The sequence below is a fragment of the Vulpes lagopus genome, chromosome 1 (assembly GCF_018345385.1).
Source record: "Vulpes lagopus strain Blue_001 chromosome 1, ASM1834538v1, whole genome shotgun sequence".
NCBI lineage: Eukaryota > Metazoa > Chordata > Mammalia > Carnivora > Canidae > Vulpes > Vulpes lagopus.
Window position 1 is genome coordinate 79,281,932 of NC_054824.1, and position 208,534 is coordinate 79,490,465.

Here is a 208,534-nt window from a genome sequence, read left to right on the forward strand (position 1 = left end):
CAAGGCCTGAGGGGTGTGGGAGGTAGGTTTGGGAAAGAGAGGGCTCATACTTTTTTGGACTGGGACTGAAAATTGTCTAGAGCAATTTACAAATCCAGGAGTCACACAAATCCCTCAGGGTCACAAACACTCAAATACATAGAATGTTCCCAGGAGCACAGTCTCTGGAGGGGGTCGGGGGTTTCTTCACATTAGATCTTGCTCCTGCTGCTGCGCTGAGATCCCACTGTAGAAGGTCTAAAGGCCCCTGAACATACTGTACCACCTGCCTTTGGCCATGTACTGGCTCAATTTGCTTCCTACATTCTTGAAGAGAAGAGGCCACAGGAAAAACATTTAACGTACAGTGGCCCAATTAGGGAACCAGAGGCCACACTCGGGGGAAGAAGGGGAAGTTGGGAGAAGGGACTGGGTTGACCTCCAATCAGTTTCAGGACAAGAATGTTCCTCTGGGAGGAAGGAAGGTGGAGGACATCAGTAGCTCTAACGAAGAGAACCCTTCACACAGAGCAGGACAGGAGATATACTTAAGAGGAATAATACTGACTTCCAAGGTCAGTGATGAGAACGGGAGCTTCCTCAGGAACGGAAATGATGTTTAATACACCTTTTTAATTCTTTTCTTGAGGAAAAAGATGGTGGCTAGGAGAGAGAGCACAATGAACAATCCCTAATCGGGGAGAGGTGTATAAAATAGCTGGCTATTTACACTGACCAGGGTAGAGGTGATCTTCCAACTTAATGTTGTTGCTTGGTTGGTTCCTGAAGGCAGGTGTGTCTTCTTCCTGGGTTTTACTCTTCCCTGTGGGATCCTGCCAAGAAAGGACAGATTGGATTATATCCTAGTTGGCCTGGTGCAAAGAGAGCCAGAATCTTTGACCCTGGGAGGGCTGACTCAGTGAGGGGCTGCTAAGCCGCACTTCCCGCAGGATGGAAACTAAGAAAAAGAAATGTATCAACAGGTGGTGGAGGGAGCCTAACTGCAGGTGGTGGGAGCAGGATTTGTTCTTATCACTTTATATTTCTCTAACTTTTCTGTAATAAGCATCTATGACTTTCATATTTGCGGAAAATTAAGTCTCTTTCTCTAGTTTATACTGCACATCTTTAGTTTCTAGAAATCCTGAGCAGACCTTATGTGCAAACTTCATATTGGTGTGTTTTCGGGGGGGGGGGGGGGGGGGGGGGGAGTTTTCCAGGCATGTATGAGGGAATGGAAATATAGCATAAGACGTATACCCCGGAAAGTTGTATCCCAGTAATTCTACAAAGAGGGGGAGGCGTTTGCTAGAGGTAAGACTCCCCAAGAACTTCTGGGGAAAGAAATGGTTTGGCAAGAGGCGGGAGGGGTGCGGCCTGCGACGGGCTTCCAGGGAGGCGAGGGCCCGGCAGGCGGCAGACGGGGAGGCGGCAGGTGGGCCAGGTGGGCCAGGTGGGCCAGGTGGGCCAGGTGGGCCAGGTGGGCGGCCCCGGGCCTCGGTGGGGGCGGGGCGGGGCGGGGAGGCGGGGCCGCGGGAAGCGCGGGGTGGGGCTGAGCCGGGCGCACCTGCTGGCCCGCGGCGCACCTGCCCCCGCCCTGCGCGGCTTCCCCGGGACGTGGTGCGTCCGGGGGCTGCAGCGCTGGAGCGAGCCCCGGGCCCGGAGCCGACCGGCCGGGAGCCGCAGGCATGGGCCCGGAGCTACCTGCACCTTGGCTGCTGCTCGTCGCCGGGCTCCCAGCAGGTGAGCCTGGGGACGGCGCGTCTCAGCCTGGGCCCAGGGGCACGGACGCCGCGGTCGGCCCGGACCTGCAAGGCCGCAGACCGGCCGCCGAGGCCTGGGCCGCGCGCCCCGGGCGCTCTTGGCACAGCCGGGGGCGGCGGGGGACCGGGGGGGGGGGGGGCTCGAGCTGCTGCCCGCGGGAACCTGTTGTTCTCCTCTCCCGTCTGCCCGGGCCCTTCGGACAGCAGGTGCAGCAGGTGCAGCAGGTGCAGCGAGGGCAGGAACTCGAGCCTCGGGGCTCCCCCCACCCCCCGCCGTCTTGAGGCGCTTCTCGGTCTCCGACACTGACCGGCTGCAGGTGGAGGCACTACCTGGCCTCCCAGTTACCTGGCTCTTGCATCGGAGGCTTGTTTTTAGGTTTTAAATACGGTGCCAGCAACGCGTTTGTTGGCTCCTGGGAGGTTATGACGCGTCCTGGGCACAACGGCCTGTGCAGAATGATTCCGCACCTGGTTTCCAGGACCAAACCGTGTAGCTCTTTGCTCGTCCTGTTCGGTGTCGCTCTTCGCCTTGCTTTGTATCCGCTCACGCCCCCGACTTTATCCCTCGCTCGGTTATCCCCTACCAGGTGCCCGGCCACCCACCTGCGCCTCCCTTCTCTTAGCCTTCCCACCTGCCTACGTTGGAAAACATGGTTTTTGTGTCTCATTGTATCTCTTGGAAATATGATGGGCATGTGCATCTGCATGAGTAAAATCGGGAAAAGGATAGCTGAGTGACTGAATTTGCAGGACTGGCAGCCCTTTTCCATTAGGATGTAGGTGTGACCTTGCCAACAGGACAGGTATGAGCTCCCCTGGAAGTTCCGCCCTGTTTTATTTCATTTTACCATTCCCCATCCCTTCTCTTGGGAGTAACTGCCCTCTGATCTCTAAGTTGTTAGTGGGAAGTCTGCTCAGTTGGCTGACAAAGCAACGTGAGTCTTGTATTTTTTCTGAGGGAAAAGATGTAATAGGAAGATATGGGTGGAATTTCATTTTTACCAGCTTGATAGGACATGAAAATCACTCAGACGTAACTAAATCTCATTCTGACAAAGATGCTACAAGAGCTTAAGCTTAACGCTGAGAATAAAAAGGAGGGAGAATTGCAAAAGGGTGAGAAAACTGGAAAATCGTATTCCTAAGGTCCTCTGGCTCGCACCATTTCTGCGGGATACGTGTCCTGTCGGTTGTCTGGAGCTGACAAGGGTAGATGGTGGACACGTGGCACATAAGGAAATGGACTAAAGCTCATCTAAATTGAAGTGCCCGAAATTTCACCAGAGCAGTTACCAGCTTAGGCGGTAACAGCAAAATCAGAAAAATCCCAGCTTCTCCGAGTCTTCTCTCCTTTACCTTATGTGTTTAGCTCAAATTCCACAGTAGCTAGCGCTTGCTGGAGCTACTGGAGCTGCCTTTTCAAGAAAATAGAGGTCTATAACCACTTCCGCCCCTTAGCACCGCATCCCCAGATTAGGACTTTGTAGCCAGCAGTCATCCAGGTCAATAGACTAAGAATAGAAGCCTTACAAACAAAAATCTTATGAGAGTATAAAGGCCAATACTTAAATCATCAGCATAGTGTTTTCAAGGCTTTTCAATTTGTATGATGAATATTGTACACTCAACATTTTTTCCAAATACAGTGATGATGACCAAAGGGTATATTCTTATAGTAAGCAGATTGCTAAATGAACAAGGGGCTTTGGAAAGTGGAGTCACAACTGTTCAGGAACCAGCCATGCAGTGTTAGTACCAGAATGCTGAAGCGGTAAAATGATACAGGCTGGCGTGTTTCCTGGCCTTCTCTAACTGGAAACCTACCCGCATGACCCATTTTAGAACCAGAGAATGCTGAATTCAAGAAAAGTGCAAAGTGAACATCTAGTCTCACTTTTATTACATAGGTGTGAAATTGAGATTTCAACTGTTCAGACTCCCAATGCTTTGAGAGGAAGTAATTATTTTAGATATTTTCCCCAGAATATGTATAGGGAACATTTAAAAAAAAACTGCATTCAGCTATTGAATGTGCATCTGGGCTTTGCGTCCACATTTGTGTGACTTTGGTCAAGTTACAGAACTGCTGAAAGCCTGCAGGAAATAGGAATAATTAAAGTACATATCTCAGAAGGTTTTTGTGAGGATTAAGTGAAATGAAGATTTCAAGGCACTTAAGATAGTGGCTGAAACAAACTGAAGGCTTAATGAATGGTAGCCGTGGTGACAATGGTAGTCATGATTTAGACTCAAGTAGGAATTTTTTAGAGCTGACTTTCAAGAAACAAATTTCCCCTCCTCCTTCCCCTAGGAAACTGCAATTAATAGTCAGATGGACTATCAGGTTGGAATTCTGAGCCTGCCTCTTACTGTGACTTTGGAGGAATTACTTCAGTTTTCTTCATCTAGGAGACAGGTGAAAAATTCCTGATGAGCCCTTCCCACCCTCCCACTCCCAGAAGGCCAGCTCATATTGGGTGGGTTAAGATTAAGCACTGTGTCTACAAAATGGTCATCACTCAGGAAATATTGGGTTCCTCCTACTGCCCCCACCTCTTTATTTTTAGACCAAACTTCTTAAAATTCTCTAAGGCTAAGCTGAAACTCAAGTTGCTTCTCTCACTTCCAGTATCTACCAAAGCAGCGTTTCTCAAACTTTTTTTTTACAGCTTTTGCAAAGGAATACAGTTTATGTTGTGATGTGTACACGTATAAAAGATTTATAAGACAGAAACAAAAATACACACAGACACACACAACGCCATTACTATGTCAGATAAAAGAATAACAAATTGACATCGTATATTATTTTGATAACATTTAAATTAGTAGAAAATACTCTCCAAATTAATATTAAATAGAAAAATCCCGTGAGTTGATTTTCTCAAGATCTGCTGCAAATTGCATTATGAACTCTGGAAAACCCTAGAGTATGTTCAGTTCATTACCCTGTTCTCTTCTGTTCTAAAAAAGAGCTAATCCAAGCTTCTGGTTCACATCCAAGTTCCTGCAGTTGTAAAGTGTGGGCCATTAGTGAAATTCCTTCAGATTTGGGTACTGGCTAGCTAGTCAGTGTAGCCTGAGGCCCCGATGAAGCCTCTCAGGGCAGGGCGTCCTGGAAAGTTACCACAATCCCTGTGCTCTGAGCTGTGGGGAGATCAGTTGTCAGAGTTTTTGTTTCCTTGTTTATGTACTTCTTCAAAGTTAAAAAAGAAATTTTTAGCACACAAGTGATACGTGCTCCTTAAAACAAAACATTAAGATAATCTAAAGTAAGTACCTGGGGATCCCTGGGTGGCGCAGTGGTTTGGCGCCTGCCTTTGGCCCAGGGCGCGATCCTGGAGACCCGGGATCGAATCCCACATCAGGCTCCCAGTGCATGGAGCCTGCTTCTCCCTCTACCTATGTCTCTGCCTCTCACTCTTTCTCTCTCTGTGACTATCATAAATAAATTTAAAAAAAAAATTTAAAAAAAAAAAAATAAAGTAAGTACCTGCATGCAGCCATTTGCATTATTGGTTAATAGTTCTGATTACCACCATCCAGCCTTAAAATTTTTTCCCTGGAATGAAATTTTAGTTTTCTACCCACATTCTAAAAGGATGCATCTCATCTGGACGTCTGTGAATTTTTTTAAGATTATAGACTGGTATTAACTTACAGATTCACACAGCTGGCAGCTTGCATTATCATTCTTTGGGAAATCAGCCAGCTGATTCCTAAGGAGCATGGTTCTTAGAGAGCATATAGACCAGTAATTTTCGCTCGGTGGTGGGGGTAAAGGGTGGGATCACATTGAAGACTGAATGCATCTCGATCCCTAATGTGGATAGGAAAGTGGAGCTTCTCGGGCTAGAGGGGGACAGATGGGAGCTGCCCACTTGGCTCTTTCTTTACTTCCTTGGGGCCCATGAAGTAGCTCCCCAGGATCCCAGGGCTCCGCTGAACTCAAGTAGAAATCACTTCCAATTACTGTCTGTCTTCCCCTCTGGATCAGTTTTGCAGATAAGGAAATGTGCGTCCAGGAAAGTCACAAGCAGGGGATCCCTGGGTGGCTTGGCGGTTTAGCGCCCGCCTTCGGCCCAGGGTGTGATCCTGGAGACCCGGGATCGAGTCCCACGTCGGGCTCCTGCATGGAGCCTGCTTCTCCCTCTGCCTCTCTCTCTCTCTCTCTCATGAATAAATAAAAAATATTTTTAAAAAAGTCACAAGCCTCAGGTTGACACAGTGGAGCTAGTTTGAGAGCTGAGATCAGAACCCAGGCATCCTTGCTTTTGGTCCATTGCTCTTTGCCCTGTTTCATACCACGGAACAAGTTTGTTTTGTCTCATTGAATCCTGGTATGCCGAAATAGATATAGAGTGCCTCCTGGATGTCTAACTAAATGCTGTTTATTAAACATCTTGCCCCAACAACAATGGAATAAGGTGCTGGGTGATGACTGCACTGTCTGCCTGGGTTTCTTTCAGCCCAGTGCTATATTACATCATCACGTCCTTGGGGAAGAAATAAAATGGTGTGTTTTAAGAATTGAGAAGACTGGGCAGCCCCAGTGGCGCAGCGGTTTAGCGCCGCATGCAGCCCGGGGTGTGATCCTGGAGACCCACGTCGGGCTCCCTGCATGGAGCCTGCTTCTCCCTCTGCCTGTGCCTCTCTCTCTCTCTCTCTCTCTCTCTCTCTCTCTCTCTCTGTGTGTGTGTGTGTGTGTGTGTGTGTGTGTGTCTATGAATAAATAAATAAATAAAATCTTAAAAGAAAAGAATTGAGAAGACTGAGATCATGTGTCATCTTTATTTCTCTATTTTTCAATTGGTAATTCTTAGGCTGAGATGGGTCAGAGGAAAGCAGTTTTGATACTTTCTTCATTTCCCAAACCCTGTTAATGACCAAGTTCTGTTTCTTTCTTTTATTTTTTTAATATTTTATTTATTTACTTATAAGAGACACACAGAGAAAGAGAGAGAGAGAGAGAGGCAGAGGCACAGGCAGAGGGAGAAGCAGGCTCCATGCAGGGAGCCCGACACGGAACTCAATTCCGGGTCTCCAGGATCACACCCTGGACTGGAGGCGGCGCTAAACCGCTGAGCCACCTGGGCTGCCCCCAAGTTTTGTTTCTTAATCCCAGGATCTGCCCCTTCTTTTCTATTCCAGACGATAAATCTCACACTAGCCTATTTTAACCATCTTAACCATCTGCTTGCCTCGAGGCCTGCTATCTCTCTGTCTCATTCCAACCAGTCTCTACCCAGATGATTGGTTAACCTACTTGGGTTCATCCTTCTCACTTTCACTTTAATCCTCCAAGAACTTGTACTAGTTTTCTGTAGCTTATAAGAGTGAGTTAAAGCTCTTTGTTTGGATTTCAAGGCTCACTAATTCTGGCCTCACTACTTTGGGTAGCCTTCTCCCCAGTTATATGGGCGTGCTCTCGTACTCCTGTGTGTGTGTGTGTGTGTGTGTGTGTGTGTCTGGCCATCCTACAAATGGTTAACTATTTATTTTCTGTATTTTTAAAGCACTTAAAATTTGTTCCAAACAGTTTAGCCTGTCTTGTATGAATTCATCTGTTCTTTTAGTCAGCAAATGTTTAACGCATACTATGTATGTACAAGGCATGCTGGCAAACACTAGCTGTGTGGCCTTAAACCAGTTAACTTAATGTCCCTGAGGATTTTTCTCATCTGTAAAATTGAGATAAAAGATTGCATGAGATACTATATAATAAAGCACCCAATGCCATGGCTGACAACACAGCAAGTGCTCAGTATATATCATTTTCTTTCCCAGGGTAATCACATGCTTAGCACCACCCGGAGCCTCCCACTGTTGAGTAGCATGCATCAGACCTTTGTTAAACATGTAATACATAGACACAATTCCTCCTCCGCCCAGCCCACTTCTCTTTCTCCTAATTCTCTTGATCCCTAATTTCTTGTTCACACTCATGGTCACTCCCTCTTCCCCTTGATTTCTCTCATATTTGAACTGTTATCTAAGGAAATGTAACAAGTACTGATGGCAAATATGCTTGGGGAGATAGCTTGCTCAGACATAAACTCTGATAGGATTAAACCTGTGTACTTTTTGTTAACCTGCTTCCTGGAGCATAGGTGCCTGGGTACTTGAAAAACACTCAGGAATTGAGCTGTTCTAACAGGAGTTCACACTAGCCACTGCCCCTTTCCTGGAAAGACCATGCTCCCCCCATGCCTGCCACTCTGCTCCAGGCAGGGCCCTTCATGTGTAAAGAAGGGGAAGTGCTGTTCAGTCCCCTGAAAACAGTTCTTTGTTAAAAAAAAAAAGTTTTATACTTATATCCCTCCGTTGTATGGATAAAATATTCCAGAAACTGTAAAACATCTTGCCCGACCTGATATTACACAGGAAAGACAGAATGAATAAAGAAATATAAGATATGCGTATGTTTGGAACACATAGCATTTAATAGTAAAGATAATCTTTGGTAGTTTTCATTTGACTTTACTCTAGGATGCAGTCCCCACTCTGCACAGCAGCAGTATCTTGGGAACTACTTCATGGTAGGACACAGAGATTCCCTTTCCCTTTCCCTTCTTCCCATGAGCTCCCCTATCTCCTCTGAAATTATCTTTATACTCTTAAACGATAGGTTTCCCTCCCTCTTTCAGAGGAGACCAACTGAATGGGTTTGCCAGGGGACAAAGCAACTCAACTTTAAAGGCTTTTAATGCCACTTTACATGTGTATCATTTTAATTCTTTCAAAATGCTTTTACATGTTCTCAATTGACTTAAATCTTGAAGGCAGTCAAGATTAGAAGTGCAAATGATACAAATAATAGCTAATGTTTATTCTGTGGCTATTATGTCCCAGACTCTTTGCTAAATCCTGAACATTTATTATCTCATTTAATCCCCACTACAACACTATCAGGAAAGTTTTTGTTTGTTTGTTTTTAAGATTTTTTAATTTATTTTTCTCTTTCTCCTCCTGATTGATTTTAAAATTCAAGTTAGTTAACATTTGCTGTATTATTAGTTTCAGGGGTAAAATTTAGTGACTCATCAGTTGCATATAACACCCAGTGCTCATTACATCAAGTACCCTCCTTAATGCCCATCACTCAGTTACCCCTTCCCCTCGCCCCACTCCCCTCCAGCAACCCTCAGCTTGTTTCCTAAAGTAAGAATCTTTATGGTTTGCCCCCCTTTCTACTTTCATCTTATATTTCCTTCCCCTATGTTCAATCTGTTTGTTTCTTAAATTCCACAGATGAGTGAAACCATGGTATCTATCTCTCTGACTTATTTCGCTTAGCATAATAACCTGTAGTTCTATCCACATCATTGCAAATGGCAAGATCTCATTCATTTTGATGGCTGAGTAATACTCCATTGTATATACATATATACCCCACATCTTCTTTATCCATTCATCTGTCAATGACAGACAGACATCTAGATTCTTACCATATTTTGGCTATTGAGGGCATTGCTGCTACAAACATTGAAAGATTTATTTATTTGAGAAAGAGAGAGGGAAAGAGCACACGTGTGTGTGTGAGTGGGAGGAGGGGCAGAGGGCGAGGGAGACAAGCAGCCAGGCAGGAAGCCTGATGCAGGGCTGGATCCCAGGACCCTGAGATCATGACCTGAGTTAAAATCGTGAGTCAGATTAACTGACTCAGCCCCCCAGGCGCCCCTATCAGGGAACTATTATTATCATTCTGGTTTTGCATATAAAGAGGCAATTGTAGTTTGGAAATAACTTGTCAGTTCTTTTAACTGATGGGGAAGGAGAAACAGAATCTGAATTTAGGAAGTTGATCTCCAGAATTAAAGTTTTGAAAAGATAATGATAGAGATATTTAGGAAATCAGATAGAAGGTAACTGAGAGGAAGGAGATGCCACAGGATGAAGGAAATTTAAGAATAGAAAGGGGCTCCTGGGTGGCTCAGCCGGTTAAGTGTCTGACTCTTGATTTCAGGTCAGGTCATGATGTCAGGGTTGTGACACGGAGCCCTGTATCGGGCTCCACACTGGACATACAGGCTGTTTAAGATCCTCTCTCTCCCTCTGCCCCTCCTCCCACCTCAAAACAGAATAGAAAAAATATATATATAGGAATTTGAAAACATTTTAAAAAACACAGATCCAAAAAGGACATCTACTTTTTTGAATCTGTTCCTCTTTTCAGCTCAGATTCTGCTATTCTTAGTCTCTTCTTGAAAACTGTACCTTCCTAGTAGTACGCATGCCCAATGCCGTTAGTTTTTACTGAGAAGTCCAAGGCTAAAGGACAGGAAAGATGGGAGGTTTTTGCCTTTGAGATGGGCTGTCCTCCTCCCAGTTTGGAAAACCGTCCTGCTTTTTGAGTCTAGCACCAAACTTCCACTTTGAAAGGCAAGGCTGCCTGCTTGGGAGAGATCACGTTTGGGTGCCAGCAAAGCCAAATCCTGAAGCTGAGAGGGCCTGGCTTATTATAGTCTCTGAACCTTTGCCCATGCGTATGAGTAGGACTGTTCCCACCCCCGGGGGTTTTGTGAGGATTAGAGACAATGTGTGTACATCACCTGGCACAGTAGATGCCGAGACCCAGAGCAACAGCTGAGCAAAAGGGAGAAAGCTTTGCTGGTTGCTCAGTACCTTTTGTCCTGGGTCCTGGAGAAGACTCTTCTCAGTCTTCTTGGGGAGGGCAAGGGGTGAAGGTCTGAGAGCTGAGCGAGATGCCATGGAACTAGCAGACCCCTGGAGAAGGTGTGAGTAAGCTCAGTATGGTCAAAATCATGGGAACCCGACATATTTCAAGCCTTGAAATTCACAGAAGGGGTGAAATCAAAGAGAGGATGAAAGAATAGTCCCTGGCAGCAAAGCCAGTGCTGACGTCAGTAAAGGTGAGTCCTGCCACTTCAGGTGTGTATTGGCCATAATAAAGGCATTCATGGAAGGGGAGCTGAGTGAGGATTTAATGATGAAGGTGATCACCCTTGGCTCCGTTGTCCTCCCTCAGTGTCAGGTTCAGCAATCTTTCAAGCTGCCGCAGAGCAACTTCTAGCTCCAGGCAAATTCCTTTCTCTGACTCCCAGCAAACTTGCCCTCCCTCCAAATGTTCCACCTCTATGCAAATAGTGTCAACTCGAGCCCTTTGAATAAGTTGCTATTTACGTCAAATTATCATTCAGCAAAATAAAGAACATGTAGGTTATTAATCACAGGATCAGAGTGACTGCTGCCAATTATAGCCTGGCTCTACACTCCGATTATTTGCAGGCTCACGAGTACCAAACATTTTCCCTTATTAAAAGAATAACCAGGTTGAGGTGCCTGGGTGGCTCAGTCGGTTGAGGGTCTGCCTTCAGCTCAGGGTCAGGATCCAGGAGTTGTGGGGTTGAGCCCCGCATTGGGCTCCTCATTCAGCGGGGAGTCTGCTTCTCCCTCTGCCTCTCCCAGCTCTCATGTTCATTCGTTCTCTCTCTCTCTCAAATCAATCAATCAATCAATCAATCAGTCTTTAAAAAAAAAGAGAAAGAGAATAACTGGATAGAGTGGAAAGAGCCCTGCTCGGGGATAGAATCTTGACTCTGACCTCCTTAGAAAATGAATGACCACAGACAAGCCTCTCGTCTTTTCCAGTCTCAGATCTGTGGTGTGCAAAATGGCACTGTTTGTCCTATTTAGTGTGTAAAAGAAAGTATTTGAAAGTACTGTGAGAACATAGGATTTTGTTTAGACCATAAATTGTTTTTATCTCTATTCTAATCCATAGATTTCCTGAGCAAAATAAGCTAGTGGCGACAGTGCCATCCTAATCATTGTCAAAAGCTTACCTGTAGTGACTTCTCTTCAGTTAAAACAGTGTTCAGTGAAAGCTCCAAGGTCTATTTCAGGTCAGTTCTGGAAAAAATCAAAGGGGGTGGTGAGAGTGGAGGAGCAAAAATGATAAAGCAGACTACAGAAGAATCCATGTTGGGTTTGAGAATGCTTGTCGCCGGCTCTTCCATTCTGATTGGCCTTATTCCAGGAATCTTATAGCTGGTAGAGACAACAGCTATTTCCCCTCCCAAACTATTCAAAGCTCATTTTCAAAATGATGATCTTTATAGCTGGATGAGGAAGTCATCAGTCTTTCTAAAAAAAAAACAAAAAAAACAAAACAAAAAAACCACTTTGCCCTATTATTCTACAGAAAAGTCTTCAGTGATTACCCATTAACCAGAAGTAGATGCTTCAGTGAGATTTATAGACTCCACCCAGTCTCCCCACCTCCAGTTACTACCACCAGCCCCGCCTTATTTATCCTTCTGTTTCCCATAAAGCCAGGAATTGGTTCCTTCTGAGTTCCCCAAGCCCCTTCCTGATAAGGACCTCTGCTCTCCTTTTTGTCTGTCTCAAAACTATGAGTTTCTCTGCCTTCGCCCTATTTTTTCATATGTAATCTTAATCCCACCTGAGTTTTAGGGTCCAGCTTATAGTTCTTTCTCCCCCACCCCTAAGTCTCCCCCGCATTTCTGCAGACCGTCTCTCCAGCAGATCTGTCACAGGCACATCATTATTTCAGCCCAGCCCTGGAGACGGTTTGGGTCATTTCTGGGGGCAAGGTCCTATCCTGAGCAGCACTCTGTCTTTCTCGGAGGAATGTGAGGAAAGTAGGTGCATGTGCCCATCATAGGCCACAGTTTACTATCATACCTCTGTGTCCAGAGGTGAGGCAGGATCCAGAATCATGTGGCTGTAGCCCTCAAGCCAGGCCCACCCAGCTGCTTTGTAAAGGGTGAGGGTGGGTGCTAAATTTTTGTGTTTGTGGGAGTAACTCGGTCAAAATGAGGCTATTCCACCTGAGAACTCCCTTGGAGAGAACCCCACCTCAAACCCCTTTCTTTTTGGTCTTCATAATAAAGGAAAAGAGGGAAATAGACTCAGACTTAGACGCTGACACAGCAGCATATGTGCCAGGCATCATGCCAACTGCCACAAGTGAATTATCTCATTGCATGCTTTCAAAGATCTGATGAGGTTAGTACTGTTTCAATCCCCAGTCATAGCTGGGAAAAAATAAACTCAGAGTAAGTAACTTGTACGAAGTCCAAATAAATAGTGAAGTTTTTTTTTGAACCCAGTTGTATCTGAGACCAAAGCCTGTTTGTTTTGTTTTGTTTTTAATTTAGTCTACACCAGTGGTTCTCAAAGCATGGTACCCAGATCAGTGGGATCAAACTGCAAACTTGTTAGAAATGTGAGTCTTGGGGCCCCACCCAAGTCCTAGTGAATCAGAAACGTATACTGAAAGTGATCTGGGCCGTTACAAGTCCTCCTGGTGGTACATGTTCGAGTTTGAGCCACTATTTTTCTGTACCATGAGAAGATCCCCTATAACTTAGCCTAGAGACCATATTGGCACAGGAACATTCTAAGATGTTGGTTATGTGTGGACCTCTGACCATGCCAAAGTCCCACCTGACTTTGTGCCACCTGGATCCTCTTCAAGGCAGACCCGCAGCTATGTGTTTGTAGCTTTGGAGGCTGAGGGAGAGGGAGTTGTAAAAAAGAGAAAAGAAAAATTCTCAATTTCTCCAAGTCTTTCTTAATAAAATTTGTCACCATCTGATCATTTTTATTTATTTTATGCTTATGTTGGCCACCTGTACTGACAGTTTCTACTGTTAATGTATTCTTGGTCACTCATTCAATTATTTACTCAACAAACATGCGTTGGGTGCCAAGGAGGTGACAGGTACGGTGTGAGGTTGTGCTGTAACAGGGAGTCAGAGACAGATGGAGTCAGCCTTCTCAGAGCCTGCAGTTAACTGGCCATCACTGAGGCATGTGAAAAGTGCTGCCTGGGGAGGAAGAGGTACTTTGAGAAATTACAGGAGGCCCCTCTCCCAGATTTGCAGTCAAGGAAGGCTTCTGGAGGAGGTGAGGGTACAGCTGAAGCACCAAGACATACCTATAGTAACTAACCTGGAGAAGGGAATGGAGTGGTGGCTGGTGCTCTGGGAGAGTGCTCCAGGAGAGTGCTCCAGCCAAGAGGTCCACACGTGGGAAGACCTGGAGAAGATGGTGATCCTGGCATGGGAAGGAAGGGAGTAAGTTCAGGGTGGCTGACACCCTGAGTGTGAGGTGGGGGCCATGAAGGGACATGAGGCAGCAGAGCAAGGCTGAAGGCAGACCTGTTGAACTTCCTTGGGGAAGTGGGGAAATATTTGAAGGAGAAAGTGACATAAAAAATATACGTGTGTATTGACAAGCTCACTCTAGTTCATGTATGGCTTCTTCATTTCTGTCGGATGTGTTAATGCTGCCAGGGGATCATGAGATCCTGGCAAGTCATCCTTGCTCTGTCTCTGCCCCGTCTCCCCCAGTCGGCCTGCCAGCTCCCCACACAGCCCCGGCAGTGTGCTGGCTTATTTGCATTGCTTTTATTACCCCCTGAACAGAAGTAGGTCACTTCCCAGAGACCTTGGCCTTCATCATTGCCTCTTGCTCTCGGCTGCAGGGTGCCTGTCCTTGCTGGTGACAGTCCAGCACACGGAGCGCTACGTCACCCTGTTTGCCTCCATCGTCCTCAAATGTGACTACACCACCTCTGCCCAGCTCCAGGATGTCGTGGTGACCTGGCGCTTCAAGTCCTTCTGCAAGGACCCCATCTTTGACTACTACTCCGCCTGTGAGTGCCCTCCCGCTTCTGCCCACGTCCCTCTGTGAAGCCTTGGGGCACAGGAATTATTGGGGATCACACATCTTTAGGAGGGGGAGCCACAAAGATCACTTAATGCAGTCCTCTCATCTTCTAGATAAACAGCCCATGCAGGCGAAGTAACTTATTTAAAGTCACATAGTATTTTAAAATTAGTGCCCTGGGGATCCCTGGGTGGCTCAGGGGTTTAGTGCCTGCCTTTGGCCCAGGGCTGATCCTGGGGTCCTGGGATCGAGTCCCGCGTCGGGCTCCCTGCATGGAGCCTGCTTCTCCCCCTGCCTGTGTCTCTGCTTCTGTGTGTGTGTGTGTGTGTCTTTCATGAATAAATAAATAAAATATCAAAAAAAATTGTGCCCTGCCTTGTTCTAAAACGAATTGGGCAGCTCAGGCATTAAGTTTCTCCAAAGCACAGGGCAGGTCCTGCCTCCCGGTGCGTTCCTGGCTGCAGGGCCACACACTGAGGTGAGGGTGCAGGCTGCTTCCCTTCCCCTCACCACCTCAGAATGTGGACAAGAAGCCTCCGACAGCCCCTGGGACCCGAGGAATGACCATTTGTCACCTCCCACCCACTGCCACCCTCCCTTTGATGGCCACACTCCCTTCCTAGCAGCTGACAGAATCACAGTGAGAGCTCGCTTGGCCCAGGGAACATGTTCTCAGTGCAGCACAACCTCCCCTACCCAGGCTCAGGCCTGGCCCTCAGGCCCTACATCTCAGTCAGTTCTCCTCCCTTGAACCAAAGCTCTTTCTAGCTGTCAACCTCTGCTTCTCTCAAGGAACAAAGGAACCCGGATCCTCACTGTCAGCCCTGACAGTTAACCTTGTAGAAATTTTGAGAGTATGAGTAGACTCCATCTGCGCAGGAAGAAACTGAGCTTCCTGACATGAGGAAAAAGGGGGGAGCTTTACCTACTTTAGCCCTGACTGATGTCTTACAGTATGAACCCTGATACCTAAATGTCCGAGTCACCCACAGAACCTGGTGTTGTCCCCAAAAGACACATCTCTGAATCAAGGCATGATTTCCAGGAGGTTACTCTTCAGATAAAGTGGGAAGAAAGGAGAGACCAGGGTAGTGGGCATTTGCCACCCGCAAATGTAAGGGCAGGTGGGTGAACCCCATGGGAGCAGAACCTGGAGTCACCAAAAATGGGGCATGGGTAATCGGAGACAGGAGTATGCAGCCAGGATTTGGACATGAGGGCCTTTTAGAGGGGTCTGGATCTTGGGGCTCAAAGGTTTGTTAGAAATGCAGACTGTCAGATTCTCACTCCAGACCCCCAGAATCAGAATCTTCATGTTTAGCAAGATTCCCAGTAGACACATGAGCCCAGGAAAAAATGAGAAGCTTCACTGCTCCAGGGAACAGCAAAGGGCGCCCTTCTTCGTGGGGATTCCCCGTTGCTGTGTGACTTGGCTGTGTCCTTTCCCCGCAGCATACCAGGCAGCCTTATCCCTGGGCCAGGACCCATCCAATGACTGCAACGACAGCCAGCGGGAGGTTCGCATCGTGGCTCAGAGGCGGGGGCAGAATGAGCCTGTGCTGGGGGTGGATTACCGGCAGCGCAAGATCACCATCCAGAACCGTGAGTGCAGAGAAGGCGGCAGGGGACCGGGGGTGGCAAGAGGTACAGACACTGGGCTTGGTGGCCTGAGTCATTGTGGGGATTTCCCTTTTTTTTTTTTTAATTTGTTTGTTTGAGGAAAGTGCCAGATACATAGATTGCTGTACCACTGTCTGAAGTCACTCCCCTGGAAGTTTGTCTCAGGATGAGAAGAGGTCCTGCAGCTTTGGCTAAAGGTCTGGGAGTGGTTGGTTTCTTTTGCTTTTTCCTGGCTAAAGTGCGGCTCAGGCTTGTTTGCTCCCTGCCATAAATTGCTCTCAGGGCCCCTGAGTTTCCCTCCTGTTGTACATGTCGAAGGGGCTTCCAAGTAAATGGCCCCCTTGGGATCATCATCACCCTTTGGTAGAGGAAAGAGCATTAGGGTTAGAATCAAAGACTTCCGGCTGCTAGCTCATGGACCAGCAGCAGACGCTTTCTCTGGCCTCTGTTACCTCATCTGAAAGATGGGCATAAGGCCTCTGTCTCTGTACACTGAAGTAAATATCAAACGTGATCTCTAGGAGGTACGTGTAAAGCATATTTATTCTTTGTGCCTGGTACAGGGACTGGTGGTTAGAGCTCCCAGGCTGCAGTCACTCTTGGGTGTGGGTCCTCGTTCTGCACTAATAGGGTATATGAACTTGGGCAAGTCCCTTCAATTTTTTTTTAGCCTCAATTTCTACAAAGTGGGACTTGCCGTAGTACTACCCATCTCCTGGAGGGTTGTCAGGATCAAGTGAGATGATATGCATAAAGCACCTAGCAAATATTAAGTGTGCAGTGAACTTTAGTCATCACTAAGCGTGCTTTCCGGTGGATGGGCTAGCGCCCCATGTTCCTATCTCATCATCCAGGATTGCTCTGATAAGTTATTGGCGCAGAATTCAGAGCCTGTTTCAGTGAGCTTCACGTGTAGTGTTAAATAAATATTAACTGGCTAAAAGGATGAAAAGAGGGGCGAATACACTAAGCAGGCCGGCCATCAGGGTACCTGCAGCAATAATGTGAGGAGATCAGTGGATACTCTATGACCGACTAAAGGTAGATCATTTATAGGGAGCCAATTTAACGTTTGCTTCCAAATTTGTATATAATACCTTGGCTGTAATATTTAAGTCTGACTCTTTTACATGTGATCTCTGATTTCCCCAAGCCAGCCCTTAATCTCTGGGCCTTGGGGAACATCTGTCCTTTTCTGGTCTCTAGGTACATTCTCAAAGATTCAGGGTGGTTTTGTTTTTCCCAGAGTCTGCCAATTAAAGCCTTTTTAATTGGCAAGTCTCCTTTACAGTTTTTGAAGAATGAAAGTCCCCACAGGTGACAATCCCCACTTTTCTTTTTTTTTTTAATTTTGAGCAATACTATCCACTGTCTCTACTCCCAGTCACCTTTGGATCAAACTCTGCTTCTCCCTTATTCCCATGGGAAAGCAGTATTTTCCCCTTGTGTTTTATTTTTACCCCCATGCTTGTCATGACTCCCTGGAGCCCTTGTTTTCTGACACTTCTCTGCCTGTGTTTGCATCATTTGAGATGACCATGTCAGGTCAGTTCTTGGATCATTTAAAATATTAACATGTCTGAATGTCCTCATTGCTGTGACATCCCTAAAACAATCTTTATGTCTAATAAAAATTGAGGCATATTTTTAATGCACGTTAACACTGAGGGAGAATTTCCTCCAAAGTGCTTTTACCATTTTTCCAAGTCTGGGTTAAGCTTGTTTCTGGGAAAGGTAGTGTGTTTGGAAAATCATGGGTAGGAAAAAATCGTAGAGATTGACGTAGAAAGAGAAGGAAACAGAAGTTGAAATTAGCTCCAGTCATGCATGACCGTGCATTTTTGTTTCATTTCCTCAATAAATATTTTTTGACAAACAGATAATGAAGAATTATATGTAGGACTGCCAACTAAGCAAGAGCAAGTCTGTAATGCTAAGGTTTTGGTTTTTTGTGTGTGTTTTTTTGTTTTTTAAAGAATTTGATGATGTCCCCTGGCACTTACTGTGGCTATAATAGCAGGGATGTGGAGGTGCCCTGATGCCTCTGACTGAAGCCCTTTTAGGACAGAGATGGATCTTGTGCCTCTGCAGATCTTCCTCAGTGTTGGACCCACACGAGGTCTTCAGTGAAGATTTGTTGCATTTACTAAACCTGAACATACCATTTATCTATCTTAATGAGGTAGCACAGTGCTTGGTGCTCATGAAAAACTGAAATTCCTTTCTTGAACATTGAGTAACATTTATCCTTGAAACATTGGCATTTCATCCCTGCTTATTCAACTTCATCTCATAACTTGTCTCTTCAAGGGCCAGAGGGATCCATTCACAGCTGGTGAGGGATCCAGGCTGTGGGGTTTTTGACCCACTTTGGAAAGTACATTAGAACTTAGCAGTTAAGAGCACCAGCGTTGCAGTGGAGAACCATGGATTTGAATCTACATCTGCTCTGCATTATTTCTCTGTTCTTAGGCCAGTTTCTTAGCCTCTTGGAGTCTTGGTTTCCTCATCTGAAATGCAACTAATAAACATACTTACCGTATCAAGATGGTATTGAGTTTGATTGTGAGGAAGCAAAAGCCCAAAATATTAGTGACTTAACAATGAAGACATTTATTTCTTCTCATGTATGAATTTGGAGGTAGATAATCCAAAACTAGTGCGCGGGCTCTGTTCCATTAAGTCCTCGGGGACAGGCCCAAGCTCCAGCTCACCAAGAAAGTCTTTTCCTTCTTCATGGTTGAAAACGGCAGCCACCACATTTGCTTTCCAGATAACAGAGTAAAAGGAGAGATGAAGAAGAAAAGGACCAAGATGTTCCCAAATTGTTGTAGGAAAGTTCCTGGGAGCCATCGTGTATCGCTTCTGCTTGCATCCTGTCCACCAGAACGGAGTTGCACATCCATGTCCACGGTTCAAAGAGGATAGGAAATAGTGACTTTATTCTGCATGGCCACATACATGAGCAAAAAATTCTATGACTGTGAGAGAAAGGGAGAAGAGACCCTGGGAGGCAACATAATGTGTACCTCACCTACTTAGAAAGCTGTGGTGGGAATTAAATGAGGTGATATCTAAAATCCTTTCAAGGTACATGGGAGGGCTCAATGAATGGTCAGTTCTACCATCATTATACTGTTCAGAGAAAGAGAAGAGTCTCAAAAAAAAGGAATTGAGGCCTTCCTCTGAACCACGAGGGGCCCTCTTAGGATGTGGAAGGACAATGCTGGGTCTTTAAGCCATAGAACCCAGGGCCCCCTCCTTTAATCTTCGGCACTTTCTCCCTCCCTTCCTGCAGGAGCAGATCTGGTGATTAATGAAGTGATGTGGTGGGACCATGGAGTGTATTATTGCACCATTGAGGCTCCAGGGGACACATCAGGAGACCCAGATAAGGAGGTGAAGCTTATTGTCCTGCGTAAGTGCTGCTGGAGCTTTTTATTAGCCACCCCATCACTGTGACATTTTTATATACGGAAAAAAACAGAAGCAAGTAAGCCCAGGTTATCATTGTATCGCCAACGTCTGAAGATCCCTTCCCAAAACTAAACTTTTTTCCCCCAGTATATTAATTGAACTTAATTTATAGGTCAAGAGCTATGTTTATTAGGCCTCTAGAATGTGAGACGTGGAAGCATTCACCTGCATATTTAGTTAGCCTGCTCTTGGCATCTCCCCTGCAGACTGGCTGACAGTGATCTTCATCATTCTGGGGGCCCTCCTCCTGCTTCTGCTGATTGGAGTGTGCTGGTGCCAGTGCTGTCCTCAGTATTGCTGCTGCTACATCCGCTGCCCCTGCTGTCCTGCCCGCTGCTGCTGCCCCGAGGAAGGTAAGAGGGGACAGATGAGCAGTGCGACTCGGTGCTGCTGGAGACTGCTGTCCCAAATAGATCAACTTCACATACCAGGTCAAAACCTTAGGTCCTTCCAGCTTTCTCCTCCATGCCCTTCTCCCATCACAGGCTCAGAGGTCTTTGACCTCAGCCCAGAATATGATGTTCCAGGAAGTTGTAGGCCCAAGGGGGAAGATTTCTGCCCATCTACATCATAGCCTGCCTAAGGCCGCCTTCCAATAGTTCTGCCTACTGCTGGCATTTCCTCAGTGGCTCTGATATGCCTGTGCTTCAGTATTTGCTCCTAGCGCTCACCTTGCTTGGACATGGAGTGGCTAGAGTGAGTGGTTTAAACGTAGCAGTGAGAGAGGTCACCCCTTAGAGGTGACTTGAAAAGAACAGATAGAGGAGAAAGGTGTTAAAGCAGCGGTTCTTAAACTTACGAATTACCTATAGTTTGTTAAAAGTTAGCTGCTGGCTCCACCTCCAGAGTTTCTGATTCAATTGGTTTGGGCAGGCCTGAGGATTTGTATTCCAGAAAAGTTTTCAAGTGATGTGATGCTGATGATCTGTGGGTCTCACTTTGAGAACCTCTTTTTAGATGAAGGAAAGAGGTTTAGATGAAGGAGAGAGAGCGAGCAGAAGATCTTGCTCTTTTTTTTTTTTAAGATTTTATTTATTTATTCATGAACGATACAGGGGGAGAGAGAGGGGCAAAGACACAGACAGAGAGAGAGGCAGGCTCCATGCAGGGAGCCCGATGTGGGACTCGATCCCAGGACTCCAGGACTATGCCCTGGGCTGAAGGCAGGTGCTAAGCCGCTGAGCCATCCCGGGATCCCCAAGATCTTGCTCTTAATGTAATCTTTCTTTTGACTAAAATTTGACCTTTTAAAACAGAATTATGACATGCTCTAAAAAATTTGGCTGTGGAATGCTAAACTTTTTTGTAGAAAATTATTCTATAAAAATCCTTTTCTTTATTTCTTTTTTTTTTTAAGATTTTATTTATTAGAGAGAGAGTGAGAGAATGAACAGCAGGGAGGAGAGAGGGAGAAGCAGGCTCCCCACCGGGCAGGGAGCCTGACATGGGGCTCCACGTCAGGACCCTGGGATCATGGCCTGGACTGAAGGCAGACGCTTAATGGACTGAGCCACCCAGGTGCCTAAAAATCTTTTCTTAATAAGTAGATGGTGTGGGACCAACTGCTTTAAATGGAAGGAGTTTCATATTCCTAAAATAATATTTTTCCCCCAGTGATATACATGAAGTATTACATTGTAGAAAGTTTGAGAAATTCAGAAAAATATAAAGACTAATCTGAGCATTCAGAGATAAACACTCTTTAGCAGTTTGGTCCATTTGAATAGAAATTTTTTAAAAGGGAAGAGAAGGGATTGCCTTATAAGATAGAAACAAAACTTAATCTACAATGTCAAGAAGGTCAATGGCCTGTGTCTGGTTTCAGGCCTGTATTCTGGGGTTGTTGTTTTACAGGAAAAGAGAACTAACTTTTATTGGATGTCTGCTATGCATAGGCCCTTTGCATGGATTTCCCTGTATGAATCCTCACAACCCTAGAAGGCTGTTTCATCACTACTTAACAGATGAGGGGACTACTAAAGGTCAGAGAAGTCACACAGCTAGTAAGTAGCAGTGGCAGTATGGTGTTGAATCTGTTTTCATCTGACTTATGAGTGCCTGAATTTCACTTGGTAGAGGCTACTACAAACTGTGTGTAGATCACAGCAGGCTTGGCAGAGATACCAAGGACCTCCTTAAAGAGAAGAAAAATAGGGCAGCCCTGGTGGCTCAGCGGTGTAGCGCCACCTTCACCCCAGGGCCTGATCCTGGAGACCTGGGATCAAGTCCCGCGACGGACTCCCTGCATGGAGCCTGCTTCTCCCTCTGCCTATGTCTCTGCCTCTCTCTGTCTCTCATGAATAAATAAATAAAATCTTTAAAAAAAAAAAAAAAGAGAGAGAGAGAGAGGAAAAATAGCAGAAAACTGGATATTGGGCTGTGGGACTCATCACCTTTCAAGAGCCTCTGGGAGAGAGGCCATGGAGGAGTCACTATCCCTGGAGTAGTAATATGCAGAAAGAGATGAGAAAATCACTCCCAAGGTCAGTGGAGCACTAAAAACAAGCAGGACTGAGGACAAAGCCAACACAAATGATGAATGTGTCCACTGTTTCAGTATGCTGCTAAACAGGTTCTGAGGGAGAGTGGTTTCTCCTGAGTGTTAGAGTTCCTTTAGAAGAACGAGTAATATAAAGAAATGCAGGCTACAAGTAAACATCTCTGGACTTGAGTGAATGAGGTCACTTTCAGAGTGAATCACTACGGCAGACTGTCCTGAGAATTTTGATGACAGGAGGAGATTGCATGGAGGGAGCAGAAGTTGTTACGGAGAGCTCCTGGATGAGGAAATGGGTGTGCGTGACTGTTGGTTAGAATAGGATAACCCCAAGCATATTTGTAGGCAAAGAACCAAAGCCAGTAGGAAATGAGTAAAGCAAAGCCTTATGAAGTGGCATGAACACTAAGCAGGTAGAACAGGTGGGAGGGACATCAGGTGTACTGACTACCTTTAGAAAGGAAAGGTGCCCTGCCCTGACCTCTGGAGAGAGAGAGAGGAAGTCATTAAAACGTGGGGGATGGTCAAAGTATAAGAGAGGAAGCTGAGGGATCTCATACCCTCATGTCTTGATTTCAGCAAATCAAAATTCTAGAGCAGAAGGGAGCTGAAGAATGACATCCAGGGCTTCTTGGCCTTCTCTGACCACAGCCCACCTCACTAACTTGGTCCCACTTTCCAATGAGTTAATAGGGGACCAGTGAGGAGAAAAAGGAGCATGACACCAACTTTTAGCAAGCCTTGATAATTCACTTCATCCTGGTAAATGACCCACAGTAGAACATAAAGATGAAAGTTATTGAAACTGAACCCTAGATTGGTTACTGGCCATCCTCCTACAGAACCTCTAGGTACACCCTGTGGTGGACTACAGGCCACACTGGGAATCTCTGACCTATGCCACCTGCCTCCCCAATCCCCTCACAGCTGAGGGAAGTAAGGCCTCAAGAGGCTTTAGCACAATCGCATGCAGCCTGTTAGTGGCAGATCCTGGACTAGACGCAGGCCCCTCCATTCCATGCCCAGGGCTGGTTCCTTTTCCTTGACTAAGATGATGTCATCAGCTGAGAGTTCATGGGGAGAGGAAGACCTGAGAAGCGGGGAATGTTTAAACTGCTCTAGAGGAGGGAAGTGGGCTCAGTAGATCAGTCAAGGGAAGCTATGTGTGTGCTGAGTGAGGCTGGTTGCCTGGTGTACAGTCAGCTCTGACAGCATGGGGCCAGAAGCTAAAGCTGCAATGGTTAAGAGTTCAAGTGTGTGGGATTCTAAGAAGCTCCTAAGGATGTCGCTGAAATGACTAGCCAGACAAGTTAGAGGGGACTGGTAGTATGAGAAAAAGTGAAAGGACTGTGTAACCATGGGTCAACCAAAAAAGGATAAAGAATGAGTTCTCTAAAAAAAAAAAAAAAAAAAAAAAAAGAATGAGTTCTCTAAAAGTAGAAAGAGGCTGGTAAGGCATAGGAAGCAGTTACAGGCAAATGCAGTTGGAAAGTTTTGGGCACCACAGATGATGCTGGCTGCAGGGAAGGAGAGGTGAGGGTCTCCGGAGGAGGGGGAAGTGCTGCGCCATTTCTGTCACGAAAGAGACATCTTAAGGAATATGCCCTGGGTTTTCCTCAGAAATGAAGATGAATATGCCTTTGGTGGTTTGGTCTCCAAATGTGTACTTTTGTTTCCTTTGGGATCTAAGGCAAAGAAGTGACTTATTATAAGAATTTATTATGACAGTGAGAGCCACTGTCTCTTGATGGTCCTCTATGAGGCATTTCGTGTGTATTGCTTCATTTAACCTCACCGACTTAATGCAATAGGTATTACCTTAGCTCACAGAGAGGAGCCTGGGGCCAGAGACTCTGGAAATCCACTCAAAGTCACACAGCTGGTACAGGCTGGGATTCAAGCTGAAGTCCATCTGACCCGCAGAGGTCGTATTCAGGGAGACTTGACCCTGAGGACCATAGTTCCCAAAAGGTTGTTGAGAATTCTCAATAGTTAACTCCAGTGTTAAGGAGCTTGTTAAAAACACGACTTTGGCTTGCTTTGCAGTAGACTGAAGGAGAGTTTCTGGGCGTGGAATCCAGGAATCTGTATTTTTAACTATAGCTCCTTAATGTGATCGAGGCAGACTTGACTCCACTGAGATTCAGAGATAACGTACTAGGAGTCTTTTGAGGCTTAGCTACTTGCTCCATGTCGCTCATTTTATTGCCTGTCTGATTCCCCACTAGGTGAACAGCAGAAAACCATGACATCCCCATGGGACAAGAGGGCCAGGGAGAAGCTCAGAGGCTATGTTTTCCACTCCCATCTCAGCAGTTCCATTACATCAGGGAAAGGCGGGGCCCTGGGGAAAAGGGTGTGGCAGCTAAAAAGAGAGCAGGTGGGTTAATCTCTGGAGTATGGAAAATTTGACAAGAAAGCTCATGGAGAATGTAGAAGGGTCTCCAGGGAGTTGTGTGTGCTGAGGGTCCCATTAGTTAAAAAAAGTCATTTGGAGAACAAGGAGTAAGCCCAACTTTCCCTTCATCTACCATGGAATTGGGGGGAGTAGGAGGAGGAAGTGGCCAGGATTCAGTTAGAGGGGTGAGGGGTAAGTAGGGTTGTTCCCAGTGGAGTCAGACGTCCCCGGCCTCAGAGGCAGAGACTAGTCTGGAGTGGGCTTTGTTTTTTGTTTTTTTTTGTTTTTTTTTTTAAGATTTTTATTTATTCATTAGAGATGCACACACACACACAGAGAGAGAGAGGCACAGACTCAGGCAGAGGGAGAAGCAGGCTCCATGCAGGGAGCCCGATGCGGGACTCGATCCCGGGTCCCCAGGATCACGCCCTGGGCTGAAGGCGACACTAAACCGCTGAGCCACCGGGGCTGCCCTGGAGTGGGCTTTGAAGTGTGGGGCTGAGTCAGAGAGAAATAAAGCAAGGAGGTACCACTATGGAAGGTGTTTTTTGTTTTGATTTTTTGTTTGTTTGTTTTATTTTGTTTGCTTCATCAAAAAAATGAAGGGGAGTCCGGGGACTCAGTGATTTGGCAGAAAGAGCACAGGTGTGGGCTTCAGAGAGGCACGTCTGTCCATCACCAGCTATGGGACCTGGAACTGGGACGTCAGCCTCTCCGCACCCAGCTTCTTCAATGAACTCCCACATGAGAAGATTGCCCCAGGAGTAGTCAGCTTATGTAAAGTGACTGGCACATGCATATTAAGCAGGGCATCGTGTGTGCTGATGGTGGCACCCGGAGGGAGCTGGGGGAGGCATCGTTAGCAAGAGGGAGAGGAAGGGGCCTCTGCAGAGGCTCTGGAGTGCTGTCCGGTGGCCGGAGGGTGGGGCAGCTGGGTGAGCTGCTCTAAGCTTGCATCTGATTTCCTCCAGGCTCACCTGTGATACGCAGTCAGGGCTGGAGCTCCGGACGTTTCTGAGGCTCAGCAGCAACCACTGCTTACTGTGCTGAACGTCTGTTGCACACGGGAGCCCCTGGGTCCAGATGGCCCCCAGCTGTTGGCCTCAGCAAACCCCCGGGCCTTCGCAGCAGGGTTCGGGACGCCTGTCCTTCTGCCCTTACTGTGCCAGGAGGAAGCCCGAGGCAGAGCCCCGCTGCTTGAGAGGTGGCCGTGGGGTGGCTGCGGGGTGGCCGCGGGGCTTGAGGAACCCAGGAGGAGGTGAAAGGGCCAAGCTGGGGGCCCGAGGCAGGCACTTCCTGCGCTGAAACACATACGTGCATCTCCTACATGCATGGATAGACAGAGGCCTTGGGAGACAGTTACCCCAAAATAGAAATTCATGAACAAAACCAACTAAATGCTTTTGTTTTTAGTTTGCACTCACAGGGGCGGAGGGGAGGGCCGGGGAGGGGAGGGTATCGTGTGCTTTAGACTAGCGGCTGTGCCTGGGGTACTGGAGTAACGTGTCTCTGGGCTCCTTGTACTGCTTTTTTATATGATTTTCTTTGCCCTGAAAGGAAATGGCATCTCCTTTCTCCCTTCCCTGCCTTCAGTGCACGCCTTAGAGATTCCCCCTACTTAGGGAAAATCCCAACACTTCCTGAGATAAGGAGATTAGAAAAGATTCACTGGGAGCCACTTCACCTTTTTTTCTTTTTTTTTTTTTAAGATTTTATTTATTTATTCATGGGAGACACACAGAGAGAGAGGCAGAGACCCAGGTAGAGGGAGAAGCAGGCTCCACGCAGGGAGCCTGACGTGGGACTTGATCCCGGGTCTCCAGGATCAGGCCCTGGGCCGAAAAGTGGCGCTAAACTGCTGAGCCACCCGGGCTGCCCCTCTACTTCACCTTTTTGCATCTCTTGCCTCCCTCCCATGAGTTTCTCCCTCCCAGGGCTGCTGTACTACCTAGACCATTTGTCAGTCTGCTTTCCTTTACCAGTTGACCTCAGCATCTACTTTCTTTTGCTTTTTTTTTTTTTCCTTTTTCCCCTGTGAGCAGGAAGCCCTGAGCTTACCTGGCAGCCCCTGACCCACAGCCCCCTGGGAGTCATTTGTGTCTGCATCTTCTACGTTTGGCCTGTGGCTAAAGGCCTTGTTGGCCTGGGACCCGAGATTCCGTGCCCGCCAGTCTCCATGTATCCACCTACAACTTAGGGGAACCCAGGAAAGGCAGCATGATGTGATGTTTTCAAGACTGGGAAGTCGGGTGGTATACTCTCCTGGGGCACCTTCCCAGCTCCTTGCCAGATGGCCGATTGGCTACTACTCCCTTAACTCTTACTCCTACGTGAGATAGATTAGAAACTGGCCTCTTAGCAAGGCCGCTGGGGAGAGAGAAGCGAAGTGGGAGGTGCAGGGCTCGTCCTGGCTGAGGGTCTGCATTTCTCCTTTTTCCCTGCAGCCCTGGCCCGTCACCACTACATGAAGCAGGCTCAGGCCCTAGGCCCTCAGATGATGGAAAAACCTCTATACTGGGGGGCGGACAGGAGCTCCCAGGTTTCATCTTATCCAATGAACCCGCTGCTGCAGCGAGGTAAACCTTGCCAGAGATTTGGGGCGGAAGAGGGCAGAGGGCAGGGGTAGGCGCATGGGCTACCTCGGGGCCTTCTTGACCAATACAGTGGCAATCTGTGACTGAGGATGGGGACGGGATAGATGCAAGCAGAGTAGTGTGGCATTTTTGGTGCCCTGGTTCTGAGGAGCATGGGGACGGGATAGATGCAAGCAGAGTAGTGTGGCATTTTGGTGCCCTGGTTCTGAGGAGTATGTTTTGGGGCCAGCAGTTCTGCATGTTCTTATCCTTGTTTCTATTTAGATTTGTCCCTGCGATCCAGCCTCCCACAGATGCCAATGACCCAGACCGCCGCTCACCCTCCGGTCACCAATGGTGTCTTAGAGTATTTGGAGAAAGAGCTGCGGAACCTCAACCCAGCGCAGCCTCTGCCCCCTGACCTCAAAGCCATTTCTGGCCAAGCCTGCAGCATGCTGTCCTCCCTGGGCTCCGAGGTCGTGGAGCGCAGAATCATCCACCTGCCCCCCCTGATTAGAGACCTGCCACCGTCCCGGAGGACCAGCAACTCCTCCCGCCAGCAGTGGCCCGCCCCCGGCGCCCCTGGACCCTGGGGTCTGAGCTCCGATGTCCACCGCGAGCTCCAGGGCCGGGAGCCCAGGCGGCTTCGGAGGGGAAGGCACCCCTGCTCCAGGCCGCACGGGTCACACGCGCCCTGGTCGGACAGGGACAGCCTGGGCGACGGCCCCTCGTCCTGGGAGGCCCTGGGCCTTGGCCTCCGGGGGGATGCCCAGCGGCCCCGGAGGCGCAGGCACCGCAGCTACTCCCCCCCCTCGCCTTCGGGCCTCAGTTCCTGGAGCTCGGAGGAGGAGGGGGAGGAGGGGGACAGGCGGCCCAGGGGCCCGGGGACCCCCCACAGCGCACAGGCCACCACCTGGGCCACCTGGGCCGAGGAGAAGCCGCCCAGCTACCGCTCCCTGGATGTCCTGCCGGGCAGGAAGGGCAGGAGAGGAGGGAGCGTGGAGAGGCGCTCGGTGAGCCTGGGGCAGCCTGCGGGGGGCAGGGAGCTGCCCCGGGTCACCCCCCACCCCCGCCCTGGGGGCCCCTCCTCCTCGAGCCTGCCTTCTGGGCTTGGGGAGGCTGCCTGGGGAGCTAGGAGGGGCCCAGGGGCTGCGGGAGGCCGCGGAGGGCTCAGTGCTTGAGGCTTGAAACAGCCCTCGTCCTGCTCAAAGGAGCCCTCCGCACACGCACACAGTCTCGTGAGGCAGGGTTCCCCCACTTCACAGAGGAAGAAACGAGGCTCAGAATAATGCAGCATCTGTGAGTAGTGGAGCTAAGACTCAAAACGCAGGCTTTGTGGCTAAGGCTTTACTTCCTGTCATAGCTGCCTGACTTTACTTAGCAGCCCCATTTCCATACCCCAAAGTAGAACATGCAGCCTGACAGAGGATGTTTGTGCTGCTCCTCGGGCCTACAGGTCAGTGTGCGAGGCTTTGTCTTCGAGGATGAGGTCCTATGAGACCCCCTGGAAAGAATCCTTAAACTGATTTAAACACACACACACACACACATACACATACACACACACACACACACACACCACAGAGCAACCAAACAGCCAAACATCTCATATCTCATATATGGGTCAAAACTTTAGGGTTCTGAAGCAGGTAAGGCTCCAATGGGTGCCAGTCATAGCTTTGTCATAGCTTTGTGCCTTAAAGAGGCACAAAGAGGGATCATAGGCCTTTTAGGCTTTAATTTTTTTTTTTTAAGATGTGACTTTAAAAACCATTCTATAATTGCTACACCCAAATGATGGTATTCCCTCAGTATCACTTTGCAAAGTGATGCTGCCGTTGCTCAAAAATATTCATGAACTGCCTTCAGAGCCAACGTAAATGAAAATCTGTTTCTCTATTTGACCAAAACCCTTTTCTGTTTTGCTTCTGTTGACATAAAGGGATATGTAGGAGGCTCTGAGGGAAGTTCCCAGAGTAGAGGATGTTACAGGAAGAATTTTAGTGTCTCATACATTTTCAAGGATACACCTCTCATTTGGAAATTCAAGTTCCGTGATTTGTCTAAAAACCAATCACATGCATGGAGTGTGCACCTTGTGGGAGTTATAGTACTAGTCTTTCTAGAAAAGAGTCTTGGTGAGACAGTAATTCATGAGGAAGGTAGCAAAGGCCTGCAGGCAGCTCTAAAATAATGGCAATTATATGATAGTCTCACAGATGTCCCAGGAGAGAGGCAAAGACCAGTAACAATGAAACTTAGTCGCATCCTTACTAAGTGGTACCTAGCTATGGACATTTATGCCATATCCCATTTAACCCTTAGAACACCCAGTGAGGTTTGTACTGTTATCTTCAGTTTACAGTAGATGCAACTCTTTCTTCCATGTTACCAGTGGGAAAATTTCCTCCTGAAAGAAAACTCGGAACCAGTTAAAGCCTGGACAACTGCTGCTATTTTGGTCATATAGTGACTAAACTGTCTCTTATCTTCATTTTAACAGAAAAAAAAATGTAATTTGAAAGGCAGTTTTTGGCCTGAAATCCACACCCTGTTTTCTTTGAAGTTTTTCTTCATTTTCTTCTATTTGTTATGTGGTTTCTTATAAGTGAGAGAGGGGTAAAAGGAGCACCAGTTATGTTCCATGCACTGGGGTAAGCCTTTTCCAAACCTTATTTCATTTCATCTTTGCAACAACATGTGAGGCTGAGTGAGATGGGTATCATGCCCTAAGTCACAGGGCCAATAGGCAGTGAAGCCAGAATTTGAGCATAGATAGGTCTCTGAGTCTCAAGCCTTACCCTTTCAGTACCCTTCATGCTGCCTCACTTGAAAGAAACAAGAATCGTTTGGGGCAGTGACGTTTTCCTTCTATATTTCTTCCTGGTAACTTTATCTCTTCCTCATTTTCTGAAAGCATCACAGGCTCCTTTATGGTCAAGATGTACACAAGCAAACCAAATTTTCTATTGTAAAGTTGCTCATGAGATACAAAGATTTCACTTAAGATCTTTTGAAAGCCTTCATTGTTTTGAATTTCTCTGAGCTTATCTCCTAAAGAGTTATCACTTTATCACATTCAACTGTCTACTCATATTCTGAGTGACTACAGCCCGGGCCCTAGCTGGCTTAAGAAGATTGGTTGGTTGGAAGGGCAGAGTGTTTTGTTTATAGTTTGAATTTTGAATGCCTTCATTGAAGCAAAAGTCTCCAGGGCCAAAGTCTCGCTCACTCTTTGCTGCTTTCTCCAGTAGGGCTGGGCTGGATGCTTCCCACACACTTTCCGAACCTCTGAAGTCTTCAGAGCTTGCAGCTAACTTCAGAACTTTTAATACAATCAGGCCACTAGATGGCAATCTTTGATTATGTATAACCAAGTTCCTGTTTGCTCCTGGAGCTAATACATGTATCGCTATTTTCTTCAATCAAGCTTTCAGCAGTTATAGCTTTATCATAATTTTTTTTTACAAAATACTTATTTAAAATACTTCATTAAATACTCAGAGCAGTATGCATTAATCAAAAAATCTTTTGGCTAACATGGAACCTTCTCTCTGAAGAATAATGTTTAACAAGTAGATACCAAGGAACAAGGGTAATGTAATGTTACCTATATTACCAATATAGGTAAGAACTATTCTGAGACAATGAGAGTTATGTTGAGGAATCTCCCATCTGACTACAGAATCAGGATTCCAGGAGCTCTGACCGTAGGCCTGGGTATTTTTTCATTCTATCAAAGGCTACAACCTCAGCAATACAAGAAACTGTAATGTCAAGTTTTAAACTCCTGTGGTTTCAGACTGTGCTGCTCCTGTGTTCCTGGCCTCCTTCAGATTATCTTTCTTTCCAGTCCTGCCCTATGAGAAAGGGCTTCCCAAGGCATTTCTGTTTTTTTGTGAACTTGGTCTATATACACCTGTTCTAATACAAGAGAAAACTACTGCATTCCTTCCTCTCCAAGTTAAACTCAGACTTTATGTAGAGAACCCAAGTTTTTTTTTTTTCATTTTTCTTGATTTGATTTAATAAAAATGTTTCTATTTTTCTATTTTGATTATTCTATTATTCTATTTTGATACAATGCCTATTCCTTGATCATGTCTAGGTTTTTCCTCAGCAGGCCCTCTCCAAGTTCCCTTTTTGCCCTTTCATTGCTTTCATTTGATCAGAGAACATTCATCCCATAGCATTTTGATTAGAAGCCATGCCCCCTAAAACTCACTTTCCTGATAAAACAGAAACACTTTTGTATATGTACCTACATTCATGTTACTATTTTTAGTAACATGAATGTAGGTACATAGATGATGCATTTTGAACAGTATGTTTTGGGACATATATCTTATTTTGCCATTTCAAATAGGATAAAAAGTCACATTCATGGACTGCAGTTATAGATATTCAAAACTTATGTAGAAATGATCCTCCAAAATACATAGAGAAAATATGAGAAATGTAGACATAGTCCTTGTCCCGATATAACAAGTTGAAAAAGCTAAAAGATCAGGTGGATTAAATTCTGAAGAAGAGCCACTGAGTTTGGCCAGGAAGAGATAAATAATGATCTTTGAAAAATAACTTGAGAAAAATATTAAGGTATGAAGCTCAACTTTTAGAAAAGGGCTGAGAAGGAATGGTTCAGGAGACTATGAATAGGGAAAGAGGACCTAGGCTATGTCTTCATTAACAAATGGTAGAGAGATGAGCTGATGAATGGACAGGGTACTTTTTTTTAGTGTGAAGGAAGTTTGGAGGTGTTAAATCAGCAGGAGGCAAAGTGAATGAGACTGTAAGAAACTCAAAAATTAAAGATGTTTGAGGGAGGCTCCAGGAAGGTGTGAAAGAACAGAAAACCTAAGCCTCAGGAAGAGACTGGCTTCATGAGAAATTAAGTATTTTTTTAGATTCAGTTATGCTGTCCCAGCGTCTACCACTCACCTAGGATTTGCACCAGAATCAACTGTACTTTGTATATTGTATGCATGGACAGTAGATCCCAGCTGACTGGATTCTCTTGTGTTCTATTCCCCAGGAAAGAGACAGCTCCCATAGTGGAAGGAGTGTGGTCATTTAGTCACCGGGCACAACACTACTTTGGCTACTTCTCAGCTCCCGCATATCATCAGCATCACCTAGATTTCCAGCTGACTTGGGAGGGACACTGCAACTTCTTATTGAACAGCTTTGGCTTAGATTCAGAGAACAAAATAGAAGAATATTAAAAAACAAGAGTTTGAGGAATGAATGACTATAGTGTTAGCCTTGGTTCACACTCTGCACATTTAGGGTATCTGACTTCTAATGGACCCTAAATGGCATGTGATCCCTCAGGAACTCAGTAGCCCAAGTCTTCAACTAGGTTACACAGGTCAACCATGTCCATTTTCAAAGTGAGAACTCAGGAATCTTTAAGGAGAAACCAAACATGTTTCAGGTGCCCAAAATTTATTGGATACTCCATGGAAACTTCCATGGGAACTTGTCTCTATCTCTATAGCATACCTCCATGTTAGGAGTACACCTTGCTGCATTCATGCCCAGTTCTGAGTGCTCCCAGAGGATCAAGTCAGAGATGGCATAGGAAATACTCCAGCAATGTGCTCCCTCATGGGTTATTTATGCAAGTGTAGAAAATCACTAAGAAGCACTTTTGCGCCAAACTTATCCCTATCCTTTGTTTTCTTCTTGCTTTTTTTTTTTTTTTTGGCCTACATCTAACTTATATATTCATATATATTATGTATCCATTCAAATAATTTTAAATGCTTCTTGGGAACAATTCAGTATATAAATAAATTAGAAAGAAAATGTACTGGCCTAAGGGTTCTGCCCCAAATAAAAATTTACTTTGGTGCACTTGACTGAACTGAGTTTTCTTTCCTACTAAAGCTCAGAGAAGAGGCAGGCCAACTTGGATAGTTTGGAGTCACTTTTCTCCTGGCACTACTCAGCCTTGCAGAGTTGAGATTTCCCAAGCAGAAGCATCCAGATAGGTTTTGCCACTCAGAGAGCCCTGGGAGGAGAGCGCTATGCCCTCTCTATAGTGAGCTTTACCACTGCCTCCCATTTCCCCCAGCCCCTTTGGCGGTTTCATGAAAACATTTGTGCTTGATGTAGAGATGCTCTTTGAGCAGATTGGAAGGAGATGGTCTAAAAGGAGAGGGGCATATGTGTATTCCTCAACAGTATCTTTATGTATATGGCCTTAAGCTCAGTGTAGATCCTGTTGTGTTAACACATTTTCCCCCCTGGCCTCATTAATTACATCTGGAGAAAATAAGTTAAATGCCTGCCTTGGGCAAAGGTTCCATTTGGATTTTTGATGTTTATAATGTAAATGGGTGTAAAATAGCAAAACAGAAACAAAAATAAAAATTTTAACAGATAAAGAAGACATAAAATTCAGTAGGTGATGGTTTTCTGATCTGGACAAGATGGCATAGACATTTCCTTACTCCTTCCCACTAAACATAACTTTATAAACCCTGGAAATGCCACAAGAAATAGGCCAAGGAGAACTCTAAAGGATGCTAAGAAGAAGGCAAGGTGGTTTGGGAACCCAGGGCCTGAGGAATAACACAGAATCAGGGTATCTTGAACCCCCCAACCAAAAAAAGCAAGCCACCCAGAGCTGGCATTTTCCAACTTCCCACCTAGCTGTAGAAAGTAATAGCTCATTCTTCCCCCTGGATTTAGCGGGAGTTCCTCTGGCAACCTCGGCAATGGGAATGGACTAGGAGCCCTACCAAAAATAAGTGATCAGGGGAAGTATGCTTCTTCCCAGCTGGGCCGGAGACTCTTCCATAGAGAGAGACTGGTGAGTAGGAAGAACCAGTAAGAGAGACTCAGGTAAAGCAGACTACCCAGCTGAGAAAGCCTCTTTGTTCTCAAGGGACAAACTCTCCTCCCCTGGCCAGAGGTAGTAGGGCTGACTATGGAACCAGGAAAAAGACCTGTCACAGCTAGCAGCCTGTGCCTGGAAGCCACTTTGTCTCCATGAAACTGAGACTCTCTCCTCCCTGGCCCAGATTAACTGGGGTAGCAGAGGAACACTAAAAGAAGGCTTTCTACATACCCCTCCCTCACCAAGAGATATCTGGCAACCCAGCCAGAGGAAGTTTCTTCCATCCTGTTAGGTAGCACCAACAGAGACCAGAGTGGGCCCCAGTAGCACCAAATACACCAAGTAGACCAACATAACATCACAAAGATTCTGAAAATTAAACTGCCATTGGGATCATGGCCTGCAAACAGAGGCTAAAACTTGTATGTTAAACCTAATAGGGTAACTTACCTATAAAATAAAATATTAAAATATGACCTAAAGTATCCTAACATAATAGACAAAATGACCAGGATACAAACCAAGACCCAAGAAAATCACAACTTGAATGGAAAAAAAAATCACCTGATGCCAACCTGATATGAATCAGATGGTGGAATTATGTGATAAGAATTTGAAGTCAGGGACACCTGGGTGGCTCGGCGGTTGAGCATCTGCTTCAGCTCAGAGCTTGATCCCCCACTCCTGGGATCCAGTCCCGCATCAGGCTCCCCATGAGGAGCCTGCTTCTCCCTCTGCCTCTGTCTCTGCATCTCTCTCTTTCTGTCTCTCATGAATAAATAAAATCCTTAAAAAAAGAAAAAAGATTTTGAAGGCAAACATTATACAGATACTACAACAATCAATTATAAATTCTCTTAAAAATAGAAAAATCTCAAAAAAGTTATGCATAAAAGAAAAGGAAATTATAAAACTGAAAGATACAACAAATTAAACTCGATGATGGAGGTCAGATTCAGTGAATATGAGGACAGAACAATTTCAACAGACAGAATTCACTCAAATAGAAAATAAACTGGAAAAAATGAACAGTGTCTCAGGGACCTGTGAAACTATGACAAAATGTCTAATAGTCATATCATTGGAGTCCCAGAAAAGTAGAAGAGAAAAGTGGGGATGAATGGGTATTTGAAGAAATAATGGCTGGGAACTGCCCATATTTGATGAAAGACACCAGCCTAGAGGTTGAATGAACCTAGGAGCTGAATAAACCCAAACAGGATAAACCTAAAGGATCCATGCCAAGATACATCATAATTAAACTTTTAAAAGAGGACAAAAACTCCCGAAAGCAGCCAGAGAGAAGACATTCTCTGTAGGGAAACACCAATTTAAGTAGATTTCTTATGTAAAACCATGAAGAAGGAAATGGCAAAATATTTTTTAAGTGCTGGAAAAAAAGAACTGTTAACCATAAGTCTTTATCTAGAAAAACTATTTTTCAGAAATGTAGGGAAAATAAGGACATTCATAGGTGAGCAAAAGCTAAGATTCTGTTACTAGCAGACCTATCCTGAAAAGACTGGAAATTCTTCAAAAAGAAAGGAAATGATAAAAGAAGGAAACTTACAGCATCAGGAATCAAGAAGAAACAATAGAAAGGACAGAAATATGGGTCCATACAATAGACAGTTCTTTTCCTTATGAGTTTTATAAATCATATTTGATGATTAAAACAAAAATTATAATACTAATACTTAAAACAATGATATTTAAAGGTGGGAAAAGTAAAAGGACCCAAATGGAAGTGAAGTTTCTGTATTTCATTTGAAGTGGTTAAATGTGGATACCAGTACACAGTTATAAGTAGCACCCAGAGAAACTACTACGAAGATTATACAGAGAAACAAACTTAAAAGTGTTATAAATAAATCAAGATGGAATCCTAAAACATGTTCAAGTAACTTACAAAAAGGCAAGAAAGAGGAAAGGAGCAACAAAAAGCAGAGGAAACAAATAAATAATAAAATAGCATGCTAAAGTGGTAACATATCAATAGTGAGCGTAAATGTAAACGGTCTAGGTCATTTGGATGGCCAAATGTAAGAAGATAGATTTAGATCTTTCACACATATGCAAATAATTAATTCCAAGTGGATACTAGGTCTAATGTAAGAGTTAAAACTGTAAAACATTTAGAGAAAAAGATAGAAGAAAACCTTTGTGTCCTTGGATTAGGTAAAGAGTTTTTAGATATGACACCAATAGCACAATCCTTAAAAGAAAAAAATATAAATTGAACTTCATTAAAATTTAAAACTTTTGTACTTTAAAAAACACCATTAAGGATTTCTATAAAGAAATCTTACAACTCAGTAAGACACAACAGAATTTTTTAAAATAGACAAGATTTGAATAGAGATTTCACAAAGGAAAACATAAAGATGGCTAGTGAGCACATGAAAAGATGTTCTATATCCTATTACTATCATTAGGAAAACACAAATTAAAATCACAATGAGACACCACTTCATACCCACTAGAATGATGATAATAAACGAGACAGACAATAATAAGTGGTAGCGTAGATGTAGAGAAATGGAAATCTTCATAGTTGTTGAAGAAATGTGAAATGATGCGGCTGCTTTGAAAGCCTTTGGTAATTAAAAAATGTATATTACACATAAATTACCATACAACCCAGAAATTTCACTCCCTGGTATTACCCAAGAGAATTATCTACATAAAAACTTATATATGGGGGCAGCCCGGGTGGCTCAGAGGTTTAGGGCCGCCTTCAGCCTAGGGCGTGATCCCAGAGACCCGAGATCGAGTCCCCCATCAGGCTCCCTGCATGGAGCCTGCTTCTCCCTCTGCCTGTGCCTCTGCCTCTGTCTCTCTCTCTCTAATGAATAAATAAATAAACAAATCTTAAGAAAACTTATATATGAATGTTCATATAAGCTTTATTTATAACTAAAAAAAGTAGAAAAAAAATTTCCATTAACTGGTGAACAGATGAAAAAAATGTGGTATAGCCATACAGTGGAATTCTATTCAGTAATAAAGAAAAACAAATTACTGATACTATACTGCGACATGGATGAACTTAAACATTATGCTAAGTGAAAGAAGCCAGATCCAAAAGACCACAGATCCTATGATTCCATTCATATTAGATGTCCAAAAAAGGCAAATCTGTAGAGACAGCACGTAAGTTAGTGGTTGCCTAGGACTGGGGTTGGAACAGGAATTGACTGCAAGTGAACAAGAGGTTTCTTTTTGGAATGATGGAAATGTAAAACTGGATTATGAAGATGGTTGCACAACTTTATAAACTTACTAAAAATCATGAAACTGTATGCTTATAATGGGTGGATTCTGATATGTACCACACCTTAATAAAAATCTTGAGTAGGTCAAACATCATTCCAAAATGTGTTCTCCAATATATAATGAGTGTTAGAAATCCTTTTAAAATGTGTTCATATAGAATGCTAGTTTTAATTTTTAAAAATATTCTCTAACAGCGAAAGGGAAATTGAAGCAAAACTGAAGAACTGTTAAACTTCAAATATTTCACTTTGCAGAGATTTTATATTTGAAAAGAATCCTCCTGGATTATGAAAAAAGACAAAAGAAAATGTTGAGCAGTTGGGAGTCATTGTGCTTTAAAACCCCAGGTTTCAAAAGCCCTGCCAGATTATGAAAAAAGACAAAGGAAAATGTTGGTAGTTGGAGTCATTGTGCTTGAAAGGCCAGGTTTCAAATGCCAGCCACTCTCACATTTCCTGTAATCTCTGCTCACCTCTTGGTTTAGTTTTGTTGTCAAAGTAAACAAAATTCCCAGGTATATTTATTTTTTAAAACTTGAAAAAGAGGTAATTTTTTTCCAGGTTATTTTTCAACTTCTACAAAAAAGGATACAAAGAATTCTGACAGGATTCTTAAAAATTAAAAACTGTTCTGGTCTCATAATTCTGTGGAGTAAAATGCTGTGCTTTTGAGGAAGTAATTTCGCAGAGGACAGAGTTCATTTTAAGTTCAGCTACATCAAGATATGAATTAGCCAGGTTTTTGGACTTCTTTACACTATCTCAAACATATTTCATGATTCTTAACAAAGATTTACATTTCAGATGAGTCATTAGCCAGTTTGACAGCACACAAGTCTTAATTTCTTTACCTTAAATAGCAGGAAAATATGACAGAGAAATTATAGGTAAAATAGAGCATAGTTGAGTTTTGTATTACTGGAGACCTCTGAACCTGAATTAGTACATATAATTTCTCTTAGATACTCAGGTCATAAACATACTGTGCCTTCTAGAGCCTATTATCAGAAAAAAAAAAAGTAATTTACAACATACCATCTGAATTTAAAGAGTATTTTTAAAATCTATTAATTTTGTTCAGTTTCCTTTTAAGTTAAAGTTGAAGCCCTTCTTAAAGGGAGCTTCAAGGGGCTCCTGGGTGGCTCAATCAATTAAGTATCTGCCTTCAGGTCAGGTCAAGATCCCAGCATCCTGGAACCAAGCCCTGCATCCAGCTCCCTGCTGAGCAAAGAGCCTGCTTCTCCTACTCCCTCCTCCGCCCTTGCTCCCGCCCCATCTCTCACCTGCTTCTCCTCTCTCTCTCTCTAATAAATAAAATCTTTAAAAAAAAAAAGGAACCTCAAATTTACATATTTTGTTTCTTATAGATGAGATATATTAGTTTACATAGATATATATTTTATGATAACACTTATTTTACCATCATAATTCTCATAATTAGTATTGGTTTCATATTTAATGCAACTTCTCCATTCCCAAGTTATTTTTATTTATCTTTTCTTATCAGGACTTCATCATTGCATAGCTTTTGCAAGAGGCTCTCATAAAGGCAATTTTACTTGAGGTTGTTCATGTTTATGAAAGCTGTCAGTGCCGCTACAATTTCAACTACGACTTGATATAATTTTTTCTTTAGAATATTGTAGCAGTTGCCCCATTATCTTTTGATATTGAATTTTGAGGACAGTCTGTGGGGATATTTTTTCTCTTCTCTCTAAATCAATGGGTCTTAAAATATGGTCCTGGATCAACAGCATCAACATCACATGGGAATTTGTTAAAATGCAAATTATCAGATCCCATCTAATGGCTACTGAGCTAGGAACTTTGTGTAGTACTTTGTGTGTAGAAATGTTTTAACAAACCGTCCAGATGTTTCTCATGCATACTAATGTTTGAGAACTGACTAAATATTTACTTTTTTTTTTTGCCTGAATACTTGAAGATATCTTACCTTGAAATTCAATGTCCTAATCTAGGATATTTTATAATTGAGAGCTCTCTGTCAAAATTTCCTGAATTCCTTTCAGTGTGCACTCTGGCTGGTCAAGGATGCAAAGCAAACAAATTAATCACTTGGTTGCTATGACTAAATGACTACACATCTCAGGATAGTTTTAGTTTATGCATATTGTTCCAGTGTATTTATTATTAGTGCCTCCTTTCATTTTCAAGACTGTCCTAGTTTGGATGATAGATTATATGGTCACCCTATTTATGACCAGTGAGCCCAGTGCTTTGCAAAATATCTCTGATCAAGATGTGGTATGGATCCTATGCTCTGAGAGGAGATTCAGCATAGAGGTCCACAGGGTTTGGGGGAAAAATCATGCCTGCTTTGAAAAGTAATTATCCTCATTTTGAGAGATAGCTCTTGGCTTACAATTGGGCTGTGGTAGAGACTGAACACTCATTTGACTATGGAACACCAGTTGCCCCACATAAATTGAGTGTTTTATCTACTGAGCCATGGAATCAGCTATGTCCAGCAATACTCCTTTGTCATGTGGTATATTTGGGACTGGGCTTGAGTAACTGTACACTGGATGAGCAGGTGGCTCTTAATCCTGCCTGGTGTTCCTATGCTCATTGCACTGCCACCCTGCTCTCATTCTTTGTTTAAGCCACATGCAGTGTTCTCTGTGGCCAGTTGACTGAAAAGGAAAAAATCTGAGCCTTTTTTGTAGATGGTTTTGCATGACAGTTGGTGATGCCTTCTGCAATGCAGCAGCCCCACCAAATTTATGGCCCTGCAGTAAAAGGAAAGGGGGAATTCCATCCAGTGGGCAGAATCCTAAACATGACATCTCATTGCCCATTTTGCCTAAAGGAAAGCTGGCCTAAAGAGCAGCTGTATAGTAATATGTGGATAGAAGCTAATAATTTGGCAGGACCGTCAGGGACATGAAAGGAATGATAGGAAAAAAATTTTTTTAAGATTTTATTTATTTATTCATATACACACACAGAGAGAGAGAGAGAGAGAGAGAGAGAGAGAGAGGCAGAGACACAGGGAGAGGGGGAAGCAGGCTCCATGCAGGGAGCCCTGATGTGGGACTTGATCCCGGGTCTCCAGGATCACACCCCAGGCTGCAGGCAGCACCAAACCGCTGCGCCACCAGGGCTGCCCAGAATGATAGGAAAATTGATAGCAAGTTGGTCTGGAGAAAAAGGTTATGTGAAGGGATCTTTCAGAATGAACTCAGAGTATTAGAATGTTTGTGTCCTGTGTAAATGCTCACCAAAGGGCCTTTACTCCATAGTTTGCTTTACTATGCAAACATGATGAACTTCCTATTTCAGCACGAGGGACCCTATAATCAGTTATTTAATTCCAAATATTCCTGTGAGTCAAACCATTATGATTGTCCTACCAGCATTTCTGTCTACTAAAATAATCCCAAGCTATCTCTGATAATTTGGTACTACTTACTAGTCTCTGCCACTCTGAGATACCATATTCCTTATTGAAATCATAGAACCCATTTCAATATCAGTATTTGCCACCTTTGTATCTGACCTACAGAAGAGAGCCAATATGGTGCTTTTCAAATATGTTGGTACTACTTTCATTAATGCATTTCTCAATATTATTGCAACAGGTCTGTCCTCAGGGCTGGGATGGCTGGGTAGGTAATACATGACAGATCCACTCTAACATTCTTATCTCTCTAAATCTTTTTTTTTTCTTTTAAAGATTCATTCAGTTACCTCAGAGAAAGAGAAAGAGAAAGAGAGAGAGAGCGTGTGAGAGAGAGAGAGCTTGGGGAAGGGCAGATGAAGAGGGAGAGAATCTCTAGCAGATCCCCCCACTGAGCAGGGAGCCTGATAAAGAGCTTGATCCCATAACCCTGAGACCACAACCTGAGCTGAAACCAAGAGTGAGATGCCCAGCTGACTGAGTTACCCAGGCACCCCACTCTCTAAATCTTTTTATTCCTTCCTCTACAGAGGATTTCTGGCATCTCAATCCATCATAAGCCAGAAGTGAATCAAATTTTCAGTCTACCAACAACAAAAAGAGAAAATAGAACTCTGTGAACTGTGTGTGATAGCACATTGAATCCAGAATCTCTGGTAAGTGCATCTGTATAATAATTTCAGTCTAACTGAAATTTATTTTCCTCCACCTCTGATGTAGTATCCTCATAATTCAGTTCCATGTATATTCCCCCAGGTTTTTGGTAATAAATATTAGTGCAATTTCGTAACTTTTTTTTTTGCCATGCAGGACTCTTGATTTAACTTGGTAATTCCCTAGGCTTTTTTTTTTTTTTTAATATATATCTGGTATGGGGTGGAGAAGCCTGTAGCTGAAACTACCAACAGGAGCACCCAAAAACTGTACTCCATAAAGGCTGTCCTCTGTAGCCAAAGAACTGGAAAAAGAGCAACATAGCAGAACATGAAACATTTGACAATACCCACCTGACTCTAGCCAAACACCAATGGAAAAACTGTCTCCTCCACTACAGTGTCTGTGGAACTGAGCAGGAAGTTCAACTTTCATTCCTCAACCAATTACAACTTGAATGAAAAAAGACAACTAGCAGATGCCAGCGGAATGACTCAGGAATTATCTGAAAAGGACTGTAAAGCAATCATAAGAATGTGTCAACTAGCAATTACACTCTTGAAACAAATGGGAAAAAAAAAACACCTAGAAAGTCTCAGCAAAGAAATAAAGCTATGAAAAAAGAAACAAAGAGAAATAGTGAAATTGACAATTATAATAAATGAAATAAAACTCCCTGGATGTGCTCAATAGATTATACATGACTGAGGAAAGAAGATTAATGAAGGAATAGATTAATAGAAGCTATCCAATCGGAATAACAACAAATGAACCAGGCATCGGGGCCTGTGGCATAATAACAAAATATGTAACATTTATGACATCAGAGTCCCAGAAACACAAGAGAGAGAGACTGGAAAAAATATTCAAAGGCTGTAAAATTTCCAAATTTGGTGAAAGAAATAAGCCAAAGTAAAAAAATATATATATATATAGCAGTTGAGGGGGAGAAAATACTCCCTTCAATTCTTAATTGATTTGGTGCTGACTTTTTAACAGAATAATGGAAACCAGAATATGAAATATGAAAGAAAATAACCACTAATCTAGAAATGTGAACCCTCAAAACACACACATAGCAAAAATATTCTTCAAAAATAGAGAATTTTTTCAAACTAGCAAAAACTGAGAATATATTAGCAGAAGAGTTACACTAAAGAACAACTAAAGATAATTCTTCAGGAAGAAGGGAAATAATCCTAGATAAAAACACAGAAATGCAGGAAGGAATGTAAAGAGAAAGAATGAATATGTGAATAAATGTAAATTAAATATACAAAACAATAATATTGTCTTGTGGAATCCAACATATGTGTAGAACTAAAATGTATAAAAACAACACAAAAGGCAGAAGAGAGTAAATGAAATTAAAGTGCTTTAAAATACAAGAATTGCCATGGTAGTGGTACATTAATCATGTATATTTTCTTAAAGTAGCCCAGGGTATATATAATAATCACTAGATTAAAAAAAATAAAAGAATGTATAACCAGTGAAAGCTAATAGTGGGGAAAATGGAACAAAAATATTTGATTAATTTTTTAAAAAGCAGAAAGGGAAAGCAAAAAAGATATAGCACAGGCTAGTTGAACAGAAAAATACAAAAAAAAACAGGAAAAAAGATGGTAGATAAAACTTAAATATACCAATAATTGTATTAAATATAAATAGACTAAAAATTCCAACTGAAAGACTTACACTGGATTTCTTTTTTAAACATATAGTGCCTGTAAGGGACATATCTTGAGGATAAAACCAAAGAAAGATGGAAAATAAAAGGGTGGAAAAAATTATCCCATGCAAGTATTAACTAGAAGAAAACAGAGCTAGCTAGCTATATTAATATTCAGTACAGTACATTTTAAGGCAATAAGCTTTAGAAGAAATAAAGAAGAACATGAGGACAGCCCAGGTGGCTCAGCGGTTTAGTGCCGTCTTCAGCCCAGGGTGTGATCCTGGAGACCCGGGATCGAGTCCCACATCGAGCTCCCTGCATGGGGCCAGCTTCTCCATCTGCCTGTCTCTGCCTCTCTCTCTCTCTCTGTCTCTCATGAATAAATAAATAAAATCTTAAAAAAAAAAAAACAGCATACCTGTGCTAAAAGACAGAAAATGATGAGAATGTCTGCCACCAAGTAACAAATAGACCACTACTGAGCCTAAGAGGTTACAATAATCATGTGTACCTCAGTGATATATCAGAGAAGGCTTCATAAAAGTAGTATGGGATTTTAAAGAACACATATGGTGAAAATGGAGAGGTACAGAATAGAGGCAAAACAAAAGGTTGCAGCTCAAATTGTAATTAGAAAGAAGTTAATGAAGTTAAAAAGCATTACTATCCTAAATACATAAATTAGAAAATGAAGAGAGAATGAGAATAGACAATCTAACTCTTCATCTCAAGAAATTAGAAAGGGAAAAGCAAAATTAAACCTAAAGAAAGTAAAAGTAAGGGCATTAGAAAAAAAGATTTAATGTTTGGAAAACTTAACATGGTAAATATGCCAACTCTCCCCCAAACTGATCTATACCTTCAATAAAAGATCCCAGTGGATCTTTGTAGGGGGTGGGAGTAGGCAACTTGGTAAGGGCCAGGGGCAGGGAGGAGCCCAGATAGGTATAATAGAAGTAGACAAATCAACAATCATAGCAGGAAGCCAGCTGCTATTATAATAAACTCTATAACAAGGGCCAGGTCAGATGGCCTTGTTGAGGAATTAGAAGTTTATCTTTAGAGTAAGACCAATGAAGTGGTTTTTTTGTTTGTTTGTTTTTTCATTTTTCTTTAATTTTTTTTTATGTGTCTCTAAATATATGTTTTTTTTTTCAAGTTTTTATTTAATTTCCAATTAACATACAGTATAAATTTAGTTTCTGGTGTAGAATTTAGTGATTCAACACTTATGTATAACACCTGGTGCCCATCCCTCCTTAATACCCATCACCTATTTAACCCATCTCCCTAGTGACCTCCCCTCCAGTAACCATCAGTTTGTTCCTTACATTTAAGAGTCTTTCTTGGTTTTTCTCTTTTTTTCCTCTGTTTTGGTTTATTTCTTAAACTCCACAGACAAGTGAAATCATATGGTATTTGTCTTTTTCTAACTGATTTATTTTGCTCAGTGTTATACTCTCTAGCTCTATCCACGTCATTGCACATGGCAACATTTCATTCTTTTGATGGCTGAGTAATATTCCATTAGTATATATACAATCTTCTTTAGCCCTTCAACAGTCAATGAATGTTTGGGCTCTTTGCATACTTTGGCTATGGTTGATAATATCACTATAAATATTGGGGGGCACGTATCCCTTTGATACAAAGGACAAAAACACAGTGTTTTTGTGTCCTTTGGGTAAATATCTAGTAATGCAATTACTGCCTGTGCTCTTTTCTAGGATTACGTTCAGGTCTTTATTTCATTTTGAGTTTATTTTTGTGTATAGTGTAAGAAAGTGGTCTAGTTTCATTCTTTTGCATGTTGCTGTCCAGTTTTCCCAATACCATTTGTTGAGAAGACTTTTTCCCACTGGATTTTCTTTCCTGCTTTGTTGAAAACAAGTTGACCATATAATTACTATTTCTGGATTTTCTATTCTTGATCCTATGCATCTATTTTTGTGTCAGTACCATACTGTTTTGATTACTACAGCTTTGTAGTATAATTGGAAATCCAGACTCACTCCTCTTGATCTCTAATATTGGCAAATCCTGGGACTACTCCTTGAGCTCTTCCCCTGTATACATACATTTATTTTCCTGGGATATCTCATGCCTTTAAATCCCATTTATATATAGATAACTCTCAAGTTCATATTTCCAGCTCAAGCCTCTTTTTTTTAAAGATTTTATTTATTTATGAGAAACACAGAGACAGAGGGGCAGAGACATAGGCAGAGAGAGAAGCAGCCTCCATGCAGGGAGCCCAATGTGGAACTCGATCCCAGGACTCCAGGATCATGCCCTGGGCCAAAGGCAGATGCTTAACCGCTGAGCCATCCAGGCATCCCACCAGCTCCAGCCTCTTAACTAAACTTCAGACTCGTGAAACTGCCAGTTTAACATCTCCAATTGGATACCAAATTGGCATCTGAAGTTCAACATACACAAAACAAAATTCTTAGTTACTTTATGTCCCACACCTACTGTTAACCCTAGTTTTCCTACTCCTCCAAAATTGCACCATCATTCATCCTCATTACCCAAGACCCTAAAGCTAAGAGTCACATTGGCTTTTTTCTTTCAAACCACAGATGTAAACCATACTCAAATCATGTCAGTCCTTCCTAATGCTAAGTTCCAAGTTAAACCATTTCTTCCTACCTCCGCTGCTACCACTTTGTCCAAGTAGCAATTGTTTGTTTTTGTTTTTGTTTTTGTTTTTTGCCTAGACTATTACAAAAGTCTTCTACTTGGAATCCCTTTTCCATTCCTTCCTGCCTCAGACAATTTTCTCAGCTGCCAGAGTTACCCTAAATAAAGGATCAGATTATGTTGTTACCATGTTCTAAACCTCCAGTGATTTCAGATCACACTTAGAATAACCAGAAAATGTCTTACCATGGTCTCAAGGCCCACATCATCTGGTTCCTAGCTTCCATTGACTGCGTCCTTTACCTCTTTACACCTTATTGCAGCCCTATAATACTGTCCTTGTTCTTCCTCAATATACCATAACTTCCTCAAGGCCTCTGTACTCCCTAGGATCTTGACAATCAGTGAAGTGATGTAACCTCCCACACAGGTATAGTAAAATTATTCATTTTTGTTTTTCTAATACCTAATTTAGTGAATGGCACATAGTGGAACCCAAAGATGTATTTGGATAAGCAAATAGCTTTCTTAAGAAACTAGAAATTTTAGCCAACCATCTGGTTGGAATATAAGTCTATATTATGATATAGTTGCCAAAAAACATTTGATGTTATCTAAGGCTGTATTTACAGAATTATATTGTTTAAAGAGAGGCAAGTCTTAGTTCTTCTAGTCAGACCACATCTGGAAGTATATTTGACTCTAGATCTCACGTATTAAGAGGGATTCTGAGCCACTGCTACATTTTTTAAATTGTTTATTTCATTTCAATTTAGCTTTTTTTAAAGATTTTATTTATTTATTTATTCATGAGAGACACACACACACACAGAGAGAGAGAGAGAGAGAGAGAGAGAGAGAGAGAGAGAGGCAGACACACAGGCAGAGGGAGAAGCAGGCTCCATGCAGGGAGCCTGATGTGGGACTTGATCCCGGGTCTCCAGGATTACATCCTGGGCTGAAGGTGGCACTAAACCACTGAGCCACCAGGGCTGTCCCTCAATTCAACTTAGTTAACATAATATATTGTATTATTAGTTTCAGGGCTAGAATTTAGTGGTTGCATATAATACCCTGTGTTCATTACAAATACCCCCTTAATACCCATCACCCAATTCTTCCCACTTCTCCTCCAGCAACCCTCTGTTTGTTTCCTAGAATTAAGAGTCTCTAATGACTTGCCTCCCTCTCTATTTTCATCTTATTTTATTTTTCCTTCCTTTCCCCTACGTTCATCTGTTTTGTTTTTTAAATTCTACATATGAGTGAAATCATGGTTTGTCTTTCTCTGACTTATTTTGCTTAGCATAATACCCTCTAGCATAATACCCTCTAGTTCCATCCATGTCATTGCAAATGTTAAGATTTCATTCTTTTGAATGGCTGAATAATATTCCACTGTACGTATATACCACACCATCTTTATCTATTCATCTGTCAATGGACATCTGGGCTCTTTCCATATTTTGGTTACTGTGGATGTTGCTGCTATAAACATTGGGGTGCATGTGCCCCTTCAAATCATTGTTTGTATCCTTTGGATAAATACCTAGTAGTGCAATTGCTGGGTCCTAGGAAAACTTTTTGGAGAGCCTTCATACTGTTTTCCAGAGTGGTTGATATATTTTTCAGAAGAGGTAAAACAGAGTATTAAAAGGGCTCAACTGAGCCCTGTGTAGGTCCATTAAAGAAACTTCATGACTGAGGAGACATAAAAGGTCTCACCAAATAGCAAAAAGTCTGCCACATGAGAGGGGATTATGCTTATTCTTGTTAGCTATAAAGGAAAGGATCAATGGTAGGAGGTTTCAGAGAGGAAGGTTTTAGTTCAGCATAGGGAAGACTTGCTTACCCCAGTTTTTCCCATTTTAGGCTAAACAAGGTGTTCTGTATCTTTACTGCAGGATTTCTCAGAATCTTTACTGTGGAAGAGGATATAATATGCCTCATTCCCAAAACTTATTTGTGCATAGAAACTTTTATTCACAGAACACTGTTAACTTCTCTTGAAATAATACCTCATAGAACAGATGGAGTTAAGGCTGCTCAAAAATAAATAGAATATCTTCTGAAGAAGTAGGGTCAAGTTCACAGCAAGATATCTGGGAAAAGTGAATGGTGTTGCTGTCACTTTGGTATTTCTGAAACCATAGCCATTAAAACTTAAGTATATAACACTTAGGAAACTGAAGCAACTTCTCTTGTTTGTTCATTTACTATGTGAGACTCAATACAGTTCTAGGTGAGATAATAGGGAAAAGCCAAAGGAAATGAAACTCTACGGTATAGTCGTTCTGAATTTTTTTTCCCTAGAAATACACAGTAGTATAATGACATCTCCAAGTCTGTCCACTGGTTCATTCACTGCATGCAAGGTAATGTTTTTCACCTTTTTCATTAACACAAAAACAAAAACAAAAAAATACCTCATGTTCTACTACTCTTGTCCTCCCCTATGATTTTGCTGGGATCTTTATTTGGGACCAAGCCTCTCCACCACGCATAACCATTTATAAGCTTAAACCTAGAATGTTATAACCTTTTTTTAGTAAACAAGGAATTCTCAGTCCTAAATGAAGAAATGGCATTTAAAAATGACACGACTGATGAATGGATAAAGAAGATGTGGTATATGTATATATTTAATGGAATATCTTTTTAAAATAGTTTATTTATTCATGAGAGACACACAGAGAGAGAGGCAGAGACACAGGCAGAGGGAGAAGCAGGCCCCATGCAGGAAGCCTGACGTGGGACTCGATCCCAGGTCCCCAGGATCACACCCTGCACTGAAGGCAGCACTATACTACTGAGCCACCCAGGCTGCCCTATAGTATTGAATATTATTCAGCCATAAAAAAAGAACTAAATATTGCCATTTGAAACAGCATGAATGGAGCTAGAATGTGTTATGGTAAATGAAATAAATCTTTAAGAAAAAGACAAATACCATAGGATTTCACTCATGTGGAATTTAAGAAATAAAACAAATGAACATGATGGGCGGGGTGGGGGAAGAGAGGCAATCCAAGAAGCATACAATTAACTATAAAGAACAAACTGATGGTTACCAGAGGAAAGGTGGGCAGGAGGATGGGTTAAATAGGTGATGGGGATTAAGGAGTCCACTTGTTGTGATGAGCACTGGGTATTGTATGTAAGTGATGAATCACTAAATTTCTATACTGGAAACTAGTATTATACTGTATATAAACTAATTGGAAGTAAAATAAAAACTTGGAAAAAGAAATTACAGTTATGGTAAGAGTAAAATAGGAAAAATTTATCAAGGCAGACCCACTACTTTGAGTCTGACGAGCGTAATAATAAAAAAAGGAAATTGGATTCATAAAAATATTGTTGTTATTAAATATCAGTTACAATAAGTAAGAAATGATGTCATAATTAGAAAAAGCTAGCCCAACAACATTGAAAAGGCATGGTTGGTAAATTATAATTAGTGTCCATACAACTGTCCACAGGAAGGCATAATCCAGCTGAAACATTGTAGTCCCTAAGAATAATGTGCACTAAAGAAGACTCAACAGGATTTCTCCAACTTATACCTGTTTTTGTTTTCCAGAACCATGCATACTACATTTAATTTGGTTCCCAAAGATCTATCAGTGTGAAGAAAGGGGTGTTTGCATTAGTAGATAAAATACTGTAATTATCTGAAAGATTTATTTCTTCTGTGTATTAATAAAATGTCATTGGTTTTCTACCATCAGTACTGAAAAAATTTCTATGGTTTTATGAAATGTATATAGCTGACAGGCCAGGCTCTGAACCAGATCACGCCATACATACCAATTCTTGAGGTCCTAGTGAATAATACAAATATGTTATTTATGAAGAAACCATTTCTGTTATTCTGCAATTTTTCCCCTAAACCCCTCAAAAAGTGAACTCATTAGTTCTAAATGGCAAGTAAAGGGATTCCCACATAACTTTGCATAACCCCAGAGACTAATTTCAATTTTACTTTTTGTGTATTTAATGGCCATTTAGAGATGCTAGGCCTGCTTCAGCAATACTACACAACATTTACAGAGTTTAGTAATTGTTGGGAAGACATAGAGTCTCAAGGGACTTGCTTATTAATGTACTGGAATATCCAGGCCTAGAACTGCCTCTATCATGAGAGAAAAGTGGGGCAGATCGGCTCAGATATGATGCTACTTCTCTTCCCTAACCAAGTAGGAGAAAAAAATGCCTTAGGATGGGTGATGACCAAGACCAAAGCCAGGAACTGGGGTTTTGGAAGAGTCCAGGGAGCTATTATAGCTTTGTCTTCTTGGTCTCCAGGTTGATTATATTCCCTTGGATGTGGGGAATCTGCTTATCTGCTGGCTCCTGTAAATCCTCCGGCTGTATAGGAACATAGTAGTAGCCCATGATGGAGAAGACCAGGCAGACGACCAGCAGGAGACAGGAGAACAAAATGAATTCAGCCCACTGCAGGAAGAAATAAATATAAGAGAAGAATATGAAGAAATCTGAAACTAAATGGATCTTCATAGGATGAGAACTAGGGAGTAGACTGACCCAGGGTCGCCAATGTAGGCAAAGGTTTGTTAAAAGAAGAATGATTTGACTGGCCTCCTCTCATATGGGCCTATGGTGGTCATTATTGTCACTCTTATATATCTATTATCCTGGCAAAGTCTATATTTATCTAACTCATCTCACACCACAGCACTGAGTGGGGAATGTGGGGTGCAAAGAGATGGGGGGAAGATGGAGGAAAGGAAATTGGAGGGGAAATCTTAGGTAGACGCAAACTTCTGATTCCATCAGATCCATACCTGTACCAGGCCACTGAACTGTGCCACAACAAGCACGATAATATTCCCAACTGCAACTGTCAACAACCAGGCTGCCTGTAGTACAGATTTCATGCTAGAGGGAGCCTAAAGAGGACATAGGTTTGTGAGTAAACAAACTCCCTAACACTATAACCCATGCATCTATCCAGAAAACTTCTCCTACAAAAGTTTCCAAATTTGAACTCCCCCCACCCCTAACTTTAGCTATCATGTTGATTCAAGGGGCGATAATAATATTAACAGCAATAATAAGGTGGACCTCTTAATTGAATATTTTAATTCATTATGTAATCTTCATTATACCCTAAGAGATAAAGTGCATCAGTATTCTTACTTTACACATGAAGAAAAATAGCATTGGAGAGATAATTAACTTGCTCAAGTTTACACAGTAAGTTGTACCATCAAAATTTGAACATGGGCAGTTTAACTCCACAGTCCTTATTCTTAAAGCAACCCTTTCCTAGGTTCCAAACAGCATCAGCTACTATGCTGTACTGCCATGATCCTGGGATTCAAGATGACTCTTGGTTCAGGGTCATATACAAGGAATCCAAGGCCAAGAAATATAGAGGTCTTGGCCAGGATCACATATCTATTTAAGCCTTGCTAGGCTTAAAACTCATCTCTCTCTGAGAAATATATTCACATACACTTTTCACTTGCAAAAACCTACCTGGGAATAAGAAAACTCAAGTCCTGTGACAGAGAACATGACCTCCCCAGCTGTAACCAGGGCATATTGTGGTAGCTGCCATGCAATGGACAGTTTGTTGGATGGAATGTCTTCCATCTTCCAAGCCTGAGGATCCTGGTTGGTACTCTTAGTCAGGAAAAGAAGAAGGGCTTATTAATAGTCTCAAGTAAATATTTCTGACCTACAGCATTCTATGATCTTATACCCATGCTCTCTTTGTATTTGCATCCTTCAAGAGATTGAGAAAATTCTATACAATTTCAGTTTTTGAAATTCCTTTTGGTAAAACTTGCACTCACCAACTGGCTTCAGTCAATCAGATACCATTATTGACACAGTTCTTAAATGGCAGACCAGAATATTTTGATACTGTAGTTGGGATTTCCACCTTTTGATCCATAGGTATTTTGAACCTGGCCAACATTTTAAATCTAAAATGGCAACTGAATTACATAAACATAATGAATTTTCAGGAAGCACATTCTTGAGAAAAGTTTAATTCCTTGCTTAATTTTCAATGTAAAGTACAATTTAACTATTTTTAACATTTTCTATTAAAATTTTTATTTTACTAAAATTACTTTTATCAAAATGAATTATTTTCTTGGTAAACTTTACATAAAGAATTTTTTAATAATAAATTTATTTTTTATTGGTGTTCAATTTGCCAACATACAGAATAACACCCAGTGCTCATCCTGTCAAGTGCCCCCCTCAGTGCCCGTCACCCATTCACCCCCACCCCCCTGCCCTCCTCCCCTTCCACCACCCCTAGTTTGTTTCCCAGAGTTAGGAGTCTTTATGTTCTGTCTCCCTTTCTGATATTTCCTACCCATTTCTTCTCCTTTCCCTTCTATTCCCTTTCACTATTATTTATATTCCCCAAATGAATGAGAACATACAATATTTGTCCTTCTCCGATTGACTCATTTCACTCAGCATAATACCCTCCATTCCATCCACGTTGAAGCAAATGGTGGGTATTTGTCATTTCTAATGGCTGAGTAATATTCCATTGTATACATAAACCACATCTTCTTTATCCATTCATCTTTCAATGGACACCGAGGCTCCTTCCACAGTTTGGCTATTGTGGACATTGCTGCTAGAAACATTGGGGTGCAGGTGTCCCGGCGTTTCATTGCATCTGTGTCTTTGGGGTAAATCCCCAACAGTGCAATTGCTGGGTCGTAGGGCAGGTCTATTTTTAACTCTTTGAGGAACCTCCACACAGTTTTCCAGAGTGGCTGCACCAGTTCACATTCCCACCAACAGTGCAGGAGGGTTCCCTTTTCTCCGCATCCTCTCCAACATTTGTGGTTTCCTGCCTTGTTAATTTTCCCCATTCTCACTGGGGTGAGGTGGGATCTCATTGTGGTTTTGATTTGTATTTCCCTGATGGCAAGTGATGCAGAGCATTTTCTCATGTGCGTGTTGGCCATGTCCATGTCTTCCTCTGTGAGATTTCTGTTCATGTCTTTTGCCCATTTCATGATTGGATTGTTTGTTTCTTTGGTGTGGAGTTTAATAAGTTCTTTATAGATTTTGGAAACTAGCCCTTTATCTGATACGTCATTTGCAAATATCTTCTCCCATTCTGTAGGTTGTCTTTTAGTTTTGTTGACTGTATCCTTTGCTGTGCAAAAGCTTCTTATCTTGATGAAGTCCCAATAGTTCATTTTTGCTTTTGTTTCTTTTGCCTTCATGGATGTATCTTGCAAGAAGTTACTGTGGCCGAGTTCAAAAAGGGTGTTGCCTGTGTTCTCCTCTAGGATTTTGATGGAATCTTGTCTCACATTTAGATCTTTCATCCAGTTTGAGTTTATCTTTGTGTATGGTGAAAGAGAGTGGTCTAGTTTCATTCTTCTGCATGTGGATGTCCAATTTTCCCAGCACCATTTATTGAAGAGACTGTCTTTCTTCCAGTGGATAGTCTTTCCTCCTTTATTGAATATTAGTTGACCATAAAGTTCAGGGTCCACTTCTGGGTTCTCTATTCTGTTCCATTGATCTATGTGTCTGTTTTTGTGCCAGTACCACATTGTCTTGATGATCACAGCTTTGTAGTACAACCTGAAATCTGGCATTGTGATGCCCCCAGCTATGGTTTTCTTTTTTAAAATTCCCCTGGCTATTCGGGGTCTTTTCTGATTCCACACAAATCTTAAAATAGTTTGTTCTAACTCTCTGAAGAAAGTCCATGGTATTTTTTTTTTTAATTTTTTTTTATTTTTTTTTTAAGTCCATGGTATTTTTGATAGGGATTGCATTAAACGTGTAAATTGCCCTGGGTAACATTGACATTTTCACAATATTAATTCTTCCAATCCATGAGCATGGAATATTTTTCCATCTCTTTGTGTCTTCCTCAATTTCTTTAAGAAGTGTTCTATAGTTTTTAGGGTAGAGATCCTTTACCTCTTTCGTTAGGTTTATTCCTAGGTATCTTATGCTTTTGGGTGCAATTATAAATGGGATTGACTCCTTAATTTCTCTTTCTTCAGTCTCATTGTTAGTGTATAGAAATGCCACTGACTTCTGGGCATTGATTTTGTATCCTGCCACACTGCTGAATTGCTGTGTGAGTTCTAGCAATCTTGGGGTGGAGGCTTTTGGGTTTTCTATGTAGAGTATCATGTCATCGGCGAAGAGGGAGAATTTGACTTCTTCTTTGCCAATTTGAATGCCTTTAATGTCTTTTTGTTGTCTGATTGCTGAGGCTAGGACTTCCAGTACTATGTTGAATAGCAGTGGTGAGAGTGGACATCCCTGTCTTGTTCCTGATCTTAGGGGAAAGGCTCCCAGTGCTTACCCATTGAGAATGATATTTGCTATGGGCTTTTCGTAGATGGCTTTTAAGATGTTGAGGAATGTTACATCCCTACTTTCTGAAGAGTTTTGATCAGGAATGGATGCTGTATTTTGTCAAATGCTTTCTCTGCATCTAATGAGAGGATCATATGGATCTTGGTTTTTCTTTTGCTATATGATGAATCACATTGATTGTTTTACGAGTGTTGAACCTGCCTTGTGTCCAGGGAATAAATCCTACTTGGTCATGGTGAATAATTTTCTTAATGTACTATTGGATCCTATTGGCTAGTATCTTGTTGAGAATTTTTGCATCCATGTTCATCAGGGTACATTAAAGATTTTGTTGATCAGTTTTGAAAAATCCATATCAAATACTGCCTGCTATTTTTAATTCTATTTACTGGCCATTATTTTTGAACTCAAATCTTACACATTAAAATGATGTCAAAAAGAGACAATTTTTTCTGTAGAATTTTAGTCAAAAGAATTTTTTCAGGATCAATTTTTTTTTTGTTACTAATGTTACCAAATATACATGATTCTAAAACCTTTATTGCTTTTTCTAGAAGTACTTTTGCTATGCAAGTTTTTAGCTATAGTTGGCTTTATTTTATATAGGCTATGTCTACTAACATTTGTTATAAATAGGATAAAAATTCTAAAATTACATATATTTATTGGAATGAAACTATTATTAGGTAGTAGGTGTAATATCTAAAATATAATGTAATTAAAATGGTAGTTAAAGCATCAAGATCAGAAGTCCTTGAAATCAAAACTCTTTGATATCCAAATGTTCTTGATCCTCTGAGTCAAAGGGACATTGCGTTCAAAATAGGAAGGTAAATTTTGCTTCAGATGATATTGTGAATAATACACAGGTGTATGTTTGCATTTTCTTAGGCTAAGGGGAGACCATGACTTGAACTTCTAAATCAAGGTCAAATACTCAAATGCTCACAGGCAGATAATTAGGTAAATGAAGCAGGCTGAATGGGAATGATGGGGGCTGTGGTAAAGTGGATAGCACAGGCCCCATCTAAAGTGAAAAGCCACTACAGCACCAGTCAATTGACATGGTAATATCTGTTATTAAATCTTCTGATTTTGTTTTTAAAAAATGTTAAGAATTCAGCTTCTTATAAATAAAAATTAAAAAAAAAAGAATTCAGCTTCTTAGGTGATATCTCCTGAATTTTAAGTATTGTCAAATAATGGTGATTATTATTACTTTTTTCAGTAGTGTCCAGGCCAAACAAAACAGGACTATGGAAAACACTAAATGCTTATTAGATACTGGCATTCAGAAACAATATATAGGACTTCTATCTGGAGTAGCTTACAAAAGACAGAACAAATGAAAAGTGGAAAAAAAACAGGAATACAAGTATTATGGGTTGAATTGCGTCCCCTTAAGATTCACATGTTGAAGTCCTCTTAGTTCTAACTGAGAATGTGACCTTATTTGGATATAGGGTTGTTGCAGATATAATTAGTCATGTTAAATTGGGGGCATTTGGGTGGGCCCTGATCCAATATAATTGGTATCTTGGTAAAAAAGCAGCAAATTGGACACAGCAAGCATACAAGAAGAATTCCATATAAAGATGAAGGCGAGACTATGGTGATTCTTCTATACATTAAGGAATACCAAATGTTGCCAAAAAGCCACTAGAAGCTAGGGAAAAAGCATGGAAAAGATTCTTCTTCACAGCTAGGGGAAAAGCGTGGAAAAGATTCTTCATAACCCTCAGAAGGAATCAGCCCTACCAACACCTTTGTCTTAGACTTCTTGCTTTCATGACTGTGAAACAATAAACTTCTATTTTTAAGCCACCCCATCTGTGGCACCTTGTTATAGCAGCACTGGAAAACTACTACTGGATTGTTTCATCATCTGAACATTAATTAAGGTAATATACCATATCAATAGAATAAAGGACAAAAACCACATAATTATCTCAATAGACATACATAGAAAAAGCATTTAACAAAACTCAGCCCCTTTTCATGGTAAAAAACAAACAAACAAAAACCTCAACAAACTAGAAATAGAAGGGAACTTAGCCTACTAAATTATGTCTATGGGCATTAAGCAGGGGGCGTGATGTAACAAGCACTGGGTGTTATATGCAATTGATAAATAACTGAACTCTACATTGGAAACTAATGATATATTATGTTAATTAATTGAATTTAAATAAAATAAGATAAAAATAAATGATATCTATGAAAACCCCCAAACTAACATACCTAATGATAAAGGCTGCATGTAAGAAATAGTGAAAGGGACCATAAGGGAAAGGGGGAAACTGAGTGGCAAAAAATTAAAGAGGAAGATAAATCATGAGAGGCTCCTAACTCTGGGAAACAAACAAAGGGTTGCAGAATGGGAAGTGGGGTGTGGGGGGGAATAGGGTAACCGGGTGACAGGCATTAAGGAGAGTACATGATGACATGAGCACTGGGTGTTATACCATACATTGGCAAATTGAATTTAAATAAAATTTAAAAAAAGAAAAGGAAGAAGTAAAGCTATCTCTATACAGATGATATGGTCTTGTATACAGAAAGTCCCAAGGGGTCCACTAAAAAAACTATAAAACTAATACAAACTAAAAAAACAATAAATGAATTCAGTAAGTTTGCAAGATATAAGATCAACATACAAAAGCAATTGTTTCTCTATATACTTGCAATGAATAATCCAAAAATGAAATTAGACAAATGATTCCATTAACCATAGCATCATGAGGCACTTAGGTGGCTCATTTGGTTAAGTGTCCCACTCTCATTTTGGCTCAAGTCATGATCTCAGGGTTGTGAGATTCAGCCCCATGTCAGGCTCTGCACTGGACTGGGTGTGGAGCCTGTTTGAGATTCTCCCTCTTTCTCCCTCTGCCCCTCCCCACTCCTCTCTGTCTAAAACAAAAACAACAAAAAACCCCAATAGCATCATAAAGAATAAAATGCTTATGAATAAATTTTAACAAAGTAAATGTAAAATCTATACTCTAAAAACTACAAACATTATTGAAAAAAATTAAGTCTTAAAGAAGATCTAAATAAATGGGAAGAAATCTCATATTCACTGATCAGAAGACTTAATATTGTTAGGATAGCAATATTCATCAAAATCACCTACATATCTAATGCAATCTCTATCAAAATCCCAGCTGGTTTCTGCTTCTAAGCTGACTCAAAAATGGAAATATATGGGGCCCATAGTAGCCAAACCAATCTTGAAAATGAAGAATAAAGTCGAAGGTCCTATATTTCCTGATTTTGAAATTTTCTACAAAGAAACAACAATTAAGACAGTATGGTAGTAGCACAAGAACAGACATATAGATCAATGAAATAGAATAGAGTCTAGAAATAAGCCCTCACATTTATGGTCAACTGATTTTTGACAAGAGCACCAAGGCCATTTAATGGGAGAAAAACGGTCTTTTCAACAAAATGTGCTAGGATAACTGAATATTCACATACAAAAGAAAAAAGTTAACTCCCTAATTCATACCATATGCAAAAATTAACTCAAAATGAATTAAAGACCTAAAAATAGGTGCTAAAACTATAAAGATCTTAGAAGAAAACATAGGTATAAATCCTCGTGACTTTGGATTAGGCAACATTTTCTTAGATATGACATCAAAAGCACAAGCACCAAAGAAAAATAAACTGAATATCATAAAAATTAAAAATGTTTGTGCTTCAATGGACACCATCAAGAAAGTTAAAAAAAATAACCTACTGAATAGGAAAATATTTTTAAATCATATCTAAAAAATACAAAGAATTCTTATAACTCAATAATAAAGAATCCAAAACATGCTACATGTATACAGTAGAATATTATTTGGTAGTGCCAAGAAACAGAATATTTTTTGGTAGTACCAATATCAGTAGAAGCACTGATACATGCTACAATATGAATGAACCTTGAAAATATACCAAATGAAAGTATCCAGACACAAAAGGCCACATATTATATCATTCTATATTTCTATTTTATGCCTACTGCCAATGTTATATATTTTAATGTCCCTTCTAGAGACCTTAGTAGGCTTTCTAAAGTCATGATAGAACTTATCACTTTACACTAGAAATAAGTATGTGATTATAGGATAAATTCGGATGCAGATATAGATACATAGATATAAATATAGTTATATGGAAGGAGAGAGCAGGGGTGGCCATGAGCTACTTACATTAATAATAACAAACAGATATGCTGCACCAGACTCTAGTAGACCCATATTCAGTGAAAAGTCCTTATCTTCTGCTCTACAATGTACCACAGGGTATCTGGAACAGGACAATTTTAGTTAGAATAAACACCACAACCTAGAAAAACACTCCCATCTCCAGGGGGAAAGCTGATCTCATCTTTCTACTCAGGGTGAGTCAAGCAGCAAAACCAACATTTCTCTTTAAAGAGAAGTCTCTAGGAGTGAATTATTTTTATGCCAGGTTTTTCTGCCACTGATCTGAGTTCTTCATTACCTATTAGTATTTTTTTACACTTTAAATCTAAATAAAATAGGCACAAATCATCGTCTTTTGTGGATTTCAGGCCCTAAGTTTTCTTATTTAACTCATAAAAATTTTTCTCCTCCAAGTCTTATGAATTAGTAGAACAGTACAAAACAGTGAACCTGAGTATACTCAAAATTAGCTGAGATATACCTAATCCCCCTATCTATATGGAGAGAAAACATTTAAGAACAATTGTTGATAAAAATAAAATCTCCACCAGAGTAATGCTCTTACTCTCCACTTTGTACAGTTGTGTACGCAGACACACCATAGTCTTCACCAACACTGAGGGAGACATCTGTACCCAGGGAGATGTTGATCTCCTTATGTAAAGTATTAACAAACCTAAGGGTAGAGACATTATTACATATCAGACAAACCCTCACAAACAGGAACACCTATTTACCCCTAAATCCCCAGTAACTAGAATGGTTTTGGGCACGTAAAATGTATATGATATATATTGTTAAGTGGATGAATAAATGAATTTAAATGTAAGAAATAATCAGTAGTCTTAGTTATCCTTCACTTTATCTTTCCCGAGGTATTAGTTTTCCATCTGCCACACCCTCGCATCATCTCTAGCTAGGATGGACATTATCATGATCACCCATGGCTGGCAGTCTGTTTCCTCACTAATCCGGCTTAGGTGCATCCAATTTCTTTCCCTCTTATAATGGTGGGATTCATCAATGGAGACTCCACTAAGAAAAATAATTATGTATACAAATAAATAATATATACCAATATTTACCTAAAAATGATACTGTATCCTCTTATAAATGAAGTCTGATTTGACTTATATAAAACTTAGACTCCCAGTCCTCAGTAGGCTGAGTTATCATTTTGGAATCTGCAGACAATCCTGGACTCTTCTAGAATGATCTTTTTAGTCACCTGGACCTGTTTCCCTAAACTGTTTCCTCAGTATGGGTTTGAGTATTTTGATAGCTTTTGTACTAATCTCTCTTAAGATAAGAAGGGCAGTTTCCTCTAGAACCCCTAATGTTGATTCCTGAACTTTAGATAATCCTGCACTGATCTAGAAATTTCCTTTTATGCTTTCTGGAGGTTCCAATGGTTCCCATGGCTCTCCAACCCAGGGAAGTCCTATCCTCACTATTGCCTTACTTATTTTGAACTGTATACTTTTTCTAAAGCATATCCAAAAACAAATTATGATTGTTCTACCCTTCAGCAAAGTTCAGACATCTCATTAGAAGTTCTCCTCCAAAGTGCTAATCTCAACAGCAACCATGTGATCTTGGTGACCATAGGCATGTGTATCTATTTCATGCTAGGTTTCCTGCTACAGAGAACAAGTGACCTCTTGGGTGCTCCATCTCCATAACTTTCCTTGGCCATCTGACATGACTTTCAGCCTTATCTGGATTCGAAATCAAGTCTTTTGACTCCAAAGGTGTACCTTTACAACACCATGGTGCCTCTACAGGTTTATAATAAAACTATACTTTAAAAATACTGTAACAATAAGAGATATTCAACTAGCAACCATGAAGGGAGGATTATTTGGTCACTTCTAAATTTTTCTCTGGTGATCACAGAGAGGAAAGTACTCAATTATTTTCCTGAGAGAAAAATAAGGGGATAAAATTCAACAGAAAGGGATGTATGCATCAGAGCACAGAGGGCATATACGGATACAGGGTCATCTTTTTAATACCATATGGGAAAGCAAGCCTATCTGCCTCTCATTGTTCAGGAATATGCTTCTGACACCAATGCCCTTGATATTTAGGAGACAGAATCCCTGTACAAGACAAGTAGAATATAAAGCTGCTTTATCTGAAGCCCCACAGATCAGAAGAGACTAGTATTCAAAACAGAGTGGCCTTGGGTCTCCTTGACAACCAAACCTTACGGCTGTCATCCCACTGGTTGTTTTGTTTTCTTCATCCTTCACCTATAATGGAGGAAAGTAAAAATCAGTTACAGCTGATGACAAGGAACTTATAATCAGAAAATCTAATCATCAAGCATATCTTTGGTAAGGTATTGATGAGCTGATCAAAATATTCTCAGATAACAATTTGGAACCTAAGCTACTCTTTAACTTACCATCATGCTATAAATGTTTTTTCCATCTTCTCGAATGATCAGACTGTACCAGTTCTTCTCCTCCACAGAATGCTTAGTATAGACAGACATATTGTGATATTTTAGGTAGAAGTGGAAATCCTGGCTTCTTGTCTTTAGGTGGAGCTGGGCATAGTGTGGCATCTTCTGTAGAATGAAGAAATTGTCACATTCACTTTCTACCCTGTCACTATCTCATAGAATCCCAGGATGGGTAAGCTAACCAGATACTTTCAACTTTACCCTTTAACCTACTAATTCTATTTTTAGGAATATGTCATATGAGAGTAATCAGAGGCATGCATAAGGATTTATGAGTAAGGATGTTCATTATAGGATTACGCATATTAATAATAGAAACTTAAATACCTATAAGGAAATACTTCAATAAACCATGATATATCCATAAAATGGAATATCATTTATCCATTAAATCATGTTCTCAAATTATCTAATGTCTTATGCATAAGAAATATACTTATGACTCTATTAATGTTAAGAAAGAAATCAAAGTTCAACATAGCATGTAGAGTGTGACTGCTTTTTAGAAATTATTCATGTATACAAAAGTGCTAATTGATCATCTCTGGATGATGGAATTTTAAGTGGTTTTTATGTCTTTCTATATAGTCTCCAATTTTCAACAATAGATATATATTATTTTTATCATTAAAAAATAATATTTTAAAGTAAATATTTCAGGGGCGACTGGGTGGCACCTTCAGCTAAACATCTGACTCTTGGTTTTAGCTCAGGTTGTGAGATCGAGCCCCATTTCAGGGTCTGTACCTGGCAAGGAGTCTATATGAGATTCTCTCTCCCTCTCCCTCTGCCCCTCCCACTCATACACACTCTCTCTCTCTAAAATAAATAAATAAATAAATAAATAAATAAATAAATCTTTTAAAAATATAAATAAATAAATCTTTAAAAAATATAAATATTTCAGAATATGTATAGTAATCTGAAAATATGCAAGCCAAATCTTTTCAGAGCATGTGATATTAGGAGGCAGTTTGAAATAACAATACAAATTAAAACCTGAGACCTTACAATGTCCCTGACACTATGCTAAACTCTTTACATATAATAGTTATCCTTCCAACAGCTCATGGCATAAAAATTATTGCCATTTTACAGAGGCTGAAACTGAGGTTTAGAGATAAAATAAAATTTGTTCAGAGTCTTATAGCTAGGGAATGGTGGAACCAGGAATTGGACTGGAGACTGACCGTTTGACAAGGGTATACTTTTAACCACTATATTATGCTGTCATCTTGTTGCATAATCTGAATGTGTTTCTAATTTATTCAAGTTCATATCTCACCTGAAAGGATCTGATGGACTCTTCCAACAGAATATTGTTTTCATCTCCCAGTACTGTCAACTTTACTTCCTCATCTGCCAGATTCAAGGCTTGCAGGAAAATTTCTTTGGGACCAGGCTGCGGTGGCGTCATTTTCTTAGGATAGAGATGATGGCAGAATTACCAACAACTTGTCCCATACAATGAGAATATATATCTCAGTCCTATCTCTGACAGTCTAGTCCATCTGGTCAGGAGGACATAGTTTTCTCTCTCTGAAGGGCATTTGGCTTAGAAAACTCTGAAGGCAGTTTGGAGGGGGAAACACCAGCTCAGTGCAGCAAGCACGGATACTACATGACAAACTCCATGATTTTCGACTCAGTTGTGACCTCATACATCATTCCCCAATAATGGCAACTTGATCTACCAAATATTCAAAAACCTGTCTTCCCAAAGAGATGATAGCTTGGATTAGTGTTTGGGAATTCCTTGACAATATACTCTGAATCATTCAGGTGGGAGGTGGGCCTCATTTTACATTGCTGTTCAATCCCTTATCTACTTATTTACCACAGATAGTTATGACGCAACCTCTTCAAAAGAGGTACTGTTCTAGGTCCCAGGCAATCAAGATTGAACGAGTCAGAAGAGAGAACACAAGATATGGTCTTGCCCTCATGGAGCTTAAGATTTATTGAACTCACATTAATTTTTATCTCTACAGCCGCTGCAACTGCAAATGCCAGGCTTGCTAGGATCATACCAACAGCCATTTTCCTAAGCGATCTACAGAGGAAAGGGAGAGACAATTATGTCTAAACTTTAGACTCTAAAGGATAAAATCAAAACCCTCTAAGCCTACCATTAAAGACCTTTCCTGAGTTGGTCCTAGCTACTTTTCAAAGTATTTCCTAGAACTTCCTTTCATATTTCCTTTCTTCTTCTACTCATCAGGCTGAACATTTTCCTACCTCAACTTTTGTTTATGATGGTCTTTCTTTCCATTATGTCATCATACCAGAAAATAATAGTAATTCACCAGACTTTTTGGACACTTTACCATATGCCAGGTACTATACATTAGTTATTACCCCATTTTCTTCTCCTTCATAAGTCTTTCTTGACTCTGGCAGCAGGAAAGACTTTCTTCTTTCTTTATAATTCCCTAACATTTTAATTCCCTTCTTACTGCACTTGATATATTTCACATTGTGTAATAATTATCCTTGCATGTGTTCTATTTCCTTTACTAAACAGTGAACTCCTTCATGGCAATATTTGTGCTGTTGTATTTGCATGGCGTTGGTGCTAATCTCAGTAGTATCTGCTCAACTAATGAGTAAATGACAAAAGGTCATTTGAATATGCTAATATGGTCATAAAAATTGCTATTAAGTCAAGAATTAGAGGAGGCTTGAAACCCTCCTCTGTCAAGTTTTCAAAGCATAACATTTCTTTTTTTTTTTTTTTTTTAAGGTTTTACATTCTGGTTAGTTAAGATAATTTAATGTTAGTTTCAGGTGTACAATATAGTGATTCAACAGTTCCATACAACACCCAGTGCTTCTATTTAGAATGGGAGAAAAGCAGTAGAGACAACTCTATTTTCACTCTTACCAGGTATTTGCTTTGTTTTACATGGACAATAAAAGATTTAAGGGGATTAGTTGTCATCAAAGGCTTTAGACTTCTTTGAAGAAGCAACATTTCATGAACAAAGCAGCAAGTGGATTTAGGAGCCTATTCTCACATACTTTTGACTTTCCATGAAGCTTAGATTTACCCCTTCAGCATCACACAGTTAAATCTGTAGTAATGGCTTGGACTCTCCATAATGAGAATTAGTTACATTCAATTCCCATTCTCTAGTACCAATAAGCATTTAATTAACTTGGATACATTGAAGCAGAAACATGAGAAGGCAAAACAAATCAACAAAGTAGAAAAGTACTGACATTGAATCTTATCAAGCTGAGCAAATATTAAGTCAATCTGAGCCACAAAAGCATAGTGAGCACTTACGAGAAGCTAATTCCACATTTGGAAACCAGACGATAAATGACAAGGTCAAACAATGGGATGAAGATAAGAACCAGAAGAGGATTTAGTACCTGTAATACCACGGTAAAAAGGATTAGTTATAAGTGTTTTTCTATCTTGAGTGTAAGCATGTGCTCTCATTTGCTTATGTACACTCTCTCTAACATTTCAAACATACTTTCATCATACTAAGTACAGAATGATTCCACATCTCTCAGTCCCTTTACACCCAGGACTCTAATTTCCCCTGCATAGTACCTCAGCCTCTAAATATCCTACAGAACTGGGGCGCCTGGGTGGCTCGGTGGTTGAGCGTGTCTGCCTTTGGCTCAGGTCATGATCCCTGGGTCCTGGGATCAAATCTCACAACAAGCTCCTCATAGGGAGTCTACTTCTCCCTCTGTCTAAGTCTCTGCCTCTCTTTCCTGTCTCTCATGAATAAATTCAATCAATCAATCAATCAATATCCCACAGAACCAATTTCATTCTCAATTGTTTTTTCTGGCAATCAGTTAGTAGTACATCCCTCCTACTTTCACTTCTCTTGTTCCCCAGCCCAAGGGAAAACGTCATGGAGAAAAGGAGAGAAGGAAGAATTGGTGATTAAACAAGAGTTAAAAAAAGAACTGGCAGTCACCAATAAACCGAGATTCTGACTTCATTACTCATACAACAAAGCTTTACACTTTGTTAGACAATATTTCCAAGATCCTACCTTAACATGGAAAAAAAATCCAATGCTTATACTTTTCCTGTAAGCTCAAAAGTCACTCTCCTTGGAGTTGGGCAGGAGCTGCTTACTTAAAAGAGGATGTGAAAGAGAAGTGTGGGGCTGAAGGAGAATATCTTCATCCCTGTCCTTAACCCTTCTCAACATACAAGGAAACAAACACCCAATTATGGTTGGTAATCCTAATACTTCAGATAGACGTATAGATGAGGAAAGCCATATATCCCCATGAGTATGGAGAAATCTCCTACCTGCATCTGGTCCGGCTGGAGCACAAAAAAGCCCTGAAACATTATAATGAATTACAATTATATGGTGGCTAAAGACAAGTAAAGCTTAGATCAAAAATACTGCTAGTTACCTGCGATGAGTGTGGAGCCTGCTTGAGTTTCTCTCTGTCCTTCTCCCTCTGCCCCTTCCCATCATTTGTGCTATCTCTGTCTTAAAAAAAATTGCTCTTTGGCAGTTGAGACAGAAAAGATAAAATCTACCAGGTCTTTGGTTCAGGGCCACATTGTGCTTTTAAGGGTATTTGGGGAAACAGACTGGGAATGGCTTCAGGCTCTATTTGCTAAAGGCAGGGAGGCCTAAGAGAGAATACTCTTTTTCTTGAGAGAGAATAGAGTCAGTGTGTTTTGTCACTGCAGTTGTAGGTGGTAATGTGTGATACCAGAAATGGTTAAGATGAAAACTTCCACCAATACATCGTGTTTCCAAAGTTGTTCTCCGGGGGTCAACAAGAGAACAACCATAGTAAATTCTGGACAACAAGAGAAAGGGAAAAAGTAAACTTGTATTTGGCAGACTCCAAATAGACTGGTTGATAAAATAATGGCATCATTCTACCCTGCCTTCTTCGCAACTAAGATGGTAGAAAAACAATATAATAATCTAAACAGTACAATTGAAAGCAGAGATGAAACTCGGAATTTGCCAAAGAATGGAGATTAGAAAAACAGAAAATACTGTTTACAACTTTCCCATTCCTTATCCATGTACAAAATACTGCCCTTCCAGGTCCTCTACATGATCCCTGCCTGAAAATGGGGCTAAATGTGTAGTAGATCCAAAATCAAGCCTGTGCCTGCTGTGCCCCAGGAAGGCTTGGATGAGAGCAAACATCTCTATGCCAAGCCTGTATCACTTCATTTACTATCTTCTCAGTACTTCCTTGTATACATTTAAACCTTTCCATCCTTATAGTCCTGGTTTCTCAAGATAAGATTCTATTTTTTATTTCTAGAGTAGCTTTTTAAATTTTGCCTACTCAGTACCTTGATGTTAAAGGCACCTTTCTTCTGATCTTAAGTCAGTTTTCAGGCAAAAACACAAAGAAATAATTTTTCCTTTAAAAAAAGGAAATTTATTTATTATGAAGAAATAATAAATTTCTCTAGGAAATCTTTTCTCACCAAATTCCCATTCATCCTGGTGGCTTGCAACGTCCATCGTGAGCCCTAGAGCAGACAAATGTTATTATTAGAAATCTTTTTCCTGTGAGGGAAAAAGGGCTGAAAGAAGGGGTAGTTTTCAAAAGAACTACTTTTACCTGCTGATCCAGAAGAGCCCAGAACATAGGCAATGGGATATAAAGGAATAGTACCCTGGTCAGTGCCTTCACATCCATAATGAGCTGCTTCTGCAAAAAAGAAGGAACAGGCTAAATTGCTAGACTTGGTTTTCTTGCTAAGAGTAGAAATGTGCTAGAACAGTAAGAGAAGAGATCAAATGAAGCAAAAGGGAATCAGTTTGGACTTAGGAAAATCTCCATGGAACCATAAGATATCTCTGCAGTTCCAACTTACAGGGTATTTCTCAGCTGCCCAGTCCAGCCAGTGTTGTCGCTTTGGAATATCCCCAGAGCGGTTGTTGAAACGGTTGGAAATAGCAAACTATGGTAGAGAGAGGAGAGACAAATGAAACCACCCCTGCCTTTTCCAATTCATTATCCCTTCCCTCAGACACACATACTTTAAGTAACTTACTCCAACTCTTTGATTTCATCAGACGTTGAATTTCAGAATATTTCAGATATAATTTTATCTATTCTTATGTCCTTTTGGCAACATATATAACACATACACATTAATAGAAGGCATTTGCCAATTTAAAAAAAACGGTTACATTATTATTATTATTTACTTAATGGCTGAGTAGAGGCACAGAGGAAGATGGATTAATCTCAGTTTGGCAAAAGGTACAGAGGTAGAACAGAGGTCTTTGGGAAAAATGAATACCTATTTTTGAAGGCCTTTATGCTCAGCATAGCATCTCTTTCCCATTGATTGAAAAAGGCAGGTAAACAATTTAGACTTACCCAGATACATTTGACAACTTGAGTCACTATGTTTCCTTCAGGAGGTGGTTTTCTGTATATTTTGCTTCCCATTGTAAACACAACTGCAGTTGATACACAAAAAAGGTTCTTAGCTTCTCGTTTAACATATTCGGTATGTCAGTGCTAAGTAAAGGCTGCCAAAGTGTAGGAGTGGCCGGCAAATCTTTTCATGGGAGGGGACTGATTAAATTTCCTGACTTTGGAATTACACAAATTATGGAAGCCAAGAGAAGAATAAAATGGTCAGTTCTTTTTTTAAAAAAGATTTATTTATTCATGAGAGACACACCGAGAGAGAGAGGCAGAGACACAAGCAGAGGGAGAAGCAGGCTTCATGCAGGGAGCCCAACGTGGGACTCGATCCTGGGTCTCCAGGATCACGCCCTGAGCTGAAGGCAGACACTCAACTGCTGAGCCACCCAGGCGTCCCTAAAATGGTCAGTTCTTTTTTTTTTTTTTTTTTTTTAAGATTTTATTTATTTATTCATGAGAGACACAGAGAGAAAGAGAGGCAAAGACACAGGCAGAGGGAGAAGCAGGCTCCTCGTGGGGAGCCCGATGCGGGACTCGATCCCAGGTCCCCAGGGTCATGCCCTGGGCTGAGGGTGGCGCTAAACCGCTGAGCCACCTGGGCTGCCCTAAAATGGTCACTTCTTAAGGGAAGTAATCTGTTGAGATTTTGTTGTATCACAGAAATAGAAATCATCTCTGAAATCTGTCTTCTCTAACTCTACATCTGATATTTTATCAACTTTTCATTGAGATTCTTTCATCAATTCCTGTCTGCTCTTCCTTTGCATGACTACTGCCACAACTCTTGTGTAGGACCTCACAACCTCTGCCCTGGATTATTAAAATGGCTAGGGCAGCCTGGGTGGCTCAGCGGTTTAGCACCGCCTTCAGCCCAGGATGTGATCCTGGAGACCCAGGATCGAGTCCCACACGGGGCCCCCTGCATGGAGCCTGCTTCTCCCTCTGCCTGTGTCTCTGCCTTTCTCTCTCTCTCTCATGAATAAATAAATAAAACCTTTAAAAGAAAAATGGCTACGGACTAGTTTCTCAGTCCCTGGTTTCTTCCTTCTCTTATCTGATGCCAAATTAAATCCTTCTTTCCAGGACCTACCTAAAAAGCCCAAACTCCTGGCATGAAAGCCCTTCCCAACTTCATTATTATCCTGATGGTTATTATTATCACTAACCATCTTTAAAGTTTATTATTATATGTAAAATGTTAAGCATTTTACATACATTAACTGATTTAACCTGAAAAAAGAAATATGTACTACTCTCTCCATTGTACTGAAGAAATTGAAGATAAAAGAAATTAGGTAATTTGTACAAATTACATAGCAAGAAAATGCCAGAAATTGCATTTTTGACCTGAGGCCTGCCTGACTCAAAAATTTATGCTCTTAATCACCATAAAGCGCTTTTTTGCAACGGGTTTGCTGCCAGAACACAGGTGTCGTGAAAACCACCACTAAACCTAAACCAAAATGGGAAAGGAGAAGACTCACATCAACATCGTCGTCATTGGACACGTAGATTCGGGCAAGTCTACCACTACTGGCCATCTGATCTACAAATGTGGTGGGATCGACAAAAGAACTATCGAGAAATTTGAGAAGGAGGCTGCTGAGATGGGAAAAGGCTCCTTCAAGTATGCCTGGGTCTTGGATAAACTGAAAGCTGAACGTGAACGTGGTATCACCATTGATATCTCCCTGTGGAAATTCGAGACCAGCAAGTATTATGTGACCATCATTGATGCCCCAGAACACAGAGACTTTATCAAAAACATGATTACAGGCACATCTCAGGCTGACTGTGCTGTCCTGATTGTTGCTGCTGGTGTTGGTGAATTTGAAGCAGGTATCTCCAAGAATGGGCAGACCCGTGAGCATGCCCTTCTGGCTTACACACTGGGTGTAAAACAACTAATTGTTGGTGTTAACAAAATGGATTCCACTGAACCACTGTACAGCCAGAAGAGATACGAGGAAATCGTTAAGGAAGTCAGCACCTACATTAAGAAAATTGGCTACAACCCCGACACAGTAGCATTTGTGCCAATTTCTGGTTGGAATGGTGACAACATGCTGGAGCCAAGTGCTAACATGCCTTCGTTCAAGGGATGGAAAGTCACCCGTAAAGATGGGAATGCCAGCGTAACCACACTGCTTGAAGCCCTGGATTGCATTCTGCCACCAACTCGTCCAACTGATAAGCCCTTGCGTCTGCCTCTCCAAGACGTCTACAAAATTGGTGGTATTGGTACTGTCCCAGTGGGTCGAGTGGAGACTGGTGTTCTTAAGCCTGGTATGGTGGTCACCTTTGCTCCAGTCAATGTTACAACTGAAGTAAAGTCTGTTGAAATGCACCATGAAGCTTTGAGTGAGGCTCTTCCTGGGGACAATGTGGGCTTCAATGTCAAGAACGTATCTGTCAAAGATGTTCGTTGTGGCAACGTGGCTGGTGACAGCAAAAATGACCCACCAATGGAAGCAGCTGGCTTCACAGCTCAGGTGATTATCCTGAACCATCCAGGCTGAATCAGTGCTGGATATGCACCTGTGCTGGATTGTCACACAGCTCACATTGCTTGCAAGTTTGCTGAGCTGAAGGAAAAGATAGATCATCGTTCTGGAAAGAAGCTGGAAGATGGTCCCAAGTTCTTGAAATCTGGGGATGCTGCCATTGTTGATATGGTTCCTGGCAAACCTATGTGTGTTGAGAGCTTCTCTGACTATCCTCCTCTGGGTCGTTTTGCTGTTCGTGACATGAGACAGACGGTTGCTGTGGGTGTCATCAAAGCAGTGGACAAGAAGGCAGCTGGAGCTGGCAAAGTCACCAAGTCTGCCCAGAAAGCTCAGAAGGCTAAATGAATATTATCCCCAATACCTGCCACCCCAGTCTTAATCAGTGGTGGAAGAACCGTCTCAGAACTGTTTGTGTCAATTGGCCATTTAAGTTTAATAGTAAAAGACTGGTTAATGATAACAATGCATCGTAAAACCTTCAGAAGGAAAGGAGAATGTTTTGTGGACCATTTTTTTTTTTTGTGCGTGTGTGGCAGTTTTAAGTTATTAGTTTTTAAAATCAGTACTTTTTAATGGAAACAACTTGACCAAAAATCTGTCACAGAATTTTGAGACCCATTAAAACAAAAGTTTAATGAGAAAAAAAAATCACTAAAGCATCTCATCCACTCATTCTTGCACTATACACTGTGCTAGGCACTCCTGGTACTAAAGATAAAAAAGATATGGCCTCTGTAGAGCTCACCTCAATCTACGATTTCCCACATTATGCTTCATTATTTTCTCTTAAGTACTCTACATTCTAACCACTATTCATCATTCCTACAAAAAAATTCTCTTCCGTACTATTGTACTTGAGCTTATTCTCTTTTCCTTACCCCATGTTCTTTTTTTTTTCTTAAGACTGTATTTATTTATTCATGAGAGACATAGAGAGAGAGGCAGAGACATAGGCAGAGGGAGAAGCAGGCTCCTTGCAGGGAGGCAGATGCTCAACTGCTGAGCCACCCAGGCATCCCTACCCCATATTCTTTAACCACATCTCCACAGATAATTATAAGCTAATTTTATTTTCTCATTTTTCTTTCTTTTTTCCAAATGACCAGAAATTAGACGATATTATTTTTATAATTATTAAATAGTAAATATATTTTTTCAAGTTTATTAACTAAAATCAGCAGGAAGACTCTATCTTGGTACCATCCCAGATGTACTTTCCTCCTTAATAGATTTCTCAACTCCAGCAACATGTCCCTCTAGTAGATCTTCTACCAAGATGTCTTTGTCAGTGACCAGTAGCACTTTCCAGTATCTTTATGCACCAGAATGCCTGAATCCCCTTACTTTTCCTTACTTTAACTTTCTAAATTCTCTATTCCTCTCATATTCACTTGACCACTTTTTTTTTTAAATCATTCTCTCGGTTTCTCCAAAGCTTCTTCAAATATTACCCTTTATCTACCACAGCCTTCTTATTGCTGACAGAAAAAAAAAGTGGTTAAAAGAAAGGATGCTAATCCTGGGAGACAAGTGGTCAGATAAAGAGGTATCTAGACAAGAGGAAGATTCTGGAGGGGAAAAAAGATTGCTCCTGAAACTAAGAATGATCCTAAAAAGAGGCTAAAAATTTCAATAGTGTAGGGGACAGTGGGGTAACAAAAGGAAGGCCAGGTGATAAACTGGATAAGACCACATTTGAACATCAAGGCCACTTAACTAAAGAAGAGTAGGAACTTTAAGTTTCTCTTCTAGTTCTTCCTTGCTGTAGAGGATATTGCCTCATTGCTTCCCACTTCACAAAGAAAACAGAAGCCATCAAATGGAAATTATCTTAACTTCCTGCCACCGAACCTATTAATTCCTGTATCCCCACACCTATCCTCTCCTCCCTCCAGTTAGTTGAAGGTGATGTTCTGATGTTCCTCATCATTACAAAGGTAATCCTGCCCTGTGTGCTTTCGTACTAATTATATTATCTTTTCCTTACATCTTTAATGTCTTTATCTACTAGAGTCTCCCTAATAATAATCAAGCATGCCTGACATCCTCTCTTGACTCCATGTCACATTCAGTTATATATACTATTTTCCCTTTCTCACCTCTTATTCACTTCCCACTCTAAACAGTTTTGGATCTTCACCAATCTACCATAACTGACGTTCAACAATACCTTCTTGTTGCTCTATTCAATGGGCATTTTTCTCTCTGATCTCACTTGCCCATTCAGTAACATTTGTTACTCTGAACAATTCCCTTAAAACTGCTACCACTTTGGCCACTCCTTCTTAGTTTCGTTTGTTGGCTTTTCCTCTTTGCCTATCTTTCTTTTTTTTAAAGTAGTCTCCATGCCCCGTGTGGAGCCCAATTTGGGGCTTGAACTCACAACCCTGAGATCAAGAGCTGGATGTTTAACTGACTCAGCCACCTAGGTGCCCTACTCTTTACCTATCTTTTAATGCTGGTATTCCTCAGAGTTCTATCCTAGCCCTCTTTTTACTTTAATCTTATTATCTTTTAGTTATTTTATCTATTTTTTTTCTTTTGTACATTTTTATTGGAGTTCGATTTGCCAACATATAGTATTATACCCAGTGCTCATCTCGTCAAGTGCCCCCCACTCAGTGCCCATCACCCTTTCATCTATTTTCATGGCTTAATTGCTATCCATACACTAATAGCTCTAGATCTTTACCTGTAGTCCAAATATTTCTTCTGAGCTCTAAAACTGTATTTCCAGATAACTGATAACTCCAATTAGATGTTTCAAGGACATCTAATACGTAACATGTCCAAAACTAAATTCATTAGTATGATGATCCCACTACCACCTAGTTGTTTAAGTCAGAAACCTATATTCAATGTTGACTTATTTTCTCCATCACTTTATCCAATCATATCAAGTTTTGTCAATTCTACCAGGGCTGATACTAGTCTGAGCTGAGTGAATCACTTACCCTGAGCACAAAATCTTAAAGAATGCCAAAAATTCAGTAATCAAGATAAATAATATCCTTGCCTCACCTTTAACCAATTCTTTTTCCACATTACAGTCAGGGACTATGATCTAACAATCACTTCTTTATTCAGAATCCTTGTGTAGCTTCCTACTATTCTCAAGATAAAGTTCTAATTCCTTAATGATTTAAAAGGCTCTTCATTATCTTCATTTCTGTTAAGTTTTTCCTTTTTATCTTTTTCATTTATACCTGGGGCAGTCTGAATTCCTTTAAGGCCTTCAGATATGTCACAATTATGTCTCACCTCCTTGTCCTACAGATATCCTGACTTCTTTGATTAATTGCTGCTAATCCTAACCTTAGATACCATTTCTTTAGGCAAACTTTTTCTGATCTTTTTTTTTTAAAGATTTTGTTTATTTATTCATAGAGACACAGAGAGAGAGAGAGAGAAAGAGAGAGAGAGAGAGGCAGAGACACAGGCAGAGGGAAAAGCAGACTCCATGCAGGGAGCCTGATGTGGGACTCAATGCTGGGTCTCCAGGATCACACCCCAGGCTGCAGGCGGCGCTAAACCGCTGCACCACCAGGGCTGCCCCTGATCTTCATTCAGAGATTTAGTCAGACATCCCTTCCATGTGATCCCATAGCTTTCTCTATACTTCCTCAGTTGTGACTTTGACTATATTGTAAATTTCTACTATGTCTGTCTCCTTTTTACCTGCTGAACTATGTTAGTTTTTTCAAAGCATAAGCTCTGTGGCTCTCTTCACCAGTATGACTCCAATAGATAGCAAAGGATCTGACACATAAAAGTTCATTAAATAAGTGTGTGTTGAATCAGTGAATGAAAAAATAAATTAAATTATAATGAAAGGCCAGAGAATTGAGTTATTTATTGGTACCCAGGAAACTGAACTGCTGAGTACGGACAGCAAACAGTACTTATTTAACATTTCATAATTTATAAAACATTTCACTTTATTCTTTTGATCTTCATAATTACTCCAATATGTTAATATTACTATTATGCCATGATCCAGAGGAGACATAGCACTAATAAGTGGAAAACCTGGACAATATTTGGGAAAATGTTTGGCTTTAACAGAAGAAGGAAGCAAGGAATGTATTATCACAGCTCTCCTGGAATAACACATAAACTAACTTGAAATTGGAATTAGAATCTGACTATTACTATTAACCACCCCCTGGTAGAAAATAATCAGGACTGAACATTGAGTTTCTGCATTCTTTCTTCCTCTATTGAGCTCTTTATGTGCTTGGACTGGATATCTTCAGGGGTGGGGGGTGTATCACTCAAAGGTTCAGAGTGAGAACAGGTTTCCAGGTCAATGATTAGGAACAATCACGTCCAAGATTCCCTTTAGACTGTGTAAACTAAGAAACTCTTCCATTACTGAGTTGTCAGTGGTAAAGAGAATGCACTTGATCTAAGCTGCACCAGTTTCCACCTACTTATCCAATCCACTTTATTCTCTTTGATCAAGAGAAAACTCCTTGCCAGGAGAGCAGAAACAGCTAAACCTAGAAGCTACTTTAGAAGAATTTAAAATGCCTTTTAATTACCAGATAAATAAGCTAGTTTGAGAGAAAGGATTCATTACCTTCCTTGCTTCCTTACATATAGTAGTGTAGAGCAGTGGATCTAAGCCTTGAATACACATTAAAATCATCTAGATATTTAAAAAATTATAGATACCTAGTCCCCAATGTGCAGAGATACTGACTTAACTGCTCCCATATGGGGGACAGAGATCAGTCTTTTTAAAAACATCTCCAGGAAATTCCTAGTTATATAACCTTGGGTATCTTTTTCTTTTCTCTTTTCTTTTTTTTTCCATCCCTTCCCTTCCTTTTTCTTTTCTTTTCTCTTCTCTTCCCCTTCCTTCCTTCCTTCCTTCTTTCCTTCCTTCCTTCCTTCCTTGCTTCCTTCCTTCCTTTTCTTTCCTTTATTCCCCACTTCCTAAAGTTTCTGACTTCATTCAGTTAATTTATCTCCAATATCTAGAGAAAGTTCCTACAATAATATTTACCTAATAGGTGTGAGGATTGAATAAAATGGTTTGTGTAAAGTGCTTACATGGTATTTCTGATGTAGCAGGCATCAGTGGTTATTGATTTTCCCTGTCCCAGTGCACTTACCAAGAGCTATCACCATAAGTAATCCTGGAACGCCAAAAGCCAATGCATAGCAGTCTTCCCCAAAACACTGCACATCTCCTAAAAAACAAAACAAAACAAAACAAAACAAACAAAAAATTACTCTGAATCTTGAGTCTTTGATTTTCTATTCTACAAGCTCAGGTTTGTGAGGTCGTAGGCAGAGCCATCCTCTTTCTTCTCATCTCCTAATCCATAATCCTTCTTTTGAGCCAGACAAATCAAGATTAAAAAAAAAATTCCCGGGGATCCCTGGGTGGCTCAGCGGTTTAGTGCCTGCCTTTGGCCCAGGGCGTGATCCTAGAGTCCTGGGATCGAGTTCTGCATCGGGTTCCCGGCATGGAGCCTGCTTCTCCCTCCTACTGTGTCTCTGCCTCTCTATGTCTATCATAAATAAATAAATAAATCCTTTTAAAAAAATCTCCTCAGATTTTTAAGCCCTTGTAAAAGGAGAAGATAGACATCAGGAAGCCCTGAAAAGATTTTTGACTGGCTAGAGGAAAACCTTATACAAGGTCCCTCAGAAAAGATCCTAACCTCTCAGCATGGGTGTGATAAATGTAGAAATCAAGCTCCCTGCATTGATGGAGAGGTAGAAGACTGAGAAGTATCTAGTCCGTTCCTCTGCCTGAAAAAAAACAGGACAAATCATCAGCGCAATGTGTCTTCTAGCTTCATATCCACCCCATATTCAGACTAAGCTGGAGGTACATACACAGAAACAGATTCAGATATTGTCTCCATGATATCTGAAAATCATATTTGATATTTTAACACATAACTCAAACATTTACTCATCTTTCAAACCCCCATACCAGCATTTTAACACTCAATACCCCTCCTAGGCAAAAATGATCGTCCTATACACTAAGCCACTTGTGTCTTATACATGTCTATTCTAATATTGATTCTTTGCATTAAATGTCTGTTTCCTTCAGTAGGCTGAGAGTTCCTTTAAAGCAGAAATCATATCTTACTCATTTCTGTAATCCCTACTACCTAGCATAGCACCTGACATATATTACAGACTCAACATATTTTTAGATTGAATTAGTTAAGTGAATGATTAACGGAGTTAAGTAATAGATGTGGAATGTGTGGTAGGAATTGCACTAGAACACAGGACAGTGGATTAAGTTGTTGATTAAGCAAGGTAGTTCCCCTAGAGCTTATGGGAAGTCTGCCAGAGAATATGAAAGGAAATCTGTGGGCTTAGAAATGGTTAGTGGAAACTTGGAGGTGGATTTGTCTTATTACTGAATTGCCTTTGTGCAGCAGTTACCAAATGAAGCAACTTTAAAATAAAGTTGCTGATGCTTTATTCATTATGCCTCATTCTGGCACCACCGGGCTTTTCCTGACACAATAGCATAATCTGTCCTTCCCTAATGTAGTATTCATAGTGTGTTTGCTTCCTCTTCTGGTCCCCTTTTAAACCTATTCCACTCACCTATTTGTACAGTTCATTGTGCATAGAATCCCAAAGGCTGCCAAAGGTCGGTATTTCTCCAGTCAGCAAGCAATTATGATCTATGATACCCCGGACAGATAAATAATATAAAATAATAGCTCAAATGGTCTGAAGGGTAGGAGAAACACAAGAAGCAGGACACAGAGAAAGAACAGAGAGAGAAAAACCAGAAACATGAGACATAGCTATAGATGAGGGAATAATACATGAAGACAGGCAAAAAAGAAACTGAGGGCTAAGAGAGGAAGCCAGAAATGTTGCCTATTTAAGAATAGACTATTTGCCTTGCTTACTTCCGACAGCTTCCTCATTTGGGCCCATTTTTAGCTTATTCATATTGGTCCCCCCACCCACCCAACTAATAGTGGAAAATATTTAGGAAAGAGGGAATGATCATCCAGACAAGTTCATCTATAAAATCTCATTCTGTTTTATTCTGAATGATCATTTTCCCTTTTCACGGCATCTCAGCCAGAGATGCTTACGTGATCCTATCTACACTGCTCATCACCCCCATTCCCGAAGCGCCTACTAAGTTTCTTTTAAAATACCTGAAGTGAGAGTAAACTCACTACTCTAAACTCTATTTGAAATTTTCTTTCCATTGAGGAAAACACTTCTTATAGCTTTCATCCACTAGTTCTGGTTTAATTACTGACATCCTTCCAATATCTATAGATAGCTATAATATTTTCTTTAATTCTTATCTTATCCAGGCTGAATTCCTAATTCCTTCAACCTTTCTTCATAAGATGTGTTTCAGTCCATTCAGCACCCTGGTCACTTTCCTTTGAACACGTTCCAATGTTTCTCTCTATTAATGACCAGTACCCACCACTGAACAGAACTCCTGACCTGTGACTTACTTTAATCTTGGCAAATAGCTACCTGCCAGGTACATCTTTAATGCCTGCTCTACATTCTTGAAATCACAGAAATAACAGGATTCTTACATGTTTTTCTTCAAACTGGTCTCCACCAAAAGCTGCCACGCAGGGCTTGATACCTCCTGTTCCCAAAGCTATTAGACTCAGGCCAACCAATGATAGGACTCTGAAATGGAGAGGCAAGGATACTAACCATATTGATACTAAACACAACTGCAGAAATTGAATATAGAGATAAAAGAGAAAAAAAGTTATAAAGGGCAAAGACCCCCTTCACATTTCTTCACATTTCTGTGGGCACTTTCCATCTGCCTACACTCCTCAGAGAGACCCAGGGACACTTAGAATCTTTATGATCCTTGAGCCTTTGCTAGAAAGTATGCATTGCATAGGAAGGTTTTGTCCCTGGATAGTTCCATTTATCCTTTAGGTGCAATAGGCAGAGGCAGATACTGAAGGAACTTCAAACTTAATTCACTGGTTCTCATTCTCAACTTAATTTAAGGGATACACCAATAGAAGGATCTTATAAACACCTATCCCACATACCCTTACTAACCACAAAATTCATTATAATTAATAGAAGAATTGTTACTAACTTTTGATGGAACACAGAGAAGGAGGCATCTAATATTTATTAAAATTTAAAAATCTGAACTCATTGGATAAATACATATATAGCCACATTATAAACATGAATACCTATGATCTACTTCTTGAACAACTGTAATCCTATCTACTTACTGAATCAACTGACTATCAGAATGTATCAAATGCCTCTGGCTCAATAAACATCAATAGCTTAAGTAAAAAGGGACAGAGCAACTGGAATATATGGAACTACACATAGATGGAAATAATCTAAGCTTTGAATAGGACTTCTATGATGTATTAAAATAAATATTATGCACATTTTTTAATCCTAGTGTACAGATGTGTGGGTAGGTAAATAGGTGAGGAAATATGGGGGATATGATTCTAATAATTGTCTTTAAGCATATGATTTTTTATGAAAAGGATACTAGCTAGGCATTCTACAAGTCTCCAAATGTTTAATAAAAACAAATGAGGACAGATAAAGTAGGAAAGAGTCCAACTTGTCATAAAGTACTTTTTTTTTCTAACCACTTTGGTAAAACAATAGGTTGGAAAATAAAGGGACATCTCTGGTAAGAAAACAGAAAATCACCTGTAATGAATGTGTGAGACATTTATCTGTCTAATAGAACTGTGGTTCAGTTTATTCCATGATTTTACTCACGTGTGTACCGTTTGTCCACCTATTATTGGTAAGGCACCCAAGGACTTGACCACATGGCCAAGCACATACACCAAGGAGAGGTAGATGATTGTCCTGTTGAGAGAGTTAAATCAGTCAGTCTATAAACAGTTAAGAAACGGGCAAAAGACATGAGAAGACACTTTTCCAAAGGAGACATCCAGACACATGAAAAGATGCTCAACATCATTCATCATCAGGGAAATACAAATTGAAACCACAATGAGATACCAACTCACACCTGTCAGAATAACTAAAATTAACAACACAAGAAACAACAGTTATTGGCAAGGATGCAGAGAAAGGAGAACCCTCTAACACTGTTGGTGGGAATGCAAACTGGTGCATCCACTCTAAAAAACAGTATGGAGGTCCCTCAACAAGTTCAAAATAGAACTACCCTATGGTCCAGCAATTTCACTATGAGGTATTTACACAAAGGATACAAAATACAGATTTGAAGGGGTACATGCACCTTGATGTTTATAGCAGCAGTATCAACAATAGCCAAATTATGGAGAAAGCCCAAATGTCCATCAAATGATGAATGGATAAAGAAGATGTGGTGTGTACATACAATGGAATATTACTCAGCCACCAAAAAGAATGAGATCTTGCCATTTGCAATGGGTTGGATAGAGCTAGAGTATATTATGCTAAGTGAAATAAGTCAGTCAGAAAAAGACAAATACCCTATTTCACTGATGTGTAGAATTTAAGAAACAAAACAGATGAACATATGGGAAAGGGGCGGGGAACAAACTGTAGGAGACTCAATGATAGAGAACAAACTGAGGGTTGATGGAGGGATGTGGGTGGGGGATGAGCTAGATGGGTGATAGATATTAAAGAGGGCACTGTGATAAGCACTGGGTGTGGTATGTAAGTGATGAATCACTGAATTCTATTTCTGAAGCCAATATATTTTTTTAAAGATTTATTTATTTATTTATTTATTTATTTATTTATGATAGGCAGAGAGAGAGAGAGAGAGAGAGAGAGAGAGAGAGGCAGAAACACAGGAGGAGGGAGAAGCAGGCTCCATGCCGGGAGCCCAACGTGGGACTCAATCCTGGGACTCCAGGATCGCGCCCTGGGTCAAAGGCAGGCGCTAAACCCTGAGCCACCCAGGGATCCCCGGAAACCAATATTGTACCGTATGTTAACTAACAAAAATTTAAATAAAAACTAAAAAAAAAACATTTGAGAGACTTGAGTAATAGACTCAGAATTCATACTGTTCTCAATGCCAGGATAAATGGAGTAGGAGGAGGAAGGGGTGGAAGAGGAAAGAACTGCCTGGAAATGTACATAGAAATAGTGGGATCCCTGGGTGGCGCAGCGGTTTGGCGCCTGCCTTTGGCCCAGGGCGCGATCCTGGAGACCCAGGATCGAATCCCACGTCAGGCTCCCGGTGCATGGAGCCTGCTTCTCCCTCTGCCTGTGTCTCTGCCTCTCTCTCTCTCTCTCTGTGTGACTATCATAAATAAATAAAAATTAAAAAAAAAATAGTAATGGTCAATGAAGTAAATAGACCAGAAAAAGAGAGAGCAACTCTTTACCCTGTAGTGTTAGAGGTAATGGGCATTCCCGTCAAGCTCCTTTTTTGTATTTGACCTGTCCCTCACTTACCCCCACACATACACGGTATCCACAGGATGGATTTGCAGCCAATGATTTTTTTTTTTTAAACTAGGAGAACTAGGACAACAAGATACTTTGACCTGAGGTGTTTTTAATCAAAGAATGTCTTTGACTCTAGGAACCAATAGAGGTCGAGTAAAACCTCCAGATAAACAGGAAAAAGGGATGCCTAACACAAAGAACTTTCCCTAAGCCCAACCACTGGGATATATAGAAAGATAAAGGGCTCTCAGGTTTAGCCTGGTCACTTGAACACTTGGGTTAATTGTAATCCCCACCACAGTTACCTCATGTTCAAGTTCCCAAAGGTAAAAAAGGAGTCAGAGACTATGAATAGACTGCCCAGAGATAACTAAGCAGGAACTTCTTGCTGTATTATTTGTCCAAGAAATATGAATGGCAAATAGGAAGTAGAACAGTGAGGAATTCCAGGAAGAACATATATAGAGATTTACACATTGAAATATGCCATACTACCACATATACAATATATTCCTTATGTGCATTACTACATCAGCATTCTCTTTATATATACGTAGAATATGTAGTATAAGTAGTAGTACTAGAAGGAACTTTGGAAATTATATGGTTTACATCTGTGATTTTAAAGTGTTATATGCTGGAATATAAAGAATGAAATGAAAGTATAAGAGAGAGGCTGGAGATGCCAACAGTCTCAAGTTGTGGCTTTCTTGTTCTAAATGCCTAATCTCTCTAGGTTGGCTCTCCAGGGAAGGGACTTTAGGGGGTTTATAATGGCAAGTAGGCTATCAGAGGTTGGGTGACTAATCTAAGGCATTAATTGATTAAGGCAATTAACATCAGAGGGAGGGGGCAGGCTTTCCCAAAAGGCCTTGTAGCATCTTCTAGAGAAAAGTTTTCTTTGTTGGAACAAAAAGAATAAGTAGAATGGGAATAAAAAGGATTGAGGGGCACCTGGGTGGCTCAGTGGTTGAGCATCTACTTTTGACTCAGGGCATGATCCTGGGGTCCTGGGATTGAGTCCTGCATAGGGCTCCCTGCAGGGAGTCTGATTCTCCTTCTGCCTGTCTCTGCCTCTCTCTGTGTGTCTCTCATGAATAAATAAATAAATAATCTTAAAAAAGAGAGAGAGAGAGATTGAGAAAAGGCCAGCTATCATGAACCCAAACACGATGATTTCTGGTAGATCATCAGAGAGAAAAAAACAAGAGTGTGAGTTAGAGTAGTAGAGTTTAAGCAAACTTTTAGGTGAAAAGCTCAGGGAATTAGTCTAAGATACGAAGAATGTAAGAGAGGAAGCTAATGGCAGGAAACTTTAACAGAAAGAGAAAGAAGTCAAGATAGTTGGGACATTCTGCATTTGAAAGGAGGTCATTGAAATGCTAAGCATAGGAAATAGAACCCTTCTGGATAGACTTGACCAATCTTCCAACTGCAAATGAGGAATGTGAAATCCAGAAAGGACATTCCTAAAGTGACATTCTTGGGGTGCCTGGGTGGCCAGGTTGGTTGAGCATTTGACTCTTGATTTCAGCTCAGGTTGTGATCTTGGACATGTGGAATGGAGACCTGTGCCATGTCAGAGCTGAATGTTGAGCATGCTTGGAGTTTCCCCTCTCTCCTCCCTCTGCCCCTCCCTGCTCATGTGCTTTCTCTCTGGCTCTCTCTCTCTCTCTCTCAAAAAGAAAAAAATAAGTAAAGTGATGTTCTAATTAATTAGTATTAGGGTTAGGTCTAGAGCTTCTACTGTTTAACTTATAGCCTAGTGTTCCTTTAGTTTTATTGTAGACAGGTTAATGTGACAAAGGAAAGTCAAGAGGAGGAAGTTTTAAGTTTTATTTCACCACCAAAGCCATGGTTAATTAGAGCTTAGGAACTGAGAAGGAGTATGTGAAATGATGGCAGAGAAAGAGACCTAGCATGAAAAGGGTCAGCTCTGATGAGACAAAAAAAAAAGAGGAGATGGAAAGCACATGCTCTAGACCTACTCAGAGAAAGAAAAGAGAGTTGTAGAGATGACATCCAAAAGCATATTTGGCAATAAACACATTTAAGAGAACGATTGTAAGCATGAATCCATAGGCATGGGCTACAGGGTATAAAAACCACACTAGAGATTATTACTAAAAACATCTGGCTCTTTTTAAAAGCAACTTGACATAAAAAATAGTATTCTAGCATGCAGTTAAGCCTCTCAGTATGCTTCAATTTTGAGGAAAGTCTTTTTAAAAATGAATGAAAGTACTATGTCATGTATGAGAGTCTTTTATTCTATAAAATTTATTTATTGAATAAAGACCATGGCTTACACTTTTTATTCTTCATATAGTGCCAATCTCCTATCTGGATGGACTTGGTCATCCTATAATAGCAAACATATATCTTAGACACCTTCCGTGCTCGCTTCGGCAGCGCATATACTAAAATTGGAATGATACAGAGGTCAGCATGGCCCCTGAGCAAGGATGACACGCAAATCCTAGACACCTTCCCACCATCCTTCTCTCAAGTCAAGAAACTGTGTCTACTATTGTGGTATGGTTGTAGCTATATATTAATTAAATGCTGATTAAACACTTTAGAACAATGAATATATATATATAGCCCAAGCAAGATATAAACCAAGGTTTACTAAAGAGGATTCCTTGGAACACTAGGTCCACAAAATATTCTGAAAAACTATTCCATGGTCAATAATTATAGGAATCACTACATACCATAACCTTCTCTTACAGATCGTACCATGTTTATTAGCATGTTAAAGGCTATTTAAGAAGTCATGCAGTAAAGAAATCTTTTTAACTTTATGCAGCCCAGTATTTTCAAAACTTACTTGACCATGAGAGCTTTTTTTTTTTTTTTTTTTAATTTTCTTATTTATTTATGATAGTCACAGAGAGAGAGAGAGAGGCAGAGACACAGGCGGAGGGAGAAGCAGGCTCCATGCACCGGGAGCCTGATGTGGGATTCGATCCCGGGTCTCCAGGATCGCGCCCTGGGCCAAAGGCAGGCGCCAAACCGCTGCGCCACCCAGGGATCCCGACCATGAGAGCTTTATCTTCCTATGTTACACTCACTGTATCCTATCAACCAATTTCAACAAAATGCACTTTGAGAAATACTAATTAAAACAAATCCATAGATGACAAGACTATAGGAAATAATTTGGTGATGGACAGCCAAGATCCATCTTTAGCCTATGAGGATAATACTATGGGAGACAACTAAAACATTATCCCATAAATGTCTCTTGGTGCTATTTTGAGAGACTTAAAAGATATGGAACTGAATAGACCATCAGCCTAACTCATGAAAATATTTATTATATTCTTAAGAAGGAAACCACAGAAAGAGGCTAGAGATAAGAAACAGTAAAACAGCTGAGAAGAGGAACTCGTAAGAATATACTAAAGGATGACTTAATCCGGAGAAGAGATGGAGAGCATTTAAAATAACTAACTAAAAAAAACTAAAAAAAAAAAAAAAAAAAAAAAAAATAAAATAAAATAAAATAAAATAACTAACTACATTGAGGTCTCTAAAATTATAAATTTCAAAAAAAATAAAATAAAATAAAAAATAAAATAAAATTATAAATTTCCCGGTGGGTAAGAAATTTATCATCCCTGAGATCAAAACAAGAATTGATCTTAAACTACAGAATGGAAGATTAAAATCAGATTTAGGAAAAATAAAAATAAAAACAATTCCTGACTGGAAAGGGTGTAAAAAATTGGAAAAACTGATAATGAAGTGAAATAGTCTTTCTGTGTTGTTAGTCTTAGAGAGATGCTTATTTGTCATAGCTGATGCAAGTATCTTCTTGTTTGGAAGCAAGAGGTTAGAAGTGGCAAAATCTCTGTACAATGCATCTGCCATGTGCCCACCCATCTTCCTTACTTGAATTTTCCCAGCCATGAGTCAGCAATGGCTGCTCCCAGGATGGGAGTGAAATAACAGAGGCTGCTGAAGGCATGGTATATAGATGTGGAGGTATCTTCGCTCCAGTGCAGGAAATACAGGAAATACAGGGTCAGCACAGCTGAGGTGGAATAGGGAAAACAAAAAAAAGATAGATGCATTAAAGTGATTTATGCAGAAGTGCATTTCATCTCTTGTCTTTGAAGGTGATCTCGAGCTTCAACAGTCATATTAGTGAAGTGACCGAGGGGTGACTGCCAGGCAGTAGCAGCAGGCCCATGGGAACTATCAGAGAGAGAATGGGGCTATGCTTCCTGCACAAATGGAATCCTTCTCCCTTCAGTTCATATACAAACATAGCAGCATTTAAGCCAATCACAAAGATCATATGGTGCTTCCAATGTCCCTACCTTCTCTCTCCCAACAATGATATAGTTCATAGACTTGAGAAATAAATGCGAAAATGGAAGTTTTCACATTTTTATTATTACAGACTGTGTTCTGGTTTCTGTTAGGTCTGTCTGTTTTTTGGGTTGTATGAGTTATTAGGTGAAATCCCATGAGGTATTTATTGGCAGTGCTGGCCAAAGGAAAAGACCAATTTGAATGAAGGCGAGAAGGGTGGATAAGGGAAATAAGTGCATAAAGAAGTCGACATTCTTTGGGATGTGGATGAGGATGAGTGGAGTAAAGGAAGACCTTGAAAATTACCTTTCATGCCATAATAGGAAAAGCGCTCACAGAATTCATTTACCACAATGAAGGCAATGCTCAGTGGATAGTTGGAGCCACAGATTTTCTATGAAACAAAAAGACAATGGTTCAAGCATGAGCTTTCCTACCCCCTTTTTAGATTGCTTTCCTACTCCCTTTTTGTTTAGATTGCTCTAAACAGAAAATTTTATTTATTTTAAATCACCATGATAGGTAATGTGAAGCAATGGCTCCGACTCCTCATGAAACAGCTATCAGCACACTGAAAGTGCTTGCGTTGCTGACTTAGGAGTGATAGAAGCTATTCTGAATATTCCTTTGCTCTTCATTCATTTGATATGGAAGTGCTCAGACATTTCCTTGATCCTAGACACCAGGACCTGCTCATCTTCCTACAACTACTAATTGAAAAGCCTGGGGCTCTGGGCAGGATAATGAAAAATCTTACTTATTTCTAAAAAAAGAACAAAGAATTAGCCTATGGAGCACTTGCTGTCCAAGCAGTTATATTTACAGGTCAATAACCTCCTTAGTTCTACTGTTCTGAACTAACCTCTCTTGTCCCCACCTGCCCTATTCATCATGCTGAGAGGAATCCTGGCAATATGATAAGCTTCCCATTCAGAGCCTACTAAGAGCCAGCCTCAGAACCCAATTAGATTCCTAAAAGTAAGCTGATTGATCATCTTAAACTTGGGCAGAGAGTTCTTAAATCATGTAACAAATGTCCACTCTTCCTCTGAAAGACATTCTGTAACATTTTCTTTTTAATCCTATTGGACATTAAAAGGACTATGCTATAGCATGTACCATATCAGTCAGTGTATAATGAATGTTATGCTTATTTCAGATCCCTACCTAAGATAGCTATCTGAGGTGGGGATGGAGATATCTGTACTTGGGACAGTCAAATCTCATCATGAAATGTATATTGCCTCTTATTTCATAAGAAATATATGCATCTTTGTAAGCAGACTTAAATTGTTTAGGACCAGAAGATATATAATTAACTAAATAAATAATAAAGTAATAAATTATTTTCATTTTTTACCTTATGGATAGATATGAAGAATCCTCCTAAATATTAATACATGTTAATATATTAACTTATTTGAAAGACACAATAAACTGGCTTCTCACCTTCCCAGATCACAGTTTGAGAATTATATAACCTGGAGTTTAATTAACACACTTTACTACTGGCAACGTCTGTATTAACATACTGACGCTGGCCATGCCACTAAACCTGTCTTTATGTTCAATTCTGTTATTCCAAAGAAATGAGAATTCTACCACCACTTTGCCCATAGTAAGAACTCAGCAAATATTGACTATTATTGCTATATCCTCTCCACTTACAGGATTTTGATACAAAGATTAATGACATCGTGAATTTGGAAGTGTTTAACAACTATATAATACTAACATTACTATTCTTTGTTTCTCTGTCCTGTCCTCCACTATAAACTGGCACACATCATAACAGAAATTGGATGTATTCTAAAACTTTGGTATCCAGCATAAGATTCTGAATACAGGGGGAACTAAGGGCTGAGTTTTTATATTGGTGAAGAAAGAACAATCACACACAGTTCTCCAGGCAAGAATGCTTGCCAAGTTTCCCTGGATATTCAAATTGCTTCTTTTTTTTCACCCCAGAGAAACTCAGAATATACAATGAGATACAGCAAAGTCCTGGATCCCAACTGAAGAATTCCTAACTACTCTTCCTGCTGCTTCTCCTAAGTAAAGGAAACTTCCATTTAGATTTGGTTTTCAGGTTAATTCTAACTTCAAGTGAGAATAGTTTTTGATACCCTAATACAGCTCAGCCTGACGCTCCAGAGGCCAAGAAGTAGAACCAAAAGAACAATTCTGTTCCTGTCAGAAGCAGAACTGAATCTGGGTACTCACCGGAGGTGGCGTCTTTGGAAGGCTGAGGGGTCGGGATGGTACCTCTTCAGTGGAGACAGGTGAAAAAAGAGTTTCCTTGGATTCATTTTTCTGGAAAGGATTCATAGCTGGCTCCTTACTCTTGCTCTCCTCAAGCATTTGGCTTTGGTAGGCAGTTGGGACAGCTGCCAGCCTACTGTAAAACCGGACACTGGGAGTGGACTAGGTTTAACCCTATGCGTGTCAGCTTTCAGTAACTGCCTGGCCCAAAGCAAAGCACAAAGCTATAGGGAAAGAAAGGGCTGGGTCTCCAAGACTAGTTCAAAATAATGATTAAGTAAAAGGTCAAGCATGAGGAAGTAAGAATAACATATCACAAGATGGGGCAAGATAGTGCTAGGGAATTGCAAGAGTGCAAAACAGCTAAGAATGCCTCAAGTATATATTTAAAAACCAATTTCAGAAAAAAAAAACCTGATTTCAGGGTCACAGTAGCTGCCATTTATTAGACATCTATTCTAGCCAACAATAATATATCTATCATCTCTACCTGTCTCTAATTCTTAGCACAATTCCCACTTTATAGGAACTAATCTCCCAAGAGTTTGAGTAATTTGTCCAAAGACATGAGGCAGGTCTGGAATTTTAACTGTCATGAGAGATGGGAGATTTGTGTCAGTAATGCCTGTGGTCATTATTCAGGAGTGGAGGGTATGGAAATAGAAATGTAGGAATATAGGGGAATTGAAATGCATTGAGAAGGGAAAGTCATCACAAAATTGAATTTGCAAAGAGAGAAAGGATACTGATTTTGGTTTTCAACATAATGAAGTTCAACTAGAAATATCCTATAAAAAGTTAAAGAGATGGAGCTAAAGAAAATGAGAGAAAAGTTATGGTGATGTATGTTTGCGAATCATTCTTCTTTACTAAATTCATTCCTTGTGTTTTCATCACTTCAAGACGAATTCATTAATAAATAAAATTCAATTTGAGCAAAAATTATGAAACAGATACTTTCCTTTAAAAAATATTAAATTATATTAATTTATTTAGAGAGCATGCATGCATACAAGTTGGGGGAAGGGGTAGAGGGAGAGAGAATCTCAAGCAGACTCTGTGCTGAGCACAGAACCCTATGCAGGGCTTGATCCCATGACCCTAAGTTCATGACACTAACTGACTAAGCCACTCAGGTACCCCATGAACTAGTTACTTTCCAGGTATTATTGCAAACATGATTTTCCTTAATACTTAGTAGATAGAATCCCAAATGACTCCAGAATAGAATATTTAGCCCTTATCAGAGGAAGAACAAGAACAGGTATGATGATGATAGATGCATTTTATGCAGTCAGTGGAGTAAAAGAAGAACAAAAGAGTATGATGCCCCTCCAGTTGTTAGTGAAAAGAAAAAGAATCACCAGAGAGCTATAAGAAAAATGAGGGCTAAATCAACAAGGAGATCAGAAAACTAGAGAATTATTTTATTTGAGAATATGAGAGAGAACCTATAACTCTATGCTTTGCAAGATTCTTATATTATCTATTTGAGTAATTTGTTGATGAACAAGCCCAGAGCAAACGCTACCTCAGACTTTGACCATATCTTTTCACTCATCACTCCTCTCCCCCACCAACCTTTAACCAAAGAAGAGTCCAGCTTCATTTCTGACTGTGGCATTAATGATTAAGCTTTCAAAAAAAGTTATTCCTTCAAAAAAGCATTACTCCTTCTGACCTAGTTTAGTTATAACTTTGAATAAAAAACAAATAAATAGTCATAATTTACTAGTCAAGTTAACCTGAAATGCCTTGAAGATCTAATTGTATCAATGGCTCCCTCTGCTCTGGCCTTTTACCTCTAGAATAGCAATTGACCTGGCAGAGAACCTATAGATACAATGCACCTACAGATACAATGCACCAACTCATTTGTGCTCAAAAGTACCCCAAATACCAAACTTTAGAGTACTGGTTCTCTGATATTCGTTTTTTAGATGAAGCTCTACTTTTGATTATGGTAATATAATACAAGCAATCACAGAATCAAATAATATCAGAGATGGAAAGTTAATTTTGTCCTATGTAAACTAAAGTTCCCTTATGGTGAGAGTGATGTAGGGTAATCCATTCACATATATATTTATTTCTTCATATATATATATATATTCCAGAATAATTCATACACATATATATGTATGTATGCATATGTATGTGCACATACATGTATACACCTACACAGACTTGCAGGCCTTTTTCTTGAAAATTCTTATTCAATAGATTTAAGTAGGGATCCAAGAATCTCTGTTTTTTTAAGAAGCACCTCTGTTGATTCTTATGACAGGAATTTAGAGAACACTGGTTTGAAATCCCTCTCCTAGTCTAGCTTACAGAGTATTAGAGGAGAGCTCAGAGGGACAGAGCAAGTACTAGAACTCTAGCCACCTGTGGCCTATTCTATAGCCCTTTCTATCATAAATCATGGTGTCTCTTACACCCTATCATTTTTGCTCAGTTGAAACCAGACAGAAGAATAAAAAGGAAGAAATCAAAGAGAAAAGCAAGTCCTAGATAGAAATGAGCATAAACTCTTCAGAGACAAAAGAGGTAATAAAAGTGGAAGAATGTAAAATATCAGTGATAAGAGTAAAAAAATACTATGGCCTTGGTGGTTATGTTAGTAGAGTGATTATCTTCTACTCATATTCAGAAAGGAGACTGAAGCTCTAAAATGATAGACACTAATATAGTCAAAGAGAAATAAATCAAAAGAGAACATGTTTAACAAGGTATATGAATATAGAATCAGCACACAAAGGGCACCTGGGTGGCTTAGTTGGTTAAATGTCTTCCTTCGGCTCAGGTCAAGATCCCAGCATCCTGGGATCAAGCCTCGGGTCAGGCTCCCTACTCAGTGAGGAGTCTACTTCTCCCTCTCCCTCAGCCCCTCCACTTACTTATACTCTCTCTCTCAAAAAAAAAAAAAAAGTTAAAAAGAATCAGCACACAAAAATAAATTATACTTAAATATCAGCAAAAACAAATAGAAAAGGGAATTTTAAAAGTGATACCAGCTATAATTGTTATAAAAATACCTAGAAATAAATCTAATAAAAGATGTCTAAGACCTCAATGTTAAGGTTAAACACTATGATATATTATTGAAAGAAATTGAAAAAAATCTAAATAAATAGACATTGCATGCTCATGGGTTAGAAATTTCAGATTATAAAGATGACAATATTCTAAATCAACCTGTTGTTTCATTACAATATCTCAATAGATTTTGTGATTGTAGAAAATGACAAGTTGATTTTTAAAATTCATATGGAGATGCAAAACGCCAAGAATAGCAGGATGCCCAGGTGGCTCAGTGGTTGAGCCTCTGCCTTTGGCTCAGGGCATGATCCTGGGGTCCTGGATCAAGTCCTACATTGGGCTCCCTGCATGGAGTCTGTTTCTCCCTCTGCCTATGTATCTGCCTCTCTCTGTGTCTCTTCTGAATAAATAGACAAAATCTTTAAAAACAAAACAAAAAAAATAAAAAGCCAAGAATAGCAAAGGCAATCTTGAAGAATAATAGTGGAGGACTTGCACTACCCAATATAAAACCTATTATAAAACTTGTAATTAGAGTTGAATCAACACAATATGGCAACAAATGGAACAAAACAGAGCACCTGCCGAGACATCATTAATGACAAAGTTGACAATGCAGTGCAGCGGGGGAAATGATGGCATTTTCAATAAACACCACATCTGGATATCCATATGGGAAAAAAATTAATTTTAACCCTTATGTTAAGTATCTTACAACTCTTATGTTACATATCTTACACCATACATAAAAAACAATTCTGTATAGTTTAAGGATCTGTTTTTTTTTTTTTTTTAAATAAAGCTTTTAGAGGAAAACATCTTTATGTTCTCCGTGGAGTATGCCAAGATTTCTCAAATAAGACATAAAATATGGTTACTATAAAAGAAAACCAATTGATATTTTGGACAGTATTAAAATTAAGAACTTCCATTCACCAAAATATATGTTAAGAGTGAAAAGACAAATTACAGAGTGGGAGAAAATATTCATATTATAAACATCTGTCAAAGGGTTTGTGGCCAGACAAATAATTTCAAAATATCAGTAACAAAAAGATGCATTTCCAGGTTGTTGAGAGTTTCCTGTTATAAATAATATAGCCCTAATAATTTTTATATAAGTCAAATATATTAGAAGGATAAATATCTAGAATTGAGATTGCCAAGACAAAAGCATATGTTTTTAGAATTTTTAGAACTGCCTTTACATTTCCTTTGTTCATTTTTTTCCTTTGTTCATTTTCGTAGTCAGTTGTTTCTCCCCTTCTTGTAAGTTTATAAAATCTGTATTATTGATATTAATGCTGTTATTGCGCTGCAAATATTTTTTTCAATGACCTTGTATTTGGACTTTTAAAATTAAATATAACTTAAAATGCACAAATCTTAAGTGTAAAACTCCATTTTATTACTTGTGCAATTCACACAACCATCACCCAGATAAGATAAAATATATGTAATATATTTCTAGCACCTCAGTGCTGAAATCCTTCAGAGAATAATACTTACTGCTTCCCTTTGTCTCCCAAACTGTATCCGTCAAGATATTCAGTTTTCTGACTTCTATCACCATAGATTTGTTTTGTTATGAATTTAAAATAAATGGAATAATATTGTTCGTATTCTTTGTGTTTGGTTTTTTTGCTCAACACTACGTCTGTGAGATTCACCTATTTTGTTGTCTGTAACAAGACTTTTTTTCCCCCCTGTTGTTCAGTAGAATTCACTATGTAAATATGCCACAATTTATTTCCCCATTCTTTTGTTGATGGACATTTGAGTTGTTTCCAGTTTCAGGGTTGTTTATTGTCAGCTGGGTTTAAGCTAAGAACTATTTCCAGGAATCATCTTCTCTGGATGGGTGTAGGCTAGAAAAACTTGAGTGAGATTTAGAAGTGGAAGTGAAGCAATACATATTACTGGAGTAGTCAAAGACCAAATATCTTGAACCACTAAGGCTTTGTCCTTTGTTGATGAATCCGTGTGTGTAGAGGAGAGAGCTCAAAGGTTAGGTTGTTAAAATCTGTCTTCCCAGATTTTACTTTTTGTCAGGCCCTTTTTCAGTGCCCTGTGCACAAGCACTTAGCTCCAGGGTTAGTTAGGAGTGTATGAACAGCTTGGGGAATCTCTGGTTCCTGCTGTGTATTTGTCTAGCCTCAGCTCAATTGTCATTTCCCCAACAAGGATTGCAACCTCAGGCTACTAGGGCTAAGTTCTTGGCTCTTCCCTACTGGTCAGCATCTGAGAGATCATTTCCATGTAAAATGTTGTAGGGCATTTTAGGCATGGCATCCTACTCCTACAAATTGAGTGAGTCTTCTTCATGAAGGCAGAGTAGGAAAACTATCAACCTTTTTAGGATACATTTTTATGATATTTTTCCTATTCTTGAGTTCTTAATCTTGACTCATCTCAATAAATTGGAAAGTACTAAAGAAATTATTATAGGAATGATACGTGAATTATAGAATTCCTGAATTCTGACATGTCTAAGAATGTCTTATCAAACTACAGATGACATTTAATGTATACACTATAGGTCACACTTATATCCTTGTACAGATGCAGCTTTCCTAACTTTAGTGCTTTTGTAGTGTTACGGAATGGTTCAATCCCATTGGTTTTTGTTCCTTTGTAGCAACTTACTTTTCCTACTTGTAAATATATATCATCATCATTTTCAGCAAACCATTCGTAACAGGTAAAGTAAAATGATATACACTTATATTCATTCTTAATCAGTATAGAGAATGATACTCTAAGTATTCAGACTTTTAAGAGTATGTTTCATTTATGGGGGAAATGATGAGGAAAAGGATGATCTGTTTTGACTGTAAGAGGTATAGTTTAAGAACATAATGTTATGTAGCTGGCATTATCAGCTCAGACCACCATGTACTCTTTTCTGGTACAGTAATCACTACTCAAAGAAATTTTAGCAGAACGACTTTTAGTAAAAACCATTATAATTTGTATTACTATGTTAAAATGACAAGCATGTTTTACTAGCTACTATAAATATTTGTTTGAGCTTGTTTTAGTTAAGTAATGAATGACATAGCTGCGGTTCTCAGATAAGTATTGACGAACAAAATAGATATAAAAATGAAGATAACAAATAGATTAGTTAGCTGAAAGTAGGCCAAAGAAAGGGAAGGAGAAAGAGAGAAGAAAGTAAGAGAGATTAAAACTAAAACTTTAGGGATTAAAAAAAATTCCAAACTATATAAATTCCTATGGTAAAAGGCAATTATGACAACATTTTTTATTCAACTCCACTGCCATAACTTGGAAGAAGCCAAAATTCTTTCAGTTGTTTAGAGAATAAGTAAACTTCGGTACATCCAGACACTATAGTGTTTTTCAGTGCTAAAAAGGAATGAGCTACGAAGTCATGAAAAAGACATGGAAAAAACTGAAGTACAAATTTAAGTGAAAGAAGCCAGTCTGAAAAAGCAGCGTACTGTATGATTCTAATAATATGACGTGCTGGAAAAGACAAAACTAGGGAGACAGTGAAAGATCAGTGGCTACCAGCAGTTGGGGGTGGGGGGAAGAGGAAGAGCACAGGATTTTTAGGACAGTGAAACTATTCTGTTTGATGCTACAATGATGGATACGTATAACTGCACATTCGTCAAAACCCACAGAATGTACAATACAAAGAGTGGACTCTAATGCAAATATGGACTGTAGGTGATGGCGTGTCAATGTTAAGATTCATCAGTTGTAAAAATGTATCACTTTGCTGCAGGATGTTTATAGTGGGGCAGTCTGTGTATAGAAGGGAACAGGGAATATGTGAGAATTCTCTGTAGTTTCTGCTCAATTTTGCCATGAACCTAAAACTGCTCTAAAAAGTGAAGTTTTATTAAAAAAAGAAAAGAAACTTAAAAAAGAAAAAAAGAAGAAAAAGAACTTGCTGCTGATCAGTGGCTCTCAACTATAATCTAATATTAATATTTATCATTTTCCCCAAATTCAAAAATACTGTAGATGTAAATACTAATTATTTATCTACTTAACACTTAACTGCTTATGTTTTCTCAAAAGCAAAATTTTAAAATGACAAAAGATAAGAGATACAAAAACAGTTTTTTCATTAAAAAAATTATGTAGGGCAGCCCGGGTGGCTGAGCAGTTTAACACCACCCAGTGTGTGATCCTGGAGACCCAGAATCGAGTCCCATGTCAGGCTCCCTGCATGGAGGCCTGCTTCTCCCTCTGCCAGTGTCTCTGCCTCTCTCTCTGTGTCTGTCATGAAGAAATAAAATCTTAGAAAATAATAAAACAATTATGTAGCTTTACTTTTACCTTAACTTATAGCTTAATTTTGTCAAGAATTAAAGTATTCTTAACCAAAATTTAAGGACTATCAGATATAAAAGGCTCAGAGATTTAAGTAAAACCATGGACATTTATTATAAATCAATTATTTTGACATTTCACAATCGGAAAGCAGTAGTGTGGTAAAACAGTGTGAACTTGAACGCTTTAGAACACCTGATCTGACACTTGTTAGCAATATGTGGGCAAGTTACCTAACCTCTGTTTTCTCATCTGTAAAACCTAATAAATGGAAAGCACATGAAAATGCTACACTTAAAAAAGGTCAAAAATATAATATCAACTGAAAATTCTGAATCACATTTAACTTCTTTTATCATCAAAAGTTAAGATACATTTTCTTCAGTCTTAGGAATCTCTAGTCTTAATATAAAGTAAATTATCACATCTTACAAATTTTATATTTATAGCTGGATGTTTCTTCAATCATCACTGTCACTTCCTGATTCACTCAGCTGCAAATCATTTCCTAAAATAAAAAAATAGTAGAACTGTAGCAATTATTTAATATTTTCATACTTACCATACTTATTTTTGGATAACATAAATATCATGCAAAATATAATACCAACAGTGATTCCATTTGAACCAGCATTTTGTAATGACAAAATAATTAGATTGCTTGTCCTATAATTTAGTCACATCATTAATAATTCCAAAAATTAATACTGCTCATAAAAACATACATCATCAATCTTCAGCATAGTTTTAGTATCATCTGGCAACTATGTCAGTCTTTTTTCATACACCAACACCACCTTTCTTTGTTACTCCTACTGATTAAATTATATCAGGTGATGAGTAAAATGTGGTTTAGAAGATCAGCCTAAATCATTTTGAAGAATTAAAAAAAAAAAAAACCTACTTAAAACTAATTCATACTTAAAATTCAGTCAAAATATTAAATAATATATGTTAAGAGTAACTCATCATTGTTCTTTTTGTAATTCATTGATGTGCTTACAGAAATGGAACTTACATTCCAGTGGAGGGAGATCAATAGTAAATAAATAAATATATAATATGATGCCAAACAGGGATAAATACTATGAAAAAATGAAGATGGGTATGGGAAGAGTGATGAGAGGTGCTATTCTAGATAGGATAGTTGGGAAGGCTTCCTTGAAGGATGACATTTGAACAGAGATCCAAATGTAGAAAGTTATGAAAATGTGGATGGAAGGCAGGTACTGTCCAGGCTCAGGGAACAGCAAATACAAATGCCCCAAGGCAGAAGCATGCTTGTTGTGTTCTCTGATTGTAGGAAGGCCTGAGGCTTGAGTGGAATGAATGAGGAAGAGATGATAAGAAATGAGGTCAGAAAGATATCCAGAAGACCATGATTTCTAGGTTATCATAAAAACTTTGGATTTTGTTTGAAATGTAATGGGAATTCATCAGAAAATTTTAAGCAAGCAACTGACTTGAAATGTTTTACAGTGAATAAACTATAATATACTATACAGTGAATATACTATATGTACTTGCTTAAGCAAGCAACTGATTTGAAATGTTTTACAGTGAATATATATATATACACACTCTGATATACTATAATTGTATTCCAGCTTCTCACATAAGAAATAATACTGGCTTTACCTCAGGTGGCTTGGAGAGGTAGTGCTAAGCAGTTGGGATTATAATATAATGATAGAACTTCCAGGATTATCAAAAGTACTGAATTTAGGGCATGAGAGAAAGAAAAGTGAAGAAAGACCCCCAGCATTTCTGATCTAAATAACTGGATGGTGGTATCATTTACTGATATAAGAAATACCAGTGGAACAAGATTGTGTGAGAAAAATCACAAGTTCAATTTTCAGCATGACACATTTGAGAGACACAGTAAATATTCAAGTAAATATATTATAGGCAATTGTATATATAAGTCTGGAGCTCAAAGTAGAGGTTACTCCTAGAAATAAAGATTTGGGAGTCACCAACTGCAGGGGTTTATTTGAAGATATGGGATTGGATAATATCATTTGAATAGTAAATTAGAATGGTTAAAAACATTCTTGTATTTTTGAACTACTCCAATCAACAAAAAGTGGCATAATTTGAAGCTAATTCCCAATTTAAGAGGAGTAGTTTCTGGCCATAAATAAGTTGTTGTAAGAGAGCTCAGGCCACTGGATGAACTCCAGAACTTTACATTATTTGATAAAGAAATCTGCTAAAGCTTCTTTTGTGTATCTGGTTCCCATGACCATTTTATACTTTTCAAGGATTAAGTTTCTATTTATTGCACAACTGTTCAATGCCATAAGAATGTTCAACTTGGTATGATACCCATAATCTGAGTGTCTTAGGTCAAACCCGAATGTCCTAAGTTCCACTTTTGTTAACAGACTTCATGCTGTACAGGTTATATGCATGGTATTACCATGCTGTTGACATGTTTGGTTGATTTTTAATTTATCAGGTTAGCCTGTGACCATGACATGCTACTAAAGGAAACATTTCTAATCAAAATGGAATAAAGAGTTAACCCATAGCAAATGCACTCAGACTCTCAAGCCAAAGGTTCTCAGTGAGAAAAATAGTGTTCCCGCAGAGATGTTACAGAAATTTATGTGAAATGTTACTTGTCCAAATAATTTGCAGATTGCTAGTGGCAGTTAGTAGAAGGGGAATTTAGGAAAGGTAAATGTATTACAATGCAGGGACCAGTCTTGCATAATAAAGAACTCTACTATGTTCTGCAAAACTTTTCAAAGTCCAGTGGTATATTCATTTACTTAGAAGGCCTGTTTGTAAACTACTCTTTTGCATAGATTTAAAATTCACTGAAACTTACAAGGATGGAACTATCATGTAAACTGAAAGAAGACTTTATTTTCCCAGAACTTTACAAAGGTTTTCTTTATTTAATTGTTTTGGAAAACATATTAGTGATACTGATGCTTTTCTAATTCTTAATTCAACAAATTAAATAAAAAGAAAAATTGTTAATATTATGAGTGGTATGTTATCTTGCTTAATTCTAAATTGAGTCATTAAAGATTTCAAACTATACTACGAAGCTGTAGTAATCAAAACAGTATGGTAGTGGTTCAAAAATAGACATATATATCAATGGAATATAGTAGATGGCTCAGAAATAAACCGATGTTTATATAGTTAGTTGATTAATCTATGACAAAGGAGGTAAGAATGTATAATAAATGGTGCTGGGAAAATTGGACAAATATATGCAAAAGAATGAAACTGGACCACTGTCTAACATCATGCACAAAAATAAACTTAAGATGGATTAAGACCTAAATGTGAGGCCTAAAACCATACAAATTCTAGAAGAGAGCATAGAAGCAATTTCTTTGACATCAGTCATTGCAACATTTTTCTAGATATGTCTCTTAAGACAAGCAAAACAAAAGCAAAAATAAACTATTGGGACTACAACAAAATAAAAAGATTTTGCATGATGAAGGACACATCAACAAAACAAAAAGACAATCTACTGAATGGAGAAGATATTTGCAAATGGTATATTCAATAAGGGGTTAATATCTAAAATATATAAAGAATTTATATGACTTATTGCCAAAAACCAAACAATCAGATAAAAAAGTGGGCAGAGCCAGTAGAGGTAGGAGCCACTTACACCAAACCTTGCTTCCCTGTGCCTAGCAAGTGCATATGTACTGGAGGACTGATTATGAGCCAGTAGAGTAGGCCTCTCCCCCTGAAGACCAGCACAGCCAGCACCCCACATGCATCAAGTCTGCTGATTAGACAGTGCTTCAAAGCATCATCTTCAGTTCTGGTATTAATAGGACCAGGCTGTAGTTTTCCTCTTCTTTTTCTTTTCCCCTTTGGAATCAGGCTTATGGTTTTTTGTTAGTTTTATTTCATTTCTTTCCTCTCTCTCTCTCTCTCTCCCTCTCTTTTTTGGATCAGGTTTCTTTTTCACTTTTCTTGTTCTTCCCTCTCCTTTCTTTTCCTTTGGAATCAGGCTTATAGTTTCTTGGTTGTCTCTTTGGGGGTTTTTTGGTTCCTTTTCCTTTTCTTTGTTTTTGAATCAGGGATTCTTTTTAAGTTTTTTCTCTTTCTTTTTTTTTCCCCCAGGCTTATTTTAACAAACAAAGCACACCCAGTTAAAGCTCCAAACACTCCCCACTGCAAACAAGAAGGAACTCTGCAGAGGGCTGACCAGTGCGAAAGAGCAGCCAAAACACAACAGCAGAGAGCACATAGCATATACCAGAAACACTTCCTGAAGTACCAGGCCCTGGACAGTCTATGACTCCTTTTTAATACAGCATTACTCGCAGGTGCAGAAAACATAACAAACTTTTATAACATGCAAAAGACAGAAACTTAGCCAAAATGACAAGATGGAAGAATTCTCCCCAAAAGAAAGGTCAGGAAGGTATCACACACAGCCTGGGACTTGTTCAAGGCAGATTTAAGCAATGTATCTGAACAAGAATTTAAATCAAGAGTTATAAGATTACTAGCTGGACTTGAAAAATGCATAGAAGACACCAGAGAGACCCTGCTGCACAGATAAAAGGACCTAAGACAAATCAAGCTGAAATTAAAAATGTTATAACTGAGATACAAAACAGGCTATATGTAATTACAACAAGGATGGAAGAAACAGAGGAATGACTAGATGATATAAAAAATAAAACTAAGGAAAATAATGAAGCTGAAAAAGAAGAAGAAAATAAAACTATTAGATCATGAAGGTAGACTTAGGGAACTCAGCAATTCCATAAAGCCAAATAATATCTATATCATAGGAATCCCAGAAGAAGAGCAGGAAAAAAGGGCAAAAGGTTTATTTGAACAGATTATAGCTGAGAACTAATCTGAGGAAGGAAACAGGCATTTTGGTCCAAGAGACACAGAGAATTCCCTAAAAAAAAAACCAAAACAACAACAACAACAACAACAAAACCAAGTTAACACCACAACCTATCTAGTGAAACCTGTAAAATACAAAGATAAAAACATAATTCTGAAAGCACCTCAAGAAAGTCCTGGGATGCCTGGGTGGCTCAGTGGTTGAGCATCTGCCTTTGGCTCAGGGTGAGATCTTGGAATCCCAGGATTGAGTCCCGTGTTGGGCTCCTTGCATGGAGCCTGCTTCTCCTCCCTCTGCCTGTGTCTCTGCCTCTCTTTCTGTGTCGCTCATGAATAAATAAATAAAATCTTAAAAAAAGAGAGAGAGAAGTTCTTATCCTACAACGTATTTGAGACCTTATTCTTATACTTAAGAATGGTGGCAGACCTGTCCACAAAGACCAGGCAGGCCACAAAGGACAGGCCTGATATACTCAGTGTGCTAAATGGGACAAATATGCAGCTGAGAATACTTTATCTAGCAAGGCTGTCATTCAGAATAGAAGGAAAAATAAAGAGTTTCCAAGACAAGCAAAACTAAAGGAGTTTGTGAACACTAAACCAGCTCTGCAAGAAATATTAAAGGGGACCCTTGGAGCAGGAGAGACCAAGAGCAACAAAGACTAGAGAAGAACAGAAACAATTTACAGGAACAGTGACTTTACAGGTAATATAATGGCACTAAATTCATATCTTTCAATAATTACTCTGAATGTAAATGGACTAAATGCTCCAAACAAAAGACACAGGTTCAGGAGAATGGATTTAAAAAAAAAGACTCATTGATATATGCTGCTTACAAGAGCCTTGTTTTATACCTAAAGACACTTCCAGATTGAAACTAAGAGAATAGAAAACGATTTATCATGCTAATGGACATCAAAAGAAAGCTGGAGTAGCCATCTAGCCAACCTAGCCAAATTAGATTTTTTTTTTCCAAATTAGATTTTAAACCAAAGACTGTAGGTGAAGAAGGGCACTATATCATAATAAAAGGGTCTATCTAACAATTGTAAATATTTATGCCCCTAACTTAGGAGCAGCCAAAAATATAAACCAATTAATAATAAACTTAAAGAAACTCATTGATAATAATATAATAAAAGTAGGGAACTTTAAGATCCCACTCAAAGCAATGGACAGATAATATAAGTTGAAGATCAACAAGGAAACAAAGGCTTTTAATGACACAATGGACCAGATGGACTTAAAAAGATATATTTAGAGCATTTTATCCTAGAGCAGCAGAATACCCATTCTTTTTGAGTACATATGGAACTTTCTTCAGGATAGACCACATAGTGGGTCACAAATCAGGCCTCAACCAGCACCAAAAAGACTGGGATCATACCATTCATAGTTTCAGACCACAATGCTATGAATGCTATGAAACTTGAAGTCAACCACAAGAAAACATTTGGGAAGACCACAAATGGAGGTTAAGGAACATCCTAGAAGATAGAAGGAACATACCTCAACATCATAAATGCCATATATGAAAGACTCACACACAGCTAATGTCATGCTCTGTGGGCAGCCCGGGTGGCTCAGCAGTTTAGTGCTGCCTTCAGCCCAGGGTGTGATCCTGGAGACCCGAGATCGAGTCCCATGTCAGGCTCCCTGCATGGAGTCTTCTTCTTCTGCCTATGTCTCTGCCTCTCTCTCTCTCTCTCTCTCTCTCTCTCTCTGATGAATAAATAAATAAATAAAATCTTTAAAAAAAATAATATCATGCTTTATGAAGCAAAACAGCTTTCCCCCTAAGGTCCGGAACAAGATGGGAATCGCCACTCTCACCATTGTTGTTCAACACTGTCTTAGAAGTTCTAGCCTCAGCATTCAGAGAACAAAAAGAAATAAAAGGCATACAAACTGGCAAGGAAGAAGTCAAACTTTCACTCTTTGCATACAACATGATACTCTATGTAGAAAACCCAAAAGACCCCAACAAAAAACTGCTAGAACTGATATAGGAATTCAGCAAAGTTGCAGGATATAAAATCAACACATAGAAAGAAGTCTGTTGCATTTCTATACACCAATAATGAAGTAGCAGAAAGAGAAATCAAGGAATTGATCTCATTTACAATTGTACCCAAAACCATAAGATACCTAGGAATAAACCTAACCAAAAAGGTAAAAGATCTGTACTCTGAAAACTACAGAACACTTATGAAAGAAATTGAGGAAGACACAAAGGAATGGGAAAACATCCCACACTCATGGATTGGAAGAACAAATATTCTTAAAATGCCTATAGTTCCCAAAGGAATCTATACATTCAATGTAATACCTATCAAAATGACACCAGTATTTTTCACAGAGCTAGAACAAACAATTCTAAAATCTGTATGGAACCAGAAAAGACTCTGAATAGCCAAAGTAATGTTGAAAAAGAAGAGCTTGTTTCCCTCTCTTCTTTTATTGTTTTCTCCCTTTCCATATGTTTATCTGTTTTCTTTCTTAAATTCCACATAAGTGGTATCATATAACATTTCTTTTTTATTTTAAAGATTTTTATTTATTTATTTATTCATTTGAGACACAGAGAGGGAGAGACAGAGGCAGAGACACAGGCAGAGGGAGAAGCAGGCTCCATGCAAGAGCCTGATGTGGGACTCGATCCAGGGTCTCCAGGATCAGGCCCTGGGCTGAAGGTGGCGCTAAACCACTGAGCCATCTGGGCTGCCTGACATTTGTCTTTAAACAAGCCATAAGTGACTCTTAATGACAGAGAACAAATAGGGTTGATGGTGGGAGCTGGTGGGGATAGGCTAAATGGGTGGTGGGTATTAAAGAGGGCACTTGTGATGAGTACTGAGTGTTGCATGTGAGTGATGAATCACTTAATTCTATTCCTGAAACCAATATTTCACTACATGTTAACTGACAACATTTATTTATTTAATTTTTTAAAAAGATTTTTAAAAAACTCATTTGAGAGAGAGACACACAGAAAGAGCACAAGCAGGGGGAGAGGGAGAGGAAGAAGCAGACTCTCTGCTGAGCTGGGAGCCTAATGTGGGGCTCGATCCCAGGACTGGAGATTGTGACCTGAGCCAAAGGCAGAAACTTGACCACCTGAGTCACCCAGGTGCCCCCCAAAATTTTTAAATTAAAAAAAAGAAGAAGAAAAAGAAGAGCAAAGTGGGAGGCATCACAATTCTGGACTTCAAGCTCTATTACAAAGCTGTAATAATCAAGACAGCATGGTATTTCCACAAAAACAGACATACAGATCAATGGAACAGAGCAGAAAACACAGAAATGAACTCATGACTATATAGTCAACTAATCTTCAACAAAGCAGGAATGAATATCCAATGGAAAAAAGACTGTCTCTTCAAATGGTGCTGGGAAAATTGGACAGCCACATGCAGAAGAATGAAACTGGACCACTTTCTAACACCATACACAAAAATAGATTCTAAATGGATTAAAGACCTAAGTGTGAGACAGGAATCCATCAAAATCCTAGAGAAGAACACAGGCATCAATTTCTTTGATCAAAGCTGCAACAGCTTCTTATTAGACACATGTCCAGAGGTAAGGAAAACACAAGCAAAAATGAACTATTGGGACTTCATCAATAAAAAAAAAAAAAAAAGCTTTTACACAGCAAAGGAAATAATCAACAAAACTAAAAGCCTATGAAATGGGAAAAGATATTTGCAAATGACATATTCAATAAAGGGTTAGTATTCAAAATCTATAAATAACTTATAAAACTTAATACCCCCAAAATTTAAAAGTCCAGTTAAGAAATGGGCAGAAGGGGATCCCTGGATGGCTCAGTGGTTTAGCACCTGCCTTCGGCCCAGGGTGTGAACCTGGAGTCCCGGGATCGAGTGCCACATCAGGTTCCCTGCATTAAGCCTGTTTCTCCCTCTGCCTATGTCTCTGCCTCTCTCTCTCTCTCTCTCTGTGTCTCTCATGAATAAATAAATAAAATCTTAAAAAAAAAAAGAAATGGGCAGAAGACAGAATAGATACTTCTCTTAAGAAGACATAAAAATGACTAACAGACACATGAAAAAATGCTCAACATCATTCATCATCAGGGAAATACAAATCAAAACCACCTTACACCTGTTAGAATGGCTAAAATTTGCAACTCAGGAAACAGTAGATGTTGGCAAGGATGTGGAGAAAGGGGAACTGTCTTACAGTGTTGGTGGCAATGCAAACTGATGTAGCCACTCTGGAAAAACTATATGGTGGTTCCTCAAAAAGTTAAAATTAAAACTACCTACAACCCAGCAATTGCACTAAGGGTATTTATCCAAAGGATACAAAAATAGTTATTCAAAGAGGCACATGCACCCCAATTTTATAACAGAACTACATACAATAGCCAAAACATGGGAAGAGCCCAAATGCCTATCAACTGATGAGTGGATAAAGATGATGTGATATGTATATATATGTATATACATATACATATACATATATACACATACATACACACACATATATATATACACACACACATACATATAAAATTATATTTTAGTTATGAAAAGATCAATATGGCTGCAATGTACATAAAGGATCAAAAATGGGTTTGAGTAGGTAAGTAGTAAACCAGTTAGAAACCACTGCAGAGTTAAAAGCAAGAAATAACAGCAAGTTGAACTAAAGTGATAGTAGTGGAGATGCAGAGAAGTAGATGAATTTGAGAAATATTAAGGAGGTAAAATAAACAGAACTTGATGAAAGATTGACTACACTGTAAAAATGAAGATGAAATAAATCGTTGCATACCATTAGGCTTCTAGATTGCATAATTAGATGAATCCTACCTTTCTCTAAGAGGAAACAGTGAGCCAATGATTATAAGTTGGTTTTGGGCAAAGTGAACTTGGGATGCCTTTATTAAAAGATGGTGTTGGACCTACCTGTTTCCAGAGCTCAGAGGTCTGGGTTGGAGATGCAGATTTATAAGCTATCTATATGTAAGTATTAATTATAGCAGAAATATGGAGGAGGTTATCTAGGGAAATAATGTGGAGTAAAAAGAAAAAAAGATCTAGAATTAAGGCTTGATGAACTCCACCTCTAATGACTGAGTAGAATATTCTAAACTGCCAAAGGATAGAGAGAAAAGTATCTAGAGAGATAGGAGAAAAACCAGTAAGACATTATGTCACAGAGTCAAAAGAAAAGGAGTAATTCAACAAAAAGGTAATGATTAATCATAGTATCAAATGAATAAGAGTTTTTCTCTTTATCCAAATTTTAGATCATAATTGCTACGATGACACTGTGAGTTCTTACTTTTCTAATTACTCATGTTTTTATATACTTACTTAAAGTATTCATCAGAAGGCCACTGTGGTCATGAGATCTATTCTGGCTGTCATCCATATAAGGAATCCTACCCTGTGGCATGGCAGACATGGCAGGATGTCCCGAGACATAATTCCCTGGATCAGAAGGAGAGGATCTGCATTCCTCATCATCTGAGTCACTGGAACTATCCTCACTGCTTGAAGATGATGAACTTCTGGAATCCGATGAACTATCACAACTACTCATCTGGTCCATTAGGCTAGCTTCTGCCTTCAGTTCTGAAAATAAATCAGAAATTAACTGATAGGTTAAATAAAATCAAATATAAATAATAAATAAAATTGGAATGTGTTAGCTTCTAACTGTTGAGGAATGAATGAAATTAAACATACATTTAGAGCATTTAAATCATTTTATTTAAAGAGCTTCTTATGGGGCACCTGTGGGTGGCTCAGTCAGTTAAGCGTCTGCCTTTGGTCATGATCAGGTCATGATCCCAGGGGTCCTGGGGTTGAGCCCCACATGGGACTCCCTGCTCAGTGGGGAGCCTGCTTCTTCCTTTCTTTCTGCCCCTTCCCCTCTAACTTGTGTGTACCCACACTCTCTCTCTCTCAAATAAATAAATAAAATCTTTAAGAAAAAAAAGCTCCCCTACCATTAAAAGACATAGGCAATGCTTAAATCTAAATACTACATTTATTATATCATTATACTTAAATATTTATATATTTCAAATAAAATAAAGAATGTAAAAAATTGAAACTGTAAAAATTAAAATCTATTTAGGTAGAAACCATCCTCCAATTCCTTCCTCTTACTCTCCCAATTCATAAAAGGCAATGCAATATGTACAGATGAATTTCTTTTTTTTTTTTCCGGCTTTTTTGACCTGCAATTGACATAAGTATTTATATTTACAGTGTACCAACAGGCTCCTGGCCCCAGTATAAGTGGCTCAACCTGAGAATATACTTCCTCTTGAACCAAGAATCTGGACATTCAATGTGAGCAGTTGAGTGACCCTGGATGGAGAGAGGTCCCATCTCTGATTGAGCAGTTTAAGGTGGTCAGGCTGGACAATGGAGGCCTCACAGAAGTATGCTGCAAGCATAGCAGCTCTGCTCTCTGGGCCAACCCTTCCCTGACAGAGTTTAGCCTTTGCACCAAAGAGCGGGGTGATGCCTGTATGTACCTAGTGCTCCAGGGCCTGCAGAGCCTCACCTGCGAGATACAGAAGCTCAGTCTCCAGAACTGCTGTCTGATGAAGGCTGGCTGTGGGGCCCTGCCCTGTATGCTGCACTCAGTGCCCATCCTGCATGAACTGCATCTCAGCGAGTGACAATCTGCTGATAGATGCTGGCTTGTAGCTGTTCTGCAAAGATCTCCTGGACTCCTGCTGCTACTTCAGCTGGAGTACTGCAACCTGACAGCTGCCAGTTGTGAGCCCTTAGCTGTGGTGTTCAAAGGCCAAGCAGCATTCAAGGAACTCATACTGAACAACAGCGACATCTGCCAGGCTGGTGTCTGAGTGCTGTACCAGGGCCTGGCAGACTCTGCCTGCCAGTGGAGATGGTCAAGCTGGAGAACTGCTGCCTCACATGGGCCCACGGTAAGGACCTGTGTGGTATTGTGACCTCCAATGTTTCACTGCAGGTGCTGGGCCTGGGTGACAAGCTGTGCCCCAAACTGCTATACCCCAGCTCCTGACTCAGGAACCTGTGGTTCTAAGATGTAACATCACAGCTAGAAGTTGCAGAGACCTTTGCTGCATCCTTAGGGCCAAGGAGAGCCTGAAGAGTCGAACCTAGTGGGGCAATGTCCTGGGGGGGCGAGAGTGCCTGGCTGCCATGTGAGAGTCTTTGGGAGACTGGCTGCCAGCTGCAGTACCCATGGGTAAAGTCCTGCAGCTTATGGCCATCTGCTATCACCACTCTGGTACCATGTTGATCCAAAACAGGATCTCTTGAGCTGCAGATGAGCAACAACAAGCTGGGGGATTCTAGAGTCCAGGGACTCCGCCAAGGCCTGTGCTAGCCCGGCACCATACTGGGAGTGCCCTGGCTGGGGGAATGCGACATGACCAACAGTGGCCACAGCAGCCTGACCTTGCTCCTGCTGGCCAACCTCAGCCTATATAAGCAGGACTTCAGGCAACAACTACTGGAACCTATACGCCATCTACTGGATGAAGGAGACAGAGAATTGTGTGCCAAGCCTGAAGTTCATCTCAGGAGTAGCTCCCTGCCCCAGCTTCTGAAGCTCTCCTGACAGGACCTACTCCGCAGGTAACTGACTGCTCCTAGGGTTCTCACTCTGTGTGTCCTAGCTTTAACTGAACAGAAACACTCAGACCAACTAACTTCTGGGAGAAAATTTTAGACATTTTATAATTATTAAATATTTTTTTATTTTTCACAGGAAGAAACAAATCCAAAATGTACAACTTAATGCTCTGATATACATTGTGAAATGATTGCGATAATCATGTTTTTCTTTAGATTTTATTTATTTATTCATGAGAGACACAGAGAGAGGCAGAGATATAGGCAGAGGGACCAGCAGGCTCCACACAGGGAGCCCAGTGTGGGACTAGATCCCAGGACCCCAGGATCACACCCTAAGCCGAAGGCAGACACTCAACCAATGAGCCACCCAGGCGTCCCATGACAATCATGTTAATTAACATCATCTCATAGTTTCCATTTATGTATGTGTATGTGTATGTGTGTGTGTGTGATGGGAATATATAAGATCTGCTGTCTTAGCAAATTTAGACACCGTATTACTGGCACAAAAATAGACACATAGATCAATAGAACAGAATAGAAAACCCAGAAATGAACTCATAACGTCGACAAAGCATGAAATAGTATCCAGTGGGAAAAAAGACAGTCTTTACAACAGTGTTGGAAAAATTGGACAGCAACATGCAGAAAAATGAAACTGGACCATTTTCTTACACCATACACAAAAATGAATGTTAAGTAGATTAAAGACCTAAGCATGAGACATGAAACCGTTAAAATCTGAGAGGAGAACACAGGCAGTAACCTCTTTGACATTGGCCATAGCAACTTCTTACTAGATACGTCTCCTAAGGGAAGGGAAACAAAAGCAAAAATAAACTATTAGGACTTTGTCAAAATAAAAAGCTTCTGCACAGCAAAGGAAACAATAAAACTGAAAGGCAACCTGTGGAATCAGAGAAGATAGTTGCAAATAACATATCTGATAAAGGGTTAGTATCCAAAATATATAAAGAACTTATTAAACTCAACACCCCCAAAACAATAATCCAATTAAATATCAGGCAGAAGACATGAATAGACATTTTTCTAAAGAAGACATGCAGATGGCTAACAGACCCATGAAAAGATATTCAACATCATTCATCATCAGGGAAATACAAATCAAAACTACAGTGAGACCTCATACCTGTCAGAATGGCTAAAATTAACACCACAGGAAACAACAGTTATTGGTAAGGATGTGGAGAAAGGGGAACCCTTTACAGTGTTGGTGGGAATGCAAACTGGTGCAGCCACTCTGGAAAACAGTATGGAGGTTCCTCAAGAAGTTAAAAATAGAGCTACCCTAGATCCAGCAATTGCATTACTAGGTATTTACCCAAAGGATACAAAAATACTGATTTGAAGGGGCACATGCATCCCGATGTTTATAGCATTATCAGCAACAGCCAAATCATGGAATCAGCCCAAATGTCCATCAACCGATAAATGGATAAAGATGATACGGTGTGTGTGTGTGTGTATACAATTGGAGAACTACTCGCAAATTATGAAGGAAGAGTACAGAAGCAAATACACTGTGACCAGGTGACCAGAGTTCTACTCCTCCCACAACTGCTATACCACCAACATCCAACTTGAACCTAGAAAAAAATGGAGATTTAAGTTTCCTTACTTTCAAAGTGACTATATCTCCCTAGAAACACCTTCCTGCTGAGAAGTGAGCAGTAATTCAGAAGAACTTACTGTATCTTATTACATCTCCTCACTTCACTATTGAAGTGAGGACACTTTTGATGTCAAAAAGTGTCAAAGTTAGACCCATTGTTAATTAAAATGAAAAATTTCACCTGACATTTCTTAGTAATGTCTTACAATGGGTATTATACACACTTAGATTTTACCTCTTTCGATATCATCCATTGGAGATGCTGGGGACAGTTTGTCTTCAGATGGAGAATGTTTCACAAGATTCGGAGTCCTAGCTGAATTCCGCATTTGTTGCTGGTGTTGCTCTATGCGATACTGAATTTTACTACTTCCTTCAAATCTGCAATTAAGAATATAAAAGGTCAAAACAGGGGTGATTGAAATTTAACAACTGCAACTTACAAAGTTACTAAAATTGACCACTTGTTTCCCTAGAGATCCTTAAAATGAAATCCAAAAATTAAAACATTAATTTAGCTCATTATTTAACAAATATGTTTTTTTAAAAAAAGATTTTATTTATTTATTCATGAGAAACACAGAGAGGGGAGAGAGAGAGGCAGAGACACAAGCAGAGGGAAAAGCAGACTCCACACAGGGAGCCCAATGTGGGACTCGATCCCGGGTCTCCAGGATCACGTCCTGGGCTGAAGGTGGTGCTAAACTGCTGAGCCACCCGGGCTGCCCAACAAATATGTATTTAACAAATACTTATTGAATCCTATTATATACATGACATATACACAGATCCAATAAGGGATACAAATGTAACAAAAACAAAACTACTGCTCAAAACTGAAGAGATGAGACATACACAAATTAAATAAACTGAAATGATACATATGTATATAACAAATATAATTCCCTAAATTCTAAAATTATCATTTCTGTTAAAGTCAAATCACTTTCACATTTTTCTTTTTTTCTTAAAGATTTTATTTACTTATTTGAGAGACCGAGATAGCAAGAGAAAGCACAGTGATGAAGGGCAGGGGGAAAGGGAGAAGTAGGCTCCCCGCTGAGCAGGGAGCCCCGATATGGGCTCAATCCTGGGACCCCAGGATCATGACCTAAGTGGAAGGCAGATGCTTAACTGACTGAGCCACCCAGGCATTCATTTTCATTTTTCATTCCTAACTTTAAGACATGTTACTAAAGGAGATTCATATACTTTCTTTTGAATACTTTTAAGAGTATAAAATGTAGTTATGCTTGATTTCTGTCTCTTCCATTTCCAGTTACCAAATCCTGTCATTTTTACCTTCACATTGTTATTTTCATCCCTACTTTCAAAAATCATGGTTTATGCATTTTTCTGTTTCCCACATTGTTTCATTTTACTCAACTTGTTTGGTAGATTGTTTAAAATATATATATAAGTATGTCAATCTACTTTTCATGGGCACAGAAATCTCTGCTCTATTCAAAGAGGTCTTACTCACTGGCTTCAAATAAGTCAAATATATTCCTGCATTCAAACCTTGCCTACAACTTCATCTTCTCTGTGATATTTTCCAAACTTTCCTACTAATAGAAATTACTAGCACAGGGAGGGGATAATAAAAATAGAGCTTCCCAGGGTCCTTCTTTGATCTGAAGTTAGATCTGGGAACTCATTTTTAACAAGCACCCATGGTAATTCTTATCACCAAGTATATTTGGTGGAAAAAAAAACCCAAATCTTTTTTTTCTTTTTCTTTAAAGTTTTTATTTAAATTCTAGTTAGATGTACAGTGTAATACTAGTTTCCAAGTATATAATTTAGTGATTTATCACATACATACTACACCCAGTGCTCATTACAAGTGCTCTCCTAAATCCCCATCACCCATTTAACCCATCCCTCCCTCACCTCCCCCCATCAGTTTGTCCTCTATAGTTAAGAGTCTGAAACTTGGTTTTCTTCTCTCTTTTTCCCATGATTGTTTGTTTTGTTTCTTAAATTCCACATATGAGTGAAATCATATGTTATTTGTCTCTCTCTGACTTAATTCACTTAGCATAACACTCTCTAGCTTCATCCATGTTATTGCAAGTGGCAAGATTTCATTCTTTTTTATGGCTGGGTAATATTACATTATAGATATAGAGATAGATAGATAGATAGATAGATAGATAGATAGATAGATAGATCTTGACCACCATTGACCATTCATCAGCTCAGTGGGTTTTTGGGCTCTTTCCATATTTTGGCTATCTGTTGATAATGCTGCTATAAACATCAGAGTACATGTATCCCTTCGAATTCTTAACCTCAAGACATCAGTAAGACCTCCCTAAAACCTCCAATCAATGATACCTTTCCCCTTCCTTTAGGTTCTAGAACAACTTTTGTCTATGCCATTTTTATGGCTTTTAGTGTACTTCCTTTATATTACACGATAATGTACCACCTATCTGCAAATAAGAATTTTAGATGGATATATTCTTACTGACTTTTTAAATGGAATGATCTGTTAATCCAATTAAAATGCAGGGTTAGTATTTGTATTTGTATAGGAAACTTTCATTTTCCTAGTGCCTTACATATTCTAGGTGCTAAATAAATTTTCACTAATGAAGATGGAATGATTTTGGAGAGTTTTTAATGGCTCAGTTTAATTCTATGAAAGCATCTACAGTAGAATAAAAGGTATACCTGTACGTATAGAAAATATTCAGAAACAAAAAGGCTTTTATATATCATAGGAAGAGGTGGTAAAAGCTTTTGGCTAAGGGTCTCTACCAAATTTAAACTTGGAAAAAGATTTAAACATTTTTGTGCCACGCAGAAACAATCCTTATAAAATAATGTGACTTAGTCCAATAATTCTTTTCACTGACATTTCCTTTGCAATTTATATGTTGATAAAATAATTTAATTAATGACATACCTTGTTTTTTTTACAGTGATGTTGCTGCTGAGTTTTTCTAGCCGACATTCTCCAGTGTCATGGTTAATAATTAAAATGCATTCCTTTAAGTAAGGTTTCTTTGAACCCTTGAAAACAGTTACTGGTGGAGTTGACCCCTGTTTAAAAAGTTAATTATAATTACTTGAAATTTATCACATAAATTTAGTTGGGAGGGCCTTTGGGATCTTCTGTGTTTCTCAATTTATGTTATACCTCAAGTCACCTAACTACCTAAGTTTATTACTCTAACAACAAGGATTCATAGTAAAAAAGATAGAGATAAAGCAAGGCTGAGGTCTCAAATCTGCTATTTTTGAGGAAAGGGAAGAGGAAGCACTTGCCCTGAGTCATTAAAGATTTGTTACATTGGGCCTACAACAGGCAATTGGGATTCAATTTTAATGCAACCAATACATTTTATGGATAAGGGAACAAAAGCCCTGAATCATATTGCCTACCCACCCTCTTCTTCCTTCATAAGTTTTTAAAACCTGGTATTTTCTTAAAGTGGTGCTTCCCTATGCAGATCACCTGTTATATTAAACCCACTGATTAATTTTAGCATCATTAAAAGTGGGACAATCAGACATTATATGCTTCATGATGTGATATAAAAGCAGCATCACCTATCAAGTATTCTTGCCTAAGCACGTGCGCACACACACACACACACACACACACACAGAATCTAACTCTTATCAAGCCTTTAGAGATAACTATCCATTTATAGGAAATATAAGGAATAGAGGAGCGGATGAGTAAGATACCTCTGAATAATAATCCAAGGACTCAAATTACAGTTGATAAGAGATTTGTGCAACATTCCTTTTAAAGATATTTGTATTCCTACTTAGAATAGATCTTAAAAATATAATACTTATTGTACTTTGAGTTCCTGAAAAATAAAGGACTGGAACATAATTTCTTTTATTGCTCCTAGCACCTAAGGTACAAACCCTTCACAGATACTAAATGGATGCTGAATATGAACAGTATGAACATTTTGATCCTAAGTAACAAGTTAAATAACTGCCTTCTCTATAACTGCCTTCCACAACTTGTTCAAGTTTTTAAAAAGTAAAGTTATTTTCCTTATTAAATTGAGCACCATTTCTTTTTTAAACTTGAATTACTGCCCATTTCCTTATTCCACACTTCAAGAAAGGGGTATTAAAGTATTAAAGTGCCAGGAAACTCCTAAGCATATAAACTATCTTTGCCTCTAAACTATTTTGTGAGCAAATGAAATTTAAATCAGAGGCAGCCTGAAAGATAAGGACTTAGCCACTGTGAGAACTGGGGGAAGAGGGTTCTAGGGAAAGGGCATAGCAAGTGCAAAGGATTTGAGGCCAGAAAGATGAAGTGAGGGGCAAAGGGTGTGGGAGAGCTTGGGTGGATGGATGAGTGCTAGATCCTGAAGGGTCTTCCTGGCCATGGGGAGGGTTTGAGATTTTTTTGAGAGTCATGAGAAGCATTTGGAGGCCTCTAAGCTGAAGAATGACCATTCATTCATACATAGCATGGGAGAACACATGCAAGCAGGGGGTAGGGCAGAAGGAGAGGAAGAGAGTGAATCCTAAGCAGCCTTCATGCTTAGTGTGTAGGCTGGTGTGGGGCTGGATCTCAGGACCTTGAGATTGTGACCTGCGCTGAAATCAAGAGTCTGATGCTTAACCAACTGAGCCACCCAGGTGCACTTAGAATTACCTTTTAAAAAGACCACCTTGGGCAGCCCCAGTGGCTCAGTGGTTTAGCGCCACCTTTGGCCCGGGGCATGATCCTGGAGACCTGGGATCAAGTCCCACATCGGGCTCCCTGCATGGAGCCTGCTTCTCCCTCTGCCTCTCTTTCTGTGTCTCTCATGAGTAAGTAAATAAAGTCTTTTAAAATAAATAAATAAATAAATAAATAAATAAATAAATAAATATAAAAAGACCACCTTGTAAAAACATATGTGAACTTCTACAGAGTGCTAAACACTGTTCCAAGTATTTTGTGTGTATAATATTAAACTCATTCAACCCTCAAGAAAACCCAAACTACTGAATACTACCAATTATCTCTATATTTACTGCTATTACACAACTTCAGAACCCAGTCATCATCTCACCTAGGTTACTGTTAATCCTTCTCTCTACCCTCCTTCCAGTTTTGTCCCCCATTTGCTGACAGGAAAAAATCTGATCATGCCTGATTATGAATACCAGGAAAGGAAATTAACCAGTAATGGAAGGGAAAATTACAACCATACTCCCAAATAGGAGGGGGGAAAAAGAAGAGATACTTAATGAAACTAATAAAAACAAATGAGAGAAAAATTAAAATAACTAATAAAAATACTATAAGGTGATAGATATAAAAATCTAGTACATTAGCTTTTAACTAAATGGAGATAAAGTTAAGTTCTCCTAATAAAAACAGAAAGTGTTGAACTGGGTTTAAAAATAAAACAGAATAGGAGTACCTGGGTGGCTCAGTCAGTTCAGTGCCAGACTCTTGATTTTGTCTCAGGTCATGATCTCAGAGTCATGATCTCAGGGTTGTAAGACTGAGCCCCACATTAGGCCCTATGCTCAGTGCAGAGTCTGCTTGGGATTCTCTCTCTCCCTCTCCTTCTGCTCTTATCTCTGCTCGAGTGCTCTTTTTCTCTAAAAAATAAACTTAAAAAAGTGAAACAGAATATTCTCTTAACAAAAGATATACTGAAAACAAAATGTCAGCTAAATAAAAGAGACACGGAAATTCCATGAACATGCAAATCAAAAGAAAGCCAGGGTGGCAATATTAATATCAGACAAGAAAGTACTTAAGCTTAAAATCACAAGAACAGGATTAAAAGATATATACAATAAAAAGATACAATTCATTAAAAAATATAACTGTAATAGGATGTTAAAATAGAACCAGTCCTAAAATAGACTGAGGTCCGAGTGTGGTGGGCTATTCTCTCATTTGAGCTAAATACTCGGTGGATGGAACCAAACCAAGTTTATCTTGGGAGGGATGTTGCCCAACAGTTTGGTTTAGAGTAACATAGTAGTGCATCTGACATTCAGAACTTTCACAAGTCCAGCATTTGGGGTCATAAGCAATCATTAGAGATACATTTCCTACATAAAGGAAGTGCAGATGGAAGGAGTGGACTATTTCATTGAGGCTCACAAAAGTGTCCTCAAGATAGGATCAGCACTAAAGAATGCCAAACTTGTCAGCACCATTGGACAGCACCAATGACAAATCATAACAGTTAATTCAGTTTTTTCCCTTCAAAATTTAACATTTTGAAATTTTATAGTAGTCAACCATAGAAAATTGTTTTTTTTTTAAAAGATTTTATGTATTTATTCATGAGAGACACAGAGAGAGAGGCAGTGACATAGGCAGAGGGAGAAGCAGGCTTCTCGAGGGCAGCCCGATGTGGAACTCAATTCTGGGACTCCGGGACCATGCCCTGAGCCAAAGGCAGATGCTCAACCACTAAGACACCCAGGCGTCCCCATAGAGAATTATTTGTAAGGAAGAGAGATTTGTAAATGCCCAATATTAACCAGATTAGCAGCTTTCATTTTCATTAGTTTCTTCTACTTGATACTACCAAAGAAAATCTAGAGGAATGAAAATTAGAAAAATCTACCCTATGAAGGAACTGCCAGAAACTGATGGGACTCTTAAATGTATAGTATAATAAAAGTTCCACTTTATAGGATGACTTCTAGTTTCTAGCCATTTTTACTCAGATAATGAAAAGCAAGTTCATAAAGAAAACAGAGAATCTAAATGCTTTAAACTAACAATCATTACATTTCCACAAAATTAAGAACTCTGAAGAAATGTAAACCTCTTACTTGTTTAAAGAAGTTTTTTAACTATGGGAAGAAAATCCACAAAGTGTATATGAGAATGTAATTTCTATTCTTATTCATAATTGTTCTAGGACTGTATGGCCAGCAGGAAAAAAAAATATTGGCTTTCTACAGGTGGTAATTTTAACTATTTTCTTTCAACTATCTAAAAGAGTTATAGGATAAAGTTTAAATTCTTTTGCATTACAGATTAAGCCCTTTTTTATCTGATTCCTAAATACCTTTCCATCTCCCACTATGTCCCTAGTGGACTCCTTCTGGTCTAGCGACAGTGGTTTATATGTAGTTCTTCAAATGTAACAGACTCTTTTGTTGCCTTGTCTTAGCCCATGTCTTTTTCTTTTCTCTGCCTAAAATGTCTTCCCTCTTTCCTTTACCTAATTTCAACTCTTCTTCAAGACAGCATACCTTGGCATCTCTTCTTTTTCTGTTGACTGAGTTCTCTTCTGCATTTCCATAATATCCTGTGTATACCTCTGTGACAATCCTTACATTTCTCTATTTTCATCATTTATTTCCTGTCTTCCTCATTAAATGGTAATATTTTTCAGGACAATGACTATGTTTAGTCAATAACCACATAGCACAGGAGTTATCACACAGAAGGCATATGTATATATAGTCCATCTGTCTCTCTTTCTCATGCATATATATATACACACACAAATATTGAGACATATTCTTTTTGTATATTTCTGGTGGAATGGGGTGCAGGGGTATTACTTCTTCCCAAATTACTTTTTTTGCTGTTTCAGAAATTTACAATTTGAAGGCTTGAAAACTTCCTTCTAGAACTGTCATTCCCTAAAGAGGTATTTCTTTTTTTTAATAAAAAGATCTTATTTATTTATTAGAGAGAGAAAGAGAGCGAGAGCGCAAGCAGGTGGAGTGGCAGGCAGAGGGAGAGAGAAAAGCAGGCTCCCCACTGAGTGGAAAGCCCAGCATGGGGTTTGATCTCAGGACCCTGGGATCATAACCTGAGCTGAAGACAGATGCTTAAACAACTGAGCCACCCAGGCCCCACTCTAAAGAGATATTTCAATTGAGATCATAATCATATACAAGGTAGATGGTAACCCTTGCTTAAAGGATATATGCAAATAAGAAAGGTTAATTAATAAATGTAAGAATTCCCCCCTGCTTGTAATAGAAAAGCAGTGCAAGGAATGAGGTTGGAAGGATTGTAATTTAAGAAAAGAATATTCTACATGGGAAAGAAGAACCTAGCTAAAGTTTTTTTTGCAAACCAATCATCACTGATCAATAATCCTATGACTTGACACCAGGCTAGGGGTACCTGTTATCAACTGAGGGCTTTTCAATAACTTTTAGAAGTCAGAGGATGGCTTAAGTTTTTCTTTAAAGAGGATAATAAAGCAAAAAAGGCTTAGATTTATGGGAACTAAATTTCTTTTTTTTTTTTTAAAGGTTTTATTTATTTATTCATGAGAGAGAGAGAGAGAGAGAGAGAGGCAGAGACGCAGAGACACAGGCAAAGGGAGAAGCAGGTTCCATGCAGGGAGCCCGACATGGGACTCGATCCTGGGTCTCCAGGATCACGCCCTGGGCTGAAGATGGCACTAAACCGCTGAGCCACCCGGGCAGCCAGGGAACTAAATTTCTAAACTGTTTTAGAGATGCCAGTTTTTCCATTACAGAGTAATACAAAGGTTTATTCATCCATATGTCTTACACTGAACTGGTTTTTCATTTCCTTCAGTTTATAAGGGAGCAAATGTGAAGTCTCCACCACAAATTTAATTAACCTTAGGTAAACTTCCAGAGGCCATAAATGATACAGTCTGATATAATAGAGGGGTCTCAATAAAAGTGTTGACTGATAAAAATAAGAAAAGATAGAAGACTAGAGGATAGAGCATTTCCTTGCTCTACCTCTAATCACAACAAATCATCTCATAAATACATATAAGGGAATGCAGATGAACTGGCACAAAACCATTTCCTTTAAAAAATTAAACAAAAAAATCTCAGCCCAGTGCTTTCTCTATATGTTAAAATACAAAGTTACCATACCTGTGCTCTCTGAGAATAGATCAAGTCAGTGTAAAAGAAAAAAAAGAAACAAGTTGAATGCTAAGAAATATCTAACTCAAAGACTGAGAAAACTAAAGCAGCAAATAATTTGTCTATTTGTGTAAATAGTATTTGACAGTGTCCCTTGGAAACACTTGGAATTTTTTAAATAGACAAAACTTTGGTTAAAGCCTCCTGACCCAGCCTCTTTCTTTTCTAACCCATTCCCCAAACTATTGCTAAAATCACTCTAAAAGCACAAATCTAACCATGTTACTATTCTGCTTAAAAACCTCTAATGGTACTTTAATACCTATGGGATAAAGTCTAAATTCTCCATTAGAACATAAAATATTTTTCATAGTCTGATCCCAATCTACCTTTCCAGCCTCTAATATCAATTATTTTTCATAATTCTGTTATTTATTTACTACATTAATTCATTTATTCCACAAACTTCTTGTTCTTTCTCTTTTGTCTAGAAGCATTTACATACTGTTCCTTCTAACTGGAATAGTCTACTCCCTTTCTGCCTAATGAAATTCTACTTGTTCTTCAAGGCTTAGCTCAAATAGCATCTGCCTATTAAGCCTTTCAAGATTCCACCAGGCAGAGTATTTGATTCTACTTATGTGCTTGCAAAGAATTTTGCACATGCTCTAATGTATAGCATTAGACATTTGTGTGTCTTTCTGCTATACCAGATTGGGACTAGAAGGCCAGGGATATGCTATTATTCCCAGTTTAGAGTACAAAATCTGGCTCATAATAAGTAAATGTTTAGACCTCCAAGTTTGTTTAATTTTTAATTTTTTCCAAGTGTTTCAAATCATTTGAAATGATAGTTCTCGAAACTTATGAAATAGATCAAAGTATTTTTTAAAAGTATTTTCAGATTGTTTTACTAAAATAGCTTAAAATAAGGTGTTTTTGCTTTGGTGTATTTGTTAATTACTTTATCACTATACGAATTGTGCAATTATTTTCATTTAAATTTAGTAAAAATCCTGCGAAAGAATACTTTCAGTCTAAATATGTAGAAATACTCACTTCTATATTTGGCAGAGTTATTGTCACCTGTTCACCTTTGCCGACTTCAAGCTCTCCTTCACAGGAAGTATCAATAGAAGCAGGTTTGAAGTCATCTAAAAATAGAGACAGATACAGGTTTTTATAAAATGGAACAATACCTGGGTACCTGGATATCAAAAATATGAGCATGTTTCAGAATGATAAATCATTTTGCAACAGCCAGTACTTAAAATGGTTTAGAAGAGTCTTCATAATATAAATAAAATCCAATCCAGGTTATTTCTATATGTATAATTCTGGAAAAAAAAAAAGAAAAGAAAAACAGCTAAATTCTAAAACAGTATTCCTCAAACAATGCTCCTTCTGAATCCTGTTTAGGTCAAGATAGACTAGACTAAGATGTTCCACTGCTAAAAACTACATTGTGTCAGTGTTTCCACAATTTGCTAAAAACTGGTATAAGTAGAATGTTTTCAATTTTCAGTCTTTCTCTCATAATTTTTCTTAAACCGCCTTGGGGGCTACTATCACTTGCCTGCTGTCCTAGCAGAATACATAATTGATGAATACATGGCAAATACCTATTCATGGGAAAACTTAAGAAAAAGCAATCACTGAGTTTCACAGTTTGAATTTTTCACAAATATACCTTAAAGAATATGCAAATTTAACCAAATATGCAACTTCAGAAGAACTTAAGATAGATTTTCATTTTGAGTTAAATCATAGTTCAAACGATATTAAAATATATTACCCAGAAGGAATTTAGGGTGCTCAGATATCTCACATGCTGAACAAGTTTAAAAACCTCCAAGATAGGAAAGCCCCTTAAAAATAATTTACATCAATTTATTCGAATGACTAATAATTCTGATATAGAATTCCCTGGGTAATATATATATGTTTTTCTAGGCTAACTCTTTATTAAAATATAGCATACATTGGGATGCCGGGGTGGCTCAGTGGTTAAGCATCTGCCTTCGATGCAGGGTGTGATCCTGGAGTCCCGGGATCGAGTCCCACATTGGGGTCCCTGCATGGAGCCTGCTTCTCCCTCTGCCTATGTCTCTGCCTCTCCCTCTGTGTCTCTTGTGAATAAATAAATAACATCTTTAAAATATATATATAGCATACATTGCAAACTAGAACATGAATCAAGCTTAATGAATTTTCACAAAGTGACACATGTGATCAGCAGCTAGATCAAGAAATAGAACATTATTGGCCTCTGAAAGGCCTCTCCTAATTACCCCTACCTCATGAGACTGATCTTTATATTCACAGGGAAGCCCCAAAGACAAAATGTCTAAATCCAAAGCACTAAACATCTATTAGAATTTAGGGAACTATAATAGATAGATCCTGGGAAAGGAGAATCTTCCAGCACTCATGAAAGTGCTGTCAATAAACAAAAGCTGGCCCTGCTTCCCAGTGATAATTATAATGGCTAACATTTATGGAACACTTATTTCCTACCAGATGTCTTACTTAGCATTTCATATTTAATTTGTATAACAGCTCTATGAAAATAAATGAAATCCATTCTTAAATTCCTTAAGCACATATGGATATAAACAATTCACACTAAAAAAAAAAAAAAAAAAAAAAAAAAAGGGGATCCCTGGGTGGCGCAGCGGTTTAGCGCCTGCCTTTGGCCCAGGGCACGATCCTGGAGACCCGGGATCAAATCCCACGTCGGGCTCCCGGTGCATGGAGCCTGCTTCTCCCTCTGCCTGTGTCTCTGCCTCTCTCTCTCTCTCTCACTGTGTGCCTATCATAAAAAAAAAAAAAAAAAAAAAAAAAAAAAACAATTCACACTAAGTATTCTTTATAATATGATTTATTCTTCATGCTGCTTTAATTCAAAACTGAATGCATGCAATGTCTCTTAAAACCCTGATGCTTATTTCTAGATTTTAAGAAACATAAAAAAAAAACATAAGTGATACAAAAAATGTGAAAGAATTTGATTTACAGCATATCCCTAGGTAGTACCACTGAAGGTAAAGATTAGACTGAAAATAAATTGAGGAGTTTATTAGTGGCAGTAAGGTAATGAGAAAGATAAAAAATAATTAAGGTGTAAAGTTTCAGATGTTTGAAAGATGTTCTAGGGAATTAAGTGTTAATTAATATCATTTGATGAAGAGACAACACTATTGAAGAAAACAAATCAGAACTGAAATAAAGTATCTTGAGTATCACAGAAATAAGGAGAAAGTAGAAAGCAGAAGACAAAAATCCAAGAGAATAAACAAAGGTACAAAACAAAACAATGATCACAGCTATTACTTATATGCTAATTAATTTAAAATCTTTCCATATTATTTTTATCTCAAAGCCTCACAAAAATTCTGTAAAGTACTGATTATCCTTATCTTACAGATAAGGCAAATGATGGTGGTAGAATTAAGTCCCTTGCCCAAAATCACGCAATTAATATTTGCTAAAGCTAGAATAAGGAACCACCAAATTTAGCTAGACTAAAAAGAAGTTGACCAACAATCTTTGATATCAGTCTTATTTTTAAAAAATATTTAATTTATTTATTTGAGAGAGAGAACATGAGCAGGTGGAAGGGGAGATAATGGGGGAGGTGCAGAGGGAGAAGCAGACTTCACCCTGAGTGGGGAGCTTGACATGGGGCTCAATCCCCATGGATCCCGGGATCATGACCTGAGCAGAAGGCAGACACTTAACCAACTGAGCCACCCAGGTGCTCCTGATATCAGTTTTACTGATATCAACATTGATGGAGTAAGAAGATAAGTTCAATTTGAGCTAGTATCATTTGAAACCCTAAAGTAAGAACTTCATTTTATAAGGATGTATACAGAAAAAATGAAGTAAATACCACTTTAAATATTTTAATATAACTGGGGCACCTGGGTGGCTCACAGGTTGAGCGTCTGCCTTTGGCTCAGGCCTGGAGTCCTGGGATCAAGCCCCGCATCAAGCTCCCTGCAGGGAGCCTGCTTCTTCCTAGGCCTATGTTCGCTGCCCCTCTCCCTGTGTCTCTCATGAATAAATAAATAAATAAATAATCCTTTAAAAATTTCAATATAAGTAATTTATTATCATGGCCCATGGAGGTATCCCTAGTAACAGATTTTGTTGGTCTTAAAGTGTCCAAAACATTTTATCTTTCAAACTTCTGCTCATCATTGTAAATATTCCTGTAAACATTCCTCAACTTTTTTCATCATTCACTTCTAAACACTACGTCTTTTTCCATAATATCTTTCTGAGCCATCTCCTTCTATTCCTGCTGAGGACAAACTACATTTCAATCAACAAAAAACTAAACTTCAAAGTACCTACAGCTTGCCCATCTACTTTTCTCTGTTTTTGCTCTTAGAATGTGAATCCTATTTTAAAGTCTCTTCTTCCCTAAAGTAGTCATTGGGTGAAGCCATTTCCTCTCTCCAAAAATCTCAATTTTTTTTGTCTACTTCAGTAGCATTTACCATACTACTCATCAAAACCTAACATAAATGACGGGGCATTATTTACCTATTTCTGTACATGCCCTTTTGGATTATAATTTTTTAAAGCATAATGTCTCCTATTTTAATTCCTCCTGAATTATGGCTCCTAGCATGCCTTCAATATAATGAGCACACATGAGATCTTTGTACGTGACTGGTTCATATGTTTATCCTTCTCTGAACTATCTCCAAATTTAAGTATAAGCTTATTTCAGCTAAATTGTGTGCAAAACATTTGTTTTCTAATTGTTACCTAAAGATCAGACTCTTCTGTATTTCAAGACTCTCATGTCTTTAGGGTAGACACTGCCATATTCCTTTTGTACTTTTCACTAGTACATTTCTGTTCCCCTAGAGGGCACCCATCACTTAATATTTGACAATAAAGAATTCTGTAGATAAATAGGTAAAACAGAATTGACATCCTAGAGAAAAACCATTGGTCTCTATCCTCCCATATCTTTCTGACAGTGACACAAAGGACAATACTAGGAGATATGACTGTCATTTAACTATAGCTACTACTGCTTCAGAGAAGAGGCCAGAAAGGTAGCCCAAGGCAGTGAAGCGGATGGAGGAGGAACCACAGGGAATAAACCCAGTCAGAACTTGGATCCAATCAACTCCTGCCAAGAGAAATATGGGTTTGTTGTGGCCAGGTTATCTTCTAATTTTCTAAAGAGAAGCTGGTAATCCATATTTCTGTATAAAAGATCTTGATTTTTACACATTTACAACTAATTTATGCTAAAACATAAACAACTATGTGGGTCAAACTCAGCCAAAAGGCTGTTATTCTATAACCTTTGTTTTAGTGTTTAAAAACTGATTATTTTTTTCTTTATATCATCACTTTTGATCTTCACAACAACTCTGAATTAAAGATTCTCACCCACATTTTACCAATAGGAAATCCTCTAAAGTAATGAAGCCAGTAAAAAAATCAAGTCAGGAACTCAAGCCACATACTCTATTCACTCATAACATATAGCCTTTTTGCCTTATATTTACAGTTCTTCACTTTTGCATGTATGGGGGGGGACGGTTGGTAGGAGATGAGCAATAGTCAAAAGTCCCTATGGGAGTCTGATGAAAATTATAGACCAGCTAGAGATCCTCTCCACAGAAAAAAAAAAATGCATGGATGAACGTACATATCAAATACTGTATAATTTCACGAGATTTACAAGTCCCTGAAGCTTACCCATAGACGTCTATGAGACAAGTATAAGAGACAGAAATGTACTCAAAATATCTGTTGCTTTAGTGATAAGAATGAATTTGTAGGGATCCCTGGGTGACGCAGCGGTTTGGCACCTGCCTTTGGCCCAGGGCGCGATCCTGGAGACCCGGGATCAAGTCCCACATCGGGCTCCCGGTGCATGGAGCCTGCTTCTCCCTCTGCCTGTGTCTCTGCCTCTCTCTCTGTCTCTCTCTGTGTGACTATCATAAGTAAATAAAAAAAATTTAAAAAAAAAAGAATGAATTTGTAATCAATAAAACTATCAAAACTATTCTGAACCCTTTTACATTTTTTTAAATTTTTATTTATTTATGATAGCCACACAGAGAGAGACAGAGAGAGAGGCAGAGACATAGGCAGAGGGAGAAGCAGGCTCCATGCACCGGGAGCCTGAAGTGGGATTCGATCCCGGGTCTCCAGGATCGCGCCCTGGGCCAAAGGCAGGCGCTAAACCACTGTGCCACCCAGGGATCCCCCTATTTACATTTCTAATGATTCTGCTGTTAGAATAAATTCTACTTTTTATTACCTGTTATATGAAATTTCTCTTATTTACCGTCAAACAACAAGTTTTTCTAAGTATACAGCTTTTGAGTTGCAAGGAAATTAAGTATAGATCTAGAATTATAGAATTTGTTGAGTAATCTCATGTTTTCTATATGCTTCCAAATGTCAAATGTTTTTTCAAAGTTGCTATGATTCCAAACTGCATAGTTTCTTTCAGTTCTCCTTGGTTTGGAAAACTCACCACCACTTTTACCATTTATTTATTTTCTGTGGATTTCTTTCATCTATGTTATTTATTCTTCCTTTTTAAAATTTTATTTGCTTATCTATTTCAGAGAGAGAGAGAGAGGGAGAGAAAGAAAGAGTAGGGGGAGGGGGTGAGGGAAAGAAAATCTCCAGCAGACTCCCTGCTGAGTGTGGAGCAGAATGCAGGGTTCAACCTCATGACCTTGAAATCATGACATGAGCTGATATCAAGAGTACGATGCTTAATTGACTGAGCCACCCAGGAGCCTCTATGTTATTTCTTCGTGACAGTACAATTACTTATATTACATATACAGTTGAAAAATATTTCCTACTTTGCACTTAATGCTTTTTCAGTCAATGCTGATTACTTCTCTATTTCAGCTATAGTGTCACATAATATCTATATCATCATAAAAGAATCACAATTACTATAATAAATTTACTTCCTGGGATATGAACTAATTCAACTAAGTCCAAAACCCACACCTTTTCCAGTATACCACATTGATCAGAGAACATTCAATGTAAATATAATTTTAAATCCATTTTTCATTAGTGTACCTTCTAATGTTTGCTCACACCAAAGCTTAACAACTACTATTTGGGACGTGGCTTCACTTGAAGCCTCAAACAATCTTCCTATAATCACTGCCCATGAGTTCATCATTTAGTGTCAGCAAGAAATCATGTCATTTACAAATTTGGGAACTTCAATGTCTAGTCCCTTATCTAGATATAAGTTGAAAAATTGGCACTAGCCTAAATTCAAAATTTATTCTAGTGCATCCTATTATTCAAACTCTTCCACCCACTGAAGTATCTGCTACTAAACATTTAGCTTATCACTTACAGAATATCCCATGTCTTCCCTACCACATGCCAGACTATGTTTTTGATAGGTTTTATTGCTAAGCCCTGATAACTGCTTCTGAAAGTCTAAGTTAATTGTATTAATCTGTATTCCTAATACACACATTAAATATAACCCTTCAAAAATAATAGCGACTACTCTTTATTCTCTACCAGTGGTAGGTTGCTTAGGCAACCTTATTTAAAATCTTAAAAATGGGGGATCCCTGGGTAGCTCAGCGGTTTAGTGCCACCTTCAGCCCAGGATGTGATCCTGGAGACCTGGAATCGAGTCCCACGACTGGCTTCCTGCATGGAGCCTGCTTCTCCCTCTGCCTGCGTCCCTGCCTCTCGCTCTTTCTCTCTCTGTGTCTCTCATGAATAAATGAATAAAATCTTAAAAAAAAAACAAAAGAAAACAAAAAAAAACATTCTTTCAAGGGGTATCAGAAAAAATAAAATCTTAAAAATGTCTGAAATGTAGATATTATTATTATTGCCATTTACATATAAAAAAACTGAGGCTGAGTGTTTACAGAATGTTCCAAAAGTTACATTACATGTAAAGGTGGTGGAGGCTAGAATTCACATCCAGTTTTGTCCAAAGCCTCAGTATATTAGACAGGCATAATTACCCCTGTACATAAACACAGAATATTACTTTCTCCCAGATGACACTGACTCAATTGAATGTTTGTTATAAATTATGTCCACCTGAACGAAAGTAGGATTTCCTGTTTTCTAGAGTTTCGTCCGTTACTCTGAGACCTTAAGAGTGCAGAGCATATGGCAAATGAACCTATCCTTGAGCATAATGATTGGTTTTATTCAAATAAATCTAGAAATAAATCCCAGGCTCTGCCTGCTTCAACAAGAATAAAACTGAGGCTGGAAACTCTTTTAATGTCTTTCACAGCTCTAAAAGTGTATTCAAACATCCGGGTTTATTGTGATTATTATTCCTATGGTTGTTTTGTCTATTTTTGGTTTTGTTTGCTTTTATTCTTATAGCTAGATCAACTGATTTTTGAGCTCTAAAGGCATAATTCCAGCATGTTGAGAACTTTTATGAAGGAAAAGCTTTGAAGCACCTGCAAAAAGCTTTTCAAAGGCTATTTTTGATTTTCTTCATTTGGGGTTCATACCCTTAAAAAGAATATATACCCAAGTTATATGAAAATATAACAAACAAATGAGCAAGTTTTTATACTCTTAAACCTTTTGATTTGAAAAATTACTAAAAGGCCACTGCAAATCTGAGAAAGAAGAGGAGAGAAGATACTCTTTGTGAGAAAGGCATGGAGAAACCAGGTAAAAGCTATATAACACTTTTGGAAAATGGGACTAAAGGAGGGAAACTGCATAGCCAGTACTAGCTGTCTCACCGTGGTTAACGTTGGAGGACAGAGTATGGCAAAGAAGAAAAACACTAAGGATGGAGTGCCTGATGGCTGGGTTGGGCATATCTCAGCTCTGGTCTTGATCTCAGGGTCATAAAAAAAAAAAGAAAGAAAGAAAGAAAGAAAGAAAGAAAGAAAGAAAGAAAGAAAGAAAGAAAGAAAGAAAGAAAGAAAGAAAGAGAAAAGAAAAAACAAAGGACGCTTTTGTAAAATGCAAATACATCCATGGAGAGTTAAACCTATTGGTCTTTATACCTTTACTCTGAGTTACTATAATTAGATTATCTACAACTTAACCAAATTTTTGGAGAATGTTGAGTTGTAATTGGGTATTTGGCGCTTGGAAAAGTTCAGAGTAAAAGCCATGAAGATCTCTGGACAGGGCAGCCCAGGTGTCTCAGTGGTTTAGCACCGCCTCTGGCCCAGAGCTGATTCTGGAGACCCAGGATCAAGTCGCATGATGGGCTCCCTGCATGGAGCCTGCTTCTCCCTCTGCCTGTGTCTCTGCCTCTCTCTCTGTGTGTCTCTCATGAATAAATAAATAAAATCTTAAAAAAAAAAAAAAAGATCTCTGGACAGTCTAAGGACAAGACGACAGGGAAAGGTGGAATGATGAGACACTAAAGGAGGAACACAGCTAGGGAAAGGAAGTGAAAAAAGACCTACTTCACAATTTTGCCACAGAAAAATAAGAGGTCATGGTTCAAAGATCTCAAAGTTTCCTTTCCGCTCTGTAATTCTGAGGGCTACTATGCAAAGAATGAAATGTTTTACATACCAAGTCACAATATGCTATATTTTCCTTCCTGGAAGCTATACCAGCCAACTGTCAAAATAAAAGAGCTCCTTTTTCCTACCTCAACAATATAACAGAGCGTGATTGATCAAAATTAGATCCAGAGGACAATCAAAAGGAGAAATCAAAGGGAAGTAAATATCCTTATTTTTTTATTTTTTAAATATACCTTTCTTTAAAAAGAAAAAAACAAAAAAACCCGAGTAACACACCCTCCAGTACTTATGATAATCAGTATCTGATCATTGAATGAAATCAAAGGTTCAAAAGAGATGCAGTTTACTGAGATGGTTCAGAATATCTACACCCCCTCCCCCCCAAAAAAAGAAAGAAAGAAAGAAAAAGAATATCTACCCAAGGAACAGACTAAACAAGAACTCTCATCAGCCAGAGACAGGAAAAGTGAACTGGAGAGGGAATATTTCCCTATCAGCCTCAAGGCATTGGCTCCCCCCCTCCATAAAGGTGGGTCCTTTGCGCCCTTCCAGCTGTCACCTTACTATTTGCCCTTCCAGCTGTCACCTTACTATTTGCCCGTTCATCGGCAGCACCCCGGGACAGCTCCGCAAAGTTTCCCTCTCTGCTTCCCGATCCCCTGGAATCTGTCTGCACAGGGTTTATGCACAGCTGATCAACTCCGGCTCCTGACACGAACCGCCCGGGACTCCAGGCAGGGCAGCGGATAGCGCCGGGCATCCCACTTTCCAGCAGAGTAAGGGGGAGGGTGTCTGTGGCAACGCGACTCCGGAGAGGTTTGTGCCTCCACTTCCCCACGGCCAGAGTCCCCCCATCCTCCCGGGGACCGTCCTAACTCACAGCGTACGGTGTGGAAGGCGCAGCGCGGATGCTTCTCAAAACTCTCGCCTAACTTGAGAACCCGCTCGCGACGGTCCCTGGACCCCGGTCCTGCTGCTCCATTCATCTTGACTCTCCCGCTCCAGCTTCGCCGCCGCCACCTGCGCTCGCTTCCAGCTGCCACCTGGTCCCGGAGCAGCTGCACCTGCGGCCGCCCCGGCGGTCAGCAGACTCCGCCCCGCGCCGGACGCGCGCGCCCTCCCCCGCCCCGCCCCCCGGCGCCCCTCGAGTGCTGATTGGCTGCCCGGAAGGGCGCCCCGCCCCACTCCAGGACCCCGCTCCCGCCTCCGGGTCCCTTTCCCGCGTCGCGACGCACGCCGTCCCCGGGAGGCCGCGCGGCGGAGGTGCGTGGTGGGAGTCGGGAGCTGCGGCGGGGGGCCGCGCAGGGAGGCTGAGGTAACCCGGCCGGGGAGGCCGCTGGGGAGCGAGAGGGAGGCCTGGGCCCAGCGTCCCGGCACCGCGGAGCTCCCAACGGGAGAGTCTGCCCCGTTTCTGTGGAGATCTGTGGTGGAAACAGGCCCGGGGAGGGGCGGGAGCGGGGCCCCGGGGTGCGTGTTGCCCGCGGCCTGGTGGCGCCGGAGCAGGTGGAGAATCCGGAGCGAAGGAGCTCGCTGCCGCGGAGCCTCGGACCTGGGACCTCACCGGCGGCGACGCCGTTACCTCGGCGGTCGCCTCCTGTTCAGAGAAAGTCCCCGGTGCTGTGAGGGTCCCGACCGGGGACGGGGAGGAAGGAGAAGGGGAAAAAAAAAAAAAAAAAAAAAGATTCGGAGTTAGGAACTGCGGCGGCGTTTAGGATCAGCGGCAGCCACGTTGCATCAAGGAGCCTTTTATTTATTTCCTTCCCAGGGATCTTTGGAGGCAGTAACGGCGGGCCCAGGAAGACGACTCCCCCAAGCCTGAGGCTGGGCCCAGCTCGTGCTGTGACAACAGGGTAAATAGCATTAATAATTGAAAAATAATTGCCTTTCTTTCTTTTTTTTTTTTTTTTCTGTCAAAAGTTCATGAGTGTCAGGATAAAGTTGAGGAGGGAAGGGTTGTGTGAGAGGAGAAAGTTTACAGACGGTTGCCGGAACGGGTGGTGGCTTTTCAGGGTAAGTGTGTAATTACGCCCTGCTCCCTTACTTGACCTGTACTGTCGCCAAATTTGCAGATTTATTGTTCTGGGCAAGTAGGTGACTAGGGCTCCTCAATCTGTCTGCTTGTCTCAATTTTACTCTTGAAAGGACTAGGAAGGCTGTGTAGTGTGGTAAGTAAGTGCTCAGGTGCTGGAGCCAGAATTTTTTTTTAAGATTTTATTTATTTATTCATGAGAGGCAGAGGGAGAAGCAGGCTTCACGCAGGGATCCTGACCTGGGACTCGACCCCAGGTCTCCAGGATCATGCCCTGGGCTGAAGGCAGGCACTAAACTGCTGAACCACACAGGGATTTCCCCCCCTTTTTAATTTTTTTTTTAAGATTTTATTTATTTATTCATGAGAGCGAGAGGCAGAGACGCAGGCAGAGGGAGAAGCAGGCTGCATGCAGGGAGCCCGACATGGGACTCAATCCCAGGACCCCAGGATCACACCCCCGGCCTTCCGGGGCTAAACCACTGGGCCCCCTGGGCTGCCCCTGGAGCCAGAATTTTTGTATTTGAACCCCAGCTTCATACTTTACAGTGTGACTTCATGCAAACTAAAGAATGTTCATCATTAAAATTGGGGGGGGGGGATAATAGTACTTCCTCCTTAGAGTTGTTGAGGGTTACGTGAATTAATACATGAAAGGATTTAAAACCATTCACAGCACACTTCAAATGGTTACCATTATTGATGTGTAACCCTACTGTCCGACAACATTTTTTTATTTTATTTTTTATTTTTTGAAGATTTTATTTATTTATTCATGAGTGACACAGAGAGACAGGCAGGGACACAGGCAGAGGGAGAAGCAGGCTTCATGCAGGAAGCCGGTTGTGGGACCTGATCCCGGGACTCCAGGATCACGCCCTGAGCCAAAGGCAGAGGCTCAACCGCTGAGCCACGCAGGCGTCCCTCTGGTAACATTTTAGAACCATCCTTGGTTTCTACTTTGTTTTCAAAACCTTTAGTTATTCTAGAAAGTAGAAATTGCTAATTTGTTTACAGATAAGAAAACTGATTCAGAGAAGCCCAGTTTTCTGACTATGCGGTCTGTTTTCTTATCATTTGTGTTATCTATTTGGCACTTAAAGTAGTTTATATAATTATTTTATATCACATATGTGTATATATGTGCGTGCATACTTTTTTCTTTCCCAAACAGAACATGAATATCAGGGACTTTGGTCCCATATAAAATTCTTGTGACCCATGCATCCAACATTGTGCCCTACGCATGTGTTTGGTGATGATGATAATGTTTCAGGGGTGTTTTAGTATGTTAACCAGAGGGCAAGAACTGTGTTTTAAGCCTATTTTACTTAAAAAAGACTACTAATTAGAAATCTGAAGTTTTCATATTGTAATAAGGAAGAAAGCGGAGAGTCAAGAAATTAAGCTTTGAAATGCCCAAAGTTTGTTCATTTATCCCTTCTTTCAACATATATTTGTGTAACATATATAAAACTTTTTCATACAGAAAAGTTTTAGTAAATAAAATTGGGATGCGTTTTTTGACTTTAAAATAATGGATTTTATGTACTCTTCTGTTTATAGACAAGCTTCTATTTATGTTATAATTAACATCTCATTTCCAAGTTGTGTGTTGGAGATCAACACACAACAAGACCAACGCCAGGTTCAGTGATTCATTGGGAAGGCTCACAGTTCTTAAGATATAATCAGATTCATAACTATGATTTTTTTCAAGATTTATTTATTTATTCATGAGAGCCAGAGAGAGAGAGAGGCAGAGAGACAGGCAGAGGAAGAAGCAGACTCCTGCGGGGGCCCGATGTGGGACCCGATCTCCGGATTCCAGGATCATGCCCTGAACCAAAGGCAGACCGCTCAACCACTGAGCCACCCAAGAGTCCCATGGCTATGATTTACTACAGTGAAAGGATACAAAGCAAAATCAACACAGAGAAAAGGCAAATGAGGCAAAATCCCAAGGAAAACTGGTGCAAACTTCCAGGAATCTTCTCCCCATTAATTCACATTTGACACACTTAATTCTTCTATAATGAGTTGTGACAGTTTGAAGTGTTGTCTACCAGAGAAGCTCACTGGAGATTCAGTGACAAAGGTATTTATTGAAATATGATCATGTAGGTATCCTCTACTACCTAGTACCAGAATTCCAAATTTCTGGAAGGAAACAGACATTCTGCATAAACCACATTGTTTTCACACTTTGGGCACAGGGAGCCACTCTTACTCGGGAATCATGGAAACCCTCTGAAATCCAAGTTCCTAGGCACCAGCAGGGCCAATCTTGTCTTGGGTCTATTAGCTCTTTTCTGCACCCAGTGTCTCTTTTATGATAAAAGAAAGCAATTTCTATCCCTGGATTATTGTGCAGATCAGAGAGAGTGAATGTGGAGCACCTAGCACTTCCTGACTCTTGGTGCACAATAGATAATATGTACCGTAGCTGTCACAGTAAGTTACAGGAGTTTCTAGCTCTTTTAGAAATATTCTAGTTAGAAAAACCAGAATCTACTTTAAGGAAGAAATTGAAAAATCTACCTTTTACTTCTCAAAGCAAGCAAAGCTAAAGTTTTATTTGTATTGAAACTTTTTCAAACATTATTTAGGGAGCAAATATTTTAGGGCTGTTTGACCTTTACCTTTCTGTCTGTCAAAATATAGGTGATGTAAGAAATGAAGCCAACAGGTACAGACCCAAGGATCTTATCTCTAGCTGCTGAAGTTGCAAAAAGTCCTGAGCAAAATGTCCCTGTTATACTATTGAAGTTAAAAGGTAAGAGAATCTTGGAGCACCTGAGGGTGCAGTTAAACATCTGACTCTTGATTTTGACTCAGGTTGTGGTCTCAGGACTGAGATCAAGCCCTGTGTTGGGCTGACTCAGCACATAATCTGCTTAAGACTTTCTGTCTCTCTCTCTCTGCTCCCCCTGCCCCAAATAAATAAATAAATCTTTAAAAAAAAAAAAAAACTAAGAAAATCTTTTTGTGATTGGCTAACATTGTTTAACAAAATAATTCTATCATGGATATAGTTTTGGCATTGGTTTCTAATTTGTTCAGAGAAATTTTAGCATTGTGACAAAGCAGTAATTTTTTTTTCCTTTTAAAAATATTTTTGGTTGTTATTCAGACTATAAAATACACAAAAAGCTCTTGGATTTATTGAGCAAAAATAAGTATATTTATTTCCTTTTCCCTTAGAAATAATAAACAACACACCTTTAGGAAGCTCAGAGTTGAAGAAAATCAAACAAGATATATATTGTTATGACCTCATTCAGTATTGCCTTCTGGTGCTCAGTCAAGATTGTTCTCGAATCCAGGGAGGTTGGACTACAATATCCCAACTTACACAGATATTAAGGTAAAAATGAAGCAATAAGTCCATTTGTTCTTGAGGGATATAGTAGTAGATTCTTATTTGCCATTTGCTTCTTTTTATTTTTCTGATTAATAGCACTGGCAACTTTCTGTGTGGTAGGTTGTTGTACTTTACCTTCATACCATATATTATTGTTTGTAATTAAATTTGTTAGTATTTCACCATCTAAAATTTTGCTGCATAAGTCCTAGAAAGACGGTGATCATGTCTTTTGCTCACCACTCGGTTTCAAGAACCTAACAGACTTTTTATTGACTAAAGACTATATGAAGAAATGAAGATACTAAGGCACTGTCTCTACTGGAAAAACTTACAGTAGAGATGAGATGAATTGATTTAGTTATCTCAATTGTATATTTCATTAAGTAGCCCAAATTCTGTCGATAAAATTCAAAAGCAGCATTTACTGACCTACTGCCATGCTAGAAATTGAGAGAAAATGCCAAAATTGTTTGTTTTTAAAAGAGGCAAAAAATAAACCAGTTGTTCACAGTGCCTAAGCTACTCCTAATTAAGTAACTAAAAGTATGCATTATTAATTGGATCTTACCTTTCACAGCTGCTGTTCCTAATTTGTTACTACTACATAGTGTATAGTTAGAAAAAATAATTAACAAGTGTATATAATGTTCTTTTTTATATACTTTTCAAAGATTATTTCCTTAAGTAAACAAAGCCTTTGTTTTCATTAGATATGTTAGCTTATGAAAATATTTATTGAGAAAGGCTCCTGGGGTGGAACCCAAGTCTTAAGAAATCCCCATGTTTGTGAATCTACAAAAACATACTTTTCATTTATTAATGTTCACAATCAAAATAGATACTCTTGGATAATTAACTTTTGGAACCAAAGTAAGAAGAGAAACTGACAGGGCACCTGGGTGGCTTAGTGGTTGAGCATTTGCCTTTGGCTCAGGTCATGATCCCAGGATGCTGGGATTGAATCCTGCATCGGGCTCCCCACAGGAAGCCTTCTTCTCCCTTGCCTATGTTTCTGCCTCTGTGTGTCTCTCATGAATAAATAAAATCTTTTAAAAAATGAGAGGAATTGACATATGTGAGCATTTGTCCATTAACTTTAGGACTGATGTGCAAAAAAATAAAAAATAAAAATAAATAAAATAAAAATTAAAAAAATTAAAAAAAAAATACATTGAGCATTAGCCAGTTAAGTTTTTAGCATACTCCTATGTAATCACTATTGATTATCAGTGTCTTCACTTATGTTGAATAGCCTCTGACAGCAATATTTACTCATTAGAGATCATTCTTGGGTTGGGGGGACTCTTGTTAGTTTTAGTCTACACAAATACATTTTATTATCGAGGGTTTGAATATACCCATTTTATATCCAGGGAGTGACTTTTATGTGCAGTTTCAAAGGACTCATTTCTCTAAATGACTTTCTCCTTTAATGTAGATTACAGTTAGATTTTTACTGTTTACTCTTCTGCTATAAGGAATATGTAGTCAGATGTTTTGTAGACTTCTTAGAGTTGTTGGAGAGTAGAATTGGTATTAGCGTGTTTGATTTCTTAATCGATCCCTTGCAGACTAATCCTACCCAAGGTATTTTTTAGCAATTAGCACAAATGATTTTCATGAATTAGACTCTGAAGGTATTATATTGCTTTTAAAGTGAATGCTTTTCATTCACTGAAAACTTGCCTCATTTCTCTTTATTGTGAGTCAAGTGTATTTTGTTTTCCAAAAGATTGACAAGTAGCGGGCAGCCCGGGTGGTTCAGCGGTTTAGTGCCGCCTTCAGCCCAGGGCCTGATCCTGGAGTCCCGCGTCGGGCTCCCTGCATGGAGCCTGCTTCTCCTTCTGCCTGTGTCTCTGCCTCTCTCTCTCTCTCTCTTCTCTCTGTGTATTCTTATGAATAAATAAATAAAATCTTAAAAAAAAAAAAAAAGATTGACAAGTAGGATTTTAGGACATAAGAGTCTTGGCTCTAAGTATAGGCAAAGTCCACACCACTCACTTTTCTAGAAAGTTGTATGTTAATTTTCCAGCAGAAGTTCTTTTTTAACTTGGCAACAAAGGAGATAACTGAAAATTCTCGCACAATGTTGTCTAGAGAAGCTCTGACATCTAATTGAAATTTATAATTAACACAAACTGAGTCACAGACTTGTGCTCTTATTTCAGCCATTGCTGTGTGGGCTTGGAGCCAGGAGAAGATGCAGAGGAATTTTACAATGAATTACTTCCATCAGCTGCAGAAAATTTTCTGGTTTTGGGGAGACGATTGCAAACATGTTTCATCAATTCAGCTAAGGTATATGTATTTATTTAGTGTTTTATTTATTTATTTATTTTTTATGGGTGTTCAATTTGCCAACATATATAATAACACCCAGTGCTCATCCTATCAAGTGTCCCCCTCAGTGCCCGTCACCCAGTCACCCCCACCCACCTCCCTTTCTACCATCCCTTGTTCATTTCCCAGAGTTAGGAGTCTCTCATGTTTTGTCTCTGTTTCTGATATTTCCCACTCATTTTTTCTCCTTTCCCCTTTATTCCCTTTCACTAAAAAATATTCCCATATTTTTTCTCCTTTCCCCTTTATTCCCTTTCACTAAAAACTATTCCCATATTTTTTATATTCCCCAAATGAATGAGACCATATAATGTTTGTCCTTCTCCAATTGACTTACTTCACTCAGCATAATACCCTCCAGTTCCATCCATGTTGAAGCAAATGCTGGGTATTTGTTTCTAATGCCTGAGTAATATTCCATTGTATACATATATCACAGCTTCTCTATCGATTCATCTTTCGATGGACACCGAGGTTCCTTCAGTTTGGCTATTATGGACATTGCTGCTCTAAACATCGGGGTGCAGTTGTCCTGGTGTTTCACTGCATCTGTATCTTTGGGGTAAATCCCCAGCAGTGCAATTGCTAGGGCAGATCTATTTTTAACTCTTTGAGGAACCTCCACACAGTTTTCCAGAGTGGCTGCACCAGTTCCCATTCCCACCAACAGTGCAGGAGAATTCCCCTTTCTCCACATCCTCTCCAACATTTGTTGTTTCCTGCCTTGTTAATTTTCCCCATTCTCACTGGTGTGAGGTAGGATCTCATTGTGGTTTTGATTTGTATTTGCCTGATGGCAAGTGATGCAGAGCATTTTCTCATATGCTTGTTGGCCATGTCTATGTCTTCCTCTGTGAGATTTCTGTTCATGTCTTTTGCCCATTTCATGATTGGATTGTTTGTTTCTTTGCTGTTGAGTTTAATAACTTCTTTATAGATCTTGGATACTAGTCCTTTATCTGATACGTCATTTGCAAATATCTTCTCCCAATCTCTAGGTTGTCTTTTAGTTTTGTTGACTGTTTCTTTTGCTGTGCAAAAGCTTCTTATCTTGATGAAGTCCCAATAGTTAGTTCATTTTGCTTTTGTTTCTCTTGCCTTCATGGATGTATCTTGCAAGAAGTTGCTGTGGCCAAGTTCAAAAAGGGTGTTGCCTGTATTCTCCTGTAGGATTTTGATAGAACCTTGTCTCACATTAAGATCTTTCATCCATTTTGAGTTTATCTTTGTGTATGGTGTAAGAGAATGGTCCAGTTTCATTCTTCAGCATGAGGATGTCCAACTTTCCCAGCACCATTTATTGAAGAGACTTTTTTCCAGTGGATAGTCTTTCCTCCTTTGTAAAATATTAGTTGACCATAAAGTTGAGGGTCCCCTTCTGTATTCTCTATTCTGTCCCATTGATCTATGTGTCTGTTTTTGTGCCAGTACCACATTGTCTTGATGACCACAGCTTTGTAGTACAACCTGAAATCTGGCATTGTGATGCCCCCAGCTATGATTTTCTTTTTTAAAATTCCCCTTCTATTCGGGGTCTTTTCTGGTTCCACACAAATCTTAAGAGAATTTGTTCCACTCTCTGAAGAAAGTCCATGGTATTGTTTTGTTTTGTTTTGTTTTGTTTTAGTCCATGGTATTTTGATAGGGATTGCATTAAACATGTAAATTGCCCTGAGTAACATTGACATTTTCACAATATTAATTCTTCCAATCCATGAGCATGGAATATTTTTCCTTCTCTTTGTGTCTTCCTCAATTTCTTTCAGAAACGTTCTGTAGTTTCTAGGGTATAGATACTTTACCACTTTGGTTAGGTTTATTCCTTGGTATCTTATGCTTTTGGGTGCAATTGTAAACGGGATTGATTCCTTAATTTCTCTTTCTTCAGTCTCATTGTTAGTGTATAGAAATGTCACTGACTTCTGGGCATTGATTTTGTACCCTGCCACACTGCCAAATTGCTGTATTAGTTCTGCCAATCTTGAGGTGGAGTCTTTTGGGTTTTCTATGTAGAGTATCATGTCATCGGCGAAGAGGGAGAGTTTGACTTCTTCTTTGCCAATTTGAATGCCTTTAATGTCTTTTTGTTGTCTGATTGCTGAGGCTAGGACTTCTAGTACTATGTTGAATAGTAGTGGTGAGAGTGACATCCCTGTCTTGTTCCTGATCTTAGGGGAAAGGCTCCCAGTGTTTCCCCATTGAGAACGATATTTGCTGTGAGCTTTTTGTAGATGGCTTTTAAGATGCTGAGGAATGTTCCCTCTATCCCTGTACTCTGAAGAGTTTTGATCAGGAACGGATGCTGTATTTTGTCAAATCCTTTCTCTGCATCTATTGAGAGGATCATATAGTTCTTGTTTTTTCTCTTGCTGATATGATCAATCACACTGATTGTTTTATGAGTGTTGACCCAGTCTTGCATCCCGGGAATAAATCCCATTTGGTCATGGTGAATAATCTTCTTAATGTATTGTTGGATCCTGTTGGCTAGTATCTTGTTGAGAAGTTTTGCATCTGTGTTCATCAGGGATATTGGTCTATAATTCTCCTTTTCGGTGGGGTCTTTGTCTGGTTTTGGAATTAAGGTCATGCTAGCCTCATAGAACAAGTTTGGAAGTGTTCCATCCCTTTCTATCTTTTGGAACAGCTTTAGTAGAATAGGTATGGTTTCTTCTTTAAACGTTTGATAGAATTCCCTTGGGAAGCCATCTGGCCCTGGACTTTTGTGTTTTGGGAGGTTTTTGATGACTGCTTCAATTTCCTCCCTGGTTATCGGCTTGTTCAAGTTTTCTATTTCTTCCTGTTCCAGTTTTGGTCGTTTGTGGTTTTCCAGGAATGCGTCCATTTCTTCTAGATTGCCTAGTTTATTGGCGTATCGCTGTTCATAATATGTTTTTAAAATCGTTTGTATTTCCTTGGTGTTGGTAGTGATCTCTCCTTTGTCATTCATGATTTTATTAATTTGAGTCTTTTCTCTCTTCTTTTTAATAAGGCTGGCTAATGGTTTATCTATCTTATTAATTCTTTCAAAGAACCAACTCCTGGTTTTGTTGATCTGTTCCACAGTTCTTCTGGTCTCAATTCCGTTGAGTTCTGCTCTTTATTAACTCTCTTCTGCTGCGTGTAAGATCTATTTGCTGTTTTTTCTCTAGCTCCTTTAGGTATAAGGTTAGCTTTTGTATTTGAGCTCTTTCCAGTTTTTGAATGGATGCTTGTATTGCGATGTATTTCCCCCTCAGGACTGCTTTTGCTGTATCCCAAAGATTTTGAATGGTTGTATCTTCATTCTTATTAGTTTCCATGAATCATTTTAATTCTTCTCTAATTTCCTGGTTGACTCTTTCATCTTTTAGCAGGATTGTCTTTAACCTCCACATGTTTGAAATCCTTCCAAACTTCTTCTTGTGATTTAATTCTAATTTCAAAGCATTATGGTCTGAAAATACCTAGGGGACAATCCCAATCTTTTGGTATTGGTTAAGCCCTGATTTGTGACCCAGTATGTGGTCTATTCAGGAGAAAGTTCCATGTGCACTTGAGAGGAATGTGTATTCAGTTGAGTTTGGATGTAATGTTCTGTAGATATCTGTGAATTCCATCTGGTCCAGTGTATCATTTAAAGCTCTTGTTTCTTTGGAGATGTTGTGCTTAGAAGACCTGTTGATTGTAGAAAGCGCTACATTGAAGTCATCAAGTATGTGCATTATTATCTAAGTATGTCTTAACTTTGGTTATTAATTGATTGATATACTTGGCAGCTCCTGCACTCGGGGCATATATATTGATGATTGTTAAGTCCTCTTGTTGGATAGATCCTTTAAGTATGATACAGTGTCCCTTTTCATCTCTCACTACAGTCTTCGGGATAAACTTTAATTTATCTGATGTAAGGATGGCTACCCCTGCTTTCTTTTGAGGACCATTTGAATGGTAATGGTTCTCCAACCTTTTATTTTCAAGCTGTAGGTGTCCTTAGGTCTAAAATGAGTCTCTTGTAGACAGCAAATAGATGGGTCTTGCTTTTTTATCCAGTCTGAAACCCTGCGCCTTTTGATGGGGTCATTAAGCCCATTCACGTTCAGAGTTACTATTGAAAGATATGAATTTAGTGTCATGATACCTATTCAGTCCCTGTTTTTGTGGATTGTTCCCTTGGACTTCCTCTTTCTATTACAGAGTCCCCCTTAATATTTCTTGGAGAACTGATTTGGTGGTCACATATTCTTTCAGTTTCTGCCTATCTTGGAAGCTCTTTATCTGTCCTCCTATTCTGAATGAGAGTCTTGCTAGATAAAGTATTCTTGGCTGCATGTTCTTCTCATTTAGGACCCTGAATATATCCTGCCAGCCCTTTCTGGCCTGCCAGGTCTCTGGAGAGGTCTGCTGTTAATCTAATATTTCTCCCCATAAAAGTTAGAGATTTCTTGTCTCTTCCTGCTTTAAGGATCTTCTCTTTATCTTTGGAATTTGCAAGCTTCACTATTAAATGTTGAGGTGTTGAACGGTTTTTATTGATTTTAGGGGGGGATCTCTCTATTTCCTAGATCTGAATGCCTGTTTTCCTTCCCAGATTCGGAAAGTTTTCAGCTATGATTTGTTCAAATACATACTCTGGACCTCTGTCCCTTTCGGCGCCCTCGTGAACCCCAATTAAACGTAGATTTTTCTTCCTCAGGCTGTCATTTATTTCCCTTAATCTATCCTCATGATCTTTTAATTGTTTTTCTTTTTCCTCAGTTTCCCTCTTTGCCATCAACTTGTCTTCTATGTCACTCACTTGTTCTTCTACCTCATTAATCCTCGTCGTTAGGACGTCTAGTTTGGATTGCATCTCATTTAATTGATTTTTAATTTTTGCCTGATTAGATCTAAATTCTGCAGACATGAAGTCTCTTGAGTCCTTTATGCTTTTTTCTAGAGCCACCAGTAACTTTATAATTGTGCTTCTGAATTGGCTTTCTGGGATCCCTGGGTGGCACAGCGGTTTGGCGCCTGCCTTTGGCCCAGGGCACGATCCTGGAGACCCGGGATCGAATCCCACGTCAGACTCCCTGCATGGAGCCTGCTTCTCCCTCTGCCTGTGTCTCTGCCTCTCTCTCTCTCAGTCTGTGACTATGATGAATAAATAAATAAAATCTTTAAAGAAAAATGTTTGAATTGGCTTTCTGACATTGAATTGTAATCCAAATTTTGTAACTCTGTGGGAGAGAGGACTGTTTCTGATTCTTTCTTTTGAGGTGAGTTTTTCCTTCTAGTTATTTTGCTCAGTGCAGAGTGGCCAAAAACAAGTTGTATTGGGAAAAGGAGAAAAAGAGAGAAGAGAAAGAAAAGAAAAAGATTTAAAAAAAAGGAAAGAAAAAGAGAAGAAAGGGAAAAAAGGGGGGGAAGCAAACAGAAAACAAAAAACAAGGGGGAGTATCCTCTGATTCTATTTACTGTAAATCCCTCGACTTCCCCTGGAACTTTCCAGTGCTGCTTGGTCAATAGTTTGTTTTTCCCCTGTCTGTGTAGCTGGTCTTCTGGGGGAGGAGCCTGCTGTGCTGATTCTCAGGTGTGAACACTTGGGGGAGCTGCTGAGCCCCCTGCATGGTACAAGGCTCAGTGAAAGTTGTTTAACCTGTTTATCCTGTGAGGCCACTATGAAGCTCAGTGGGGGTTGTTTATCCTGTGAGGCCCCAGGAGGAACAACAGTGGTGGTTAGCTCTCCAGCCCTGGAGTCAGCTCCCGCAGTAGCTACCGGAGCTCTCAATCCGCAGGGGCTTGGATGCTCCCGGGGTTGGGCGGATCTTGGGCTGTATCCCTGGCGCCCTGGGCTCCCGGCCTACGCTGTTGGAATTGTGCTCTCTCCCGCGCAGCCCCCTCTGAGCAGAGCCTCTGCCCAAGCCACCTCCAAGCTGCTCCCGGGGTCCAGCTGGGTGCACACTGCAGCCCTTTAGGGAGCCCCACCGTGAGGTGTGGCGTGTCCTCCCCGGAGCCTGAGGGCATCCCCGCCCCTCCTGAGATCCTGCTCCAACTCCCTGCGAGTGACTCTCTGTCCGGGAAGATTGGTGAAGCTCCTGCTTCTCTGGGGACAGGGCTTTCCTGTCCTTGGGGCACTTGCCGATTGGCCTTAGCCCAACTCCTCACGGGGCCCCTCGCCCTTGGATGCCTTTTGTCCCCCACAACCCCCGTCTTCCTACCTTGATAGAAGCGCTAACTCTTCTCACTGTAGCATTCCAGCTCTTCTCTCTTTAAATCTCAAGCCGTAGGTTTTCAGGATGATTTGAAAGTTATCTAGGTAATTTGGTGGGGACAGGTGACTTGGGGACCCTACTCTTCCGCCATCTTCCTACTCTTCCTATTTAGTGTTTTAATAGCCAAAATTCTTGAGAAGATGTTCACATGTGTAGTATTTGCCTGAAAGTACAATTAGCATAGTAGATTGAAGCATTTAAAAATTACAACAAAAAGTAATCTCTATATGTGAAATTTTAAACTGCTGGCTAATGCATTCTGTATAACTTTTTGAAGGATCTGCCTTCTGCGTAATTTTGAACAGCACAGCACCCATAGACATTTATTTCCATAGCATCTTCCAAAAACGTATCTTCCACTTAAATTAGCAGTAGAGGAAAGTATTGTTCTGTGGCCTAGCACTTTTCTAATAGCTTCAGTGGCAAAGAACAATAAAGGTTATTTGTTTTATTTCTTCAGACTTTCTATAGTTGAGATATTTCAACCTAAGCTTAGGGCTTGTTCAATCCAACAAGTATTTCTTGGATCAATTATGCTAAATGTTATATGTATCTTTTTTTTTTTTTAACCCATGGGTTACTTACAAGTATGTTGCTTAATTCCCAAATATTTTAGAAATATTTTGTTTTTATTTGAATTCCAGCTAGTTAACATGCAGTGTAATATTACTTTCAGGTGTACACTTTAGTAATTCCACAGTTCCATACAATACCTGTTGCTCATCACAAGTGCATTCCTTAGTCTCCATTATGAATTTAACCCATCCCCCTAACAACTTCCCCTCTGGTAACCATCAGTTTGTGCTCTGTAGTTAAGAGTCTGTTTCTTGGTTTACCTTTCTTTTTTCCCCTATGCTGGTTTATTTTGTTTCTTAAATTCCACATAAGAGTGAATTTTCTTGATGTTTTACTGTTACCAGTTTCTACCTTAATTTTCTTGTGGTCAGATAACATACTTTATCATTTCAATCCAGACTTGTTTTATGGCCCTTTTATCTTGGTGAATGTTTCATTATAAGTCCTTGCTTTGCACTGTGCCATCTTAATTGAATCTCATGCATATCAGAACCACGTAAAGATTTTGATATGCACAAGTTTCATTTAACAGAGTACCATGCAAAAAGCAAGGACTGCCTCTATACTTGAATGTGAACTCTGCATTTGTTGTTCTGTGAATGTCAGGTCAATCCAGTTATAGTATCTATTGGAATCATAAGTTTACAAGGCTGAAACTCTTTTATATTGTAGTAGTTCTTGGCTATGAATACATTTGGGCCTACTGCTATATTAAAGATTGAGCAAAAAAAAAAAAAGATTGAGCAAATTCACTACTTTGTGAATTATGAAGAGAAATAACTAAGTCATCATAGGATATTAAATTCCATTTAGAGTATTTTAAGTATATAATGAATAGACACAGTCTTGTACTTAATGCCTAGGCTAATAGAATAGACAGGATCTTTAGATATTCCTTATAGAAAACCTAAGACATGTATTTTTAATTAAAAAAACCCAACCAGTTAAAAAATTATGAGTGAAATTGAATGAGACATATAATATGGATAAGATAGTGAGTATATGAAGTATTGAGTATATGAAGTATTATTGGCAGAATTAAACTTAGAGTATAGGCTTTCTATATAATAGGTCACAAATTCTTCCAGCATCTCCACTGGCATTTTGAGGGATGTTAGCATTAAATAAATTTTGCCTCTTGGCTAGATTTAATTAATTCAAGTTAATTAAAGTGTCACAAACTATGGGAATTTGTGTGAGACTTCATTTCTCTTCCTGGCTATGCCACAAACTAATCTTAGGCAGATTACTTGATTTCACCATACCTCAGCTTCCTCCTTTGTAAAATGATTTCTATCTCATGAATAGCTCAGACTATTAAGACAGCTTTATATTTTCTTCGGAGTACTTGTATTGAACATAAGGAGCAATAGTAATTACATTCTTTTCACTTATATAGTCATTGATACTTTTCATAATATCTTCCTGTTCTTTATTGTGTTATTTGTATAGAGACTAAAAACTTTTTTAGGGGACGCCTGGGTGGCTCAGTGGTTGAGCATCTGCCTTCGGCTCAGGGTATGATCCTGGAGTGCCAGAATCGAGTCCCACATCAGGCTCCCTGCATCCAGCCTGCTTCTCCCTCTGCCTGTGTCTCTGCCTCTCTCTCTCTCTCTCTCTCTCTCTCTCTCTCTGTGTCTCTCATGAGTAAACAAATAAAATCTTAAAAAAAAAAAAAACTTTTTTAGTAATACATCAAAGGGGATAAACCACCTACAGAAGAGGGCTGAGGGCCACCTTACCACAGGATAAAATTAAAATGGGGCTGGAGATTACAAGAGAACTTACTAGTTATATCTGCCTAGGTGTTTCCCAATCAAAAAAATTTAATTAGCTAGCATATGGATAGTAGGTCACATGGTGATGCAGACAGGTTAAAATAATACACACACATACATATATATGCATACATAGGTACACATGTGTATATTTACATTTTTATATGCCATAAGAAAAATAATCTATCCCAAAATTTTGAAATGATTTAAGAATAAGTTTTCTTAATCAGTCTTAAAAACCATGAATTTACGGGTGGCATTATCTAATGGATTTTTTAAGGAAAATAGGAAGTCTAGGAGCCCAACATTATCTTCTGAGATTGACAACAGTGACAATTACCATGCTCTTTCTGCTGTGTCTTTTGGTGAAGCTGGCAAAGGCACTTTCTGGGACTAAAGGAATTCTTGATGTAATGTGACATTTCTTTCATTTTTGTTTTTTGAATTTTTTGATTGTTGTATTTAAGTTAGCATATGTCTGTTTAAGCACCTATCTAACCCTGTGCTAAAACAACAGGAAGAAAATACTTGTATTATTACAAAGAATAATCGTTGCAATCATAATGCTGTCATCATTAGTTTTGTGCTAGTACAAACATATAAGACATGGATAAAATTAGTGGCCTTTTTACAACTTTCCACTGAAGTTACATGGCCAGCAAATGACAGAATTATTAATGAAATCTGCTTCTTATTTGCCACTGTGACACATATTCTAATCTAGAATAATTCCTCACCCTACTTTCCAGAAAGGAAAAAGTAGAAAATAATTGTCACTTATTTGTTGAATAAATACAGATTGAACATTTACGATGTCAGAACTGTTTCAGACATTGAATGTTTAGTGGAGAGCTAAGTAATATGGTCTCTGCTCTCATGGAGTCATAGGTTAGAAGCTACAACTGAAATGCACTAATAATAATGCTTTCCGTGCTGACACATTTGCATAGAGCAGTGATTTTCAACCCGACTTCATAACCAAATCACCTACTCAACTTTGTAAAAATACAGATGTCTGGCTTTGACTATAGAGATTCAAATTCAGTATGTTTGGGTTAAAGCCTATACATGGGTATAGGCTTTTTTGTTAAAAAAGGAAAAAAAAAAAAGCTCCACAGTGATTTTGATGCATAGCCAATGTTGAGAAATCCTAGTATATCAACTTGTAGTTCTTAAAACATGTAGTCTCATTTCACCTCTGGGTAACAACCATTTCTCTAGTAAGTAGAGTAGGTATTACTAGACTGTAACACAAGTTTTATAAATTGAGAAACTAAAGGCTACAAGATCATGAATAACTAAGTAAGATGAGGAACCAGGTCCTCAGACTCCCCAGAGAGAAGTTTCCCTTCTTTTTTTTTTTTTTTTTAAATAAAGCAATTACAGAAAAGTAAATTTGGTTTATGTGTGTATTAAGGGTGAAGAAAAAGATGAATTACTACACTCGTTCCAAATTGTGACCGATTCTCTCTTCTGGCTCTTAGGAGGCCATGTTCAACTCATCCAAAATGGTAAGAAAAAAGATTTTTAAGGTAACTGATAATAGGGGCAGCTGGGTGGCTCAGTTGGTTAAGCGTCTGCCTTCGGCTCAGGTCATGATCCTGGGGTCCTGGGATCAAAACCTGTGTTGGGCTCCCCACTCAGCAAGTTGCCTACTTCTCCCAGGCCCTCTACTTCTCTCCCTGCTTGTGATCATGCGTGCTCTCTCTCTCACACAAATAAATAAATAAAATATTTTTTAAAAAAGATAACTGATAATAATTGTAAAGTACTTGCTAAGTTGATTTTTGTCTTTAAAAATAAATACATCATTAACTATACAGATAACCACAGTTAAATGAAACTACCCTGAAATAACTCGACACACAAAAATAAAAGCCCATTTGGACATTCCAGCTTTAAATAGCTAATGTTGACAATGGGACTATTAAGGAGAACATTGCTTAAATATAATTTTCTTCTTAGTTTTATCTATTTAGCAAATCAAAGTTAAAGATTAATGATAATTTTAACAATTTAGGGGAAAAAGTTTTCTAAGTTCCAAAGATTATGCCTGTGTTTTAGATTTACTGTGAGAAAAATCCTTATTATATACAGAGTAGATATGATTTAATTCACAGCCTAACTGTTCATGTAAGAGTAAGCTTTTATGTATTGACATTTTTACTGAATTTATTTATTTATTTATTTATTTTTTAAAATTTATTTATTTATCCATGTGCAACACAAAGACAGAGACACAGGCAGAGGGAGAAGCAGGCTCCATGCAGGGAGCCCGATGTGGGACTCGATCCCGTGTCTCCAGGATCACGCCCCAGGCTGCAGGCGGCACCAAACCGCTGCACCACCGGGGCTGCCCTTTTACTGAATTTAAAAGTTATTTTATAGGGTATTTCTACATTATATTGAGAAATATAAATATGTGTTAGTTTTACATAATGTTTTACATTATGGTTTTCCCAGTCTTAAGACTGGGAAAGTAATCTATATTGATAATTGTGGCAACATTTGTGTCTTCTTGAAAGAGTCAGTCTAAGATAAATATAATTATATAAGAACATTGACTTCTTTTAGAAAGTAATAATTGAATTTTTAATTTTAATTTAATTTTTTTCTCAGAAATATGAATGCACATAAAGAATCAAACATTTCTATAAGGATTATTAAAAACACAATCCCTGACCCCTGTACCTCACTTCATTTCCCATTTTCCAAAGGCAACGACTTTCAATTATTATAACTAATTGGTAATTATATCCATTTGAAGCTAAGTAGATGCAGAAACCAGGTCCTTTGATTCCCCAAAGAATAATCCCTCTCTCTTTTCTCTCTCTCTCTTTTAATACTTAGACACTTCCTTTTCTTTTAAAACATTACCTATTAGTTTCCCAATATTAAACAAATATTATTACCAAGTTCCCAATTTAAACAACTTTTACCAAAAATATATTTAGTTTTACTATAGTGGAATGCAAAAGACCTAGTAAAAAGAGAGACAACAGGAGCGAGGGTACCTGAATAATTTTTAAAAAAATAATAACTATAATAAAAGTGACAGTATTCCTCAGGTCAATCTGTAGATTTAAAATATCAATAATGGGACTCCTGGGTGGCTCAATTGGTTAAGCGTCTGCCTTTGGCTCAGATCATGATCCCAGGATTCAGGTATCAAGCCCACATCTGGCTGTCTGCTTCTCCCTCTCACTCTGCAAGCTGCTCCCTCTGCTTCTGTGCATGCATGCTCTCTCTCTCTCAAATAGATAAAATCTTTTTTAAAAATATCAATGTTTTAAAACTAAATGCTGTAAAATTCGTATACAAAAATAAATGGTTACAAAATTGGGGTCTCCAATAAACCTTTCTCTAAAAGGAATTAGCTTTTTGAAGAAATGGCTATGTCTGGGATACAAAATATGCAAGGTAAACCTGAAATATTTTGAATAGTAGATAGAAAGGATGCAGTCAAAGTTTATTTGGCATTCTGTGAAAAGCACTCGGGAGCCGAGTAAAGAGGTTTCTAATAAGGATAATAACTACTGAGGATTAAAACACATCAGATATAGTGAGACTATTAAAAATTACCATTTTAGGGAGCCAATTCATTTTGAAAACTGGTCAATGAAGAATCCAGTATTTATCTTGCCTTTTCTTATGTATTGATGAGGAGAAATTCATTTTTATAGAAGAATTCCAACTTACAGGTGAAAAAGGTAGGATAGAATATCACCATTGTCCAACTATTAATGAAAGAACAAATTTAGGAATTAATCATCCGGGATCCCTGGGTGGCGCAGCGGTTAGCACCTGCCTTTGGCCCAGGGGCGCGATCCTGGAGACCTGGGATCAAATCCCACGTCGGGCTCCCAGTGCATGGAGCCTGCTTCTCCCTCTGCCTATCTCTCTCTCTCTCTCTCTCTCTCTCTCTCTCTCTGTGTGTGTGTGACTATCATAAATAAATAAAAATTTTTAAAAAAAGGAATTAATCATCCATCACTGTCAAAATTTCACAAGTACTACTTAATGGCTCATCATAACCTCACATATGAAATGTAGATGTCAAAAATTCAAACTTGAATCATTTTGGCCCCCAGCTCCAATTATCAATTTATAGAAGGTCAAAGAAACATTATATTACCACCCAGGAATGCAATTAGCAAAACTAGATAGTGGGAGGCTCATAGGACAATTGACAGTTTTGTCAACAAATAAATTGTAAGGAAAAAAAAAAGTAGAGGAGTCGTCCACGGATTAAAAAAATTGAGGGGGATCCCTGGATGGCTCAGTGGTTTAGTGCCTGCCTTCAGCCCAGGGCGTGGTCTGTAGTCCCAGGATCGAGTTCCACATCAGGCTCCCTGCATGGAGCCTGCCTCTCTCTCTGCCTTTGTCTCTACCTCTCTCTCTCTGTGTCTCTCATGAATATATAAATGAAATCTTTAAAAAATTTTAAAAAATAATAAATAAATAAAAGAAATTTGAAAGATAACCAATTACAATGTATAATATATGCAATGTGTGGATCTTATTTGGAGCTTGATTTAAACAGACTTAAAGGGCAGCCCCAGGGGCCCAGCCGTTTAGCGCCACCTTTGGCCCCGGGTGTGATCCTGGAGATCCAGGATCAAGCCCCGCTTCGGGCTCCCTACATGGAACCTGCTTCTTCTCCCTCTACCTGTGTCTCTGCCTCTCTCTCTCTCTCTCTCTCTCTCTCTGTCATGAGTAGATAAATAAAATCTTTAAAAATAATAATAAATAAAAATAAACAGACTTAAACACAAACACAAAACAATTGGAAATTGGAGCATTGGTGGAATATTTGATAAAATTAAGGAATTATGATTATATAGTTTAGACAATAGTTATGTTTTATTTATTAATAATTCAAATCTTTTGGGAGTATGTATTGAAATACTTGTGGATAAAATAATTTGATATCTTAGATTTGCTTCAAAATAAAATGGGAGGCTAGAAGTAGATGGGCCAGGTGAAATAAGATTGGCCATAAGTTGATCATTGTTAAGGTTGAATGCCTAGTACATGCAGAGTCATGATATAATTCTCTCTGGTAGGTTTGAAGTTTTCATTATAAAAAATTTAAATAAATGGGCAAAAGTATCAGTTTTTATTTCTGGGACTGTATAGTTATTTGACACTCAGTGAAACAACTACACTTATAAAAAACAGTAGGGACTCCAAAAATAAATTGTTTAACAATACAAACATTGTAGAAATAAAATGGAATGACTGTTTAATAAATTATTTTAGTATAACTTTTTCCAATATAGAAAAAGATCGTATACATGAGTTCAGTGAATTCAGTTAAAAGGAGTTAATAAAACATCTATAAGTAGACAAAAATGAAATCATACACTTATCCAAAAGAATTTTTTTATTATTGGAGTAAAGAAATAAGAAGCCATAGAAATATTTAATAGTAGTGGAATTGACTTTTCTTGCAGTTGTTAAATGTTTAAAAAGTGATGTTTAGTAAAATATTGAAGTATTGGACTCCATAAGTAGAACAATAATTAATATGTGAAAGAAATCAAATATGTTCTCTCAGGAGAGGAAAAGAGTAAAGTTGTTTCATGGAAGCTACAATAGTACTCACAGGTGTGCCTTGCCTGCACACTTGATCCCACTTTAATTAAAATTCTGATCAGTTAATGGAGACGGAACAAGAAACTGACATTTAGTGGAAACCTACCCTCTTTAGGACATTCTGCAGTAGTCTGAGAGAGCTATTCTAGCTTTATAGATGAAGATGTAAGTGTTCTGAGAGGTTAAGTAACTTGCATAAACATCTAATGTCAGATCTTCATAATTGGCTGCCCAGGGCCTAAAAATTATAAACAAATAAAAAACAAATGTTTTTTTGCAAGTAATAATTTCATTATTATTTAAGATAAAATATTAGAAGACATGGTACAGTATGTAAAATAATCCAGTGTTTTAAGGTTGTAAGCCACTGTTTGCAGTCATATATATCATTTTCATTCCTTCATATCGTCTCTTCTTTAAGAGAAATTTCATTTTATTCACTGAAATTTATAGCTAGAAAGAGATTCAAATTTAGGATATGTTTTATTTTGTTTCTAATTTAATGAGAGATAACAGAGTCGTAGCTTAGTATTTGTGGATGTTTTCTATTTACATTTTTCATAAAATGGAATGACTTTTTTATGGTAACTTAAAAACCACTCATCTTAAAATCTTTATTGTAAAGTATACAAAAGCAGGAGTGTTAGTAGAAATGGTAATACTTGGATTTGGTTTTGAAAGGACAAATGAATCCCAACTGTATCATAGAATCCTTAAATATATTTTTCTCTTCTTTTAGTACTACAAAGTGATCATTTCTTGCACTTACTGCAAACTGACAATGTTCAAATAGGATCTACAGTCATGACTATGCTACAGAACATACTACAGATCAACAGGTGATTTGATTTTACAAAGTATTTATCAGAGTATTTACAATTTTTAACTTTTGGTCCAGAAGCATTACCAGTTTTATTCTAGTTTTGCCAAAATTATCAATTACATATGACTTGTAAGTGATACTTCAAGAGCTCTGTATTATCATTATCATTCAGAAAAAAAGAATATAAAATACCATCAAAGACTGGAAGTATATTGTTGAATTGGTATCTCAGAGCTTAAGAAGATTTTAGACCATTCTCAGGCTTAGAGGAGAAATATGGTGATACCTGAAGAAAAGTATTGAAATCACAATAAAAAATGCCTACTCATATTTTATTTAGCAAACTGCAAGCTTACTATTATGCCAGGTACTTCAGAATGGCATAAAAGAACTAACTAACAGGCAATTTTTCCAGGTTAAAATGGAAAAGAGGGTATACATGTTGTAATAATTGACTCTTCCAGTTCCATATGGATTTATTAAGCATCTACTGTGTGCGAACTATGTGTCTGTCATTGAGTTCCCAAAGTTGATTAAGATATAAAACTTGCCTTTAAGTAGCTTATGGTAAAGTGTAAAAGATCAACCCATGAACATAATTATATGTAACATATCAAGTTGCATTTGTAAAAGTGTGCACAAGTATTAGAGGAGCTCCTATCCTACACTGAAGGATGATGCTTCCTGAAGAAGGTAACATCTGAGGTGAAACTTTAAGGATGAAAAATTAGCAAGAGAGGAAGAAGAGAAAGCAGTATTTCTAGACAGAGCTAACAATGTAAGCAAATGCACAGAAATAAGGAAAAATGTGCTGAGGATAAAAAGTGGGTACAAGTCATTGTTGCTAGCATTTAAAGTATGGCATGTGAAGGTGGCTGCCAAGTTCTGTAGACTTAAGTCATGAAGAGCTCATATGCTGTGTTGAGGAAATTAAATCTTATCTGTAGGTAGTGGGAACACAGAAGGATTTTTAAAGTGAATAAAAATAAGTATATTTCACTTGTATTACTCAGTTCACTATGTGGAGGAAGAATTTAAGGGGGAACAAAAGTCTAGACAAAGAAGACAATTAGAGGAAGCAACTACAGTAATCCAAGTGAAGTAATAAAATTTTGGCCTTGAGCACTGGTACCAAATAGATTTTAAAACAAATGGATCTTAAAAACTAATGAATTAAAATTATCAAGATTTCACTTCCACTTGTGTTTGAGATGGAATAATAGAAATGAATTTACCCTTCCACCTTAGAAAACAATAAGCAGCCAGTTTTTAGGAAATTAAGTTAATGAAAGAAAGTGAGTCATAGGGAGAAGGAATGAATAAGGTGAGCTTAACAATTTTTCTCACTCGTAACATTGAAAGGATTCCAGACGGTGGCTCAGGGAGGAGTATCCTAGCCAGGCTGAGTTGAAGAGGTAGAGATGAGAGTCTGGGGAGAACAAAACAGCTAGAGTTCACAAGACAAACCATCAAAGAAAGAGCTACATGCTAAGAGAGAGAGCCCCAGAGGTCAGAAAATCTCTTTCAGTTATTTGATAGAGTACTGATTGGCACATGGATATAAGGAAACTACTCAATGTTAGAGAAAATAATAATCCAAAAACAGTGGAAAGGAACAGTACCAGAAGTTCACACAGAGCCAAGAATATTGCCAGACTCCCAACAGCTGAAGTGGAAAACCACATGAATAGTGGAACGTTGGATAGAGTACCCAGGAAGGTTTCATCTCAGTACTGGGGTATAATTAGCACTAGATTGAGTGCTATTTTGGACCATCCAAACAAAATAAAAGCAGAACCCAAAAGGAGCAAATTATTTCCAAGTAACTGCTCTGGTTTCTAAAACTGGCTTTGTCTTAAAAATCTTTATGAATAGGTATACAAAGGCGGAAGTTTAGCAGAAGTGGTTATGTTTTGTTTGGGCTTTAAAAGGATGAGAAAATCCCACTTGTGCCATCTTTGTTTTGATCCCTTTTTTTCTTCTTCCTTTAGTAATGTAAAGTGATGATTTCTTACAGTTATCACAAACTAAAAATGTTTAGATAGGAGTCTAAGCATCCAGAGTCACTACAATCGCAGTGATGCTCTAGAACATACCACAGATTAATAGGTGGCTTGGTTTTGTAAAAAGTTACTGATATTTTAGTTTTGGTCAGAACCATTACCAATCTGATACCAATTTTATGAAATCTTTGGTTGCATGTGATTTGTATATGGAATTTGAAAATTTCTAACCAGAAGAAAACTCAGAAATATTTTTAGGAATATACAAAATCCTAGCATCCAACAAGATGAAATTCATGCAAGTATCAGGCATGTAAATATGCAGGAAAACAGGACCAATTATGAGAAGAATCTGTTGACCCAGACTGACATATATGTTAGAATTAATAGGACATTAGGATAGTTACTATGACTGTATTCCGTATTTTCAAAAAGTTGAATAGAGACCTATATAAGACCCAGAGTGAACTTCTAGATAAGAAAACTACAAACTAGATATGAAAAATACACTGGATAGGATTGACAGCAAATTAACATAGGAGATTAGCGAACTTGAAGACATAGCCATAGAAACAATCCAAAATTAAACAAAAGAGGGGATCCCTGTGGGGGGGTGGGGTTGTCAGCAGTTTAGCACCTGCCTTCTGCCTAGGGCATGATCCTGGAGTCCCGGGATCAAGTCCCAAGATCGAGTTCCCCATCAGGCTCCCTGCATGGAGCCTGCTTCTCCCTCTGCCTATGTCTCTGCCTCTCTCTCTAGTCTCTCATGAGTAAATAAAACTTTTTAAAAAATGAAACAAAAGGAACCAAAAAAGAAAAACACATCAGTGAATTAGAGATCTGTAGGACTATTTTAAACAACTTTATATAGGCATAATTAGAGCACCTGCAGGAGGTATTGGAGTCAGAAGAAAATATTTGGAGAAATAGCGTCTAAAATTTTTCCAGATTTGATGAAAACTATGATCTTGCACATTCCAAAAGCTCATCAAACCCCAAGGACAGTAAAATATGACACCAAATACGTAGAAATCAAAGCAGTAAAGCAAGAGAAAATCTTAAAAGGAGGCAGAGGGGGAAAAAATACATTATATACAGAGGTATGAAGATAAAAATGATGGCAACTTTCTTGTCAAAAACAATGCAAAGAGAAAGAGTTGAACAGTATCTTTAAAATACTGAAAGAAAGCAACATCAAACCTAGAGTTTTATACCCAGTGGAAATATATTTCAAAAACAAAGGCAAATACTTTTTCAGAAATCACCAGGAGACTCAGTACAAGAAATGTTGAAGGAAGTCCTTCAATCAGAAGGAAAGTAGATCTGCACAAACTATTGAAGAATATCAGAAATGATAATCATACAGCTAACTATAAAAGATATTTTTCTTATGGTAATGTAATCACATTTGCTTATACAAAAATAATGTATTTAGGAGTTTATACGTATATGTTAGTAAATTATAACAATAACATAAAGGCTATGAGGAAAGAAATGGAAGCATAATGTTATAAGCTCTTACACTATAAATAGGTTTCCTGGTTATCTGAAAGTTTGCTTTGTGCCTCTGCTTTTACAAAACACCTACATTAGTACCTGTTTTTGCTAACCAAAAGAAATTCAAAGCAGAATGAATTACCTTCAATAGAAGGTAGAAGATTCTACCTTCAAGAAGATTGAATTATCTTCAATAAGATGGTAATTGCTTTTTTCACTTTATGCAGTTTTGACTTCTAAAAGGTTTCATAAGAACACTCTAGGAAAACCTGTACATGAAATAGTATATCACTTGAAGGTAGACTCTGTTGAAGATAATATGCTGTGAACCCTAATGAAACCAATAAAATAACAAGACAAGCAGTTATAGCTAATAAGCCAAGAAAGACAGTAAAAACAAATCATAAAGTAATATTTATCCCAAAGTAAGGCAGTAAAAGAAAAAAAAAAAAGGAGAAAGTGAATAAAGGACAATGGAACAGGTAGTCACCAAGAAACAGATTTAAACCTATCTATATTAGATATAAATGGTTGGAAAACCCCCCAGTTAAAAGGAAGAGAGTGAGAGTTTGAGTAAAAAATAGGAACTAACCATATGCATTCTTCTAGAAATTCACCTTAAATATAAAAACACGTAAATAAGTTAAAAGTAAAAGGATGAAAAAAGATAAACCATGCTAAACCTAGTCAAAAATAAGCTGGAGTCTCTGTATTAATGTCAGAAAAGGTAAATTTCAGAGCAAAGTATTAACACCAGTGGCAGCTATTTCATAATAATAAAGAATCAGTTCATCAAGAAAACATTTATTGAGGATGCCTGGGTGGTTCAGTTATTGAGCATCTTCCTTTGGCTCAGGTTGTGATCCCAGAGTCTTGGATCGAGTCCAGCATCAGACTGACCATAGGGAGCCTGCTTCTCCCCCTGCCTATGTCTGCCTCTCTCTCTGTATATCTCTCATGAATAAATAAATAAAATCTTAAAAAAAAAAACATATTTGTTGATCTAACAACAGAGCTTCAAGATACAAAGAAAAAATTGATAGACTTGCAAGGAGAAATAGACAAATATGCAATTGAAGTGAAATATGTTAATACCCTTCTCTTGATAATTGATGGAATAAGTACACAAAAAATTATGACTGTAGAAGATTTGAACAATATCAACCTACTTGACCTGACTGACATTTTTAGAACACTCTACCAAACAGCTGGGATGCACATTATTTTCAAATGCAAATGGAACATTTACAAAGATAGGCCATTTCTGGGGCCATAAAATAAGAAAATAAATGTATTATTTATAAATTAATGTAATGTAAAAGGATTTAAGTCATAAAAGATATGTTCTCTAACCTCAATGGAATTAAATTAAAAATACCAAGAAGACCTCTGAAAAATCCCCAAATATGTGGAAGGTAATACATATCTAAATAACCCAAAGGACAGAGAAGAAATAAAAAATTAAGTTAGAATTTGTTTTTACATTGATAGAAATGAAAACAGCATATGCAAATTTCTGGGATGAATCTAAATTAAAGCAATACTTAATAGGAAAACTTTTTAAAGATTTTTATTTATTTATTAGAGAGTGAGCACAAATAGGCCAGAGGGAGAAACAGACTCAGGTGAGCAGGGAGCCCAACACGTGGTTCAATCCTAGGACCCTGGAATCACAACCTGAGCTGAAGGCAGACACTTAACTAACTGAGCTACATAAGTGACCCTTAATAAGAATTTTTATCACTAAATATCAACACAGATTTCCCCCACTATTTGAAAGTAAAGCATTCCTGTAAAACCTTTCCTAAGCCAAAATGACATAAAGCAAAGAAACAGCATTAATTTATATGGAGAAAAGTTTTGAGCTTTTTAAGACCCAAAAAATAGCCTCCCAGGCTGATACCTTAAGACACATCTTCCTAAAGGATGCACAGAATAAATTGAGATAAAGCACAGATACAGGCAGTTAAAAGTGATGGCAGCTTGATGCTGAGATACTGAGTGCAGTTCCCAGGGAAGGAGTTCGGTGGTACCACTCTGGCTTCTTGGGATGCACACTGCCTCTATAACAAATGCTGAATGCTATTTTTACTTTTTTCACCTTTTTTGTAAAAGCAACAATCTTCTGATTTTAGTTAGCAAAAAAGCTGAGTTCTAATGTAAGTATTTCATAGAAAGCAAGTGTTGTAATGCAAACTTATGAAAAGCAGGGGATACCTGTATTAGAAAAGAGAAGTGTCAGATCACTGACCTTAGCTTCCACTTTAAAAAACTAAGAAGAGGGAATTAAATTCAATGAAAAGAAAGAAAATAATAGGGACGCTGGCTGGCTCAGTTGGTAGAGTGTGCAGCTCTTGATCTCAGGGTCACAAGTTTAAGCCCCATGTTGGATGTGGAAATTACTTAAAAAAATAAAATCTTAGAAGAAAGAAAATGATAAAAATCAAAGCAGAAATCAGTAAAATAGTAAACAAAAACAATAGAGAAAATCAATGAAACCATAAGCTGGTTCTTTGAGAAGATCAATGAAATTAATAAACCTGTAACACGATTGATCAGGGAAAAAAGAGAATACAACCTACCAATGTTAGGAATTAGGAAACAATATAATAAAGTTTTAGGTATTAAAAATTACAATACAATAAAGTTATAGGTATTAAAAGTTACAAGGAAATAATGTGAACAACTTTATGCTTGTTAAGGTGAGATGGACAAGTTCTTTGAAGGACACGAACTACCAAAATTTAAGAAGCAACAGAAAAAACAAGAAGCAGTAGATAATCTGAGTAGCCTATAACTATGAAGAAATTGAATTTGTATCTAAAACACTTCCTACAAAGAACACTCCATGACTAGACAGCTTTTTCACTGGTAAATTCTACTAAACATTTAATGAAGAAATAATCATAAACAAGTTCTTCCAGAAAATTAAAGAGGAGGAAATACTTCCCAATTCATAATATGAGGTCAGCATTTCTTGATAACAAACAAAAGATATTATATTAAAATCTAGCAATATATTAAAAAGTTAATATATTTTTAATAAGTTGGGTTTATTCTAGGAATTCAGGGCTGGTATAGTATCCTAAAGTCAAGCAGTGTAATTCATCTTATTAATAAAAGGAAAAACATATCAATAGACACAGAAAAGCATTTGAAAAATCTATTATCCATTCCTGATATTTCAAAAGAAAAACTTTCAGCATGGTACTAGTAGAAGATAGAACTTTCTTAGTCTGATGAAAGGTATCTAGGAAAAACCTACTTAATGGTAAAATGCTAAATGCTTTCCTTATATGATCATAGACAAGACAAGGATCTCCATTGCCATCACTTCTATTCAACAATGTATTGGAGTTCCTAATATATATATATATATATAAATTGAAGTTTTATACCCATTGTTTGATATTTAGAAATTGAAATTTCAAGATACTGCAACTTAAAATACAATAAAAAATATGAAATATGTAGGGTTAAGCCTGACAAAAAGTGGCGGAGACCTACTCAAAACTATAAAAAGACATTGCTAAGAGGAATTAAAGAATATGGAAATATACTTCATGTTGATAGATGTGAATGCAATATTAAAATCTCAGTTTTCTCCAAATTGATACATATTTTAAATACAATCCTACTCAAATCTCGTTTTTGTAGAAATTGGCAAACTGATTTCTACAATTCATATGAAAATCAAAGGACTTAAAGATATAAAATAACCTAACCAACTTTGAAAATGAACAAAGTTGGAGAGCTAACATTACCCAATTTTAAGACTTTATAAAGCCAGCATAATTAAGACAATGAGGTGTTGATGCAAAGATATACAAATATATCTATGGAACAGAATGGAACCCAGAAATAGACTTACACATTTATGAACAATTGATTTTCAAGAGGTGTAAACGTCATTCAGTGGGATAGTCTTTTTCAGAGTGGTAGAACAGTTGGCTATCAATATTTGAAAAAAAGAATTTTGATCTATACCTCTTAGCCACTACAAAAATTAATTCAAAATGTATAATAGACCTAAATGTAAAATTTAAACAACAAAACTTCTTGAAGAAAAATAGCCTTTATAACCTTGAGTTGCATAAAATTTCTTACATTCTCACTGGGACACCAAAAGTAAAATCCACAAAAGAAGCAATTGGTTAGACTTCATCAAAATTTTAAGTCGGCTCTTCAAAAGACACTGCCTAGGAAATGAAAAAAGACAAAACAGACTGGCAGAAAATACTTGCAAAGCATATATCTTAAGTGTTTGTATCTGGAATATATAAAGTCTGTCAAAAATTTTTTCAAAAGGCCCAGTGTGAAAAATGAGCAGAAGACCTGAACAGACACTTCATGAAGAAGATACATGGATGACAAATAAGCACACAAAAAGATGTTCAGCAACATTAGTCATTAGAGAAATATCATTATACACTTGTTAAATGGCTAGAATTTAATACACTGACCCAAGTGTTGACAAGAATACGGAGGAATCAAACACTGCTAGTGGGTGTGATAAAATAGTATAATCATTTTGGAAAATAGTTTGACATTTTCTTAACAAATGTGTACATACCATATTTTCCATCCGTTCTACTTCTAGGTATTTGCCCAAGAAAAATGAAAGCATATGTCCATACAAGGACTTGTACACAAATGTTCATAGCAATTTTATCTGTAATAGCCAATGACTAGAAACAATTGTCCATTACAGGTGAATAAAATATATGGTATGTCCGTACAATAGACTACTACTTAGAATGACTATTCATACATGTGACAATCTAAATGAATATCAGAATAATTGTGCTGAGTGAAAGAAGTCAGGAAGAAATATATATATATATATGTGTGTGTGTGTGTGTATATATGTATATATATATACTATATGATTCAATTTGTATAAAATTCTAGAAAATGTAAACCAATTTATAGTGACAGAAAGCAAATCAATTGTTGTCTGGGATAGGCTATCAGAGAGATGGAGAAGGGGGGAGGGCTACAATAAAACACAAGGAAACTTTGTGACACAACGGATATGTTCATTATCATGATACTGGTGGTAAAACGTGTGAAAACAAAAATTTTATTCTATTCACTTACTAATGAAGGAACCAGTAAATGTTAAATAGGTTCAAAGGAGAATTTGAGAAGGGGAGATTTATAGATTGGTTTGTCAAAGGAATACTGAAATGAATTCGCTAATAGTTAAAAAATCTGATTGATGTGTTATAGAACAATAAATAGTAACCTTTATAGTTACTTTTCCTACTGGATAAAATCCACTTGTATTGTTGAATAACAATCTATTTTCATTACTCTCAGATAAGAATCATTGTTACTTGTTTTCTATAAGCCAATCTCTACTTTTACAGAATTGCAAAATCTCCTAATCAACAATAAATACATAATCAAGCAAAGGTACATCCCTAGAAAATCACATATTCCTTTGGGAAGGGGAAGTAAAAGATACGCAGTGATCTCTTTTGACTATTTCTAAATTCCAGATACGTTTTCATCATATCTGTAATACAAGATGATAGTTGTTAGTGTTAATGAAGAAGATACTAAAGGAAAGGTAAATTTCTTCTATATTAAATCCATGATAATTGAATTCCTATAGCATTTTTGTCTTCATACATCATTAAGCAATGACCCATGTACTGTCCTGTGATTTTCCTCTTACTGTTGCTTTGAAGTTTTTGAATCATCTACTTAATATTCTGTACATTTATCTTTCCTCTGCAATTTGATTGCAGGTTTTTCAGAAGAGAAGGCATTCTAGCTGCTTGTATTCCCTGTTTTACCTAGCATAGTGCATTGCACACAGTAGAAATTCAATTAACAGTAATTGATTTAATGTGATGTATTCTTGGAACTAATCTATGTATTTAAAAAATGGGTTATCTTCTTGCATTTCAGCACAGTTAGGTATCTAGTTGTTAAAACTTTAATTTTTTAATGATACCTATGCATCCATTAGTAATGGTATATTCTTTATCTTTTTTTTTTTCTATTAGTGGTGATTTACTCAGAATAGAAGGAAAAATCCTACATTCAATTTTAGATGAAGTTGTTTTCAAGCTTTTATCAACTCCTAACCCAGTCATAAGAAGTACTGCTACAAAGCTCCTACTGCTGATGACTGAATCCCATCAGGAAATTTTGATTTTACTGAGACTAAGTGCCTGCTACAAAGGTAGTGCATATATTCTTTACTGGAGAGTATCAAAAAGACATTTTTATTGATGGTTTATGGAAAATAAAATTCCTATATAGTTTTAAAGTTTTTATTTAAATTCTAGTTGTTCACAGGCAGTGTAATATTAATTTCAGGTATACAATTTAGTGGTTAAATAGTGATGGGGATTAAAGAGTGCACTCCTTGTTGTTATAGAAGTATTCAATCACTAAAATTCTTGTATTTTGAAAAAAGTCAATAAAGTGTGCAGATAAAACCCTATTACAACAGATACCAATTCAGGGAAAGGTCTTTATATAATCAAGCTAGCTCCATGTCTCAGAGATGTTTATGGTATTTTGTTGATGAGGTTACAATGGATACTTACTCCTTCTCTAACAAAAACAAACAAAAAAAGTTGTGTATGAAGTATACCATATAGTATAGTAAAATAATGACCATAAAGACTGGTGACCTTAACAAGATTAACGTTACCGGAGAAAATAGAGCTGTGCTTGAGAGACTGACAGCCCTTTTGATCTTAACATCAGTTAATATTTACTCATCAGATCTCTCACTGCTATTTCTCAAAGCAAACAAAAAATCTTCCTCACCTCTAAAATCAAATGCATATACTCACTAATGCAAGGCCATATCATGTGGAAATTTTTAAAGAGTAGAACATTACATTATGATGTATTTAGTATTCAGACTTACAGAGGGTCTCAAATCATGCCTGATAACTTACTTTCCATCAGTCATTACTATATGAACATTTAATTATTTTATGTTATAGGAATAGAGAGGGGAAAAAGGTGCCAATAGCAGAGCTCTCTAATTGATATTTGCCAGATACACATTTTTAAATGTGTATTTTTAAAATTCTTTAATTAGATTTCTTCTATAGAAATGTGACCATCATTTGCTTCAACATGGATAGAACTAAAGGGTATTATGCTGAGTGAAATAAGTCACTTGGAGAAAGACAATCATCATATGGTTTCCCTCATATGGAGAATATAAGAAATAGTGAAAGGGATTAAAAGGGAAAGGAGGGGAACTGAGTGGGAAAAATTAGACAAACCATGAGAGACTCCTAACTCTGGGAAACAATCAAAGGGTTGCAGAAGGGGAGGTGGGTGGAGGGATGGGGTAATTGGGTGACAGGCAATGAGGAAGGCACTTGATGGGATGAGCACTGGGTGTTATACTATATGTTGGCAAATTGAATTTAAATTAAAAAAATGAAAAAAATGTGAATGTCTAACAGATTTCATTATAAAGGAATTTCACTTGAACAGTTCATCTCCTGTTCTCAATAGAACTTACTCAGTTTCCTCAAGATATTTTATAATTGTTAATACTGCTGAGAACTTGAGTTTTGAAGAGAGCATAAAGACATGGACAGATCCATATGGTGGCTTCCCCCCTTATACACCTTAAGGGCATTTTACTTTATTTTGAATACACACATTGTAATACACCATTCCAGTGTGCTTAGAAATAGTACTTATCCCAAAATAAAACATAGTATAGTAAATGCAGTATTTATAGCATGTCTCGTATAGTAATTGCTCAGTAACCTATTGATTTGCCCCAAATTACATATAATACTGTATATTTTATTTAGTAGTATTTTCTTTAAGAATGACTAATAATAACCTGTTTAAATACTTCCACAGTATAGGCATTTACTCAGTATGTTATTTTCTTTTTAAAAATGTTTCTGTTTAAGATATTTATGTTTCAACAGGAAAAAAACATCTCTGCTCTTTGACTTACCACAATGATCCCACTTACCTTTTTTTAATTAAAGATATTGAGTAGACAGCCTTTGCATCAGATGAGCACATAAAAACTCTTAGAGAAATATCCTAAAGATCTCAATCTTGAAATCTTTGAGAAAAGAAAAAGAAAAATCATGTGATTGATTAATCTTGCTGTTGTATTCATTTGTTTCTTAAACCAGACTTTTTAAACCTTTAATTAATACTGATTAGATAACAAATCATATTTTATTATTAAGTGTTGTGCCTTTGTTATTCCATTTCAGGACTCAGAAGTCTATTAAACAAACATGAGCCTGGGACAGAGTTTAGTCAAGAACTTGGACAGCTTATTGCCCTTTTAACCCCTAAGGTCCATCAGGAAGTAGAAGATCAGGTAATAAATTATAAAATTAATTTGAATATTTGCTAACATTTCAGTAAAACATTTTAGTTTCAAAATCCTGGAGAGTGGTAGCCTCTTAAATCTTTTATTTGCGGTCTTTCCTCTTTTCTTATCTCCCCCCCAGTATTCAGAGCAGTTGGTGTTCTGATGTGTGATGAGTGAAGAAGCTTTTATGGACCAAATTTTTAACCGTAGAGCTTTTTTTTTTTATCCTGTTCCAAAAGTTCTTCATCCTCTTGAATGCTTGAATAAGTGAGGCCCAGCATGAGTCAAGCAAAGAGGGTAAAGCATTAAAGAAGCAGAACTATAAAATCCTTATAAAAGGAATAGACATAATGTTAATTAAGGAGGATGCAGTGCTTATCAACTATATCTTGAATACATTGTGGATCTTGTCTAATGTACCTCCTTTGGGAGACCACGTTTAATATTCTTAAAGCTTACCTGTCCTGGATCTATGAAATTGTTGCCTCCTGCCCAGCTTATTAGAGTTAGAGATTAATACTTGCCCAGGCCTCATTTTATTAAGAGGTTAATTGCTAAAAAAGACTTTCGTGGAGATGTCTCTAAATTAATTCTGGCCTTTAATTTCAGAAACTACATCAAGCAGCTTGCTTGATTCAAGCTTATTGGAAGGGTTTCCAAACTAGAAAAAGATTAAAGAAGCTTCCATCTGCTGTGATTACTTTGCAGAGGAGTTTCAGGTAAAAAGTTTTGGTGAGAGGAATGATTGATCTCAGAGGACAGCTATATCTTAGTAAAAACTTCGGGTGCTTTTTTCCCCTGATTTTTTTTTTTGTTGTTTCTTTTGCTCTTTTTTTAAATTGAAGTATAGTTCATATACAATATCATGTGTCAGTTGTCCATTTATATTACAATATTTTTGACTATATTCCCTATGATGTACTTTACATCCTTGTGACTTATTTTATAACTGGAAGTTTGTACCTCTTTTCACCTATTTTGTCCATTCCCCTACTCCTCTCCCCTCTGGCAACCACCAGTTTATATCTGTTTTTATAGATTTGTTTGTTTTGTTTACTTAAAAAAAAAAAGATTTATCCACCCAGAGAGTGAGCATGAGCAGGAGGAGGAGGGGGAGAGAGAATGTCAAATAGACTTCACGCTGAGTGTGGGGCTTGATCTCACAACCCTGAGATCACAACCTGAGCTGGAAACTACAGTCAGACACTTAACTGACTTTGTCACCAGGCACCCCTTTGTTTTGTTTTTTTAGATTCTATGTATAAGTGTGGAATCATAGGCATTTGGTTTTCTCTGACTTCATTTCACTTAGCATAATTCCTTCTAAGTCCAGCTATGTTATCATAAATGGTAAGATTTCATTCTTTTTTATGGCCGAGTAACATTCCATTGTATTTATATGCCACATCTTCTTTATCCGTCTGTTGATGGACACTTAGGTTACTTCCATATCCTGACTATTGTAAATAATGCTGGAGTGAAGACACCATGCATATATCTTTTTGAATTCGTATTTTCATTTTCTTTGGATAATTATACTTAATGGATTTGCTGGGTTGTAAGGTATTTCTAGTTTTATTTTTTTAAGGAACTTCCATACTGTTTTCCATAGTGGCTACACCAATTTACATTCACACCAGCAATTGCTACTAGGGTTCTCTTTTCTTCACATCCTTGCCAAAACTTGTTATTTCTTGTCCTTTTTATATTAGCCATTCTGACAGATGTGAGGTGATTTCTCAGTGGTTTTGATTTGCATTTCTCTGATGATAAATGATGTTGAACATTTTTCATGTATCTTTTGGCCATCTATATGTTCCTTGGAAAAATGTGTATTCAGGTTCTCTACCCATTTTTTAATTGAATTGCTTGGGGGTCATTTTTGGTGTTGAGTTTGGATATTAACCCCTAATTGGATATATCATTTGCAGACATCTTCCCCATTCAGTAGATAGCCTTTTTGTTTTGTGGATATCATTGTATGAAACCTTTTTAGTTTGATATAGTCCTTATAGTTCATTATTGCTTTTGTTGCCCTGAGGATGCACATCCAAAAAAGTATTACGGGGGGGGGGGGCAAGATGGTGGAGGAGTAGGGTCCCCAAGTCACCTGTCCCCACCAACTTACCTAGATAACTATTTATTTATTTTTTTATTTATTATAGTCACACACAAAGAGAGAGGCAGAGACACAGGCAGAGGGAGAAGCAGGCTCCATGCACCGGGAGCCCAATGTGGGATTCGATCCTGGGTCTCCAGGATCGCGCCCTGGGCCAAAGGCAGGCGCCAAACCGCTGCGCCACCCAGGGATCCCCCTAGATGACTTTCAAATCATCCTGAAAACCTACAGTTCGACCTGAGATTTAAAGAGAGAACAGCTGGAACGCTACAGAGAGAAGGGTTTTTGCTTTTAGAAAGGTAGGGAGATGGAAAAATAAATAAATAAAAAAGAATCAAGTGGCGAAGAGGCCCCTGCGAGGAGCTGGGCTAAGGCCCACCGGGAGAGCCTCCGGGACAGGAAGCCCAGCCCCAGAGAAGCAGGAACTTTAAAAATCCGCACCAGATTCTTCCCAGACAGAAAGGCGCTTAGCCGGGAACTCGGGCAGAACCACAGGATAGGCAGTGGAGTCTCCAGTCTCCCAGAGTCACTAACAGAGGAGGTGCGCCCCAGGGAGAGCACGACACAGACCGTGGGCCGAATTCCATAAAGGGCTGAAGCGCGCACCCTGAAGGGCCTCGGGAGAAGCTCAGGCCACGGCCCCGGGCTGAGGGGGCTGCGCCCTGCTGCCTTTGAGAGCTGCAGCCCGTGTGTGTGATTTCAGCAGCACAGGCCCCAGATCCCTGGGCAACGGGGGACACAGCCCAGGATCCTGTGCTCCCCCCAGGACAGGCAGAGGCGGGGAGGGCACAGGACAGCGAGGAAACTCCTGCCTCCTGGAGCCCCCAAGCTGTGCAGGTCAGCACCCCCGCCCCCCGGAGCATCCAAGCCAGTGTGGACTGGGAAACTGCAGTAGTTACTATGGGAGCAGACTCCACGGCTGGGGACTTGGCCGCTGCCAGTGTTGTCTGTCCTGGTGTCACCCTGTGCCTGGGATGGTGCGGGGCTGCCAGGGAACAGGGATCTCACAGGATAAACAGCTCCCACTGAGCCGTGCACCTGGCAGGGGGTAGAGCAGTGCCCCCATGTGCACACCCCTGAGAATGAGCACAGCAGGCCCCTCCCCCAGAAGACCAGCTGGAAGGACAGGGGAAGGGCAAGTTCTTGACCAAGCAGCACTGGAAAGCTCCAGGGGAAGTCAAGGGATTTACAGCATATAGAACCAGAGGATATCCCACCTTCTTTTTTGTTTTGTTTCGTTTTTTTCTTCCTTTTTTCCAGTACAACTCATTTTAAGCCACTCTGTACTGACCAAAATGACTAGAAAGGAGAACTCACCAACAATAGAAAGAATGAGAAATAGTACTCTCTGCCACAGAATTACAGAATTTGAATTACAATTCGATGTCAGAAAGCCAATTCAGAAGCGCAATTATAAAACTACTGGTGGTTCTAGAAAACATAAAGGATTCAAGAGATTTCATGACTGCAGAATTTAGATCTAATCAGGCCAAAATTAAAAATCAGTTAAATGAGATGCGATCCAAACTGGAGGTCCTAAAGACAAGGGTTAATGAAGTAGAAGGATGAGTGACATAGAAGACAAGTTGATGGCAAGGAAGGAAACTGAGGAAAAAAGAGAAAAACAATTAAAAGATCATGAGAAAAGGTTAAGGGAAATAAATGACAGCCTCAGAAGGAAAAATCTACGTTTAATTGGGGTTCCAGAGGGCGCCGAAAAGGACATAGGACCAGAAAGCATACTTGAACAAATCATAGCAGAGAACTTCCCTAACTTGGGGAGGAAGACAGGCATTCAGATCCAGGAGATAGAGATATCCGCCCCCTAAAATCAATGAAAACCGTTCAGCACATCACATTTAATAGTGAAACTTGCAAATTCCAAAGATAAAGAGAAAATCCTTAAAGCAGCAAGAGACAAGAGATCTCTAACTTTTATGGGGAGAAGTATTAGGTTAACACCAAACCTCTCCACAGAGACCTAGCAGGCCAGAAAGGGCTGGCAAGATATATTCAGGGTCCTAAATGAGAAGATCATGCAGCCAAGAATACTCCAGCCAGCAAGGCTCTCATTCAGAATAGAAGAAGAGATAAAGAGTTTCCAAGATAGGCAGAAACTGAAAGAATATGTGACCACCAAACCAGCTGTGCAAGAAATATTAAGGGGGACTCTGTAAAAGAAAAAGGAAGTCCAAAGAAATAATCCACAAAAACAGGGACTAAATAGGTATTATGAGGATGCAAAATTCATATCTTTGAATAGCAACTCTGAATGTGAATGGGCTTAATGATCCTATCAAAAGACGCAGGGTTTCAGACTGGATAAAAAAGCAAGACCCATCTATTTGCTGTCTACAAGAGACTCATTTTGGACCTAAGGACACCTACAGCCTGAAAATGAAAGATTGGAGAACCATTTACCATTCAAATGGTCCTCGAAAGAAAGCAGGGGTAGCAATCCTCATATCAGATAAATTAAAGTTCATCCCAAAAACTGTAGTAAGAGATGAAGAGGGGAAAAAAAAGAGATGAAGAGGGACACTATATCGTACTTAAAGGATCTATCCAACAAGAGGACCTAACAATCATGAATATTTATGCCTCTAATATGGGAGCTGCCACGTATATCAATCAATTAATAACCAAAGACATACTTAGATAATAACACACTAATTCTGGGAAACTTCAACACAGCGCTTTCTACAAATGACAGATTTTCTAAGCACAACATCTCCAAAGAAATAAGAGCTTTAAATGATACACTGGACCAGTTGGATTTCACAGATATTTACAGACCTTTACATCCAAACGCAACTGAATACACATTCTTCTCAAGTGCACATGGACCTTTCTCCAGAATAGACCACATACTGGGTCACAAATCAGGGCTTAACCTATACCAAAAGATTGGGATCGTCCCCTGCATATTTTCAGACCATAATGCTTTGAAACTTGAACTCAATCACAAGAAGAAATTTGGAAAGATTTCAAACACGTAGAGGTTAAAGACCATCCTGCTAAAAGATCAAAGGGTCAACCAGGAAATTAGAGAAGAAATAAAAAGATTCATGGAAACTAATGAGAATGAAGATACAACCATTCAAAATCTTTGGGATACAGCCAAAGCAGTCCTGAGGGGGAAATACATTGCAATACAAGCATCTCTCAAAAAACTGGAAAAAACTCAAATACACAAGCTAACTTGCACCTAAAGGAACTGGAGGAAGAACAGCAAATAAAACCTATACCCAGCAGAAGAAGAGAGTTAATAAAGATTCGAGCAGAACTCAATGAAATAGAGACCAGAAGAACTGGAACAGATCAACAAAACCAGGAGTTGGTTCTTTGAAAGAATTCGTAAGATAGATAAACCATTAGCCAGCCTTATTAAAAACAAAAGAGAAAAGACTCCAATTAATAAAATCATGAAAAAGGAGAGATCACAACCAATACCAAGGAAATACAAATGCTTTTAAAAACATGAGCAGCGATATGCCAATAAATTAGGCAATCTAGAAGAAATGGACGCATTCCTGGAAAACCACAAACGACCAAAACTGGAACAGGAAGAAATAGAAAACTTGAACAAGCCGATAACCAGGGAGGAAATTGAAGCAGTCATCAAAAACCTCCCAAAACACAAAAGTCCAGGGCCAGATGGCTTCCCAAGGGAATTCTATCAAACGTTTAAAGAAGAAACCATACCTATTCTACTAAAGCTGTTCCAAAAGATAGAAAGGGATGGAACACTTCCAAACTCGTTCTTTGAGGCTAGCATGACCTTAATTCCAAAACCAGACAAAGACCCCACCAAAAAGGAGAACTACAGACCAATATCCCTGATGAACACAGATGCAAAACTTCTCAACAAGATACTAGCCAATAGGATCCAACAGTACATTAAGATTATTCACCATTACCAAGTGGGATTTGTCCCCGGGATGCAAGGCTGGTTCAACACTCATATAGCAATCAATGTGATTGACCATATCAGCAAGAGAAAAACCAAGAACCATATGATCCTCTCAATAGATGCAGAGAAAGCATTTGACAAAATACAGCATCCGTTCCTGATCAAAACTCTTCAGAGCATAGGGATAGAGGGAACATTCTTCAGCATCTTAAAAGCCATCTATGAAAAGCCCACAGCAAATATCATTCTCAGTGGGGAAACACTGGGAGCCTTTCCCCTAAGATCAGGAACAAGACAGGGATGTCCACTCTCACCACTGCTATTCAACATAGTTCTGGAAGTCCTAGCCTCAGCAATCAGACAACAAAAAGAAATAAAAGGCATTCAAATTGGCAAAGAAGAAGTCAAACTCTCCCTCTTCACAGATGACATGATACTCTACATAGAAAACCCAAAAGCCTCCACCCCAAGATTGCTAGAACTCATACAGCAATTCAGCAGTGTGGCAGGATACAAAATCAATGCCCAGAAGTCTGGCATTTCTATACACTAACAATGAGACTGAAGAAAGAGAAATTAAGGAATCAATCCCGTTTACAATTGCACCCCAAAAGCATAAGATACCAAGGAATAAACCTAACCAAAGAGGTAAAGGATCTATACCCTAAAAACTACAGAACGCTTCTGAAAGAAATTGAGGAAGACACAAAGAGAAGGAAAAATATTCCATGCTCATGGATTGGAAGAATTAATATTGTGAAAATGTCAATGTTACCCAGGGCAATTTACGCATTTAATGCAATCTCTATCGAAATACCATGGACTTTCTTCAGAGAGTCAGAACAAAGCAGGAAGGACTATCCACTGGAAAAAGGACAGTCTCTTCAATAAATGGTGCTGGCAAAATTGGACATCCACATGCAGAAGAATGAAACTGGACCACTCTCTTTCACCATACACAAAGATAAACTAAAAATGGATGAAAGATCTAAATGTGAGACAAGAGTCCATCAAAATCTTAGAGGAGAACACAGGCAACACCCTTTTTGAACTTGGTCACAGCAACTTCTTGCAAGATACATCTATGAAGGCAAGGAAAACAAAAGCAAAAATGAATTATTGGGACTTATGAGAAAAAGCTTCTGCACAGCAAAAGAAACAGTTAACAAAACTAAAAGACAACCTACAGAGTGGGAGAAGATATTTGCAAATGACGTATCAGATAAAGGCCTAGTATCCAAGATTTATAAAGAACTTATTAAACTCAACGGCAAAGAAACAATCCAATCATGAAATGGGCAAAAGACATGAGAAATTTCACAGAGGAAGACATAGATATGGCCAACAAGCACATGAGAAAATGCTCTGCATCACTTGCCATCAGGGAAATATAAATCAAAACCACAGTGAGATCCCACCTTACCCCAGTGAGAATGGGGAAAATTAACAAGACAGGAAACAACAAATGTTGGAGAGGATGTGGAGAAAGGGGAACCCTCCTGCACTGTTGGTGGGAATGTGAACTGGTGCAGCCACTCTGGAACACTGTGTGGAGGTTCCTCAAAGAGTTAAAAATAGACCTGCCCTATGACTCAGCAATTGCACTGCTTGGGATTTACCCCAAGGATACAGATGCAGTGAAACACTGGGACACCTGCACCCCAATGTTTATAGCAGCAATGTCCACAATAGCCAAACTGTGGAAGGAGCCTCAGTGTCCATCTTAAGATGAATGGATAAAGAAGCTGTGATATATGTATACAATGGAATATTACTCAGGCATTAGAAATGATGAATACCCACTATTTGCTTCAACATGGACGGAACTGGAGGGTTATTATGCGGAGTGAAGTAAGTCAATCGGAGAAGGACAAACATTATATGGTCTCATTCATTTGGGAGATATAAAAAATAGTGAAAGGGAATGAAGGGGAAAGAAGAGAAAATGAGTGGGAGATATCAGTGAGCGTGACAAAACATGAGAGACACCTAACTCTTGGAAACAAACAAGAGATGGTGGAAAGGGAGGTGGGCGGGTTGGGTTGACTGGGTGATGAGCACTGAGGGGCCACTTGACGGGATGAGCACTGGGTGTTATGCTAGATGTTGGCAAATTGAACTCCAATAAAAAATATACACAAAAAATAAAAAATATTACTAAGACTGATGTCCAAGAGTTTACTGTCAGTGTTTTGTTTTAGGAGTTTTGTAATTTCATGTATTACATTTAGGCCTTTAATCCATTTGGTGTTTATTTTTGCATAAAAGACAGTGGTCAAGTTTATTCATTTGCATGTAGTTTTCCAATTTCCCCCAATAATATTTGTTGAAGAGACTATCATTGTTTATTCTTGCCTCATTTGTCATAGATAATTGACCATAGGAGTATGAGTTCATTTTTGGGCTCTCTTCTGTTCCATTCATCTATATGTTTCTGTGCCAGTACTATACTGTTTTGATTACTGTAGCTTTGTAGTATAGTTTAAAATCTGAGAACATGATACCTCCAGCTTTATTGTTCTTTCTGAAGATTGCTTTGGCTATTCAGTATTGAGGGTCTTATATGGTTCCATACAAGTTTTAGTATTCATTTGTACTAGTTTTGTGAAAAATGCCAATGTAGAGACTATATTGAATCTGTACATTACTTTTAGTATGGACATTTTAACAATATTTATTTTTCCAATCCATGAGCACAGTATATTTTTACACTTAATTTGTGTCATCTTCAGATTTTTTCATTAGTGTCTTAACAGTTTTCAGAATACAGGTCTTTCACCTCCTTGGTTAAGTTTATTCCTAGGTATTTTATTCTTTTGATACAATTTTAAATGAGATCGTTTTCTTAATTTCTCTTTCTGCTGCTTTGTTATTAGTGTATAGAAACACAACATATCTATAAATTAATTTTATATCCTGCAAATTTGCTAAAATCATTTATTCTAATAGGTTTTTTTTCTGTAGAATCTTTAGGGTTTTCTATATGTAGTATTATATTTAAGCAGGAGAGCTATGTTCTTATCTCATGGAATTAAAGAATAAATCTCGCAAAAGAGACTGAGTAAAGCGATAGAAGTTCATTAAGCAAGGATACAGAATGAGTTCTCAGGCGTGAGAAGGGTCCCTACAGGGTTGTGTCATTGAAGGTTTTTAGGCCAGTCTTTTATTGAAAACTTATCCAGGGAGCTTGTGGCCTTGAGATTCTTGTGCTGTCTTAGTTTGAGCAAGGACTATTGATAATGACTTACTTAATGACTTACGTCTTTGTGGTCTGGTCATTTTCTGTGATTACACTGTAGCTGCCAAAGAAAAATACTCCCTAACATCAGGGGCCAGATGATCTGGTCTGTTTCCTTATCGCTGGTTTCCTTATATCTCAGCATTTTTGGATTTGTTTTGTGAGCCTGATTTCATGGCCCCCTACTTATCTCTCCCTATCCCTTACTCCACGTCATGTGGAAACAGTGACAGTTTATTTCTTCCTTCCCAATTTGGATTCCTTTTATTTCTTTTTCTTTGTTTGATTGCTGTGACTAGGACTTCTAGAACTATGTTGAATAAAAGTGGTAAGAGTGGACATCCATGACTAGTTCCTGATCTTAGAGGAAAAGCTCTCTAAGCTTTTCTGATGTTAGCTATGAGTTTGTCAGATATGTCCTGTATTATTTTGAGGTATCTTCCATCTATACATACTTTATTGAGAGGTTTTTTTTCCTTAAATGCCTGTTGAATTTTGTTATGTGCTTTTTCTGCATCTATTGAGATGATCATATGATTTTTTTCCTTTGTTAAAGTAGTATATCATGTATTTGATTTGTGAATATTGAACCATCCTTGCATCTGTGAAATAAATCCCACTTGATCTATGTATTGTTGAATTTGATTTTTTAATGTATTTTTAATGTATTGTTGAATACATTTATTGAGAAATTTTGCATCTATGTATGTCAGGGTTATTGGCCTATAATTTTTGTAGTGTCTTTGTTTTTGGTATCAAGGTAATGTTGGCTTTGTAGAATGAATTTGGAAGTGTTCTAAATTTTAAATTTTTTGCAGTAGTTTGAGAAGAGTAGATATTAACTCTTCTCTAAATGGTAGAATTCACATGGGAGCCTGTTGATCCTGGACTTTTGTTTGTTGAGAGCTTTTTTGATTACTGATTCAGTATCATTACTAGTAATTGGTCTGTTAAGATTTCATTTCTTCCTGATACATTCTTGTAAGATTGCATATTTCATTTCTTCTAGATTGTCCAACTTATTTCTGTGGTGTTACTTGTAACCTCTCTTTCATCTCTGATTTTATTTGGGCCCTCTCTTTTTTTCCTTGATGAATTTGCTAAAAGTTTATTAATTTTGTTTATATTTTCAGAGAAGCGGTTCTTAGTTTCATTGGTCTTTTCTATTTTTATTTTTTTTTTTTTACTATTGTATTTCTGCTTAGTCTTTATTACTTTTTTCTTCTGTTAACTAAGGGCTTTGTTTTTCTTTTTCTAGTTCTTTTGTACAAGATTAGATTATTTTAGATTTTTCTGTTTTTTGAGGTAGGCCTCTATTGCTCTAAACTTTCCTTTTGGAATTGCTTTTGCTGTATCCCATAGATTTTAGAATGTGTTTCATTTTTATTTGTCTTAATTTTTTATTTCCTCTTTGATTTCTTTGTTGAACCATTGGTTATTTAGTAGCATGTTTAACCTCCATGTGTTTGTGTTCTTCCAGGTTTTTTTTTTTTTCTTGTAATTGATTTTGAGTTTTATACCATTGTAGTTGGAAAAGATGCTTGATATGGTTTCAGTCTTAAATATGTTGAGACTTGTTTTGTGGCCTATCATGTGGTTTATCCTCAAGAATATTCCACGTACAATTGAAAAGAATATGTAGTTTGCTGTTTGGGGATGGAGTGATCTGTATATATATGTTAAATCCATCTGGTCTAATATGTTGTTTAAGTTCACTTTTTCCTTACTGATTTTCTGTCTGGATGATCTGTTCTTTGATTTAAGTAGTTTATTAATGTTCTTGCTATTATTGTATTACTGTTATTTTCTCCCTTCATATTTATTAATATTTGCTTTGTAGATTTAAGTGCTTCTACATTGATTGGGTGCTTATATATATTTATAATTGTTTTATTAATATAAATATAAACATAAATATAAATATTTATTTATAACTGTTTTATTTGCATGGAATATCTTTTTTCCATCCCTTTATTTTCAGCCTATATGTGTCTTAGATCTGAAGTGAGTCTAGTAGGCAGCATGTATAAGGTGTTTTTTTTAATCCATTCAGTTGCTCTGTGTCTTTTGTATTGTCCATTTATATTTAGAGTAATTATGACAGGTATGTACTTATTGCCATTTTGTTGGTTTTCTGGTTGTTTTTGTAGTTCTGTTTTTTTCTTCTCTTGCTCTCTCTTCTGTGATTTGATGACTTTCATTGGTGTTATGGTTGGCTTTTTATTTTTTGTGTACCTATCATAGATTTTGGGTTTGTGGTTACCATAAGGTTCATATATAACATTCTAATTATGGTGGACTATATTAAGTTAATAGTCGCTTAAGTTTGAACACATTCTAAAACATTCCCCCATCACCATGTTTTTTGTTTTTGACATATATTGTATTAGGTACAGTTCACTTTACTACTTTTGTCTTTTAACTTTCTTACTAGCTTGATAAATGGTTCATCCATTGTCTTTATATGTTTGCTTTTACCAATGAGATTTTTTTTTCATAAATTTCTTACTTCTAGTTATGGCCTTTAGCTACTTAAAGAAGTCCCTTTAATATTTCTTGTAAGTCTGGTTTTAGTGGTGATGAACTCCTTTAACTTTTGTTTGTCTGAGGAACTTTATCTCCTATTCTGATTGGTAATCTTGCTGGGTACTCTTGGGTATAGATTTTTCTTTTTTCTTTTTTTTTTAATTTTTATTTATTTATGATAGTCACAGAGAGAGAGAGAGAGAGAGAGGCAGAGACATAGGCAGAGGGAGAAGCAGGCTCCCTGCACTGGGAGCCTGACGTGGGATTCGATCCCAGGTCTCCAGGATCGCGCCCTGGGCCAAAGGCAGGCGCTAAACCGCTGCGCCACCCAGGGATTCCGGTATAGATTTTTCTATTCAGAATTTGAATATATCATGCAACTTCTAGTCTGCAGAATTTCTGCTAGAAATCAACCTTGAAGGTGTTCCCTTGTTACATAACTAGTTGTTTATCTCTTGCTGCTTTTAAGGTGCTCTCTTTTAATTTTTGATATTTTAATTATTGTGTATCTTGATGTAGACTTCCTTGGGCTAATATTGTTTGGAGTTTCTTTGCTTTGTGGACATGGATGTCTGTTTCCTTCCTCAGGTTAGGGAAATTTTCAGCTACTATTTTGTCAAATAAGTTTTCTACCCCTTTCTGGGACTCTACTCGTCTGAGACCCCTGATACACAAATGTTAGTACATTAGATTTTGTCCTAGAAGTTCTTTATTCTAATTTTTTCATTCTTTTTGCTGTTCAGCTTGGATAATTTCCACTCTACTGTCTTCTAGATTGCTGATTGGCTCCTCTGTGTTGTCTAATCTGTTGATTTCCTTCTAGTTTATTTTTCATTTTGTTTATTTTATTCTTTAGCTCTGGTTTTTTTTTTTTAATATTTGTTGAAGTTCTCACTGTGTTCATCTATTCTTCTCCCAAGTTTAGTGAGCATCTTCATAACCATTTCTTTGAACTCTTTATCTGGTAGATTGTTCATCTCCATTTCATGTAGTTCTGAAATTTTTTCTTGTTCTTTCATTTGGACCATATTCCTCTGTTTCCTCATTTTGCCTGACTTTCTATATTTGTCTCTATGTATTAGGTTGATCAATTCCTGGTCTTGAAGGAGTAGCTTTATATAGAAGGTGTCCTGGAGGGCCCAGAAGCACAGTCTTCCCTATGTCACCAGAACCAGGTGCTGTGGGGGTGCTCCCTGTGTGGGCTTCATGCTCTCTCCTTTTATGATTGGGCTGCAACTCTTGTGGGCACACTGGGAGGTGGGGCTATCTATAACTGCCCCTGTCAGCCAATTTGGGTGGGTGCCAGTCCAGGCCAGTGCTTTTCACTGAATGCAGTGAGGCAGGAGATGCTTTTAGAAGGTGCTCATTCCAGTCATTGGTACCTGCCAGTTGGTGTGGTCAGTCCACAGGGCAACACTGGAGAGAGACATGTGCTAGCAGAGTAGATAGATAATGTCAGAAATGGAACACACCAGTACTTCCTAGAGAAAGTACCTACAGATCCCTGGTCCTCTAGCACACACAGCCTAAAATCAAGCAGTAAATTTCCTATATATATGGCTAAGGCACTTTTTTAACTGCTGCTTCTGTGCTAGGTCTCAGAGCAAGTAAATTTGTGCATGCGACCTTAAAGAGTAGAATCTTGGTTTCCTATAGCCTTCCTACTGTCTCAGAGTTAAGCCCCCACTGATTTTCAAAGCTGGACATTATGAGCACTTCTTCAGGTGCATGTCCTCAGGGCAGGGTTGCCTGATGGGGTTTTGAACCTCTGTGCCTGTGGTATCTTTCCCCCTGTGGATCACTGCACTAGTAGTATGAATCCAAACTAGATTGCATCTCTGTCCCTTCTACTCTTCCCTGTGTGACTTTTTCTTTATATCTTTCGCTGTGGAATAGCTAATCTTTAGGTTGTTCCCAGAAAGAGTTGCTCTATATTTAGTTGAAGCCTTGTTTATCTGGGGGAAGGAGTGAGTTCAGGATCCTCCTTTCGAACCACTTGCTTCTCCAGCTGTTTCTTTTACTCTTGCTTTCATTCTTATTCTGAAACACATTTCAGTACTCCAGTAACTAGATGTACGTACTTTCAAAGCACAGGACATAAGACAAACATCTGCTGGAACAAATACATAATCCTATTCACCTGATAAGACTTTTTCATGGACCAGGCCTACAGAGAGAGGCAGTGATAGTCAATTATTAACCCTTAAAGTAAAAAATTGCCTTCATATATAATTATGGTAAAAACATGTATGAGTTCATAAACGTTTTAGTATGTTCACCTGAGTTTTGTCAGTGAATATGGAGTGGGTAGATACAGTCATTTAGATATAACACAGTTTATCATTTATCTGTTTGAAGTGGACCAAAAAATGAAATCCTGAAGACATGGCCCACTTTTTTATATGACTGACCCATCCAGATTCTTAGAGGCAATGGAAAGAATAACATATACATACATCCACACAACTACATGACTTAGCTCCTTCCTAGTCATTTACGATGAAATAGAGCCATCTTAGAGGTGATTTTTCAAGCAGCCTTAAACTTAAAGCTAAATTTTCATTCACTGTAGTAAAACTTGCATATTCTAGAAGTCAGTTTTTTAAGAGAACTAAAACTAGTCTTTTAATAACTACAAATGAATTTCTCAGTTATAAAAATGTTTTAAAATAGTGAATTAAAATTTAGATTTAAGTCATTGATGAAAATCGCCTTTAAAGAAGTTAAAGATAGATTATTAATATTGGCATGAGTTTTGTTTGTTTTTAAAAAAAGCATGAATTTTTAAAATTGCCTAATATATGCCAGAGGCTATCTGGGTATTGGGAGAGTTAAACAGACTTGATTTTGTATTTCACCTCAAAAACTTTGGGCTAAATGACCATAGACAAGATGTGCAATCTCTCAGCCCCAAGTTTCCCATCTATTTAATTTATTTTTAAAGATTTTATTTATTTATTCATAAGAGACACAGGGAAAGACAGAGACCTAGGCAGAGGGAGAAGCAAACTCCCAAGGGGAAGCCTGATGCGGAACTCGATCCCAGGACCCCGGGTTCATGACCTGAGCCAAAGGCAGATGCTCAACCAGGTGCCCTTCCCATCTATTTAATGGGGATAATTGTTTGTGTCCCTCCTAAGATTATAATAATATAAAGGGGTTTTTTTTTTAGCATATTACCTCGAACTTAGAAAAAATTATAGTGGGAAAAATTCATATGGTACATTTTTGCCTTTTAGTGTTTTCAGATCCAGTTAGACAAATAGATATGTTAAATAAATACTTCTGAGAGACAGTTAAAATCCATTACAGCATTGCTCAAAGTTTATTGTGGAACCTGTAATGTATTTGTTTAAAAACATTTTTAAAAGGATTTCTGTGGTCAAATAAATTTGGGAAATGATTAATACTTTGAGAGTCACAATGTATATTATTCTCTTCAAAAATCTGAGATGTTCTTGGTATAGCCTTGCCTTCTGTGGTGAACTTAGGTAGAGTATTTATTACTTATGGATTCTACTTGCTATCATTCTCAGCTCTCTGCCCTCTTACATTTAAAGGTACATCTATACCTTGGACTCATGGTAATGAATGAATGAATGAATGAATTTTTACTCTCACAGTAGTTGTCAAATCTGCCAGTTTACTTTCCCTTGTAATATTAAAATCTATTTAAAAGTATCCCAGGATTACAGATTTTGTCCACTTAAAAGTGTATCTAGGGCAGCTCGAGTGGCTCAGCGGTTTAGCGCCACCTTCCGCCCAGGGCGTGATTTTGGAGACCCGGGATCGAGTCCCACGTCAGGCCCCCTGCATGGAGCCTGCTTCTTCCTCTGCCTGTGTCTCTGCCTCTCTCTTTCTCCTCTCTGTGTATTCTCATGAATAAATAAATAAAATCTTAAAAAAAAAAAAAAAAGTGTATCTATAGAATCTAATTAATGTTCCACTATTTTAAAATAGAAATTCCAGGGATCCCTGGGTGGCGCAGCGGTTTGGCGCCTGCCTTTGGCCCAGGGCGCGATCCTGGAGATCCGGGATCGAATCCCACGTCGGGCTTCCGGTGCATGGAGCCTGCTTCTCCCTCTGCCTGTGTCTCTGCCTCTCTCTCTCTCTCTCTCTGTGACTATCATAAATAAATAAAAATTTAAAAAAATTAAAAAAATAAAATAAAATAAAATAAAATAGAAATTCCATTGAATAACAAAACCAGTCCAGTTATAAGTATTTCCATCAGAAGAGATTAGCTGTGAAACCAGAATTATTATTATTTTTTTTAAAATTTTTATTTATTTATGATAGTCGCACAGAGAGAGAGAGAGAGGCAGAGACACAGGCAGAGGGAAAAGCAGGCTCCATGCACCGGGAGCCCGACGTGGGACTCGATCCCGGGTCTCCAGGATCGCGCCCTGGGCCAAAGGCAGGCGCCAAACCACTGCACCACCCAGGGATCCCTAAACCAGAATTATTTAAATCTCACATTATGAGACACCTGGGTAGGGTGGCTCAGTGGTTAAGCATCTGTCTTTGGCTCAGGTCGTGACCCTGGGGTTTTGGGATTGAGTCCTGCATCATGCTCGCTGCAGGGAGCCTGTTTTCTTCCTCTGCCTATGTCTCTGCTATGCTATGTCTCTGCTTCTCTCATGAATAAATAATTAAAATCTTAAAAAAAAATCTCACATTGTAATTTGTTTTTTTCCAGTATTTTGAGTTTGAAGTTTTGGGACAGATTGAAGTATAGTTTTAATCTTTGGGTTCTATTTATTTATTACTTTTTAATTTCAAGTTTGTTCAGGCTTTAGCATCTTTTCAAGTTGAAATAGTTTATGCAAATTTTTCTTGCTTTTTTTTATAACTGGGCTTTCTGCAAAGGTTATTTCTGTCTCTTTGTGGTCAACTTGTTATCTCAGAATAATTTTTCCCTCCCGTGTTTTTTTTGTTGGGGGAAGGGACTGCCTACCACTCATAATTATGGGCCCAAATTGATCAGAACTTTTAAATTCCAGCAAGAGGCAATCTTGTGTAGTCACACCTTTACTAATAATGCACTCTTAAGGGGGGTTTATTTTTTTATTTTTCATGATGTATAAGATACCATTTGAGCTGCCTTTTTTTTAGACTAATGTATAGTTACATTAGTTTCAGGTATACAACTTAGTGATATGTAGATGGGTCTACACTTATGCTGTGCTACCACAAGCATAACTACTATCTGTCACCATATAATGCTATTACAATACCATTAACTGTATTCCCTATTCCATACCTTTCATCCACATTACTTGCTCATGCCATAACTAGAAGCCTGTGCTTCTCACTCCCCTTTACCCATTTTGCCCATCCTCTTACCACTTGGGGGTTTCTTTTTTACTGAATCATCTTTTACGGTCAGAAACTTTATTTTCTATTAGGTGCTCAGCAAAATTTTCAGACACAGCTAACAGCTAACACCAGTTATGTTTGGGAAACCTCCCAGCTTACCTACCTTTATCATACTGCTGATACATTTTTTAAAAGATTTTATTTATTCATGAGAGATAGAGGCAGAGACATAGGCAGAGAGAGAAGCAGGATCCATGCAGGGAGCCTGATGTGGGACTCGATCCTAGGACTCCAGGATCATGACCTGAGCCGAAAGCAGATGCTCAACCGCTGAGCCACCCAGGCTTCCCTCATGTTTTGGTGTCTTAATTGTACTTGTTTCACTTTGTAGGGGAAGAAAAATATTTCCCTTTACCTATTTTAGGTTCATTCCCTGGAAATTAGACTGACAACAAAAATGGGGGGGAACCACATTAACAAGAGAAAAACAATTTATTAATGTGTACAGTGCCCATGATGCAGAAGAAACCTCACATGACCATGAAGTCAAATAAGTAGTTAGAACTTGGGCATATGTAGCATCTTAACAAAGAATAATAAATTCATAGAGAAGTGACAGGTAAAAAGAAAAGGATTTCAGACCTCCAAAGTAAGGAAATTCTGGAAAGGTAAATATATTTTGGAATCTAATGAAATATGTGGGTTATTTGTCTAGGTCCATCTTGGCACCAACTTTCCATCTTCTTCATGGCCATAAAACTTCTTTGGGAGGGAGGATTTATTAGTGTTCGTTTGTGAGACGTTTCTGCTTTTAATCCTATGAGGGAAGCTCTGGAAAGCTCTTTCTACATTTGTGGATTCTCATTTGCCTCCAGCTCAAAATAATCCTTATGCCAAAATGCATATTCTGCTACCCTTCAACTTCTCCTTGAAATTGAGCTCTGAAGGGCAGAACTATGTTTCTTCTCTGTTTCCCTGAGTTGATGGTACCAAGCAGGCAGCAGTCACTCAGATAAATGTTTGTTGAGTTAATGAACTCAACTATTTTGGCAATCAGCTCATATGGGACTCCCCAGTTTCTACTTACTATTCTCTGGCAAAGGAATTCTGAGAGACTTCTGATGTCTTAGTAATACATAGTTGGGCTAGCTCCCTCTTTGATGGTAAAGATTCATGTTGATTAAATGTAACTCATGGAATATACTTATATGAACTATTTTGGGAATATATCTGATCACTCTTTTCCTTTTCAGAAGTGCACACAGATGCCAGATGGTCAAATGCGTAGTCTTTCTTATAAAGAGACCAGTTAAATGAATATTCTTTTAATTTTTTAGTGATTTAAGAAACTCTCTAACTAGAACTACAGAGTAACTAACTACTAGTAACTAACTAGAATGTTCCTAAGTGGGAGGAAAACGTTCAAATTCAAAATCACATTAATTCTTAATAAATATTTTCAAATATGAAATTAAAGCATGAATCCAGAAACATACATATTTATAATTTATAGTCATTTCAGTCTTTGAACTTTACTTTTCTACTATATTTCTATTTCTTAAATTTTACTTCTAAAAAAAAATTTAAAAATTTTACTTCTACCTCCATGTTCCATAGTCCTTTCATTTTTACTGTATTTTATTACTTACAGGCTTTTCTCAGATGCATTTTTCTGACAGATTAAATGCCCTAGCAATACAATTTTAATTATTACTGTTTCTTTTACTTGTAGTAAATTTAAAATAATGATAATGAAATATTAGACATTATAATCTACCAATGAGGTCATTTAAAAGGAGGTTTTGTTTAGGGCCAGCAGTTGTCTTTTACCTTCCATAAATAGTTAAAGGGTAAAATGTCCTTACCTGTATGTTGTAGACAATCTAGAATTTTGCAGGGAGAGTTCTATAGGAATTCTTTGAGAACATAAAGGCCCCTTGCATCTTTTCCAACTCTTTGGAAGAGGAAGAGACACTTAGAAACTATTCAGGGAATCCCTGGGTGGCGCAGCGGTTTGGCGCCTGCCTTTGGCCCAGGACGCGATCCTGGAGACCCGGGATCGAGTCCCATGTCGGGCTCCCGGTGCATGGAGCCTGCTTCTCCCTCTGCCTGTGTCTCTGCCTCTCTCTCTCTCTCTCTCTCTGACTATCATAAATAAATTTAAAAATAAAAATTAAAATTAAAAAAAAGAAAAGAAACTATTCAGCTAGCCCTATATCCTCTCTAGAACCCCTTATCTTTTTGGTACATGTGCACTTTGAGGTCTTCTCTGCCTTTCAGAATGATAAAGAAATTTTGAAACAAGCCTCTGACTCTTGACAAAGTGTAAAGCTAAGAAAACACTTAAATTGTAATTAGTAGCAGTTAAATACTAATAAAATAAACGAAAACCTTACAAAAAATTTTATCAAAATAATTTTGTGAGGTGTTTTGGTTTTAAAAGATTTTTTAAATTGCTTTATGCTTGTTTTTCCTTTTCCAAAAGAACCTGAATTAAAAATCATTATAACCATAAATATACTATTTCGAAGTCTACCTGTCTACAAAGCTATAGAGAAGAACCTCATTTGCTGGCAGTTGAATTCTGAAAAAGAATATAAGAGCAAATGCTCGTGAGTGAGACACAAGCAAATCAAGTCTATAGACATGAATAATGTGTTCTCTTCTTACCCTTTCTGGTTTCTTTTTCTATGGGTATCTGAAAGCATTTTGAGTATATTCATTATAGACTAATATTGTGATCTCCTTACATAAGTAATTAAGAAGCAATCAAAACTAGGTAGAAATGGCTAAGGAGAAATTTTGGTGAATAAGAGAAGCTAATATACAAATGCCAGTTAAACTATTTGTATCCACATGAAAATTTTCATAATTGATTCTAATAATAATGATTATTAGTCCGTAGTTGAGAAATAGGTGAACATGAAGAAGAAAAAAATCATTCATAATCATTCCATGCAGCAAAAATAAAAGTCACTCTTGAAATTTTGTTTTTCAATCATTTGGGGTTTTTTTATGTATGTAATACATGTTTATAACATGTTTTGGATGTTTTCTATATCCTGGTTTTGTTTTCACTTGACATTAGATTTAGGTACTCTCCCAATTTGCTAAATATTTTTTGAAATTTTTATATTTTTATGGTTCATAGAATCCTGTCTAGTGAATAAACCAGTAATTTATTTATTCAGTTCCCTATTGTGGGATATACAGTTTGTTTTCAATTTGTTACTGCATGTAACAAACTGCATGTATATAATTATTAGTGAGGATAAACATTTTTTCACATCTTTATTTTTTTTATTTAAAGATTTTATTTATTTATTCTTGAGAGATAGAAGGAGAGACAGAGCCAGAGACACAGGCAGAGACATAGCCAGAGACACAGGCAGAGGGAGAAGCAGGCTCCATGCACCGGGAGCCCGACGTGGGATTCGATCCCGGGTCTCCAGGATCACGCCCTGGGCCAAAGGCAGGCGCCAAACCGCTGCGCCACCCAGGGATCCCTTTTTCACATCTTTAAATGGGTGTATCATTTATGAAAAAATTGTGTATAAGGTACTTAATGTTTCTATCACAGATCTAAACGAACCAAGACATTACTAAAGCTAAATAAGCAGAAAGAAGAAGAGGACCGCAGATTACAGTTGCAACTTCAAAGACAGAGAGCCATGAGATTGTCCCGAGAATTACGGCTGAGAATGCTCGAAATAGTTCATCCAGGTAGGTGGCGATGTCAATTTTATAAGTGTCTTTTAATGAACCAGATTTCCTGCTACCTGATGATTTTTTCTTTTAATTTGTACCTTTTTCTTGTTTCTCCTTTCTCAGGTAAACCTTTCTCAGTTAAATCTCGAGTCAGAAAAAAAAGTTACTATTTGTTTTATTAAAGCCTATTAGTTGATGATGAGTCATCTCTCCACAAGTTTTCTTATCTTTCAAATAAATTAGTGAAACATAAAAAGATGTGCTTAAAGTTAGCTTTCAGAAACAATCCCCTTGATCTTACGTAAGGAGTTAGAATACTGCTGCATTCTGGAATCAGAACTCTACTCATATCGCAGTATAAACCTTGTGACATCTTGCCATTTTTGTTTGCTTTTGTTTTTGTTTATATATTTTTGTTTATTGAAATTCAGTTTGCCAACATATAGTGCTCATCCTGTCAGGTGCCCCCCTCAGTGCCCATCACCCAGTCACTCTATCCCCCCCAGCCTGCCTCCCCTTCCACTACCCCTTGTTCATTTCCCAGGAAAATGTTAGGAGTTTCTCATGTTTTGTCACTTTCTCTAATTTTTCCCACTCATTTTCCCTATAATCCCTTTCACTATTTCTTATATTCCCCATATGAGTGAAACCATATAATGATTGTCCTTCTCCGATTGACTTACTTCACTCAGCATAATATCCTCCAGTTCCATCACATCTTGACATTTTTGACACACTAAGCTGAAATTAATATTATAGTCTGTGAATCTGAATGGTTTCAAGATTTTTTTTTTGTTCTTCCTCTTCCCTTCCTACCACTTATTCCCAGTGTTCTTTGCTAACCTCTTATTTTTCTTTTTTCCTTAAATATAGATGTTTCCCAGGTTTCCATCTTCACTTCTTATTCTCATGTTGCTCTTCCTGTGGTATCCTATCCATATTTATAGCTTCAACTACTGAGTGCTTAGCACACTCAAATCTTGTTTGCATCTTCATCTTCTCAAGCTCTAAACCAGCACTTCCTTTAAAAAAAAAAAAAAAGATTTTATTTATATGAGAGAGAGAGAGAGAAAGTGAACGCAAGTAGGGGTGAGGGGTAGAGGAAGAGGGAGAAGCAGACTCTCTTCCTAGCAAGGAGCCCTGCACGGAGCTCAATCCCAGGACCCTGGAAGCACAACCTGAACCAAAGGCAGATGCTTAACCGACTAAACCACCCAAGTGCCCCTAAACCAGCACTTCCTAATAGAACTTTTTACAAATGAAATGTTCTTTATCAGCACTGTTGAATATAGTTCCTACTGGTTAGACATGGCCATTGAGTACTTGAAATGTGGCTAGTGCACACAAGCACATGAATTTTTAACCTTATTTAAAGTAACCATTTGCGGTTGGACAGCACAACTCTGTAGCCAGCTCCCTGTTGGATACCTTTAGTTAGATATCTACAGGCATCCCAAAAACTGGTCATTATCTCCCCCCTCGCTCTACCCATTTCCCCTCCCTGAATACCATCTCAGGTAATAGCACCAGCAGTGTACTCAATTTCCCATTTGTGAGACATCCTAGAGTTCTTTCTTTCTCTCACATATAGCACCTCCCAGAAGGTAAAAAAAGAGTCACCTGTAGTCATCTGTAGACTTAAGAGAAATTTGGAAGTACACAGAGTAGTTAACATACATGCATTTTGCCTTTTCCCTCTGATGGTATGGATTGAATTCCTAGCCACATACTTGTGATTCTTTTTTCTAAATATTCTTGCTCCTGGATTTTTAACCCTTTTTCATTCCTTTGCCACAAAAAGTATATGAATCTTTTCTCTAAAGAACATGCATAATCTGAGAAAATTTTTGGACTTTTTTTCCGGCTATGTTAGAATCATTGTAAAATAATAAAATTGGGGAAATTAATGAACAATATTTAAAGAAACAAAAAGACTGTAGGAGTGTTGTTATCATTATCCTGATTCCAGAAATTGAGAAAGCATAGCAGTTGAGTATGTTGTAATAGTGTCTGTCATCTTTTTAGGTCAGGTGGAAAAATATAATCGGGAAATAGAAGAGAAATCAGCATTGATTATCCAGAAACACTGGAGAGGGTACAGGGAAAGGAAAAATTTTCGCCAACAGAGGCCATCTCTCACGGAGTATAAAGCAGCTGTCATACTTCAAAGAGCAGTGAGTCTAACGTAGCAAAAAGACTACTGGATTAGGAGGCAAAAACATGAATTCATAGCTGACTTTGTATATACCTGCTGTAAACTATTGGTCTAGTCACTTAGCTTTTCTGAGTCTTAGTTTCTTCTATAAAATAAGAACCTCTTTACCATTGGACAAACTGATTTAGACACTCAGTCCTTACTACTTACATAGAACTTTGTACACCATTTATCATCTGCAGTGTTATTTGTTAATTTTTCTTTCTTTCCTTGGCTGTGACTTCCTCAGAGGTAAAGAACTAAGTCTTATCTATTGTTGTCAGCTCTCAGCATGTGCTTGATGTATGAATGGATATTTACCCTACCCTTTTCACTCAGCTGTTATGTGAATAGAGATGACCCAATTTATGGGAAGGTATTTTGTGAATTGCAAAGCCTGTACTAGTTCAGCCCATCATAGTTTATTTTTTTAATGTACATAAAATGTATTGGATATAACTGGATCAATATAATTCTTGAATTATAGAATCACTTTCTTAAATGATAATATTCCTCAGATTTAGTAATATTTTATTGCCTTGGAAAAGCATGGCACACAAGGCTATTTATTTTATTTAATGACCAATTTTCCTAACATCTGTTATTCAGTTATACCTGTTAACTTTCATTTTAGGATATCAGGTCCTATAGCATTTTATAGTTCTTTATTGGGCTGAAGTTTGGGTTAATTTCAGTTTTTCACAGTGATAGATTTTGTATAGTTTCTTTCTTAATTCTCTGTGATTAATGTTTTACGAAGATTATTTAAAACTACTAAAAAAAAAAAACTACTAAAAAAATAGGATAGAGTAAGTATTACAGAAGTAGGAAGGTATTTATCTGCTGCATCCTTCTTCCTCAGACTTTTCTGGTGATGTCAAGGTATATCTGCAACAAATAATCCTATACCATCACCAAACCACACCTACATCTCTGTTTCACCCTCTGTTAAACAGGCCCATCTAAGAATTAACCCATGGATATCGGTGTTAGACATACTTCTTTTAGAGGAACCTTTGGGTCCTTTCTAATACCTTTACCTCATGCCTACTTCCTTTTTAAAACTCTTCCCTATCAAAGAATCAACTGGGCCCTTATTAAATTGAATTACTGCCTTGCCTATTTAGATGAGCCCAAACGGGTCCTACACTCTAAAGTGAGATACCCCAGTTTGTCCACCATTCCTTAGAGAAAGAAGCATAGGGGTCCTTATTAGAGAATATCTGAGGTCTACGAATGCAAAGTTAGTTTGGCTTTCACACTTTTCTTTGGCATAAGAGGAAAAAGATTAGTCACATCTGCTTCATATCTCCCCCACCCAAAAGGAATATGGATCTCCATGGTAAGAATAAAAAAGGATGGGTTAGGTCATGTTTTTAGTGTTTGCAACTCATTACTAAAAACAATGGTGAAGTCAAAGCAAAGCTAGCCAAAAACTGGATGAGAAGAGGATTCCTTTCAAAGAGGAAAAAGAATGAAAAATTATGAAGTATAGAGAGGGAAGAAAAATGAAAGTAGTTGAGAAAATTCAAATAGGGCAATCAGTGATTAGTAAATGATGCATTTTGCTACATTTTGAAGTATCTTTTTCTAAGACGTACTATAGACTTGTATATATACTGTATCCAATACAATACCTACTAACCATATGTGACTACCTCAGTACTTGACAGATAGCTAGTTGAAATTGAAATGTGCTGTAAGTGTAAATTGCCCACCATATTTTGAAAACTTAGTATGAGAGTGTAAAATATAAAATACTTCATTAATAATTTTTACAGTGAATACATGTGGAAGTGCCAATAATTTACATATATTGAGTTCTAATATGTTTAATAACTTAGTATATACAATATATTAATTTCACCAATTTTTTTCTTTTTTTATATGGCTACTAGAAAATTTAAAATTACAGGGGATCCCTGGGTGGCTCAGTGGTTTGGCGTCAGCCTTTAGCCCCGGGCGCGATCCTGGGGTCTCGGGATCGAGTCCCACATCAGGCTCTTGGCATGGATCCTGCTTCTCCCTCTGCCTCTCTCTATGTCTATCATGAATAAATAAATAAAATCTTAAAAGAAATAAAAATAAATAAAATTTAAAATTACATTATGATTTCTATTATATTTCTGTTAGTCAGCAACTGATCTTAGTAAGAAAGAAAAAGGAATAATTCACTAGTTTCACTGAAAGTAGTAGGAGTATCATTTCATTGAACTTGTCCCTTAGAAGGAACTGGTTTTTAGTGTTTTGGGCAGGAAAAGGCCAGAACTGGAAGAAAGACCAGAACCATTATTTACCTTTCTCCCTCCCTTATTTTGTGCAAAAGCAAAGGCATTCTTATGTAGCTAGAAATTGAAAAACCCTGTGTAAAACTGCTAATTTCAAATTATACACGTTTAACATAGACAACTTGGACTTCTCCGTAGTGGCATAGTGTTGAAATTAAATTTGAAGAGTTCACTGCATTTTCCCTTTTAATTCCTCAGGATTTTCTTCTCTTGCTTTCTTATCTCTTAGGCTAAGAAGGAAGATGCTGGTTGCTGGTGTCTGGTCTTTAGGGCCAGAATGAGGGCAATTTTTGCCACTTGATTATAGCAGAAAAGTATTACAGCACTATTATACATATCCATTACAGACTGACCACAAAAACACTTAGTAAAACAAACCATTAGCCGTTGAGAAAATAAAAAACAAGGAGAGAAATATAATTTCAGAGAGTCCTGAAATGACAAAGAATGAATGAAGAAATGGTCAAGGTGGCCTTTTTTGATCTAGGAACAGAGATTCTTCTGTTCTGGTACCTTAATTCTAATGTTCCCAGCATAACATGTTAAGCCTAGAGTGGTACTAAAAGCAGGAGATAGAGGAGAGAGAAGGAGAAGCAAAGAAGAATCATCAAGTAAAGGAAAGAATCCAAGGAAAGGAGAGGGTCTCTCAACAGGAGGCTGTAAGCACAGTTGAAGGCTCCAATAACATACTAAAACAGAGATATTATGGAAATTTTATATACTGAGTGAGAAGACCTCCAACCCTTTTTTTTTTTTTTCTCCCCTTAGGTTCCAGTGTGCTGTCAGCCAGGCTTATCTCTTAAAAAGAGTAGATGGAGAGTATTTTATTCAGGAAATCTGAGAAAAGTTACAAGTATACTCACAATGGTGTACTTCAAAGAAACAGCTCATTTCGGTCTTTCTGTATTGAAGTATGGTGGTTAAGGCCTACCTACCTATCCAGAATTTCTAAACACCTTCTTAGGGCTCACTCTTAAAAATAGCTCAAAATGTCATTGGGTATCTGAGAAAAGCTGAGGCCAAAACAAACAGAATAAAAGTACTTGATGGAAATAGAGGCATTGCAGGGATAAGAAAGCTTTTTAAAAATCTATTATTTCCTCAGAGCTAAGAGAGGATAATGCATGAAACAAAACCGAGATGCTATATAAAAGGGAACAAATAGAATCAAAATCAGCAGAAGAAAAAATAAAAGACATAATAAAAGGGCTAGGGAAAAGTTTGGGAAGTCTATAGAGCAGGGGGAAAAAAAAAAAAAGATAACCAGTCCAAGAGGTCAAACATTCAAACATTTGAAAGAAAGAACAGAATAAAACCTGGTAGCGGGGATCCCTGGGTGGCGCAGCGGTTTAGCGCCTGCCTTTGGCCCAGGGCGCGATCCTGGAGACCCGGGATCGAATTCCACGTCGGGCTCCCGGTGCATGGAGCCTGCTTCTCCCTCTGCCTGTGTCTCTGCTTCTCTCTCTCTCACTGTGTGCCTATCATAAATAAATAAAATTAAAAAAAAAAAAAAAAAAAACCTGGTAGCTAAAATGTATTAGATTAAGGCTGTTATATATTTGAGGGAAAATGATTTCCGCCCACACCATCAATTTAAGGTGACTAAAGACATTTTCATGCATCACAAAGTCTTTATTTTTTTTTAAGATTTTATTTATTTATTCTTCATAGAGACAGGGAGAGAGAGAGAGAGGCAGAGACACAGGCAGAGGGAGAAGCAGGCTCCATGCAGAGAGCCCGATGTGGGACTCATCCAGGTTCTCCAGGATCACGCCCTGGGCTGCAGGCGGTGCTAAACCGCTGCGCCACCGGGGCTGCCCACAAAGTCTTTAAAACAAAGAAGTTACCCAAGAAAAAAGACAATATAGAATATAGGAAAATGAAAAGAAAGATGAAAAGGAGTCACCAAGATGATGGTGAATGGAGATACCAGGCATAGAGAGTAGTCAGTTTAGGTTGGAGCGGGTCAGAAAGCTCCAGAATAAATATATGTCCAGCAAAATAAATTTGACAGAATGTCTGATATGTTTTAATGTATTAAGCATTAAGACAGTTTAGATACATAATCAGTGATAAGTATGTAGAAAAATAAGCACAGGAAAACACTAATTCTAGAGAAAATTTTAAAATGTGCAAAAAAGGGAAAGTAAATTATATACTATGTGGATCAAAATTGAATGGCCTTGATGTAGTCATAATTATGTAAACACTGGGCATTGATGTAACTAAATTTATCATAATATTGGATGTTTAGGGATATGGAAAGTATGTGGGAGAGCAAGCAGTGAAAGAGACCTAAGCTAAATCCTTAACTTCCATACAAGAAAGTCAATAGATAATACCTATACCTGAAAACTGACAGAAAAGTAGATGGACATAAACATCAAAAGAAAAACCTGAAAGTGTTAAAGTTGTTATCTTTGAGAGAAGGGGCAGAGAACTGCAGGGGTTTTTTGGGGGGGGGGGGGTGAGTAAGAATTCATATAAAACTGACATTTTAAACAATAGATTGTTACATCAACGAGTTTTCTCCTGGAAAGCACTGAATAGTAAAATATTTTATTTATACTTTGTGAGCCACGCAGTCTGTTTTAAGTATTCATCTCTACAATTGTAGACAAAGGAAGCTGTAGTCAAAACACAAGCATGAAATATTAATATGTTATTTGTAGCCACTGAATTTGGAATTTCATAATTTTCTCGTCACAGTATATTCCTTTTTGAACTTTTCAACCATACAAAAGTACAAAACCATTCTGAACTCTTAAGCCATACAAAAACAAGCAGCAGGCTGAATTTGGTATGGGGGCCATAATTTGCCAACCTTTCCCTTAAAGCAATGTGAAATACAACTTTGATGAAAATAAAAACTACAAGGAAGAGTGAAAAAAAAATTGGGCAGAATAATTTCAAATTTTCTCCAAATCTTGCCTGTTCAAGACTTCTAGTTTTACTGGGAGTTCTTTCTGAAGGACACAAGGAAGAACATTCATTAGAAGTAAGAAAGTACTTTCATTATTTGGCCCATACTTTACAATTTTACAATATTTTCTCATTTACCGAGTTTTTTTTTATATACTGTCCCTTTGCCAAGTTTTTTCTTATATACTGTCCCTTTGGTCCTCACATTTTTGTAGTCTAAGTAGAATTGGGGTTTGTGTTTTCTATAGACACAGAACCCATCTTGTGGAGATCAAGTGACTTGCCCAAAATCAGACACAGTTTATAAGTGACTAGTATTGAGACAAGAACTTATTAGCAGCTTTTTCCTCCTTATTGCTTACTATACTATGCCCCAAGTCAGAATTTATAAGCGACTAGAACTGAGACAAGAACTTACTTCCTATTTTTTCCTCTTTTTTGCTTACATACAGATAATACATGAATATATACTTGTAAAATATTAAAACACAACAAAAGAATATCATTAAAAAGTCATTGTCCTCCCTCACTTTAGTCACAATCCCATCCCTCTCCCCATGCATACTCAGTTAACAACTGTTATAATGTTGTTACCATATGTTGTAGAATAAAATAATTCTGTTAGTCAGGAATGAAAAATCACAAATCTTTTTTTGCCCCAGACTCTTAAATTCCTAGCAAAGTGCCGTAAGAAAAAGAAACTATTTGCTCCTTGGCGAGGACTTCAAGATCTCACCGATGCACGGAGAGTTGAATTAAAGCAACAAGTGGATGACTATCTCAGAAGACATCCGGTATGCAGGCTTCTGTGCCATATTAGTGTTACATTTTTTCAGTGCATGATATTCACCAATAAAACATTGTATTGTATGTATTTGTGCATTTACTATTGGTATAAGGTAATACTGTGGCTTTACCATAGAGTTAAGGGATTTGGGGCCTTTTAATTATATGGGCCATAGTATAGTCAGTAGGGAAGGAGACTGCTTCAAATTGATTATTTCCTATAGTATATCAGTAAGACATGGTCATTGCCAGTTCTGACTTCTACTTCTAGCCAAAATGGAGTAACAGAGACTGAATTTACTTCCCATCTGAAAAAATGGTTTTCAAGACCATGGACATTAGACAGTGAAGGTTAGTAATTCCTGAGAGGCAAGATGGAGTAAAAGGGACTGGATTTGCTTCCTTCCTGAAACCACTGGGAAACAAAAGATAAAATACATGAAACAGTGGTTTTTAAGACCATGGACATCAAACAAAGAAGGTTATAATTATTGAGAGGGAACAAAGTGGGCCCTAGCTTATTGCCCTGAGAAAGTTTCTAGGTCACAGCACAAGGAGGAGGAACAGAGGAGGAGCTCTTTGGAATCCCCATGCTGAGGAGCTGAAACTGAGAGTCTACAGAGAACAAGACAGCTAGATTTCATAGGACAGAGTACAGAGCAAAAAGATAGACAAAGAGCACATCAGATATCTGCAGAATATTACCCCTTGAGTGTATTTCAGGAATCTGATTAGCACATGTATGTAAGGAAACTACCCAGGGCCAAGGAAACAGTCATCTTCAAAGAGAGAACAGTGCCTGATACTCAACACTGGTGCAAGAATAGTACATACTCCCATCAAATAGACTGGAAAAGCTTAATTCACAGGACATCAGAAAGAATGATTAGGAGTCTTGCCTTAGTAGTAGAAAGTAAATAGTGTAGACTGACGCATTCTGCTAGACAAGTCGTAAAAGTAGGAGCCAAAAAGATCAAAAGTTTTTTTATGCAATTTAACCACATCTCAGAAAAAAAAACCTCAAGATTTTTAGAAATACCAATATATATATATATATATACACATATATATATCCAGCATTCAACAAAGTAAAAGTTAAAATGTCTGGCATCCAATCAGAGTAACAGGCATATATAGAGGTAGGAAGACATGACTCATAATGAGGAGGATATGTAATCCAACCAGTTTAGAGATTACACATATGTTAGACTTAGCAGAGAAGGACACTGTAGGTGGCTCAGCAGTTAAGTGCCTGTCTTTATCCCAGGGCATGATCCTGGGGTCCAGGATCAAGTCCCACATTGGGCTCCCTGCATGGAGCCTGCTTCTCCTTCCGCCTGTGTCTCTGCCTCTCTCTCTCTCTCTCTCTCTCTCTCTCTCTGTCTCTCTCATGAATAAATAAAAATCTTTAAAAAAAAGAGAGAGAGAGAGAGAAGGACATTGTTCATACATTCATATTTTTAAAGGGATGTGTTGGGACAAATGGGTGACTCAATTGGTTAAGTGGCTGCCTTCAGCTCAGATCATGATCCCAGGGTCCTGGGATCAAGCCCCCCATCGGGCTCCCTGCTCAGGGCCTGCTCCTCCCTCTCCCTCTGCCACTCCCCCATATTTATAAATTAGACTATGCTGAGTATCTGCTATGAGTGGAATCATGCAGTATTTATCCATTTGTGACTGACTTATTTCATTTAGTCCAATGTCTTTAAGGTTCATCCACATCATAGCTTTTTTATTTTTTAAAGAATTTTTTAAGGTTGGATAATATTCCATTATAAGTATATACCCCATTTTGTTTATCCATTCAGCTATTGATGGACACTTGGATTACTTCCACCTTTTGGCTATTGTGAATAGTATTGCCTTGAACATGGATATACAAATATCTATTCATATCACTGCTCTAAATTTTGGGGGGCATATACCCAGGAGCAGAATAGCTAAATCTTACGGTAATTTTATTTCTGGTTTTTTTTTTTTGAGAAACCTCCTTACTATTTTCCAATGCACTGATCCATTTTACTTTCCCACTGGCAGTGCATAGGGATTCCAGTTTCTCCATATCCTCGCCTATTGTTACTTTCACATCCTAAGGAGTATGAGGTGGTATATCATTGTGAATGGATTTGGATTTCCCTAATGATTACTGATTTTGAGCATCTTTTATTGGCCATTGGAATATCTTCTTTTTTAATTTAAATTCAGTTTAGTTAACAATGTCCATTCGAGTTCTTTGCCCATTTTTTAATCCAGTTGTTTGGTTTTTTGGGGGGGGTTATTGAGTTTTAGGAGTTATCTATATGATCTGGATATTAATATTTTATCAGGTATGTGATTCACAAATATTTTCTCCTATTCTGTGTGTTACCTTTTTACTCAGTTCATAGTATCCTTTGCTGCGCAGAAATTTTTAATTTTGATGGAAGTTCAACTTGTATATTTTACCTTTTGTTATAACTGTATCTTCAGTGTTATATTTGGGAAATGGCCAGACCTAATGTCATGAAGACCTCCCCAAAACAACCTCAACAACAATGTCATGAAGCTTTCCCTCTATCTTTTCTTGTAAGAGGTTTTTTTTTTTAAATTTCTTATTTATTTATGATAGTCACACAGAGAGAGAGAGAGAGAGAGAGAGAGAGAGGCAGAGACACAGGCAGAGGGAGAAGCAGGCTCCATACACCGGAAGCCCGACGTGGGATTCGATCCCGGGTCTCCAGGATCGTGCCCTGGGCCAAAGGCAGGCGCCAAAACGCTGTGCCACCCAGGGATCCCTCTTCTAAGAGTTTTATAGTTTTATCTCTTACATTGAGGTCTTTGATTTCTCTTTCTCTCTCTCTCTCTCTTTCCTTTTTTAATGCATTATGTATGATTTTGATGCATGCTCTTGTTTAAAAAAGAAGTAGTGCCTTAGTCATATTCTAGTGCTGCTGTTTAAGATTCTGTGACTGAAAAGTATGGTGGTAGCTGGAGAGGGACTGCATCCCAGACCAGAGCCAGGAACTGGAATATTTGAGAAGTTGTGATAATCAAAAGCTTTATCAGCTTCAGAGTTAAGATTTTCTGATACTTCTCTGAACTAATCTTCAAAGTAATTGCATAGCCAAAGGAATATGGTCCTTTAGCTGATTTTGTACCTTAATCTGTGAAACCAGAAGCAATTCTAACATTATGGTTTAAATAAGTTTAGGACCGAGGGTGACGGAGTCTGTCCGGTGGGGTCTGGAACAAGAGGTTGCCTTGTTACTCCTGTTCCAGGCCCGTATCTTTACCAAACCATTTGTAGTTTTCCCTGTGGTCTCTCAATCTTAACTCTTCTCCCAGAATTCCACAGTGTGTGAGGAAGTAAAGTATAGGAGCACACCAGAAAGAAACTACCCCCTGAATTTTTATCTGAAGCTGCTTTTAAAAGGCTATTTAATGCTTGCACAAGAGAACAAGCTAGATGAGATTCAACTGATAGGATGAAAGGCAGCTAAACATGCTGAAACCTCTTCTAAGTGGTTGAGCAAAACATGGGTGTGGGTGTATGTGTGTCTCCTGTAATAATATTTCTGTTCTTTCTTCCCAGAGCTCTCAAATGTCAGATATGACTAGCAGAGAGCTCCATTCCCAAGCTCAAGAACAACTGCAACACTACCTTATGGGCAGGGCCCTAGAAGAGAGAGCCCAGCAGCACAGGGAGGCTCTGATGGCTCAGATCAGCACCAACATTGAACAGTTAATGAGTATGTGCTTGTTCCATTTTTGTTTCCTAAAATGAACACCCTATGCAAGATTCTGTGACATCTAAAATCTTCAGAAGGAAAATACCACTTAATGGTTTAGAATGTCTCTTGTCCTGAGAAATTTCTAGATCCAGAACATGCCAGCCCGTGATCTTTTCAAATACAAATCCCATAAGCTCCTTTTGGCTGCTCTTCCGAGCCTTGCTATCCTTCAAAGGTATCAACTCAGACAATAGTTACTAATTATAAAGGTGCTGAGCCCTACTAGCTAGGTTCTTTTGTGTAATCTCAAAAGCTTTTGATCATATTTTAGAAGTTGGTGATGACCGTAGTTACAATGCCATTTTATAATTTTTAATGAAGTGCTTTCACAAAAGTTAATTCATCTGCTCATAGAGACATTTAGTGAGAGATCTCATCCATGAAGCCACAGTGTTTGAATCCACCTGTGAAACACTGTTAATATATATGGAGCAGAGAAGGCCAGAGTTCTCTATTTAGTGCCATTACTTTTGAATTTTGTATTTTTTAATAGATAGAGGGGTGTAATTGAGCCTCTCATATATAGGAAGGGGTTCTACTATATTTAAAGAATTCGTGTTTTTTAAATCATCTTTAAAAAGCTACATCTTTTTTTTATTCTTTTAAACACAGTGGGGGTGGGCAGTTGCTGTCAGCCACACCTACAACTTGTGAATAGTTATATACCATCTATAGCTAGCAATGATGAAGATTCAGAGTTGGAACCCTGTCCCTGCTTGCTATAGCAGAGTTCCAACTCTATAGTTTCCAAGTTCCTACTTGTTTGGTACAGAACTCTTCTACTCACCTATTTATTTTCTGTTTATTACAGAGGCACCGAGTCTGAAGGAGGCAGAAGGGAAAGAACCTGAACTCTTCCTAAGTAGATCCAGGCCTGTGGCAGCTAAGGCCAAGCAGGCCCATCTTACTGCCCTGAAGCATATACAGGCACCTTGGTGGAAGAAGCTTGGGGAAGAAGCAGGAGATGAGATTGATGTTCCAAAGGATGAGTTTAGTTTAGAGTTAGGAACTTTATTCATTGGTGGAACCAAACCCCCTTAGGAGAAATGACATAAATCCTTTATTTTAGATTATTTTGGTTCTGCCTCTGGCATGCTAGTAGACTAGAGCTATCTTTTACTCATGGCTTTCCAGAGATTCCTCTCCAAATAAGATTTTCAGGCAGTAAAAAAAAAAAAAAAAAAAAAAAGATTTTCAGGCAGTAAGCAAAGAGTTGTCTTCCCACTTTCGCAGTTCTATTTTCCTTTTTCCACACGACCATCCATGGCCACACATACAAATTAAGAATGTGGCTTTTATGTGGAACTAACCTCAGCACGACATTCTGTTTATGTGAAATTTTCTGTTGTTTTGCTGTTTTCCTACCAAAGGTGTCTTCTAAATAAATATTTTCAACAATTATTCTCAAAAACTTGTCAAGATTTCTTCAACTTTTCACATTTATTATTTAGATTTCATATTTCTCTAATATAAGAAGGGTGCTCTTGGACTTTATTAAGGTGAGAGAACAAATGGTCATTTGAAGGGTACTTCACTATTTTCTACCAAACATTGGTTGAATTCATTTTCTATCTTATTTCTAAAAGAACTACTTTTTTAAAAATCCTAGGATTCAGCACAGGAAAAAATTCTTTCAGATAAAATTCTGTTTTAACTATGAGAATTATGTAACTCATCGGTTGCCTTTGTCTTATCTACTATGAATCTCAGAGCTAAATATAATGCTTAACTTTTATATGATCCTAGGTAGCTATATACTTATTTGGTTCCAACCTAATATTTTCTGATTTTCTTATTTATCTTTAATTGTATTTTAATACTAGAAGCTTTTTTTTTTTTTTTCAGACCTACTTCTATTTGTATTTGTAACAATATGGAGTTTAAGTTAAAAACAATTAACAAATCATGGACTCAATAAGATAAGGAACCTGGAGGGTACTTCTTATATAAATGAGTGAAAATACCAATATTTCTGGATGATAAGGCCAAATTTTATAACATCCAGTCCTCTAAAATTAAGTTTAGTAAAGTTCTAGTTAGTATCCTAATGTAATTATTATTCATAATTGTGAAATAAATGTATAGAATTCATCTGTGATAATCAGATGGAAGTTCTGGTTTCAGTGAGAATGTAGAAAGCTATGTGAAAAGTTGCTCTCAGGTTAAAAAAAAAAGCCAGATAATCTGCAAAAATAATTTTTCTTGAGCCTATTTGATTGCTGAGGCCCTAGGGACAACCAAGTAAATTGAGATGGGACTCAGTATCTGTGAAATGAGCTATTTCATCTTTAGTAGAGCACAAGAAACAAAGATGGCTAAAATTTTAACGAATTCTTAAAGGCCAGTAATGGGGTAGCATGTCAGTTTAGAACATCTAGGAGCCTCAGACAGGAGAATTCAGACCTTCACCAAATTCAGGAAAGGTTGGGAGCAGGGCAGCAGACCTGAAGAGATCCCCTTCATGGTGTAGGCAAACGTGATAGGCTGCTACTGGGTGACATGATCTAAGTCCTGTCTGCATTCCCAAACCCTTCTCTTAAAAGCCTTAGACTGCTGGAGCAGGGGCAGTAAGCCTTCTTAACCCCAAGGATCAGAGAAAATTCCATTGCATGTTAAGGAGGAAATAGAAATAAAAACTATCTGTTTCTGAGGGCAGGATAGGAAACACTCTAGACCTAGACACCAAACGAAATCCAGCATTGCTGAGGGAGAGATGGAAACCAAATTCCCCTCCTGAGAGACAAGAAATCATCTTAGCCCCAGAAATCCCATGTAACACAAAGCAGATGTCTGCCAATGCTGGGAAGGAAACTGCCAAGACCACCACAGATAATGACTGCCAAGAGGGAGAAGAATAGGAACACTGAGAAAGCCCTACCTCCAATCACAGGAAGAAGAGATCTGCCTAAGATTTAGGCCGGATCAGGACAACACAACACCCATGTCCCAACAGCTAGCCTAGCACCAAGTAATGTGCCATGGCAATTTATCACCAGCATGGAGAGAAACCCCTATGGCAAAGGCATACAGGGACCCTTGAAAGTGGAGAGTGGAGCCAGAATACTAAAAAACCTTCAAGCTTCCCAGACCCCTCTCTAAGCACAAGGTAACAACAGGTTTAAAAAATAATTTGAAGTCTATGGTACATAGAAGATAAAAAGGAAAACCATGTTGGTTCCTGCAGGCGGCCCTGTGGTTATGCTGGTGATAGGAGGGAGGGAGCTTGAGGGAAAATGAACCTGCCAGTTTCTTTGTGAACTCTGAGATCGATAAGTAACTCTCCCTCCCATATGCCCCAGGCGTTTTTTCAAACTACTGCTTCTATGCTTAATCTCCATGGGCTGTTTGCTGTCTCTTTAAAGATGGGGACTCAGCCTTCTATCGCCCTCTGGGCTCTCTCAGAACTGAGCTGACTTTTTAATGTTCCATGCTTTAAGCCTCCCTGGTTGTAAGAACTCATGAAATTCGGCCCTTCTAATTTTCAAAACCAAATGGTATGGGGATTTGTTTTCCCTGTGCAGGATCGCTGGTGTGATAGTCTGTTTCTTGCCTTCTCTGCACCCACAGCTCCCTCCCTCCTGCAGCTGGACCTACAGAATTTAGCTCCCTACCATATCTCTACCCTTACTACCCACTTCAGTGTGACCCCTTCTCTACATCTAGTTGTGGAGTTTGTTCTGCCAGTCTTTGGGTTGTTTTCTGGGTTATTTACACTAAAGTGAGTGTTACTTAGATGTATCTATGGGACAAGGCAAGTTTAGGGGGCTCCTACTCCACCATCTTCCTCAGAAGTCTCATGTTCTGAGTTTTTATTGTGGTTTCATAACATAGGGTGATTGTTTGAATCATTGAGCATGTGACTGAAGTCAATCTCCAGCCCTCCCTCACCTCCTCAGAGGTTGGGAGGTCAGGCTGATATTATGTGGCTCAAATCCTCAACCCTCTAATCACATAGTTGGCCTTTCTGTCATGATTCACCCCCTGTTTTGATTCCTTTATTTAGCATAAACTCATATGTAGTCCAGTGGTCTAACATAAAGAACAAAATGCCCCTATTACTCAAGAAATTCCAGGGGTTTAGAAGCCCCATCCCACAACATGGGGCAAAGAGCAAACATCTTTATAAAACATCCCCAAACTTACTGTCTGATCTAAAAAGAGTTGTACCTTTGTCTGGGCATAAGTAGTATCACCCTTAGTCTTTTCTATTTTATACATATCTGACATTAAGTCAAAAATTGGGGCACACAAAAATCTAGGGAAGAAAATAACCTTTTTTCAAGAGATAACTATCAGATTCAGAGATGACTCAGATATTAGGACTCACACTCAATAACTACTGTTAATATGTTAAAAGATATAACTCAAAAGTTGACAACATGTGTAAACAGATGGTGAGTTTTACAGAGATAGAAACTATTTTAAAAAGAGATCAGTAGAAATGCTAGAAAAAGCACAGTATTAGCAGTTAAGAATTTCTTTGAGAAGTTCATTAGCAGGGACACCTGGGTGGCTCAGTGGTTGAATGTCTGTCTTTGGCTCAGGGTGTGATCCTGGAGTCCCAGGATTTTTTTTTTTTTTTAAGATTTTATTTATTGATTCATGAGAGACAGAGACAGAGAGAGGCAGAGACACAGGCAGAGGGAGAAGCAGGCTCCCTGCAGGGAACTTGACGTGGGACTTGATCCCGGGTCTCCAGGATCTGGCACTGGGTTGAAGGCGGCGCCAAACCGCTGGGCCATCAGGGCTGCCCCCGGAGTCCCAGGATTGAGTCCCACATCAGGCTTCTTGCATGAAGCCTGCTTTTCCCTCTGCCTGTGTCTCTGCCTCCCTCTTTCTCTCTCATGAATAAATAAATAAAATCTTTTAAGAGAGAGAGAGAGAAGTTCATTAGCAGACTAGAATTAAGCAAAGAATAAATGAATTTGACAATAGATCAATAGAAATTTTCCAAATGGAAACATGAAGACAAAAAGAATAAAGAAGGGATTGAGAAAGGAAGAGAACAGCCTGCAAGAATTGTGAAACAATATCAAATGGCGTAGCATAGATAACTGGAGTACCAGAAATAGAAGAGAAATGAGGCAGAAATAGTTAAAGTAAAAATGGCCAAGAATTTTTTTCAGATTAATGAAACCACAGATCCAAGAATCCTAGAGAAACCTAAGCAGAATAAATAACAAAAAAATATAAAAAATTTAAAAACCTCACATTGCTGCAAATCAAAAATAAAGAGAAAATTATGAAAACAGAGAAAAAACAGGGCAGCCCTGGTGGCTCACCGGTTTAGCGCCACCTTCAGCCCAGGGCGTGATCCTGGAGACCTGGGATCGAGTCCCACGTCGGGCTCCCTGCATGGAGCCTGCTTTTCCCTCCACCTGTGTCTCTGCCTCTCTCTCTTTCTGTGTCTCTCATGAATAAATAAAATCTTTAAAAAAAAAAAAAGAAAGAAAGAGAAAAAACATGTAGAAAAAAGAAAAATCATGTGCCAAGGAACAAAGGAAAGACTTTCAATAAACTTAGCAGAAACTATATAAGCCAAAAGACAATGGAATGACATTTTTAGAATGCTGAAAGAAAAATTTATCAGCTGAGGGTTCCATATACAGCAAGAATATCTTTAAAAACTGAAGGCAAAATAAATGTTTTTTCCAGAAAAACAAAGCTAAATATACTCATTGATAGTAGACTTATAAGAAGTGTTGAAGGAAATTCTTCAGACAGAAGGAATAAGACATAAGATAGAAATTAGATTTACATTAAAGAGTAAGGGAAATGGTAAAAATGAAAGTAAAATATAAAATGTTATTTTTAATCAATGTAAAAGTTTTCAAATTAATAACTATGTGTTTTGTGTTGTAACATGTAGAAGTAAATTGCAGGATAGTAATAGGCCAAAAAAATTTGAAGTAAATATAATTGTTAATGTTTTAAAATTGTAAGTGAAGAGAATATTTTTAGGTAGACTGTGATGTTATGTATATGCATTGCAAACCCTGAAGCAACCAGAGAAACCATAAAAGAAGAGGTATCCCTTATAATAGTGCAATTAAAATGCCATCAGGGAAATACAAATCAAAACCACAATGAGATACCACCTCAACCCAGTGAGAATGGGGAAAATTAACAAGGCAGGAAACCACAAATGTTGGAGAGGATGTGGAGAAAGGGGAACCCTCTTGCACTGTTGGTGGGAATGTGAACTGGTGCAGCCACTCTGGAACACTGTGTGGAGGTTCCTCAAAGAGTTAAAAATAGAGCTATCTTATGACCCAGCAATTGCACTACTGGGTATTTACCCCAAAGATACAGATGTAGCAAAATGCTGGAACAGACACCTGCATCCCAATGTTTATAGCAGCAATGTCCACAATAGCCAAACTGTGGAAGGAGCCTTGGTGTCCATCGAAAGATGAATGGATAAAGAAGATGTGGTTTATGTATACAATGGAATATTACTCAGCAATTAGAAACGACAAATACCCACCATTTAGTTCGATGTGGATGGAACTGGAGGGTATTATGCTGAGTGAAGTAAGTCAGTCATCATATGGTTTCACTCCTATGTGGAATATAAGAAATAATGAAAGGGATTATAAAGGAAAGGAGGGGAACTGAGTGGGAAAAATTAGAGAGGGTAACAAAACTTGAGAGATTCCTAACTCTGGGAAACAAAGAAAGGGTAGTGGAAGGGGAGGCGGGCGGCAGAATGGGGTAACTGGGTGACAGGGCACTGAGGAGGGTACTTGATGGGATGAGCACTGAGTGTTCTATATGTTGGCAAATCGAACTTCAATAAATTAGTAAAATTAAAGGGTCAAAATCTAGTTACAGGATTAAGATTACAAACTATAGATAAGTGTTAATAAAACATGATCATTAAAAAAAAACTGGAATCATAAAATGCCCAGCAGAATAATAGATTTAAACCTAACTGTATCAATAATATATTAAATATAAATCATCTAGGTTTTGACTTTAAGAATCTTTTACCAAAAGGGTATATGGGACATGAGAAATGCTGTTTTCTAAACCTGTCTTTGTCCCTCTAGGATTCCTTTAAATTATGCTTATAAACTGGCCTATTCTTTCATTAGCTTATTATTTTCTTATATCCCCACCTCACTGGATATTTTTTCCTGAAAGTTTTATTTAGATAAATCCATTTATCTAAGTTCAAAAGTTTGTTAAATAAATTTTCACTCTGTCAGGTTTTTGCAGGTGATAGGTTTATAAATAAATAGTTTCACTACTACATAATATAAGTTGCCAATTTTCCAGAATCCTTGCAATTTTTCCAGCCTATCCCTGCTGTGTAGTCACACAGCTAGTGCCACATATCGTAGGCTTTTTCATGGTATTATCCTGTGTCTAGCTATCAATTTCATTATTATTCATTACTATATCACACACTATCCCAAAATTTAGTAAGTTAAAGTAATAACCGTTCCATCCAAGATTGAGTGACATATTCACCCCCACCCTGGAAAACACAAAAATAAATACGGAACAACAGGTTTGAGGCCACAACATCAGCAATGAGGGAAAGTCTATAGGAAACAAATGATGTGAACTCGATGATTGGCATAGCTTAATGTCATGGATTTGTCCTTCCCAGCTTCTGCCTTCCATCTCATTTCCTACACTCACATACAGATGTCCTCCATCTCACTTTTCTTTCATATTCCTAGAGTAATTTGCTGGCATAACACAGAAAAATTCTGTTCATCTGTTCAGAGAGGAAGGGACTTCACATACAATATTGTGGTTCTATGCATCTTTCTAGAATGTTTTAAGAAGCTTGATTGACTGTCATTTCATGTATTCTTCTGTTAGGTATGATTATGACCTTTATACTCATGGGGAAACTGAGATACTGAGACATGGTGACTTTATTTCAGTAACTACAGTCACTTTAATGTTATAATGGAAAGACACTGGAATGCTCAGACACTTGGGCTAGGAATCAATCCTATGTGACAGGGCAATGACAAGTGACAGGCTCAGATTTCCGATCTCTTTCTGACACATTCTCCAGTCAAATAAATGTGCATGGAAATTATCTCTTTTCCTGTCTTGTACCCTTTGTGTTTCCTAACTCTTCCCAGCTGGGTTTTCTGCCTCAAGCTTTGACAATCAGTAGCCAGTCAAAGCCTATCTCACTCTCTCTCTCGTACTAGTACTTTTCAGTGCCCCAAAGTTTCCAGGATGACAGCAAAGCCAGGGGTTACCTATTGATGACCAGAGGCGGGATAGAGGGCTTCTGCTCTTCTGTGAGCAGAGATGATGGAGTAACAGAATCAGAAACAGGGAGGAAGAGAATGAATGGCAGGTAGTAGATTTGTAAGTGGGGGTCCTTAAACATGGAGGCAAATGGTGTGGGATACTTAAGGAGTCTGTGATTGTGGCTGCAAGTTGACAAAGGGATTGTGGGAGTACATGTGAGAAGACTATATTCTCATTTTTTCATCTTGCTTTGTTGTGTTCAATGTCTCCTTTGCTGCCAGACAATACATGTGGAACTAGCTCAGAAATTTATATTCAGATCCCTATACTTCCTTCCTCAACCAGTAGGGCCATTATCTATAAAGACCACTGTCCTCTCCCCAGAATTTGTCTCTCTGTCTCTCTCTCTCTCTCTTGATCTTAACCCTGAGGGTCCGGAGATGGGGGCTACCCTGGCAGGCCAGTTCTACTCTTTTCCGTTTAATTTGATCTTAGAAGTGGTTTGATGATAGTAGGGTAAATACTAGAGCCTAAGGATAGAAGGTGGGCTGTAGAACGGCTGCGAGGGCCTGGATTTCAGTTACTCTCGTTTCTGACACACAAACAGCTTATAATGGTCTGTCTTAAAGCTGATCTCATTTTTTTTAAAGATTTTATTTAATTATTCATGACAGACAGAGAGAGAGAGAGGCAGAGACACAGGCAGAGGCAGAGGGAGAAGCAGGCTCCATGCAGGGAGCCCGACGTGGGACTCTATCCTGGGTCTCTAGGATCACGCCCTGGGCTGAAGGCCACATTAAACTGCTGAGCCACTCGGGCTGCCCTGTACCCCATGTCTTATTGGTCTCCTTGGCATACAAGAACAGATCCCAAGCAATTTTTTTAAGATTTTCTTTCTTTTTTATTCTTATTTCTTTTTTAAGATTTTATTTCTTTATTATTATTTTTAAAAGATTTTATTTACTTATTCATGAGAGACACACACAGAGAGAGGTAGAGACGCAGGCAGAGGGAGAAGCAGGCTCCGTGCACGGAGCCCGACGTGGGACTCCATCCAGGTCTCCAGGATCAGGGCCTGGGCTAAAGGCTGCGCAAAACCGCTGAGCCACCCGGGGCTGCCCAGTATTTCTTTATTATTGAGAGACAGAGAGACACGGAGACATAGGCAGAGGGAGAAGCAGGCTCTCTGTAGGGAGCCTGATGCGGGACTGGATCCCAGGACCCCAGGATCACCATCTGAGCCAAAGGCAGACATTCAACGAACCACTGAGCCACCCAGGTGTCTCGATCCCGAACAATTCACAGAGGAACAACCCTGTGTCCTCAGCATAGGTGGGACACCAGTCTGCAGATGCAGTCTGTAGGCAGGCCAGTCCTACTTAAAAGATGGACACTGAAGCATAGACAGGTATACTGTACTTCCCAAAGAAGACACTCATGACTCATTACCTATGAGTGCCAGGAAATACAGAGGAATTATCTTTTCTTAGGTTTTGAGTATGGGTGTTGGTATACTCGGGATCCTTCTGGAATTTTTGCTAATGTACGGGAACATAATCTATAAGGACCCAGTGCTCTCTTGGGGCAAGTATAAACATATTTTCATACAAAATTCAAATTTCATAATTTATACTTTACTTCATCCGGAATCCTGATTAATGAGGATTTTATTTGATGACCGTATTTAAATATAACTCACAGAGACCAGCTATGTGATAGGTCTGCACATCATCAAGCAGTTTCAGCTGTTGATGCAGGCTGCTGAGTGCCTCCGCCCTAAACAGCTGCAGTTGGTACTCAGCAACATTCTTTTGCTAACTGGCCTCGATTAGAAGGAAGAGACTGCAAAATTGTTCTAAACACTGGCTCATGTTGGACTCTGGAAAGGCTGTCCTGGTTCCACGTCTCTAACTCGACTCTTAGTTCCAGTGGCCTTGCTATTGAACCAACACTTGATTTGCCCACTGTGGCTTTGACCCTCCTTCTCTCCTAGTCCCCATGAAGCTCCTTTGAAAATAGCCTTCATCTAGTACTTTTATTTTTGTAAATAGTAGCTTCAGCTATAATAAATATGGAGGAAGAGAAGTAGTAATAACAAAGATAATCATAATTAAAGACTTTTTAAAAACCTTAATTAGGTTTTTTTACTTGATGTATAGTTGACACAAAATGTTACATTAGTTTCAGGTGTTCAACATAGTGATTCAACAACAATGTTATGCTATGCTTACCACAGGTGTAGGCACCATCTGTCACCATACAACACTATTACAATACCATTGACTATATTCCCTATGCTGGACCTTTTGTCCTCATGAATTATTCATCCCATAACTGGAAGCCTGTACCTCCTACTCCCTTTCATCCATTTTGTTCTCTGTATTGTTGGGTCTGTTTCTGCTTTCTGTTTATTCATTTGTTTTGTTTTTTAGATTCCATATACAAGTGAATGCATATGGTATTTATTTTTCTCTGATTTATTTCACTTATCATGATACCCTTTAGGTCCATCCATGTTGTCACAAATGGCAAGATCACATTCTTTTTTAAAGTTGAGTAACATTCCAATATATATTCCATATATATGTGTATATATATATATATATATATATATACATATATACACTGTATTTGTATGAATTATGCTAGTTTTAAAAAATTAGCTAGGAAGCATCCCATTTCTACAATCTATGTAGATTATCTAGTGTAGGAAGTATCTGTTCATTGAAAATCCCAAAAGCATTTCCCTGTAAAACTATCTGGGCTGAAAAGTATACTTATTTCAAGAAAAATGAACAACTTCTCAATTTTTTCTCTATGGTAATGGCCTGTCAGTTTTTTTCTATTTTTTAAAGTCAAATTTCACACACACCCTCCTTATTTTTTTAGTAATTTTAGATGTATAAAAAAATTGAGCAGATATAGTTTCACATACTTGCCCCCCCCATCTTCTCATCACCCAGTAATTTCTCCTTTTATTAACATCTTGCCTTAGTGTGGTACCTTTATTGCAATTGATGAACAAATACCAATACATTATTAACTACAGTACATAGTTTACATTAAAGTTAACTCTTTGTGTTATATAATTCTACAGGTTTTGAAAATTAATGTCATGTATCCACCATTATGGTATCAAACAGAATATTTTCACTGCCTTAAAAAAAATCCCCCTGTGCTCCACCTGTTAATTCCTTCCTGTCCCCCTAAACCCTTGGCCAACCACTGATCTTTTTACTATCTCTAGTGTTGCCTTTTTAGATTGTCGTATTGTCGGATCATCCAGTATATAGCTGTTTTAGACTGGCTTCTCTCATTTAGTAATACACATTTAAGTTTCCTCATGTCTTTTTTGTGGCTTAAATGCTCATTTCTGCTTATCACAGAATGATATGGCATTGTATGGATGTACCATAGTTTATCCACTCACCTATTGAAGAATATCCTAGTTATTTCTAGGTTTTGGAAATTATAAATAAAGCTTCTATAAACATTTACGTGAAAGTTTTTGTGTAGATGTAAGTTTTCACCAAATATGAGTAAATATCTAGAAGCATGTTTGCTGGATAGTATGGTAAGTCTATGTTTAGCTTTATAAGAAACTGCCAAGTTGTTTTCCAAAGTGGCTGTGCCATTTTGCATTCCCACCAGCAGTGATCCTTGTCAGCATTTGACATTGCCAGTGTTTTGAATTTTTGCCTTTCTAGTAAGGATGTGGTGATCTCATTGCCATTTTAATTTGTAGTTTCCTAGTGATGTATGATATTCAGCATCTTTTTATATGCATATTTTCCATCTGTATATCTTCTTTGGTGAGGTGTCTGTTTAGAAGTTTTGCCTACTTTTTAATTGGGTTGTTTTCTTATTGTTGAATTTTACTAGTTCTTTGTATATTTTGAATACTAGTCCTTTATCAGGTATGTGTTCTGCAAGTATTTTCTCCCAGTATGTGGTTTGTCTTTTCATTCTCTTAGCCCAGTTTTCCAAAAGATTTTCATTTTAATCAGTCTAACTTATCAGGTCACCACTCCCTACCCCAGTCCAGGTTCCCATGGACCATGCTTTTGGTGTTGTATCTAAAAAGTCATTGCCAAATCCAAGGTCATCTAGATTTTCTCTTATATTCTAAACTTTTTACAGCTTTGCATTTTACATTTAGGTCTGTGATCCATTTGGGTTAATTTTTGTGAAAGGTGTCTGTGTCTATATCCTTTTTTTGGCATATGGGTATCTAATTTGTTCCAGCCCCATTTGCTGAAAAGATACTTCTCCATTGAATTGCTTTTGCTCCTTCATCAGAACTCAGTTGCTGTATTTGTGTGGGTCTATTTAGGGGCTCTCTATTCTGTTGATCTCTTCTTTCTCCATTATCACTGTCTTGATTACTATAGCTTTATAGTAGGTCTTGAAGTCAGCTAGAGTCAGTCCTCCAGTTTTGTCTTCCTCTTTCTACCCCCACATCTCCTTCAACTTCTTCTCCTTTATTCTGTATTGTGTTGTTTACTCCAGATTTTTCTTCCCCTATAAACCTTAGAATTAGTTGTGGGATTTTTTTTTTTTATAGTCACAAAATAACTTGCTGGGATTTCAATTTGGATGTTGAATCTATAGATCAATTTTACTTTTCTTATCCATGAACATGAAATGTTTCTATTTATTTAGGTGTTTTATTTCTTTCATCAGTTTTAGGGCTTCTCTCATATAGATCCTGTACATGTTTTATTTGATTTATGCCTAAGTCTTTCCTTCTTTCAGTGCTAAATACCATTGTTTTTTATTTCAAATTCCAATTGTTGATTGCTAGCATACACAAAAGCAACAGATTTTTGTACATTAACCCTTTATCCTACAACCTTACTGTAATTATTAGTTCCAGGTGTGGATTTTTTTCTTGTTGTTGCTTTATATTTTTTGTTTTGTAGTTTATTAGAGATTTTTCTATATGTATACTCATGTTCTGCAAATAGACAGTTATATCTTCCTAATCTGTATATCTTGTCTTATAGTAGAGAGGAATTACAGTAAAATGTTGAATAGGAGTGGTGAGAGAAGACCCCCTTGCCTTGTTCCCAATCTTAAGGGGAAAAATAAAGAAAAAAAAATTTTTAACCTGTAAGAATGATGTTAGCTGTGGGTTTTGTAATGTTTTTTTTTTATCAAGATGAGTCAGTTCCTTTCTATACCTAGTTTTCTGAGGCTTTTTTTTTTTTTGTATGAATGGCTGTTGAATTTCGTCAAATTTTTTCTGCATTGATTGATGTAATTGATTTTATATTTTATATTTTTGTGTATATATTTATATATCCTAAAGTTTATTATATTTCTCAATAAATTGTTTTTATCTCTCAGATTTTAACATTTATTTGTATAGTCATACATCAAATTCTTATGAATTTAAACATTTGTTCATTTAACAATTATTTATTGAACATGTACTCTGTTGAAGATATTACCCTCAGTTTGGAGAATACATTAATAAATGAGGCTGTATGAAAGTTTTGGGATAAGTTTGTATTTGGCATAAGGGAAGGTGAGAAAGAGGAGGAAAGAATTGGAAAAAAGAAGACCAAGAGGGAATTGGGCAACAGTAAATCAGAGAGGATGTGATATTTCCATCTCCCAACTTGTTTTCACTGCACTTTTAATTGAGGAATGGTCACTCCATAAGGGATAACTAACTGAATGATGGTAGGCATCTGGGATTTCTGCAGCTTCTAGTGTTCAGAATATCCAAACCCCTTCAACAACAACAACAAAAATCCCACACTACTTCATGATCCACTTCTTGTCCACCGGTTCAAATTATTCATGTCATTCCCTAGTCCATGCATATGCTGCTCCATTTGCCTCCACTGCTCTTTTCCCTCTTATCTGATGGGTCAACTCCTAATTATCTTTTATTTTCTTGAATACTCTCTCAGGGCCTAAACTGCTTCCATTAAATTGCATTCTAAATTATTTCCAGTCTTTCAGTGCCCTTTTAAAAAAACCTATTTAGCTCTTTAACCTCCACCCAGTATTATACCTTCATTTGCCTAGTGTTCACTGTAGTTCTCACTGAATGACCAGTCTGTACTGACCCAAGAATGAAATGCAAGGCCCTAAGATCTACTTACGATACAGACAATTTTCTAATCTCTTTTCCTCTAAGATTTCATTATGTTAAAACTAGATTTGTTCTAAGGCTGAATGTGGAAACAATGAAGTATGGAGAAAGACAATGTTTGTGTAAGGGAGTAACTTTCAATAGGACCCCAAGCAGACGGTTTTGATTTTCTCTGAGACAGAAGTTCATCTATCTGCTCCGAATATGAGGAGGGTGTTAAAGGTTTGAATAACTGTTTTATTTTTTTTTAAAGATTTATTTATTCATGAGAGACACAGAGAGAGAGAGAGGCAGAGACATAGGCAGAGGGAGGAGAAGGCTCCACACAGGGAGCCTGATGTGGGACTTGATCCTAGGACCCCAGGATCATGCCCTGGGCCAAAGGCAGGCACTCAACCACTGAGCCACCTAGGCCGTCCCAAGTTTGAATAACTGTTGTGGGAAATGGGGGAGAAAGCTGAGTACACACAAAAGATTTGGAGTATGCTGAGGATGAAGTTGGAAACTGAGTATGTCAAATATGTTAAATTTTCTCCTGCAACATGCTGCACTTTGAAGGCACGAGTGAAGACTGGTGGTTGCACTGATCCAGGTTTTGCTGGGTACTGGTAGTCAGCAATGTGAGAATATGATGTACTGATGTAGTAC

The 208,534-nt window shown here is 38.6% G+C and overlaps 4 protein-coding genes and 1 non-coding gene across 13 annotated transcripts; 3 read left to right on the forward strand and 2 right to left on the reverse strand.

The window, feature by feature from the left end:
• The first annotated feature begins 1,595 nt into the window (after positions 1 to 1,595).
• On the forward strand, positions 1,596 to 32,806 carry ILDR1 (immunoglobulin like domain containing receptor 1). Of its 4 annotated transcripts, XM_041722300.1 has the most exons (8): positions 1,596 to 1,722; positions 14,218 to 14,388; positions 15,855 to 16,004; positions 19,321 to 19,440; positions 19,706 to 19,852; positions 26,839 to 26,970; positions 27,253 to 27,980; positions 32,003 to 32,806. In XM_041722300.1, the coding sequence occupies exons 1-8, from the start codon at positions 1,668 to 1,670 to the stop codon at positions 32,042 to 32,044; spliced, it is 1,545 nt and encodes a 514-aa protein (XP_041578234.1). In that variant the 5' UTR covers positions 1,596 to 1,667; the 3' UTR covers positions 32,045 to 32,806. The 4 variants fall into 4 exon arrangements, with proteins under 4 accessions (XP_041578234.1, XP_041578226.1, XP_041578249.1 ...); XM_041722292.1 differs by having other exon boundaries at positions 27,253 to 32,806; XM_041722315.1 differs by lacking the exon at positions 26,839 to 26,970.
• Positions 32,807 to 48,827: 16,021 nt separating this feature from the next.
• On the reverse strand, positions 48,828 to 86,522 carry SLC15A2 (solute carrier family 15 member 2). The gene is made up of 22 exons (XM_041773759.1): positions 86,369 to 86,522; positions 84,452 to 84,539; positions 83,720 to 83,861; positions 78,176 to 78,268; positions 76,981 to 77,080; positions 75,094 to 75,184; positions 74,539 to 74,616; positions 66,858 to 66,940; positions 66,346 to 66,432; positions 66,090 to 66,179; positions 65,953 to 65,997; positions 64,792 to 64,824; positions 63,793 to 63,881; positions 62,475 to 62,556; positions 61,789 to 61,923; positions 60,444 to 60,608; positions 60,242 to 60,288; positions 58,599 to 58,709; positions 58,037 to 58,133; positions 50,988 to 51,134; positions 50,291 to 50,395; positions 48,828 to 49,940 (listed from the first exon to the last, which is right to left on the reverse strand). The coding sequence occupies exons 1-22, from the start codon at positions 86,504 to 86,506 to the stop codon at positions 49,764 to 49,766; spliced, it is 2,223 nt and encodes a 740-aa protein (XP_041629693.1). The 5' UTR covers positions 86,507 to 86,522; the 3' UTR covers positions 48,828 to 49,763.
• LOC121474960 lies at positions 82,216 to 82,319 on the forward strand. Its single transcript, XR_005983590.1, has one exon. It is a non-coding gene; the product is annotated as a U6 spliceosomal RNA (small nuclear RNA).
• A 7,336-nt stretch (positions 86,523 to 93,858) lies between the features above and the next one.
• Positions 93,859 to 127,255, reverse strand: EAF2 (ELL associated factor 2). 2 transcript variants are annotated; one of them, XM_041769536.1, is made up of 6 exons: positions 127,073 to 127,255; positions 117,743 to 117,837; positions 110,775 to 110,911; positions 108,096 to 108,241; positions 103,960 to 104,220; positions 93,859 to 94,265 (listed from the first exon to the last, which is right to left on the reverse strand). In XM_041769536.1, exons 1-6 carry the CDS (start codon positions 127,176 to 127,178, stop codon positions 94,219 to 94,221), a joined length of 792 nt encoding a protein of 263 aa, XP_041625470.1. In that variant the 5' UTR covers positions 127,179 to 127,255; the 3' UTR covers positions 93,859 to 94,218. The 2 variants fall into 2 exon arrangements, with proteins under 2 accessions (XP_041625470.1, XP_041625481.1); XM_041769547.1 differs by lacking the exon at positions 110,775 to 110,911 and having other exon boundaries at positions 127,073 to 127,115.
• Positions 127,256 to 127,392: 137 nt separating this feature from the next.
• Positions 127,393 to 194,955, forward strand: IQCB1 (IQ motif containing B1). 5 transcript variants are annotated; one of them, XM_041721853.1, is made up of 16 exons: positions 127,393 to 127,455; positions 127,958 to 128,042; positions 130,886 to 130,997; positions 131,426 to 131,588; positions 133,757 to 133,886; positions 143,933 to 144,026; positions 148,853 to 148,952; positions 158,454 to 158,632; positions 160,668 to 160,777; positions 161,381 to 161,490; positions 181,467 to 181,609; positions 183,620 to 183,768; positions 189,661 to 189,792; positions 192,254 to 192,349; positions 193,356 to 193,512; positions 194,366 to 194,955. In XM_041721853.1, the coding sequence occupies exons 3-16, from the start codon at positions 130,898 to 130,900 to the stop codon at positions 194,593 to 194,595; spliced, it is 1,893 nt and encodes a 630-aa protein (XP_041577787.1). In that variant the 5' UTR covers positions 127,393 to 127,455; positions 127,958 to 128,042; positions 130,886 to 130,897; the 3' UTR covers positions 194,596 to 194,955. The 5 variants fall into 5 exon arrangements, with proteins under 5 accessions (XP_041577787.1, XP_041577699.1, XP_041578056.1 ...); XM_041721765.1 differs by having other exon boundaries at positions 127,428 to 127,507; XM_041721942.1 differs by lacking the exon at positions 127,393 to 127,455 and adding an exon at positions 127,696 to 127,806.
• Positions 194,956 to 208,534: the final 13,579 nt, after the last annotated feature.

What these genes read in the sequence shown, in the direction of transcription:
- IQCB1 (XM_041721853.1), top strand. Translation starts at nt 130,898, where the DNA reads ATGAAGCCAACAGGTACAGACCCAAGGATCTTATCTCTAGCTGCTGAA. An exon ending in TATACTATTGAAGTTAAAAG is followed by an intron (nt 130,998 to 131,425) that starts GTAAGAGAATCT and finishes CTTTTCCCTTAG; the next exon opens with AAATAATAAACAACACACCT. An exon ending in ACTAAGTGCCTGCTACAAAG is followed by an intron (nt 158,633 to 160,667) that starts GTAGTGCATATA and finishes ATTCCATTTCAG; the next exon opens with GACTCAGAAGTCTATTAAAC.
- SLC15A2 (XM_041773759.1), bottom strand. Translation starts at nt 86,506, where the DNA reads ATGCTTGAGGAGAGCAAGAGTAAGGAGCCAGCTATGAATCCTTTCCAG. An exon ending in TATCACACCCATGCTGAGAG is followed by an intron (nt 74,617 to 75,093) that starts GTTAGGATCTTT and finishes TTTGTTTTTTAG; the next exon opens with GAGATGTGCAGTGTTTTGGG. An exon ending in AGTCCATCAGATCCTTTCAG is followed by an intron (nt 60,609 to 61,788) that starts GTGAGATATGAA and finishes TTCATTCTACAG; the next exon opens with AAGATGCCACACTATGCCCA.
- EAF2 (XM_041769536.1), bottom strand. Translation starts at nt 127,178, where the DNA reads ATGAATGGAGCAGCAGGACCGGGGTCCAGGGACCGTCGCGAGCGGGTT. An exon ending in CGCCTTCCACACCGTACGCT is followed by an intron (nt 117,838 to 127,072) that starts GTGAGTTAGGAC and finishes CTCTATTTTTAG; the next exon opens with ATGACTTCAAACCTGCTTCT. An exon ending in ATCACTGTAAAAAAAACAAG is followed by an intron (nt 108,242 to 110,774) that starts GTATGTCATTAA and finishes TCTTAATTGCAG; the next exon opens with ATTTGAAGGAAGTAGTAAAA.
- ILDR1 (XM_041722292.1), top strand. Translation starts at nt 1,668, where the DNA reads ATGGGCCCGGAGCTACCTGCACCTTGGCTGCTGCTCGTCGCCGGGCTC. An exon ending in CGTCGCCGGGCTCCCAGCAG is followed by an intron (nt 1,723 to 14,217) that starts GTGAGCCTGGGG and finishes TCTCGGCTGCAG; the next exon opens with GGTGCCTGTCCTTGCTGGTG. An exon ending in GAACCCGCTGCTGCAGCGAG is followed by an intron (nt 26,971 to 27,252) that starts GTAAACCTTGCC and finishes GTTTCTATTTAG; the next exon opens with ATTTGTCCCTGCGATCCAGC.